Source organism: Cupressus sempervirens, chromosome 8 (genome assembly GCF_028749045.1).
Source record: "Cupressus sempervirens isolate cs-2001-9-10 chromosome 8, ASM2874904v1, whole genome shotgun sequence".
NCBI classification, from domain to species: domain Eukaryota; kingdom Viridiplantae; phylum Streptophyta; class Pinopsida; order Cupressales; family Cupressaceae; genus Cupressus; species Cupressus sempervirens.
The window spans coordinates 153,759,508-154,047,865 of record NC_143125.1 but is presented as its reverse complement, the minus strand read 5'-3'; the positions used below and the strand labels follow the sequence as shown (position 1 = coordinate 154,047,865).

At 37.2% G+C, this 288,358-nt stretch overlaps 1 protein-coding gene across 4 annotated transcripts; it reads right to left on the bottom strand.

Moving 5' to 3' along the window:
* Positions 1-73,925: 73,925 nt before the first annotated feature.
* LOC149542018 (uncharacterized) lies at positions 73,926-251,909 on the bottom strand. 4 transcript variants are annotated; one of them, XR_016355408.1, is made up of 13 exons: positions 251,749-251,909; positions 198,335-198,430; positions 168,097-168,234; positions 118,994-120,487; positions 95,756-96,019; positions 94,112-95,570; positions 93,663-93,982; positions 86,690-86,796; positions 86,069-86,225; positions 76,073-76,225; positions 74,779-75,212; positions 74,451-74,672; positions 73,926-74,309 (listed from the first exon to the last, which is right to left on the bottom strand). XR_016355408.1 is itself a non-coding variant. In XM_089797059.1 (13 exons), the coding sequence occupies exons 1-13, from the start codon at positions 251,785-251,787 to the stop codon at positions 74,106-74,108; spliced, it is 5,091 nt and encodes a 1,696-aa protein (XP_089653185.1). In that variant the 5' UTR covers positions 251,788-251,909; the 3' UTR covers positions 73,926-74,105. The 4 variants fall into 4 exon arrangements, 3 of the variants coding, with proteins under 3 accessions (XP_089653185.1, XP_089653187.1, XP_089653186.1); XM_089797059.1 differs by having other exon boundaries at positions 74,779-75,216; XM_089797061.1 differs by lacking the exon at positions 168,097-168,234 and having other exon boundaries at positions 74,779-75,216; positions 251,749-251,900.
* Positions 251,910-288,358: the final 36,449 nt, after the last annotated feature.

Below are 288,358 nucleotides of genomic sequence, written 5' to 3'. Positions count from 1 at the left end.
AAGGTGCTTAAATACTCTAACCTAGAACACTGATAGTGGAACTATGAGAGTTGGAACTTTTATTTGACCCAAATGGCTATCCAAAAATGAAAACACATGAAATAGAAACTATGTCTAGGTACTTTTTTTTTGGGTGACACAGGATTGCCCTTAGGGGCAACTTATTTAGCCTCACCTTTAATGGATTCACATGTTGCATCTGTACCTCAAAACCAAGCTGATCCATCTATGAATGAACAAGAAGAAACTCCATCAACCAATGAGCCTAAAATTTCTAAACCATTGGAAACTACTACAACTTCTTTTGTGCAACCAAAATCTTCTCATAAGTGGGAAAAACAACTCCAACAAACTCTAAAAGACTTAAGACCTGATGAAATAGGAAAAATAGGTACAACAAGTTCTTACAAGGCGAGGCTAGCAGCTCAATCCAATGTTGTAGATAATATAGAGTCTATTGATGAGCTCAATCTTGCAAGTAACTTTGAACCAACTTCCTATATTGAAGCTAAATATAGTGAAGTTTGGAGGCAGGCTATGTAGGATGAGTATGATGCCTTAATAAAGAATGGCACATGGGAGTTGATTTATCCACCACTTGGTTATAAGCCTATTGGTTGCAAGTGGATTTTTAGAAATAAATATAAAGCAGATGGCACCCTTGAAAAACATAAAGCTCGACTTGTTGCAAAAGGATATTCTCAAAAAGAGGGAATAGATTTTGTTAAAACATTTGCACCTATAGCAAAATGGACCACCATCTGTGCTTTGTTAAGTCTTACAGCTCAAAATGGGTGGAAAATTCCCCAAATGGACATCAAAACTACATTCTTAAATGGTGATCTCAAAGAAACCATCTATATGACTCAACTTGAAGGGTATGTCAGCAATGGGAAAGAACATCAGGTGTGCAAGCTCAAAAAATCTTTATATGGTTTGAAACAAGCTCCTCGGGTTTGGTATGGAAAACTTACTGAGCATCTGTTTAAGTTGAATTTCCAGCATTTTGAGTTTGATGATGCAAAACTTTTTTTTTTAAAGGCTGATACCATTATTATCTATCTTGTTGTTTATGTGGATGACTTATTTACCACCAGTAGTGATGAAAATACTATTCAAGATGTGAAATAACAATTAAAGCAAGGTTTTGATATGACTGATTTAGGTCATCTTCATTACTATTTAGGTATTGAGATGATTCAAAAACCTTATTCTATTTTTATTACCTAGCAAAACTACATTGGTGATCTTTTGTAGAAGTTTGGCATGACTAATTGCAAACCACTTAGTACTCCCATGGAGCAAAATATCAAACTCACATCAGATGACTCCTCAGCATTGGTTGATGCAACTTTATATAGGAAACTTGTTGGTAGTTTGATCTATGCCACAACCACTTGTCTAGATATTTCTTTTGTTGTTGGAGTTATTTCAAGGTTTATGCAACAACTCTCCCAAGCTCATTGGTCAACTACTAAAAGAATTCTTTGGTATTTGAAAGGCACTCAACATTATGGGCTGAAATACTCTAGAACAAAAGAGTTTTCTTTGATTGGATATTCTGATTCAGATTATGTAGATGACTCAATAGATGGTACATATATTACTGGTCTTTTAATGCACCTTGGGTCTAGTGCAATTTATTGGAAATCTAAAAAATAATCAGTCCCAGCTATCTCTTCTTCTAAAGCTGAATATATTGCAGCATCTAAAGCAACTTGGGAAATTTTATGGCTTAGAAAGATTCTTGAAGATTTGCAAACACCATAGGTTTCCTCAACACCACTCCTCATTGACAATCAATCAACTATAAAAATGGCTAAAAATCCAATATTTCATGATCACACCAAGCACATCAACATGAAGTATCATTTGATTCGGCATCATGTAAAAGATGGCAGTATACAGCTGAAATATTGTCCCACTACAGATCAGCCAGTAGACATTTTTACTAAGGCATTGGGCAGAGAAAAGTTTGAAAAGTTTAGAGGAATGCTTGGTTTAATCCCTTCAGATTAAGGGGGGGATGTTAATATTAATCTTTAGGTTTCTTACACTCTAAATATTAGATTAGGTTTTCTTTTGTATTAGTTTATTTGTTATAGTTTATTTTTACTTTTGACAATTTTGTATAATAGTTTATAACTGTTATTTTCGTCTCTTTTATAAATTTTCTTTATTATTTTGTTTTTGGGAAGGAATATCAAATAATAAATGGTTTCCACTTTCTACATATTTATCTTGTTTTTCAATCTAGGCCAACAGTGGTATCAGAGCATTGGAATTAATCTATGTGCAAAGCATTTGAAGACGAGTGTTTTTGAAGAAGCAAAATAAAAGAAAGTAGATTAATGTGCAATTGATTTAATTTTGATAAAGAATGGTAATGTTAATATTAATCTTCAAGTTTCTTACACTCTAAATATTAGATTAGGTTTTCTTTTGTATTAGTTTATTTATTACAGTTTGTTTTTAGTTCTAGCAATTTTGTATAATAGTTTATAACTATTATTGCTGTCTCTTTTATAAATTTGCTTTATTATTTTGTTTGTGGGAAGGAATATCAAATAATAAATGGTTTCCACTTTCTACATATTTATCTTGTTTTTCAATCTAGGCCAACAGTGGTATCAGAGCATTGGAATTAATATATGCTCAAAGCATCTGAAGATTGGAGTATTTTTGAAGAAGCAAAATAAAAGAAAGCAGATTCAAGCGCAATTTATTTAATTTTGATAAAGAATGGTCATGTTAATATTAATCTGTAGGTTTTTTACACTCTAAATATTAGATTAGGTTTTCTTTTGTATTAGTTTATTTGTTATAGTTTGTTTTTAGTTCCGACAATTTTGTATAATAGTTTATAACTATTATTGTCGTCTCTTTTATAAATTTTCTTTATTATTCTATTTGTGGGAAGGAGTATCAAATAATAAATGGTTTCCACTTTCTACATATTTATCTTGTTTTTCAATCTGGGCCAACAGGTCAATAGGCCAATGCCATTCTTTAAGGCATGTCTTGTGTCTCGTGTTTTTTTGGTTAATTTTTAATTTCCTAATATTAATGTTAATATGAAAGTTGTCAATCATAATTTTGTGTGTGTGTGTGTGTGTGTGTGCGTATGTGTGTGCGTGTGCGTGTGCGTGTGCGTGTGCGTGCGCGTGTGCGTGTGCGTGTGCGTGTGCGTGTGCGTGTGCGTGTGTGTGTGTTAATATTAAAATTGTCAATCATAATTTCATATAAATAAGTGCATCATTTATGCATCACATCACAAGGCACTCAATAATGACAATCATAAATCATCATATTATGAAACCAACTTGACATAAGTATATCACCATAATAATCTGCTTGTTTTGAGCCATCACATATTAACATTGTTGATAATGAACAATCATAAATTACCTTCCCAAAAAAATATTAAAAGATAATTAAGAACTCACTTTATGAATGTAATTTACACAAAGCATGTTTACATATTTGTTAAATGCATCTTTTTCATATTACAAAATGATAATTTTTTTTTGCAAATAATAAAGAAAAATCAATAAAGATGGGCTACTTGACAATCACATATTAACAATATGACAACACACATAAACTTTAATAAATTCTACATATTGTAAGAAATCATAAAAATCATAAAATATAACCAAGTGACAAGTAATGTAAATAATATAAAATAAACAAACACATTCATAAAGTGAGTTCATTTAGTATTAAATAATAAAATATTAACACTTAAATATAAATAATATATAAAATAATGGGTGTCTTGTCAAGTCGGGTGGCGCCGTGTCGTGTCATGTCGTTTTGTGTTAGGTTTGTCTTAGGTCACTTAGGGGGAGGCCACAAAAGCTTCCACCTTCACGCGGTTGGCCTTGTCAGTAGAGAATAAATATTCTTGAAGCTAAGAGAAGCTTGTTTGTAATTATATATGTTGCTTAATCATAAAACATTTAAGTTATATCATTTGACATTATGAGATTCTAAAAAAATGTTCCTTAAAATTTATTTTTTTAGATCTTAAAGAATGGCCAATAAGAAAAGACCATTATTTAAGGTATGTCACTTACATTTTTATATATTAATTTTGATGTTAACATTACATAAGTATATCACCATAATAATTTGCATATTTTGACCCATCACATATTAACATTGTTCATAATGAACAATCATAAATTACCTTCCTAAAAACAATATTAAAAGATAATTAGGAACTTACTTTATGATTGCAATTCACACACGTTTACATAATTGTTAAATGCACTTTTTTTTTCATATTGCAAATGACAATTTGTTTTTGCACATAATAAAACAAAATCAATAAAGTTTAACTAGTAGACAATCACATATTAATTAACATTATGAAAACACACAAACATTAATAAATATTACATATTCAAATAAAGCATTGTAAGAAATTATAAAATGATTAAATATTTCTTCTTGACATGTAATATTAAATAATATAAAAAAATACATTTGTAAAGTGAGTTCATTTAATGTAAATAATAAAAGATTAACACTTAAATATAAATAATATAAAATAATGGGTGTCTTGTCAAGTCGGGTGTTGCCATATCATGTCATGTCATGTTGGGGTTGTCTTAGGTCAATTAGGGGGAGGCCACATAAGCTTCCACCTTCGCGTTATTGGCCTTGTTAGTAGAGAATAAATATTATTGAAGCTAAGAGAAGCTTGTTTGTAATTATATATGTTGATTAATCTTAAGACATTTAAGTTATATCACTTGACATGGTGAGATTCTAAAAATAATGTTCCTTTTAAAGTCCATTTTTTTAGAGCTTAAAGAATAGTCAATAGGTGAAGGTCATTCTTTAAGACATATCCCTTGCATTTTTATATAATAATTTTATAATTTTGTTGTTTAACATTGAAGTTGAACTTTATATAAATATATCACCATAATAATCTATATGTTTTGACCCATCACATATTAACATTGTTCATAATGAACAATCATTAATTACCTTCCTAAAAACAAATATAAAAAGATAATTAGGAACTCACTTTATGAATGCAATTCGCACACAATATGTTTACATAATTGTCAATTAATTTATTTTTTTCATATTGCAAATGATAATTTCTTTTTGCACATAATAAAGCCAAATCAATAAAGTTGGGCTAGTAGACAATCACATATTAACATTATGACAAAACACAAATATTAATAAATATTACATATTCAATCAAAGCATTGTAAGAAATTATAAATCATAAAATATTACTACTTGACATGTAATGTAAATAATAATTTTAAAAATACATTTATAAAGTGAGTTCATTTAATGCAAATAATGAAATATTAACACTTAAATATAAATAATATAAAATAATGAGTGTCCTATGAGGTCAGGTGGCATTGTGTCGTGTCATGTCTTAGGTCAATTAGGGGAGGCCATATAAGCTTCCACATTCACATGGTTAGCCTTGTTTGTAGAGAATAAATATTCTTGAAGCTAAGAAAAGTTTGTTTGCAATTATATATGTTGCTTAATCATAACATATTTAAGTAATATCATTTAACATGGGGAGATTCTAAAAATAAAGAAAGTTATGATTGTATAGATACACTTATGATATTTTATTCTTACCAAATTGAGTAATGTTTTCCTAGCTATATTCATAGTTTGAGAATTTGACACTAAATAATTAATAAAAAAATACCACTTAAAATATAGCTCCTACATAATGTTTTAATTAAAATATTTATCTTATAACATTAAATTTAATTTTAAAGCATATATTTGCTAATTTTAAAGGTAATTAGATGAATCCTTATTATATCAAATTTTATTATTATAACTCATTTTTTAGGGGTAAATATGTATTTTTTGAATAATAATGTTTGAATTTAAAATATTTGAAGATTCACGCCCTATGGACTATCTTCACAATTGTTATAGATCACTACCCCTATCTCTACATATGAATCCTAAATAAGTTATTAGTTAATCAATTCTCAACTCAAAATTTATTAATATTTTCTTTCATCAACATATTTTTCAATAAAACTAGATAGAGTGAAAGTCAAAATAATAAAATCACACCCACAGAGAAGAAGGCCCAACTTTGTCATTTTACAACTCATTCTATATAAAGTAATTAGAAGGTATATAATGTAGAGTTGTTCTAATTATTGTGAACTTAATTAATTTAAAAAATTGGAAATACATCAATGTCAAACTATTATCAATGTGCAAAATAGAGGAGAAAATGTACATCCATTTTACTTATATTTGGCTTTATTTTGACCATAAGTTTTTTGATCAATAAATTGTCAAAGGTTTTATAAGTTTTAATTATTAAGAAAATTAATAGATGTGACCCATAAATAAAGACATGCCAACATTTTTCTAATGCTAAAAGGAACTCTAGATTCACTCATTTTGTATTAAATCTTATAACATTAAATTTTATGTTAAGATATATATTTGTTTATTTTAAAAATAATTAGATGAATCTTTATTATATTGATATTTTGTTTTTCTTATAACTCATTTTTTTATTGGTAAATATATATTTTTTTGAATAATAAAGTTTGAATTTATAAAATTCAAAGACTTAGATAAAATGACCTAACCCCCAATGGACTGCCTTCATATCAAAATTACATAGTTTTGTAGTTGATATAGATCAGTACCCCTATCTATACATATGATCTCTAAAATAATTACTAGTTAATTGGTGTTCAACTCAAAATCTACTTGTATTTGTATTCATCAACATATTTTTCAACAAAACAAGATAGATAAGATAAGATAAGATAAATTTATTAATGTCCAACAGAAGACCAACAAGGGTCTAAGGGACTGGAAATAGTACAAAAGGCAAATGCCAGCAAAGGGAGCACCAAACACTGTTTGTAGAAAGAATGTGAAAGAAAAACAACAAAAGAACCAAGAAAAAGGAATAACAATAGCTAAGAACTCCTCACAGGCAAGAAGTAGTCTAGAATGGAAAGGTGGATATTAGAGCAATCAGGTACTCTAGAAGGTCGCCTTTGAGGTCTACTAGAGGGACATTGTTGAGTGTAATCTCTGCAAGGTTTCATAGATCTGGTGTGAATTGAGATAGTGCAGAGAGGCCACTTCAATCCTCAGGATAGAATTGTAGGATTGAAGAAAGAGGTGATGAGCTACGTAGGAGTCGATGTCAAGCAAAGTTGGAGCTATATAGTGTGCTCATAAAATCGCATGGTCTCTTGAAGGTAGAGTGCAAGACAGTGCTGGTCAATATATTTGAAGAATGAGGCAAGAGATTGACACTCCCTGAACAAACAGTAGAATCTCCCTCGAATATCATTATAAATGGGACAACAAAAAATAAGGTGAGACTCGTTCTCAACCTCCCCAAGGTGACAAAGCTAAAAAATCCTATCCTCCTTGCCAATCTAGTGATTAGTCTAAATATGTAGCCAATGAGATCCCGCCCTAAAAGATCCCAAGGAGATGCAAAGAGCGTGATTCCAACGATGAGTGAGGTACTAGGGGCGCAAGATGTTCTCATCCTGGATCTCAAGCAAGTGCTCAACATAGAAGGCCATGTGTGAACGAAGCCCATTTGGGGGGTTCCTCTAGGTTGTGATAGCATACTATCTATAGATGTCAAGTCTAACATGCTCATTCAGCTCTTGTTGAGGTGGAAGAAGATGGGCTGGAGCATCTAGAGAAAATTGGAAAGGGGGAAGATGATCTAAACTAATACCAATTGAGCCCAAGAGAGTAGAGACTTGGGTGTACTAGTAATGAGACCTATGACCAAAGTCCAAACTCGCAACCTCAATAGAGGAATAGTAAGCCAAGTAGGAATATCTATGATGATCGTCAGAGGAATTAGTGAAGCTCCAGAGCTGGTGAAGAAGCAAAACTAAATCAAAGATGGTCCCCAATCTGAAAGGATGGGCACCAAACTCAACCAGAATGATGTTGTGTGGTTTGAATCGATGACATCTGTTAATGCACTAAAGGAAAAGAGTTTGGACTCTCTCAATAGAGGCCCAGTTAGACTCCAAGAGGGAGGGGCCCCATACAATAGGGCCATAGAGGACAGCCATCTTGACTTAGGAGTTGAGAAGGGACATCTTATTCTTGGTGTCCTAGAAGTGGTGTTGAAAGCACTATTGTTTAAGAATTGTGAGGGAGCCAAGCCTCTTATTGACTCTAGGCTACATGGTTGGTCTTAGGCTAAACCGAGGTCCAAAAAACTTAACCCCCAAGTAAGTATATGAAGATGCAATCTTGATCTCCATACCCTAGAAGTAAAAAATGGAGATGTGATGTCATCAAACAATTGAAGGAAAGTCAAAATAATAAAATCACACCCACACAAGAGAAGGCCCAACTTCATCATTGTACAACTCATTCTATATAAAGTAATTCAAATGGATTTAATGTAGAGTTGTTCTTGTTATTGTGAACTTGAGTATATTGAAAAAGAGGAAATATCTCAATGCTAAACTAATATCGATGCACAAAATAGAGGAGAAATGTACATTCATTTCACTTTTCCCTTTTTCTATTAAATTAAGGTGATTCATTAAAGGTACTAAATATGATATTTGGCTTTATTTTGATCATATATTTTTTGGTAGATAAATGACCAAAGTCTTTATAAATTATAATTAATAAAAAAATTAATATATACAACTCCATTTGATGAGGACATCAATACATTCCAAACCTTTTTCTAAAGCTAAAGAATATTCTAGATTCACTCATTTTTTATTTAACTTAAATCCTTACAACCCAAAGAGAGATGGTGATGAATTAGTTTTACATCTTCATGAGGCAATCTAAAATTTAGATTCCAATCGCTTTGTTGAAATTTCTTAAGAAGCTACAAAAAAGGCTTGAAGACAAATACTAACCAAATACTTAGAATGATAGCTGGAAGGAGATGTGAATATTTTGACTCTTTCTATCTAAGTCTCATAGACCAAATTAGGAAGAATCAATATTACATATATGCAGAATGTTAAACTTCCCAATATACTCATACCCATTTTGAAAAACACCAATACATAGTAGTCCCTTATCATCAAAAGGATAATCTCATTAAGAAGCTAACATCATAGTTTTTAGGAAGAGTTATTATCATAAAAATTCTATGACCATCGTATTTCTATATGCACCTTATTCATAGATTGTTTTAACTTCTTATTCTTACTAGCTATTTTTAATTGTTAATATATCAAACTTATTTCCTTTTCCTTGTAACAAAAAGAATGTGGTTTTCATACTAACTCATATAACATTTACAAAATTTTGATTTTAATTTAATGGAAGATCTTATTCTACATTTAATACTCAGATTCAATTATCTTCAAACTATATATTCCTCTACAAGAATACAACCTAAATTTAAACATCTACTATCATTTATACTACTTCCTTTTAACAATTTAGGGAAACAATCAATATTCAATTTAAGGTAGGCATTATCTTATGTACTTTATTAATCTATACTCATTTTATGCAATAAGTAAACATAAATTGACTATTGAATGATAAAATCAAGTTGATCACTTATTATGTTAATTCATAGCTATTCATTATATCAAACTTATTTCCTTTTCCTTGTAACAAAAGGAATGTGGTTTTCATACTAACTCATTTAACATTTACAAAATTTTGATTTTAATTTAATGGAAGATCTTATTCTACATTTAATACTTAGATTCAATTATCTTCAAATTATATATTCCTCTACAAGAATACAACCTAAATTTAAACATCTGCTATCATTTATACTACTTCCTTTTAACAATTTAGGGAAACAATCAATATTCAATTTAAGGTAGGCATTATCTTATGTACTTTATTAATCTATACTCATTTTATGCAATAAGTAAACATAAATTGACTATTGAATGATAAAATCAAGTTGATGACTTATTATGTTAATTCATAACTATTCATTATTTATAACTCCAATTACCTATGGATCCTTCATTAAGAAATAAAAAATACTTTACTAGGTACATCAATAAATAACTATATCTAAGATCATTTCCTTAATAGATGAACATAAAAAATAGGAGAAATATGCACAAGTAATATAAACAACGTCCATTTATGATTGACACCATAATACAATGTTTCTTATTTTATTTCACTTAGAAGTATTCCTCGTACTTTTCATTGAAATAATATTTAATAAATATATATTTTAAAACTATTTATTATTTCCTTTTATACCTTACACCCTTCGCAAATTCTCAATGATCTTGTTTAATACCTGCTTTATTGGGGGTTAACACAACTTAAACTTTCTTGGTGTGACCTACATTGAGTTTCAGCTTTACAAGTACTTTAGGCTAATGTGATATATACATAAGATAATAAATCAGAAAAAATCACACTTGTACACAATTAGCTCACAATTTTTTGAATGGAAATTCTTAATCTAGGTTTTGTTTTGTATCTCCTTTGTTGGAGGTCGACATGACTTAAACTTGCTAGTTGTTAAGGTTTGATCTAGGCTTAAACTTTACAAAAGTACTCTAGGCTAATGTGACATATAAATAGGCCAATGAATCAAAAAGTGCACCCATATAGAATTAGCTCGCAATATTTTTAGATGGCTATTCTAAATTAGACTCTCTTTTTTCACCTTTTTAAGTTCAATAGTAACTGAAATGGATTAAACGTCTCAATTGGTTCAATTTTACTATTTTTCTTTTATAATTGTGTTGCAAAAGGGAAAAAAATAAACCACCATAGGTTATGGTTCCCACATGTCCATGTACAATATGGAAAACATGCTCATACACATATAGAAGAAAACTAATGCCTCTTAGGTTATGCAAGCTAAAATTTATTCAACCATCATGTTCACAAGCATTTGTATATTTTTTCTTCATTGAGAATTATGTTCAAATTTTAATTGTTCATTCTACTTTATCACTTACATGATATGAAAATGCAATACTTCGTTTAAGTGTCCATGATTTTTTTCTCTAATGGACATGATATGCCTCCTACATCTCATAGTAGTCTTGTCTTAATATTTACTATGTTTAATTGGAATCTTTTCTGAAAAGATAGGAGCCATGACTTTTTTACCCTTTTATTTTGAGTGGATGAAACTAGGGTGGGTTGGATTTAGCCCTACCAATTTATGAGAATTTTTCCACACATCAATAATTTATTAATTATTTTAAAATTTTAATTATGATAGTAATAAAATAATGACATCATGAATTTAAATTCTTCAAGTTATATTCATGGGAGCACTAACTTCCTTAAATGTAGGAGCTGAAATTTTATATTTGAAACAAATAAAAAAATTAATGGGACCATTCACCTTTAAATATTCCTAAGAACTCTCAGCAACCATCGATTCTATTTTAAAGAAATCCCCCCTCCATGGAACATTGACGTAATTATGTCTTAAATTTTAGAGATCATGTATTTTGATTATACAAATAAAGAAAGATTGGATTCTACAATTACCAAAAAAAATTATTTCCAACTCAACTTGTTAAACATGATAGAAATCAAATACTATGCATTTAAGAAAAACATCAAGCTACTTTGCAGTATTTTACTTAAATAATTAAGGAGTCTTTAAACGTGAATGATTTTCTTCCTTGTTTTAGATTACGGTAAAAAGAAGTTTTGAAGGGACCTCAAAACCCTTTCACATCCTCAAAAAAGGAAAAAACAAGCCATCTAACAGGAAAGAGACCTTAAACCTACTAAAAAGTAGTACCAAAATTAGGTTTTACAGGGACTTGAAACCACTAACAAAGTCCAAATAAAGTACCCAAGTTTTACAAGGACCTGGAATCGTCAGTATAGATTAAAAACTAAAAGCCAGAAAATAGGACCAAACATAGGAACTAGAAGTAACAACCAGCAAATAGGACTTGAACATGAACCCGACCAGAAAAGAAGACCCAGGAAACTATTGTAGTTTTGTAATCATCTTAACTGCCTCCTTACCAATCTTAGTCATGTCCTGGATGGAGTTAGCCACCGAAGAAGTAGCAGCAATCAAAGCTTTCTTCCTCGAACTCTGTCTTGTCCTCTTGCTTGGGCCCTCTGAAGATATGGTTTCTTCATTTTCTCTTTTTCCCAATGTCATCGTAGTAGCATAGATGCTTGAGGTTACTTGCTCCATTTTTGTTCCACTTTCCTTGATGAGAACTCTAAGATTCTACTCATAATCCTTTAGTTTTTTTGGGATATCTCCCATTTGCACCTCCATGTGTTGAATAATAGCCTAGTCAGCCTCCTAGTTATGTTGCAAGGTATCCACTTTCTTCTTCAGCCCCATTATTTCATTATATAACTAGGAGTCAACCTGAAGGAAAGAGTCAACTTTTTGTGTAGCAGAGTGCAAGAAGGAAAGTTTTGTTTCCCTTGCTGAGGAGTCACCCATGTCATCAATAGTGATGTGTGGTAAGGGGCCAACTTTATTCCCCCCATCCAACGACTCCTCCTCACTAGACTTCGCATGAATGTGATGGCTCTGCCCCTCCTTATCTTGTCCCCCAATCTCCTTTACAGGAGTGGAAGCTTTTCCCATGTTTTCCTCCTCACTCAAAATGGCTGGATCATCAATTAAATTTTATTTCTCTTTATCACCTCCCCTAGACACAATATGAGTATCCTCATTATCAGACTTGCTCTATTCTGAATTCTCCTCAGTAGAATTCTCCTTTCTCCCTTCCTCATTTTTGTCTTTCGTATTTGGGTAACCATCCAGGTTAGAGCTAAACTCCCTAGCATCTTTCCCCTCCTCTTCCTCAAGTACATCCTTATCTAAGCCTTTAGTGCTCTCCACCTCCGTATCCTCTTCCTCAATTTGTCTTCGAGAGCTAGAGGGTTTCAGTTTAGCCTTAACTTTCTCTTTAACATTCTCATCAATTTTACCTTTTAAGGGTTTAGGACTCTTTTGCTTACCAGTGGATGGACATGAAGTAATGGACTTATTTTTACAAAAACCCTCAATGAGTAAAATTAGACCTTCATGTAAGATGGGTCGAGACTGTTTCTTTTTATGGGCATTCAAACTTTGGAGCAAAGAAAACTGCAAATAGAAAGGGAAGGAAATTTTGTCCTTATACCTAAAATGGTTTAGGAAGACAAAGTGGAATTTGTGCACCCTTTTATTTCTTCCATCAAGAATGAAATACTCATGAATACAACCAAGCACATCATGCCAAATACCTTTAATCTATTGCACATCAAAGAAGTCACCATTCTTCTCCAATTGCATCTCCTCTTCATCCATCTTCGAGAATTTTTTATAGGTCGCATTGGAAATATTGGTCTACTTTGAAAACTTGATACCTTTCATGGGGAGACTAGGGATCTCAGTAATGAATTCCTTAGTAAGCTTAACAGAAACTCCATGTAAAGTAACTTTGTCGTCCACCCAATTTTTGAAGAAGGCAATCGTGACATGGGGTTTGAATCCATGCAACTGCTCTAGGTAGCTGACCACCTTCCCTTTCTAGAGAATCTTCCAAACATCCTGCCTAGCCTTCCAATCATCACATTTTTTGGGTTCCTGCTTCCTCGGTTCACCTCCCATTTTGCAGAGCAAACAAAAAACTAGAGACACCCAGATACCGATAACAGAGAGGTAGAAGTGAGACCAATTTTTTGTGACATGATATCGAGGATGCCTTTTTGAAGATACATGTAGAGAACACATAGCCTTCACATGAATGTACCTACTTGGGGATGGTAATCTATCAGTCGTAAGGCCACTCCCACAAATCATTAAATTTCTAATCCAAGAAAATATTTCCCACTCTGGAATGAATAACATCATAATTAATAATCTCTTTAAGATCCACATGTTTTTTTAAATCATCGAGCCACCTCATCTTTTGCCCCATTTGAATTGCATGATTTGCTATCCAATCAATGACCCCGTTGGCTTCTCTATAAGTATGGGAAATGACCACCTTTTCAAAATTTTGAAATAAGGTTTTGATTTTCTTAACCATTGCCTCTATACACCAAGAGATAGAGTTTTTATTATTAAGAATATTTATAATATTCAGAGAATCACCTTCCAACCATAATTTGGAGTGCCCCAATTCAACAGCTAAAATAGTGGTATAAAGGGCAGTAGTAGCTTCAGCAATATGGCTATTTGAGTGACCAATAGGGATAAAAATAGCATCAATAACATTTCCCATATGATCTCTAAGAACACCTCCACATCCTGCTCTTCCCGAGTTACCCTTGACTGCTCCATCAAAATTCCCTTTGATCCATCCACTAGGAGGAACAAGCCACTTTATAATCGATCTAGGATTATCAATTTTCAACTTCGATTCGTGAGATCTTAAAGGCTAATCAGGTTGGAAGGTTTGAGAAAACTCTCTCTGGGACATAAAATTCTCCTTGAAGGCTCTGATGATATTTTGACCAAGCACCCATCTTGGGAGATCTTTATTTCTTTCTTTTCGAATATCCTGTTATTTCTTTCTTTCCATATGCCCCACCAAAGGTGGGGGAGGGTTAGTTTCCAAAGAAATTGAGCATCAGGATCCTTTGAGGGGCATCTCCAACTCTTGAAAGAAAGATCCACATTGTTTTGATGGACCCATGTCATGCCCCAGAAATTCAAAATCTCAGTCCAAACTTCTTGGGTATAAGAACATCTCAAAAACATATGATCTCTATCTTCAAGTCCCTTTCTGCATAAAGAACACCTATTTACCAATTTTATACCTCTTTCTTGCAAGTTGTCAAGGGTCATAATTTTTTTTTGGAGAAGAGTCCAAAAGAAAATGTTAATTTTGGGAATGAGACCCTTAATCCAAGCTTGAGACTAGAGAGGTTGATTGCTCTTATCCTTAGAAGCAAAGATAGAAGAGACTTTAAATTTCCAACTAGGATCAACATACCAGATAATCTCATCCTCCATATGAGGGTAAAGAGAAACAACATTTAGAGATAATTGGATATTACTGAAGCCTTGACCAAAATTAGTTAAATTCACCCATGAATCATTCTGCGAGTAATGACTAACATGAAGGCCAAAACTCTGCTTGCATCAATCAATTAAGGCCTTGTCATTAAAATATTCAATCAAAGGGTGGTCCATAAGCTAGGTATCATCCCAAAATTTCACTTTAAGTCCATTATCAACTTTCTAGGAACATCCTTTTTTTAAAGTTTTCTTGGTCCCCTAAATAGCTCCCCATATGGAGGAAGAGTGAATAACATCAAGAGATTTGAGGTAATGATTTTCTTCCTTGTTGAATTATTAGTTTTCTAAAGTTAATTTCTAGATAGATTTTAGAATTTCCTACATTAATATTTTACTTATTGGTATTTGTTACATTGTAGTGCTTGATTTTTAGCTAGATTTATAATGATTGTATGGCATGATTACACAAAATTATAAATGATGCAAACTCATGACCTCCTTGGGTGACCTCAATGCAAAAAATATTAAATCTTGTTGTCAACCAACCTCTCTTCGAATAGGAAATTTGTTAAGCATTTATTAATAAGTACCCTCAAAGTCTCAAGCAATGTTTTCAACTACTTAATTTTCACCATTATGGAAAGTTTGATCACAAGACTAAAGTTGTTGGTATGGATTCATAACAAAAAAGTATGTGGCTGGTTATTTTTCATATTTTTAGTAATATATTGATCAAACATTGATCTAATAGTTTCTCTTGCTCTCACCTTTGCCCATGTTCTTCTAGGTTTGAACCTACGACATCTCCTGCCCTTTCTCTAGCAGAAAATGCATTTTTTTATGCCAAGGGAGTGGCCCATCCCTCTGCAATGGTTTGAGGTTTTTATGCTCATGTGGCCCCTTCTAGGGAGGCTCATGCTACTCTACCTCAGGTGGTTGTGGGTAGATCCACTATTTCATATGCTAATATGGCTGCCTATGAGGTAGGTATTGGGGGTCAAGCTATGAAGTTGGGGCTACGAGTTGTTGTGCCTGTTGATGTAAGTAACTTGATTCTGATTCATCTAGAGTCTAAAATAGTTGATGAGATTTTCACATATGTGGAGGACTTCTCTTCTACAACTGTTATTCTTTGTTATAGGGGATTTTGGCCCTCTCCGTCAGACCTACATGCTTGGATATCCAAAATTTGGGAGCTAATCATTTTGGATTTAGTTCAAATATACCCTATGGCAAGGGGATTTTTTATTGTGAAATTTTCTAATGTTGAAGATAGAAAAGCCATCTTATGTCATGATTTCTCCTGGGAGGAGAGGTTCCCCTTGATGGCTAAACCTTGGCATAAGCATTTTGACCTGTCAACTGAATCCTTTAATAAGATTCCTCTTTGGGTTAGGTTGTCGAATCTTCCCCTTCACTTATGGTTGGATTCAGTCCTGGAGGCTATGGGGGAGGTCGTTGGTGACTTCTTGATGGTTGATTTTGTGTCTTCCAATGTGTATTGGATGATGCATGCTTGTATTCTTGTGGAGATTGATGTCTCCAAGGGGCTCCCTAAAATGATTAAGTTGGCTTCTCCAAATGGCTTGTGCATTCAACTTCATGATTATGAGGGTATTCCCTTCATATGTAGGAAATTCCATAAGACTAGCCATCTCACTACAAGATGCTCCTCTAGAAAGGTTAGATTGAGGGAATCACCTTCTTGGTGGTTGGGGGTTTCGGATGATCACTACATAGTTTAAAAAGTTTCCACATTGGAGATGGTTTGGACGCTTCTTCTCAGGAAGACATTTCTTTGGTGAAGGATTTTGTTGTTGTCTCTGATGTTTCAAATGATGTCACTATGGTCTGGTGACTAAGATTATTATAGTAGTCCCTTCTTTTGTTGTTGTAATTATATATTTGTTTGTTGCCCCTCTTGTGGCTCATTTTTAGGATAGTTTTGTTGTCCCTTCTTCTGTTGTGGTCCAAAAATCATGTAGGGGAGTTATTTCTTCTCCTATTGCAAGGGTGTTGGGGGTTGGTTGTGGGGATGATGATCTTGTGTGGTAGAAGGTTGCTAGGAAGGTGGAGGATGGTTGGAGAATGGTAAAAGGAAAAAAAGTCAAGCCCTCCAATCCTTCATTTGATATGTCTTTATGTTCTTAAAAGATAGGACCGAGAGGTAAATCTTGAGGCCTAGTTTTTGTCCTTTCAAAATCTACTACTCATCATTTCTTTTGTGGTTGTCCCTTTTTGTTTGGCTCTCCTGGCCTTTTTTGGCCCATTGTATCCTTGCAGTTTGACATAGTTTAGGACTTAGTGTCTATTTCTTTTGTTATGATTGGGGTCTCATGCACCCATTCTAAACCTGTTGTTGGTGGTTGTAGTGTACTGTGATATCTGTGAGGCCACCCTGGTCACCTATTTTTGGTGGGTGACCTGTTTCACCTTTGATCTATTATTTCTTTTATTTGGGATACTTTTAAAATATTTTGATTTTTAAAGGGTTTCAGGCACCCTTCAAAACCTATTTTCCTTGTAAAAATACCACACTTAATAAAAGAAAGTTATTGGAAGGGTTAAAAGCCCCTTCAAAGACTGAAGGGAATGTCCATTGGCCATGGTCATTCCTTAAAGTCAATTTTTTACAGCTTAAAGAATGGTCAATAGGCTAAGGCCATTCTGTAGGGCATGTCTTGTGTACCTTGCATTTTCTAAGTTAGTCTTCAATTTTTTTAATAATAATTTTATAATTTTGATGTGAATATTAAAGTTTCCAATCAAAATTCATAAATAAAAGCATCATTATGTAACACATCACAAGTCACTCAATAATATGTTTTGTAGTAGACAATCATAAATAAAAGCACATTATGAAGCCAACTTGTCATAAGTATATCACCATAATAATATGCATGTTTGATCCATCACATATTAACATTGATCATAGTGAACAATTCACCTTCCTAAAAATAATAGTAAAAGAAAATTAAAAACTCACTTTATGAATGTAATTAATTTATGCTTCGTTTTTGCACATCAATAAAGATGTGCTACTTGACAATTACATATTAACATTATCACAAGACAAAAAGTTAAGTATAGAAATTTTAAAATAATAAAACATTACCACTTGACATATAATGTAAATAATACAAATAAACACATTCATAAAGTGAGTTTATTTAATGTATATAATAAAATATTAACAATTGACATGTAATATAAACTATATAATATAATGAGTATTGTGTTGGGCATTGTGTTGTGTCCTGTCAGAGTTGTCTTAGGTCAATTAGGAGAAGCCATATAAGCTTCCACCTTCACGCGGTTGGCCTTGTTAGTAGAGAATAAATATTCTTGAAGCTAAGAGAAGCTTGTTTGTAATTATTTATGTTGCTTAATAATAAAGAATGTTTTATAAAAAATTAAGTCATATGATTTTACATGGTGAGAATCTAAAAATAATGAATTCTATAATTGTAAATAAATATTCAATTGTTACTGAATTGAGTAGTATTTTCCTATATATAATGGTATATTCATAATTTGATAATAGTATGCTAAATATATATATGTGTATGTATATATATATACATACATAAATATATATATATATATATATACATATATGTATATATATATACATATATGTATATATATATATACATATATGTATATATATGTACATATGTACATATATATATATATACATATATGTATACATATATACATACATATATATATATATACATACACCTATATATAATGGTATATTCATAATTTGATAATAGTATGCTAAATATATATATGTGTATATATATATATGTATATATATATGTATATATACATATATAAATATGTATACATATACATATATGTATATATCTATATATACATATATGTATACATATATACATATATGTATACATATATACATATATGTATATATATATATACATATATGTAAATATATATATATGTATGTATATATATATATATATATGTATATATATATGTATGTATATATGTATACATATATGTATATATATATATGTACATATGTACATATATGTACATATATGTATATATATATACACATATATAGATGTATATATATATATATAGATGTATATATATGTATATATGTATATATGTATATACATATATATACATATATACATATATGTATATATATATATATGTGTGTATATATGTATATATATATATGTGTGTGTGTATATATGTATATATATACAGATATGTATATATGTATATATGTATATACACATATGTATATATATGTAAATATATACATATATATGTATATCCATATATATACATATATGTATATACATATATATATACACATATATGTATATATGTATATATATATACATATATATATATATGTATGTATGTATATGTATATATATGTATGTATGTATTTATGTATGTATTTATGTATGTATGTATGTATGTATGTATACCACTTAAAATATAACTCTTGCATAACATTTTTTTTTCTATCGGTAAATAGCCAAAGCCTTATATTATATTAATTAAAATAGTAAAATATTACAAGATTCTCCATTCTGACGAGCACTGGTAGGAAAGAACAGAGTAAGAAAACCTCCAGTCTAGCCTAGGATGAAAGTCCTTTATTATACAAGAAATAAAAGGGGCATACCCCAGTCATAAAATTGTTCAAAGAATTCTTTAAATGTTCTACATACACTGATGCATCAATGAATTTTAGTATAAATAATCCATGGGCTCTCCAAGGAATGCACCCTTATGTTAAGAATGGGAGACGTATTAAGATGGGAAACACCACAAACTAACCACCAAACAATGTTAATCGTTAATCCAATAAAATGAATTAAGAATCCAAGGAGGAATAATCTTTAAAAGGAAAAATGCTACCCAAGAGCCAGACTGGTCCAATGGATAAACACTCTTGCATAATGTTTTGATTTAAGTATATAAGCTTAAAATTCATTTTAAAGTATAATTTTAACTAATTTTATAAATATTTATTATATTGATAATGTTTCTTATTATAAAATTTTACAAGTAAATATGTAAAAAAAAAATCAATAATAAAGTTTGGATTTACAAAATTCAAAGATTTAGATACGATGACTCAACCCCCATGAACTCTACATGTTGACCTTCACATCAAAACTATATAATTTTTCAGTTTCTATAGATAACTACCCTATCTATACATATGATCTCTAAAATATTTACTAGTTGATCAATGCTCAATTCAAAATCGACTAGTATCTCTATTCGTCAACATGATTTTTTTTTTTTAACTAGACAGGTTGAAAGTCAAATAATAAAATCATACCCATAGGGAAGAAAGCTTCATTATTTTACACCTCATTCTATATAAAGTAATTGGAAGTGATTTAGTTTAGAGTTTTTCTCATTATTGTGAACTTAAGTATTTTTAAAAATAGAAAATATATCAATACTAATCTATCATCAATGCATAAATAGAGGAGAAATATGCATTCATTTTACTTTCCCCCTTTTTCTATTGAATTGAGATTACCATTTAAAGGTACTAAAGATGATACTTAGCTCTATTTTGACTATAAATTACTATTCATGGTAGAAATAAAAATATATTTAGAGGAAGTAGATAAGAGTTAAAATTTCATTGTGCCAAATAAGATAATATGTAGGACCCTTCATAGAATCAAAGGTACAATCATGTTTTATTTTTATATAAAATATGTAACCTTTTTTGGTTGGTAATAGATGTATTTATTTATTAATAATCCCATAAAAATCTTGATCAGGTCCAATGAAGGCTACAAAAAGGAGAGAAATCCTCCACAAATATATGATATTGTAAACTAAATTAAGGGAACAAACTCCCAAAAATATAGTAGGTCAAAAATCTTCAAAAAAGATCTGGCCAAGGTTAAGTAAATCAATATTTACTATTAGCATCTCCCTTCCTATGAGATCATAGAGTAATATCAAAGGAACAATGTGTTTTCTTTGATTTATTTCCCTTTACATGTTAGGAATAAGGTGTCTCAACCTTGGATAATTCCTATTCTTCTTCTTTTTTTTGTAAATGTGTTTTTTGCAAATAATGTAATTAAGTGTGAGTGTACATGTCTAGTTGGAATGTTGACATGTTACTCCACTTGCATGTGTCGGCATCTTGAATTATGATAGATTCTTATGATGGATTCCTATAATGTGTAAGAGCTATCTTTGGAATATTTAATTGTGTGTAAGGAGATCATGACTAAAAAATGGTTACGACGGATTCCTATGATGTGTAAGAACTATCTTTGGAAGATTTAATTGTGTGTAAGGAAATCATGATTAAAACAAGTATGATGAATTCCTATGATGCGTAAGAGCTATCTTTGGAAGATGCCCTAATAATGGAAAATGCATTATATAAGCACTTTGAGGGCTGTAGATAGTTGTGAGTATGTGAGTAGTGTATTGTTGATTGCTACTAGATAAGTCTTCCATGTCCTGAAAGAACTTACATTGCAAGTGTGTTGTAACCTTTGTGTTGAGATTAATACATTGTGTAGGTTTAGGAGGGGTGGGGTTGTTTAACTGAAAGGTTTTTCCCCATCGACATATCTCTATGTTTGTGTTTTCTTTCTCTATCTATTTTCTGTATTCATAGTTGGTTACAATATTTTTGTTTACATAATATCAAATCTGAAATTGTAAGGATTTAAATAGAATTTGCATAATACTTTCCTTAAGAGATTAGTGTAGGGATTTGTTTCTACACCTAAGTTTCCTTACAAGTGGTATCAAAGCTTGATCAACTTTTGATCCTAGTTGTTGGGTAGGGTTTTTTGAGCTACTCTCAAGTTGAGTGGGAGTTTTGTGCAGAGCATTCTAAATCTTATTTCTAGATTGAGATGACTAGTTCATCATATGGAAAAATGGAGGTGGAGAAATTTAATGGTAGTAATTTTGAGTTGTGGAAACTAAAGATGGAAAATTGGCTTGAAGATCATGATATATGGGAGGTTACTTCACTTGGTGTGAGACCTCCAATAATATGTCAAGTAGATTGAGATCTCAAGGATCAAAAAGCTAAGGGTATTATTAGACTCTATCTAGTTGATTCAATTCTCTTAAATGTTCTTGATGAGAAGATTGCAAACAGTTTGTGGACATGCTTAGGTTTGTGTATCAAGCCAAATCTCTGGTGAACAAGTTGTTCCTGAGGAAGAATTTGTATTCTCTAAGAATGGAGGAAGGAGGATCTATTATAGATCATGTAAATGCTTTTAATTTACCGATTGCACAATTGACATCATCTGGTGTCAAGATAGAGGAGGATTGATGTATGACCCTATTATGTTCATGCCAAATTTATGGGACCATCTTGTGATGGCTTTTGGAAGTACTTTAGTCACTTTCAGAATGGATGATGTGGTGTCTTCTCTATTATCTAAGGAGATGAGGAGAAAGTCATCAGATTTAGCTAAGGAAGCTCTTGTTGTTTGTGGGAGATCCAACAACAGAGGGAAGCAAAATGACAACAAGTCTGGAAAGGGTAGATCCAAATCCCATGGAAAATCAAAGACTTTTGGAAAGTCCAAGGCAAAATGTTGGAACTATGATAAGACTGGGCACTTCCATAAAGATTGTAAAGAGCCAAAGAAGAAGAAGAAGGCCTTAGATTCAAGATCAGAAAAATCTCAAGAAGATGGTGATGCTTTCATTGTAGCCTTGGCAGTGCATGCATCTAATGATCTTTGGTTGATAAACTTAGGTGCTTCTTTCCACATGACCTCTCATCAAATTTGGTTCTTAAAGTATGAAGTTTTTGATGGTGGAAAGGTGTACTTGGGTGATGATTCTCACCTAAAGATAGTTGGATGAGGATAGGTCACTATCAGATTCCTTGATGGATGAGTAAAGGGGATCAACAAGGTAATGCACATCCCTGGTTTGGCATGAAACCTATTATTTGTAAGTATGTTGAATGATGTAGGTGTGCAAGTTGTTTTTTCTAAAGGTGGATGCAAGATGATGAGAAGAGTTGTGGTGCTTCCTAAGGGTACTAGGAGAGGTACTCTATTTCAACTTGATGCATGCATTTCTTAGTGCAATAGTTCTTTTCTTTCAAAGAAGAGAGCAATTATCACTTCATCCCCACCATCTGAATAAGTAGTAAAGAAGACTATGGTTATTGGTTCTAATGGTAGTGCAGCATGTGTACTTAAGGGTGTAAACACATTGGAAGGAAAGTTTCCTATAAAAAAGAAAATGTTGTGGCATATGAGATTTGTCCACATTGGTGAGAAGGGTCTCAAAAACCTAAAGAACAAGAACTTCATTGAGGGGATAAATTATTGTAATCTTGAGTTCAACTTCTACGAACATTGTGCCTATGGTAAACCAAATCATGTTCAGTTTTACTCTAGTTCTCACAAATCTTCAGATGTTTTGGATCTTATTCATTCCAATGTCTTTGGTCCTATAAAAGTTCCTTCAATATCCAAGTCTATATTTTTTGTATCTTTCATAGATGATTACACTAGAAGGACATGGATTTATTTCTTGAAAAGTAAGACACAAGTCTTTAGTCAGTTCAAGGAATTTAAAACCCTTATAGAGAATTAGACTAGTAAGAAGATTAAGTGTGTGAGAATTGAAAATGGTGGTGAATTTTTCTTAGAAAAGTTTGAATAGTTCTATAAAGAATGAGGTATCAAGAGGCATAAGACAACTCCTTATACCCCAAAGAAAATTGGAGTTGCAAAAAGAATAAACAGGACACTGATGGAGAAGGTTAAGAGTATGCTTAGTGGAGCTAGTCTTGAACAATGATTTTGGGTTGAAGATGTGGCCATTGCTTGCTATCTGGTTAACAGATCTCCTACATCAGCTCTTGTTGGTAAGACACCCATGGAGGTGTGGTCTAGTAAGAAGCCTTCAATTAAACATCTTCATGTTTTTGGTTGTGAAGCTTATGCACATGTTTCAAAGGAGTAAAGATCTAAGTTGGAAAACAAAGTTGTCAAATGTATTTTCATTGAATATGGTATCAGTATGAAAGGATACAAGCTTTGGGACCCTGTGACTAGTAAGGTGTTGTATAGCAGAAATGTTATTTTTAGAGAGCTAACATCTTCTCCTATTGTGCTATGACCAAATGAAAAAGAGAAGAAAGAAGATATTGTTCAGTTGCCTCCTACCCTTGAGAAGATTGAATAGGAAGACCATATGGGGTCTAATGATGAGGAGAGCTCTAGTAGCTCTGATAGTTTAGAAGAAAAGGAAGAACAACCTCAACCTCAGCCCTTGAGGAGATCCATGAGAGTAAGAAACCAGCCAAAAAGTTTTGGTTATTCTATGTTAGATTCCAATTGTGTTTTTGCTTTGATTACTAACACTGATGATCCTAGATTTGTAAAAGAGGCTTTGGATATGGAAGATGCAGGTCCATGGATTGAGGCCATGGATGATGAGATGGCATCATTGGATAAATTAAAAAAACTTGGGACCTTGTAACTTTTCCTAAAGGATGGAAACCTATTGGTAGCAAATGGGTGTTCAAGAAGAAATTGTGTAGATGGCAGTGTTGAAAGGTACAAAGCTAGATTAGTTGCAAAGGGGTATTCATAGGTAGAGGGAATAGATTATGGTCAAATATTCTCTCCTATTGCAAAATTGACATCCCTTGGATTTTTGTTATCTCTTGCTGCATCATATGATTTAGAGATAGAACAGATGGATGTGAAGACAACTTTCCTTCATGGTGATTTGGAGGAAGAGATTTATATGTCACAGCTTGAGTACTACATTGTTAAAGGTAAAGAATCTTTGGTTTTCCAATTAAAGAAGTCTTTGAATGGTTTGAAACAATCTCCTAGGATGTAGTACCTTAAGTTTGATGTCTTTGTGTTGCTAATTGGATTTTTAAGATCAAAATTAGATCATTGTGTTTATTTCAAATTTGAAAATGATCGCCTTCTTATTGTTGCATTATATGTTGATGATATGTTGTTGTTTGGAAAGGGTAAGGGTATGATTTCTAATTTTAAATCTTAGTTGTCAGCATAGTTTGAGATGAACGATCTTAGGGTAGCAAGGTACATCTTGGGTATGGAAATTAGTAGAGATAGGTCTAACAGAAAACTTTGGTTGAGTCAAAGTAAGTATGTGAAGTTTGTGTTGGAAAGGTTCAGCATGGTAGATTGTAGACCATTGTGTGTTCCTGTTTCTATGGGAACACAGTTTTCTCTAGATGATTGTCCAAAATCTCCTAGTGGGGTGGAGGACATGAGTAGAGTACCTTATGCTAGTGCAGTTAGCAGTCTTATGTATGCTATGGTTTGTACTAGACCATACATTGTCCAAGAAGTGGGAGTTTTTAGCTAGTTTATGGCTAATCCTGGACAGGTAAATTAGGATGCAGTGAAGTGAGTATTTAGATATTTGAGGGGTACATCAAATTACTCCATTTGTTACAATGGTAACTCTTATGGAGCTCCACATTTAGTTTGTATTCATGGGTTTATGGATTCAAATTGGGCAAGTGATATTAATAGCAAGAGATCCACTAGTGTTTGTGTTCACTATGTTTGGTAGTTCCATTAGTTGGATGAGTAAGCGACAACCTATGGTTGCTTTGTCCACTATAGAATTTGAGTACATGGTTGCTACTCATGCTACTCATGATTTTAAGGAATCCATTTGGCTTAGGAGATTGTGTTTTGATATTGGTGTTGATTTAGGATAGATTATTATTTGTTGCAATAGTCAAAGTGCTATTTTCCTTGCAAAGAATCCAACTTTCCATGCCAGAACAAAGCACATTAATGTGTAGTTTCACTTTTTGAGAGATATGGTGGAAGATGGAAAGGTAAATTTGGAGAAGGTAAATACTATAAAGAATTTTGTAGATGCATTGATGAAACTAGTAGGCACAGAGAAGTTCATATAGTATTCAAAGCCTATGGACCTTTCGACCTATAGCAGTTAGTTCTTGTTATGTTCCTGTTGCTCTTACAAGGTGTTTGACAAGTGGGAGAATATTAGGAATAAGGTGTCTCAACCTTGGATAATTCCTATTTCTATTATTTGTTTTATAAATATTTTTTTGCAAATAATGTAATTAAGTGTGAGTGTACATGTCTAGTTGGCATGTTGATGTGTCACTCCACTTGCATATGTCAGCATCTTGAATTATGATAGATTTCTATGATAGATGCCTATGACAAATTCCTATGACACATAAGAGTTATCTTTGGAATATTTAATTATGTGTAAGGAGATCATGACTAAAAAATGGTTATGATGGATTCCTATGACGCGTAAGAACTATCTTTGGAATATTTAATTGTGTGTATGGAAATCATGACTGAAACAGTTATGACAGATTCCTATGATGCATAAGAGCTATCTTTGGAAGATGCCCTAATAATGGAAAGCACATTATATAAGCACTTTGAGGGTTGTAGATAGTTGTGAGTGTGTGAGTAGTGTATTGTTGATTTCTACTGGATAAGTCTTCCATGTCCTGAAAGAACTTGCATTGCAAGTGTGTTGTAACCTTTGTGTTGAAGATAATACATTGTGCAGGTTTTGAGGGGTGGGGTTGTTTTACCAAAAGGTTTTTCCCCATCGGCATATCTTTGTGTTTGTGTTTTCTTTCTCTATTTATTTTTTGTATTCATGGTTGGCTGCAATATTGTTGTTTACATAATATCAAATCTGAAATTGTAAGGATTTAAATAGAATTTGCACAATACTTTCATTATGAGATTAGTGTAGGAAGTTGTTTCCACACCTAAGTTTCCTTACATTATAGTCACTCAAATAGTTTCCACTTTGGTTTCCTCTTCCTTTCATTCAATGGGTGCATTCTCTAAAGACTTTTTATCATTTACATACCCCTCATTTTGCTAAGGTAAATCCTCCACTCTCTTATATTTCATTGATATTTTTTTATCCCTCCTATCAAGCTTAGCCAAAATCTTATTTTTTTCAACATCCTTCTCCAATTCTACACAACCATCTACCCCAATTGCACTCACCCTTGCATTAGATTTGGAAATATTCTCCCCACTATCCACCTTCTCCCCACAAATCATCTTTAAAAAAAATCTTTTTTATCACCTTATTTTCTATTGTATAATAATTGTGGGACACATCCTTCAACCATGTGGAGAACTTGTCTTGTCTCTTCTTGCACATTTAGCATCTGAATTCCCAATCTAAAAACATCTTCTGCAATGAAAGGGCACCTCTTCATAATCCAAGGGTTGTACCCAAGTTTCATTTGAGGTTTTGAGATTAATTTTAGCAAGGAGAGAAATAAAATAATTGATATCCAATTAAATTCAAGCATAGGAGGAGTAAAGGAGGTTTGAGGGCTTCTCATCCACCAACAAAAAATTACCTAAAAAATCACCAATAGCTTTTGCACATGAATCAAACAAAAAATGTAAAGGAAAGTTCAAGAGTTTTACCCAAAGGGGAACCCCATCAAAATTTTGCAATGGAAGGAAAAAAGGATGGATGCCAAGGTATTAGCATTAATGGATGTTTATTTTCCCAACACTAGAGACCCTCACACAAAATCTTCTCCTTATCCTCCACCTTTTAAAAAATTGCAATAAAGAAGCCCCTTCCACATGGGTAAATCTAAAAAAACCTTTCATCTTTTGCTCCCAATTCTCTAATATCTATTAATGGAGCTCACCTAAGCTTGGCCACAAGCCATAAAATATATCTACCAACCTAAGCTCAAAAAAGACAACAATATTACTAGCTATTTCTTCATCTTCCTCACCCATTAGTGCAATAGATATTTGCCTCTTCTGCACCACAGCTCTTCATTAAATTTTTTTCCATCCTAAAATAAAAGTCTCAAAAGGACAACCCTATCTTGTAAACCCTAGTTGGATTCCATTTCAGCCTTGTTGTTTGTCACCTTTTTGGTAAGAAATCCAATTGTTTGGGCATTTATCACCTATAGGCAACTATTTTTTGATTTGCCTAGTAGCTATTTAAACACCATAACCATCATGCAAATAGTCCTTCACCATGTTTATTGATGGTCCTCCCCATTGAAAACCTTTGAAATCCTTCTGCTCTACCTACTTAACAAGGGTATCATAGGGATATTATTTTCCATCCATCTACTCTTTAGAAGTGTTGAGCTATCATTTTGCATGATGCTTAATGTCAGGAATCCTTTCGAATTCCTCTCTTAAAAAGCTAATCCAAGGATCAACTCCAAGGTTCCAAGGGATCTTGTAACCTACTTGAATTTACTTAGTTGAAGATAAATGTGAATGTTCACAAGGAGGCCTTTTCTGGTTCAAACTAATTTCAAATCAAATGACCAATCTGCTTAGTGTTTCAAAATTAACCATAAAATAATGTTCTTGGTATTTTCTATTTTTAGAATGAATGCAATCTAACAATGCAACTATATGAATTCCTAAATCAACCAAGGGTTAGTAAAGCAAATAACAAAGATAGGGTAACATGAATTTTAAGAAAAGAACATGAAAAGTAAATCCTAATAGACATAAGATATGGAAACAACACGTCTACGAGTAAAGCTTTCAAAAATATCGATGGGTAACCAATGAAAATAGGAGCAGTGATTCCTTAATTCCACTAATGTAATCATCAATGGGAATTCAGTAACCATAATATGTTTCACTTTTCATCAAATCACAAGGCCACAAAAAGTGCACTCATGCGAGATGAAAAGTTATGCAGGAACAATGTGATGATCTCTTCTCAAACAAAGTACATCAGTGGAATTTATAAACCAGTATCAAACACTAAATTAAAAGATCACACAATAGAAAATAATGTAATAAAATTTTGACTCAATTACATCCCATGAACATACATCCACAAAATATAACACACTTAGGCAAGAATCACTACACTCCAAATGTGAGCACCAAAAGCATATATTATTACAAAATAACAGTAGCAGTGATTACATATTACAATCCTAAATTTATAAGAAATCTCCTCCTCAATTTTTGTTGTGAGTGAGAGATATCTTTATGCAATCATATGCTTCTAAACTAATAAAACAAATCTATTTATGTACAAACCATCTATCTAACTGGTGCTAAGCAGGACTCCATCCATTTTATACCATTAATTAGATGCATGAGCCATTACATGTTATAAAACAAAGAAAACACAAGAGAATAAGAAAGAGAAAGCCTTCAATTGATGTAGGAGTGACTGGGAGTGGCAAAACTAGAAGCTCCATCTTCACTAGGTGTCTATAGGAGTTAAATTATCGTTAGAATGCATTTTTTATGCATGCAAAGCTCTAATTTTGGAACTAGCAGTTAACTGTCAATGCACCTCTAAGTTCTTCAAAAATATTCCAAAAAACTACTAAAAATCACACCTGCGCACCTGGTGTAGCAGTGCACTAGCACACCTACATAAAATTTGTGCAAGGTCCTCAATTCACCAAAAAAATCAAAGTTCTTAGTTTTGAAAATGGTTTCTGGGTTTTTCTCAAATGGGATTTTAGATCACTTTTGTGTAATTAATTTGCCCCCTTTTGATGATTTATACTCTCTTTATAGCCAAACACTTTGATACATTTGAACTCCTACTTGTTCTATATGAAATCCCAAGGCACTCGTGTTGAATCTTGTCATTAATAATTGTGTAAGACGAGGAACCTATTCTAATTCATATCTCCAACCTCTGTATCATTGATCTTTTTCTTATCTCCAACTGCCCTATCCTTCCTAGTGAGAGACCAGGTGATCTAGATTATCCAAAATGATCTTGAATGTTTGAAACTTTTTCACAATATTTTCTAGGCATTTTTAACTGGCTTTTTTAAGGTCTTCTGCTCAAAATTTCAAGTTGAACTTTTCATTTGTCCCTACAATTGGGTAGCCAAAGGCTCACTATTTTAGGGACTAACATTAGATTTTGAGTTCTTCTTTCCAACGATGTAAATGGTTTTGAATTCCAAGCTCTAGGTCAAAAGTTATGACCTCAACAAGTTAAGGATGTCATTTTTACCTACACAAAGAAGCAAACATTAGTCTAGAGAGTTGAAAATATTATTTTAAAAAAACCCTAATTATGACTCAAAAAAACTAGAAAACCCTAACTACTCAAAAACACCAAAAAACCTAAATGTTACCCCCTTTTTTTGCAAAAAAAGGCACACCTGATAGGTGCACTTGATGTGCCTTTCATCTCTTTAACATATGGGGTGTGTAGCAGTACACCTCATGGGGTGTGCTGATGCTCACCTCATATCTGGACTTGGGTAGATATTTTGTGTTTTGAGGTACACAATAGTGCACCTAATTAGCTGCACTACTGTGCACCTTAATTTGGAGATTTTTTGTTTTATTTTTTTAAGGTTTTTATGTTTTGTTTTGATAGGAACAAAGGTGCACAATTGCGCACCTAATTAGGTGCACTACTACGTAACTTAACTTGAAGTTTCAACATTTTTCTTTTGTGTTTATTTGTGTAGGGAAAAAATGGAGGAGGCACACCTAACTAGGCATGGTGGTGTGCTCAAAGCTCAAAGTTTAGAAGAAAATAAAGTGTGGAGAGAGTGGGGGTGTGCAGTTGTGCCGATGCGCTATTACACACTTACCTTTTGTAAATGTTTTCTTCATGTTTTGGCAAACTACCACACCTAGGGAGGTGCACTAGGGTTCCTTTTTTCTTTTTCAAAATGACTTCTTCACTTAGAAACTTGACTTTTGGAGACTGGGTTTTCGAACTAAGACCCAAATTAGGTCAAAAAATACTAGAAAAAGACTCAGACCCGGGACTAGGGATCCAAAAAGCCAAAAATAAAGTAGGAGGTCCCCATTTCTAGTCAAAATGGGGCATGTGTTGTGAAACCACTATAGGAAACCTGACCCTCCACTATGGACACCTTGCACACATATCTTCCATGTCTACGCTTGATAGGGCCATAGCCAACTGCTTTTGGAAATTGTGTAGGAGAAACCCTAGCACTTGTAGCAAATGAGAGTGTCATTCTTACTAGTTGATTATATATAGAATATATATTAAACCCGTATAAAAAAATTAAAACTCCTCCCCTAGTTTAATTAAAATATTCCATGTGTGTAACCCTCCTATTGATAACCTTGTGTATTTTATTAGTTAAATGTGTTTTGTTCTCTTTGGAACCTTTGAGTTTGATGCAAGTAATCGGTGTAATCCAATAGGATATCCTAATATCTCTTCTTAGAACCTACTCAAGACTAGGTTAGTGGTGATTGGTCTCTTTCACACACCAACTTTACCTTCACAATCATATCCCTATCTTCCAAGTATCCTCAAGCCTTCATCAAGGAAAACAAACTTACCCACACCCCACTCCCTTGCACCCTCTAGGATATCAGACTCCAAAACACCTCATCATGCCATTCTCTACATTTTCACCAAGTTTCATGACCCTTTGATAGGTTTTGGGCTTCTTCCTAAGTCAAATTTACAAGTTTTTCTAGGAGGCCTAATAGGGGCTCTTTCCTAGTAGCCCTGTTCAACCAAAGTAACACCAAACTCCAAGAACTTTTTAAAAACCCCAAAAAAAAATTATATAATCACTCATAACATAAAAATACCTAATTAATCCCACAAGATGGGTTCTAAGTCAACTCTCTAGACCCTTTAACTCTCGAGCCCTAGTTTTAGGCTTATTAGGCTTAAAGTCACTTTTTGGCTTTCCAAACCTCAAAAATTGAAACCCACATCCAATTTTCTTCTCCCATCACCAAGGGAATATATCTACCTTGATATTCACCAAATCTCAAATACCCTCAATTTGTTCTATTTTTTTTGTAATATTATTTTTGATTGTCAGCATGCCAAGCATATCGATTGCTTAGCATAAGATGTTGTTAGAACATCCAAAGTAGGTGGGTAATGACCAAAAGAGACCAAAAAATCCATATCCATCCTAATACCATTCTACACACCAATCTTGAGGATTTTCCATCATGGGAATTAAGAGGGAGGAGACATTTTAGTTCAAACCCTAACTCAAAATAGGTTAACCAACAAGCACAAATAAAACAAAGAAGGATACCAACGTATTTATCACTACCAAAAAAAATTGGTGCATTCAAAAGTAACTTAAAACACAACCCTCCACAACCATAATAGGTACTTACTTCCACTCTATAAGCAGATTACAAATATGTACTCATAGATTTTACATGGTTTTCCCACCAAAAACACTTGTTATTTCCTTCTAGTTTTGTACAACACATTCCAACCTATAACTAGGTTGAAGAAATTCACTTTATAGGAAAATACACTTGACCTTACAAATTTAATCCTTCATACTTGATCCAAAATAATGAACAAACTATTGATCTTCCATTTTGCAAGAAAAGTTGCATGACAACTTTTATTGTAATTTTACATCTATTTCACATACTTCAAAAAAAAGACTCCAAATGCCTACTAAAATTTATCAAAACATGTAAGAAGATAATTAAATGTGAAAATAATATTTTTGGTTAACTCACATTTTTGATCAATCGTTGACCAAACTTTGACTTATTTAAAGGTCTTATTACAACATGTGAAAACTTTCCTAAATACATTCTAGGGATGCTGGAGTTTGCCTAAATTTTCTTGTGTCATCTCGGACACTTATTGACCTCTTATTATATCCACCTTGGTGTTTGACCACCTTATTTAGGACTTAGGGCCCCTGCAGTATACTCCCCTAATTTGAAAAACTCAATTCCCTTAAGTTGCCAAGTGCTGAAGAGTGGTGCCATGCTTTATGGTATCTTCTTTTATCATCTAGATTGCTTCCACCTTAGGTAGGCCTTTCCATTTCACCAAGTATTCTTTTTATGTCTTGTTCCTTGTCTTCTTGACTGTCTTAGTATCCAATATGCACTCCAACTATAATGGTTTTTTGGGTGGTAGGTCCTTCACCCATTCCACTTTAGAATCTACCCTGCTACACAGACTCATGTTGTTGTTATCCCCTTTGTACAATGTGAAGTCTGTAACATTGAAAATAGGTGATAGACCTATCACTTGTGGTAATTCCAATTCATATGCATTGTTTCCATATTTATGAAAATTTTTGCAAGGATCAATCTTTTTCATCTACAACTTGTTGCTTGGTCCTTTAGGTCACCAACCTTAAAATGGATCTCTTTCTTCTTCTAATTTTCCCTATCTTTTTACTTAGTTACTAATTTCTCCAAGTGATCCTTCACTTGATCATGGACTATCTTAATCAATTCTACAAATGTCTCCCCTATGGCACTTCTAGACTTCATGTTTTGCAAATCCCTTAGTTCCATGGGTCCCCTTGGATGAAAACCATATACTATTTCAAAAGGTGTCCTATATGTTGATCTATTAATAGAATCATTATATGCATATTCATCTTGACTAATTACTTGATCCCAAACCAAATCATGTTATTTTTTGAGACACCTAAGTAGATTTCCTAAGGACCTATTCACCACCTCAGTTTGGCCATGAGTTTAAGGGTGATAAGATGATGAATAATCCAAATGTGTTACAAGTTTCTTCCACAAGTTTCTCCAAAAATGCCTAATGAATTTTATGTCTCTATCAATCACTATTATCATAGGGAGTCCATAAATTCTTACTACTTCTTTGAAGAAAAAGTTTTCAATCTTAGATATATCATGGTTGCTCCTACAAGGTATAAAGTGAGTCATTTTTGTGAACCTATCAACTACTACAAACACCATATCTACTCCTCTAGCAGTTTTAGGTAACCCAAGGACAAATTCCATCATTATGTTATCCCAAGGTTTTGTAGGTATTGGCAAAGGCTGATATAAGCTTGCATTAGATGATGTGCCCTTGGTCCTCTAACAAATTAAACAACTTTCCACATATTTTATGACTTCATTTGATTATCCAAGCTAGTAATAGAACCTTGCAATTTATTCTAGTGTCTTTTCTGCTCCAAAATGTCCTTCAAGAGCCCAATTGTGTTTCTTCTTGATGATTTTTTCCCTCATTGATGACTTAGGGATACATAGCATGTTGCCTTTAAATAAAAAAATCATTTGGCAATACATAGTCATATAATTCACCATGAAAATTGTTAGCATACTCCAAACAAGTTTTATAGGCCTCTCTGAAATTAGAATCTTCCTTATACAAATCCTTGATCTGCTCCAATCCCACACTTTCTAACTTGACTTTTTGGACTGCAAGTATCCTCCTACTTAAAGCATCATCCACCTTGATGGATGTTCCCTTTTTTTTTTTTATTGAAAAGGTAAATGTTTGAATCTACTCCACCCATTTAACATGTTTATGGTTGAGTTCATCTTTCCTATTTAGGAAACTAAGGGCATGATTATCAGTATACACTACAAACTCCTTGGGCACGAGGTAGTGTTTCCATTTCTTTAGTGCTTGAACCATGGATTATAGTTCAAGATCATAGGTGGAATACTTTTGCTTAGCTTCATTCAATTTCTCCAATGAAAATTCAATGGAATGACTCCCCTAACTAAGGATTGCTCCTATAGCATACTTGCAAGCATTACACTCCACAATAAACACCTTATCAAAACTAGGTAGCATTAAGGTGGGAATTCTTCCACTTTCTTCTTCAAAAATTAAAAACTCTTCTCTATTATTTTAGTCCACCTAAACTTACATTTGATTCCTCACTTTATGCTATCAAGTATGGGAGCTACTATCCCACTAAATCCCCTAATGAATTTCCTATAAAAAGTAGCTAGGCCATGGAAGCTCCTAACATCCTCTACTGCCTTAGGACTTGGCCAATTTAAAATAGCTTCAACCTTGCTAGGATCCATTTTTAGAAATCCTTTTGAAATAATAAAACCAAGCCAAACCAATTCAGACTTAAAGAACTCACATTTTTATAAATTGATGTATAGCTTCTCCTCATGCAATTTCTTCATCACCATTCTAAGATGCTCCAATTTTTCTTCTCTATTCTTGCTAAATATCATAAAATCATCTAAATAGACTATTACAAATTTTCCAATGAATTGTACCAAAAATTCATTCATTAATCTCATGAATGTGCTAGGTGCATTACTCAATCCAAATGCCATCACTAGCCATTCATATAGTCCCTCATTAGTTTTAAATTTTGTTTTCCACTCATCTCCTTATCTAATTCTAATTTGGTAATATCCTAATTTCAAGTCCAATTTAGAATAAACACATGATTTTCCTAGATAACCCATTAGGTCTTCAATTCTAGGCATAGGAAACCTATAACTAACTGTAATCTTATTGATTTCCCTTGAATCAACAAAAAGTCTCCACTTACCATACTACTTGTGTGCTAGAACTGGTGGACATGCACATGGGCTCAAACTTTTCCTCTCCAATCCTTTATTTAGCAAATCCACAACTTGTCTACTTACCTCTACATTCTATTGTGGTGTGAGCTTGTAGGAAGGATTGTTGGGAAAGGTGGCACTAGGCACTAAGTCAATATGATGACTTATGCTTCTAATAGGTGGTAATGATTATGGTTTGTCTTCCTCTACAAGTATTGGTTCTTTGTTTCTAACTTCCTCCTTTGGCTTAGCAATCAAACAATATCCTTGAAAATCATCTTCTTTAGTCAATTTTAGGAACTCTTTACCTCTTATCAGCTTAACTGCAGTATCATCTTGGTCTTTTACCATATGATCAGGTAAAGGATTCATCTTGAACTATTTACCATCATTCTCTATTAGATAGGTGTTCTTTTCACCATTATGTTGGGTCATTACATCAAACTGTCATGGTCTTCCTAGGATCAAATGGCAAGCCTCCATAGGAATGATCTCATATAGCACCTTATCCTTATACTCACCAAATTCAAACTCTATCCATGGTTGTTCTTCAAAAATAAAACTATGATTCTTGTTTAACCATGAAATTTTATGGGGAGCTAAATGAGGTAATCTCTTAAGTTTACGCTTCCCAGCCATCTCTAAGGAAACAACATTCTTTGTTGATCAAGAGTCAACAATGATTTTACATAATTTTCCATATGCCTTACCTTGAGTTCTGAACATGGATTTCTTTCTGGTGGCTCTATCTTCAAAGGCATCTTCAACATAGTCATCCTTGTATGCCTAAAATGTAAGCACGCTTCTATGAGTCATTATATTCAAGATTGCTCAATAATGAGGTCTCGAATGGCAACTCATAGCTCTCTATTCATGGAGTGCAAGGGTTTGTAATGGAGGCCCTCAGTTTGATGTAGTTTGTGCCCATGCAAGTACACCATGAAACAAGAAATTAAAGGATAAAAAATATGAATGCAAATGAAGATGAAAACTAATCTATATGATAATAATGCAAAACAATGCAAGAAAGTAAATCTAATATATGAAAAGAAATAACAATGCAAAACCTAATCTATGGAAGCAAACATGGCTCTAAGCTAATATGAAAATGCAAGGATGAAACCTCATGATGGAAGCCATGGATGCAAGAGATAATAAGACAAGAAGATAGAAGTTCTCTACAAAAAGATTTAATACTCAAACTCCTTAAAAAATCTCTCTCCAAACTTGCAGCATGACAATAGCATAATAATGGATGTATAATCATGGATATATCATGGATGTATAATCATAGATATATCATGGATGAATCGTGGATGATTGTGGATGATAATTGTGGATGAATTTTGGATGTATAAAATGAGAAGAGGGCTCTCTTTTATAAAGGAAAATATGGAGGTGAGAGGCTTCTCACAACCAATATGGGATAATAGAGTTTGATCCATGTGAGACAAAATTCCACCAATGAGAAAAGAGGAGTGTTTGAGAAGAAAGTGGAAAGAGGAAAAAAGAGGACTCCCACTTAGAGATGTGTGCATTTAAGTGTAGAGAAAATAAAAAAAGATTTATTTAATTTTTTATTTATTTTATTTCCTTTTTCAAGTGGGTTTAATTTTTTATTTATTTAATTTCCTTTTTCCTCACAAAAAGATATTTAAGTGGGAATTTTATTTAATTAAAAGGGAGCAAGTTCTTTTAATTAAATAGGAACTATTTAATTAAATTAAGAGGAGTTTTTCTCTTAATTAATTAAATGTGGATGAATTTAATTAAAAGAGAGATTTTCTTTTAATTAAATGGGGACTTATTTTATTTAATTAAAAGAGAAATTTTCTTTTAATTAAATAAAACTTAGGATAAAATGATCAACCTTAGATAAATAAATTATTGAATTTGATCAAGAAAATTGATTTGAATTGATTTAATAAAATATTGCAAACCATTGATTCAAGAAAATTGATAAATTGAATAATGGGGGCCCATAGTCTAGGCGACCATTTTAGGGTGCATACATTTGCCCCTCTTTGACTAATGTGTGATCGATTTGGGAACACATGTAGTCAAAGAAAGAAATTGATGTGCGAGATCGATTTGGGATCACAAAACAACCTAGATGTGTGGTCGATTCGAGAACACATCAGGACAAAGAATACAAATAAATTTTGACTTAAAAACCCAAAGATAAAATTGTTAAAACTGAATCAAAGATTGAAGTTGATAGGTATTGCCCCCTCATGATCGAAATCGAAATGAGATAGAGGAGAAATAGCAAATTGATAAAATTGATCAAATCAAACAAAAGATAAAGTTCTTGATGTAAGATGAAAGATACAAGAGTCACATAACCAAGGTAGATCATCAAGCATGGAATATGATGCCCCAAAGGTGATTTAGAAGGGAAAAAATGTGGTAAAAGTAAATGGATGATAGAAGTTTGAAAGATATGGAAAGAAACAAAGAGAAGAAAATATAAAGCCCCAAAATCAATCAACTATTTAAGATAGAAATTTTGATTGAGATCACGAAAGAAGATAAGGAAATGAAGATCAAAACATGACCACAATTGATTAAAAGTCCATAATAAAGATGAAGGGAAAACCCTCTCAAACTCATAATGCAGCCTAAAAATGCAAACTAACATGAAGTCTAATAATGCAAACTACATGAAAATGCAAAAGTGTACTTGCAAAAGATCAATTGTAACATGAATTATATTTTCATCATTCATTAGAGAATGTAAAGAACTTATTTTCATCATTGAGACATTATTAAAAAACATCAAAAAAACACACAATCATCACTAGTTACAAACACAACTATGAAGATATGAATGTGATTTATATCAAATTGGAATGTGGAAAGATTCTAACATAAGCATCAAAGACATAAAGGTCAAGATGATTGCGATGCTAGCTTACCCAATTTAATGTAGCAAAACCATTCTTGCATCAAGGCATAGATACCAGGATGACCCAAAGAACAGTTGTGCAAAAATAGTCAAGGATGATGCCTCAAATCTCCTAAGTGTTTCAAGGGGACGACAAGAGACACTCTAGAGTTTCAAGACCACACCCACAACCAGAAAATAAATAAAAACATGCCCCATGCCCCAAGTCCTCTAGTTATTCATCCCGAAGAGACTTATTAGACAAGGACACTCAAAAAAAATCAATAACATTCAGCACACAAAGAAAAGATCATGACATAAGTCAAGCATTAAGTGTTGCATTTAAAAATTTAATTGTGTTAACTAATATTGAGTTTCGAGGATAAGGATCAAATGCTTGCAAGCAAGTAATATCACATGACAGAACTGGGTAAGACCAAACCGATAAGTGTTGAAAAACACTCGGTGTGAATGGTTGTATTAAAAAATACAGTTGGGGTGGTGTTGAAAAACACCATTTGTGAGGTGTCCTAAAGACTAATGCAACCAAGAGACCAAAGCAAACATTGTTATGCCCCCTAGACAAAGACCAATTCTAAACAAAGGAAACAAGGATAAGGCATGATGGAGAAAGGCTAAGTGTCGAGGACATGCGTGAAGAAACAGGGGTGCAAAGGCCACGAGTAGTGCCCATTCTAGGTTTTCACCACTTGGATTTTTATTTTATTTTATTTTTTATTTTTTATTTTTTCAGGACTTTTTATAAAACAATTTTGTATTTTTGCTACCAAGGCGCCTGTTTCCAGGTTTTCACCAAGGCACTTTTTCTTTTTCTTTTTGAATTTTTGAATTTTAATTTTTTTTGTATTTTCTGAATATATAAAAAATTTTGAGATACATCAAAGCACTTATTACTAAGATGATCATTTTTTCAGGACATTTTTCAATTTTTAGAATTTTCATAGTATATCATTTTTTTAGATTTTTGGAATATATCATTTTTTTGTATTTTTTGAAATATATCATTTTTTTAAGATTTTTTCAGGATCAGTAAATATGTACAAAGATGCCCCCAAACAAAATGGGCATCAAACTCTCAAGCAAGATCACATTGTGCAATCTCAATGTCTAGCAAGGTGGAGGACAAGAGTGATTAGCAAGTTGGTGAATATGATCTATAAGCAAGGAGTGTATGAAGCAAGTAAAAGTGATCTTCAAGGACTAGCTCCTCAAGAGTACCCAAGCTAGGGAAAAATTGTCATGCAAAGCACATCTGGACAAGAAATGAAAGACCAGCATAGGATAATTCACAAAAACATAATGTAAAAGTTGAAAAGATGCAATCCAAAGGAGTAGACATGTCAAGAGGCTTCGTAGCATCATATTTTACTTTTTTTTTATTAGATCAAGACCAAAAGGGGTAAAGGAGAAAAGGATAAAGAAAGACTAGAATGAATAGAGGAAAATAGATATGAAGGCTAAACATGAAAGGAATGAAAACAAGATCATCATAAGATAGCTCACAAGATAGCCAAATGTCTGTGTATAGGTCAACATTGTCAAGATCAAAGAGAGAAGATAGAATGGATGAAAGATGTAGAAGAACTATGCATGATGCCTGATTGTCAGTTTTTCATCATGGTACTTAACCAAGCTGCCACAAGGGAGTGGTTTTCACCATAGGACAAATTTATTTATCTTTACTTTTGCTACCAAGGTGCCTGATTACCAAGTTTTCACCAAGGCACATTTTCAAATTTTTTCTTTTTTTTTTTTCTTTTTTTTTTCAATTTTTTTAAAGATTTTTTTTTTTGGAAGAATTCAAGCTTTTTAGACAATTATCCTTGAAAGTTTAAACCATGACCTGCAAAGGAGTTGAAATGATATGCTCAAAGATGTTGATAGCGAAAGGTAGATGGTGTAGACACCTAAATTTGATTACACTATTTTAGTAATCCTATTTAGTTATCTAAAAAGGCATTATTAATTAAATTTCTATTTAATTAATCCTTTGTCATCCCCTAGTTGATTAATTTAATTAATCATCTATAGTCCTAATTGATAAATCAAATAATCTATTATTTATCAATTAAATCCTATTCTTCTATCTAATTCCAAAAATCCCCATTTATTAAATAAATCTATTTGATAAATGAAATCCTCAAATTCAAAAACCCCTAACCTATCTCTAATCCTCCATTTAGCCTAATCCACCCCATCCACCCATGCTAACCAAGCTTAGCCACTAACTCACCCACCCTCATTAATGCCATCCACTTGCACATCTCTAACATCCCTAATCTAATCCTAAACCCAAGCCTAATCCACCCCCTAATGTTGTCACATTCCTTAAACAAGTTTAAGACTTTCCTAATCCAACCAAAGTCTCCCCTCAAAAAAACCCAACCACTAAGTCATGAGTGCTCTTACAAAACATAAAGACTCTTACAAGCCCACTCATGACTCTTACACCCATCTTCCACACTCTTCCATCTTCCACACTCATTCCTCTTACATCCCTCTTACATACTCAACCCCACTCATCATGACTTTAACCAACCCTTAACCCTACCCTCTCACACTCATCCTCTTTGTGACAAGTGTCACCTTCCCATTGGTGCTAAACAAGCACAATCCATGTGCTCCCCTTTGAGTGCATCTTAGCCCTCCTTAAGCCTTCATCCATCCTTGCATCTAAGCCCTCCATCCCTCTACCCCTTAGCCTATAAATTGAATCCCATCCCAAGCCATTTCATCAACAATCTTTGAGCTAAAGTTACCATGCTATTTTGAGAACCAAAGCCATCAATATTACCCTTATAATGCCAAATTGAGAGCTCACAAAGCTACCAATTTGCCATTACCCATCTCCATTGAAGCAACTTTTGAGCATCTTGAGCATACATCCACAGCAAAAGGACACATCTACAGAATCAAGAAAGCATGGATTGTTTTCTCTTGTGAGGTTTGCACTTCTTGTTTGCTTTCTTTGTCTAAGCATATATGTGAATTTAGTTTTTGGTTTGTGAATGTTTACTTTATTTGTTAATGTTCTTTGCACACTGATTCTGATTCTACAGATGGAAGACAAAAATGGAGGATATGGCTTCATGCAAAGCGAGTGAGATTCAAAGATTAAAATGAAGGCAAGATCAATGTCAACACACACCTTGAAGGGTAGCAAGAGGATGGACAAAATGTAAATGAAGGAATAGGTGAACTATGAAGGAATATGGTGAGTGGGTAGAAGAGGTTGCAGTTTAGGCACATGGAATCGAAGAATGCTTTTGGAAGAAGATGAAGTGGAAGTCTTTGAAAACTTGAATGTCAACTTCAATTGTTGTTCAACATTAGACTCTCTCAAAAGAGACTTTGGAATCCATATAGCCATAGGCCTCTTTTCATTTCTTTTTGATTATTTAGAGATAACATCTTCAATGATGGATTTTGGAACCCATACTTTTCTTATAATTTTTTTCTTAGATATCTCTTTTGACTTTATGCCCCAATGTCAATTAGAGGAGACATGGTGGTCTTCTTTTTTATATGGATTCTTAAATTTCTTTTTTTTCTTGTATTGAACATTTAGGTTACTTCCAAAAGACTTGGGACTTGTGGAAGAAGAAGGATGATATGACTAGTTTAGGTGAGTGGGTGGATGAAAAGGATTCAAGGATATGCATCTACATTGATCTCGAGGAAAGATAGGAGAGGGAGGAATGTAAGGACCCAAGATGGATGATGAATTAGGATAGTTGGGAGGGGAAAGTGAAGGGACATAAGGACCCAAGATGGAAGGAAGACATGAAGAATTTAGTATTGGTGGGGGAGGTCCAAGAATGGATGTGGAAGATGCAAAAGGGTAATCAATAAGTTCATCAACATCTATATGACAATCAAGGACATCAACATCTTTAGAGTGATCATTAGAATTTTTGATAGGAACATGAACATCTTTAATAGGAGAAACTTCTTTGATAGGAGTACTTGAAGCTTGAGAAGACTTAGGAAGAGTAGAAAGTGGAAGGGAATATGGAGTGGTAGAATAAGAATATGGAAGACTTTGATCTTGACAAGGATCTTTGGATAGCATAAGTGTAAAGTTTTTCTCTTGATTTTCAATAGGCTCAACACTGGAAGTATCAACACTATTTTGAATAACCTTAATGGAAGTATCATCTTTGGAAGGTGCAACTATATTAAAGTCATTTCGATTGTCAATAAGCTCAACATTGTAATTAGTAGCTTGATCTTGCTTAGGAGAAGACTTAAGACATGGTGGAATGAATGAGAAAGGGCGTAAGGGATCAAAAGAACCATGAAATGTATTAGAGATATCATGAAAAGGATTGGATGACATAGAAGGTTCTTGATCTTGATCTTTTTTTATATTCTTTTCTTTATCATTTTTAGAGTCCTCTTGACATGAAGCCACTCCTAACGAGAAAGAAGCATGTTGGAATTGTATGGAAAACTTTGGAATAGATGATGAAGGACTAGCTAAAGTAGGCATTATAGTGCATGAAGGCTTAGGCTCTTTAGGTTTACCATTATCGAAAGTATTTTCAGCCAAGTGAAGGTTAGCTTGAGTTTCTTTAACAGGTAGTCTTTGAGGATAACTATAGGGAACCGCATGAAAAGCATTAGGATCTTTGTTAGATGAAGGATTGGTAGAAAATTTGAGAGACTTAGAATATTTAGGAGATGTATGGATAGTGGATGAAGTAGAGGATGGAAGGGTAGCATCAAAAGACAAAGGTTCAACATTAACATGATCTTGCTCAAGAGCATAATCTTTATTTTCAACATGAGAGTTCTTAGAAGAGGAACTCTTATGCCATTGATGTTTTATTTCATCACAAAAAAAATGCTTTCTCTTCCTCAAAAAATTCATATTTATCATTTAGCTGTTGTTCACAAAATTTATCAATGTTGTTTTCAAAATTTGAGTCATATGGATTACCACTGATATCTATCTGTGACTCATCCCATTTAAGCATAAACATAGGACTGGAAGAACTTGTAGGACACGTAGGAATATAATAGTCATCATCATCATAATCATTGTCACTATAGTCATGATAGATAGGCATATCACAAGACTTTTCATGTTTTTCATTATGGTATGTCTCAATAAGAGGAATAAGACTCTTGGTAGAAGTAGAAGAAGAATGATATTATGAAGAAGAGGTAGGTGAAGACCTAAATGAATGATATTTAGAAGAATCATGGTAAGACTTGGAATATGAAGAATGTGAATGATATTTAGAATAATCATCATAAGACTTAGAAGATGAAGAATATGAATGATATTTAGAAGAATCATGATAAGACTTGGAAGATGAAGAATGTGAATGATATTTAGAAGAATCATGATAAGACTTAGAAGATGTAGAATGTGAATGATATTTAGAAGAATCATGATAAGACTTAGAAGTTGAAGAATCTAAATGATATTTAGAAGAATCATGATAAGACTTAGAAGATGAAGAATCTGAACAATATTTAGAAGAAACATGATAAGACTTCAAAGATGAAGAATGTGAATATGCTTAGAAGAATCATGGTAAGACTTAGAAGATGAAGAATGTGAATAATGCTTAGAGGAATCATGGTAAGACTTCGAATATGAGGAATGCAAATGAAATCTAGAAGAATCAAAGTAAGACTTCAAAGATGAAGAATGCTTGGAAAAAGGATATCATAAGGTGATCTTGCATATGATCCTAGCAAAGGTGTCTGATTTATCTATTTTTTTAATCACTTTTGCCATAATGTTAGCATCCATGTATGTATTGGAGAGACAAAAATTTTCAAATTCAGCAAGAAGGTCAAGATCATCTTCTCTCAAGTGAGGGTCCATAGCAAGACAGTCGAGATTCATGGTTTTGGAAGAGGGAGAATCAAGCATGGAAGAAATGGAAGGATGAATAGAAGAAGGTAGACTAGATGATAATAGAAGGAAAAGAATTAAGAAGATGTGAAGAAGAGGAATAATGGAAATGGGAGATTAGAAACACATGGAAGATGAAGAAGAAAGAAGACCAAGAGTCATTTTTGGAAATTTGATACTATTTAAGTTCATTTGAATGCTAAGCAACATGTAATAGCACTTTTAACCAACATGAAAGAAAAGGTACTAGTTGATAGGATAACCCTAAGAAATGTTGGTACCAAACTAGGATAGAAAAAGCACTCACTTGTCCGAAGAGAAATGATAAGATAAAATATTGCAATAGGCATCAACCAACACTGCCACAGAGGTGTCCACAACTTTGGTTGAATACCCTGGCACATATGGACTAGGAGGATGATTTACCCAAACTATAAATAATTAAAATTGAATTTTGATGAAAGTGGATGGACAAGAGATTACTAAGACTCTCCAAGCATAATATCAAAGGATCCAAAGGTATATCTTTCTTAACAAGGACGGTCTCTAACTCAGCGACTCTAAACAAGGTCTCTTGTGAAATCAATGATTACTAATTCAAGAGGTCAAAGCACAATAACCCAAGGTGCAAGTAGGCTTCTAACAATAGGGTAAGTAGCCTAATTCAAATTGGATCAACCTAGGCAGATTGAAAATAATAGGACAACAAAGTAGTTTGATCATAAACTCTTGACTCAGGAACTCAGATTTTGTTTATTTTAAATGTCCAACTAGATGTATCGATATATTTTTAATCATGAACCAAACACGTAAGATAGCAATTAGGGATTTCAAGAAAATGTCTTCAAACAATGAGCAAGGGACAAAGCAACATTGCACATGAACAAGAATAGTGTCATAGTATCAATCTAATCCCTAGAACCACTATTATATATGTTCTCAAAATGTTTTGCAATCACACACATAGTCCTAGAAAAAGAAAATTTGGCAGCACTATGGTTCTTAGTAATGTTCAACTCTGAAGCTTTTGCAATCTAGAATGATCAAAATCCAATCCCGATGCACTAGGGTTTTGACATATTTCAAGAATTTAATCAATCGGAGATATTGAGGAGATCTAATGGCCCAACAAAAGACTACACCCATGAGAATTTCCCCCGCAAGGACATGTATTTCACTTGAGGTACCATTCACATGGTTGACCCAATAAAGGGAATGTCCAATATGGTTTAACCCTCTCTAATCAAGAAAGACTCACAAAGTTGTACCACATGGGGACTTGGTTTGGATTTAGGGGTTCCAAGTTTCTGATGTGCCCAAAAGGGAACAGAGCACACTCCTCTAGCCTCTTCACCTTACCCAAACATAGCAAACAAGATTCTTTGACATGCTAATTTGAAATCACCTCACCAACTATTTGAAAAATCCAACAACAAACACCACCAATCTCAAAAGAGAGAGGACTAATGGATGTTGAGGACAAATTCAAGTGGAATAGTGAGATAATAAAAAATATCCTTCCCTACCTACAAGGGGATCCATTGTCAAGAGGAGCTTCACATGTAAATCAAGCGAATAGAGCTTAGTCTCTCAAGATCTCCCAAATAGTGTTCATAGGGCCTAACTACTATGTGAAACACAGATGCATGAAAGAAAATCTAGATCCAATTTTAGAGCACCAAATGACATGTGAATCTATGAAAGCATGTAAAAGAACTCAAGCTAAACACATGAGATGTTCATTTTAATTCTAAATCCAAATGTTATAGAGATCCAAAAAAATACCTAGTAATCTTTGCAATGCATCTTTTCTTTGTTGTACCTTTCGTTTACGCTTGAACGCTCACTCGCAACAGACAAAGCAACAAGCAAAACAAGCAAACACAAGATATGCAATATATATCCAACTCATGCAAAACTAGGGTTAGATCTAAAAACCTAATTTTTAATAATGATAATAATTAGAAAATAATCCAAATGAAATCTCAAATCATACATTGATCCATTGTAAAAACTAAATGCAAGCTATTCATTAAATGTTCTTTTTTCCTATTGATTTTTGACCTAGTCATAAAAATTGGACCTATATGATATGAATTTAGATCCAAAACCCTAAATGCAGAAAAGTGAACCCTATTAAAAATTAGAGAGCTTTCCAAAAATGTTAGAATTTTGAAAATATCTTTTCATTTGTACTCTAGGGAGCCATTTTGTCAAAACACAAAGAACCAAATATGATCTCTAAAATCAAAACACAAAGAACCAAATCTGTTTTTAATTCAGAGAGCTTTCCAAAAATTTTGACTTTTTCAAAAAATTCACTAATTTTCTCCTTAAAATGATTTTTCATTAAAAATAGAGAAAAAAATATTAAAAATCAAAAATACCTCAAAAAAATCTAAAAATTGGACTAAAGCTTTTCTGATATGTCACCACCTTTCCAAAAAAAAATTAGATCAAAATACCTAGCTATTTGAGAGATATGATCAAATCTTTTAGATCTAGGGTTTTTTGTCTCCAAATAAATCTGCACAAGGGGGTTAACTCCAAAAATATCTAAAACCAACAAGAAAAGGTGGGTTGCCCCATGCTGGGTGCCAAAAATGTATGTCTAAAATGTAAGCACACTTCTATGAGTCATTATATTCAAGATTTTTCAATAATGAAGTTACGAATGGTGGCTCATAGCTCTCTATTCATGGAGTGCAAGAGTTTGTAATGGAAGCCCTCAGTTTGACCTAGTTTGTGCCCATGCAAGTACACCATGAAACAAGAAATTCAAGGATAAAAAATATGAATGCAAATGAAGATGAAAACTAATCTATATGATAATAATGCAAAACAATGCAAGAAAGTAAATCTAATCTATGAAAAGAAATATCAATGCAAAACTTAATCCATGGAAGAAAACATGGATCTAAGCTAATATGAAAATGCAAGGATGAAACCTCATGATGGAAGCCATGGATGCAAGAGATAATAAGACAAGAAGATAGAACTTCTCCACAAAAAGCTTTAATACTCAAACTCCTTAAAAAATTGCTCTCCAAACCTACAGCATGACAATAGCATAATAATGGATGTATAATCATGGATATATCATGGATGTATAATCATGGATATATCGTGGATGAATCGTGGATGATTGTGGATGATAATTGTTGATAAATTGTGATGTATAAAATGAGAAGAGGGCTCTCCCTTATAAAGGAAAATATGAAGGTGAGAGGCTTCTCACAACCAATATGGGATAATAGAGTTTGATCCATGTGAGACAAAATTCCACCAATGAGAAAAGAGGAGTGTTTGAAAAGAAAGTGGAAAGAGGAAAAAAGAGGACTCCCACTTAGAGATGTGTGCATTTAAGTGTAGAGAAAATAAAAAAAGATTTATTTAATTTTTTCTTTATTTTATTTCCTTTTTCGTGTGGGTTTAGTTTTTATTTATTTAATTTCCTTTTTCCTCACAAAGAGATATTTAAGTGGAAATTTTATTTAATTAAAAGGGAGCAAGTTTTTTTTAATTAAATAGGAAATATTTAATTAAATTAAGAGGATTTTTTCTCTTAATTAATAAAATGTGGATGAATTTAATTAAAAGAGAGGTTTTCTTTTAATTAAATGGGGACTTATTTTATTTAATTAAAAGGGAAATTTTCTTTTAATTAAATAAAACTTAGGATAAAATGATCAACCTTAGAAAAATAAAAAATTGAATTTGATCAAAAAAATTGATTTGAATTGATTTAATAAAATATTGCAAACCATTGATTCAAGAAATTTGATAAATTGGTAAATTGAATAATGGGGGCCCATAGTCTAGGTGACCATTTTAGGGTGCATACACTCCTTAGTATCATGATCCCTCCATCAAATACCGGTGTTACACTCCCAAACTATGTGGAACTACTCTTGCAACAAGATTGATTAGTCATGGCTAACTGATTCCTTCTATCTCTGTTATGGTTAGGAGGATTTGTGTTCTTTAGTGGACACTAATCTATTGTATGCCCTAGTTGTTCACCTGAATAAAAATTTAGGGTCCCACATCCCCTTGGATGTCCACCTTTGTGTTCTTTTCCTCTATTAATTGGCCTCATCTACCCTTTAAATCCTTGACTCCTTTTGTGTAAGCTTTCACCTCTGTTGTCACCTTCACTATTTTGTCGACTGTCTTCTAGCCTCCTTGGAAATTATATTCTTCCCCTCTGGTGATTAGTTCTTCCTCCTCTTCCATTGCTAGAATTTTCTTGTCTCCTTTTTATCTTCTCTTTTATCTTTACTACTAACTAAAAACACTTGGCTATTGTATTGGGGCATAATATGGTAACTTCTTCTTATATGTTATACCTTAGACTAGTTAGATATCTAGCTACCTTCACATTATCTGGTTCCACCATCCTTGACTTGATGCAAAGCCTATGAAACTCCTTAGTATATGAGCTCATAGTCAGCTCCTTTTGCCTTAGATTTTGTCTTCTCATGTGTAACTAGACTTCATAGTCCTTTGGAACATAAGTATCTCTTATCATATTAGACATTACCTTCCAAGAGGTAATTTTTTTCTTACCTTGTTTGACTCTCTCCCCTTGAATGAAATTCCACCATGTGATTGTTTCCCCTTTCATCCTTGATTGAGCTAGCCTCACCTTCTTCCCTTCTATTACTCCATGACATACAAAGTGACTCTCAAGAGCCTCCATCCAATCCATAATGCCATCAGGGTCCATCTTCCCTCCAAAAATAGGAGTATATATATATTTACTCCCAAAGGTCTCTAGAGATTTTATGAATGTTGCTTAGTCTACAGGCATGTTTTCATACTCATCATCTGTATACTACTCTTCTTCTTTCTCCATCTCTTCTTCTCCTTTATTGAGATCTTCCTCAATTTCAGTAGCTTTCTCTACTACTCCCATCATATTTTCCAATTGCACTAACCTATCTTTAAACTTATGATTCTCATCTTTCTTCTCTTGAAGTTCCTTGGCAAATTCTACATGTGTCACCATTTTTTCTATCCCTAATGCAGAACACTAATCAGGTGTAAATATCCAATCTGCAAGCTCCAAGTTGAGCTCTTATACCACTTATGATACAAGTAATAGGTGTAATCCAATAGGATATCCTAATATCCCTTCTTAGTACCTACTCAATACTAGGGTAGTGGTGATTGATCTATTCCACACACCAACTTCAGCTTCACAATCATATCCCTATCTTCTAAGTATCCTCAAGCCTTCATCAAGGAAAAAAAACTTCCCCACACCTCACTCCCTTGCACCGTTTAGGATCTTAGTCTCCAACACACCTCATCACACACTTCTCTACCTTTTCACCAAGTTTCATGACCCTTTGATAGGTTTTCGGCTTCTTCCTAAGTTAAATTTACAAGTTGCTCTAGGAGGCTTAATAGGGGCTCTTTCCTTGTAGCCCTATTCAACCAAAGTAACACTAAACTCCAAGAGATTTCAAAAAAAACCCCCCAAAAAATTGCATAATCACTCATAATATACAAATACCTAACTAATCCTACAAGATGGGTTCTGGGTCAACTCTCTAGGCCCTTTAACTCTCAAGCCCTAGTTTTAGGCTTATTAGGCTTAAAGTCACTGTTTAGCTTTCCAAACCTTGAAACTTGAAATACACATAAAATTTTCTTCTCCCATCACCAAGGAAATCTTTCTACCTTTCTATTAACCAAATCTCAAACACCCTCAAGTTGTTCTCTGTCTATTGTAATGTTATTTCTAACTGTCAACACGCCAAGCATACTAGTTTCTTAGCATAAGATGTTGTTAGAACATCCCAAGTAGGTGGTTAATGAAAAAAAAAAATCATAAAAGCCATATCCAACCTAATACCCTTCTATACACCAATTATGAAGATTTTCTACCATAGGAATTAGGAGGGAGGAGACATTTTAGTTTAAAGCCTAACTGCAGAATAGGTTAACCAATGACCACAAATAAAACAAAGAAGGATACAAACGTATTTATCACTACCAAAAAAATTATTAAATTCACAAGTAACTTAAAACACAACTCTCCACAACCACAACAAGTACTTACTTCCACTCTACACACAAATTACAAATATGTACTTACAAACTGTACATGGTTTTCCCACCAAAAATACTTTTTATTTCCTTTGAGTTTCTATAACACATTCCAACCTATAACTAGGTTGAAGAAATTCACTTTATAGGCCAAAACCGTTGACCTTACAAATTAAATCCTTCATACTCAATCCAAAACATTGAACAAATTGTTCATCTTCCATTTTGCAAGAAAAGTTGCATGACAACTTTTATTGAGATTTTGCAAGTTTACAACTTTTTCACATACTTCAAACAAAAGACTCCAAATGCCTACTAAAATTTATCAAAAAATGCAAGAAGATTATGAAATATGAAAATGAATATTTTTATTCCACTCATAGTATTGACCAATCATTGACCAACCTTTGATTTGTCTAAAGGTCTTATTACATGCAAAATTTTGCCTAAATGTATTCTAGGGATGCGTGAGATTTCCTAAAATGTCTTGTATCATCTTGGACACTTATTGACCTCCTATTCTATCCACCTTGGTGTTTGACCAACTTATTTAGGACCTAGGGCCCTTGCACTAGAGTTCTTTCTTGAATTATGAACTTGGGGGTGGATTTGGAAGCTTGCAACCTAGTTCCAAAGTTATAGGTTTTCTTAGCTATGCAACCTCAACTTTTTATAGTTTCATGAGGTTATGACTGTCAAGGTACACCATTGAGTTTGAAAGTCCTTGTTTGGATTGTTACTTAATCTTTCTTATTATGCCTTACAACTCTTTATTCCTTATATTGTCCTTACTTTTCTCTTTCTTGTGATTTCCTATCTAATCTCACATGTTTCTCTTCTCTATGTTCTCTCAAAAATTTCAAGCCTTCTATCTATTATACATTCCATCTCCCTAGTTTTTTTCTCTTACATATGAGTCCTTGATCCTATGAAAGAAATTAGAGACAAAAAATTGGTGTCAAGCACTAATTATACTTTGATTCTTACCCATTAATATATTATTTTTTCCAATGCTTGTTCATTTTTTTAACTTATGAATTGATCTTTCTTTTCTTTGTAGGACTCTTTTTCACATTACTACTTGGGTTTCACCATTGATCTTCCTTCAAACCTTTGAGCACATAAAATTTTAGGTCAAATTTCTAGTTCTCATTTCCATTTCATTCTCCTAGATCTTAGTTCATATCATCCTCCATGTGGTTGAATTATTCCTCCCAAACTTGAATCCAACCAAGCACCAAATAGATCCTTTTTTTTACTTAAGCCATGTTTAAAAATAGAAACCCTTGTGAAATATTTTTAGATCACTTTACTACTTTTAATATTTACCTTTACACTTGATTGAACCTAACAAGAACTATTTCACCATTTTCCTCATAAATGTATTAGTTTGACATCATGGTGTACTTTCAATTATAGAGTTGATAAGAAAGAGTTTGGTTGAGCTTATTGCTATTCTTAGGGTTACTAGTTTTTATTAAGAAAACAAGTTTTGAAGGGCCCTTAAAACCCTATACATAGAAAACCTAAATATATATCATTAATCCCTCAAGAAAAATCATGACAAAAAGGAACAAAGCCAACAACTAAATAAAATCCAAAAACAAAGGATAACACCCCTAGTACCACTAACCACTAGACAATAATAGATAAAACACAAAAGCTAGAGACACAAGGACATAACATTGCAATTAAATCATTTTATTTATCAGCTATATAGCCTACTCCTCTAGATGATCCATCTTCTTAGAGAATTCCTTGATCTGATTAATATCTGATGAGGCTCCCATTACCATTTTCTCATGTTAGGTCTGGTCGTCCTACCAATCCCTTCCTTTCTATCAGTAGTAGGACCTTAATCTTAAGAAACAATGACAATGGATTTTTCCCAAGTACTACCTTCCAACTTATTGATTAGGATTTTGACATGTTCATTCAAAAATTTAAGAATTTTATAGCTTGTATTCAATGCTCTTAAGGGCACTCTCAATTCTATTAACCCTATTGTCCAACACCAACACCCTAGCCTCCAAACTATATAAAGCCGCCATATCAGTGAATGATCCCACATAAGGGTCCTCCTTGTCAAGAGTGTCATGATATTTTTTCCCATCAATCCTCCCCTCCAAAGATCACATTCTATCAAGTCCATAATTTGGTGAAACAACCGTTAATGGACCCAAATTTGTCCAAGAGACTATTTCTACCATTATTAAGAGGGTCCATATTCTCATATTTTTGTAATCATAGAAGGATCAATTAATTCTTGGAGCTCCATTTTACCTAGTTCCACCTCACTAACCATAAGGTCAATCTTCTTCTTGGAAATCCCCAACCTCATTGTATTCATACTTATATTCTTCCATGCCAATTTCCTCCTCTTAAAAGGGACAAAAGGATCAATAGGAGCCTTTGTTTGAGAATCCTAGGAGGGACAAATATGTTGGTCTAGATTCACCATGGGAGAATCATACCCATACTAATCCTTGACGAGATTCAAAGGGTAATCGAAATCCTTTCTGCATTTGTCACCACCTTTTTCCATTTTTTAGGCTCCTATTAGAATTATCCATGGCCTTAACTAGTATCCTCTTCATCAATGTCAATGTCCATTTCATCTTCATCGTCTTTATACTCAACCAACGAGATGACCATTTTAGCTTTCTTTTGGGTACAAGTGGTTTTCCAAGCTTTATGGTTGGTATTTTCCTCTTCTTCTTACCCACTTCCTTCCCTTTTTTCTTACTAGATCTAGCTTCCTCTATATCAAGGGCCATAAAATCATCCTCATCAAAGAGATCTTCATTTGAATCCACCATTTTCTTAGTCTACTTCTTGATAGGATGAGTTGTAGCCATTTTCTTTGGAATATTCACTTTCACTAGGGTTTTGACTAATCCCTTACCCATCCCTTTAGTTTTAGGCACATCCACCTCATCTTTTGAGTATGTCCCTTCACTATCCTTAGTATTAGAGAGGCCTTGAGAATTGTCTGAAACATCCTTCTCAATGTCCTCCATACCTTTCACCTTAGGGAACTTCTTCATGGAATGAACTTTTATGTACTCATAAATGACTAGCATTAAGCCATCATGGAGTGGGGGATTAGTGAGAATTGTCTCCTTCATATAGTTAATACTTGCATTCATGGAAGAATAAAGATAAAGCTATATGGAAATTTTAATTGCATGACTAAAATAATTCAATAAAATAAAATGACGTGAACAAATCCTAGAGAATCTCCCATCTAGATTTATTCAATAAATAATCATATGCAAGACAAAGCATCAAATATTTTTAATGAAATAAAGTTAAAAGCAGGTCTTAGCATTGTACTTAAAAAGGGCCTCACTCTCACCAAGCTCTTTAGGAAACTCTTCAATTATGATGTCCAAGAATCTATGATCTCTATAGAATTTCCTACCAACAATCAGGATGCATGTCACCCTCGAAATTAGCTCCTTAGTGATAGTAATGATCCTTTCACTAACATGCAGAGTGCTCTCATTCTGCCTCCTTAGAGAAAGTTGATTGATATGTTGGTTACCACCATGAAGCCTCTCCATGAAAGTGGTAATACCACTACTTTCCAGAATTTCCTAAACATTCATGCTTCATTTTCATTTGTCACAATTCCATGGCTAAAAAAATATTCACTAACTTCCCATGGCTTTGTGATATCTCAAGTAGTTAATAGAGATAATTTGTAGAGAGACATTAAAAGAAATTATAGATCTTAAAGACAAACAAAAGCTCTCAAAATAATCTAGAAAGCATATGAGAGGACCGAGTCATTAATACAAATGTCTTGAATACTCTCTTTCATGCACCTCAAAATCAGTAATATGTCACCTCTAAGTACATTCATTCTTGTTAATTATTACTCCCTCTTTCCCAATAATGGTGTTATAATCAATTCTTGATATGACCTCAACAAGTAGATTGGCATTGTCCTGCCATGTCATTCTCTCATCATCCCTTAGTGGAAAGTTGGCTATAGAATCTTCCACCTTGTTTGGTTCATGACATGAGAGATAATGTAATTCTCCATAGCTTTAAGTATGTTAATATTCTCCTTATTTATAATTATAATATTCTACGAGGAGTTGAACATACTAGTTAGGTAGTTAACAATGTTAATTGAATCTCCCTCTAGCCAAATATTAAAAACCTCCTTTTCCTTAGCCAATTTAGTAACTCAGAGAACAACTATGACCTCAAAAAAGTGGTTAGTCTAGACCCCTAAGGGGAGTTCCATTAGTACTTAACATCGACCATAATTATTCCTTATCACTCCCATGCACACAACCATACTAGGGTTACCCTTGGTTTCCCTATCAAAATTAGCTTTACACCAATTTTTTGGAGGGAAAACCTATTTTGTATTTTCAAATATAGCTACACACTAGTCCTTATGATCTCTATACATGTGAGAGTTTCTAGTTGTTAAGACATTATCATGGAATAAATAACTTTATTTCCATTTTCTTAAGTATATATATTAAGAAAACATTTCCACCTTTTCCCTTCTCCAATTTTTTTCTTTATAATCAAGTGCTAGAGGAAAATGTGACATATACATAAAATAAAGAAATAGAAAATAGCACAACTATACACAATTATCTTGATTTTTTTATATAATAAATTCTAAATCTTTCTTTCCATTTCTCATTTTTTTCCAAATACATGCACAAAGTCTATGATCAATTAATGGATTAAACCTCTCATTTCGTTTCATAACACTCTTTGATATTTATGTTGTAAATGTTGAAGTTGATGAACGATCAACCCCACAGCTCCCAAGAATCACCTGCATACAAACACCCGTTACAGAAGAGAGAGGCAAAAAGCTATGGAGGCAAGAATTGCCAAATCCATAGATGAGCAAAAAAGAGATATCTATAATAAAAAGTGAATTCTCAAGTTAATGTTTACAATGAGAGATCATCCTTATAAAGGAGATTGAAACCCTAAAAAGGGTCTAAACTAGGTTGCATCAAAATAATTAATAAAAGAATTAATTATTAGATGCCTAAAGTTTAGCTTAAGCAACTAGAGTTAATTAAGAAATATCTAATTACTCTAACAACCACCCCCTAAGATAAACTTAAGGAGTAGTTAAAAACCTAGAAACTACTACTGAAAGTAGAAATGGGTCCCAACAAACAAAGCCTGATGAGGTACCCAAGCACAACCAAATCTCTGTAAAGAGGAGAAATAGAGAAAACCACATGAGAAAAACTCTACTCCAAAAAGAGATGGAAAACATGCTGAAAGAAACTAGTGGACTAAAGAAGCCTCCAAACTAGGGAATGTCCCAGAAGATAGGAACAAAGATTATCATGTAGAACACCACTGAAGCATGTAGAAGCTGCAAAAACCTATTAAAAGTAACTACTGATCTGAAGAACCTCCACTAAAATAGAACCTGACCAGGTAGAGAAGACTGTAAACTGTATCGAATCAGGAGGCACACAAAGGTAAACAACTGAACTTGAAGATATAGATGGCATGAAATACCAAAGCCTAAAGAGCTGATCAATTGAACCAAAGAAGCATGAGAAACAATAGTAGAATCCCCCCTAATGCAAATAGGGTGAGGTGATAGGAAACTAAGAAAGTGGGCCAAAAAGAACTGCAAGTCAAAGAACCACAATCAGGATGCACAAAAGAATACATATGTGTGTATTGAGGTGATCAATCTCAAACATGTCATGAGGCTAATGTCACGGAAGGGACACTCACTTGGATATTTTCTAATTAACTTTAGTTGTTTAAGCTAAACTTTAGGCATCTAATAATTAATTTTTTTATTAATTATTTTGATGCAACCTAGTTTAGACCCTTTTTAGGGTTTTGATCTCCTTTATAAGGATGATCTCTCATTTTAAACATTAACTTAACTCTAACTAACTAAGATGTAATGCCTCACCAAGGGATCCAAAAGAAATAACCTAAAGTTTTACTAAGTTTGATAGCATTTTTTTTTAAAACATGAAAGATAAACCATTCACATCAAACACATAATAGCCAAAGCAATAACATACATTCAACTAAAAACATACATAATAGGTTACATTCCTTAAGGATCCCATGATGTTGAATCACATTTAAATATAATCTAAAACTAAGTCCATCAAATACCACATCCATATAAGGATGATCTCTCATTTTGTTAGAGTAATGAGATATTTCCTAATTAACTCTAGTTGCTTAAGCTAAATTTCAGGCATCTAATAATTAATTCTTTTATTAATTATTTTGATGCAACCTAGTTTAGACCCTTTTTAGGGTTTCAATCTCCTTTATAAGGATGGTCTCTCATTGTAAACATTAACTTGAGAATTCACTTTTGATTATAGCAATCTCTTTTTTGCTCATCAAGAATGTCTCATCTATGGATTTGGCAATTCTTGCCTCGATAGCTCTTTGCCTCTCTCTTCTATAATAGATGTTTGCATGCAGGTGATTCTTGGGAGCTGTGGGGTTGATTGTTCATCAACTTCAACATGGTATCAGAGCTCTAGATCTTCATGCCCCTGTTCTGTTCGTGAGAGATTTGATATCGGATTTGACATTGGTTTTCAGATTTGAAGCTTTCAACATTTTTATATTGGATTTGTGAGGTCACTAATTTTTGAAGCACTTTGAGCAAAAATGGACATCACAATTGAGCTCAGAGCGCTCAAAAACCCCCATTTCCATATAAAATATGTCTAGTTTAGACGATGTTGAAATTTGGGGCAAAAATTTTTTACCTGCAGGCCATTTTGACTAGGCATGCAAATCGAGGAGACTTTTTTTTTTCTTTTATCAAAAAAATATCAGAATCTGTTCTTGGCTTTATTCAAAGCACAAACACCATCACCAAATTGAAGGCATGAGTACTTTGGTTGCAATCTACATGCAATATAATGGCGTTATTTTCATGGGAGGCAGCTCCCCAATACCTTCAGTCAACCATCGATATTTTTAAAACACTTTTTATTGTTTGATGGTGTTTTTGATGGTTTGTGAAGTGGGAAGAATGTTGTGTGAGATGATTTCGAGTAGAAATTTGAGGCCATTGTTTATGGTCTTTACCATTCACTTTGCCAATTTTTTGGGAACACTTCCCCGTGTATTTTTCCCTATGGTGCATGCTCTCTATTGAGCATGGAATGAAGCCAACAATGAAGGTGGGCTCTGTTTGGCTGGCCTAGCCTCTTGCCTAGTTTGACTCTCATGAAAGAAACTTTTTTATTTGATTGAATGGAGCTTGTTTTGTTCAGTTGCATCTAGTTTGGGTGGGAACTCTCTTTCTCAAGAATTCACTCGTGGCTAATAGATCATGTTTTGGCAGCAATTTCTCTTGAAGGGCGTGATTTGCGCATTGAGAAGTGCATGTTTAGATTTGTTTTGAGTGGGATCCCATGCGTATTTTGTGGCATGTTTGTTTTCACCCATCTTCGTATTCATGGTACGCCGAGTGTTTGGAAGCGCCTAGCTTTGGGTTCCTGCATGTTGACTTTGGGTACCTGCGTGTTTGGGCTTGCTTTGTTGGTCGATCCGTCTTCCATTTTCATGCACATGCCTTTTAAAGCACATGCATAGGGTCGAAGAACGCCCAAAAGGGTATCCAAAACCACTCTCAAAAAGATCGGATCACGAAGAAAAGTGCCTGCTGATGGCACGCGCAGGTTTTTCACAAAAATCGTGCGACACTTTTTACTAAGGGAGGGTGATACTTCTCCTTAAGGCATGCGACACTCTTCCAGTGTCGTACGACATATCTCAAGAAGGCATGCGACACTTTTCAGCATCGTACGACATTTCTCAAGAAGGCATGCGACACTCTTCCAGTGTCATACGACATTTCTCAAGAAGGCGTGCGATACTTTACAGTGTCGTACGACATAGTTTGCATGGGCGTGCGATACTTTTTAAAGTGTCGCACCATGCTGAACAATGTCGCCCATAGAAACACGAAAACACTCCCAGAAGCAAAAAGGACCAAAATTAGAGCAAAGAACCTCCACACCAAGGAGTACCGGATCCACCAAGGCTCGAGGAATGAACACTTGAGTGCAAGAACAACACAGAAAGAAGAATACCAAACCATCTAAACTACAGCAGCAAAGAACACACTGAATATAAACATCGCAGAAAACAAAAGCAACATCGCAATGTACATAAATACATATCAGGAACAAAACAACCAAACTAAGTATGCAGTTCCTCCCAACCGTCAATAGCATCATAAGACCATCGTGGGTCCTAGCCATCCCCCGCGCGTAACATCCCAAGCCACCGACCAAATCGTCAGTACTGTCGTAATAGGGATGTCACTACTAAAACATGCACAATAACAGCATAAGAAAATCTAACATGCTAGTGATAATGCATAAGATAATCCTACAGTAGATAACATCACCTATCACATGCTAAACAGCAGTAAGCAACAGATATACTACTAAAGAAAATCACATCATCTAATCATATGCTAAACATCATAATAAGGGAATGTGCCAAATAAAATAGCATCATCTAAACATGATATACAAGCATCCCAATGAAAGCATAAATCACAAGAAAGCATACTCCAGAACCCGAAGTACCAAGTGAAAACATCCAGCAACGGTCGCACTAGGATAAGAGACCATCTCTATACACCAGTCCCTAGCAGTGGTGAAGGTAGGTACGCCTCCCAACCACATGGCACCCATAGGTCCACACCCGTCGTGCTGATGGAGATAATGATCCAACCACAAACACACATAAAACACAACATCCATGGCTAACACTCACGCCAGACAGTATGATGGCTGAACCAAGAACCAAAGACAATGCAAGGAGTACAGGTCCTGGTCAGACACTCAATAGGCTACTAAGTAGGGGCTAACATCATGGAGAGTCGCTTGGCATCCAAAAGCCCAAGCTAGTATAGGCAACTACTCTTCTCGACAGAAGGCGCACAACGTAGGGCAGCAACTCACGACAAAAGGCGCATAACCCAGGGTAGCTACTCTTCTTGACAGAAGGTGCACAACCCACACATTTTATTATCACTTATATAAAACTTCTTCTGCCAACTAGAAAATAGTCACCAAGTTGTAGGATAGAAGCCCCTCCATATGCTACCCTACCCTACCCATGCTCATCCTACGACAAGTGCCCGTGGGCATCCATACTCCCATCCCAACCCCAATGATCATAACTTTCGAAAGTACCACAGAAGATCGAGCCTCGCAAGTCACTCGACAAATGTACGCGGACGTACTCGTGTGTGGCGCACCACCATCACGAAGATCATAACAAAAAGGACAGGAATGAGAACACAATGCAAAGAAAACACCCAACTGAAAGCAACATGGGAAGGACGGATTTTACACGAATTCCAAAGCCAATAAAACCATACATCATTAGATCACTCAATCGGCCTCAATCTGAGAGTATGGATTCTACACGAATCCCAATGATGCAACAAGACCACACATCATGAACTCACTCAACCGGCCTCAATCCGAGAGTATGGATTCTACACGAATCCTAGCATTCACAAAACAAAAGCAAAGGTCCAACAAAAACCATAACAAGCATAAAATCACTCAACCGATCACAACGTCGGGAGTACAGATGCAACATGCATCCCAATGCAACATAAAAGTGCAAAAGTGGTCTGACTGATATCCAAACGGTTCATCAAGGTCCACGACCCACATTGTGCCAAGAAAACCCGAGAAAACAGGGTGGCACGCAAAATGAGGTAAAAACTCCAAAAATTTGGAAAACTTCAAAATTAAAACCCATTTGGCCTTTGGGTTCAAAAACCCCAAAAATTCAATTAAAAAAAAAAAAATCGGACACCATATGCAAAACCGGCCAGCATAACGGTGCAAAACTCCAAACCCTCATCCCGAAAAATAGGGAAATGTTCATACCCGCCCAACCGGGTAGAACTAACATACAGAAACGGAGGGGAACACTAGTTCTCAGCCTCCAAACAAACAGCTACCAAAAACAAAAGCAGAAACGAAGCAGAAACAATAAAACAGGAAAGCCCTACCTCAAAGCCAAAAGGGCAAAACGGGAATCTGAACCATAAAATAAATATCCCGCAGAAGTAGCTAAAAATCACAGCAATCCAAGGTTTCCCCGAGCTGGATCCAACGAGCTCACCCTCGCGATGATCCCACGCCCGTAGCTCCCACAACGAACAAAACAGTAAATCCTCATGAAGAGGATTTTGGGTTTTACTCTCCAACTTTCCAATTTGAAAGTGAGAACTGAGGAATTAAATTCCTCTTTGGATATTTATTCACTTTTCGGGTGAATAATCGATTAGGGGGGGCATTTAACCAGCCAATCTAGTTAAACTCCAAATCAACCCAAACGAAAATAGGCTATTCCTATAAATAGGAATTCATCTATGGCAAAGCTGCCAGAAATTAAAATAAATCAATTTTTATAAAGCCCAAAAACCCCAAAAACACATAAACCTCCTTAATAACTTTTCGCGACAATGCAAACCTCTAAATGGACAGACACGCTTACTGGTCTAATCACATAATGCAAATGAGTTCGGATTTAATAATCACCGAAAGGTTTAAATTAAACATTTTAATAAAGGATACGTCGACCATATAAGGACGACATTGGTAAAATATGAATGGTCGAATCACTAACTCCATGTGCCACTGCTAGGGATATAAATCCTGAACACTAAACAACACGATCAAGTGCAATTGCATATAATAACATAGCCGAAGCAATAAATGTATTAAATCACCTAATTTAACCATTTATTTAATTATATTAAAATAATCTATTTACATCACTCACGTTCGCAAAAGGCATAGCAACGCAGGAATGAAGTAAATAACCATAGTATTAAATCCATCACATAACAAAATCAGAGGTATGTCCAAATACCAGATAACCAAATAACATCATAAAACACATTGTCATCTCAAAATGGCAGCATCATGCAATATGATTAACTGAACAGCATAGTAGTCTAAAATCCATGATATTGAAAACCAGGTATAATATCTGACCCTCAGGTCATCTCAAATGTAAACATAACATGAGTAAAAAATATCTCTCTAATCAAAAATATAACAAGGTAAATGTCCGTAGCACATAACCAAAGAATCCAACAAGAATAATCCATTTCTAATCATTAATGCATTTAATAAGTCACTTAAAACACATAAGTGAACACAGTCATAAACATGACTAACCACTGCTACAGGAACCTAGTCCAGTGTAGCATGGTAATAGTACACAATGCAATCTCTGCACACATCTTAGGGTAATCATAGAACAAGCTCATGATACCACATCGATCCTGGTAACCACTGGCACAAACCTCAGTGAACCAAAAATCACATCATAATCTCATAGATCAGTCAAAAGCATAAGCAAAGCAACTGATACAAAAATATAAATCCAAACACCTCGACAGTGTAGACCACTCAAGGTCACAATCATGATCCATCACAACAAAAGATCAGCAAGGTTGCATCCATCAAGATGACTTACAGAAGTCAAATGGGAGAGGTACTACAACTTATGTATCATTTCTAGCAAAGCAATAATTCTGGAATGTTTGAGATCGATCGAAAAAGATTAGATCGCACAAGAAAACCTATTTTTCCTTGTTTCTGGCTTATAAAATCAACAAGATCAGCAGATCAACTCGATCAAGTACTCAGAAACCTCCATGTGGACCAACCATATTATTTCCTTTTGCCACCTCATGGAGTCTTCATGTGTTTGACCATATCATGTTTAACTAACTACACCACCTTCAAACTTAACCCTGACAGTTTACGATATTGTCAACTTAACTTGGGCCCACCAGAACATGTGGAAAGACCTCACTATGTCGCTATGACTAAAGATTGAGCAACTTCCTATAGAGACCAAGTGAGAGGCGTTGATCCTCCTCCATCTAACAGCCCCGAAGGTATACCCAACCTATCAGTGCACCAACCAATAGAAACATGGTCCTTTTCCAACCTATCTGACACTTCGTCCACATCACACTACGGCCCACAAAAATGAGAGGACCCACCATACTGCATGTCAACTCGTTGCTTTGTTGCTATGATTAAAGATTGAGCAACTTCTTATAGCAACAAAGCGACCACCCTTGATTTGTTTGCATCAGATGGTAGAAGGTAAAAACCAAGAATATGTGGCCCATGACCTAGACATGTTAGAGCCTCGGCCAATGAAAATCCCACCATATGCCAACTCAATCTAACTCATTGCCCTATCACCCTGCAGCCCACACAACAGACATGTGGAGCAATGTCGCTTTGTCACATGCCATAAAGAATGCACAACTCCGCAAAGTGACAAAGCAACAACCGTGGATGATGAAAGATCTGATGATGAGTAAGGTGCACTAAAGGAACTGGCCCACACACCTTGCATAGTCATTTCCCTAACCAATGAGAAACCAACAAAATGTTAACGTGCTTTGAGAGCTACTTGATTGTTCTAATAGGAAAGGGGTCCATCAAACCTTCTCTATGTCGCATAAAATAAAGGTCGTGCAAGTCTGCATAGTGACATAGCAAAGACCGTAGATCATGAAAAGATCTAACGATGCGAAAGTTGTAGGCCCAGAGAATATTAAAGTGTGCAATCACTTAGGGAATAAATCATAACCTAAAGTTTAACTTGAAGTATTTTTTCGCCCCACTTTATTTGAATTTTTAAATATGCGAACATTACCACATTTTAAATTCAAATATGGCAATTTTGGCAGGAAGGCAAAAATGACCAAGAAGTTCTCAATCTTTGAGTTGTAACATCTATAGGTCTAGATAGTAGATTACTCGAATGTGTCCTTATATCTTCATCTTCTTCATAACCGGAAATTGAAGGTAACAAGAATTTCTTAGGTTGTATTTCCTGTATAATGCATGTATCGGTGCCAACTAGAAAAAATATGACTTCCTTGTATTCTTCAATACATTAGCAAGTATTCTTTCTCTTTTATCCATTCTAGACTGAAAATATTTCAAGTGTCCCCACATGAAACTGTAGAATTGTCTCCTAAATCCTTAATGAACACATTTATTTGATCCTTTGACCATTAAACCATACCCTTTCCTCAAAAGTAATTTTGTAAGTAGAAAAGGATGCAAACCAGAATAGCTCCAAACTTGAATGGTTGTATCTTGTCTCTTTGGATTTTATCACTATTAGCAACTAGCCAACTTCTTAGCATCTCATTCATATCATAAATTATATATATCTTTTATCATTTTGTATGTTGCATGAATTTCTTCACTTAGCACATTGTTCAATGTGCTACATTGATAGACTTTGTAATCTATTGAACCATTGTTGCATACCTCACCTCTATATCTTCAATAATACTCAGTCTCATGGCTCTTTAATCAGATTTTTCCTTGGTTAGTCATGTGATCAAACTTATATCTTTTGTTCCTCTAGAGGGTAATTCATTGGTTGTGCACAAGCCAATTAGTGCATGAATGATCTCTTTTGTTGTCACTTGTGGTCTGTTTAACCACATCAATTCCTCATTAAGTTTTCTAAATACATATTGTACCCATTTGTGTTGGAAATTATTTTGAATATTGACTATGTAGGTGAAACCGTTTGCTTCCAAATGTGTGTGCTTGTTCTTCAACTTGTTATTCATGCAAAGTTCTCCAAATGCTTCATTTATTTCTTCTACTCCTAGCTCTTTAATATTGAAATGGAGTTATGACTAAAAGTATTCAATTAATAGTGCTCCACGAGGTATTAAAGGTAGAGCACCTGTCAAATCATTCTCCCTCACCTTTAATGGATGTAACTTGAAAAATGGTTGAGACTTCTCGATGAGGTCAATTAGGATAAGAGTGTCCACTTTGTGCTCCATGATTCACTCCAAATGACCTTATCTCGATTCACAAAGATATTTCTAACTATGTTGGTTGTATCCTTCATCAATGAATCCTTCTTACAATTCTCAAATTCAACAACACACAATAACAATCACCATGTTACCAAGAGATAGCTTCTCAAGAGTGTTTCCAAATAGCAATAGGACAAATGAACTCTCTTTGCCCTTATTATTCTCAAAAGTAGTCATTGCACCTCTTCCAATAGTAAATAATACTTTTGCATCAATTACTACTAGCATTTATAACCTTTCTCCTTTGCTAGTTAAGGTGTCAAACTTTCAATGCTACCACTTTGTAATTGCTTACACCTTATCTCACTAAGGTATAATCATTACATTACATTACATATTTTTATGCATATTTTAAATTACTTCCATACCTCTAAAGGATTGGTTAATTATATCTCTTTATATACTTCCCCTAAGCCAAGAATGACTTAGTTTGATGAAGAATCCATCACACTTGAGGTTGATGGCTTATGATTCTTTATCTTGACTTCCTCCTTGCTATCTTAATTCTTCTTCTACATCTTCTTCATTTCATTTTTCATTGTTTTCACATTAATGTCTTTCACCCCTTTGCTAATCTCTGACTAGTTATTGAACCTCCAATCTCTTGCTAAATGTCCAATCTTGTGACAAACAAAACACATGATACCAGTTGACCTCCAAGGTCCAGCACTACCTCTCAGTGTTCTCATTTTGTAGTCGATTGTCAAATGTCCATAATATTCACACACTAAACAAGTGACATCAAGTTGTCATTCTCTAGCCAATGTAATCACTGATTTGACTGGGGATTGAGGAACCTGTACTCTTGATTTGTAATCTTTAGCTTTATAACCATACTTGTTGCATGCATAACAGTGACCATCAATTCTATTGTCACTAGATTTACTACTTATATTGGATCTACATTCATATTGTTATTTTATAGGATCATTGCAAATGTACTAACTATTGTCATTGTATTGTTTGTGTTCCAAATATAAATGAAGGCTTATGAATATGAGAGGAGGAGACATGTCTCAGGAAGAGACATGTCTCTACGTTTAAACATCACTAGTTAACATATTAATATAATAGTAATATAAATAACCATATATGTAATATATTATTATATTATAATATATAATGCATAATATATATTATATATATTATATTAGATATATTATATATATAAGATATTTATTTAAAGACAATTTACCATCAATGCAGTATCTCATGTAAAAATCAATCTGACAGAAGCTACAACCTTAACACTCCCTCTTAGCTAGGGAGGATTTATAGAACACATTATGCTCTCAAGAATATTAAGAGATATCATTTCAGTATGATATTCATTTCACCACAAAGCTAAATTTCTCACCTTTCATAACAAACAATAGAAGCAATTTCCATAACTTTAAAACACTACCTTAAGTGTGGTTTACAGTAGCAACTATGTCATGGTGTCCAGCAAGATCCAATCCAAAGAACCATAACAAGTTGATTATCATGGTGTCTGAAAAAATCCATCCCAAAGAAACATGATAATAGGTCTACCATTTATAAGATCCCCACCTTATAATGATTACCTTCTATCTATTTTTTAGCATAATTTCCAACACTCTAGGACAAGAATCTAATGAAGTTTGTCATGATAACATGTCTAACATTTATAAGATCGTCACCTTACAATGGTTACCTTATGTTTATATATGTCAATGAAATATCATCACCTTTCATTACATATCATAATAGTATCATGTAGTAACTTACATGATACACGCCATGAAACACCATAGCTACTACTAGAGGGCAAAACAAGGATTTTCACCTCAAACTTCTCTCTCATAAAAGAGAGCACATCACAATGAATTTCACTTAGAACTTCTCATAGAGAAGATATCATCCACAAAGGATTGCATCTCAAAATATTCTTCTTCTGAACAATGATCCTAGGAAGTCAAGTCTCGTAGTTACTTCATCAGAAACTCTCTTCACCCAAGGATACATGTCAAACTCACTCTGAATCTGATATCAATCTTTTTTATTTTCTAGTGATAAGTCAATACTTTCTCATGATGCACTCAAGAGTAGACCCATCAAAATCATGCAGTTACACACATGTATTTACAAACTCTCTCTGAGTATAATCTTCTAAGCTCCTTTTTAGAAGAGGTGTCATACTCCCTCTTCATATAGAAGGATCTCATAATCTCAATCATTGAAGATGTTTTCTTCAAGAGCCTCGCTTTATCCATCTTGATCATTAGGGTCTTTGGAGCTACTATCATTAGATTGAGTCTCCACAATATTTGGTAGCATATGTAAAGTACCAACCTTCTTTTCCTATAAGAATATCCTCAACCATAAAGGAAAAGATCAAGGCAAATAATTCTTGTAGCATATATAGAACTACAAATAAGAGACTAAAAAGAGTAGATAAATGTAAAGATAAAAATACTTATCTGCACATAAAGATTCATAAATTGTCTTTATAGATTATTTGAGAATAAGACATCTCCCCTCTAAATAAGGTTTAAGTGGAAATCAAACATTGACTGTTATTCCCCCCTCAATGTAAAATTTTCACTCATTCTTATATTGTTGAACAATATTGTATCAATTATGACAATTCCTTTCTAAGTTCCAACTTGCTCTTTTTGTCCATTGAAGGTCCAAACATTCATTTAGTTTAACAATAGAAGTGAACATGTCCTTCCATTTTATCAACCTCATCCATAATATGTCAATATCTTGATTAAGTATGATTGTGCCACATGAATGACTCTACAACTCATACGTCAAGTTTCATTCATCAAGGAGAGACTCCTGGATGGTTCAAATGAATTCTTTAAAAAACTTCATTAACAACTCAGATTTCCTTATAATAACTTCTACAAATACAAGTGACATCATTTAGAAGTCATCACTTCCTCATGATGTACACAGGAGGTAGGCCTATTAAAATCACATGGTCACGATGTAGGAATCACAGTCCTCTTGACAGTGGTAATTTATTGATCACTAAAGAAATCCATCTCAACATTGTTTACTCTCTTTTAATCAATAATACCGAGATCATTAAAGGTTAACTGAATCATAAACTCTATCTGCTCGCTCTCTTTCAAGGTTGCCTCTAATGAAATGTCAGGCTCCCTCTCAATCTCTTTTTTAATTATTTTTTCTGAAATAATATTCTCATAGGAAAATATCAAAGAACATAGCTCTTATAAAAAATAAAAATAAGAGGAAGAATAATATAGATAAATGTTTGATTGAAATATAATATATTCACATGAGGAATCTCTTTATATTTCATAAACATTATTAGATTAAATATTATCTTAAATGCCACATATATTCTTAAGTATAATATCTCATATGATATTTATTAAACACAAAAGAATGTAAAATTATTATTTCCATTAACGAATACCTTATTACACGTACTTATTCTCATGTTAATTTTTTTTTTTCAAATTCTCCTTCCAATAAAATCATCAATGCATTGGTTCACCCAATGAGTTATTTTCATTTAACATTAATAATTGAAAAAACCATTATCTAACAATATGCTTTTATTTAAACATAACCCTTAATAAGATTATACTTATAACCTTTTATAAAGAATGATTTTGGTCCATCTTAACTTCTTGAGGACCTTGATTCTGATACCAATTGTTTGTATGAAATGGTACTGGGGGGGTGGATAGGGCACATTGGTTTTATATATGATGTAAGGTTGCAATTGCATAGATTTGTTGCCCCGCATGTTTGTAATAAAATCATCATTGGATCTCCATAGAATTAATTGAAGCTATTTTTTTTTGAGTTCCTTGTTGTTGCTTCCCTATGTTTACTCTCGCTACTTGATAGGGCAACTCCTTCAGGGATTTCTCCATCCTTGGTTGCATCACTATTCCAGTAATAAATAGGTAGGAGCCTTAATTGATTACAAGGGTGAGATTGCAAAGTGAACCCATGGCACTTAATATTCCCCCTAAATATGGTGTTCCCCTATAATGTATGGCTTCATCTACTCTAAACAAAGTTCAGGCTTCACCCAAGGCTCAAAATATGCCTCAGTAGATTACAAGGAAACTCTACTCAATCTATTAGAAAAAGCAATTGTTATCAAGAGGGATGTTAAAATTCATTTAATTATTTTCACTAAGGGGAGATAATTATGGATTATGAAGATTGAGTAGAAATTAGGAGCATTTGGGAAGAATATAAAGGGTGAACAAGAGAATGCTCTCATGAATGTTGAGGCCATTAATAACGTTTTAGGCTTAGATATAGTAGAGGAAGAAGAGAATGGAGGGGGAAAAAAAAGATATTGATAAAAATAAAATAAAAACAAACTATTTACACAATCAAAAGAAATGGAAATAGGCACAGAAAGAGAAATTTTAGTTTCAAAAAGTGTAGACTTGGAAGTAAGGGAGGAAGAAAAGGAAATTTTGGGTTTGTATCTATAAAGAACAAGAAGGGAATCCCCTAGTTGTGCTAAATTAGTGAAGAGAAGGGGAATAAAGTTCCTAAATGAGTTAAGGCAGGTAGACACAACAGCTTTAGGTCAAGGTAAGATGTCTACATGATTGTTGAAGATAGGGAAGGGGAAGGTCCTTTCCAATTTGGCATGAAACTCATTCCAATGTTTTATGCTTTGGAATGTAGATACATTATTTGTTGTATACATGCTCGAGAAGTCATGTGAAAGTTAGTTATGCTACTAGTCCCTCTTGTGTGGTTGCAAAAAATCATCCAAGTGGCGAATAGTGCATTCTTTTTCCCAAGTCTATGAACGTATTTTGGTCCACATTCCTTTACCTTGCAATTTTCGGTTAAGTTTGTCAGCTACTAGGATATGCACTTTAACTCACATGATTTTAATCTCTTCTACAAGTTGTGCGACTCTCCTCTAGATTACAATCTAACTAGGTGCATCAATTGTTTACAAGATTGATCTACATTTCGTTGGAGTTACAAGGGATAATGATTTGCAACATGAGTTTGAAATGATTTCATGCTCCACAGTGCAATATCCAAAACTTTTTTAAAAAATCATTAACATCTCACAATAACTCAAATTTCCTTATAGTAACTTCTACAAATACAAGTGACATAATTTAGAAGTCATCGCTTCCTCATGATGCACATAGAGAGTAGGCCTATTAAAATCCATGGTCACAATGTATGAATCATGGTTCTCTTGATAGTGGCAATTTATTGATCACTAGAGAAATCCATCTCAACATTGTCTACTCCCTCTTAATCAATAAAACCAAGATCATCGAAGGTTAACTGAATCATATACTCTATCTGCTTGCTTTCTTTCAAGGTTGCCTCTAATGAAATGCTAGGCTCCCTCTCAATCTCCCTCTTTTATTTTTTTTCTGAAATAACATTCTCATAGGAAAAGATCAAAGCACATAGCTCTTAAAATGTTAAAAATAATAAGAAGAATAATATAGATAAATGTTTGATTGATATATAATTTATTCACATAATGAATCTCTTTATATTTCATAAACATTATTAGATTAAATATTATCTTAAATGCCACATATATTCTTAAGTATAATATCTCATTTGATATTTATTAAACACAAAAGAGTATAAAAATATTACTACCATTAATGAATACCTTATTACACTTACTTATTCTCATGTTAAATCTTCTTTTCAAATTCTCCTTCCAATGAAATCAGCAATGTGTTGGTTCACCCAATGAGTTATTTCCATTTATCATTAATAATTGAAAAAACCATTATCTAACAAGACACTTTTATTTAAACATAACCTTTAATAAGATTATACTTATAACTAATGTATTTACCACTTAAACACATACCTCCTAAATAAGTCGTCACCTTTTCATTCATAAATTTTTTTTGGTCTTACCTTATACCGTCCTATGCACTTTACGATTATTAGGGCTCCTCAGCAGAAAATGCAAAAAATCATCTAAGTGGTGAATAGTGCATTCTTTTTCCCAAGTCTATGAATGTATTTTGGTCCACATTCCTTCACTTCGCAATTTTGGGGATAAGTTTGTCAGTTACTAAAATATGCACTTTCACTCCAAGATTTTAATATCTTCTACAACAAGTTGTGTGACTCTCCTCTAGATTACTATCTAACTGGGTGCATCAATTGTTTGCATGATTGATCTACATTTCTCTAGAGTTACAAGGGATAATGGTTTGCAACATGAGTTTGAAATGATTTCATGCTCCACAATGCAATATCCAACATGTTATAATGGCAAGGTCTATCCAGATTGCTTTGTTTTCAGTCAATTTCTCCATGTACCCTGGCTTTGGTGACCATTTACTTTAAAAAGATGATAGTGGGGAACATGTGGATAGTTCACATTAATTTCATCTTTGTCCACATGGTGCATTTGATCTCTCCCCAAATAGTGCAAAGCTGTACAATCAACATATTTAGTGGTATTACTATTGTTTGGGATGACGAGATTAGTTTGTTTGTGGTTGATCCTAATCTATTGATTTTGCTTTAAAAATTGTGGTGTGCAGAGATATTTTTAAGTTTGTGTTATGCATTGGGTTGATTTGCAGATGCACCTATTTGAAGATTGTCTATGTTGCATTATATAATAGTGACATTTGGAGCCAACCTAATAAGTGCATCGTGTCATTGTTCGCTCCCATGTATCTTATCATCTTAGAAATTTCAAATTACATCTTACATTATAGTCTTCTCTTCTTGCAAAGCCTGTTATTTTCACCCTGGTCTAGTCAGAAATATTTCTGAAAAAGTGTGACTTTGAATTCTATCACATTTCAACAAAGACGTTTATTTCATCCTCTCGAAGCTTCAAAACTACAAATTTTACTCACCCATGTTGGGGTATGAAGCCCAACAATAAGATGACTATTCATTTCCTCTTGTCTTTTTGTATGCAAGGAGATTTCTATAAATGACTTGTGCAGTCTATGTAATGTGGATCAGATATTTTCAGTAATATAATTGTTCTCTGCCATAGTGTGGACATAGGCAAAGTTTTTCTGAACCACAATAAATAGTTGTGTCATTGTATTTTGTCTTCTTCGTTGATTGATTTAATCTGCTCACTTTTTATACTTACAATTGGTATCAGAGCCTGGTGAGGCTGAGCAGAGATGGAAGGAGATGAAGTTGATTTTGTCATCAACAAGTTTCTTCATAATTTAGAAAGAGATGTTGTGTATGTGAAGATCAAAAAGGAATGTCATGTACGCTGGAGGGATGGTTGGAAAAAAGAGGAGGATCCACCTGAAGCAGAGGCGAAGGATGGGATTATTTCCTTTCGCAATGTTGACGTGGCTATGACATTTATTTAGAAGAATAGCTGGCCTCAAAAGACAAGTTTCCAACTTATACTCCCTATGCTGAAGGCGGAGATATTTTCTGGTTTTATGAACGGTGAAGGTTCAAGAGATGTGTCATTAAAGTCCCAGGTCAAAACTGTTGTGGAGTTTGCCTCTCAAGTTGAGGGGAGTGCAGCTTGCAAACATACTGCTAGGCATAGGCAGCTGATGGAGATCAAAAAGAGAGGCCTGTATATCGACCAAGAAGAAGGTCAAGAGATACAAACTGCTGCTCGTCAAGAAGAGGCATATAATATGTCAATGTTGTCTTCTAAAGATGGAAGCGCTCAAAGCGAGCCAAGTGATGGATCTCACAAGATATTGGTAAGTGAGAGGTTTGATTTTCTTTTACATGTGGAAGACAATGATTTTGGCAGGAAAACTGAAGGATGCTCTATTCTACATGACACAGCAAACTGGGAGGACGATGACCAAACCTGCAACCAGGTGAACAAGCAGATGAATAGACGCCCGAGTGAACATGAAATGGGCGGAACTGTTGAGACGTTGGATGACCACTGGCTTGAGTAAGCCAACTCCTCTGTCCTTGTCCATGTAACTACTCATAACACTGCCAGAAATCTATGCCAGGAAGACCGTTATAAAGAGGGTGCTCGAAATGAGCTTCACCCGCAGGTCTTTAACAATGCCGCAGGGATGGAAAAATACCACACTCTCAGCAAAGAAGCAGTGGTAACACAATTGCATAGTCTGACTTTTTATAGGCTGGCGGAATGTAATTCCAACGATGATTTTGAATCTCCTGAAATGTGGTCTATCTCTTTTCATCGAACCCAGGTTCCACAGCAAGGTCAAAACACTCACACCATTCTTCAGGTCCACCCATGGGTGAGGTGAACTCCCAGCTAGACTCTCAGCTGCAGGTCCCCTGTTCTCAGACTTGCACTCTCATAAATGGTGCAGAGCATGCCATTACAAGACGAATGGCAGAATCCAATGACAACTACAGACAAGTTGGTTCACCTCATCACATGGGTAATAGGCACAATACTTCAAGTTTAAAGCTCAAAGGCCACGGTGTTTTGGAAACCGATGGGCATGATAATAGAAATTTAAATATTCCACAGGTTGAACATGTGCTTTATCAACAGTCACATAGCCAACATTCCACAAAGAGTGATGTTGGACATAACAGTTCACTTACTGGAAATCACCTTGGTATTTCCTTTGGCATGGACAACACTCACCAATCACAAGGTACCCACAGTGATATTGGAATCTTGAATAACAGTCACAATCAGAGTTTGAGCACGCAGAGCATCGCTCAAACAAACAGCCAAGATGGTTTTCAAAACAATTTCACATCAATGGTTTGGAATGTTTAGTTAGTAATAAATTGCATCGGTTAGGACCACAACATTCCCTTGTCCAGAAATATGATGACAAAATAGGCTGGCAGAAAAACTCTGGGAAGTTGCAGGGTATTTTGGCTAGTTTGAGAAATGAGCCACATGATTTTGGCCAGATTGGTATGCTTACAGAGTTGTGCAAGATTTTGCAGTTTGCTTCTAAGGAGCTACTGGATACAGTAGATGGTCAAGTTGAGTAGAATTTTTACTTTGATAAATCATTGCCAACCCATAACTCATCAGTTTTTGCTATGCAGACCGCTACCTCTGGCAGGCATGGACTGTTGTTAAAGGAAAGGAGGTTTGATTCGTTTGTGCATGACTCCACCAATATGAACGAGCAAGAGAGTATGTGGGAGCATGTTCAAGCAGTGATGAAACTGCCTAGGCTGGCGATAAAAGTCCGAGGATTGTATGGCTTAGGAGCATATGGCATTGAAAATATTTACAACTCTGATTTGATGTGGAGCAGACTTATTTGTAGTGTATTGGAGCAAAGTCTGGCAACCATGAGATCATCTCAAGGCCTCATTGTTCTCTGAAATTTGAAATAGAAAGCAGGGAATGTTACACTGCATAGCTGTACTGGTTGGACTTCACAGGGGAGATTATCGGGGTATGAAGCCCAACAGTCAGATGACTATTCATTTCCTCTTGTCTCTTCATATGTGAGGAGCTTTCTACAAATGACTTATGCAGTCTATGTAATGTGGATCGATATTTTCATTAATATAATTATTCTCTGCCGGAGTGTGGACATACGCAAAGCTTTGCTGAACCACGATAAATAGTTGTGTTGTTGTATTTTGTCTTCTTTGTTGATTGATTTAATCTGCTCACTTTTTATACTTACAACCCAGTCATAGTTCGCATCTGGCCATACATAGACAAATGTAATCGCACAATTAAGAGAAACTCATTTAGTCTATCCTCTCGAAGCACAAATTCCGTATAAATTTTCCTATGGTTATACCTTATCAGAACACCAAGGGAAAGATAGTTTGTAATGGCATTGGATCAAAATGATTTTCAATGGGGTTGGTGACTACTTTTTACATTGTTCCTGTTTCCTCAATATGTACTCAGCTGCCACTATAGAAGCTCACACTTGTTATTGGTGCAAGGTCACTTGCGGCGTGAATTTATTGGAGGTATTGCTATAAAAAGCTTCAACTTGTCAAGTATATATAGTAAAAACTCATTGATTAGAATATCTTTATGATTACATTAATCAAGTGCAATTATGCATTCCCCATGTGTCATGCATAGCTGTCATACAACAAGGTGAATAATGTTACAACTGGCTCACCTTTCAGATAAAATCAATTGTTAGATTTCCTGATGGCACCATAAGTACAGAAACCTTTTAAGAACAAAATTTAATCTGATGAAGAGATTCATTTTCATGGTCAAAGAAAAACTTGCATACAAAGTCAGTGATCTGAATCATCTGATCATCTTCCCTGACACAAGATGAAGATTTCTTCTCCTTTTCACATGGACCATTCAGTGGAAACCTCTTGCCTTCCACTACAAAAACTATTGAGACTCTTCTTTTTATTTTTGATGCCTGCATACACAGTATAAGAACATCAACATTCATTCGGCAGCACTGATTAGAATGCCAAAATAAGGTAAGGTAAGAAGATGAGTCAGAACTCTTCTCCATTCAAATCAACAATGGAAAAGGAACAAGCTAAAGAATGCTTACTGGTACATCGGAAAAGTGATTAGAAAAATATATTTCTTTTCCAAAACCAGAGCATGGAAAGCCAGTATCAGAGGGCTGATAGAGCCATCTACAATGCAACAACATTCTTCCAAAAGAATATCCAACTGGATAACTTCTAGAACTCATCTTTGCTACTTGCTCAGACCAAAGGCATTCAACTCGAGCAAAGCATAAATCATTTGCACCAGATAAAGGTTCTAGCTGTGAAATCAATTATTGGAAATATTTTAGTCCGAGCTAATCATAGACTCATGTATCTTAACAGAAAGAAATATAGGATTGCAAACAATCTCTGGCCAATTCCTACCTCCACAACATCACCAATTGAATAACAAACACCATTTAAGGCCACATGTTGATAATATAGATAGTTTGCTTGATGTTTCTGTTTGGCAGGAAGCTCTCCATATTTTCCTGGAAGCTTTATGCCCAATTTTGGAACTGGAAAAGGAATGGCCGAGACTTCTGAACTAAATGCAATAGACAATCCATCAACATTTATATGCTCTTTGCTTAAAGCATCCTTCACAATCTTAGATGATTCATGGTCAACAGCCCTGATATACTTATCTCCCGAAACACTTGCTGTGCCTGATTCAGTTATGTTTCGGCATCTGGAGGACTTCTTCATGAGTGAGCTCTGAAAATCTCCTTTTTTCCCAAGAGACTGTAAACAAGAGGAAACGTTTGACCGAAAAGGTAGCAGTCGACCAAGAAGTAAGCTCTCAACTACCCAATTGCCTGACTGTCAAAAAAGAAAGAACATCAAAGACTTCTTTCCCAACTCATTCACAAATCATAAGTACAATATTTGAAAATAAAGATCTCCAGGATCATTTGTCGCTATCACTGGCCAACATCTTTAGGCTCAGACATAACAGGTATATACACTTCAGCTAAAAAGAAAAATTTCTACTTAAACATAAAAAAATTGATAAGTAGGAGATAATTTCCACAGCAAGTCAAATTGTGATATTGCTATCAGGATTTAACTGTGTTTTTGAGTCAAACTCATTGACCCATATTTCATGAGTAGTGATTCAATGTGAATCCATCTCTCATGAGAATAAATGGAACACTTAGCACTCATTGGATCTACGTGATGCTCACAGGGTTGAAGCACCAGGACTTCCTGGGAGGTCACCCATCCCAGTACTACTCCAGCCTGAGCATCCTTAACTACGAAGTTTCCTCCATGGTTAAACCCGCACCAGGACTTCCTGGGAGGTCACCCATCCCAGTACTACTCCAGCCTGAGCGTCCTTAACTACGGAGTTTCCTCCATGGTTAAACCCTCCCAATGCTTCAACCCTGTGAGCATCACCTAGATCCAATGAGTGCTAAGTGTTCCATTTATTCTCATGAGAGATGGATTCATGTTGAATCGCTACTCATGAAATATGGGTCAATGACTTTGACTCAAAAACACAGTTAAAGCCTGATAGCAATATCACAATAAAAAAAATTCTTTAGTTAAAAACAGAAAAATCTTATGAAAAAAGAGCCCAGTGCAAAGATGGTTACTTATATGTAAACTGTGCATCAAAACAATGCCCTCAGAAATCTCTGAAATGAAAAAATGATCAAGATTTAGGACAAACCATCACAGGTAACTTATATTCTGCAGCACATTGCCTCAAATGCCGGGGTGCTGCCCTCACATTCTCCACAATAATCACTGCCACGGAAGCTCTACCAGACTCACAGACATGTATTAAAGATTTGATAGTTCTAAATACAAGACCTCCACCATGCTGCATTCAAAAGAAAAGAATCAAAGTCTACAGAAAGTCCAGCACCATTGTAAAATGAAAATAAGATTTCTATAAGAACCATGGACCTTTATTTTATGCAAGAATTAGGCTTGGACTATTTCAAAATCCATTTCTCTGAAAATTAATTTATAAAACAGCTAACTTCTTTTTACAATTAGCTTCTTCAGTTTTGAGATTATAAATGATAAAAGCCAATTAACTCTGCCAATGATATACTTTCACGTTAAATGAGCATAAGATGTGGCGGACCAGTACCAACCAACCTCTAAGGACCAAAATCCTCTAGAATTTAAGGAAGAATCACAAAGAGAAGAGATGTTATTAAAGATAAAAGGTAAATTGTGAATGGTTTATGAGCCTAAATAGAAAACAGGACAGATAGTGGAGGTATACATAGGACAATAGAACCCCAAAGTCAATTAACGTACTGAAAAAATGCTAGTGGTACTCTATTTTCAGTCATTTTAAATATATAAAGAACAAAATTAACTATTAAACAAGTCCAGCTTGCCTTCAATACTATGTTGCACCAACTATCCAAGACGCAGAGACTCGGAGGACACATTTCAGGTACAGGAATTTTTTAGGCCTTTTTGTGGGATGGCAGGGGTTGGCTGTGTGTGTGTATGCACATCTACATATATTTTTCCCACACACATACATATATGATGCAAATATTCACATGAAAGCCTATGTATATAAGTTCTGGTATCAAGTTGTCCCAACCATATACTAGTTGATGCACTCTTAGGACTCTGGATATATATTTCAGTATCTGTATAAAATTATAAATACAAAACAAACTATGTGCGCTTTGTTAGTTTGTTTTGTTCATATGGAGTTATCAAAGAAATTATTGCTTCATCTTTACTATAATTTCTATTAGTTTGTTTTTGTTCATATAAAGGGGTTATCAAATAAATAATCGCTTCATATTTACTATGATTTCTACTAATTTTTGTTTATTGTCTCATTTTGTTTTAGCGTTTTGGAATGTAATATAATATGAGGATCTCTTACTATAAGCATTCCCATAGCCTTGTTAGATTGATTTTTCCAGTACTATAATTGTTCTCAACATTTCTATTTTCATCATTGTAAATGTCACGTCACACATAAAAAACTTCTATGGGTCTGGTATACATGCTAAATTATTATTGCAGGGTAAGATTAAGCCAAATAACAAGTGATCCAATATACTGCTATGTTTTTCCACTATATTGCATAGGCAGTATGATTTGGTTCCATAGTTGCAAACTAAGTAACTGAGTACCCAAATATTAAAATGATTTTGTTTTTTATTTTTGTTTTTGGAGCGTTGGGATTAAGGGGAGAGCATTGTTGTCGTCAGGAAATAGTGTATCAAGAGCATCCCGTTAGTGTATCCGGTGCATCTCGTTAGTGTGTCAAGAGCATCCTGTTAGTGTATCGGGTGCATCCCGTTAGTGTGTCAGGAGCATCCCGTCGGTGTATTGGGTGCATCCCGTTAGTGTGTCAAGAGCATCCTGTTAGTGTATCAAGATGTATCCTGTCAGTGTATCAGGATGTACTCCGTCTGTATCGGGATGTATGTCGTCGGTATTGGCCGACAGGGTGTATCGGGAATGTTCGGTCGATATCGGGAAGGTTCTACTGTTGTAGCCGACATGTTGTATGTGGCCGACGGATACCTTCGGGAAGGTTCCTCGAATAGTATTTATATTCCCCTTTGGGATCATTGTAATCATCTGATCTCATAGCATCTAAAGCATAATGTAATATCTTGGCGTATGCGAATATAGTTCTGCTATTCTGTTCTATTATCTGTATGCAATATTTTCTTTACGCAGTACGGTAAACATTTGGCGCTGTTGCCCAATGGACCTGGAATGGCATGTGAATGAAGAGTAATGTCAAATCAGCTAAACAAGAATAAGAACAAGCTGAAGGAAAAGGACAAAATACACAGCACACGGAGATCTAATTTTGGCGCAGCAAGCCGAACGCAAAAGGAGGTTCTAGAAGATTGCTGCTGACAGACGCAAAAGCATGGAAGCATTGTTGGAGGAGACTCGACAGCGGGTAGAGTTGGTGGAAGAGGCAAAGGAGGAGTTTTTGAATTGGTGTTCGCCAAGGGAAGACAATCCAGACAAAAGAGAATCGACTCACACGGCTCGGAGTGCCGAAGGAGCAAGAGCGTGGAGTGAACTCTTCGTCCGGGATCCACTTCCAGAAGGAACAGATTCGCTTAACGGAGACCCTTCTTCACCAAATAGCACAACTACCAAGATACCAAGTGTGAGCGTCGGGATACCAAGCGTGAGCGTCGAGATACCAAGCGTCGGGATGGTGGGACCAAAGGAGAAGTTACCTAAATTTGATGTTGATGGAGCAGCTGATCCCATCCAACATTGTAGAACTTGTGAAACGATTTGGAGGGCCAATGGCATAACGGATACAAACGAATGGATGAGGCAATTTTCGGCAACCCTATGGGGGGTGACAATTGATTGGTTTACTGATACCGATCCACAAAAGTTAAACAGTTGGGATAACATTAAAAAGGAGTTTATCGCAGAATTTCAACTCTTGCGCGACGATAATGAAATTATAGCAGAGATATTCAATACTAAGCAGGGGAAGAATGAAACAGTCCGAGTCTTCGTGTGGGAGTTCAAGGACTTGATCAATAGGATGGAAAATAAGCCGGCTGATGGGTTACAAAAAAGATGGTTCATTGAAGGCCTTCACTCGAAGCTACAAAAGAAGATGAAAATCGTGCCACCATCGACATACACTGAAGCGTACAATCGTGCAATGAACCTCGAAAGTGAGCAGAAGACAAAGAAGAAGAAGAGCATTTCCGATTCAGATGATGACACATCTTCAGAAGAAGATAGCAGCGATGATGAGGGCAGTAGCAAGAAGGTCTGTGCCCTCCAGAAGGACATAATTCGGATGATGGAGTTCAAGAAAATGAACAAGGAGACTAAGGGCAATGAGCTATGGTGCATGGAATGCAAGAAATGCCATACGAAGGGATCCTTTCCAAAAGATCAATTTTGTGAAATATGCCAGATTATGGGACATTCAATAAAGAAATGCCCTTTCAACCTAAAAACAAGAACAACGCAGCAAGTGTTCCTATCACAGGAAGCGTCCGCGTCTGGAGGGAGCGGGAACAACAATACGGAGGGTGCCACGTTGGGAGGATACAGAAATAATCGGCGCGGTCAAAACAACAACAACAACAATAGCGGCAACAACAATAATGGCAAGAGGAGTCGAATCTAGTATGATGTGAATGGCTGGCCGATAGTTCAATGCCACGCATCCAATCTATGGGGTCACTTCGCCTGAGAGTGCACAACAGTGAACACATCGAAGTTGCTATGCCGATGGTGTGGACCTGGCGATCATGACGATGCTAAGTGCTCGAAGTCTGGGGTAAACTTGATTACCGTCAAGACGGACGAGGAAGAAGTTCTAGCAATCACTCGAAAGCAAGCGAAGCTATACCCCGATCCGACGGAGGAAAAGAAGAGACTGGAGGAAGCATGGACAGAGATCCAAAGAGCAACAACACACCTAAAGGACACGATTGGTACCTCCACACAGAACTGCGTAGAACAAAACATTGTACAGCAAATATTACAAACCGAGGTACCTGTCAGGATAAATGATCTGTTGCTCACTATGCCTCAACTCTGATCGACACTCACAAGCATCGTTCCCACTGCTAAACTACTAGGAGAACATGGAAGGGAGTAGGAAAGTGGAGCAAGTACAACAGACAAAAAGGAGAAGGAAAGTGACGCAAGTGCAAAAGATCTAATGTTGTTAGCCCTCTCATCTGGACGCCATCCGGCAATCGTCGAAATGGGCATTCTCGGGACTATGTTGACGGAAACGATTGTGGATGGAGGGTCCGGTGTCAATGTGTTACCCAAAGACACCTGGAAAAGGCTGCGACAGCCGACATTATGGTAGCCTACATTCCAGCTGCTAACGGCCGATCAACAAGGAATCAAGTCATTGGGAGTCCTGACCGCACAACCAATGACGATTGGAACACAACCATTCTTGTTGGATTTTGTCATGATCCCACTGAAGCGGAGAGGATATGATGCCATTCTGGGCCGAGGGTGGCCGATACAAGCCAAGGCGAAGCACGATTGGAAGAAAAATACTTTCACTTGAAAGCAAAGGGCGGAAGTACGTCATCAATCTACACACTCAAATGGTCGGGGAAGAAGCTCTATCGTCAGATTTCAAAGAAGAAGAGGATGAAAAGAGGCAAAATATGGAACCAGATCAAGAGGGAGTCCTACGGTTGGAAGGAGGATCGACAAACAATGATCTGGATTCGGTGAACGGTCTTTACCACTGGCAGATAGAGGACTACGAACTCTTTCCGAGCTGTAATATGTTAAGGGTCGATGACGGTGAGAAAGAAAAAAGAAATGAATGTCCGAAGGAATACGGAGAAGCGGAAGAAGGAAAGGTAGTTGGGACTGAAGTTGAAGGAAAGAACATACAGTACGAACCCACAAAAAGAAAAGACTCAAGTGAAATGGATCAGCGTGCCATATCAGATTCGGGAAGTGCGTGATAACGAAGCAATAAAATTATGGGCAATAGATGGAAAGGAAGTGGCCGACACAGTGCATAGGTCGAAGATGAATGTCTACCATGAAAAAAATAACGCACCTCCATGGACGAACAATTGAGAAAAGAACGACTGTAAGTACTGTCTATATGTAAATATTGTACATATGTAAGATCAGTATGGACAAGAAATAAATTTTTTTTTTTAAAGAAAAAAAAAACAAATTTGAAAAAAAAAGAGAGAGAGAAAAGAAAAGCACTGTACGGTCAAGTGACCGTACGGCATGGTGAATAAGCAATTATCACCGTATAGCATCAAAGTTGCACCCACCGTACGGCCAATATTGACTAAGTTGATCACCATACGATATAAGTATATCACCGTACGGGAAACTTTACAAATCTTTGGTTGCACAGAGAATACCGTACGGCATCCCTACGTAAAGCACCGTACGGCGTTTGCAAGGAAAAAAGCATACCCCTTCAGAAGTTGCACACCGTACGGCTTGAGACCAATTAGCAATATCACCATACGGACATTGAGCCAGCGTAAGCAATATAAGGAGGATATACAAGTCAAGTCCAAAAGTATCCCGCATTCGTTCTAAGGCATTCAGATTGACAGAGAGCATCTGTCTGGAGGAATCAAACCTGATTACACCATACGGCTTGGAGATAGGCTATTTTGGCACCGTATGGCTTGACTAGACACCCCTATCATATGGTTCTCTAGGAACTAATTCAGCGTACGGTGTTAGAGTTTCTTAAACAAACATGTTGTACGGCAAAGGCATAATTGCGTACAGTAGATGATATGCACAGCGAGAGCCATAGCAGGAAGGAGCTTAGCGTCCAGTAAATCTAGTATAAAGGATTGTTCAAGGAAAGCATAACCCAAGGTATGCATCAGGCGTCTAGTTGGATTGAGAACGAAGTCTGGAAGTTGCGAATTGGTGCAATAAGGAAGGCAAGTAGAGGAGCCAGCGTCCAGAAATTGATACAGAAGAAATGGAGGAGGGAGGGTTCCTTAAAAAAAATTAAAAAATTAAAAAAAAAATTTTAAATGTCGACAAATCAAGAATGCTCAGAATGAGTATCGGATGATGTCAGAGGGTAGGGGAAGCATCAGCGGTTGCAAGAAAGAGTGGGATCAAAAGAAATTGCAAAAATAGTGTGTTCCATGCATTTTTGTGTGGGGTTCGAAGTGTTAATTTGGTCTTGACGACGACGGGCGCTGCCCCTCGACCCCATTGGGGGCATTGCCCCCTAGACCCCCAGTCGTCACAGATTATCAATCGTGGGAAGTATGACCAGTCGATGAGACCAGGAGTTGCTGCAGGCATAGTGTGTCAGAGGTGGAGAGATAACAAAGCGAAGCAAGTCCTTGGCAGAGTTGGTGTTTACAGAGCAAAGAACGGCAAAGGTTGGGTGGGAAGCTCAGGAGACGGTAAAGAAGGCTCAGGCGGAGATGGCTGACCGACTTGCCACCCAGCAGATTGCGTGGGAACCAGAGAGGACAGCCCTGTTAGCACAACTCGAGGAGACTGCACGAGGGAAGCAGCAAGCGGAACAGCAATTAGCCACAATGGAGCAGCAACTTGCAGTAGCCGAGTAGCGTTTGGTAACAGCACTTCAGGAGGACTCAGTGCAAGTTCATGATCAGAAGGAAGCTGAGTGCCAAGAGGTTGCTTTGATGGAAATGGTGGAGGAGAACTCTCAGATCAGAGCGGATTTGAAGGTTCGAATAGATCAGGTGTACCAGCTTCGACACAGCCGGTCTTCGCAGTCAGAGACACAGCCTTGGGGTTCATGATTTATAAGTCCATGATGTTTTGCTAATGAATAATGTAGTTAGTTGTTAAGTTTTTGTTGTGTAGTTGTCGAGAGACGACTTTTCTTTTTGGGGGGGATGATGTCGTTAGGAAATAGTGTATCAGGAGCATCCCGTTAGTGTATCAGGTGCATCCTGTTAGTGTGTCAGGAGCATCCCGTTAGTGTATCGGGTGCATCCCGTTAGTGTGTCAAGAGCATCCCGTTAGTGTATCAGGTGCATCCCGTTAGTGTGTCAGGAGCATCCTATTAGTGTATCGAGTGCATCCCTTTAGTGTGTCAGGAGCATCCCGTTAGTGTATCAGGATGTATCCTGTCAGTGTATCAGGATGTACTTCATCTATATCAGGATGTATGTCGTTGGTATTGGCTGACAAGGTGTATCGGGAATGTTCAGTCAGTATCGGGAAGGTTCTACTGTTGTAGCCAACATGTTGTATGTGGCCGACAGATACCTTCAAGAAGGTTCCTCGGATAGTATTTATATTCCCCTTCAGGATCATTGTAATCATCTAATCTCATAGCATCTAAAGCATAATGTAATATCTTGGTGTATGCAAATATAGTTCTACTATTCTTATCTGCTATTCTGTTCTATTATCTGTATGGATTATTTTCTTTACCTAGTACGGTAAACAATTGTTTCCTAATAACAGCCTTTTGGGAGCATTCATCATCAAAATTGCTATTTGGGGATGGTTGGCAAACAAGCTAAGCCATCCCTCATACCTGGGGCAGCTATGGTGTGGGTACAGGGGCTAAAAACCCTGTGGACACATCTCTGTGCTTCCCTACTTATATTGCAATGCAAAAAATCCTACAGAAGCATTCCAACTTGCCTAATAATAGGTTGCAAGTTGGGAATGTCTTCAATAAAATAACCATACTTCTTTCAGCAAAAGCCTAATGTTATGTAGAACCATAGTAGGCTATTCTTGAAAAGCATGCAGAGAAGCAGGGCCACTTTCATTTTAAAAAAGAGGAATTATTTTACCATATATAAAGAACTGCTACAGAGACCCTTTGTCAAAATGAGCATAGAATGAAAAGAGTGCAAAAACAGGACTATTGTAATTGAGTTTCCGTTTGGTTTTGAAAAAATAAAAGATTATTAAAGCTTCAGAAAGAAACATCAAGACTAAGTTTAGATGATTGGAGAAAGAAAGAATTACTGCTGCAAAGAAATGGTGAAGCATAGTCATACTGGAGCAAAAGCACTTTTCCAGGGTATGGACAGGAGCAGCAAATCTAGGTAGGACCATGAACATGGAATCCCCTCTTGTTTCGTGCATCTCTTGTTGCACAACTATCAGAATATTCCTACGGACTACCCTCATTAGTTAAGTCCTCATGTGAGATTTGATGATGATAAACTGGATGCCTTGCAAGGTCATGAACTCAGTTACCTCCAATTGCACTTGCTTAAACAAATGGTATCTGTCAATGATTTCACTGTACTCAGCCAAATAAATGCTTTGAAATTCATCTGTGAGGATTCTTGTACTTCAGCCCAACATTGAAGGCCTCTACTATTTTGATGAATAGGCTGTGAGGATTTAATCTGTTGACCAAAACATCTTGCATTCCACTGATTGGTCTTTTTCTCTTGATGTTTGATATGAGGAGAGGCTAGCTGCTAAATGGAATATGACTCTTAGCTTTTGTCTCTATTGTGGCCAGTAGTTTTTCAAGGCAATCATTGACATTTGCCAGGTTTGGGGAGGAAAATGTCCTTGTTTCCAGAGATGGCACTCACATGAGATGAATGCAACAGAGTTCGTCGGTAATTGGTGCTTGTTGGAGAGTCTCCTCTCACTGAACAATATAAGGGCAGGGCTAGGTTTTATAAAAGGAAGAAATAAATCAAGGTGAAGCAGAAAACAGAGTTAACTGGGGTTTGTCAGGTCCTCTACGGAGATCTGCATTAAAATAGGCACATGTAGGAAGGAAATGTACCATGTAGTCATGTGTATTAAGTGCAAGAAAAGCAGATTACCAGAATCTCTCCTAAGTACTTCAAGATGGGGTAGTTGATTCTTCTGCATAATTGGACTGCGTAGATGCATTACCAATGACCACAGGGCTACAGTTAGTGATTGACTCCATAATAGTGTCCTGCCAGGTACAAACAATCGAACCCTTATTGCTTCATTGGATTTGTAGGGGATGCTTCCCTTCTATCCACTTTTAAGTCTTTCAAGGCTTGTGATTCACATGCAAAATATTATCTGTACCATACTATTCCTGCTCTATCATAAATTTATTCAGCAATCTATTGCTTGTCATGATTTCACAGTGAGTTGATTGTAAAGTGAAAAAGCATCAATCTCAGAAGACCTTATAAATCTCTGACAGAATTTGCATGTGTATTTTAAATTTTTCAACTCTGAATCCCAGGAGGAATGTCAGAACTTAACTAAATGCAACTTGTTTGTTGAATCTAGTGAAGGCTCAGTTGTAGAATGAGGGTGATGTGGTAAGAGGCATTGTGTTTGAGATCAACTTGTTGAAGAGAATAGATGAATAGGCTGTTTGTCCTGTTCAATTGCCAACAATGCTGGAAGGAAAGGCATGTTATAACTATTGAAATTTAGATTATAGTCCCTTTGACCACTTTAAAGTTTATTTTTAGTAAAACATCTCTTGTATCCTAAGAATACGCCTAAACAAAAATTTGTACTACAATTTTTAGATTTATTCTAGAATCTTGCATTACCAGTAGATTAGTAACTGTCTAGTATCATCATCTTAGACCAATAAGCCTAGGCTCATGGTAGAGGACCAGATGGTTGACCATATAGCCTTGCGAACAATGGACCCATCATCCATCACATGGACATTCTTGGGGGAAAAAGGCATAACTAATGCAATTGATGACAGAGGAAGTTATAATGATGGACAAGCTCACACTCTTTCAACTAAGCTGCCAGTTGAAGGAGCAATTAGTACTAAATTGCAACCCGTGTTTTAATGATTACCCTTGCCTTGTAATAAAGGATAAGCATTGAAACCCAAGATTTCACTACAGACATGTACTCATCTCTTTATGGTACCATAATATGAATCTTTGTTTGACTGGGTGGAGTTTCGTCTAGGATTTGGAGTAAAAACTTCATTGGAATGATATCAGACTTTCTACTTAGTGAAAACCCTCTTTATGTGTGTCAAATGGGAAAGGTTGAAAACCCAAGCATTAGCCATGATTAAGAAAAATTCTCCAGAAACCCAAACTTCCATATAGAGATAATAATATAACTTTATATATCTACATTTGCCTTATATTACTGAATTTAAATCTTCAAAAAAGTGAAAGAAAGTTCTCCATATTCTCCAAAACAACATATAAAAGACAAACAAGGTACAACATTAGCACAAGCATTATAAACTTATCAAAGTTGACATTACCTTTAAAAGAATTGTAAGCTTTGAATTAAAAGTACGATTCCCATATAACATAATTCCCATGCCACTGAATAAAGGCATAGCATTTTCAACCCTTGTGTTGATGTGTTTTTTCTTCTCACAAGTTCTTGAGGTTGAAACATTTGACTGTAGTTTATACCTGTATACATTGATCCAAGACAAATTAAAACCAATAGCAATGACTCATTATTAACATTTGTCGTTCCTATACTCTTCAAGTTATGTACTGTCAAGTAATGCACATTAGAACTTGAAAGATATTAATTGTGTCAAGCACCTAACACTAGCCAAGACACCTATAGATACCAATTACCTATTTGTGCAAAGCAACTGGCATAATGCAGGGAGGATGGGTTCATTTTTTTCCTTTGAAAGCAACAGAAAGGTGAAGACTCTTTATTAAAGCATAAATGTAATCCCACTGAAAACCATGTCAAAACCAGAAATTATATCAAATATCAACTTATATTCATTCCAGTGAATGTAAAAAGTAAACCTAGCAGCACAAATCTATCAGACTTTCTAGGTCCCTATTATTTGAAATAGGATTAATTTTTTAATTATTAATAACGAAATCAAATAGCACTATACAAAATTACTCACTTGTCAAAAGGCAAGCAACATTTTGCTGCAATGGAATCGGTAATCCAACTAGATTGCAAAAGTAAAGTTCCAACTGCACAACCGTATAAGAACTTAGTTGTGCGTACCTGAATTAAAAACATATGCAAACATATATTAGCTGAAATGACATTCAAACTATCAGAAAACTGATGCTTATATCATCATTAATAATCCTCAGAAGAAGGGTTTTGTTGCATGCAATATAGCATAGGACTATAAGCATAAATCAATTCAAACAAACTCTTAGACAGCCAAAGCTTACAAGGGTTTTGTCGCATGCAATTCTACACAACATCTTTAAGATCATTGTACTTTTTATATATAAATCAAGTAAACTATAAATCAATTAAAACCAACTCTTCGACACCCAAAGCTTAAAAACTTATATGTAAGATTATGCATCAAAGGCTTCCATGATTTAGTCTTTTACTACCGAAACTATAAGAAAGGTATCAAGCCAAAAAGATAAATCACCAACCGTTGTAGATCACATCAAATCTGCAAAAAACAAGGTAAGGAAAGGCATCCCAAGCCTAGATTATTGTCAGTGTCCTGAATAAGGAGATGGGACTGAGGGATGTTTTCAATGAAAGAAATAAATTTCAATTATATATACTGATCAAAATTTACAAAAGAAAACTCACCTGTGAAGAAAAAAAAGAAAAGAAATGATGACAAAAGAGCCAAACAACAGTTTCTATGATCTAAGCAAGAAAAGTACACTAATATGCAATGCACGCAGCCATTCCAAGCCTACTATTTCATTATTTATTTTCCTAGTGATCTTTACCATATCATTTTTGTCTACATAGCACAAAATTGCTTTTACTTAATCTCATTTATTGCCCTGCATATACACAGGCTTATGATTGAGACAATGTTGAGAAACTCAGAGGACTAATTGGAATAAAGCAAAAGTGAAGAAGAAACAAAATATGAAAACAGACTTTGTATCAAAGAGATAAGCTACAAATATTGATTCAAAGCACAAAATATAGTTTTTGTTTGTCTTTGTCTGGACAAAGATGGAACTTCAAAGAACATCCACATCAATTTTTGTCTCAAGACTATTTTTGTAGAAAAAGAATGTCAAGGATCAAGCTCTTCCACTCAGTTTTTCATCTTTGTTAAGACAACTTTATAAGTACAGGCAAATGGTCTATGGACACCCATCACAGATTTCATAATCTTTTAAACTGAGATTAATAAAATTGCCTCCGCTAAGGTTGTACATGGGAGACCTCCACATAGCTATTCTTATTAGTTTTTTAACCATTTGTGTTGGTGCTGTGCTGCTTCATTTGGGTTTTAGTGCTTCCATTCCCTTCTTTTGTTTTCCCAGGATGCTCTCTTACTAGAACTTTCTAGTGTTCACTAATGTATACTTACGTCCCACTGACATTTTAGTCACTCATGGGCACTAATATACTTATTTAGTATCTACAAGAGTTTCAATTCTATATCTCTACATTTTCTTTGTACTTGGACTGAGCCTAAAGCCTAGCTAATGAAATACTGCATAACACAATGAATTTCATCAATATAAAAATCACTTGTGCATTTGAGATTGTTTTATCTTATGTCACTATGATGAATTGTCATAAAATGCATGGAGTCCACATGGAACAACAGTTTAAGCATTAGTTCTTAAGATAGTGATCACAGATCAATATTTTATGTATACATACAAGAAGTATGTTAATTTCAATAGTTACTCAGTTTTCAGCACCATAGCTACTTTTATACATTAGTGATGGCAAACTCTTCCACAGTTGTCACACATCGATTTATATTTCAAGATCACATTGCAGCTCCCTATTTTCACAATATTCAATCTTAAACAATAAATATTTTTCTGGATTTCTGATTCACACATCTGGTGAATAATTAAACAATTGTGCAACAGTGCTGAAATCAGAAAGTAATCTAATTTAATTGTTAGAATTGTATCTTTTTATGAGAATTAAGGAGGCATCCATTATCGAGTGGAGCATTACAAATAAGAACTAACGAAGTCAGAAGTGCAGAGGTAATTCGTGCAGCTTATGCCTAGGCATAGAATCCAGATTTAGTCAAGCTCTTAGTGAATTTCCAAGGATCACAGCATGGTGGATTGGTACTTGCACATGCAAGCCATCAATGCAATACCAACCCACTTAGATGGGGCCAATAATGTGGTAAGGAAGTAATGAAACAGTATGATAGAATATTATGAAGTTTATGGATCTGAATGTGACTCTGTTATGAACAATAATCCAGACTCTGTTTTGTATCAATATGTTCTTATGAATTGAAAAGTTTGTTTTTTCCTGTGTGCTATATATTAAAATAACCTTCATGTTTCTTTTTAATGCTCACTATTGTATCTTATTATATCTCTGTAAATATTAGAATGTTTATAATATTTAGGTGTAGTCTAGAATAGAATGTTTATTCTATTCAACTCTCCTCTTTGTATATATAGATCAATTTGATCTCTGATTAATTCATTCAAGTATTCCGCCATTTACATTTGTAACATGGTATCAAAGCTAGGGTTTAAACCCTCTGTACAAATCCACTGAAAAATTGTGTCTTCAGCTACTGGCGTTCTTGGAAACCCGTGGCTTAGTCTGTAAGTCACAAATCTGAAAGTCGTTTTTTCAAATCTGGAGGTCGTTTTTTCAAATCTGTTCACATCCAGATCTCAAAAAGTGGAATTTTTTGGTTTTTTTTTTTTCAAAAACGGGTCTGTCTATTCCTGTTGGATATTCTGTTCGCGTTTCAGCTGCTGGGTTTTGTTGTTTTTTTTCACCTGCAAACATCTTTTTTTCTGCCTTTTTGACCTTTTTGGCCGTCAACTGTTATTCTGCTCGAAACCCTAGTTTTTTGACTTTGGGAAAATTTTCTGATCACATATTCTTCGTGGGTTTTTTGAAATCTCAAATGGGTCTTCATCAGATTTTTGTGGGTGCCTCATTTTTTGTGCCTCGATTTTCGAGCCAGCCGATCCGAATTTTGACAACATTTTACTTTTGGGTTTTTCGAGCTCTTTTCTGGGTACTTCTCCAATTTTTCTGGGTCTTTCATTTTCTCACCTCGAAGTTTGTGCCATTTGAAATATTCACATATTACAAGCATTTGTATCAGCAGCATCAAGAGTCAGACTCAATTAAACAACACACCAATGCTACCTAACACTCAGAGCAAAAAGAATCTATCTACCATGCCTTTATGGCCAGCATACCTGCAAATCATGTGAAATCTTCTACCTGGTACATCGATTCTAGTGCCTCTCAACATTTCACTCATAGGCATGATTGGTTTGTTGAATTCACTCCCTATTCTGACTCAGTAATCTTTGGAGGCGGTGAAGAATACAATATTGTCGGCAAGGGCAATGTTCATATTCAGTCTGGAGGAAGAAAACTCATGTTTCTCAATGTATGTTATGTTCCTGGCATGAAACATAATCTTCTGTCTGTTAGTCAGATTATGAAGCACTCTCCTCAATTGGATGTCGTTTTCAGTGGAAATAAGTGTTCGATTATTGATCGTGCTTCTCACACTAGCCTTGCTTTCGGTCTTGAGGATCATGGTATTTATAGGCTTGTAGATTCAGGCGATTCCCTTGAGCATGCCTTCATCACCGAATCATCCGCTCTCAACAGTCTCTGGCATCAGCGATACGGTCATCTGAACATTCAATATCTAGCACAACTTGCTCGGGATAATTTAGTCCATGGCCTACCTAATATTCAAACCCAGAACCATCGCGTTTGTGGAGCTTGCCAAGCAGGGAAGCAACATAGGATACCATTTAAGAATGGTGAATCATGGCGGGCATACAGAGTACTCCAGCTAGTCCATGCTGATGTATGTGGTCCTATGAATACTCCTTCTATTACTGGGAACAGGTATTTTTTACTCTTTGTGGATGATTTCAGTTGCAAAATGTGGGTATATTTTCTTCAGCAAAAATCAGATGCCTTTCTTGTATTTCAGCAATTTAAAGCTCTAGTAGAAAAAGAGTCTGGTTCCTCCATCTGTACTCTTAGGATCAATAATGGAGGGGAATTTTGTTCTTCTGCTTTCTCTGCCTTCTGTACTACTCATGGCATTAGACGTCAGTTCACCACACCTCACACCCCTTAGCAAAATTGTGTTGTAGAGCGTCGAAACCGTACCATCATAGAAATGGCTAGGGCTATGCTAGAACATAGAAATGTTCCCAGAAAATATTGGGCAGAAGCAGTATCCACAGCTGTCTACCTTCTTAACCAATCACCCACCCTTGTAATTAATCATAAGACTCCTGAGGAAGCCTAGTCTGGTCGCAAACCTAGGACCAACCATTTGAAAGTTTTTGGCTCTCTGGCATATGTATGGATTCCTGATGCCAAACGCACTAAGTTGGATTCCAAAAGCCGAAAACTTATGTTTACAGGATACAGTCACATACATAAGGCCTACAGACTGATTGATGTAAATATTGATCGTTTAATCTTCAGTCGTGATGTTGTGTTTGATGAGGAATTTGGACCATTTCCACTCTCTAACTCCCCACAACATTCCGAGATTCAGTCTTCAGCAATCTCTGACTTGGGTTCTTCTATTTTATATGAGTCATCTGATGCTACTGATACACCACCTCAGTCACTTCTAGATAATACAACTCCTGCTCCTGCTTCTCATCCAGCTATTCCGACAGCATCTGATATTGGCTCCTCGACTCTTTGGCCAAAATGGTGGGCTCAAACGATTAGTGATCTTCGTCCTGATGAACTCATTGAGGGTAGAACCTCCAGAAATAACAGCCTTCAGCACAACACAATTAATATAGCTCTTATGGACAACATCCACAGTATCCCTGAGCCCCAGATATATGCAGAGGCCAAAGGAATTCCAGAATGGGAACAAGCAATAGATGCTGAGCTTCAAAGTCTTCAAAAGAACCACACTTGGGTTCTTCTAGATCTCCCTCCTGGGAAGAAACCCATTAGCTGTAAATGGGTCTATAAGGTCAAGTACCATGCAGATGGTGCCTTGGAAAAATACAAAGCCAGACTTGTTGCTCGAGGATTCACCCAGCACGAAGGCATTGATTATGAGGAGACATTTGCACCGACAGCCAGGATGAGAACTATTTGCATTCTTCTTCAAATTGCAGCTCCGAATGGTTGGAAAGTTCATCAGATGGATGTGAAGAGCGCCTTTCTCAATGGTGAATTACAAGAAGAAGTCTACATGACGCAACCCCCAGGTTTTAAGGTTGCCGGTTCAGAACACAAAGCATGAAGACTCCAGAAGGCCCTCTATGGTCTTAAACAGGCCCCTAGGGCTTGGTACATAAAGATTGATCATTACTTGGTTGCTCAAGGATTTCAGCGTAATCCGTCAGATAGTAATTTGTATATTAAACACTCTGGTAATGATATTCTTTTTCTTGTTGTCTATGTGGATGATTTGATCATTACTGGAAATTCAGAACATTTGATTTCAGAAATCAAACAGGATCTATGCAGAACTTTTGATATGACAGAGCTTGGATTGCTTCATTATTGTTTAGGTATTGAGGTTTGGCAAACTGACAACAGTATTTTTTTGTCTCAATCCAAGTATGCCAGAAGTTTGCTTGATAGGTTTCGAATGCAAGATTGCAAATCTGCCTCCACTCCTATGGAGACTGGTCTAAAATTGTCCGCACAATCTGTTTCTCCTCCTGTAGATGAAACACTCTTCAGGCAGCTAGTAGGTAGTCTCATCTACCTTACTACTACTAGACCTGATCTCAGTTTTGCAGTCAGCTACATCTCACTGTTCATGACAAACCCCAAGGTTGATCATTGGATTGCAGCGAAACGTGTGTTACGCTATGTACATGGTACTTCAGATTATGGTCTTCTTTACACGAGTACTACTCCTCAGCTCAGTGGATTCACCGATTCTGATTGGGCTGGCTTAGTTGATGACAGGAAATCTACTTCTGGCTATGTGTTTAGTATCGGATCTGCAGTAGTTACTTGGACCAATAAGAAGCAACAGGCACATGCACTCTACTCTACAAAAGCAGAATATAGAGGAGCTGTCAAGGCAGCTTGTGAAGCAGTTTGGCTCCGGCAGATGCTTGCAGATATGCATATTCCTCAAGCAGGTCCGACTTCTTTGTTTTCAGACAATCAAGGCATACTCAAACTTGCCAAGAACCCAGTGTTTCATGAACGAACCAAGCACATAGAGCTTCATTGCCAGTACATCCGACAATTAGTAGAAAATGGATCTATTCAGTTACGCTATGTTCCTACCTCAGAGAAATCAGCAGATATTTTCACAAAACCCCTTGGTCCTAAGAAGTTTGTTAAATTCAGGGGATCTATTGGTGTAGTAAATAGATTGAGCATTAGGGGGGGTATTAAAATAACCTTCATGTTTCTTTTTAATGCTCATTATTGTATCTTATTATATCTCTATAAATATTAGAATGTTTCTAATATTTAGGTGTAGTCTAGAATAGAATGTTTCTATTCTATTCGACTCTCCTCTTTGTAGATATAGATCAGTTTGATCTCTGATTAATTCATTCAAGTATTCCACCATTTACATTTGTAACACTATATACATTCAAAACAACAAATATTGACATTTGCATTATTTTGAGTGGGTATATTTCATTCGCTTGCTATAAATAATCAAAATTTCAAGAATCCGCATCCTCCACCAGTGTGACAAGAATCATGTAGACATTAATTGAGGAATAATAAGCCTTCATAAAAGTATCTTCAACACACATAACTGTTGTTCCTTTAATACCTCTACTTCAGAGACCATTCCATAATTCTCAAATATGCCCAATAAATGTTGATGTTAAATATTCTAACCAACACAAACAAAAGAGAAAAGACATGATAAAATATTATTTGAACCTATCACGCAAAAAATTAAGGTTCACAAATGAAAGAAGCATTTGGCTAACCTGCTGTGAAGATAAAACAATGGGATAGTTCCTACCCAGGTCATCTGTTTTCGGTCCTCCTCTAAGATTCATACATAAGAGTGGTGGAAGATTTGAAAGGACAACACCACCATTCTCTCTGATCAGTTGCTCAAGCTCAACTTTTTTAGTAGTAGACAGCCCTGTTAATAGAAAGTCTAGGCCCTGAAATATCATATCTAGGCCATTCTTTACTTTCTTAATTTTCCTTGAGTTCTTTCCTATCTTCTTTCCGACTTCAACACTCTGCAATCTGAGCGATGATTCAAAGAGATTTCTATATCCAGAAACATCACAATACACTGATCCACATAAAAAAGAAAAATAAATTTAAAATATCTCCTACGGATCGAAGAGAAGAATTATCTCAAAACAATCATTTCAACCTTAACAGCTGAAAGTTGAAACTTGATGTAATGAATTTACATTACCTTTATGCTTTTCAGAGGACCATGTAGGCACATTTTGACAGTCATCCCATTGGAAATTATCAACATTTGCCTGGTATTCAAGGATATCTTCTGAAAAATGTACTCTCTTTTTATTTTTAATCTCTTGTACTTTTGAGGAAGACCGTTCATGTGATTCTTGCTGATACAAATCAGTACAGCCAAAGACTTTTGTACCAGGTTCAAAGCATTTAACATTGTCAGATGCTGGAGAAGTAAATTTGTTCGGGCATGTTGAAGTGCCTTTATCCCATTTATTTTCTTTGGAACCACTTTCAATAATTCGAACAGCTTTGAATCTTCTCTTCCTATGATGTAATAGTAATGGATAAGATTCTTCAATATTATGGGAAACGTCAAGTTCCATTCCAAAATTACCAACATCCATCTCTGTAAAGTCAAAGTCCTTGTGCCCACTAGGATTTCCAGAGGCAATGCTATTTATGATGACAGCATCCTTACAGAGGTCCTGAAGCATGCTTTGCTTTCTACCAGGTGTCTCTTTGTCAGTTAAGCCATTATGATATCCCACACCTTTGGTCAGAATCATAGGTGCAGACTCTAAACGAACATCAGGGAGTTTATTTGCAGCTTTTGTATTACTGATCCTAGGACTACCTATATCAGCATCAGCACTTGGACAAACTCTGGTTAACTTCTGCCTGGAATCCTGGATAACTACCTCTCTTGAAGCACCAGTATTCACATTTACAAATTTCTTGTCATTAATACGAGAAACTATGTCAGCACCAGGACTTACTATCTTCAGCCTTTCTATAGACAAGTTGTTACTAGATTCTCCTGGAAAACCCATTTCCTTTGTTTGGGAGGGAACCTCAATAGATTTGCTTTGAAGCACTCCTGGTAGAGTACTATAATACTTGAGTGAATCTAACTTTCTACGTTTTGCAGAAAACTTTGATTCACAGCTAAACCTGCATATAGCCTGTCCAGAATCCTTTGAAAGGTTTGGCTCAGATGGTTTGCTCAATTCTTCCATAATTTCCTCCTGCGGAGGTTTTGACCCTTTGAGGAGTTGCATAGAACTTTTTACATGAATATTACCAGAATAATTTTGATTTCCTTCCCAAATATCTAAATTGTTTATCTTATTATGGAGATCGTCTTCCTGAGGTATGCTGCAAGGTACCATGGAACACAGGGGATCATACATGGGTGAGTTTGAACACCTTGCAGAATTTTGAGTCAAACTATAAGATACTTCATTGTTGGTGCTAAGATGTTCAATGTGCATGTTTGAGATGGGATGAATATTTTTATTCAAGGGCAATTTTAAGAATTGGGAGAAAAAGGGTTGTGCTGGTGCAGCAGATTCTTCATCTCTATCTGAAGACTCTGTGAAGTGGCTGATCTCCTCCACATAAGGTTTTTGAATACGTGTGGTGACCTCAATCTTTTTATTCGTCTCCATTTCTTTATCCTGTTTAGAAATGCTCCACACAGAAAAACAGGTTTAAAGGCGACATTAGAATAAATTCAGGCTATGTTGTCTAAGAATATTTGTTTAACATTTCAGAAAATATGGTACTATGATGAAAGTCCAAGATTTTACAATAGTAAATTGAAATAAATATAGGCATTAAGATTTCAAAAGTTGTATCTGACCAATTCTGTCCAGCCTCCAAGCCATCGGCTAGCAAATGGTCTCAGGAATTCACTCAGAGGTATTATTGCATTTTCTGATCCTTTACTGTGATAATCTCCAGATTGAATTTGGTTCTGACGCTCCAGAAAATCACAAGATTGAGAGACATCATATCTCAATATTTCCTCAACTTTATCTCCTGTCAGACGAAGCCAGGATGGAGAGCTTGTCTCATTTGATTGAACACAATTGGCTATTTCTTTTTCACTTTCACAGCTCATTTCCTAGAATTAAAAATAGAAATGCAATATTAGTTATTGTAAATAGACAAAACAAAAGTGTATCTACATTGAAAATGATATTACACTGAAGGTTTAACGATATCAAAAAAGGAATTTTAATTGCACATAAGCCTTGTAAGCCTATTGTTCATCAATAATGCCAATTATGAAGATAAAAATGTACATGAACAACAAATGCCATTAATAGAAGAAAGATGATGAAAATCATAATGAAATAACAAAAACAGTCAATAGCTACACCTTCTGACTGTGCATGGAACAGCATAAAAAGACTTGATTAGATTTTTTATCACAATACCAATAATAAGAAAAGGAAAAGGATATATGCAAGCCTCAAAAACCTCAATCAATGGTGCACAAAAATGCAAATAAAAGAAAAATTTAATAAAGAAGAAGATAGGTCGGAGTTTCTCCTAAAGCAGCACTTGGCCAGACAGGATTTGGGAATACTTGGAAAGCAGAAATTTATCTATGAACATGCAATGTCCCATTTCTGGCTAAACAAAAGATCCCCTCCAAGATCTGATCTGATTTTTAAATATTGTTTTTTCTTTAAGTCTATTTGCAAGTGTTTTGTATGTGTTTTCAATGCCAAATGATTCATTGGTATTTTACCATCCAAGACGCAATTGCTTTGATTCCAAAATGCAATTATATGGAGGACTGGTATAAACTTTCTGAGTCCTGATGTATTTATAACAGCAATCAAAATCACATTTCTGCGATTCCAAATGGCAAGGGATGCACGCCAGGAAATCAGTGCTCAACCACTTAATGAATTTTATTGATGAACTGAGCAGTCACAAGACTAGGGGGTGTAACGTGCTGCCAAGAACTTTATTTTTGATCAACAATAATTACAGAAAACAAATGACGGAAGAAACAATGGAAATATAAAACCCTACACCTAGCCTGCAGGCAAGGCTGTCAAACGACTGGCAATCCTCAATGGGCATATGAAAACTAATCCACAAGTTATTCTTTATTTTTGATGAATCTGAAACTGCTTCTGATGAATGATGATAATGAATTTTGCAAAAATTCCCAATGTCAGATCCAGATCGTATGGCCTACGGGTAGACATACTCCCCTTTAAAACCACATACCATAACTCTCAATTGTGAAGGAATACAAATCTCATTACAAGTTATCAGAGCAAGCTCGCAACTAACCTTATACAGTTTTGAATCATCTCTACCAACTGAAAAAGATGCAAGATAATAATACAAACATACTTCAAAAGATTTCACCATCATAGCTAGCCATTATGTTTTCGGAACTCAAATGCTCATGGACAGACACGACAGAAGTAAAAAAATTGAGTATGATACTCTTTGACATCAATGACAAAATATGTTCAACATTTCATTCCCCCAAAAAGGACTCCCAAACAAGAAGGAAAACCAGTGAGCATTAAGGAAGATCTCCCAATTTTATGAAACTATTGTAGACAGAGCCTTGTAGACGAACTTTAAAGCATAGCTTGCAAACTCAGACTTGGATAGTACATGGCAAATCAAATGAGATCAATGGGTGCTGGAAGCATACGAACCTTCTCAGCACACACATTATTTTGCATCCACAATAAGAGAAATATTGTAGGGTTTGGGCGGGAAGGTGTTTTTCAATTTTTTGTCAAAGATGAAAACAAAAATATAATTAAACAATTTTAAAAAATCGCAAATTTGCAGTCTGGACATTAAAAAACCACCAAATACATTGCAGGTTCACCCAAGTTCCCCAAAACTGACAAGCCAAATCCAATGAACTAGTGAGATAGCAAAAAAAATCCTAGCCAACATTCTCTCTTCCTAAACAGCATCAGTATTGCTCATTATTATGTATTTGTATTTGATGCTCTTATGCAGACAATACTCTCAAACAGAAAAAAATTAACACATCACTGCTATTTCTTGCTGCTCAAATCAACCTTAGTCCTCATCCAGCAATCACCAATCCCTTATTAACGACTAAAACTGGCTGATTTCTGTGTAGATATTTATTTTTCAAACAAAATATCAAAAAATGTTTGCAAGTATGTGTAACCAGAGTTCCGTGACTCTCCAAAAACCGTGCAAGTAGTCCGAGTCACCAAGTCAAGCAGACGTTGCCGAGCTTTTATGATTCAGCCCAGGTTACAGAATATGATATATAATTTCATATAAATAAATACATATATATAAAAAGTACTGAAATTTGAAATATTTTTACAAGTTCAAATGGATACCAGAAAAGAATTTTATCTCGAGTGGCCAGTCAAGGATAAAGCAAATAATTCAATTCACCATATAGATTTAACTTCAAAGGAATACAGATTGTAATACCAGCTCAATTGTTACATCCCAATTTTTGACCTAGCTTGAAATATAGCCATTGAGGTTCGCATGAAGTCAGTTGGCAGTTTAATTTGATATAATCTGGCGAAATGGTAAGATAGTTGGTCGCTATGATTTCAAGTGAAGATGACATGTTAGTTGATCGTTAATTGTGAATTCATGGAATTAAGATGAAAGGTTAATTGTTATGATTATTTATGATTATATAATTTATAATTTAATTACGGAGAAATTCCTTGCTTAGAGCATGTCGAAGGGGTGGAAGCATTGTCGGAAAAGAATTAGACAGGGCATTACCATCACTGGGCAGATACGTAGAGGACCTAGCGATTTCAAACAGGATACATCTTGGAACTGCATGACTTATTTAAATAAATAATTTAATTAAAATAATTGAGTTAAAATATAAAACGTATCTTAAAGGATTTTGGTTTATCTTTCGTTATATTGTTTTTAATAATTATTTATAAACGTACATTTAAATATAAAATGATTTAGCACCATTATAATTTAATAATTAATTAAGTGATGTTGCTTGTTCTTATTAGATTTTAATAATTATAATAACTTTTAAAACCTTTCATCTTCTTTTCCTTCTCATTTTTTCCCTCCTTTCTTTCTTTTTCTTTTTAAAGCCGATTTGAATAAGTTTCAAACATAATCTTGTAACTGAAGGTAGCCGTAAGGTCTGGCCCAATCTATATTATGGATTCCTTATGGTCTTTCGGCATTCTTTTGCATGCACTCTTCATCGACTTTCCAATTCTTTTAGCATTCCAAGTCCCTGTTAGCTGTTTGTAGAGACTGAATCCAATTCTGGTTGTATTTTCGCCTTGAACCAAATCAATATCATTTCCGCAAGCCACTGAGTTAGATAGACAGGTTGATACAAGTGCGGGCTCATCTCAGGAATTGGTGATAGAGAGAATCACGTAAGATACTCTAACTTGTGTAATTTGTTTATGCCTTCCTTTGGTATTATGACTACAGAACTTAATCCTTGAGCCGGCTGAACAGTATGGGCTAATAGGACCCGATTTGTATATAATACTACCGTATTTCATTACAAAGGTTATCGTTTTTCCTTTTGTGGTAAATGACTATGATTAATGCTTGAATCCTATCATTTTCCTTTAAAAGTTTGTCTTGTTCTTTGGAAGTCTGCCGACAACCTTATACAATAACATTGCAATGATTATATTCAAAATCTGAGGTCTTCTTTCATATATTCGAACATGTAATTTCTCTAAACTTCTTTTTAAGTAAGTTATCATCACAAATGAAATCAATTACATTCTGCTATAAATTTAAATAACCGAGAATGAGATAAAGAACCCAAAACACCAAGGAATTCACCAGGTGGATGCCAATATGTGGTGAAGAAGATGTAAAGCATCTTGTGAATAATAATCTAAAAGCACCTAGGAATCACTGACTTGATGGCCTAAGAATGAAGAGGTGGAGTTAAAGAGAAATCGGTTATGATTAATTTAATTAATTAAACATTCAATTTGAAATCTTTTAATCACAGACTGTGAGATGCTGGATGTATGTAGTCTTCTTGAATAAATTGACAGAACTGGTTGTTCTGAGAATTTTTAACACCTAGAACTCACCCGGCTGTATAGCCAAGAAAAAGGGTGACGAGGTGAAAAGAGGAATCTGCAGTAACACGAATCAGTAATTAGTTATGACAATTCAATGTTTATTATTTTAATATGAATTAATTAATAGCTCATGCATATCCCTGTTAATGTGATCTCCTACTGCCAAGTCATATGGTGAGTTAATTACCAGGAAGCCCAATGGATGGCAAGATGACCTTTGCCTATTCCGGGTAGGGAGGGCCTTTCTCATTAGAGACTGTGTGGGGATAAAGTTGTGGTCCAAGGTTAGGTGGTTAAGCCCCTGACAATGTTTCACCTCTCCTCAAGATGTCGGACATGCATCAGATAGAGATAAGCTATACATTCAATTGTTAATCAGAAATAGGTAATATCACTTTTATTTATGAGGAGGTAAGATTAAATTGAGTTATTTCATTGTTACTGTTAATTTACACCTAGATATAAGAGATAGAATCATGGATTGCTTTTCATTTATATGAATATCGCTTATAAGCATATTTCTAATCTTGAGATACTGTCACAGGTAAGTAATCGGAGGGAAAGGAATCTGAAGCCCTAATTGATTGAGAGATGACTGGAACCCTAAATGATTCAGTGGTATCGGAAGCCCTAATTGAATCCGTGGTATTGAAAGCCCTATTTGAATCAGTGGTATTGGAAGCCCTATTTGAAACAATGGTATCAAAAGCCCTAATTGAATCCGTGGTATCAAAAGCCCTAATTGATATAGCGGTACTAGAAGCCCTAAATGAACCGATGGTAAATGATTCCCTAATTGATGCAGTGGTAAGTGATGCCCTAATTTAAATATAGTGGTATTTAATTGAAATTATCATTTAATTTTAAGATAGCGGATAGTCGTCATGTGAAATTGTTATAGAGCATTTGTGGACTAAACCGGTGGTTGAAGAAGCATCCCTAGTTTGATTCGATCTCAATTTTCAGAGGTATGTGGTTTTCAATTCCTGTAGTAATTTCATTTGATGGTAATTCAAGTTTTTAGTTAAGAAATTTTGTCTATCTGATTTTTAACGGTAAATCTTGTTCACATGAACATGAATGATATAACTGTCTTCCTATTGTCGTACATGGGCCGACGGGTCCCTTCGGTAGAAGTCTTGTTATGTAGCCGACGGGTAAAACAGTTTGTAGCGGGTATAATGTATCTGACCGACGGATACCTTCGGAAAGGTTCGCCGGAAAGTATTTATAACCCCTTCGGGAAGCATTGTAATCATCATCATTATCATGATATATTGAAGCATAATGTACTGTTGGTATATGCGAATAATAATAATAGTTCTACTGTTGTTGTTCAGTGTTCGTGTCTATTTCCTGTGTGCGTTGCTTGATTAAATCCATACGGTAAACATTTGGCGCCGTTGCCCGATGGATCTGGCACGCAGGCAGGCGGGTATGAATTAAATGCCGAATCAGTTGAACAAAGATAAGAGTAAGCTGAAGGAAAAAGATGACATACGCGTTGCGCAGGAAAATTTAATTTTGGCTTAGCAAATAGAGCGTCGAAGGAGGTTTCAGAAGATTTCCGACGGAAACAAGAGCGCGGAAGGATTGTTGAAGGAGACTCGACAATGGCTTGATTTGGTGGAAGAAGCGAGGGAGGAGTTTCTGAACTTGCATACGCCACGGGAAGAGAATCCTAACGGAAGGAGATTGACTCGCACGGCTCGAAGTGCCGAAGGAGCACGAGCGTGGAGTGACCTCTTCGTCCGAGATATACTTCCGGAACGGACAGCTTCAGTTGATGAACCCTCTTCTTCACCAAACAGCGCAGGTGTTGAAAACAGCGCGGAAGCAGAAAACAGCGCGGGTGTTGAAAACAGCGCGGAAGCAGAAAAAAGCACGGGTGTTGAAAACAGCACGGAAGCAAAAAACAGCACGGGTGTACAGAATAGCGCGGGTGTTCAAAACAGCGCGGGTGTTCAAAACAGCGCGAGAGCTCAGAACAGCGCGACTGCTCAAAACAGCGCGAGAGTGCAAAACAGCGCAGGTACACAACAAAATCCTCAACATACAGTGATAATGGCAGGTCCGAAGGAAAAATTGCCTAAATTTGATGGTGATGAGGCAGCTGATCCCATTCGACATTGTAAAACATGTGAAACGATCTAGAGGGCGAATGGCATAACAGATACAAACGAAAGGATCCGACAATTTCCCACAACCCTACGGGGTGTTGCCATTGATTGGTTTACTGATGCCGATCCACAGAAATTAAATAGTTGGGATAACATTAAGAAGGAGTTCATCGCAGAATTTCAACTTTTGCGTGATAATGAAATTGTCGCAGAAATATTCAATACCAAGCAAAAGAAGAATGAAACTGTACGGGTCTTTGCCAGGAGGTTGAAGGACTTAATCAGTAAAATGGAGAATAAACCGGCAGATGGGCTCCAGAAAAGATGGTTCATTGAAGGCCTTCACTCGAAGCTGCGAAAGAAGATGAAGATCGTGCCACCATCCACATACAATGAAGCGTACAATCGGGCAATGAACCTCGAAAGTGACTAGAAGACAAAGAAGAAGAAGAAGACCAGCTCGTTCGATTCAGATGACGATGCATCCTCAGGAGATGATAGCAGCGATGACGAAGGAAGCAACAAGAAGGTTCGTGCCCTCCAGAAGGACATGATACGGATGATGAAGGAATTCAAAAACATGAACAAGGAAACTAAGGGTAATGACCTATGGTGCACGGAATGTAAGAAAGAAGGCCATACGAAGGGATCCTGCCCGAAAGAGCAATTTTGTGAAATCTGTCAGATCCTCAAACACTCAGTAAAAGAATGCCCTTTCAATTTAAAAACAAGGACACCACAGCAAGTGTTCCTGTCACAGGAGGCATCCCCGTCAGGAGGGAACAGGAACACCAGTACGGAAGGTGCCACATCAGGTGGATACAGAAACAACCGGCGCGGACCAAACAACAACAGCAATAACAACAATGGTGGCAACAACAACAATGGAGGAAGGAGTCGAATTCAGTATGATGCGAATGGTTGGCCAATTGTTCAATGCCGCGCATGCAATCTGTGGGGTCACTTCGCCCGGGAGTGCACAACAACGAACACACCGAAGCTGCTATGCCGTTGGTGTGGACCTGGAGATCATGATGATACTAAGTGTACGAAGTCCGGAGTGAACTTGATTACCGTAGGGACAAATGAAGAAGTTCTGGCAATCACTCGGAAACAGGCGAAGCTATACCCTGACCCAGCGGAAGAAAAAAAGAGACTGGAGGAAGCAAGGGCAGAGATCCAGAAAGCAACACAGGCAGAAATGGCACACCTAAAGGACCCGCCAAGTACCTCGGTCAGGAACTGTGCAGAACAAAACATTGTACGGCAAATATTGCAAGCTGAGATACCCGTCAAGATAAATGATCTGTTGCTCACGATGCCTCAACTCCGTACGGCCCTCACAAATATAGTCCCAAGTGCTAAGCAACCCATAGAGCAAGACAACAACAAACAGGGGGGTACAAGTGCAGAAGATCCAATGTTGTTAGCTCTTTCCTCTGGACGCTATCCGGCAGTTGTTGAAATGGGCATTCTCGAGACTGTACTAACGGACACGATCGTCGACGGAGGATCCGGTGTCAATGTGCTACCAGAGGATACTTGGAAGAAGTTGGGTCGGCCGACATTATGGCCACCTACCTTCCAGTTGCTAACAGTCGATCAACATGGAATCAAGCCATTGGGAATACTCACAGTACAACCAGTGACAATCGGAACACAACCATTCTTGTTGGACTTCGTTGTGATTCCTGTCAAGCGAAAGGGGTACGATGCTATTTTGGGTCGGGGGTGGCTGATACAAGCAAAAGCAAAGCACGATTGGAAGAAAAATACTTTATCACTCGAAAGCAAAGGCCGGAAGTATGTCATTGATCTGCACACTCAGATGGTCGAGGACGAAGCCCTCTCGTCAGATTCTGAGGGAGAAGAGGATGAAAAGGGGCAAATTATGGAACCGGATCAGGAGGGAGTTTTACGACTGGAAGGAAACGACGATTTGGATTCAGTAAATGGTCTGTACCATTGGCAGATAGAGGATTATGAATTGTTTCCAACCTGCAACGTACTGACAATAGAAGAAAACAATACCGATGCCTTTCCAAAGCAATTCACTGAAATAAAGGAAGGAGATGCGTCACTCGATGTGACCCCGGCACATCAGTTCACTAAAGGAGAACCCATCACATATAATGAAGTCGCGTTGCAGACCATGAATTTGGGAGATGAAGCAGAACCACGGAACATACTGGTAGGGGACAATTGGGACCCAGTACTAAAGGCAGCAGCCTTCAAGATATTTTTAGAATACAAAGATGTCTTTGCATGGACGTACAAGGACCTGAAGGGCGTACCACCTGAATTATGTGTGCACCGCATTCCATTGATCGACGGAGCAATACCCGTACGGAAAAGGCCCTACAGAATGAACAAACATTACGCGGCCCGGGTTACGGAAGAAATCAATTGGATGCTAGAAGCCGGAATTATTTTCAAGGTACAGACCAGCGAATGGGTATCCCCGATCGTGATCTCCCTGAAAAAGGACTCCATTCAAATCCGAATGTGTTGATTTCCGATGCTTGAATGCAGTCACCATCAAGGATCCGTTCCCGATCCCATTCACGGATAGCATCCTCAAGGAGGTGGCGGGACATGAGATCTACTCATTTATGGATGGTTTTTCCGGCTACAATCAGATCTCAATCGCAGAAGAGGATAAACTGAAGACAAAATTTGTCGTAGAAGATGGGGTCTATGCCTATAATCGGATGCCGTTCGGTCTATGCAATGTGCCTGCAACATTTCAGCGGATCATACTACACATCTTTGACAAGATGTCCGTCGGAAACTTCAAGACATTTTTGGGTGATTGGTCAGTATTCAGTACGGAGGACAAACATCTAGCAGCCCTAGGTGAGTGTATGGAAAGGTGCCGCCGTGCGCGGTTGGCCCTCAACCCGAAGAAGTGCAGATTTATGGTTCCACACGGAAGGTTGCTTGGACACGTAGTCTGTAAGGACTGAAGACAGATCCGGACAAAGTGCGGGTCATATTGGAGATGCAGCCGTCCACCAATGTGACAGAGGTAAAATCTTTCCTTGGGCATATAGGATATTACAGGCGTTTTATCAAGAATTTTGCAAAGATAGCCTATCCGTTGGATAGGTTAACTTTGTAATGTCCCCTCTTTAGTTCGACATGGCATTGATCATGGATTTGCCTATTCCAGACTCTCATAGGCAAATGGTGTGGAAAGAGAGTCAATTCTGCGGATCAGATAGTCATATCTTGCTCTTGAAGAAGTGTTAAGAGGTTATATTTTATCATTATGTGATATTGGGGCCCACATGTTATAATTTTAATTTGAGTTGCACTTTTTATTTTATAAAATTACTTTATTATAAAAAGTGCATTATAATGAGAAATTATAAAGGATGTTTCTAGAAGTTCTAGCAACTTCTTAGAAAAGTGAATAAATAGAGGGCTCGGCCTCTCATTTGGACATGCTTGGATTGGAGAACTCTTCTACTTCTTCATTGTGAAGACATTTGTGGACTTTGGATCTGCAAATTATTCGATCTTTGGGAACGAATCACTCCCTTGGATTAGCGACTTTGAGGGTGTGAAATATCACCTGAATTGTTGCATAATTGGAGTTGGTATTCAGCCATCTCATTGGAGCTTATTGAGAATTCGTTGTTAGGGTTTGTTTTTGGTTGGAATAAGGATTTCAGATTTGCCCTATCATTGGAGAAGCATTTGACAAGAGTTTGAAGACAGAATAAGTGCATTTTCAGAATTGGCAAAGCAGGGTTCGGAACCACATAATTGCTCATATCTCCTCAACCCCTTGGAGTTATTTTTTATGGTTTTACAGGGTTACTACCTAACCCTAGGGCCCATTTTTCCTTGCATTTGGGGGTCCCAAAACCCTAATATTATTTTATTTCAGCAGCCGTACAGGTACGGCCTGGTACGGCCCTACTAGTTTGGGCAGCAGCAGCAAATTAAGGACAGTTTGGGGGTGCGGTTGGAGGTCTTCATCAACGATCTGCAGCAAAACGTGGTGTTCTTCCATAGTTCTTCAAACCAGGTTCTTGCATTCTGAAATATATGTCAATTTTTGGGTAAACTTGCTGTCATACAGTCATTGTAATAATCAGTCCAGAATTGGTAATAAAATAATTTCAGAATTTATTGCATTGTAATTGAAATATAGTTCAATGGCTTTATATATATTGTAATTCTGTGATTATATTCTGAAAGTATCAAATCTGAAATTACCATATTCTGAATATTGTTACTGTTACACGCCAAGTGTTTGACAAAATTCCTAAGTTCAGTTTGAGGGTTTCTGTGGCCTTTATAGAGAGGGTCATTACAGTGGTATCAGAGCTATAAGTCCTGCCATCCTGTGGAGGTCTTATAGGGAATTTGGAACAGCTGGATAGGAGGGAAAGTGTTTGACGAAATGTCAAAACACTAAAATCAGAGCATGCGACAAAGGCCTTATAATTTCCGCAATACCAAAGCAAGACAAGATAGGATTTCTGACCTGCAGAGCGAACAGTCTAGCTCATCTATCCAGGTGGACATAGAATCCAGTCATACAGACACAGGGGAGGTATTTTTTGATCAAGACTACGACTACAATATGGATATAGGCGGGAATGCCGGTCCAGATCCGCAAGAGGAAAGATTTTTACAGTTATTAGACACCCTGGCACAGGGACAGCGATTAGCCGAACAAAGAGCACAAGAACAGAATCAGAGAATGGAGCTTATGATGCAGATGATGGATCGACAAATGGGGTTGAACGCTAACATAGGTGGAGGAAATAATCAGAATGGTCACAATCAGAATGGGAATAATCAAGATGAGAGACATAATGGAGGCGAACAAATTGGGAATAATTTCGGTCATGCCCCCCAGCAAGCTCGGACAGTAAGTTCGAGGCCTATGATTCCTACGTTCCTTCCTAGAGCTCCAGAGCAGCCGGTACCAAAACCCCAGATCACTGACATACAGGATCAGCTGAGGAGAGATTGGGAAGCAGGAGGACTAGATTTTACAGCTGCAATCACCTTTAGAGAGTATATGGATGTGCGGATGAAGCATATGCCCCGTGGACAAGACAGGACTCAGAACTATGAGCTACGAAAGAAAGTAGGAAAACTACAGTTACCATATTATGATGGCTCGGGGAAGTCTACAGCAAGAGCTTGGGTTCAAAAGCTTGACACATACTTTCAATTGAATCCTATGTCTGAGGAAGAAGCTATTAAGTATGCAGCAATTCACCTGGATGGGTTAGCACACGAATGGTGGCATCATGGTATGATAACTATGGGTCATGCACACATTACCTCATATGTGGAGTTTACGGAGAGACTGATTGAACGTTTTGATAAGAAAGATCCAGAACTCCATTTCAAGAAATTAGCCCAGCTTAAACAGTGGGGCTCATTGGAAACATACATTTCAGAGTTTCAGAAACTTGCAGTGTTAGTAACAGATGTATCTGAACGAAGGCTATTGGTTTTATTTATGGATGGGTTAGTTGATCCGTTGAGAGGGTGGATTAAAGCTCTCAACCCTCCCACTTTGTAGGAAGCCATTAAGAAAGCTCGTGACATGGATTCCTCTTCAGCTTCTAAAAATAAATTTCAGGCAAAGAGTTTCCCTTCAGGAAAAGATAAGGACAGGAAACCCTTTCATAGAGAGGCACAGCTACCTAAGGAAGAAAGTAAGAGGCTGGACAAGGAGACACTTAATGACTTGCGTAGGAAGAAGCTATGCTTCTATTGCAAAGGCCCGTATGAGTACGGCCATGACTGTCCTATGAGGCCAAAAGGGAAGGCCAACCGGGCAATGTGGGCTTATTACGAAGGCTCAGATTCAGATGGTTCAGAACATCATGATGAGGATTCTGATGAAGCAGAGGGAGAGCAGGAGATAGACAGTGCAGGGCAAAGGCAGGAAACAGAGCTACATTTACAGGAAGCACGACTGTCTAGTATCCAGAGAGAGGGATCTTTCAGACTACGGGAGTCTTGGCTGGACAGAAGGTTATTACATTGTTGGACACAGGTGCCACGCATAATTTCATTGATGCACGATTTGTAGAGAAGCGTGGACTCATTACTGAGGAGTTCGAAGGACTAAGAGTCAAGGTAGCTGATGGATACACTATTCGTTGTGACAGGATGGTACGAGACTTACCTTTGCGCTTGAACAACTATGAGTTTAAGGCGGATTATCATGTGGTCAACATGGGTGACATGGACATAGTACTTGGGATGCAGTGGCTACATTCATTGAAGGTGGTTACCCTGAGATTAGAGGATATGGAGATACAATTCGAAATGAATGGTAGGATTCATGTGCTAAAGGCTATCCGTAATGGAGACATCAGGACTATCTCATTTAGGCGGCTGGAGAGATTAACTAGGCATAATGATATAGAGTGGGCAGCAGTTTGTACTTTGATACCTACACAGGAGGAGCAACATAAGGCGGAATATCATCCTGATATTCAGAAGTTGAGGATTAAGTACGAAAAGGTATTCAATGAGATTCCACCAGGCAGGCCACCGGACAGAGGTATTGAGCATATTATTGAACTGGAGGAAGGTGCTAAACCTATCATGATCACACCATATCGACATCCAAAGCGACTCAAGGATGAGATCGAAAGGACCATTGAGGAGTTGCTAGCTATGGGGCACATCCGACCTAGTAAGTCACCTTTTGCATCTTCTGTTGTTTTGGTAAAAAAGAAGGATGGAACGCTTCGGATGTGTATTGATTACAGGGCATTAAATAAGAGAACCATTAAGAACAGGTATCCTATTCCTCGCATTGATGAGTTGATAGATGAATTGCATGGGGCCTGTTATTTCACGAAAATTGATTTGAGATCAGGATATCACCAGATCAGAGTCCGTGAACAGGATATTGAGAAAACTGCTTTCAGATGTCATTGTGGGCACTTTGAGTTTGTAGTCATGCCTTTCGGTCTGACCAATGCACCTGCCACTTTCCAGTCCACTATGAACAGAGTTTTCCACCATCAGTTGAGGAAATTCGTGCTGGTGTTTTTTGATGACATTTTGATCTATAGCCGATCATGGCAGGAGCATCTAGAGCATTTGGAGACGGTGTTGAGCATTCTACAGAAGGAGTCCTTGTATGCAAAGGAGTCCAAATGTGACTTAGGGATGACCGAGCTGTTATATTTAGGACACATCATTAGTGCAGAGGGAGTGCGGATGGATCCTGAAAAGATTCGCGCTATTGTTGATTGGCCTCCACCAGAGAACCTTACACAGTTGAGGGGGTTCCTTGGTTTATGTGGTTTTTATCGCAGGTTTGTCAGTAGCTACTCACGACATGCAGCTCCCATGACAGATTTACTGAAAAAAGGGGAATTTGTGTGGACTCAGAAGGCACAGGACTGTTTTATGAGATTTAAGGAGATAATGACTACGTGCCCAGTTCTAGCATTACCTGATTTCACGAAGCCATTTGAGCTTCAATGTGATGCATCTGGAGAGGGAGTAGGTGCTGTACTTATGCAGAATAAGCACCCCATAGCTTATGAGAGCAGGAAGCTCAGAGGCCCTGAGCGTTCATTCAGTATATATGATAAGGAGATGTTGGCCATCATGCATGCTTTGGCCAAATTCAGACAATATCTTGTGGGTAGCAAGTTTTGTATTAAAACTAATCATAACAGTCTGAGGCATTTCTTGGGACAGCAGGACCTGAATGATCGCCAACAAAAGTGGGTAAGTAAGTTGCAGGCATATGATTTTGACATCTCATATGTCAAGGGAACTCAGAATGTTGTTGCAGATGCTCTATCTCGAAGGCCACACCTCACTCTTATGGTTCAGATATCAGAGGATTGGCGACACTTGATTATAGCAAAGTATGCCAAGGATACATGGGCCTCCAATATAGTAGAGGGAACAGTGATTGATACCAGATACACACTTGTGGATGATTTGATCATTTACAAGAACAGGATTTACCTGGTCCCAGGATCGAAGGTTAAGCAACTGATTATGAGATCACTTCACGACTCACCGACAGCAGGCCATCCCGGGTACTTCAAGACTTACAAGTCAGTTCGAGAGCGGTTCACTTGGAAAGGGCTGAAAGCTGATGTTTTGCAGTATGTTCGAGAGTGTCTTGTTTGCCAACAAAACAAACAAGAACACAGCTATCCGGCAGGGCTCCTACAGCCACTTCCGATTCCCGACAGGAAGTGGGAATGCATCTCCATGGACTTTATCACAGGTTTGCCCAAGGTACAAGGACGAGATTGTATTTATGTGGTGGTAGATAGATTAACGAAATATGCTCATTTCTTTCCTATCACCACTACACATTCAGCAGCTTAGGTGGCAGAGGTTTTCTTTCGGGAGGTTTTCAGATTGCACGGCTTGCCTCAGAACATTGTGAGTGATAGGGATAGCCGTTTCATGAGTCACTTTTGGCAGGAGGTATTCCGGTTATGTGGCACGGAGCTTACACCCAGCACTAGCTATCACCCACAAACCGATGGTCAGACAGAAATTGTGAACAAATGGGTGGAAGGGTATTTAAGGAATTATGTGGTAGCTCAGCAGCGAGCTTGGGTCAGATGGATATATCTCTGCGAGTATTGTTACAATACTACATATCATATGACTATACAGATGACACCCTTCATGGCACTTTACGGTTATGAAGCACCTAGTTTCTTGGATTTGTTGTTGAGCGACAACCGGGTACCCAGTGCAGGTGAATTATTACAGGAGAGTAAGGATATAGTTGCTACCCTCAAACACAATATTGCAAGAGCTCAGAACTAGCAGAAGCAGTATGCAGACCAGAAGAGAACTGAGCGTAGTTTTCAGGTAGATGATATGGTTTACCTCATGTTGCAGCCATACAGGCAATCTACTCTTAAGAAGAGTGGGGCAGAGAAACTTAAGCCACGCTATTATGGACCATTCAGGATTATCAGGCGAGTTGGTGAAGTGGCTTATGAGTTGGAGCTTCCCGCAGACAGCAGAGTGCACAATGTGTTTCATGTGTCACGCCTCAAGAAGGCGTTGGGTCAGAATGTGGTGCCTTCTGCAGTATTACCTCCTTTAGATGATGAGGGAAAATTGATTTTAGTACCAGAATCCATCCTGGAGAGCAGAGAAAAGCAGCTTCGTAGAAGGGTGATCAGAGAATACTTGGTTAAGTGGAAAGATTTACCTGTTGAGGATGCTACTTGGGAGGGGGAGGCTATTTTGCAGCATCCGGCGTTGAGATTGCTTGAGGCCAAGCAATTTCAGGAGGGGCGGACTGTAATGTCCCCTCTTTAGTTCGACATGGCATTGATCATGGATTTGCCTATTCCAGACTCTCGTAGGCAAATGGTGTGGAAAGAGAGTCAATTCTGCGGATCAGATAGTCATATATTGCTCTTGAAGAAGTGTTAAGAGGTTATATTTTATCATTATGTGATATTGGGGCCCACATGTTATAATTTTAATTTGAGTTGCACTTTTTATTTTATAAAATTACTTTATTATAAAAAGTGCATTATAATGAGAAATTATAAAGGATGTTTCTAGAAGTTCTAGCAACTTCTTAGAAAAGTGAATAAATAGAGGGCTCGGCCTCTCATTTGGACATGCTTGGATTGGAGAACTCTTCTACTTCTTCATTGTGAAGACATTTGTGGACTTTGGATCTGCAAATTATTCGATCTTTGGGAACGAATCACTCCCTTGGATTGGCGACTTTGAGGGTGTGAAATATCACCTGAATTGTTGCATAATTGGAGTTGGTATTCAGCCATCTCATTGGAGCTTATTGAGAATTCGTTGTTAGGGTTTGTTTTTGGTTGGAATAAGGATTTCAGATTTGCCCTATCATTGGAGAAGCATTTGACAAGAGTTTGAAGACAGAATAAGTGCATTTTCAGAATTGGCAAAGCAGGGTTCGGAACCACATAATTGCTCATATCTCCTCAACCCCTTGGAGTTATTTTTTATGGTTTTACAGGGTTACTACCTAACCCTAGGCGCCCATTTTTCCTTGCATTTGGGGGTCCCAAAACCTTAATATTATTTTATTTCAGCAGCCGTACAGGTACGGCCTGGTACGGCCCTGCTAGTTTGGGCAACAGCAGCAAATTAAGGACAGTTTGGAGGTGCGGTTGGAGGTCTTCATCAACGATCTGCAGCAAAACGTGGTGTTCTTCCATAGTTCTTCAAACCAGGTTCTTGCATTCTGAAATATATGTCAATTTTTGGGTAAATTTGCTGTCATACAGTCATTGTAATAATCAGTCCAGAATTGGTAATAAAATAATTTCAGAATTTATTGCATTGTAATTGAAATATAGTTCAATGGCTTTATATATATTGTAATTCTGTGATTATATTCTAAAAGTATCAAATCTGAAATTACCATATTCTGAATATTGTTACTGTTACACGCCAAGTGTTTGACAAAATTCCTAAGTTCAGTTTGAGGGTTTCTGTGGCCTTTATAGAGAGGGTCATTACAAACTTCCAAGACAGAATCGTTCCGATGGGACAAGGAACAGGATGAAGCATTCGAAGAACTCAAGGTACGACTGGCTACAGCACCTATTTTGGCATACCCTGATTGGAAAACGGAGTTTCACGTCCATGCCGATGCATCAAACTATGCGATTGGAGCAACTCTCGCACAGAGGGGAAGCCACGGGTTGGATCATCCGATCTACTTCGTCAGTCATTTGTTATCAAAAGCTGAACAAAATTATAGTACAACTGAACGGGAAGCATTGGGGATGGTCTATGTTGTGCAGAAATTTTGACATTACTTGTTGGCCACTCCATTTGTGTTCTATGTTGATCATCAGGCCCTGTTGTATATGATCAACAAACCAATCATTCAAGGAAGAATCAGCCGATGGTTACTCCTGTTGCAGGAGTTTACTTTCAAGATTATCGTACGGCCAGGAAAGAAACATGTAAGCGCGGATCATTTATCACGTATCAGAACAGGAGAACCGGCAGACGGTGTAAATGATGACTTTCCTGACGCACAGCTGTTTCAGATTGCTGCACTACCAGAATGGTATACAAGCATTGGCGAATACTTGTCAACAGGACAGTTTCCAAATACCATGCCACCGAATGAAAAACGGAAGTTGGTGATACAGAGTGGAACATTCCAACTGATTAATGGATTGTTGTATAAAATGGGACCCGATCAGATCCTGCGGGGTTGTATCCTCAAGGAAGAAATTCCACGAGTACTGAAGGAAGCGCACGAAGGGCCGGCAGGAGGACACATGGGCCCGGACACAACTGCACAAAAAATACTTCTAGCAGGATTATGGTGGCCAACAGTATACAATGACGCCAGGGAATGGGTTGTTGCATGTGATACATGTCAGCGAGCTGGAAAACCCTTGAAAAGAGATTTCATGCCTCTGAATCCTTCTCATGCTCAGGAGCTTTTTGAACGATGGGGGTTGGATTTCATAGGACCCCTGAAGACGAGCCGAACCAGAAGATGCCGATACATTGTGGTTGCCACGGAGTATTTGACTAAATGGGTGGAGGCGCGTGCATTACCAGACAACTCAGCGGTAAGTACAGCATAGTTTATTTATGAGCAAATTATTACTAGGTACGGCATTCCATTACAATTAAGAAGCGATAGAGGAGACCATTTTGTAAACCATGTGATCCGACTGCTCACCACGGAATTCAAAATTTACCATTCGCTGTCAAGTTCGTACTACCCAAGGGCAAACGGACAGGCCGAAGCTACCAACAAAATACTTGTATCAATTATATACAAATCCTGTGCCGTCGAAGGGGAGGATTGGGAGGAGAAATTACCTTCTGCTCTGTGGGCTTACTGTACGGCATACAAAGTCACAACAGGACACATGCCGTTTCAACTGATGTTTGGACAAGAGGCCGTCGTACCAGCAGAATTTATGATACCAAGCTTGCGGATAGCACTAGAAAACAAGTTGGGCGACATGGAAAGCTTAAGGGAAAGGCTGTATAAACTGAACAGGTTAGAAGAGAGGCGATTGTTAGCATAGTGGGCCACTGAAGTAACGCAGAATAGGCGGAAGGCATGGCACGATAAGCACCTGAAGCTGAACAGGTTCCAGCCCGACCAGTGGGTATTAAAGTATGATGGTCGGAATGAGATCAAACCGGGTAAGTTCAAGGTTAAGTGGGTTGGGCCGTATTAGATCCGGGAAGTAGGGGACAATGGAGCAATCAAATTATGGACTTTGGATGGACACGAAGTGCCTCAGGCGGTCAATGGGTTGAAGTTGAAGATATATCACGAGCGGAACACTTCTGCATCAGGAAACGGCCTTCGGGAGACCCCTCCGTCACTGCAGACCGACGTTGACGACGGTCGAAGGGAAAATTGACTGTTTTTTTGTAAAAAGAAAACAAAAAAACAAAAAACAAAAAGTTTACAAAAAAAAAAAAAAAAAAGAGACAAAAAGCACCATACGGTTTTCCAGCCGTACGGATTCTATAGCATCGTACCGGTTTCCATGTTATAAACTCTGGCCATACGGCTTTCTTGATGTACGGTTTTCCATGTTATAAAGTCTGACCGTACGGCTTTCTTGATGTACGGGCTTCTTTGATGTTTGACCGTACGGTTTTCCTTCATGTACGGCTTTCCTTGATACTTTTGTGTGTACCGAAATCTCCACTAATTGTACAGTTTTTCAGGCAGTACGGATTCCATCAGAAATGCATCCCTGTGGTGTACAGATTTCAAAAAGAGTGGAACTGAAGGCAATGTACGGATTTTCCTGGACCCTTGAGCAATACAGATTTTAATAGGCGATGTACAGATTTTGAACATATTCTACAACGAATGCAACCACCGTACGGATTTGAGGAGGGAAATTGTGGTACGGATGTGTGGTCTTTTTGAGGTACGGCTTTGTTATTTGATTCTGCTTCTAACTTCTACATTGGACGAATTTTCAATCTCCTCCTGTGTGTACGGATTGTGAAAATCATGTCAAGGGTGACAATTTACCATACATATTTTTGAAAGAACTCTTCACCGTACGGACTTGGAAGAATTCTTCACTGTATGGATTTGGGAGACGGTTAGGAAAAGATAATATAATTAATGGAGTCTGCAGGTAAACGGCAGTGGAAAAAACAATTAGCACAGTCCAAACTTGTGGAAGGCAGGAGCATGGCAGGTACAGGTAATTTGAATGAAGGCTCGAGCAGCGGCAAGGAGAAGCGCAAGACCATAGCACCTGCAGCAGCTGAAGTTACACCACAGAGTATACAATTTGAGGGATTAAATGGAATGGATTGCCGGAAATGGTGGCAAGAAACCCCTGATGACCATCCAGTCAAAGCAAGCATCAGAAGAGCACAGGTTGAATGGGCCATTCAGATGTCGGTTTTTTGCATTAGAGAGTATGAAGGGTATCTGCGTACCATGATTGAAACATATGGCAGAGCCTCTCGCAGAAGCACATTTCAGTAACTGGGACGGAACTTAGTGGTATCATTCAAAGCAGCAGATTTCACACGGGTTTTTGGCATTCCAGGGCAGCAGGGCAGAAAGATTCAGCTGAAGAAAATTCCAAAGGATGGAAAACTATTTTTAATCAAATTAGTGTGTGGAGATTTGACTGAAGCAGAACAGGCGGCATTAGCCAAGACATCAAAGGGGAGGGGTTTAAAGAAAACCGACATTCCGGAAGGGCCATGGCAGTGTCTGATGGACTTAGTCAAAAGCAGGCTCACGGGATCCTCTAGGGCATCGGATATCACATTTCCGCAAGTGTCCATGATGAACGGCATAATGACTGGGAAAGTGTATGATTGGGCGTCTGTGCTGGCTGAACGGATGCATGAATTCATGACTCTCCAGCACAAAACCTTTTATATGCCCCATTACGCCATTGGTCTATTCTTGGATGCTGTAACGCAGGTGATTCCAACGGAGGAGATTGAGGCACAGCCTGGACCACTGGCTCCAGGAGAACCTCCTATCATGCAATGGAAGCACTTGGACACAATCTCTGGGCAGAAGGGTTCAGCAGGTCAAAAGAGGCCCTGGATGGACATGACAGATGATACTGATAGCGGTCGACAAGAGACATCTTCTGAACAGGATAGTGTGGAGGAAGAAGAAGGCGAGGGCGAGGATAATGAAGCGGTTCAGATTGTCACGGCTACCCCCTTGCTATTTCCGCATACTACGCTTCCTATGACTTCTGAGTTGTTACCCCGAGGCCTACACATGGCTCACATTCCAAGATTTGGGCAGACTCGGCGACCGATATTGATGATTGGAGGATCCCACCAGGCAGTCACACTAGCCGCACCATGGCAACATGGGGTACGGTCTTCTCCTGTCCGGCCGGGGGCAAGATTTGCGGTCGGCTTTGCCCACCTGGCCGCACCTGTCGACAGAGAGACTTCTTCAGCTCCTGAAGCACTTCCGATAGCAGCACCCGTGGCGTCTGCCATAAGTCAGCCAACAGCAGTTGTTACAGTAACACAGTCAGCAGAAGCTCAAGCACTTCCAGTAGAGAACTTACCAGACGGAGGAGTACAGTAGTGTATGGACCCAGCGCAGCCAGAGGTCATGGATAGAGCCAGTGTTTTTCTGAGGCAGCAGTTTCGACTCGTTCCTGACAGGCGTGGCCCGTCCATTCAGTCCCCCAGCTATTCCGGAGTAGCACCTGTACCAGAGCCTCAGTCTCAAGAGGAGGGAATGCCACATGCCGGGATTGCGCCAACAGCAGAGGAGGCGGCACCGGATGTGGGCATGGCTCCCGCTGATGAGGAAGACAATAGTGATCCCGAATGGTCATTCGAGGACTTCGCCAAGGAGGATTACGGGTCGGATGAGGACAAGTGCAAGGACTATCTCAGGACTATGAAGTCTGCATTGAAGAAGGGGCATGATGTGGCCATTCAGGCTCTCACTCAGCGAAGGGAGTGGCATTTGATTCGAGCGTATATTCATGGGATTTGTCCTAAGCGATTTCAAACTTGTTTTGTAGCTAGAGGTTGGCCGGTAGTAGAGACACCAGAGATGTTGGCAGACTGGGCCACTGAGCCAGAATTGGGAGCAAGTGACACTCCAATGATGAAGTTGGCACATGAGATCGTGGGACTGTACAAAGAAGTTTACTATGCGCGGCAGCGCGCAGAGGCGGATAGGGCAGCAGACAGTGTTGCAGCTCGGAGATCTCTAGCAATTGAAAAAGAGGCAAGAGAAAAGTTAGCCACTGATTTGGCCGACAAGCAGGCGGCATGGGCAGCAGAGCGGGCAAAACTCTTGAAGGATATGGCAGCAGTGGTACAGGAGAAGGACGCAGCTATCCGGGATAAAGATACAGCAGAGCATGAGTTACAGTTGGCCAAGAGACAGGCTATGGATGCTGCGCTTCTACTGAAGGAGGCCGTAGAAGTTAATTCACAGATTCAGACAGATCTGCGCATCCGGACTGACCAGGTGTATGAGTTGCGTCGGCAATAGCACTCCTCTGGGACCCCTCCTTCTTCTCTCTAGTATTTCTTTTTTCTTGATTGTGGGTTGTCTCCTAATTTTGCTAGTCGTCAGGAGACGACTTTTCTTTTGGGGGGGGATGATGTCGTACATGGGCCGACGGGTCCCTTCGGTAGAAGTCTTGTGATGTAGTTGACGGGTAAAACAGTTTGTAGCGGGTATAATGTATCTGGCCGACGGATACCTTCGGAAAGGTTCGCCGGAAAGTATTTATAACCCCTTCGGGAAGCATTGTAATCATCATCATTATCATGATATATCGAAGCATAATGTACTGTTGGTATATGTGAATAATAATAATAGTTCTACTGTTGCTGTTCGGTGTTCGTGTCTATTTCCTATGTGCGTTGCTTGATTAAATCCATACGGTAAACACCTATGAAACGAAGTAATAACTGTATTTTTTGAGTTGTTAGATGTTAATTAAGACCCGGGAAAAACCGGATGTTACATCAATGCTAAAGCCTTAAAATATCCAGATCAACCATTAATATCCTGTCATACCAACAAAAATGTTCATTTCAACTGAAATTTTTATCACACACCTATTCTATATACTTCTACATGAATAGGGAAGGTTATTTTATCCATTTATCATCAGTATTTTCTTGCAATATGCTACTTCATTTTCAAATATAAGGCTACTAGAAGAGAATATGAATTGTACTTTCCTTTGCACACTAAACTTTGATTGTCTGTAACCTTTAGTATGAAGCAATGTTGCTCAGAGACAGGGGTACTTGGGTTACTTTGTAGACAGGTACGAATATGGGCATAACTATTGTTTCAAAATAGGAGGGGGGGTTATTTTGGGTACATCAATTTTTTATATATATAATTTTATATTTTTATAGAAAATCTGAAAATATAATGACACTGAGTTTTCAAAACAATAACAGTGATAAAGTCTAATGTCAAACATCAACTTTGAAGATAAAGTACACAAATTGAAATGTCATACAATTATTGTATCATAGTTTAGAACTGATTAGTGACTACATATTGAATAAGCTTGATAAACAGCAAGCTGATATGCTAAAAAACACTGAAATAAAACTCAGAAATCTTAATCAAGGTCCTTTGCTATTATGCTCTCTATTGAATACCCACTCATTACCTGAAACTTGGGTACGTGTGCCAGTACCAGGTACACATCTCAGAAGTATGGGTACGAGTGCCCATGCAACTATGGTATGAAGGCACTTTGTCAAAATAAAATTTAAATTACCAAACACATTTATGTAACAATTAATGGTTCAATAGAATCTTCTTCTATAGCGACTAACATGAGAAAGTACAGAATACTTAGGAAAGTAGTCATCTAGTATAGAATATCAAGCAAAAGAACTAGAAGTACCTCTCCTTACCTTGCAAAATGCACTATTATTACAATGTGGAGTTGCAGCTACAATCTCTATTGTTTCATTTGCTGACTCATGTGAACAGTGAACCAGGCTTTCTATAGGTGGAAACTCAGTCTCAAGAGAAGTATCTTTATCATTTTTTTTATATGCCATAAATGGTGGCTTTTGTTCTATTTGTAGAGCACTCATATCCTTGTCAGGACTATTTTCTGAGGATCTACTTTCACCTGGCTTGGTATTGACATCATGATTAACAGTGGACTGGACAATCTGTGCTTTTCCCATACTATCCCTTTTCTGACCTTTGGTATCAACATTCCCATTATTGAACCTACAATCACCTGAATCTGAAAAGGAAGCCATAGCTATGGAAACAAGAACATCATCTTTCTTATCATCAGATCCCATACTATCCCTTTTCTGACCTTTGGTATCAACATTCCCATTATTGAACCTACAATCACCTGAATCTGAAAAGGAAGCCATAGCTATGGAAACAAGAACATCATCTTTCTTATCATCAGATCCCACAACCTTCACTTCTAGTTTTGAAGGGGTGAACCCCATCCCTTCAGAAGGACCTTCAGTCTTGTCTTGTACAGATAATATTGAACATTTCTTTTTATCTGTAATTGTTTTACTATCTTCAGATTCAAATACATCAACAGAGCATTGACCAAAACGGGGCTCTGCACTTTGCATAACAAAAAGGCCAACATCTGCAAAGGCATCTTCCATGTAATTATCATCTAAATCATCCAAACAAGAATCATCAACTCCATCCATAGGCTCAGATGAGAAATCTAAAAATTTGTCCAAGCCGCACATTTGCCGTGCTTGTTTGAGTTTAATGGCAGCTTCCAGTATTTCAGAAGAACCAATGCTTTCAGATAGCCTGCAAGTTTCTAGTAAGTCTGAAATAACTAGTGCTTCAGCAGCTGCTACGGTAAGTCCAATTGCAGCATCTATATCAGTTGATTTACCTCTCCATTGCCCCTCCCTCTTATCAACTAGCTCTTTTTTTCCACTTTTCTGCTTCAATGTGTTCTTATCACTTTCCATATCAATCTGCTGAGGGACAAAAGTTTCAGTATTAACTGTACCATGTGCAGAAGACAGAATTATATTACCATCCAGTAGTTCAGATTTTGTAGCCAAAATAGTGGCATTGTAGTCACCAGCACAAATGATACTATTTGTATTATCTCCTTGTTGGATATTTTCAGGGACATATAGCTCAGTACAGGGGGTACATTCATCTTGAGTTGAGATCTTTTCTCCAGGAAAAACATTAACAGACATCAGATCCCCTGTCGCAACTTCCAAATTCCTGGTATCTTGTTGGGAACAAAGATTTAGATTTATGCCACAAACAAATTCTGGCCTGTCCAAGGTTACATTGCAGTGATGTTTTTCTTGTAAAGGGTCAGCAATAGCTTTGGTTGGAGAAACATCTGCATCATTCTCGGATGACAGAGAGAGGTGAATAGCCAGTTCCTGCAACAAATGAAATACACATTTATAAATAAACCCAAACAAAAAAACAAATAGTATACAATTAACAAAAATATACTTAATATTGATAAAATTGAAAAATGTATAGCAACACCCCTTGATAGCCATCACAAGTTTTTACATGAATATAGCTTATTCCAGGATTTAACTATTTATTTCACTGCCCTACAGGAAGCATGAAATCGGTTCCATCTAAATAAATCCACTCAATATGTGAATACTTGTCTGCTTAAATACGAAAATTTCAAGTTCTCCACTATCCTTTCTCCAAATGAAGGTTATGATAAAGAAAGTTTGAATGGTTCTGGAAATAGACATCCTTATAATACGAACATCACAGTGATAATTTAGTAAAATTCTGAAGTTCAAGTCACTTCTGTATCCATTGGAAGTCAGAGAAATATTACACTTTCTAAATCAAGTCTTTAGCTGTAATCAAGCATATTCTGTTCAGTTGCCCTACTGTTGGGAAGCAATACCCCGAACAGTTAAATTAACATTTTTGGTCATAATTTTGGACATGTGGGAGATTAACCACACTGGCAAGTTGGAAACTGTCAAAAGAATGAGTAACTAAATAAAACCTTATCCATCAGCATTTTTTACTCTTATGAAATTCATCAAAAATACAACAAATTACAGAAAAGAAAGCCAGCTAATGTTATCTAAAACTTTGAGGAAAGCACCATGACTGAAGCCTGACATAGAGTTCACTAGCTATAGTAATTAGTATTTACTAATTAGTCACACCTTCCTCTTCAATCACTAAGTTTATCATATAACTCTTTGAAAATATCATCTGGAGCAGTGCATACAGTTATATCCATCATATCATAGCTCACTTATATTGGATTTTTTGCTAAGTTAGGACTTTCCACACAAGCTCAATATGAACGGATTGAAAGTGGTTCCAGTTATTCTATTTGCATTTTACTTCTGGTACGGGAAATCTTTTACTTACCTAATTTAGCCAAATAAAGTGTACATATACATTAGACATTGCAATGACCAAGACTGGATAAAATCTTGGCTGTTTTTAATGTTTTCCTTGCCTGTCAATAGAGATGATAATGGCAATATTTGAGTTTGAAGTGAGTAACTTTGCTGTATTTACCATTATTTACTCACATGTAGGAGCTATTTGCATTCTGTATGATGCAATTATGAAAAATTGCCAAGATAGAATCAGATTTAGGAGCAGCTTACTGCATTCATGAAAAACTGGTTAGTAATAAGAGGCAGATAGTATGCACAGATGGAGTTGACACTACAAATTATGACACAGGTGCTTTGAAAATTCAAAAACAAAATGAGCAAGACTACATCAATACACAACTCTTCACTATATATCACAATCTTTTTATGAGATTGGAATGGTGTGTATCAATCAATAAAAGGCCCATGCAAGTAGCAATGCTGTGTTCAATATCAGCCAAAGCCGGTACATTATAACTGTTAAAGTTGTAGCTTCAGTCGGATTGATTCGATCTGATATACATTATTGTTATTGGTAATTATCATTTTCTATATATACTTATCCATGTTAATAATATATATTATTGTATATAATACATATATATATTATTTTATTAATCTAAGTTGTTGGTTCGGGTTTGGTTCCAAGTTTGAAGTTTGAGAACCAGTTCGCAAGTTCGACAAAATTTTGGAAAGGGGTTTGGGTTCATTTGGGTTCATTAGCACAAAAACATGTTAAATATATATATATACACATTTTTATGAAGCATGATTTAAAATTAGAATGTAGCATAGTACCATAAATACATTGAAACAACAAAAACTTCTAAAAACCATAAATAGTTAAACTTGTAATCATAGTGACCATACCATCATATAGTAAATTGTAACATAGTTCAATCAGCTTCAAAATCAAAGATTCAAAACATTTAAAATATCAAGTATCATTTGTTCACGTCTATTGTTTAACTATTGGAATGAATATCTATCAATATTCTTAGTTCTAAGTTCTTCAATCTTCATCTTCTTCTTCATATTCATCTTCTTCTTCTTCATCTTCTTCTTCTCCGGTATTATTTGTGCTAAGGCCAATGGGATCAGCGGCAGAATCAACAATGTTATTGACATCAAAGTCATCAAAATCATCAACTGTAAGCCGAGCAATGGAAGCATCCAAGTCTGCAATCTCTACACCTACATCCCACTTTTTTGTCTCCCCTTCTTTGTATTCTTGACTCTTGTGCAAAAGAAGGCACAAGTTGTTATGCACAAATACCAAGTTGGGATCAGCGGCAGAATCAACAATGTTATTGACATCAAAGTCATCAAAATCATCAATTGTAAGCCGAGCAATGGAAGCATCCAAGTCTGCAATCTCTACACCTACATCCCACTTTTTTGTCTCCCCTTCTTTGTATTCTTGACTCTTGTGCAAAAGAAGGCACAAGTTGTTATGCACAAATACCAAGTTCTCTGCATTTTTTATTGCAACTTATTGCGCTTCACCGAGTGGATGAAAAAATAGGTGCTCCAATTTCTTTCTGATGCAAAAGAACTAACAATCTATAAAGACAATATAGGGTAAGCAATTAAAAAAGAATTAATTCAATCTTATAAAAAATTTAAAATCACTTTCTAGTCATGATTCTTCTGAAGATAAAGTGAGCTAATTTTTTTAAAATAAAACTTACTTGCGATATAACTTTGATTGCAAGGGGCTGCAATGTTTGGAATTTTTGGCCAAGGAGGTACCACCAACCATGAGCATCCTTCTTGAACTGATGACGAAGAGCATCATTACTTAGACCTCTAGCATTGACAAACTCTATCAACTCATCCATGATTACATCTCTCATATCATCATCAGGAAATATTCTTCTAATTGTTGCCTCGTACGCATCAGACACTTCCGTATCTCTTTATGGTGGCAACCTTCCTAGTAGATCACAATATTGTGAGCTAAAGTATTTGGGGGTCAAGGCATAGGCAAGCAAATGTAATGGAGTGGTCATTTTGTTCCATCTTTCATTAATAATTTTTTGCGCTTATTTGATAAAAGTCTCTTGCGGATCTTGCTCCTCCTCATTTATAACTTGCTTGATCTTCTCAATCATTGAATCTATGCTATCATAGATCTCTCCAAGGCAAGGCCTATCCATGTCAATGTACCTAAGCATGCTCATAATGGGCTCAGTGATCTTAAGGAGATGTTCCACACGTTCCCACCATGACTCAACCAATAGCATATCCTTTATTTTGTTTGCCCTTTCAGTGTTCTTTTGCTTCCATACACCCCAATTGTGGCTAATTACCATACCTTGAAGTGCATCTTTCACTTGCACAAGCCATCTTAAGATGATTATATGTGATGCAAAATGGGTCTCAGCAACTTGTGACATAAATTAGAGCAAAAACCAACTATTAGATACATATTTTAGAAAACTATACACATTGCACAAGTAAAATATGAAAAATCAGAAATTGTCAAATATTAAAAATTAAATTACTAACTTGAGTTCAAGTTCATTTACCTTCAATAGCTCCAATTTTGAGTAGTTCTTGAAAAGAGATTCAGTCATGTGGTGGTTTGTGACAAACATTTGTATGTCCTCAACCTCTTCATACATTGTTTTGATCCACTCAATTTGGTTCTCAATCTTTTGTAGCATAAGATTTGAGTGAATGAACTGCACAAAGTGTCCAAAAGATATGTTGATATCATGATTCAACCAATAAACCTACTACTCCACAATTCTGTGTTATTCGTTATGACTTGGACAACGTTTATTGCACCCACATGTTCAATGGCCCCAATTAGTATATCAGCAATAAATGGCCCATCATTTACTTTGCCCTCACAATCCACCACTTTCTGAAATATTGCCCCTTTAAGGGACACCGCAAGGACATTGATCAAGGGATGGTTCCTGGAATCCTTTGAACCATCTGAAACAATTGTCACCCCTATCTCAACCCATGAGTCCCTTATGGGCTTCAATTGATTTTCAATCCATTGGACCTCGTCATCGAACAAGGTGGTGTGCACTTTCTCATACCTGGGGCCACAATACCCTTTTGGAGCTTCATTGGCACCCCTCAACATGTCCTTCCAAAATGGAGAGCGGGCAACACTAAAGAATAACCCATTTGCAATCAGGCATCTTCCCACTTTAATGTCAGCAATTTCCTATCCTTTATTTTCAAAAGTTTCTAGTGGCCCCTTTCTTTTGTGTACAACAGGGATAGATTCAATGTCAGTCTCCATTGCGGTACTGAAGAAGGGGTGATCATGTACTTTAACATCTGGTGGGTTGCATTCCGTTTTCTCTTTTACTTTTATTGGCATTGCTACTGAGTTTTGTTTCCTTGCGTTCTTCTCTCTCTTCTACTGCCTCATGTTCTTCAATATATTTTAACACAGTTTGATTTGGTATAGGGGCACCCTTTTTGCCAGGGCATTTCTTAACTCCTCTTTCAGTGTAACCACATAAATGACCTACCACACGATAATAAGAACTATTTCTTTCTACACCACATCCTCGACATCTCCAACGGAATGCACCACCTCCTAGAACAGGTTTTTTAATGTCTACATAGTTCCATAGAGGAGAATCAAAGTTGGGTTCCATTCTTTGTTCGGTACTACCTATTGATGAAGAGGCAAATGACATTCCTTTCCCTATGGCAAGAAATTAGATACATGTTCATAAGTTATATGCAAGAAAATGACAAATTTTGGAATAATAGAAAAGATTCAAAAGACATTAGAACATATGAAGATTGAAAGAGAAATGGAAAAATTAAAAAACTAGATAAGATAAGATAATGATATTAATGTCCAACAAAAGATCAAAAAGAGGCTTATGGGACTAAAAGATTACAACAGTGAAGCTGACACCAGCAGGAGCACACAAAGGTGTCCGAAAATAAACGAATACAACCAAAATAATAACAACAAAGAACAGAGACCAAGAAAGAGAAAGCGCTAGGAGTCCTTCTTGGGCAAAAAGAAGTCAGTCACTGAATGATACACATGCTGATGTGTAGAGGCACTGTACTGTCTCTGGCCACTTACAGAGGAGTGTTGTTGGTGCAAATATCCGAAACAGGATCTAACACATCTAGGAAGCCCATTAGACCGAATAGAGCTAAAAGGCCTTTTCACACCACGTAAAGGGGATAATGGTGTAAAAAAGGCAGTAATGAGCTCAGTAGACAAGTGTCGGTGTGGGAGAAGTGCTTAGATCATGCTATCATGTCATGTGGTGGCCTCACGAAGATAAAGTGCAATACATCTCTGATCATAATAGCTGAAAAGTCATAGAGAGAGAAGTACTCTCATAACAAACAGAAGAATCTCCCTCTAATCTCATAGTAAATAGGGCATCGAAAAAGGAAATGAGCCTCATTCTCCACCTCCCCTAAAGTATAGGGCATACAGATCTGCTCCCCACAATCGATATGATGATCAATCTGAGCCCAAAGACGGTGAGAACCAACTCTGAAAGAACCTAAAGAGATCCGCAGGGCATGAGACCACTGTCATGAAAGGTAGATAGGACGAACAATGATCCCATCAGAAATTTCAAAAAATTACTCCGCATAAAAGGGCATCTGTAGGCGTAACACCCCAGGAGGGTTAACCTAGGTAGTAGCAATGTAACGTCTATAGATATCACGACGAACATGCTCATTCCACTACTGTCGAGAAGGGAGAAGATGAGCAGGGGCATCCAATGAGAACTGAAAAGGGGGAAGATGATCAATATCAATCCCAATCGAACTCAGCAAAAGAGAAACTTGTGCATACCAACATCTTGCGCAAGAACCAGACTCAACATCTGTAGTAGAAACAGAAGAGCAATAAGCTAAATAGGAGTAGCGGTCCTGGTCCCTAGCAGTATCCACAAACCTACGAAGACGATGAAGGAACCAAACGAAATCAAAAATGGTCGTGAGTCTAAAAGGATGAGCACCAAACTCAACAAAAATGGCTATGAGGAGTGAGCCTGTGACATCTGATGATGCACCTCAAGAACAAAGTCTGAACCTGCTCTATCAAGGCCCAATCTGAGCTAAGAAAAGAAGGGCCCCAAACCACAGATCCATAAAAAACAATCGACCGCACAAGAGCGTCTAAGAGAGATAGCTTAGACGAGGTATCGTGGAAGTGATGTCTGAAACACTATTTCTCAAGCAGAGCAAGAGAACCCATACCCTTATTAACTCTAGGCTGAATATATTGTCTCATACTGAACTGCGGACTGGAAAACACAACCCCCAGATAAGTGTAGGAGGAAGTGATCTCAATCTCCTGACCCTAAAAAATGAAGTGAAGATGAGAAGTCTTTAAACAATTGAAAACCATGACCCGAGTCTTACTCAAGTTAACCACAAGTTATCACTGATCACAAAATAAAGCCAAGCCATCAAGAAGTCTCTGTAACCTATCTGGAGAGGAAGCAAGGAGAACCACATCATCCACAAAGAGAAGGATAGAGATCAGAACTTGATGAAGATAACAACCATCCCCCGGGAGCGAAGACTTCAAGAGGAAGTCCTCAAGCTCATCAATATATAATCCAAATAAAGTAGAAGAGAGAGGACAACCCTGCTTAACCCCAATGGTGCTATGGATCGGATTCGGGAAGCCCTCACGAGTTCAGAATCTGCCAACCACAATCTCATAATAGCAATACGTAGCATCTCAGAAATACCAATCTCCCTAAGTCTCTCAAATAGAGCCACCTAGGAACAAAATTTGTCAAAATCAACAAAGCAACAATAGACCTTCTCCGATTTGTATCTGGCCTCCTCAATGTCAGCCGACTGGATGGTTCCGACGGTGTTTCTGTAGCCGACGGATTGACTGTCGGCGGTGTTTTCTATTTTGTAGCCGACGGGTAAATAGTTTGTAGCGGATGTAATGTTGTGGCCGACACTCCTTCGGGAAGGTTTGGCGGTAGTATTTATATCCCGTCTGGGATCATTGTAAATCATGAATCATCTACTATTGCGAATCTTATCAAGCATAATGTATGTTCTGGCATATGCAAATACAATTCTACCATTTTGTTCCATTGTCTGTATGCGCTGATTTCTTTACCTGTACGGTAAACATTTGGCGCCGTTGCCTTATGAATCTGGAAGGTGGGAGGAATGAAGGTTAATGCCAAATCAGCTTAACAAAGATCCGAATAAGGTCAAGGAAAAATATGGAACCCGTACTACGCAAGAGAATTTAATTCTGGCACAGCAAGCCGAACGCCGACAGAGATTTCAGAAGATCGCAGACGGAAATCGGAGTGTGGAAGAATTGTTGGAGGAGACTCGGCAGCGGGTTGAATTGGTGGAAGAAGCACAAGAGGAGTTCTTGAATTTGTGTTCGCCGAGGGAGGAAAACTCAGACGGAAGAGCATCAACTCGCACGGCTCGCAGTGCCGAGGGAGCACGAGCGTGGAGTGACCTCTTCGTCCAGGATAGACTTCCGCAGGAAACAACTTCAGAGGATCTTTTTTCTTCACCAAGGTTCGTAGCTGTCGACAACTCCGGTGCGGGAGTGCAGACTGCCGGTGTGGGAGTTCAGACTGTCGATGTGGGAGTGCAGACTGCCGGTGTGGGAGTTCAGACTGTCGATGTGGGAGTGCCGACCGCCGGTGTGAGAGTGCCGACCGCCGGTGTAGGAGTGCAGACCTCCGGTGTGGGAGTGCAGACCTCCAACGTTATGGCGGGACCCAAAGAAAAGCTTCCGAAGTTTGAGGGCGATGGTACAGCCGACCCCATCCGACATTGTAAGACATGTGAGACGATCTGGCGGGCAAATGGAATCACAAATGCCAACGAATGGGTTAGGCAATTTCCAGCAACCCTACGGGGTGTGGCGATTGATTGGTTTTCGAATACGGATCCACAAAAGCTGGATACCTCGAATAACATTAAAAAGGAGTTCCTAGCGGAATTTAAACTCTTGCAGGATGATAATGAAATCGTAGCAGAGATTTTCAATACCAAACAGGGGAAGCACAAAACTGTCCGCGTATACGCCAGGAGATTAAAAGACTTCATAAACAAAATGGAAAGCAAGCCGGGGGACGAATTGCAGAAAAGATAGTTTGTGGACGGCCTACGCTCGAAGTTGCGGAGGAAAATGAAAATTGTGCCACCGTCGTCATATGTGGACGCGTATAACAAAGCACTGGATCTTGAAAGCAAGCAGAAGACAAAGAAGAAGAAAACTAGCTCCTCTGATTCTGATGACGACAAGTCTGCCGGAGATGATAGCAGCGACGACGAAGGTAGCAGCAAGAAGGTTCGTGCCCTACAGAAGGATATGGTTCACATGATGGAGGAGTTTAAAAATATGCAGGAGCCAAAAGGCAATGAACTGTGGTGCACGGAATGTAAGACCGACGGTCATACTAAAGGATCGTGCCCGAAGAACCAATTCTATGACATTTGTCAGATCATGGACCATTCAACGAAAGACTGCCCCTTTAACATGAAGACAAGAGGATCTCCGCAAGTGCTTCTCACACAGGAGGCTTCCCCGTCGAGTAGTAGCGGAAACACGAATGCCACAGGCGCTACATCCGGAGGATACAGGAATAATCGGCATGGACAGAATACTAACAACAACAATAACAATACCAATACGAGCAGAAGCCGGATCCAATATGATGCAAACGAACGGTCGATTATTCAGTGCCGCACATGTAACTTGTGGGGGCATTTTGCGCGGGAGTGTCCAACAGCGAATACAGCTCAACTATTGTGCCGATGGTGCAGACTTGGCGATCACGACGACTCAAAGTGTCCAAAATCCGTCGTGAACTTGATCACTGTCGGATCAGAGGAGGAAGAAGTTCTGGCAATTACGTGGCAACAAGCAAAAGAGTACCCGGACCCTGCCGAAGAAAAGAGGAAATTTGCGAAAGCACGGGCGAAGGTTGGAAAAGTATCCCAAGTAGCAACACCTCTGAAGACCGCCAGCACTTCAGCGAGGAATTCCGCAGAACAAAACATAGTACGCCAAATTTTGCAAACGAAGGTGCGAGTAAAGGTAAGTGATTTGCTTCTCACCATGCCTCAACTTCGATCTGCTCTTTCAAATATGGCAGGAGAATCAGGTCTCGGAAAGGAAAAGTCACCGGGAGAACCGTATCGACGGAAGGAAAAGGAAATTGCTATTGGAGGAGAAGATCAAATGTTGCTGGCACTGACATCCGGACGACACCCTACAGCAGTCGAGATGGGGATACTTGGACATATTCTCACAGATACCATAGTTGACAGAGGGTCCGGCATAAATGTATTGCCAAAAGAAACCTGGAGGAAACTAGGACAGCCGACATTGTGGTCTCCGCGATTTCAGCTGCTGACCACCGATCAACATGGCATTAAACCACCGGGTATTCTCATGGCACAGCCGGTAACCATTGGCACCCAGCCGTTCCTGATGGATTTCGTGGTGATTCCGTTGAAGAGGAAAAGCTATGACGCCATCCTGGGCCGCGGGTGGCTTATCGAAGCAAGAGCACGACACGACTGGAAGAAGAACACTTTATCACTGGAAAGTAAAGGCCGCCGATTCGTCATTGATCTGCATACCCAAATGGTAGGGGAAGAGGCCCTGTCGTTAGATTCTGAGGGAGAGGAGGATGAAGGCAGACAACGGATGGAACCGGATCAGGAGGGCGTCCTCCAATTGGACGGGGGAACAACGGATGACTTGGATTCCGTTAACGGTCTCTACCACTGGCAAATGGAGGACTATGAATTATTTCACAACTGCAATGTTCTGTCAATTGAGAACGAATATCCGAAGGAGTTTAGTGAAGTAAAGGAGGGGGAGGCACCATTGGATGTTACACCTGCCCATGCATTCAGTGAAGAAGAGACAATCAAGTATAATGAAGCTACACTGCAAACGATGAATTTGGGGGACGACGCAGAGCCAAAAAACATACTAGTCGGAGATAATTGGGACCCAGTACTCAAAGCCGCAGCATTCAAGATATTTATGGACTACAAGGATGTGTTTGCATGGACATACAAGGACCTCAAAGGAGTACCGCCGGAATTGTGTGTGCACCGCATCCTGCTGGTGGAGGGGGTTGTACTTGTACGAAAGCGACCCTATAGGATGAACAAGAACTATGCAGAACGGGTTACGGAGGAAATCAACCGGATGCTGGAAGCTAGCATTATCTTCAAGGTACAGACCAGCGAATGGGTGTCACCGATAGTCATCTCATTGAAGAAGGATACTACTCAGATCCGGATATGCGTCGATTTCAGATGCCTGAATGCAGTGACAATCAAGGATCCATTTCCAATTCCATTCACAGATAGCATTCTGGAGGAGGTCGCGGGACATGAAATCTTCTCCTTTATGGACAGGTTCTCCGGATACAATCAGATTTCTATAGCGGAGGCGAATAAGTTGAAGACAATGTTTGTTGTCAAAGATGGGGTCTACGCGTATAACCGGATGCCCTTCGGGTTGTGTAACGCGCCGGCCACATTCCAGCAGATTATACTGCATATCTTCGACAGGATGTCTGTGGGGAATTTCAAAGCCTTCTTGGATGATTGGTCAATATTTAGCACGAAGGACGAACAACTGGCAGCACTTGGTGAATGTATGGAGAGATGTCGCAGAGCCCGGCTAGCATTGAATCCCAAGAAGTGCAGATTCACGGTTCCGCACGGCAGACTACTCGGACACATTGTCTGTAAGGAAGGATTAAAGACGAATCCCGACAAGGTGAGAGTCATTCTTGAAATGCAGCCATCTACTAATGTGACGGAGGTAAAAAATTTTCTCGGGCATATAGGTTATTATCGAAGATTTATTAAAAAATTTGCCAAGGTGTCCCAACCGTTAGATAAGTTAACCTGCAAGGAAGAATCATTTATATGGGATAAAGAGCAGGATCAGGCATTTGAAAGGCTAAAGGTACGATTGGCTACGGCACCCATCCTGGCATATCCGGACTGGAATAAAGAATTTCATGTTCATGTGGATGCCTCCAACTATGCGATCAGCGCGACCCTAGCACGGACAGGTAATCACGAACTGGATCATCCAATATACTTTGCCAGCCGGTTGCTATCAAAGGCCAAGCAGAACTACAGCACGACTGAAAGAGAAGCGTTGGGAATGGTTTATGCCGTGCAAAAATTCCGTCATTATTTGCTTGCTACATCGTTTGTGTTCTATGTTGATCACCAGGCGCTATTGTACATGATTAATAAACTCGTCATCCAAGGGAGGATCAGCAAATGGCTACTCCTGTTGCAAGAATTCACTTTCAAAATCATTGTCCAGCCAGGAAAGAAACATGCAAGTGCTGACCACCTGTTGCGGATCAAAATAGGGGAACCAGCGGAAGGTGTGAATGACAACTTCCCTGACGCACAGCTGTTTCAGATTGGGGTACTGCCGGAATGGTACAAGAGTATTGGCGAGTACCTGTCAACAAGACAGTTTCCCACGGGGATGTCACCGAATGATAGGCGCAAGTTGATAATCAGGAGTCGTACATTTCAATTGATCAACGGATTGCTCTACAAAATGGGGCCGGATCATATTCTTTGGCGGTGTGTGTTGGAAGAGGAGATACTGCAGGTGTTAAAAGAAGCACGTGAGAGTCTCGCGGGAGGACACATGGGGCCCGACACCAATGCACGAAAGATATTACTCGCAGGTCTCTGGTGGCCGACGGTGTACAATGATCCGCAGGAATGGGTCGTCCGATGTGACACTTGCCAATGGGCTGGGAAGCCGCTGAAGAGAGATTTCATGCCACTTCAACCCTCACATGCGCAGGAACTTTTTGAGAGATGGGGATTAGATTTCATTGGACCACTGAGGGTGAGCAAGATTCGACGGTGCCGATACATCATTGTTGCAACGGAGTACCTAACCAAGTGGGTGGAAGCACGTGCGTTACCAAATAACTCGGCCGTCAGCACCGCGAAATTTATTTATGAACAAATCATCACCACGTATGGAATCCCATTACAATTAACAAGTGATAGGGGAGGTCATTTTGTTAATCATGTTATTCAACTGCTCACCACTCAGTTTAAGATTTATCATTCACTGTCGAGTCCGTACTATCCAAGAGCAAACGAACAGGTGGAAGCCACCAATAAAATCCTAGTATCCATCATCTACAAATCCTGCGTGGTGGAAGGTGCTGATTGGGAGGAAAACTTACCCGCTGCCCTGTGGGCTTACCGCACGGCGTACAAGGTGACAACAGGGCACACACCATTCCAGTTAATGTTTGGACAGGAAGCAGTGGTTCCAGCGGAATTCATGATTTCGAGTCTACGAATAGCGTTGGAAAACAAATTGGATGACGACGAAAGCTTACAAGAGCGGTTGAATAATTTGAATAAGCTGGAGGAGAAACGGTTGTTGGCACAGTGAGCGACGAAAGTGGCACAGAACAGACGCAAGCTCTGGCATGATAAGTATCTGAAACGTAGCAGATTCCAACTGGGACAGTTAGTATTGAAGTATGATGGTCGCAATGAAATCAAGCCGGAAAAATTCAAGGTGAGGTGGTTTGGACCATACCAAATCCAGGAGGTTGGCGACAATGGAGCAATAAAACTGGCGACCTTGGACGGATAGGAGATGGCTCAATCAGTTAACGGATCTAAATTGAAACTATATCGCGCACGAAAGTTGTCGTCGTCGTTGAATCCTACGTCGTCATTAAAGGACTCTCTGGCGGCGACGCCATCTGGAGGTACCTCTGTTATTTGATTTGAAAAAAATTATTATTATTATAAAAAAAAAAAAATTAAAAAGGGGCCCCGCGGATAGAAAAGCCCTGCGGGCAACAGCCCGTCCACGGGCGTGAAATTGAATGGCCCCGCGGACAGTCTGTCCGCGGGTTAATAAAAGCCCCGCGGGCAGCCTGTCCGCGGGCATAAAACTTATAAAACTCCTCCGGAAAGGCCGCAGACTTCAACCTTCCTCCTCTGGCCAGCAAACTTCTCCACGGGGAATAAAACGAGGTTGCAAGGAATAAAACGAGGTTGCCTGGCAGAGAGAATGATAAATACTGCAACCGCTGGAGAGACGCAAAGCTTGGTAGAGGATCTGAAAATGAGTTCAATGTTTCCAAGATCCGACTATGATAAAGATGTTTCTACTGGTGTCGACATACGGGGGGAAGGTTGTTCTCATTTTTCTGGCAGTTGGCCATCAAAAGGTAATGACGGTGCTCCGCTGTGTCAGATTTGGAAATCTGAAAGAGTGTTGTGTTCAAACTTCATGATTCTTCTTTCGCATAAGAGGTATATTCACGTTTTCCGGGAATACATTCAAGCGATTCGTCATAGGAGTACAAGATCAATTTGTGCGCTCTGCAGTTTTCGTGTCCGATCCAGAGGAAGACCAATAGGCGGGAGTAACGCTCCCCTGCGGACGGATTAGGATTTCCACCAAGAGTTTCGAGAAGCACACTAATTTCGTCAAGGAGGAGAAATTGCAAAGAAAAAGAGGGATTGAGATTTTTCCGGAAGTTACTGGCTGCCTTATAGGAGTGTTGGTGTCATCGGATTGGCTACGACACGTTCTCTTACCTCCTCCGAGGGGTGAGATTGCATTTGTAACAGACGGAGGAAACCTATATAAGAAGAAATAAGTCATTTTTGCATGGAGTCAGCGGGCAAGAGGAAGCCGTGGAAGAGTCAGTTGGCAACTAACATGGAAAAAAATTCAAGAGTTTGGCATCAGGAATTCGAGTTGCAGGCCCCTCTGGTTCGACTAGCAAGAAACAGAAGACCAAGGAGGAACTCACCTATCTCACCGTCCAATTTGAGAGTCTTAGTGGGAGCGAATGCCAGAAGTGGTGGCAGGAGACCCCGGAGGCAGACCAGATTAAACAGATTTTGATGCGGGCACAGGTGCATTGGGCCATCCAGCTTCCCATCTTTTCCATCAGGTTGTTCGAATCCGTATTGCGCACCATGATAAAGACATATAGCGCCCAGAGCAGAACAAGTACATTCTTGTACAAGCAGCAGCAGATGACGGTGTCTTTTAAACCTAGGGATTTCACTAGGGTTTTCGGCATCCCTGGCCCCGATGGGAGGAAAGCGGAAATCAAGAATCATAAACTGTCACGGGAACGGAAGGAGCATTGGATAGATCTAGTGTGCAGGGACCTTACACCCGTGGAGAGGGAGACAGCGGTTCAGGGGACAAAGTGCAGACGGCTTCACAGGGACTTTATTCGGGAGGGTCATTGGCGATGTATCATGGACGTCATCAAGAGCAGGTTGACAGGTGCCACTCGAGCTTCAGATATAGCTTTGCCGCAAATTGTGTTTATGAATGGTATCATGCAAGGAGTGGTATATGATTGGGCCTCAGTGCTTGCCGACAGGATGGAGGAATTCATGACGCTTCAGCACCGAACATTTTTTATGCCACACCATGCCATCGGGCTGTTTTTGGAGGGTGCAGCTAGCCAGATTCCATTGGAAGGTTTTGAGGCTCCTCCAAGGGGCAAGTTGGCAGACGGGGAGCCTCCCATATTCTATTGGTGACACGTGGATACAGGAGGATCAGCAGCAGGTCACAAGAAAGTACTCCGTGGATTGGCTGCTTCCAGAGAGACAGATAGCAGACGGGAGGGCACTTTGATGAGTGACGGGGCTGAGTCCGTGGAAGAGGAGGTGAGCACATCGGCGGAAGTTGACGATGAGGCAGCAGGTACTGGGCCCACATTCTTTACCCATCCTCAGCTGTCAACTTCGGCGCACTTGACTACCTTTCCGACAGTCATTCCGGCATTTGGTCAGCGCCATGCCCCGGTCCTTATGACTCCTCCAACGGAGGCAGATGTCCCACGGACAATGACTGAGATGGTCCCACAGGCAGCGATAGATGTTGTCCCACAGACAGTCGCCGAGATATTGCCGACGGCTGTAGCGGAGGTGATTCTAGTTGTACTAGCAAATGTCACCGTCGCAGTCCCACCGAGAGCACAGTTGCCACCGCTAGAGCCTGAGCCGCAGGTTCGGTTGGAAGTCATTGATTGTGATGCAATTGTCACCGTTTCATCATCTTTTTTAGCAGAGGCCGAGTCAGCTCTGCCAATACCAGAGGAGAACATGGAGCTTGCGCAGTCCGACCAACCGGAGGTGATGGATAGAGCTAGTGAGTTTCTAAGGTAGCAGTTCCGACTCACACCTGCGAAGTGAGGTCCGTCCATTCAGTCTCCTAGGTGTTCAGGAACATCACCAGCAGTACCAGAGCCTCAGCTTCAGGAGGAGGGAATGCCACATGCTGTGGTTGCGCCAATAGCAGAGAAGGCGGCTCCAGATGTGGGCATGGCTCCTGCTGATGAGGAGGAGAACAGTGATGTGGAATGGTCATTGGAGGACTTCACCTAGGAGGATTACGGGTCGGATGAGGACAGGTGCCAGGATTACCTCAGGACTATGAAGTCTGCATTGAAGAAGGGACACGATGTGGCAATTCAGGCTCTAACTCGGCGGAGGGAGTGGCAATTGATTAGAGCATATATCCATGGGATTTGTCCTCGACGATTTCAAACTTGTTTTGTAGACAGGGGCTAGCCGGCGACGGAGACAGCTGAGATGTTGGCAGATTGGGCCACTGAGCCGGAGTTGGGGCCTAGTGACACCCCTATGATGAAGTTGGCACATGAGATTGTGGGATTGTACAAGGATGTTTACTATGGTCGTCGGCGTGCGGAGGCAGACAGGTTTGCAGCAGAGAGATCATTGGCAGCTAAGAGTGAGGCTAGACAGAAGGTAGCCGCCGACTTGGCCGACTAGTAGGCAGCATGGGCCGCAGAGCGGGCAGTACTACTAGCAGATAGGGCAGCAGCAGTTCAGGAGAGAGACGTGGCTAGGCAAGGTACAGAGGCGGCGATTCGAGATAAGGATGCGGCTGAGCACGAGATGCAATTAGCTCGGAGGCAGGCTATGGAGGCGGCGCTTCTTCTCAAGGAGGCCGTCAAGGTTAATTCTTAGATTCAGACAGATCTCCGCATCAGGACAAAGTAGGTGTATGAGTTACGTCGCTAGCAGCACACTTCTAGGACGCCCTCTTCTCTATAGTATTTCTTCTGTTGACTGTAAGTTGTCTCTTAATTTTGTTAGTTGTCAGGAGACGACTGTTTTTTTGGGGGGGATGGTGTCAGCCGACTGGATGGTTCCGGCGGTGTTTCTGTAGCCGACGAATTGATTGTCGGCGGTGTTTTCTATTTTGTAGCCAACGGGTAAATAGTTTGTAGCGGATGTAATGTTGTGACCGACGGACTCCTTTGGGAAGGTTCAGCGGTAGTATTTATATCCCGTCTGGGATCATTGTAAATCATGAATCATCTACTATTGCGAATCTTATCAAGCATAATGTATGTTCTGGCATATGCGAATATAATTCTGCCATTCTGTTCCATTGTCTGTATGTGTTGATTTCTTTACCTGTACGGTAAACACTCAATAATAGCCCGAAGTCTAAAGATGTGATCCATAGTCTGATAATCCACCCAAAAACCGGCCTACCCTCTAGCCCTATAACCATTCCTGTCAAGCTCCGCAGATATCATAGCATTAACAGCTATCGCATACAATTTGGCAAAAGTGTGCCCAATCATGATGGTTTGTAGTTCCCCGGATCAGAAACAGGGCTGGTTTTATGAATGGGATAAATCAGATGCCTAGACTAGGAGGTTGGAAACACGGTGTGAATCACTCTATTAAAAAGAATAGAGAGATAGCGGCCCAAAACTGAGGCACCAAACATGAAAAGCTCAACCTGGAAACCCTCCTCATCAGCAACTCCACTACACTTCATGGATCTGATTGCCTCATAAATGTGGGAAGTGGTGAAAAGGCAGACGAAAGGAGGAGAAGAGGGGTGAATGGAAGGTTGCCCAAGAATGTCATAAAGAGCCATGGTGTGCAAGGTAAGGGAGCAAAAGTCGAGGGTGGAAGGTGGAGAGGAATTATGGGGGAAAAGAGTGCGCCAAAAGAGTTGGGGATTGTGGATCAGCGTAGAGCAAAGAGATTTACACTTTGAAGCAGCAAAGTTACGCTTCTTACTCCAGAGAAAGCGGAGATAAGACGAGCGAATACTGGTAAAGTCAATGGAGTGAGCCTCAAAAGCAAAGCGCATAAAATGATAGAAAGATTTGCAATCTGAATCGAACCAATGGTTCATGGGGCAGGTATTATGGCGTTTGCTACGAAGGGGCAAAGGAGGACAATGAGGAATGGAAAGGGTGGCAAACTTAAGGATAACCGACGCAAGAAAGTCAAACATGGAGGCGGCCTCGCATGAGTCCGAGAAGCACGATGGGTTGAGGAGTCTTGAAAGATGAGAGGAAAAGAGCTCACAATCACCATCGAGAAAATGGAAGCGAAAGGGCAAGCGAGCAGTGACGGAAGAATGATGAGGCAACAAGAGAGGGGAGAGGCAAAAAATGAAAATTTAAGAAGAGCATGGTCCGCTAAAGGAAGGCACAAAATGGTAAAATTGCGAATGGAAGGGATGGAGGGACAAGCAAGAGCATAATCAATGACACTAGCACCACCACAATGAGGCCAACAAGTGAAGAACTCAGAACCAGGGAAGCAGGAGAGGCCGTTCAAGATCACAAAGCTAAAAGACTCGCAAAACCAAGGCAAATGTCTACCATATACAGATAACGGCCCAAGAACATCCTCCGAACACCTCTAAAGCCCTAAATAAGCTGGATCAATCTCAGTGGAGCATATGGAATCCGAACTGCGATCATAAAGTGGAGTTTGGAGTATTCTGGTTCTCGCATTGAAATCCCCAAGTAAAATAATGTCCCCTAGAGTAGCAAACTGAGAAACAGTCTCACAAAGACTGATAAAAGGGTCTCCGTCATCAATAGCATGAATAGCGTAGTGAGAGGAAGCTGGTGGAAAGTAGCAACCAGCCAAATAAATCTCTCTAACGGTGACAATTACGGTCAATGCGGACCCACATAAATCTAGCAAACGTGTCTGAGTGTACAATAGAAGTGTTATTGAAAATATCATCCTTAATCAAACAAGCAACACCACCAAAGCCCCGTACTCCTCCAGAAACACGAACATCCTCTCTACAAATAGATAACCGCTGAAAACCAGTAACACCTGGAAGAGGACATATGGGACTCTCGTGAGTCTCGATTATGACAAGAATATCAGCGGATCCCACTGCATCACAAAGAAGGACAGGTAATGACCATAAAGACCCATTACCATTCCAACAGTTAACAAGAAGGGAGCAAGAGGGGGTCTCCCTCTTGTCTGACTACTGGTGGGACCGTCATTTGGCCTTGGGGGCCTCCCTCTCTACCCAACCACTAGAGGGGGAATTTCTAATAACTGCTTTCAGATTTCTGATAACTCCCCATTTACCAACCCGCCCCACATCTGCAACAATACTGCGAGCATGTTTGAGCTCTACAGCCTAAGCCTTCGTGAGATCTTCAACTAAGATGTTGGAAGGAAGAGAAAATAGCGTCCTCTTAGCACAAATGAGCCCGGAGCCTGTCTGCAAGTTAAAGGAATCTAATAAATAGGACATCATGTCCAAACCAGCACCTATCCAACGTGATGTCAGTAAGACCAAGTTGGTCACACAGGAAAGAGCGTCCAGTCGCGAGAGGATAATGAGTAGAGGAAAGTGCACGAACCCGCAAGTTAATCTCACGAACTCATCTCACCCTCTCATCCTTGAACTTACCTTGTACCATTTTGTCAATATAGTCAAAGGTTGAGAGTTTGTATTACTACAAAGAGATGCCCATGACTTGACTTTCAGTTCAGTTTTAGATACAAGAGAAGAGTGTTTAGCCGCTGTGATGGAGTGTTGTTCTTTGATGGAATCAAGTCCTTCCAGTTGTGAAATAATAGAGCTGATACTGGATTGCAGTCCTGTTGTTTCAATAGTAACAGTATCTAAGAAACTTTGGAATCAAGCCATATTGGAGGTTGTGGCATTCTTAAGTTCAGAAGTGGTAACAATTAGAGAGGTAACCTGCTCTCTCAAATGCAAATTGTTTAATTCTAACTTGGAAACCCTGTCACATAAACTCTAATAAGTGAGGAGTTATTGTCCATGGGTTGAACTTGAAGCAACACTATCAACCATATCTAAAGAGCAAGAAACCACAGTCAAAATTGCAAATAATATTGAAGCCAAAACCCACACACAAACCGGCAAAGGCACACCTAAAAACATTGAAAACCCAAGCGTTGAAGCTAATACCCACACAGAAACCGGTAGAAGCACACCAAACCACGCTTAAAGTACCTAAGAAAGACCCGCAAACTGACCAATAAAGAGAGATGGAGCACCAACAAGTCACAGAAAACATTTGCACATAGATGACAAACCAGGCCGAACACAACTACACCCGACGACCAGCAGCACGACCACAGACCACAGATGACAGGCCAAGCAGAAAGCAATCACACTCAACGACCAAGCAAAGGTAGCAAGCAACCCGGAAAACCCATGTCGCGGCCACCCCATAAAGCACCAGCGTCGAGTTGAAATTTTGCGACCTCTCACAAAGTTCCAGCAAAAACTTACACGAAAACACATCAAAGGAAAACAGACACCCACACCAATAATCTGCAGATTCAACTACGACAAGGTCCATGGATGATTGCGGAAGGCGTCAAGGTTGCGGTAGAGAATGAGGGTAACGAGGTCACAGCAAAGAAAATCGCAACGGTGGCAATCACTACGGGAGGGTAAGAATAGATTTGTTTTCAAGAATATAAATTGAACCTAAAGACAACACAAACTAGAGAGCATCTTCAATATTCTAGCGTAAGGGAAATCAATTCACCTCCCTGTTCCCAAACTAGATTTGTTTTCAAAATACAAATAGATTTGTTTTCAGACTAGAGGGTAACGAGGTCATGGCAAAGAAAATTGCGGCAACGGCAATCATCGCTCGAGGGTTAAAAATTAGATTTGTTTTCAAGAATACAAATTGAACCTAAAGAACAATAGAAGAAAAACAATAACAAATGGAATAGGATCTTACCTTTTCCAGCCATTGCAAGCTTGCAAATGTGTATGAATGATGCACAAACACTTGAAGAACACCAACAAATCCATCTTCAAACTCCTCGCACAACTGGATGCTTGCTCAAAAAATTATGTGCTCTCCCTTGAGACAAAATAACCTTTTTAGAAACATAAAATGGCAATGAGAGGGCACAAAAGCAATTCATAACTTTTAGGTTTTATGGACGCAAAAAAAATTAAAACTTGCTCATAAAACAATTTCCAGTCATCCGCAGGGCCCAGTTCGCTACAGGTTCGAACTGGGTTCAAAAATCTGGAAGTGGTTCACCTAGGTTCAAACCCAATCGAACTAGCAATGCGAAAATTGCACCCTGGTCGAACCAAGTTAGAACCGGACCTGAACTTCGAACCGGTTCAAACTTTCTTGGGTGCAAAAGGGGGGAGGTACCCGTGCAACTTAGAATATATATATATATATTGTTATACATATTATTATTATTCATGTTAATATAATATTATTTAAATGATGATTACACTATAGAGACATGTCTCTTCATGAGACATGTCTCCACTCATATTTATATGAGATCCAAATCTGCATTTGGACATCATCAATAACAATAGCTATGATTCTACATTTGTAGAAACATTCCTAAAATAACATGGTATCAAAGCAGGCTGCAAATGTGATAGAGAGTTGCAATTTCATTAAAAGTGGCATGTGATTTCCTTAAGAATCCAATGATATTTGGACATTACACATCTTTTCCTGTGTAAAATATTTTGGGTCAGAGCCCTCTATTTGTTCAAATTCATAGAGCAAGAGTTGTGCATGAGAGGCCATTGCTCTACTCAAATACGAGTCTCAGGAAGACTCTTGATGTACCCCTAAGCAATAAGGAATGGATGTGGATGACACATCAAACAAGGAAGGGGTCACTGCAATCACGAACAAGTAAAGATTTTTTTTGATGGAGACTATCAATACAGTCCCATAGACATTGATGTGGCAGGTAAACACAAACCCAACTCAACACCTGATCATGTATAATATAAAGGGATTTGGTGAAGTGAGAGGAAAATACCTTGATTTGATAACAAAAGAAAAAAAAAAAGACTCCAATTCTTTGCAGTCCTTGGGAATTATGCAGATAAAAAAATATAGGAGAGATTATTTCCGACTATTCATCCCACATGGAGGCAGCATTGAATTGGATGAATGTGATCAGGCACCCACCTATATGTGGTGCAAATTGATCTTAACCGAGTTGCAAACCAGGTGTTACGGAGATTTAAAAAAACATCACAGATTCGCACCAGGACAGATTGCTGGCAAGCAGGACACGTGATATTGTAGAGGAGTTTATTAAAGAATGACAAACATTGATGATTGAACCAAGAACTCAGGGTATTTGATGGGATCAGTACGAGGAGATAATAAGCTAATTCATATCTCAACAAATATAATAACTTATATTTCGTTGTAATCATAGTTTGTGAAATATTGAATTTGAAGTGGAGCACATACGATGACAAGTAAATAGAGCATCAGAATCATGTTCGAAAATATTTTAAATGATATAGGAATTACTCAGAGAAATAAAGAGGGAAACTCAGACATTTAGCAAGGACGTTGTTAGCAATAGTGTATTGTTCTCATCTGAATACGGGATTCTTGGGTTTAATAATTATTTAGTGCCTAATCAAACATTCTCCATCAGTAGTTTCTACTATCCATGTGAAGAAGGCATATTTGACTTGGCAAAGGCATATTTGACATGGCACAGGCAATATAATCTGTCAACAAATAGCAGCAAAGACAAGCAAATATCCTTCTGCATCATCGAGGGAAGGAGATTAATGTATCAAGGTTGTAAACCAAAGACATATCAGATAGTACACATAACCCTTGAAGCGACAGATATATACACTTATCATTGGCAGTCTATTAAATAGAAGATAGAGAATGATCAAGTGTAAGAAAATTGGGTAATCGATAAGAAACATATATATAGCAGAGGAATATATCATCTAAGTAAAAGTTATATTTGGCATTCATGAACAATGTGGAATACCAAGTCATTATTCAAAATTGACAACAGAGCATAAAGAGAATGATAACCACATAAGTATTAAGCAGACATTTTAATTGCACAGGTCACACACCAAAGATAATAACGATGACAATGACCAATGACAAGTTTTTGACAAGGTATGAACCCCCGGAATAGAAGGAGAGAAGGTAAGTGGTGTTACTAAATGGAATATTATCATTACCATATTTGTTGTGATTGTGTTTTATTATAAATAGGAATATTCTACTATTAGTAAGAGCAATATACTTTATAATTACAATGAATATTGAACAACGGGGAATATAGATGTGATCTAGAATTACTATAGAGTTTAGTGAATAATACTTACAAGATTGATTAAAGTTTATACCATGAACTAACCCCCACGTGAGTGGAGATGAAAGAAATATATGTAAGACCATTTAAACTTATTTGGAGACTATATTAAAGAGATCGTGGACGGATACAAAGCTACCCTCAAATGCTAATACCGAGGATAAGCATAGACGACATTGCCCAATCAAAATTAAGATAACATGATGAATGAAGAAGTGAAATTTATGAATGAGTACGATTTGCAAAGAATGAGACACTGATTTCTATCTTCAAAGATAAGTTTGGCTCTAGGTCCCGATCAAAGTGAGGAGTGAGCCCCCGGCACCATTTGGACGGACATTGGTGATGGAGCCATCTTTTAAGGAGTGATTAGAATATTGCTAAATGAGATTGGTAATGTAAATAAGGTATGATATATATTTAAAATTCTTGTTTCTATTCGAAGATATTGTAGTATAGTTACACACACACACACTTGAGGGAGGGATTAATTTAAAGTCATCAATGATTAATAATTAATAAGATTATTTCTCATTATAGTTACACATTTTTTAGGATAATTAGTGTAATCAAAGGAAAATTTTAAATTATTATTGAAAAGATTATTTTAATAATCTATTTGAATAAAATATATGTATATATGTTCAAAGTATAGATTTTATCTATATTTTATTGGAAAGAGCTTATTTTGAGAATTATATTAGTCTCTCTCTTCCTTGCATTTCAATATATACTATAAGAGCTATATGCCTTGATCTTTTTCCCCCAAGAATGTTATTGCTGGAAAATGAAGATTGAGATTCAGAGGGAGCTTGACACAACCTTGAAAGAAAGGGAGATGACTAAGCATGTTATTTAATTAACATTTCGCAATCTCGGTCTTCTTGGTTGAAAGGGAGTAAACAACGTTAAGATGAATTTCTCTAGTAATCAATAAATTGTCGTTGTCAAGAGGACTGTGATTCATACATCGTGACCATGTGATTTTAATGGGTCTACCCGTGATGTGTACATCATGAGGAAGACATTAATGAAGCTTTTAAGAATCATTTGAACCATCTACAAGTCTCTCCTTGATGAATGTAACTTCATGTATGAGTTGTAGAGTCATTCATGTGGCACAATCATACCTAATCAAGATATTGGCATATTGCGGATGAGTTTCATAAAATAGGACATGTTCGCTTCTACCGTTAAACTAAATAAATGTTTGGACCTTCAATGGACGAAAAGAGCAAATTAGAACTTAGGAGTTGTCATATTTGATATAAAAATTGTTCAACAATATAAGAATGAGTGGAAATTTTACATTGTGCAAGGAATAATAGTCAATGTTTGATTCCCACTTTAACCTTATTTAGAGGGGAGATGTTCCATTCTCAAATAATCTAGAAAGACAATTTTTGAATCTTCATGTGCAAATAAGTATTGTTATCTTTTACATTTATCTACTCTTTGTAATCTCTCTCTTATTGTAATTCTATACATACTATAAGGGTTATTTTCTTTGAGCTTTTCCTTTATGTTTGTTGATATTCTTACAGGAAAAGAAGGTTGGTACTTTACATATGCTACCAAATATTGTGCAGACTCAATCGAATGATAGTAGCTCCACAGACCCTGATGATCAAGATGGATAAAGTGGGGCTCTTGAAGCATACATATTTGATGATTGAGATTATGAGATCCTTCTACATTAAGAGGGAGTATGACACTTCTTCTAAGGTAACACAAGAGCGGGAGTCTAGAAATACGTGTGTAAACTGCATGATTTTGATGGGTATGCTCCTATGTGTATCATGAGGAAGTGATGACTTATCACCAAAAAATTAGATATCAGATTCCGAGTGAGTCTAACAAGAATCCTTGCGGAAGAGAGTCTCTAAGGGAGTAACTACTAGACCTGACTTCCCAGGATCATTGTTCAAAGGGAGAATTTTTTGAGGTGCAATACTTTGTGAATGATATCTTCTCTATGAGGAGAAGTTCTAAGTGAAACTCCTTGTAATGCATTCTTCTCTGTGAGAGAAAATTAAGGAGAAAGCCTTTGTACCACCCTCAGACTGGGTTCATGTACTATTTCACATATGATCTACAATGAAAAGTGACGATCTTTCATTAACATATATAAACAGAAGGTAAGCATTGTAAGATGACGATCTTATAAACGGTTGACATGTTATCATGACAGACTTCATTAAATTGTTGTCCCAAAGTGCTAGAAGTCATGATAACAAATAGACACAAGGTAACCATTGTAAGGTGGAGATCTTATAAATGGTAGACCTGTTATCATGGTTCTTTGGGCCGGATTTTGTCGGACACCACGATAACCAACTTGTTATGGTTCTTTGGGCCGGATCTTGTCGGACACCATGACATAGTTACTATTATAGACCACACTTAAGGTGTTGTTTAAGCTTATATTAAAGTGATGGAATTTAGTTCAATTGTGTTATAAAAGGTGAGATGATATCTTTTAATATACTTGAGAGCATAATGTGTTCTATATCAATCCTCTCTAACTAAGAGGGAGTGTTAAAGTTGTAGCTTCAGTCGGATTGATTTGATCTGATATACTTAGGGCTAGGAAAATGATAGAAGAAAATCAAATTGAACCTAATGAAGTGATGCGAGAAAGTAAAAGAACAAGAAATCAATCATGTTATGTTGCATTATTAACTAAACTTATAAAAACAAAACCTTCAAATGTTAAAGAAAGAAGCACTTTCAAGTCAGTCTTGGAAAGAAGCAATGATTGAAGAATATAACTCTATACTATAAAATAATGTATGGGATGTTGTACCAAGACCTAAAAACAAATCAATTGTTTCTTCTAAATGGTTGTTCAAAATTAAGCATGCATCTGATGACAGCATTGAAAAGTACAAAGCCAAATTTGTAGCACAGGGTTTCATTTGCACCAATTGCTAGATATACTTCAATTAGAACCATCTTGGCTATCGCAGCATCCAAGGGATGGAAGGTTCATCAAATGGATGTCAAAACAACATTCCTAAATGGCAAAATTGAAGAAATTTATATCGAGCAACCAGAAGAATTCAACACTCATGACAGCAAAACTCACGTTTGTAAATTAAAGAAATCTCTTTATGGTCTCAAATAGGCTCCCAAAGAATGGTATGAAAGGATAGACAACTATCTAATGAAGTTAGGATATTCTAAAAATGAAGTTGATCCTAACTTATACTTCAAAATAGATGGTGATGATATGATTATTCTTGTGTTATATGTTGATGATCTGTTAATAACAGGCGAAGAAAATTTCATAAAGAAATGCAAACAAGAACTCACATCAGAGTTTGAAATGAAAGATTTAGGTCTTCTTCACTACTTTCTTGGATTGGAACTCTAGCAACAGGATAACTACATTTTCCTGAATCAAGGAAACTATACAGTCGACATTTTAACAAAATTTGGAATGATGGAATGTAAACTAGCTTCTACTCCTATGGAAGTCAATCTACACAAGTTGAAGAATGATATGATCAAATCAGAACCTACAGATTCTACTTACTACAGGCAGATCATTGGATCTTTAATGTATTTGGTGAATACTCGTCCTGACATATGCTATGCTACTAACACCTTGAGCCAGTTTATGTGTGCACCAAAGAAGATACATCTACATGCAGCTAAATACATTTTGAGATATCTAAAGGGTACTATTGGCATGGGAATCAAATATGATAAAGTCAACATCGAACTTCACGGTTATTCTGATTTGGATTGGGCAAGCAGTCCTACAGAACGTAAGAGTACTTCTGGATGTTGCTTCAGTCTACGATCTGGAATGATCTCTTGGTTCAGCAGAAAACAATCTCCAGTTGCATTAAGTTCCACCGAAGCAAAATACATTGCATCTTCTTTGGGTGCTAGAGAAGCGGTATGGCTACGGAAGTTGTTAGCAAATTTGTTCAAAAGACCTTTGAAGCCCATTGTGATTCATTGTGATAATCAAAGTTGCATCAAGCTTTCAGCTAATCCAGTTTTCCACAATCGTTCCAAACATATTGAAATTCCTTACCACTACATTAGAAATATGGTGGATCAAAGAATAATTCAACTAGAGTACATCAGTACTAATGAGCAAACAACAAATATCTTTACTAAGCCTCTTGCTAAAGTGAAGTTGAAATACTTTAGACAAAAACTTGGTATGATTAAATTGTAATATTGAATATTGAATTTAAGTTTTCAATTCATGTGAGTTTATGCTTCTATTGTTGTTTAGTTGCATCAAATATGTAATGAAAGGTGACAATCTTTCATGGACATATATATTAAGAAGGTAATCATTTGTAAGGTGACGATCTTGCAAATGATAGGCCTGTTATCATGGACATCTCTAGATATTGTTTCGGACAATTAGAGATCATAGGTAACAAATCTATTCTGCTATCACGGACATCTCTGGATATTCTTTCGGACAATTAGATATCATAGATAGCATATCCATTATGATTACTCTAGATATTGTTTCGGACAATTAGAGATCATAATATATGTTATGATAGTGTTCATAGCATTGTGATTTTATTTATTTGACTAGTCATTGTTTCAGAGTGTTAAAATCAGATAAAGTGTTCAGATATTCTTTTCTAAAATCTAAAGGTGTATTACTTCTCCCTTGCTAAGAGGGAGTGTTGATGTATAGCATTAGTAGAAGTAATAATGTTCCTCTGATATATACAAATCTGTATCAGGTTTCTCCAATAATGTTCATTGTTGTTACTTACAGATATGTGTGTGTGTGTGTGTTGTTTAGATTAACATACATTTAATGATATTATCGGCAGACAGTAATATCGATGGTGTTGTATTATATCAGCGAACATTATAGTATCAGCAGTGATGTATTATATCAGTGAACATTATAGTATCGGCAGTGTTGGATTATAACACTGATTGCTTATACTAATGTGTTGTGTATATGTTAAGTTACTCTAACAAATCACTTGTTAGTCATGCCTCCGTAGAGGCATGACTCTTCGTGGTCAAAGGCCACGTAGAGTCATGACTCTATGGGGGTCATGGCTATTCACCAACATATAAATGAATAGGCAGATCGCTGAGGATAACAATCAATACATGGCATTATAAGTCCCAGCAATCTGCACTACAATTACAGTATATATTCTCAATCTTCTTCTCTGCACTCTTCGTTGAAAGACTATCATATATTCTTCCTACAGCACGGGTTATCTGCAGTCTTCATTGGAAGACATTCTACATCTCAGCAAGTCAAGAGCATTTACCATTGAAGAAAAATTCTGTTCTGCAGTTGTTCAAGTAAGAATATCTATCATTTCTATTGTAATAGTTTTGTCTATCAGAGATTACTATAACTAACAATTAGGAGGATACATCTGACTTGTTTTTGGGTCTACGAACAGTATCTAAAACGTAATTTTTAAGAATGAAATTATATCACACTGTCATGGCGTCCTTCCAAGTTTGTTTGTTTCATAGCTTCTACATTTGAAGCTTCAGAACTTGAGAGTTCACTCATACGTGCAATATAGCTAGAGAAGATATTAGGCCTTCTTCTTTCTCTAATAGATCCTGAAGGAGCTGCAATGTTTTCAGATTCTTCAATTATCCTTCTGTCCCATAAAGGTCTTTTCTTATTTTCTCTAGATACATCTATTGTATCCATAAGTTCTAAGGAATTATTTTCCTATATTTATTCTCCCTCTGAGACTCGAGTGGCGAGTCTTCTTGAGGTTCTTAATCATTTGACTCATTTTCATCTTTGGGTCTTCTGAATGTAGTGTCTTCAACAAATATTACATCTTGACTTAATTCTATGTGTTTTTGGCCAGGGATGTATATTCAATATGCTTTAGATGTTTCACTGTACCCTACAAGGATTCCTCTTTTCCCAAAAGGCTAGTTTAGTCCATTTCTCTTTAGGAATAAGAATGTAGACAGCACACCCAAATATTCTCAGATGACTAAGATTAGGTTCTTTCCGGAAAAAGCTTCTTCGGGGGTTTTATGTTCAAGATTAGAGCCAGGGCATCTATTATGAATGTATACAGCATTATTGGAGGCTTCACCACAAAGGCAAATTTCTAGGTTTTATTCATGCATCACTGCTTTGGTGGCTTTAACTAGAGTTTTTTTTCCCTCTCCTACCCCATTTTGTTGAGGGTTGTAAGGAAATAACAACTCCATCTTCATCCCAACACTTCTACATATGTTATGAAAGATCTCTAATGTATATTCCCTTCCATTATTTGTTCTTAGGGTTTTAATTTTCCTTCCTGATATGTTTTCTACAACAACTTTAAATTCTTTAAACTTTATGAGAATCTCTTCAAATTTTTCACATTTAAGGAAACAAATCCATGCTTTTCTAGAATAATCATCAACAAAGATAATGTAGTACAAGAATCCTTTTAAGAAAGGGACAGACATCGGTCCACATAGATCAGAATGAACAAGCTCTGAAACATCATTGGATTTGCTTTCACTGTTGTGCAAGGTATTTTTAATATTCTTTCCTAAACCACAACCTGTACAAGTTCCTTTATGATTAGGTTGGAGTTTAGGTAATCCGGTTACCATCTTCTTTAAAGTATGTAATCCTCGATAATAGAAATGCCCTAATCTCCTAAGCCAAATTTCATTTTCCTTGGTAGATTCATGTATTAGTGTTGTAGGAAAACATGTGGTTAGTTTGTATAAGCATCCATGTCTTGTTTGGAATGTATGGGCATTTTTAATGTTTGAGTTCTTAAAGCCAAGCTAAAGACTTTTCCTTTCATAAATGTGACCCTTTATCCTTCGTCTTCAAGTGCTGATATTGAGACCAAATTTCCCTTTATACCAGAAATGTATAGTACTTTAGTGGGTTGAAGTGAGATTCCTGATTAATTGGTAGTACATGTACTAATTCCTTTTACTAAATAGCTAGTATTGTCTCCTAATGTTACTTCGTCTTCATAGTCATCTTTAATAAAATCTAATTGTTCTTTGAAACCAGTAATGTGTTGAGATGCTCCATTGTCAATCACTCAAGTATTTGATATGTTTGAGACTTCACTGAATAGGATGGAATAGAAGACACATTCCTCTGAATGTGTATTAGATTTGCTGACTTTGGCGAAGGAAGCTTTATGTTTCAATCTATCAAGGCATTTTGTTCAAGCATGCCCATAGTTGTCGCATCTAAAGCATTGCATTTTAGAGTAGTCTATATGCTTTCTTTTTCCTTTAAATTTTGGTTTCTTCTTTCTTTTATAAACTTGAGTTGTGAGAATCTGAATATCATCTTTAGTACAAGTAACACCAATTCCTGGAGATATTAACATGCATTCTTCTTGTATGCAGTCAAATTTAAGCCAATCAAGTTTAGGAAGCTTGGATCAAGAACATACTCCTTGTCTAAAAGTTTCCCATGATGTCGGAAGTCCATTCAGAGTTATCATGGTTAATTCATTGCCATCATAGATGTAACCAATTGCTGAGAGTTGGTTTCTAAACTCTGATATTCTCATAAAATATGAGGAGATGGACTCTCCTTTATTCATCTTTATGTTGGAGAGTTTGTCTTTTAGTTTGAGAATTCTATTGGTGTTATTTATCTCAAACATCTCTTCAAGTGCTTTGAACATTTCACATGCTAAGTCTAATTTTGTAATAATGGCTAGTAGGTGATCCTTTACTGAGATCATCATTCTCCTTTGGTTAAGAAGATTTTTTCATAAATTGTCTTGGATTGTTCTCCTTTAGAATTAACATTATTCACAATTTCCTTGCTGCAAAATTTGAGTCACCTTCGAGTCTGTCCTCGAGTCTCATTCCATTCACCATTTTTTTAATTGGATAAACATTTCATTCACCATTTTCGTAAATATAGGATCTAAGAATATTTGGGTGTATTAATTTGATAAATATGATCCGGTTCATCTCTCAAACCTGCTCTGACACCATGTTAAAATATCAATGATCAGATTTAATATAGGTTATTTTGAATATTTGGTACACTTATAATATCTAAAATTTGTTGCTTGAACAAGTCTTTTGCAAACTTGATCTCTGTTAATGTGTTGAGTCTGCTTACAGATTTTGGGCAGAGTTTATAAATTCAAACTATGATATTAAATCCTTTATTTATCTCGCGTTAACTGCAGAAAAAATGGTACTGAATGCTTTGAACATCTGCAATTTATACAGAAAAGACTGTAAAAGTATGTGTTCATTTGTATGTACTTCAGATCATTTGCACTCGCTATAAAAAGAGTGTCAGCGAGTCATGTCCCCGATGGGAGTGACTCTTCCGTTATTTTAAACACATATTGTGGAGTCACATCCCATCGGGCAAGTGACTCCCAAGTCACGCCTTATTAACAAACAAATCATAATACCAATTGTTTCTTTGGTCATCAACTAAATAGTAGATCAATTGAATTTAATCATTCAGTCATTATATTTATTATTGCTGTACAATAAATGAGATTAGAATAATCAAATTCAATAGGTATATATGTATATGTATATGTGTGTATGTATGTATGTATGTATATGGGTATAATCATGTGATGGATTATTTTATTGGTGATGCTTATGTATACTAGATGCATACTCATGTGATGGACAAAGTCACAGTCACTCACTTGGTGAGATCAACACGATGTCTTGATCCTTGCCATCTGTCTTTGTTGTCTTCTATGGGTGTATGTATAGATATACAGACTTTCTTTCTGATGCAAGATTGCAAGTACCAGAAATTGATTTCACCTAGCTCCACAGGTTTGACCCCGCCCTTAAATACTCGATGGTGGTTGTTATGGAGATAGTACCAAGGCCCCTGCTTGAGTCTTTCCTTTCCATTTTCTAATTTGGGAACATCAAAGTCACTGCTTGGATAGTCTCTTACCAAAAGGGCAAACCTACATTCACCTCACCCAAGTGAGCATGGTTGTGGATAGTGCCTTGTGTTGTTGATATTGCCTATGGTCCCTTACATTCATTTGGTTATATGATTTGTTTATTAATTTCATTTAGTTGTCCTTCCTGTGGTGGTTCTCAATTGATCTTTTCTATGTTGTGTTTCAAGGATTTATGCTTGGTCAAGAGTTTGGCTTGAATTTCTTTGTTGACTGCGGTTGACCCTACTTGATCTTGTGGCTACATTGATGTGTTTTCATGGTTGACTGTTATAGCCTTTTTTTAAATACTCAATTTATTTTGAGGCATCTGATATTATTTAGTCTAAGCGATATATCCTAATATAAGTATGAATATGTAAAAATATTAATATTGGGATCATTTACTTCGACTATAGATTCTAGTGTTCTTTATTTTGTGTGTGTATGTGGGGAGGGTGGGGGGCTAGGGGGCGTGCACACATATAAGTTAGATATGATTATATTTGCATGATTTCGGATATTGTATATATATTTGGATTAAGGTAAAGTATAGTATTGTTAATAATTAATTATTAATATGTGAGGTATGGTATTCTTAATAATAATCTCGATATATGTGCTCCTAAGAAAATTTGCATATAGCATAAAGCTAAATATTAGGTAATATATATGAACCTAGGAATAATTATGCTATAATGTATCTAAATTGATGATAGAAAGGAAAGATAAATGTTATGTTTTAACTTAATGTTGAAAAGAAAATATTATGAATAATAAAGTGGTAATTAGACTTATAGTCAATAGGTAGACATGAATTGATGTATGGAGATGTTCACTTAATTTGTAAATCTTAGTGCACTAAAAATGAATGTAGATTAATGAAAGTCCACAGATTAATGCATATCGTAATAAATGTTTATTGATGTATGGAGATGTTGACTTAATTTGAAATACTTAGTGCACTAAAAATGAATGTAGATTAATGAAAGTCCATAGGTTAATGCATATCATAATGAATGTTTATCTCTACCCTAATGTTTAACACAAAATGATACAAAGGATATATTAATGAATTCGATGATTAGATATGAATTAATGACTTAATAAATCAAATAAAGATGATTGACTTATGTATAATGAGATAAGAATACTAACCTTAATGCATTATAAATCAAGTGTGCCAATAAAGCTTATAATTTGATATATATCTCTTGAAGGTCAATAAGTTAAATAGCATGGCCTAGGTAGCAATGTTAGGGAACCTATGAGGACTTAGGTTGGTTAATTATTACATTCATGCATTCTAAACAAGTGTTTATTTATGTATCATAGATGTTAGTGGTTAGATGGATTGTCCTCCCGTGTTCCTTGGTGGGGAGTTACAACCTATCTATCTACCTAACTACCTATCTAATTATCTACCTATCTCCTATCAACCTATCTACTCATCCATCCATCTATCTACGGTGATTATCATGCTGAAAAGCTTGACACAATCCTATGAGCACTTCATCGAAGCTCTTAATATAAGCCCTACCAACATTGATCTAAAGTTTGATGGTCTGTACAATAAGGTCTTACAACAAGATAGTTGGAAGCAACAGCTCATTAGCAAGATAATTAATGTGGAATAGGCTTGTATTATCAAGGGCAAACGCATGGGCAACTCCTCTTAGCAAAAGGGACAAAGGAAACCTTATGATTCATCAAAGAATTTGAAATCTATCAAATGTTATTATGGTAACCCTGATCATTTGCAAAAATTTTAAAGAAATTGCCTAGTAAAAGATTCAACCAAGAAAGGTCTCAATAGAAGGCTTATGTCACAAAGCATTCAGAAGTGTTAATGGCCAAAAAGATAAGCAAAATCATGTCAAGTCTTTTGCATGGTATATTGATTCCACGCAACTCAGTAGTTAACAAATGGGAGAGATTGGTTCACTAAGTATAAAGCTTTTTCTCTGATTCAATAATCCTCAATGGTGATGCAAAGTATACAATTATTAGCAACATAGTTCCTAGACTCTCCAAGTCTTGACAAGTCCTGAGCCAAGTGACCCTAATTAACTCTCAGGGGCTTGACACTGTTAAGGAACTTGCTATAGACAAGACTCATTACACATGATTTTTCCCAAGTTTTGGTTCACTTTTTTCCAGTCCTAAATCTTGCCAATAATTTGCCCAATCCTAAGTCGTGTCAACCTTGCCAAGTCCGCACCGAGCCCAAATCTCATTTCAATGGTCAAAAAAGGCAATATTCAAATAACCTCTAGAGTGAGAAATCTTGTGCATCTTAAAGTATATTTTGTTCTAGACATGGGGCTTAATTTTTTCTCAATAAGATTGTGCAATCGTCTCAAGTTGCATATCATCTGTAGTCCACATAAGTTATCACAATGTTGAAAGGGAGTCCAAGAAAACCAATGTAGTTGGTATTGAAAATCACAGGTTGAATCTACTAATTGATAGCGAAGAGTCTTAGAAGCATGCATTGGTCGTTAAGAGTTCATCTATCAGTACCCTTTGGAATTAGCATTATAGGCATCACAATCTAGTGTCCTAAAATTGAACCCTACATTTACAACACTTACAAATAGAGCCTTGTGCATTTTGACTAACGCACATTATCACATATTCATATTTTTAAATAATTGGCCTCTAAAGCAAAACATCCATGACCTCCCATCCAAATTTGGACTCCATACAATCAAACAGTAGCATGGCGATAAAACTTCAATGCAATGTGCACTCGCCTCTGTAAAATTCATAACTTAAAAAGCATACTCGCAGTCCGCACCACTTGCAATGAGTGTCCCTTCTCTTGGGCACATACGAAATGGCTATCACAACCAATCTTGAACCATAAAGTCTTTGATTTCCTTATTTTCACTTCCTCAAACTATTTTATCTTGGGCTATAACTCTTGTTCTCATTTGCGATTATCTAAAGCAAAGCTTTAGAGGATTTCTCATCCAATTTATGGAGAGCACACAATTATACTGAAGAGAGGGGGGGGGGGGGGGGGGTGAAACAGTATAATAACAATTTTGCCAAATTAAAACTTCATCCACACAACTTCAAATGCTGAAATAAACAGTTATGCACATGAACACATTAACACAAGGATTTACGTGGAAACCCAATGCATGAGAAAACCACGGCAAATAAATGTTTTTTTTATATAAATTACTTCTTTACAATATTTTGTAGGTTACAACCTACTAGAGGTTCCAACCCCTATGTTAATGAGCACCAATGCACAGGAAGCTCCACCTCCCACACTTCGCAGGCTTGTAACACGTTGAGGATATAATTCAATGACTTCATCATCATGGTCACTCCCTGGTGTCTTCACCGTCTTTCCATGGTTTTTAAGCTCACACTACTACAAATTCTTTTTGATTATTTCAATGATTCTCATTTGTGCATTAACTCTTGTTATACGTTATTTTTGGCTTCTTGTGATGACATTTTTTCATCGTTATTTGTTCCGAAAACACCATTCTGAAGCTCCATAAATGTTGTGTGCGGACTGGCTTCACCCCTTTGAATAAATGTTTGTATTAAGACTTCACTAGTTATTGATTTGATTCTCTTTATGTGAAATAATATAGCATATCATTGTTTACTTCCCTTTATATGTTAAGTCTTTAGTTAATAACCTTTCACCTGTATATTTGTTGTGCATATATAGTTACAATGCCATCAATCCTCAAACATCAAACTCCACAACACTGTGTACATACTCTTGTGTGCCCATTGTATATATTGTATTTGATTTGTATGAATGCAATGCACAATTATAGATCCCTCTATCTTTAACTCTTCAAGACACATACAAACTTCTCTTTTGGTCCTTTTGGATCTTGGGAAGTTCTTTCGACATCAATAAATAATATTCATTATATAATATTGGCTGCCTTAAAACTTTTCACACATCATATCTTAGATTTCTAGTGATTTCATGTTCATACCTTTGACATTGATGATACTTGTATTGATAATCTTATCCTTACTAGTGAAGCCCTTTGACATCAATGACAATATTTCGATCACAATATTTCCATCAGCTTATCCTTTTCACCATTTAGGATGATTTATGTTGTGTATATCTCTCACTCTCATCTTCTCATTTCATGTTAAATTTGCTAAGTTGATCTAGTATCACTAGCATACATGGTTCGTTGATCTATTATGTTATAGGGCTTTCCTCACTTAAGCTAGGCTCATTTCTACTACTTGTCTTCACATTGTATCTTTGTGCAATAAGGACTTTCGTCCCTCAAGCAAACTTTGTTTTATTGCTCGTCTTTGTCCAATAGCGGTTCTCCTCCACTAAGGAGGAATCTATTTCTATTACTTGTATCCTTATTGGTTTTACCAATTGTATCTATCTGACTATCTATGGAGGTGGGAACAACAAATTAGGGGTTTGACTGACGTAAAAATCTATACACCCCCACAATTTTCCTATCTTAACGTGTACAAGTGATCAAGTGTTGTAAGACAGAAGCATCTTGGGACATTCAAGGACAAAGTTTGCAGTTTATGTTTTTTGGTAAAGAGGATTACAGCACAAGACACAAACATCCCCCAACGCACTAGTGTCCAAGGTCAAGAGCTTCAAAATAATTGGGTAAGCAATTTGATCTTTGTATTTCATGTTTTTGTAATCAGAATATCCATTAGCTGATTAGATTTATTAGGTAATTGTCCTTTTACAATTTCAAATTATAGAATAGATACACATTCGATATAGTTATCTTTCTTGTTGTAATTAGATTTCAATATTTTTGTTGTCGGTAAATTCTATATTGTAGCCGATGGATAGAATTGTATCCGAACGGGCGCATAACGGTTGAGTCACCCATTTGGAAAGGTATATGTACACCATCCGGAATGGACTTTGAATCATCATTGGAGTTATTGTAATAAGCATATTGCGTATATTAATAAAGTATTTTTTCTGCGTTATATCGTGCTATACTACATGCGTTAAGTATTCTTCCCTGTACAGTAAACATTTGGCATCGTTGTCAAACGAACTTGGAACAAAGGAATGTTATGAAGATTAATGCCAAATTTGCTTAACAAGGATAGGAACAAGGTAAAAGACAACGATGAAATACGTACAGCACGAGAAGTTTCAATTTTAGCACAGCAGGCAGAGTGCAAACAAAAGCTTCAGCAGATTGCTGATGGACACCGAGGGGGTGAAGAGGCACAGACAGAGGGAGTGCACTCACCTAGTAGGCCGAGGAGTACTAAGGAATTGTTGGAGGAGACTCGACAGCGATTGAATTTGGTGGAAGAAACAAGGGACGAGTTCATTAACCTGTATAAACCGAGGGTAGAGTAGCCAAACAGAAGGGAAGCAACTCACACAGCTCGAAGTGATGAGGGAGCATGAGCATGGAGTGAACTCTTCGTTCCTGATACACCCGACGAAAGGATATAGGAAGAGAATCAAACAACTTCACGTGAGGAAGATCCTTTCTCACCAAGTAACACGGTTGTCGGAAGTAGGACGGTTGTCCGAAGCAGTGCAGTTGTACAAAACAGTGCAAGTGTGCAAAACAGTGCAGGTGTTGTGCAGAACAACACAAGTGCTCAGAACAGTGCGGGTGCTCAGAACAGCATGGGTACACAAGTACCTAAGAATCAAAAGAAAGCAGCGATGGCAAGTTCCAAAGAAAAATTACCAAAATTTAATGGTGATAGTATAGTAGATCCAATCAAACATTGCAAGACGTGCGAAACCATATGGACAGCAAATGGCGTGACAGACGAGGACAATTGGGTCAAACAGTTCCCAGCAACCCTACGAGGTGTCGCAATTGATTGGTTTTCAGACGCCGACCCTCAGAAACTAACTACATGGGCGAAGGTCAAAAAACAGTTCATAGCAGAGTTCTGAGTGCTATGAGATGATAATGAAATTGTAGCAGAAATATACAGCACCAAGCAAGGAAAGAATGAAACAATCCGGGCCTATGCCAGACGGTTGAAAGAGCTGGTTGGGAAGATGGAAAGTCAACCGGCAGACGGATTGAAGAAATGATGGTTTATGGAGAGGTCGTGGCTGGCTCTGAAAAACAAGATCAAGATTATACCACCTGCGTCATACATCGATGCATATAATCACGCGATGGATTTGGAAAGCGAACAGAAGACAAGTAAGAAGAAAAAGCATGTTGTCGGATTCAAACGATTCATCATCTGAAAGTAGCAGTAGTGACGAAGAATCAAACAAGAAAGTCCGAGCATTACAGAAAGATATGCTAAGAATGATGAAAGAATTTAAGAATTTGAAAAAGAATCCAAATTCAGTGAAGGGAGAACTATGGTGCACGGACTGTAAAGAGGATGGCCACACAAAGGGCTCATGCCTGAAGAAACAGTTCTGTGATATCTGCCAGGTGGTGGGACATTCCATAAAGGAGTGCCTGTTTAACATGAAGTCAAAAGACCATCAGCAAGTACTACTAATGCAGGAAGTGTCCACGGAAACAAACACAAACAACAATGCAACTTCAAGAGGATATCGAAACAATAATAGACATGGAAGGGGTGGCAATAACAAAAATAATAACAATGGAGGCTAGAGCCGAATACAGTACGACGCAAGTGGACAGCCAATGATACAGTGTCGTGTGTGCAATCTCTAGGGGCACTTTGCCAGAAATTGTACCACGAAGGAAACGTTGTAGTTACTATGCAAATGGTGTGGTCCGAGAGACCACGAAGATTCAAAATGACCGAAGCAAGGAGTAAATCTATTAAGCATTGAAACATGTGATGAGAAGGTACTGGCGGTTACACAAGCAGGTGAAGAAAGCGAAATACCCCAATGCAAAAGAAGAGAAGGAGAGGTTACAAAAAGTAAGAACAGAGCTGGAAAGGCAGATGAAAACTAAAAAATCACAAGTAAAAGACACTGTTGAGACTTCGAAAAGGAACTTAGCGGAACAAAACATGATAAGGCAAATAATGCAAACAGAAGTGCTGATTAAATTAAATGAACTTCTCACGATGCCACAGTTGTGAACAGCTATTATGATTATGACACCACCCCTGAGAGTGACGGAGGAAACAGGAAGGAATAGTAATGGAACAACGGCAGCAGACCTGATACTACCATCCAACAATAGTTGAGATGGGCATTCTGGGCATTGTACTGACAGACACAATTGTGGACGAAGGGTCAAGCATGAACATGGTACTAGAAGATATACGGAAGAAGTTAGACAACCTACACTGTGGCCACCTACATTCCAATTACTCACGGCGGATCAGCATGGGATAAAACCATTGGGAACTTTGATGGCACAACGAGTAACGATTGGGACGCAACCATTTTTACTAGATTTTGTGGTCATTCCACTCAAAAAAAGAGGGTATGACGCTATCCTTGGACGGGGTTGGTTGGTGCAAGCAAAAGTAAAATATGACTGGAAACGAAACACCCTATCCATGGAACCCGGAGGCAGAAAATTCATAATTGACTTACATACGCAGATGGTAGGTGAGGAGGTGGCGTCGTCAAATTCCGAAGGGTGAAGGTGACGATGAAGGAAAGAAGAGAATGGAACTGGAGGAAGAAGTAATGAGATTAGGAATTTCAAATGATGATGACATAGACTTGGTGGACGGCCTATTTTATTGGCAGATGGAGGATTACGAGTTCTTTCCGAATTGTAATATGTTAAGGGTCGATGAAGGTGAGAAAGGAGAGGAAAATGAATGTCCGAAAAAATACAGAGAAGCGGAAGAAGGAAAGGAGGTTACGGCTGAAGTTGAAGGGAAGAACATATTGTACAAACCCAACAAAAGGAAAGATTCCACCAGACAGTACACGGTGAATGGACCGCGCAAAAAGAAAATGTTTCACCACACCACAGATTTAGTAGAAAGGTGTTGGTAGCAAGGAAAACACATCGTACGGTCTACACAGGAAACAAAGGGGAAGGGCTTAATAAAAACTGCAATTGTACGGAGTGAAGGTTCTAAAATCAAGACTACAGTTATTGACGGTAAGGAGTGACAGCGGATGGAATTCATAGTACCAAGTTTGAGGATAGCAATCGAAAACAAGCTGGGCGACATGGAAAGCTTAAGGGAGAGATTGTACAACTTCAACAAACTCGATGAGCAACGGCTATAGGCACAATGGGCCACAAAAGTCACACAAAACAGACGGAAGGCATGGCATGATAAGCATTTAAAATCAAGTAAGTTTAAATTGGGTCAGTGTTTAAGTATAATGTTCGAAATGAGATCAGGTCAGGGAAGTTCAAAGTTAAATGGATCGGAACAGATAAGATACGAGAAGTTGGCGATAACGGGGCAATCAAGTTATGGACACTACACGGGAAAGAAGTACCAGACACGGTGAACAAGTTGAAGTTAAAAATATATCATGAGAGAAATGTTCCTCCGTCAACGAACAACTGAGAGAGAAGAGTGACTGTAAATAATGTATATATGTAAGATAACCAAATGTAGACAAAATACAAAGTTAAAAAATAATAGGATTATTAAAATAAAGGAGTATTAAAGGACCATACAGGTTTTTTTGGGATTCGTATCGTAGCATAAAGAGGGGATAAAACCATCGGCATTTTATATGTGGGAAGTAGACAGTACGAACAAGCAGTGAAGGAGAATTTTGACCACACGGCTGAGAAAAGAAACATGCAGGGCAATGCTGACACCGTACGGTAAATCAAAGTGCTTGATAGAGAATTAAACTAACACTGTACGGCCTTCAGGCAAGAAGCAAAAAGAAAGGATAGATCATACGACCTTTAAGAGGATAAAGTGTTAACAAAAACCATTGTACGGCTCGTAGAAGGGGAACCTAATACTAAAACGATGACCATATGGCCGTACTGATAGAAAGAGATCCCAAAAGCAATAAACACATAACGTAAGGCTTATGAAGAAACTATCAACAAGGAATGAAATAGGAACCGTACACCCAGGAGGATATTACATGATCCATACGGACGTGGAGGGAAAGAACATTGTCCCTACGGCGTAGTATTGTAAGAGCTTGTACAGGTATTGGAGGAAAGAGTCTTGGCCATATGGCCCAAGAGGAACAAGATATATCAGCACCGTACATTGTACGGTTCGTACGAACGAAGAGTAAGGCACAAACAGTCATCTGAAAAGGACGTACGGCTGTTGGTAAGGAACCGTACGACATTCCTAGGTCTCATCCGTACGGCATTCTTAGAACAGATCAACCGTATGGTAAACCAGGGAAAAAAATAAAAAAGCAATTGTGCAAGCATTATATGTGATTATTGACTGTACAGCGAAGGAGAGACCGTACAACAAACTCGTACGAACATCGACAACAAGAGAACCATACCGTACGATAGCAATAGTCGGAGTGTCGAGGCATAGGCATAGTTAGCTATACAACATAGAAGTCTGAGATCGCCGTGCAAACTCACTTGAAGGGAAGCAAATTGCAATACACTGGTTAACACAGAAGAAGGGTGATAGGAGGTTTTCTAAAAATAAAAACGACGACAAATCAAAATAGTTGAGAATGGAAAATGTATAGTACCAAAGGGACAGACATAAATAGGTAATGAAGAAAACATAAGCGGTTGGCAAAAATAGTGTGGGATTGGAAGAAAATCACAAAAATGGTGTGTTCCATGACTTTTATGTGGGTTTGAGAGTGCTAATTTGCTCTTGGCAAGGGCGCTACCCCTTGACCCCACTGGGGGCAATGCCCCCTAGACCCCCAATCAGTTCAATTATCAGTTGTGTGAAGTGTGACCAGTTGATGAGACCTGGGGTTGCTACAGGCATGGAATGTCTGTCTGCCAGAGGTGGAGAGAGTGCTAGAGCAAGCCTTTTGAGAAGGGTGATATGCTTTGAGGCACTCGTAGTAGGTGTTGGACATGAGGCTATCTTGGTGAATGCATACAGAGCTCGAGAGGAGCTGATCATCCAGCTGGAGGCAACAGAGCGACACTTGGCTTAGCATACCCAGGAGCCGAAGCAGAGAAGGCGGCACAGGTGGCTATCAAAGTCAGCGTGGCTAAGGTGACAGTATTGTGTTAGCGGAGGTTACAGATGCAACGTGTTTTGGAGACCAATTTGGTGCAGGCATGGGAGAAATGTGAATGTGATGTGACGGAAAAAGATCTATCCTGTTAGTCACAATTAGTGTATTCTATTTCGTTAATCTATCTCGGATATTCTACAATTGTTGTCCGGAGACGACTTCTCTTTTTGGGGGGGATGATGTCGGTAAATTCTATATTGTAGCCAAAGAGTAGAATTGTATCCGAACGGGCGCGTGACAGTTGAGTCGCCCCTTCGGAAAGGTATATATACACCATCTGGAATGGACTTTGAATCATCATTGGATTATTGTAATAAGCATATTGCGTATATGAATAAAGTATCTGTTCTGCATTATATCGTGTTATACTGCATGCGTTAAGTATTCTTACCCTGTACAGTAAACAATTTTCCCATTATCACATTTCCTTTAATAGATTATAGTAGTTGCATTACTTTAATATTTTAGATCCCTAGCTCACTAGATCCCTAGTAGAAGCGAGACAGCATAAGGAAGATTTGCTCTTAGGAAGGTAGCAAATCCCTTGCTCTACACTTTGGTGTGCCTGACATGAGTGTTGAAATGTCAAATCTCTTACTTCACAGATATGATACATTTGACAAGGCATTCTTCCAAGATGACTTTGACATGTTGGACAATTCCTCAAAAGACTTCTTGGATGTGTCCACAAAGCACCTTTCGGATGAAGAGCTTCACTAAGGGCCAATAAGTCTGTAAATGTCATTGTTCTCTTGGCTGCTTCTACAAAATGTAAGAGACCAATCATTTATGTACTTGTCGAAGAAGGAAAAATAAGGATAATGTTAACCAACCCACTATAATTCTACCTCTATTTCTCATACCTATAACACTCGAAGGAATGAGGATAATGTTAACCAACCTGCTAGAATTCTACCACCTCCTTAGCCTGATCTTAAGAACCTAGACCAACGATGTTACATCCCAATTTTTGCTTAATTTTTACTTAATCATATAGTCGTTATGCTTTCATGTGAAGTCAATTGACAATTAAAATTGGTTAAGATCATGCGAAAAGCAAGATGGTTAATCATTAGGATTTCATGTGAAGATGACATGTTGGTTATCAGTTAAGATGTTATATTGTGATCTTGAGATATTGGGAAGTTGGTTGTTTTTTTCATTAGAAGTGAAATGGCAGTTAGTCATTATGATTTATGATTAATAGCTTGTTAAAATAATCTTGAATATTTTAAAGAATGTGATATTATTGTGGAGGATTTTCTTCTTGCAAGAGCACGTCGTAGGGGGGAAGCATTGCCAAGAAAGGAGTTAGGAGAGGGACACCGCTTCATCTAGGAGCGACAGGTATGAAAGCTAACCACCAAGGTTAAGGGGTAAAATGGTTAGGCAAGCAAGAGTATGTTAAGGACTACCATGAGCTACCCGGTCAATAATTGTGCACTATTAAGAAAACACTAAACATTTAATTAAAATGTAATACCTTTTGGTAGGTGGTGATCTCAAAAATTATTGTGATGTTGTCATGCCTTAGTACATTAGTGTCATATCATTTACCTATACTTGCATATATCTATATATAGATATATAGATATGTGTGTGTGTGTATGCATGAATTAGACGTATGTATGCGTCCACATTATGTAAGGCGTATATGTTAAATACATTGGTAATATACCACACATACATATATATGTGTGGGTGTGTGTACATATGTACACAAGTATAGATAGGTAGCAAATGACACTATTGTACTAAGGTGTTACACATGAATTAATAATTCTTAGCAATGGTTTATTATTTATCTTTGGGCTGCCATATTATTAATATGATTGTTACCACATGGAGCTGCTGGCCAAAGAATCTTGTAACTCTTGCCAACCTTGTATCTTGCTCGTAACTGAGCCAACAAGGCTACATTTTATGTGATAGCTTTTGATCGAATATATATATTTTTCTCTTGACTAAAATGAGTCATTACTACCTCATTTTTTATCCATGTTCTACTCTCAATATTTTTCCTGCAACTTGATACACCTCTTACGGGGGCTTGCATTAAACGTTTCTTGCATCAGTGCATAATCAATCACCACATATTGAAGCCTCTTGGAGTAGGCATTCCATGCCTCAGCCAAAGCTTCTCATACTGTGCAATCCAACCATTAAATAGGTCATGTTGTTACCTCTACACATATATAAATATATCTTGCAAATAGATTGTAAGGCATGGTTGAAACCATTTAAAGGTTTCATATGTTGTTTTATTGATTGTGAATGAAACAATGATCTTCCTTATGAACGGCATGCTTGTGCTGAAATGCAAAGTCTATATTTTTTTTGAAAGTTTTTATTGAAAGTTAAACAAGCATCTTATACAAGAGTGTTTGCAATATACTTCCTGCAATGGGAATTCTATACCTTGAAGATTAATATTTGTAAAAGATCAAATTTCTATAACAATGTGTATTAGCAAACCAGAATGGTTGAATACTGAATTGATTGAAGGAAACTATCATTATGTTGCCAACGCTAGAATGGCAGATATACTGGTTGTTATATGAATGCTTAATCATTTCCAGATTTCCTTTTGAATTGGCCATGCATATTAAAATTAAAATTCATAATTCTCTTTATTAAGCTAAGGCCAGAGGCGCAAATTACTCATACAACCACCCGATGAATCATCAAGGAAGACCAGCATGGTCGAGATGAAGGGTGTAAACAAAGAATGCTTAAGGGTCTGCATTTGGGAGACTAAGCCCAATGACAATGCTTCTCCTCGCCCCCGAGAGCCAAGGCTTGTACAACTCAAGGTCAAAATCTTTTGCAATCATCTGTAAATCAGGTACTTTATTTTAGTTTAATATCTTGCAATTTCTAGTTAAGAATTATAGTTGGATGTAATGGTTGTTTCCATGTATATAGACTAAAGCAGTTTGTTTAGTTAATCATTTAGTTGTTATGTAAATAAAAGGAAAATGAGATAAATGCATAAGTAGTTATAACTGCCTTTCATGTTACATTGAAAATAATGTTATTTTTGAGATATTTCCACTTTTATTATTTATTATGAAATTTTAGCATGTTACAGATGACCAAGCAAACCAGAGATCAAGATCTTATTAAGAAACTTCGTATTACTCCTACTAAGATCTCACTTTGGGATTTACTTCACATGGCTCTAATTCGTCAAGAAATGCTTCAAGAAGCCCTTCAAAAGATCCTACTTCTACAAGGTTAGTGGATGTGAATGCATTAATGAACCATATTTTTGCGAATATATCAAATATTACCTTTTAGTAGCATGAAATAAGCCCTAAAAAAACAAATTTCACAAATTCTTTGATAGTCATAGTATTTGCTAATGTTATAAGAAGAACACTTGTTGACATTGGTTCAGCACTCAACATATGCAAGTTACACCCATTACCAAATATCAAGGTGGATAAGAAATTGTTAGCCACATCTTCTTTGTTCATTCAATGATTTGATAATATTGGGATGACCATTGTAGGTATTGCTATATTGTCTTTGAAGGTCACATTTGTTACCATACCTACCTTGGTGTATGTTGGTGTATGTTAGGCCAAGACCCTTGCCTTACAATCTTTTGTCGAGAGAGCTTGGCTCCATGCCTTAGAGCACTATCATCTACTCTATATAGATCAGTTAAGATTGTGATTGATAATAAAGTGGTCACGATTAAGGTTGATCCTGATGACATGCATTCAAGCCAAATGGAAGTTGTGGGACAGACCTTGATTGCTCTCACATTTAGGAATTATATTCCATTGATGTCTTCCATCATTTCGACACCTTCCTCCCTATCCCGAACTACTAAAGATCTTCAAGGGAAAATGTCCAAAGGGAAAACTATGGAAATACTAAATCCGCCTAAAGTAGATCCTCCAAATGCATATCCATCTAAGGTGGATTAGCATAAGGTAGAAGAATCAAAACATGTCTCCACTGAATCAGCTCAAGCCCTTTCTTCCACAAAGGCTAACACATGTTCCAGTGAGGAGTGGCAAACTTTAGATTTCATTGATCCTCACGTTAGAGAATACAAGGTAAACCTAGTCAACTTAAAAATCCCAAAAGATCTATTTTGTTGTGGCAACAAAAGAAGACTGCTTCTATAAATCCTGGGAAGACATCATGTAGATCATCTCTTCTATACCAATCCCCCAAGCTCTAGAAAGATTCAGTCGAAGAAGATAGGTACATTAGGCATGATACCAAATATGGTGCAAGACTCAAACTTATGAATGTAGCTCCAAATAAGTTTTCTTCTATAAGCACTACATCTTGCACTTATGTTAAGGATAAAGCTCTAAAAAGTTACGAAACATGAATACAGAAAGACCATCAGATTCGTCTTTGTGAGGAGGATGTACATAAGACAGCATTTTGGTGCCACTACAGACACTATGAGTTCTTGGTGATGCCATTTGGTCTCGCCAGTGATCCCACTACAGTCATCTATGAACCAGATCTTTTATAGCAGTTGTGCAAGTTTGTTTTGGTTTTCTTTAATGAAATTTTAATATTTAGTAAAACATGGAAGAGTACCTACAACATTTGGATGAGGCACTCAGCATCATGGAAGAGCAGTCCTTATTTGCTAAGGAATTCAAATGTGAGATTGGTCTGACAGAGATCATATATCTTGGGCATGTGATAGGGGATAATGGGGTTAAGGTACATCAGGAAAAGATACAAGCAATCATCAATAAAAATTTCTAATTTGACAGGATTCCTTGTGGTTTGTTCTTACTACAAGAGGTTCGTTAAGGGGTTTTCTGAGCTTGCAACTCCACTCACAGGCCTTTCTCAGGAAGGAGCATTCGGGTGGTCAGATGAGGCAGAGGAGATATTTGACAGGCTTAAAAAGATTACAAGTACTTGTCGAGTGTTAGCACCACCAAATTTTTGTCAGAAATTTGTGTTCGAATGTGATGCTTCAAGTGAGGGTATTGGCACAATGATCATGCAAGACTGACACACTATTGCATATGACAGCAGGAAGCTGAGGGAGATGGAGATTGTATTCCACCTACGACAAGGAAATGCTCATCATGAATGCTTTTGTGAAATTCAGATAGTACTTGGTGGGTAGGATTATGGATATTTGTAGCGAGGACAGGTCATAAAAACTTCCGCTATTTTCTGGAGAATAAGGATTTGAATGAGTGACAGAAACAGTGAATTAATAAGATACAGGCTTATGGCCACTACCATGGCAGTTCATATAAGAGTACGATTGTGTTCCACACATCAATTTTTTCAGGACAGGACCTGCTTGATAGAATTGATATTTGACTTAGGTATGTTTTCTGTTTGCAGGTCTGTGTTATTAAATAATTAGTTTTTCAGATTTATACTGATTAATTAATAAAAAGATTGTTGTGATTATCTTTATTGTGATTTAATTTCCAATGTGTTACAGTTCAGACCTTAGAATTATTTGCAGTAATCTCCTTCTAGTTTGCAATAAGATTCAACGTTTCTATTGCTCTTATCACTCTCTACTTTCTTCCAAGCTATCTGAGATCCCAAAATTAGATCAGATCTGCAATTCAATTAACATACTCAGATTTAAAAAGGACCTTGTGGTCTTGCATATCAATTGAAAATACCTAACCAAAAACCAATCAGTCCTAGAAACAAAACAATATTGAGTTATGCTCAGCAATCATGCTAATATATTCTCCTCGCCACTGTGGAAAACTTGCATTAATAGAACATGTGCTTGAAACACTTCTGCAAGACAAACTTTTCAGTGTCCAGTATTGAACTCTGACTTTTCTGAGGCAATTCTAAAAGCCAATTTAATTCACAAATACCACATAAAATACATGTCCCCCATAAAAAAGGAAGAACACTTAGATAAAAACCTATCAAGCTACAAACTCAACACAGCCCACCAGCAATAAAACATGTACTATACCATCTTGGTTCTATTAGACATTTCTAACAGCGAAAAAATAAGCATAGGAGCATTTCCAAAAAGAGATGTTCAAATTAAGAATTGAAAATAAAAAGACTTTTCGGTTTGAGTTGCATATCAGAATAATGTTGAATAACATAGATAATTGCATGCATTGGACAAAGATACGATTCTTTATGTAATTAAAGATATAGAAAAAACGTACATTTTCAATTGACTGGCTCCTATCTGATGCAGTACAATCATCGCCTGAAAATATTAATGAGCAAATTTTTTGTCCCAACACAGAGCAACAGACAGCCTCTTCTCCATTCCATATACTTTCAAGCAAACCTCCCAAAGGCTAATCATGCATTATTCCAAAATAGAACAGTTCAATTCAAGTTATCTTCATTAGAACACAAAAGACCAAAATTAACAATGATTAATTGAGGTCAAAATCAACCAAAACAACCCAAAATACTACATGGATTAAAAAATGTGATTTAGTTTGATAATACAAAATTATTTTGTTTACAATAAGGCATACCACGAAATGTGGAAGAATCAATCCTAGCATAACTAAATACAATCACAAGAAAATATAAATCGTTGGTTCAGACAATTCTTAGTGGTTTAGATTGAAAGGAGTTCAGCTATTTTATATCTGAAAGTATTTTGTTTGTAGATTACCAAATTCAAATATTCATTTGGGATCAACTCAATAGTTTCATTGGATTTCATCATTTTGGGTCACACTGCTAGACCTTGTCTGTAGTGCCTCTCGTGTTTGCAGTTTGTACCTTGTCTATTTTTTGATTCGAGAGATACTTGTTACTCTTTTTGATATTTGTACCTTGAGGTGACTTGAGGGTTGAATGTTATACTTTGATTTCTGTACCATAGATGCTTTGTTGCTATGCTGTTCAGTTTATCATACTTGCATGTTGATGCGATTTTGAGATGGATGTTATGCTATAGTTATTTACTTCATCTATGTTCTTTACGCATTTTGCGAACGTGAGTGATGTAAATGGACTAATTAGTTAATTAATGCTTTAATTGCTTTGGCTATTATATTATATGCAATTGCACTTGATCGTGTGTTCTAGTGTGCAGGAATTACATCCCTGGCAGTGGCCTATGGAGTTAGTGATCCAGTTGTTCATATTTTGCCAATGTCACTCCTATATGGTCGACATATCCTTATTTAGTTGTTTTATATTAGAACCTTTCGGTGATTGGTAAATCCGAACTCATTTGCATTATGTGATTTGACCAGTGAGCATGTCTGTGCATTTATAAGTTAGCATTTGTCGCAAAAGTGTTAAGTGATTTTCTGTTATTTTGGGTTTTCGGGTTCTAAATCTTTTTGGATTTAATTTCTGGCAACTTTGCCTTAGGTAAATTTCCATTGCGGATAATAACCTGTTTTCATTTGGGTCAATTCGGAGTTTAACTACTCCAACTAGCTATTTTCCATAATCAACTATTCACTCAAAATGAATAAATATTAGAAAAGTGAATTCATTATTCACTTCTCACATTTTGGAAAATTGAATTTGGAGAGCAAAATTTGGAAATCCTCTTCTGAAGGATTATTATTTTGCTCGTTGTGGGAGCTGTGAGCGTGGGATCTTTGCGAGGTTGGTCTCATTGGGTTCAGCTCAAGGAGTTCTCGCTTTGCCGTCAGTTTCAGCAGTTTTGGCAGATTGGTTATTTTATCCTATGGGTTTCAGTTTCGGCCCCTTTTGCTGTCAAGTAGGGCCTTCCCGTTTTAATGGTTTTGCTCTGTTTCTGCTTCTGTTTCTTGTAGCAGTATGTTAGGAGGTTGAGAACTAGTGTTCCCCTCCGTTTCTGGTTGCTAGTTCTGCCCAGTTGGTCGGGTATGAACGTTTTCCCTGTTTTTGAAATGGGGGTTTGGGTTTTTGGGCCGTTATGCTCGCCGTTTTTGCATACGGTGTCGGATTTCTTTTATTTTTGGATTTTTTGGGTTTTCTCGACACATTGTGGTTCGTGGACCTGGATGATCCGTTTGGATACCAGTCGGAACACTTTTACATCTTTTGTTGCTTTGGGATGCGTGTAGTATCCGTCATCCCGATTTTGGTTCGGTTGATTGACTTCTGTTTGCATTCTCATCCTGTCGTTGTGTATGATCTCTGTGATGGTGGTGGGCCACACACATGTACATTTGTCGGGTGACCTGTGGGGCCCGATCTTCCGTGGTACTTCCGGAAGTTGTGATCATTGGGGTTGGGTTGGGAGTTTGCATGCCTACGGGCACTCATCGTTGGATGAGCATGGGTAGGGTAGGGTAGCATATGGAGGGGGCTTCTATCTCGCAGCCTGGTGACCTTAGTTCCACAGGGTTGGCAAAGGAAGTTTTAAGTAAGTGATAATTAAATAAAAACATTGGGTGGTAATAAAATTTAAGATAATAAAAAGTATATGCGGAGCCCTCTGTTGAGGAGTTGAAACGCATGATCCGAGCTTGGGCTTGTCGATGCCAAGTGACTCTCCATGATGTCAGTCCCTACGTAGTAGCCCATTGAGGTGTCTGACCAGGACCTGTAGTTTATGCATTGTTTATGTCTTGGATTCAGTCATCATACTGCTTGGCGTGTGTGTTGGCCATGGTTGTTGTTTTGTGTGTTAGTGGTTGGATCATTATCTCCATCAGCACGGCAGGTGTGGACCTACGGGTGCCACGTGGTTGGGAGGCGTAGCTACCTTCACCACTGCTAGGGATCGGTGTACAGAGACGGTCTATTGTTCTATCGTGATCATTGCTAGATGTGTCACTTGGTACTTCGATTTGCAGAGTATGCTTTCTAGTGATTTATGCTTTCATTGGGATGTTGTTTTCCATTTTTACATGATGTTGGTTTTATGCATTCCTTATTATGATGTTTAGCATACAGTAGATGATGTTATCTGATTACAAGGTTATCTTATGCTTTCTACTAGCATGTTAGATTTCATTTACTTATAGTGTAGCATGTTTAGTAGTGATGTCCCTATCACAACAGCACCGATGATCTGATCAGTGGCTTGGGATGTTACGCGCGGGGGATGGCTAGGGCCCAAGATGGTCTTATGACGCCATTGATGGTTGGGAGGAACCGCATACTTACTTGGTTATTTTGTTCATTGCGATGTTATTTCAGTTGTTGTGATGTTTCCTTTCTGTACTGTTCCTTTACTATTTGTTAGATGGTTAGATTCTATTTTCTGTATTTCAGTTACTCAGTTCTGGTTCGAGTGTTCTAGCCTCGAAATGTGGATCCGATACTCCTCGGTGTGGAGGTTCTTTGATCTGTTTTTCCCTTTTCTGAGTTCTGGAAGTGTCTTTGTTTTCTATGGGCGACATTTGTTCAGCAATGTGCGACATTTAAAAAGTATCGCACGCCCATACAAAACTATATCGTACAATACTGTAAAGTATCGCACGCCTTCTTGAGAAATGTCGTGCGACATTGGAAGAGTATCGCACGCCCTTTTGAGAAGTGTCGCGCGACACTTTCCAGTATCGCACGCCTCTTGGAGAAACGTCATACGACACTGTTAAAGTGTCGCACGCCTTAAGGAAAAGTATCGCCCAATCCCTGAAAGTGTCGCACTCCTTGAGAAATGTCGCGCGACACTTTTCTATGTTGCATTAAAGTATCGCACAGTTTTTGCAAAAACCTGCGCGGATGGACAGCGGGCACTTTTCGTCGTAATCCAAACTTTTTAAGAGTTGATCTGGATACCCTTTTGGGATTTCTTCGACCCTATGTTGTTGCATTTTGATTTCTGATGGTTTTTCTTGAAATCTAGTTTTCGGGTTTCTGTTATAGTCCTTTGGGGTTTAAAATATATCGTTTAAGTATAAGAAAACTTATACTTAAAATATATTTTACTATATGCGACGATTCATTTGAGATGGGTTTCAGACCTCTACGGGCTAAGATAAAGATTCTAGGAAATTTCAGGGCTTCAAAATTCAGACTTAGCCTATTTTCAGGAGTCCGTTTTGATCTTTTAGCTTGGTCAATCTCTTATGTTTTCTTGTTTGTGTTTTAGCTAGTGGTGACGTTTGGAGATCCGTTGGGTGTCAGGATGGTTGTTAAGTCTTCCGTTGCGATATGTTTGATCAGTGTATGTTGTTGACATGTGCACTTACACTTGTTTTAAAAAAAAAATTATACTGGCTTGTTTTCATCCTTGTTTCCAAGGATCTCCGAGCGGGGCATTACATTGTCAAAGAATGGAACAAACCCAATGCATATACAAACTGGACATTAATTTTGATGTTAGAAAAACTTAAGGTACATATTTAACACAAAAGAATTGTCATAAAAATTCACATAAACTTGTTATGATAATTATTAATACATACTTGAAAGCATACAAAGGCTATTGTGGAGAGAGATCTTACAAAAATGTCAAAATACATGATTAATGAGGTATTTCTAAGAAGGTGAGTGCAGAAGCTCTGGGGGAGGAATTGTGACCTTTTCACACTATCGCCCCATTGTAAATAGGCACCCCGTTTTTCGCATTAGCAGTTGTTCATTGGCTTGTTTCAGCTGTAGTATGGCAATATTTTTGAGTCTTGGCGGTCAATGAGGTAGAAAGTTTGGGCTAGTTTTAGATGTAAGTATTAATTGCAGGTCAGGGTCTAAGTGGTAAGTCATGCTTCACACTGGGTTGAATTTTGATCCCAATTTGTAGTAGAAAGCTTGGGCAAATGTATCAATTGGATTGAGTATCAATGACAGCCAAAGAAAACAGGGGTGAAGTCTGATTGTTACACATTAAATTTCCAACACTAAGAGAAATGTCTTGTGAATGAGCCCAAGAAAGGCCACATTTCTTCCCTAAGTTTGACGATCATTCATTCCAAATGAAGACCCAACTACATTCCAATAACAAGAAAATCCAAGACATGGTTGGAAATCAAGTTTACACATTGATGAAATATCTTAAGGCAAATGTAAAATCTGATCATTGTGGGAAATTTCAAGCGTTTGTCCAGTCCCAAGTCAATACTTATGCAAATTGCAAGCAATGGGGTTTCGGATTTGAATGATAAAATGTAGGCCTGTTAACAATACGAGGTCTGGAGCTCCAAGCTCTTCAAAATGTGAACATGGTGAAAGTTGAGCTACTAAGGCAGGGAAAGCATTAAAGAAAAGGACTTGATTAGACAATTTAGTTGCTGCTACACAAGTTGTCAAGCACTAGGGAAGTTTTTGAGATCAACTTCAATTGCATGAGCCCAGGAGATGTCATGTTTCTGATCTCCTTGAGAGGATCAAGCCCAAGCAAACCCTGGATTCTGCCAAATCTTGACGCAAACACCACACCAAGGGCGAATTCCACCAAGCTTGTCAAGAAAAACCTGAACGAATTATGGAGAAGTCATCATTTTCATAGTGAAATCAGAGAAGGCAAATAATGAAATTAGTCTTACAACACTTGGACAAATTTAAAATCAATCTCAAAGGCTTGCCTGAGCAGGCCCTCATTTCCAACCTATCTGCCCAAGAAGACCTTGGTTTCTGAGTAAATCTGGGCTCAAGCCCGAGCCAGGGCCAATTTCCGGCCAACATCTTGGCACAGAATCAGAGATGATAGACTAAATCTCAACCTGCTGGCAACAAAATCAGAACAATGGGTGATAAAACTTAAATTGCAATGATGAAAATCAAAGAAGAAAATCAACCTTTACATCTATGGTTTCAAACACTTCGAAATTTTTCAAAAACTCATCTTAATTTAGAGCCCAAGTCAAGCAAAATTTCCAACTAGCTTGCCCAAGAGAGGGCTAAAATCCGACCCGTTTGCCCAAGTGAGTTCTTAATTTCAACCCAGATTTAAGTGTGAGCCCAAGAGAGGGCAAATTTCTGCTAGCATTTTGAATTGGAGCCCAAACACATCAAAATTTCCACCCAGAACTTCGCACACCACCCAAGGTAACCCAGATTTCCATACAAAGTTTGTGGTGGAGCGTACACCCATTGTCACATCATTATGATACACAAACAAACAGGGCCTTACTAAAAATAGGACAAGAGGAACAAAGAAATCTAGAAGTACACTTAGGGACAGGTGATTAGGACATGCAATATGGGTGAAAGTAGGGATCTAAGAGAAGAAACATTATTTTATATGCTTGAGGTTTTACAGCTGGGGCAGTGATGGGCAGAACAGAGAATACAAAAATAGAACCAGTGAATGGATTTGATGATGCAGATGATGGCTAGACAATTAGGACTGGATGTCAGTGGTAGGAAAAATGGAGGTAACAATGGTGGAAACAACAAAAGAAATAATGGTGAGACGCATGGACAGAAAGTAGGTAATGAAGGAGGACAGACTGCTGACAATTTTGGCTATGCAGCTATCCCAAATAGGACAGTGTGTTTGAGGCCACTTGTACCCACCTTCCTTCTAGAGTTTTGGTACAACTGAAGAATGAGCCACAAATTACGGAGTTACAAACACTTTCAGAAAGATTGGGAAAATGGAGGAGAAGAACTCTCGGCAGCTATCTCTTTCAAACAACATAAGGACGTTAGGCTAAGCCGCTAAAATATTTGCTTTTCACAGGTGGCAGGGGGCAGCATTGTAATATATAAAAGAAAGTGAGCAAGCTAACATACCCTACTACGATGGTTCAAGGAAGACCATTGCAAATAAGATAAGATAAGATAATGATATTAATGTCCGACAGAAGACCAACAAAAGGGTCCAAAAGACTGGAAGATACAACAACGAGGAGAACAAACCCAGTAGGAGCACCAAACAGTGTCTGGGAAAGAATGAGCAACAAAACAAAGAGAGGAAACAAGAATGAATAGATGAGAGAAGGATTACATATCCTTTCTCGATACAAAGAAATCCATCACTGAAGGATAAGACCCTGGAAGACTAGGGGCCCGAGCCTGAGCCTAAATCCAAGTAGCACAGGGAGTAGAATGTCCCTACCTGATGAGTCCACAACGTGGTCTAACAAATCTGGTGTCCCAATGAGGGTGTGTCCAACGGCCGCTTCATGCCCCTAGAGGGTGACAAGGGCGAGAAGAAGGCGGTGATGAGCTGATCCGAAGCCTGGCTCTGAGGAAACATAAGCTGTAAATTGTGGTCACAAAGCTACGACATCTCCCGAAAGTAAAGTGCTAAACATCACTGGTCGGGGTAGCTGAAGAAAGCTAACAGAGATCTGCAGTCTCTGAATAGGCAATGAAACCTATCTCTAATCTCATAGTAGATGGGAGATCTAAAGATGAAATGGATCTTTGTCTCCGTCTTAGATAAAGTGCAAAGGCAGCAATCCGATCGTCTCTGGCCAACTAGTAATCCGTCTAACAATGTAGCCTGTGTAAACCAACTCTGAAGGACCCCAAGGAGATACAGAGGGTGTGGCTCTAGCACCGGCTCAAGTAAAAAGGGCACACAATAGCCCCCCCATGGATCTCAAGAAAATGCTCCAAGTATAAGGCCATTCGCAGGCGCATGCCCCCGTGTGGGTTAACCCAGGTCGTGGTATTGCACTATCTATATATGTCGAGTTTGGCATGCCCAATCACCTCGCCCTGTGAAGGGAGCAGTTGAGTAGGAGCATCCAGTGAGAAATGATAATGAGGGAGATGATCAATATCTATCCCAATCAAGCTAAGTATGGCAATGGCCTGAGCATACCAACCACAAGCTTTGGGTCTGAGATCGGAGCTGGCAATATCAACGAAGGAGTAGTAGGCGAGGTAGGAGTATTTGTGGCGGTCATCCGCGGTGTCAGCAAAGCCCCTGAGGAAATGGAGAAACCCGATCGAGTCGAAGATAGCACTAAGCCTAAAAGAATGAGCCTCAAACTCAGCCAAAATAATACTATGCGGGGTATACCGATGACATCTGATGATCCGTTGGAGGAGAAGGGTTTGGACCTGCTCGACAGAAGTCCAATCAAAGTCGAGAAGCGAAGGTCCCCAAATCACTAAGACGTAAAGAACTGTCGGTCCGACCAGAGAGTCCAAAAGAGATAGCTTGGACTCAATGTCTTGAAACTGATGCCGGAAGCACTATCTCCAAAAGGGCGAGGGAGCCCATCCCCTTGGCAACCCTGGACAGGCAAAGAGGCCTAATACTGAACTGAGAGCCAGAGAACTTAAACCCCAAGGTAAGTGTGTATGACGAGACAATCTCAATCGCCTGATCCTGAAAAGTAAACTGAAGATGAGAGGTCTTCAAGCAGTTGAAGACCATGACCTGAGTCTTGCCCAATTTCACAACGAACCAGCGATGGTCGCAAAAAGAGGCCAATCCATCAATAAATCTTTGGAGCCCCTTAGGAGAGCAAGGAGAACCACATAGTTAGCAAAGAGGAGAATGGAGATAAGAACCTAGTGTAAGTAGCAGTCGTCTTCGGAGAGAGAGTTCTATCTGAGGAAGGACTCAAGTTCATCAATGTAGATAACAAATAAGGTGAGGGAGATAGGGCAGCCCTACTTCACTCCAATGGTGTTGTGAATCGGATCGAAGAAATCCTCTGGAGTCTGAAATCTGCCCACCACTGTCTCTTATAATCTCATGATCGTTGTCAGAAGAATGTCTGAAATACCAATATCATTGAGCCTTTGAAAAAGGGCTTCACGGGGGACAAAGTCGAAGACCTTACAGAAGTCTACAAAACAATAGTAGACTTTCCCAGCACGATACTGAGCCTCCTTGATGATAGCCCACAACGTAAAGATGTGATCCATAATCTGATAATCGGTACAAAAACTAGCCTGTCCTCTAGCAGGGTACTGCCTCTTGTCGAGGTATCTAGACAAGATAGTATTCAAAACTGTGGCATAGAGCTTGGCAAAGGTATGCCCAGTCATGATGGTTCTGTAGTTGTTGGGTTTCGAAACCAACCCAGACTTATAGATGGGATAAATCACATGTCTCGACCAAGAATTAGGAAAACCAATGCAAACCACTCTATTGAAGAGTGTCGAAAGAAATGAACAAAGAACCAAAGTACCGAGCTTCAAGAGCTTTGCCTGGAATCCTTTCTCATCAACGGCCCTATTGCATCTCATGAGTCTAATGGCCTCACCCACGGTGGAGGAAGTGAAAAGGTGGCAATGTGGGGGAGCAAGAGGGTGAGTGGGCAGTTGGCCAGGGATATCATAGAGAGTGGAGATATGGAACACCAAAGAGTGCCAGTTAAGGGCAAAGGGTGGGGGAGGGTGGCAGGCGAACAAGGTATGCCAGAAGGTTTCTAGGTCACGAGTGAGTGTCGCAAAGAGATCTACATTGTGAGGCCACAAAAACCCGCTTCTTCAAGCGAAGGAGGCGGTGGTAAGAGGAACGTAACTGAGTGTAAGAGGGGAAGTGCGCCACAAAGGAAGTACGCAGGGAGTGGTGGAAAGATTTGCGGTCATCGTCGAACCACTGATTCATGGGGCAGAATTTCCAGCTAGCGCGGCTGCGGTGGGAAGAAGTGCGATGGGGATGGAAACAATGGCAAGCTCCCATAAAGCAGAGGCAATGAGGTCGAAAAGAGGAGCATAGGAGATAGCAAACAAGTGGTCAAGGGAAAGGAGTCGTCTAAGGTGGAGGGTAAAGAGGTAGCAGTCGCAACCGAGAAGTAAGAAGTGGTACGAGGGCCTGAGGATAGGGATTAGGGGTGAAGTGGGGGGGACAAAGTGGAAAAGGAGACTAAGGATGGAGTTGTCAGTCAAAGGGAGGTAGGTGATGATGAAATGGTTGATCAAGGGGACCAAGGAATCTGGCTGGAGAGCGTAGTCAACCACACTCGCGCCCCCACAATGAGGCCAGCAGGTGAAGAGCTCGGAGTCTAGGAAGCACGAGAGGCCATTCAGGATCAGCAAATCTGCAGACTCACAAAGCTGGGGGAGATGGCGGCCATAGCATGAGAGAGGCCCAAGCAAGTCCTGAGAGTGTCTTTGAAAACCCACTGTGGCTAGATCAGTCTCACGAGTGCAAGCCGAGTCCGAGAAATGGTCATGGAGAGGGGTCTAAAGATCTCTAGTCCGTGCATTGAAGTCTCCCAGGATGATGATGTCACCCAAGCCCGCAAACTTGGTGATATAGTCGTGCAAATCAGAGAAGAGGTCTCCATAAACCGAGTTGTGTATGGCGTAAGGGGAGGTGGCTAGAGGGAAGTAGCAAACTGCAATAAAAATGTCTCTAAGGCAGTGACCAGTATGACCAGTGTGGCTGATCTAGATCCACACAAATCTGGCTACAGTGTCGGAGTGGACTATTCTCATGATGCTAGCAAGGTCATCTCTAATCAGACGGAGGAAGGTTGATACTTATTTCAAGTTGAAACCAATGACAAAGGAGGAAGCTATTACATTTCTAATGTTACATTTGGATGGCTTAGCAAACAAAAAGGACATTTCGGATTCTGCAAGTGTTCTTGCTTCTGATGTTCTTAAAACTTGGGAGAACATCAAAAAAGAATATAATGACTTTGAATATCAGATAAAAAATATACTCAATGTTATATTTTGCTTTGAACAAGTATGTCTAATTCCTGGTTCCTAAATTCTATTTCTGGATGAAATCCCAATAACGATTATTCAGAACAAAAGTTCAATCTAATCCAACTTAAATAATTACGGTACACATAGGAAACAACAACCAATACTGTTTGCAATAAATTGAATCTCAAATGCAATATTTGTATTGATTTTATTGATACAACTGATATGCTCAAATACAGAGAGTTTTTATTGTAAAGGTTTACACTCGGAATCACATTCTGGGATATTACTTATTCAATTCCAACATAAACCAACGCCCTCTAGAGTTACATTTTGAATATTGTCCCAATCTGTGTTCAGTCAAACTTGAACTTGATTCATCGCATTAATTGATTTGCATCCTTCACATGAGTATTCTCAACTTGAGAATACGTCAGGAAATCCTCACCAACCTTCTGATGCAGTGGTTGTAGAAATATGTTTCAGAAGAAACGATAAGTTCTTACATTACCATACCTCCAAGATCGATGCCCAGGGTTCTGAAATAAATAGTAAATTGCACAGGTACCGTGACCACTAGAGTGTTTGTTATTTTCCGTGATGATTCTAGATACTTCTCTCCTTATTACAAAATCTCTATTCCACACTGTTAGTAATGGGATGATTATGCAGAATCACCTCCAACATTGTTTATTACAGTATCTTCGCTAGAATTATTTGAAGTCCTTGTAAAGAAATCTTCAGTAGATAAACTCCTGTTGTCAATAGTCACTAGTATTTTTGAAACCCACCACTTCCTTCCTAGGACAATGACGATTTCTCTTTAGACAAAGTTTCTGGTTATTTTCAAAAATAGGACTGTTCAATGTCATGCGAACCACTAAGGCAACTACAGTTGATGAAAGGATTGTAGGAATAACTCTTCGATAGCCTCCACAAAATTCGATCATTCAGTGTTGCCTTTCGAACTCTACACGGCCTTCTTTAAATTAATGTATTCATGTGAAATTCCCATGAACTACTTCAAACTCCTGTAAACTTCCAAACAGACAATTAAACAAGTTTTATTATCTATTAATATTATTATTATCATTTGCCAACTTCATACTTTATTAATTAATTTATATGTCCATAGAATTGAAACTAATATAAAGTAATTAATATGATATATATACATATATATTAATTGTCTTTACAAAGACAAACCTGGGGAGATATTACAAATCTCCCCTTCCTCATGTTACTTGCCCACAAGCAACTGTAAATTAGGATGTTGGAGCACATGTTCACCTTCCCATGTAGCATCCTCTATTGGTAAATTTTTCCATTGTATTAAGTATTCTTTGATAGACCAGCTGCACAGATGTCGTTCATGGGTATCCAAACTTGTGTCAAGTATGGTTTCCAATTTCCCTTCTGAATCCAAGGGTGGTAATTCAGCTAAGATTGTCACCTATTTGCCTAAGGCCTTCTTGAGACAAGAAACATGAAAGATATTATGTATACAACTACCTTCCTATAAATCCAATTCATAAGCAACTCCACCAATTTTCCTAACAATTTGATAAGGCCCATAGAAATAGGGCTTCAATTTTTCAGCGCCACTGCGTTTGAGCGAAGACTAATGATATGGCTGCAATCTTAGATATACCAACTCTCCTTCAAAACTATGCTCGATATGTTTCCTATCTACATATATTTTTTGTGGATTCTATGCAACTTGCAAGTTTTCCTTAAGTGCTTTTAAAATAACTTGACATTCCTAAAGCCAATTATGTCACTTGGGTACATTGCAATGCTCAAAAGAAAGATCAACAAAAGATAAACATCATACCATACAAAGCTTTGAATGGAGTCATACCAATAGAAATATGATAGGTCATATTGTAACAATATTCTCCCAAATGTAACCATTGACCCCAAGCTTATTGATGTCCAACAACATAATTATGAAGTACCCTTCAATCCATTTGTTCACTATTTCCGTTTGGCCAACTATTTGTGGATGGTAATTGGTACTGTGATTAAATTTTGTACCTGTTAATCTAAACAATTCCTCCCAAAAGAAGCTCAAAAATCTATTGTCACTATCACTAATAATACTCTTTGGTAGACCATGTAAATGGAAAACCTCCTTGAAAAATAGTTTGGCTATCTAAATAGCTGTGAACTCTGTATTGATTGCAAAGAAATGCACAAATTTTGTTATCCTATCAACCACTACAAAAATACAATCTTTACCATGTGCCTAAGGTAATCCAGCAATGAAATCCATGGATATACTCTCCCACTTCTATTATGGAATGGGTAATGGCTGGAGTAACCCTGCTAGATATGAATGCTCGGTTTATTCTACTAACATTTAATGCATTCATTCACATAGCGCAACACATCATTCTTGAGCGCTTTCCATGTGAACTGTTCACGGCTTTGCCTATAAGTTATGAAATAACCTAGACGTCCTGCCAAAGGTAAATCAGGAATTATCTGCATAATTATTAATTTTAATTTAAAGCCAGTTACTAGAAAGATTCTACCCTTGTAGTAAATAACATTATTCACAATTTTTATCTATCATCCTGAAATTTCCCATTCAGTAAATCACAAGCAAATGCATCTTTAGAATATTCCACTAATAAAAGAGATTTCCAATCAGTTGTTAACCCTGATATAGCATTTATTTTGGGTTTCCTAGATAATGCATCAGCAACCACATTGTTCTTAGTTTTAACATATTCAATTTCGAAATCATAAGCTTGAATCTTACTAATCCACTTCTGTTGCCTGTCATTCAAATCTTTCAGGCCCAAGAAATATTTCAAATTGTTATGATCAGTTCTAACCACAAATCTACCACCAACTAAATATTGTCGGGATTTAGCCAATGCATGCATTATTGCTAGCATTTCCTTATCATATATTGAATACAACCTTTCAGCACTAGTGTGTTTCCTACTCTCATGAGTTATAGGATGTTTTTTTTTTAAATTGCTCCTATTCCTTCACTACAAGCATCACATTCTAATAGAAAAGGCTGATTGAAATCTAAAAGTGCAAGAACTGAGCAAGAGCTCACTACCTCCTTGAGCTTATCAAATACTTGTTGTACATCCTCAGTCCACCTAAATGCCCCATTATTTGTAAGATTTGTTGATGGAGATCCAAGCTATGAAAATCCTCTAACTAATCTCTAGTAATAATTGCATAATCCAAAGAAACCTCTTAAATCTGAAAGATTTCGTAGCGTTGGCCAAACCAAAATGGCTCTAATCTTCTCTTACCTACACACCCTTAGCACTGATCATATGACCCAAATCTACAATTTCTATCATACCAAATTCACATTTACTGGCTTTTGCACAAATCAATTTATCATCAAAGAAAACTAGCAAAAATTTCCTCTGTTGTTTATTAAAAATATGATTCATACAAGACTAAAATGTTGCCAGAGCATTTGTCAATAAAAGGCATGACTAAAAATTCAAAATGACCATAATGACAACAGAAAGCAGTTTTATGAATATCATGTTCCCTTAACTTAATCTCATGATGCCCTGACCTCAAATCAATTCTAGAAAAATACACAGCACCATGTAATTCATCTAACAATTCATCGATTAGGGGAATCAGATACATGTTTTTTATGGTCTTTTTATTAAAGGTACGGTAATCATAAACATACATAGAGTCCCATTTTTCTTTTTGACCAGCACTACGGATGAGGCAAAGGGACTTGAACTAGGCCTGATATGTCCCATATCCAACAACTCCTTTATAGCCTTTTTTATTACATCTCTGAACGCCTTAGGATGTATGTATGGAGTAGTGATGACTGGCTTTGCCCCTTCTTCTAATTCAATAGAATGTACAAAACCTCTATCCGGAGGTAAAATGGGGGTATATGGCTGAAAACCAAACTATGTGAATCTAAAATTTGTAACAGATCAGTTTGATAATGCTTAGATTCAAAACATGTAACCTTGGTGTAAATAAAACATTGTGTTGGTCAGGCAACATCACCATGACGGAAAAAAGCCTCCATCTTGTAAGCAGAGACGACCTAGGTCCATCATTTGACATTCCCCTGAGAATTACTTTTTCCCCATCAATCTTGAAAGAAAACTCCATGCCTTTGAAACTTTCTGAATATTTGTCCAAGGTCTCTATCAATTGAATTCCCAAAATGACATTAGTATTAGCCAAATCGACAACATAAAAATCATCTGTTACTGTATAATTACCAAGAGCAATATTTAGTTGTGGGACCTTATGTGTGCTTACTAAATTAGTACCACCTAGAACTTGAACATCAAATCCTTCATATTTCACTGTGTAAACCACGTTTCTTTAAAAGTGCAGTATCAATTAAATTATGCGTAGATCCACTATCCTACATAACAATAACCTCTTGACCCTGTAATACTCCTCTTACTCTAACATCAAATCGGAAGATATATATCGTTTGCATTCAGGCTAATATTGTAGTGTGGAGTTCCTGTCATACATGCTATTACAACTTTTCCTTGTTTATTTTCTTGAATCTATTATGAGGCCTTTGGACTATGTTTTGCGTTCAGGTCTATATTTTCCTCATCTTCACTGTCAGATACTACCTCAATATAATGTATTTTCCCTTTTCCCAAATATCTATGACCCTGTGCCCATGCTTCTTTACAATTGAAGCATAATTTATTTTCTTCTAAGTTCATCTTGTTTCTCTTTATCCAACTTATTTTGGGAGGTGTATCATTTATCAAAGGTTCTTTGATTTTGGTGGTGGTCGTCTACTAAAAGTTTTCCCCATAGAAGAAGGCTCCAATTCTCTTGCCTTTTTGATAGCTGTCTCTAAAGAAGGAGGATTAAGGGATTTGACCCAACCTTTGAGTGCATCGAATGACCCATCTATTAATATAACAGTCTTTTGTCTCTCTAAAATCTCAGTTACTAGGACTGCTAATATTTTAAATTCAGAAATATATTGTTCCTGTTCTTTAAGCTGAGATAAATCCTTATGATGAAGTTCAAGATCCTTAGAACCAAACATGTCTATGAATCTCTCATCAGTTAAAGTAGCATGTATTAATCTAGTTATGACCCAAACTTATTTTCCCATGGTGCCACCATTCGTGTGCCACCCCTTCTAAATGTAAACCTACATATTTGATTGCTTCATCTTTCATCGTAGAATTTAACTGAAAGTAGGTGTCAAGTTTTTACACCCAAGCTCTAGCAGTTGGTTTTCCTGACCCATCAAAATAAGGAATACACATCTTACCATTTTTTCTCTACAATTCATTGTTGTAACCCCATTGTCCTTTAAACTTATGTGCTGATTACAAAAATGAATAACTCTGCTATATTTATATAAGAAACAATAGTTTGATAAAACAGATTTCTAACAACTGAAACTTATTACAGAATAATATCAATGAATGCTGCTGCCACAAGGAAAACTGCTACCAAAAATTGCCAAACACAACACATTCTCCAGAAGAACATTACATCAATATCAATCAGAAAACAGAGATATATGTGAAACCTTTGAATCGTTTAGACTGAAAGAAACAGCAGAGCTAAACTCTCAAAAGAGACACTTCAATATACCCCAGTTGAAAACATAGTCCCTTTTATTTTATTGTCAGTTAACGTCACAGGGATATAAACACCCAACTAATCATCAAATTGTCGTTTCACGAGCTGCCTGCCATGGCGTCATCAATAGGAGCTGACGAGGCTAGATAAAATATGCTCCACAAACATTAAACAGATGTCACAGATATACACCACGAAAACTATAACATTGCCACCAACCATTTCAGAGTTGTGAAAGACGGATTGCCATGCAGATAATGGATAATATTATGAAGTCCACGTAGACTCAAATAAAGGACGTCGGCTCAGCTTAGGCAGAATGCATACCAACAGAAAGACTTAATCAGAACATCATATTTTAGGTAAAACAAAGAACGTAGAGATAGCAATACGAAAGATTCAAATTAGAACAATCGAACTGGAGAACACCAAAATTGCAGACTGAAATGTGACAAGATCTGTCTCGCAACTACACCAGTATTCAACGCTCCCTCTTAGCAAGAGAGATCCTCAGAGTACCTTCTTAGGGCATGTGCACACTGCAACCAACAACAACGTCAAAGTAAATCTCATCATAGATTTAATAACATTGTTATCTCATCCTAACAATGAATAAATTGTTATCTCATCAGAACAATAATCAAATTGTTATCTCAACATAACAATAAACAAACTTCATCTTATATATGTAAAAAAATATACACCATAGCTACTCCTAGAAGGTGAAGAATGTTTCCGCCGGTATTTTGTATTCTGTAGCCGACGGTCCGGCGGTGTTTCTGTACTCTATAGCCGACGGTCCGGTGGTGTTTCTGTATTCTGTAGCCGACGGTTCGGCGGTGTTTCTGTATTCTGTAGCCAACGGTCCGGCGATGTTTCTGTATTCTGTAGTCAACGTCATCGGTAAATAGTCTGTAGCGGATAGAATATTTGTGGCCGACGGACTCCTTCAGGAAGGTTAGGCGGTAGTATTTATAGCCCGTTTTGGATCTTTGTAAATCATCAATCATCTACTATTGCGAATATAATTCTGCTATTCTGCTATTATTGTCTGTATGCGTTCATTTATTTTACCCGTACGGTAAACATTTGGCGTCGTTGTCTTATGAATCTGGAAGGTGGGAGGAATGAAGATTAATGCCAAATCAGCTTAACAAAGATCGGAATAAGGCAAAGGGAAAAGATGGAATCTGTATTGCGCAAGAGAATTTAATTCTAATAAATCCCGCGGGCAACTGCTGTCCGCGGGCAGTGAAAGTCCCGCGAGCAATGTAAGTCCCGCGAGCAGAAGACCGCGAGAGTTGGTGGAAGGTCCCACGGACAGTCTGTCCGCGGGTTGTTAAAAGCCCCGCGGGCAGCGGTCCGTGGGCACAATTTTTTTTCTTAAGAAAAAAACAAAGAGAAAACTTTCTCCACCAGGCCGCAGGTAGGAGAAGAAAGGCCGCGGGGAGGAGAACATAGACCGCGAGAAAGGAAAGATAGGCCGCAGGTGTAATTAAAAGATTCAGCTCCGCCAGTCAGAGTTTCTCCTCCGCGCTGCAAGGGAAAAGACTTCCGCGGGGAAACAGAGACATAAAGAAGAGTTCTTGTTCTGCCAGAAGGAGAAGAATTTCTGTGTGCAGAGGAATTTGTGGTAGATTGTAGAGGAAGCAGTAAAAAAAAAAAAAAAAACGACAACAGAATCAAGTTGTTTAGAATGAGTGACAGATGATGCCAAAAGAAAGGGGACGCATCCGTGGTTGCCAGAAAGAGTGCAGAATCGGCAGAAAATGAGAGAAATGGTGTGTTCCATGCACTTCTGTGTGGGTTGCGAAGTGTTAATTTGGTCTTGGCGGCGAGGGGCTGCCCCAGGACCCCGCCAGGGGCGTTGCCCCCTGAACCCCCAGTCGTGGCGGATATCAGTCGTGGGAGTCTGACCAGTTGAGAAGAGTTGAAGTTGTTGCAGGCATGGACTTTCTGTGTACCAGAGGCAGTGGGAGCAGGTGTTGGCTGTGAGGCTGTCTTGGTGGATGCGTAGAGAGCTTGGGAGGAGCTGATCATCCAGTTGGAGGTAGTGCAGCGACACTTGGCTCAGGGTACTGAGGAATTGAAAACAGAGAAAGCAGCACAGGTGGCTATCAAGGTCAGCTTGAGGAGACAGTATTGTGTTAGCAGAGGCTCCAGATGTAACGGGATGAATGTGGAGGTGATGTGACAAAAGCAAATTTTTCTTGTTGTAGTCGCTTTGTTAATGTATTTTGTTTGTTAATTTGTCTCAGATATTTTGTCAGTCGTCAGGAGACGACTTTTCTTTTTTGGGGGGGATGGTGTTAGCCGACTGGACGGTCCGGCAGTATTTTGTATTCTGTAGCCGACGGTCCGACGGTGTTTCTGTATTCTGTAGCCGACGGTCCGGCGGTGTTTCTGTATTCTGTAGCCGACATCGTCGGTAAATAGTTTGTAGCGGATAGAATATTTGTGGCCAACGGACTCCTTCGGGAAGGTTCGGCGGTAGTATTTATATCCCGTCTAGGATCATTGTAAAGCATCATTCATCTACTATTGCGAATATTATTCTACTATTCATGTTCTATTGTCTGTATGCATTAATTTAGTTTACCCGTACGGTAAACATTTGGCGCCGTTGCCGGCAAATGTATTTATAGCCGACGGTCCGGAGGTGTTTCTGTATTCTGTAGCCGACGTCGTAGTAAATAGTCTGTAGCGGATAGAATATTTGTGGCCGATGAACTCCTTCGGGAAGGTTTGGCGGTAGTATTTATATCCCGTCTGGGATCATTGTAAAGCATCATTCATCTACTATTGCGAATATTATTCTGCTATTCATGTTCTATTGTCTGTATCCATTAATTTAGTTTACCCGTACGGTAAACATTTGGTGTCTTTGCCTTATGAATCTGGAAGGTGGGAGGAATGAAGATTAATGCCAAATCAGCTTAACAAGGATCGGAATAAGGCGAAGGGAAAAGATGGAATCCGTATTGTGCAAGAGAATTTAATTCTGGCACAGCAAGCCGAACGTCGACGGAGATTCCAGAAGATTGCCGACGAAAACCGAAGTGCAAAAGAATTGTTGGAGGAGACTCGGCAGCGGGTCAAATTGGTGGAAGAAGCACGGGAGGAGTTCTTGAACTTGTGTTCGCCAAGGGAGGAAAACTCTGACGGAAGAGCATCGACTTGCACGGCTCGCAGTGCCGACGGAGCACGAGCGTGGAGTGATCTCTTTGTCCAGGATAGACTTCCGCGGGAAACAATTTCAGAGGATCCTTCTTCACCAAGGTTCGCAGCTGTCGACACCTCCGGTGCGGGAGTGCAGACCGCCGGTGTGGGAATTCAGACTGCCGGTGTGGGAGTGTCGACCGCTAGTGTGGAAGTGCCGACCGCCGGTGTGGGAGTTCAAACTGCCGGTGTGGGAGTGCCGACCGCCAGTGTGGGAGTGTCGATTGCCAGTGTAGGAGTGCAGACCTCTGGTGTGACAGTGCAGACCTCCAGTGTTGCGATGGCAGGACCCAAAGAGAAGCTGTCGAAATTCGAAGGCGATGGTACGGCCGATCCCATTCGACATTGCAAAACATGTGAAACGATCTGGAGGGCAAATGGCATAACTGATGAAGACGACTGGATGAGACAATTTCCGACAACCCTACGGGGTGTGGCGATTGATTGGTTTTCGGATACGGATCCACAAAAGCTAAATAGCTGGGATAACATTAAAAAGGAGTTCCTGGCAGAATTTAAACTTTTGCGGGATGATAATGAAATCATAGCAAAGATTTTCAATACCAAATAGGGGAAGCACGAAACTGTCTGTGTCTATGCCAGGAGATTAAAAGACTTAATAAACAAAATGGAAAGCAAGCCAGTGGATAGATTGCAGAAAAGATGGTTCGTCGACGGCCTACACTCGAAGTTGCGGAGGAAAATGAAAATTGTGCCACCGTCATCATATGTGGACGTGTATAACAGAGCACTGGATCTTGAAAGTGAACAAAAGACAAAGAAGAAGAAAACTAGCTCATCTGATTCTGATGACGACAAGCCTGCCGGAGATGATAGCAGCGACGACAAAGGCAGCAGCAAGAAGGTTCGGGCCCTACAGAAGGATATGGTTCAAATGATGGAGTTTAAAAATATGCAGAAGGAGCCAAAAGGTAGTGAACTGTGGTGCACGGAATGTAAGACCGATGGTCATACTAAGGGATCGTGTCCGAAAAACCAATTTTGTGACATTTGTCAGATCATGGGCCATTCAACAAAAGACTGCCCCTTTAACATGAAGACAAGAGGATCTCCGCAGGTGTTTCTCATATAGGAGGCTTCCCCGTCGGGCAGTAGCGGAAACACGAATACCACCGGTGCTACATCCGGAGGGTATAGGAATAATAGCAGAGGGCAAAATAACAATGCAAACAATAACAATAATAATGGGAGCCGAAGTCGAACTCAGTATGATGCAAACGGACGGCCGATCGTTCAATGTCGAGCGTGTAATTTGTGGGGTCATTTTGCGCGGGATTGTACAGCGGCAAACACCCAAATTATTATGCAGATGGTGCAGACCCAGCGATCACGAAGATTCCAAGTGTCCAAAGGTTGGAGTAAACTTGATCACTATTGGCACAGATGTAGAAGAGGTTCTAGCAATTACACGGAGGCAAGCGAAGGAAAAGAGAAAAGTGGGGGAAGCGCAGGCGGACATTGCAAAGGCATCGTCAGCGAGGACATCTCAGTTGAAGGACATCACCGGCACCTTGGCAAGGAACTTCGCAGAACAAAACATTGTACGACAGATCTTACAAACGGAGATACCAGTCAAGATAAGCGACCTCCTTCTCACAATGCCCCAGTTACGGACGGCCATTCTGAATCATACACCGTTTCCGAAAGCAACGGAGGACACAGGAAGGGACAGTAGAGAAGCGACGGCAACAGACCCAATGCTACTGGCACTCACCTCCGGACGGCATCCAGTGGTCGTCAAGATGGGGATTTTGGTAAATGTTTTGACAGAGACAATTGTTGACGGAGGGTCGAGCGTGAATGTGTTGCCGGAGGATACTTGGAAGAAGTTGGGAAAGTCGACGCTGTGGCCACCTACATTTCAGTTGCTCACAGCAGACCAACATGGAATCAAACCGTTGGGAATTCTGAAAGCGCAACTGGTAACAATTGGTACGCAACCATTTTTATTGGATTTTGTGGTCATTCCATTAAAAAGAAGAGGCTATAGATGTAACGCGATGAATGTGGAAGTGATGTGACAAAAGCAGATTTTTCTTGTTGTAGTCACTCTGATGATATTTTTTGTTCGTTAATTTGTCTCAGATATGTTGTAATTGTCGTCCGGAGACGACTTTTCTTTTTGGGGGGATAGTGTTAGCCGACTGGATGGTTCCGGCGGTATTTTGTATTCTGTAGCCGACGGTCCGACGGTGTTTCTGTACTCTATAGCCGACGGTCCGGCGGTGTTTCTGTATTCTGTAGCCGACGGTCCGGCGGTGTTTCTGTATTCTGTAGCCGACGTAGTTGGTAAATAGTCTGTAGCGGATAGAATATTTGTGGCCGACAGACTCCTTCGGGAAGGTTCGGCAGTAATATTTATAGCCCGTTTGGGATCTTTGTAAATCATCAATCATCTACTATTGCGAATATAATTCTGCTATTCTGCTATTATTGTCTGTATGCGTTCATTTATTTTACGGTGTTAGCCGACTGGATGGTTCCGGCAGTATTTGTATTCTGTAGCCGACGGTCCGGCGGTGTTTCTGTACTCTATAGCCGACGGTCCGGCGATGTTTCTGTATTCTGTAGCCGACGGTCCGGCGATGTTTCTCTATTCTGTAGCCGACGGTCCGGCGGTGTTTCTCTATTCTATAGCCGACGTCGTCGATAAATAGTCTGTAGCGGATAGAATATTTGTGGCCAATGGACTCCTTCGGGAAGGTTCGGCGGTAGTATTTATAGCCCGTTTGGGATCTTTGTAAATCATCAATCATCTACTATTGCGAATATAATTCTACTATTCTGCTATTATTGTCTGTATGCGTTCATTTATTTTACCCATACGATAAACAAAGAATAGAGATAAGTAGTCACACACGTGACTTCCACCATGCCTACTTATAGAGGTTGGATTCACCACGCTTACACATAGGGAGAAAATGAGGGCTGGCACCTCAATCTTCTCCTAGAGAAGATTGCACTTCCACCATGCCTCTCGCAGAGGGTGGATCCTCCATGCCTACTTCCAACAAGTGTAATGAGGCTTAAACCTCAGACTTCTTCCAAAGAAGAATGTTCTTCCATCATGCCTACCTGCAAAGGATGGAACAATAGATCTCACCTTGAACTTATCTCGTAGAGAACTCATCATAAAATGAATCACTAGAGTTGAGACTCTCTCTCAGCAAGAACATCATTGTCCATAGTGCCAAGCTTATCCCAAAAGTAGCGAAACTTCACTTTAGGAAGAGGCTTGGTGAAAATGTCAACAATCTGCTCTTTAGTATAGAAATACTCAAGCTCAATAGCCTTTCTTTGAACCATATCCCTAAGGACCCGTTTGGGCGCGGGCATAGGAATAGAGAATAGGCATGTAATATTGGGAATAGGAATGGCTATTCCAATAATAGCTATTTTTTGGAATGGATATAAGCTCATTTTAGAGGCAAAATGGGAATATGTATTCCTATTCCCTATTCCAAGTGACGAACCAAACAAAAAATGGAAAACGTATTCCAACTTTTCTATTCCTATTCCAGCAACCAAACGGGCCCTAAGATAATGATATTTAATTTCGACATGTTTAGACCTATCATGAAAAGCTGGATTGACTGAAAGCTTTACAGTTTACACAACTATGATTATCATACATAATCATGGTAGGTTCAACAAGTTGACCAAATAAACTAGCAAGTAATTTGCGAAGCCGCACAACTTCTTTTGCAGCCATACATGCTGCAATATACTCTGCTTCAGCTAACAAGTATTATGTATAGCTAACTAGCAAGTAATTTGCTTGTTAGCCCAGTATTATGTATAGTTAGCCCAGTATTACTTGCTAGTTTATTTGGTCAACTTGTTGACAGTATTACTTCTAGTAGTACTGGGCCTATTGGCTTTACCTTTCGTCCTAGAGTCAGAAAATCTAGGTTGGACAATTTTTCATACCGCATACCACTCCTGGTGCACAACCCTCATTTGAGAGCTTGGGCTAGAATAGGGAGGTACATGAAGCTGGAATAAGAGCAATTTGCAAGTTTTGATTTTTCTGCAACATTCCATTTATAGCAGCCAGGTACTTCATTTATATTTGATTGTTTTACATCTTAAATTTTAAAATTTAAATTCAATTTTATACTTTTGAGTTTTAACTTGATGTTGAAATTTTGAAATATGCTAATTAAATTGTTTTTATAAATGTAACAAGACTCCTTATTGGCAGGGGATGATTGATGCAGCTTCCATCTGTGGTGTGGGGTTCAAAGCCCCCATTGAAGATAAGTTGAGTGGCCCCCTCTTACTAGATATGGTTGAGGAGATGAAACTTGAGTTGGAGGACCATAAAAAAAATTGGAGCCAAAAGGGGTGTACTATTATGACGGATGGATCGACAAACAGGAGGAATAGAACCCTCATAAATTTTCTTGTTTCTAGCGGAGGTAATTCATCATCCTCTACTTCTTGTCACTTTAAGTCTAAAATTTAATGTATTATTGAATAACGAAAATTTTGTTTTATTGACTATTGATTCTTGAATGATAATTATTTTGTTTAATTTTCACTTTCAGGATCCACCATGTTTTTGAAGTCTATAGATGCTTCCTCACATGTGAAAAATGCAAAATTCTTATGTAAGACTATTGAGGAGGTCATAAGGGAGGTGGGGGAAGGCAATGTTGTCCAAGTGGTGACTGATAATGCAACTAATTATGTTGCTGCAGGTAAAATTTTAACTTCTAACTTTCTAAGTTCTACTTTTAAAAACATTGTTTTAGTTTTTCATTAAATTTTGAAAATTAAAAGTTTTTTAATACATCAAAAATTTTCATTGTTTACTAACTAATTTAAAAATTTTGTAGGAAAACTTTTGATGGAGAGACACCCAAAAAACTTTTGGACTCCATGTGCGGCCCATTGTATCGACCTCATGTTAGAGGATATTGGCAAGCTTGCATAGGTGAAATCATGTGTTACCAAGGCCAAAAATCTTTGTAAGTTCATCTATAATCATGACATGGTCCTCAGCACTATGAGGCAATACACGAAGGGAAAGGAGTTGGCTCGTCCTGGTATCACAAGATTTGCCTCTAATTTTATCATACTAAAATCCTTGTTGACTGCAAGGTTAGATTTGAGGTGTATGTTTGTTGGTCCAGAATGGAGTTCCTCCTCCTTTGCCACCAACCCTGCAGGGATAGATGCAACAAAATGCATTTATGATGATGAAGGTTTCTGGGAGCCATGTTCGAAGATTGTGGAGGTAATTTAAATTTTAAATTTTAAAAGCTTAAGTCTTAAAATTTTATAAATTAATTTATCTCATACATATTTTTGTTTTATTTTCATTGTGCAACTTTGCAAAGTTTCATCATTTACTAAATTGTTTTTTTGTTTAATTGTTTTGTAGATCACTAAGCCCCTTGTAGCCCTCCTACGAGTTGTTGTTGGCGAGAAGCCCTCTTTGAGCTACATTTATGAGGGCATGGATAGGGTCAAAGAGGCTATTAAGGCCATATATGTAGGAGTTGAGGAAAACTATGGCCCTATTTGGGACATAATTGATAGGAGATGGCAAAATCAGCTTCATAAGCCCATCCATGCAGCAGCCTATTACCACAATCTAGCATACCGTTTCCGTGATGATTTCAAGTCAAATGAGGAGGTTCTTAGTGGTCTATACACAATGATATCAAAGATGTCCCCTAATCCCACAAATATATTGCTTGAGATGGATGCCTATAATAATGCATCAAGGCCCATTTTTTCAAGTCAAATTTGCAAAGAAGGTCGTACAAAATTGCAGCCAGGTAAAAATTGCAACTTAATCCTTATACAATCTAGTTTCTACATTTCTAGCTTTAAACTTTAAAGCTCAAATTTTGAAATGAGACTAATATTTTTTTGTTTTCCTTTTTTCAAAATTCAAATAGATGGTGGTAAATGTTTGGGCTTTCAACCAAAAACCTTTAGCAAATCGCCATCCACATTTTGAGCCAGCCAAGTAGTGCTTCTGGATGTGAGCGCAACTGGAGCATGTTCAAGCACATCCACTCGAAGAGGCGTAACAGGTTGTTTGTGCAGAAAATGAATAGGCTAGTCTTTGTGGATTACAACCTGCACATTAGGATCAGGGAGATTTTGGATAGTGACCTCTCCAATTAATCTAGAGGAGGTTGATCCAGAGTCTAAGTGGATCACTAAGGCTGCTGATCTTGTCTTTGATGATAAGGACCTACAATGGCTTGACCAAGCAGATAGAGAGGGCCAGGCTAACGCTGTGGCTATGGCAGTAGAGGACCAAAGAGCTCCAATTGTTCCTAGTGGCACCTCACAGGCATTGGCAAAGCCAGGATCCTGAAGGCACCTCACAGGCTAATGCTATGGCTACTCAAACATCTAGGACCTACCTTAGATGCCTTACTAAGAGGCATTTTATAGATTATACCGAGCCTAAGGTTGAGGCTGAGGTTGAGGATGAGGATGAGGATGATGATGACGATGACACTGAGGATGACGATGATGATGAGGACTCCGACTAGGAGCCATAGCCATAGTCTTGTTTTAACTTTTTGTTTAACTTAATATATGATCAAAATTTGGAACATTTGATGATGACTATTGATTCATTGAATCTTGATGTGTTGGATTTAATCATTTCATAATACATATACATTTTGATGGGTTGCATGGATTTATCATTTTATATATAATTATATGTTTTACTTTTATAATATTTCCTTCAGCTACTGTTTAAACTTTAAACTTTAATTACTAGTAATATAGTATTTAGCAATTTACCTTTGTAGTATTGTACTTATGTAATCGATGTATGTTTGACTTTTAAAGTTTTAAGTTTTAACTTTAAGTATGTGCATTATGATCAAATTATCTTCTATTTAATGATGTTATTGTGTCTTTACGCTTTATTCAATAATGGGTGCATGGAATGTTCTTTAAATCTTAAAAAATCTCAAAATTTCGAGATTTTTTCACTTTGCCGAATCACCGCCGAGTCATTTCCAAGTTCGAGCTGGGTCACGACTCAAGTTACCCTTGCCGAGTCTGAGCCGGGTCCGAGTCACATGCATATGTATGTGCATATTGTTATTTTTCCTATATCGCTACAAATGTACTAAGCACTAACATATTAGTGTGTTTTCCAAATGCGACAATCACTCATTTATATAAAGAATGAGATACAAATAGACATGTTCCTTTATGGGACATGTCTATTCATAATGACAATCATTATATCTATATATATATATATATATATATATATATATATATATATTTCTCAAATATATAAATAATAATCATATAGATATGTATATAAATGTATTTAAGTATGTATATACATCTCTTATTTATTAAATATATATATGCATATCGACACTAGAAATAATCCGATTGAAACTACAAAACTTCAACACTACCTCTTAGCTAGGGAGGATAAAAACAAGACATATATTACACCATTGGTAATATTAGGAGTGGTAAATTTCAAGGATATCTTTGATCAGAAGATATCTACCATTTTGATCATGAGTATTGGTCTTCCAAGATATCAACACACAATATTCACCAAGAACTCAATAAGGTTTGACATCACATCTAATAGCACGAGTATTGTTCTCCCGGAATATCAACATTTGATATTCACCAAGTGCTCAAATAAGGTTTGATATCACATCTGATATCATGAGTATTGATCTCCTAGAATGTCGACATTTGATATTCACCAAGTACTCAAAAGGTTTTGATATCACATGATATCATGAGGATTGGTCTCCCAGAATATCGACATTCAATATTCACCAAGTACTCTTTGAGTAATGGCTTGCAGAATGTTTAGATGCAAGATATTCACCAGGTACTATGACTAATGGCCTTCCAAAACATCAAATCGCATGATATTCACCAAGTACTCTGTGTAATGGCCCTTTAGAACATCAATTTGCGTAGCATTCACCATGTACTCAAAAAAAATGTTTATAAGGTATGTGCACATGCATTCTCATAATGCTTACCATATAAACATCCACCATACAAAGTATAATCTATCATGATCTACAAAGACATTGTAAGATATCCATCATAATAGAAACTTAAGTTAGTGTAAGATCGTCACCTTTCAATAACTTCTGCAAATACAAGTGACATCTTTTGGAAGTCGTCACTTCTTCATGATGTCCTCTTGACTGCTTATTTTTATTGATCACTGGAGGATCCATCTCAATATGGTCTACTTCCTCTGAATCAATACAACTGAGATCACCGAAGGTTGACTGAATCATATCCTCTATCTACTCCCTCTTTTTCAAGGTTGCCTTCTAATGAAATGTCAAGCTCCCTCTTTTTCTTGTAAGAACATTCTCGAAAAAGATCAAGACAAATAACTCTTATAAGAGAAATACAAATAGTGATTAAATAAATAAGATACTTAAGGATAATAAATATTTATCTGCGCATCAATATCCTTTTATTTAACCATTCATTCTATTGACAATATAATTGCAATTGAAAACAATTTTCTTATTACATTAATTATTTTAGATGAAGATCTTTCAATCTCTCATACCCCACCTTAGGGATTTACTTAATCTCCACACAAACCATGAACCGACACCAAAGAGGTTATGAGTGATAATACATAATCATATTGATAAATTATTCATTATTTAATTTTATCATATATAACAATTATATATAGATATGATATTATCATATAGTAATTAGTACTCATTCATAAAAAAAGAATGCATTGACAAACATCTTACCTCCCACTTACCTTCACCTTTAGTATTAGTACTCCATCCTCTTGGTTTGCTCTTTTTATTTTCCTCCATATAATATTAAACCATCGATCACTATCACATCCTCCTTTGGCTATATTCCATGGGGCCCAATGTCTAATCGTATTGCTTATCCTGCAAGAAGTTCTCCATTGAATGTACTGCAGGAGATTAGCTTTTGTGTACCTTTAAAGAGATGCTTGATGTCTCTAAGCCTTTGTCCACTTTAGTAGTTTCCCCGGTGGATATGACGATCCTATGGGTCCTACTTGGAGGCATCCACGTAGACATTCCTTACCAGTGTGGCATGTGAACTCCTATAAAACATATCTCTCATGGTTTCCTTCATGCATTCCTAAATTGACTGCCTTATCAAATTCCACGTTGTAGGTGAATTTATTATTTCGCTACTTCCAAACCATATGTGGTCATGTCCTTGTTTGTTCGTTGATTCATGGGTTGCTGGTTATTCAAGGGATATTCCTTCCCCTGCAATACTCGTTCTTTGATCCCCTCTCGATTCAGTCATTTTGCTCGTTGATGTATAGAGTTTCATGTTGTAAACCATTTTGTGATGAAAATTTTACGCAAGAAAGATTAGATGCAACTATGTAGTACATTCAATAATGGTATTCCCGTTAATGGATCGCCATTTTCCAATATTCTGTTTCAAAGGTTATATTTGTTTTGTATACTCCCCGCTTGTCCCTCGTATGCTGACTGTACGTGTTAGTCGCTATGCATCCACTATTACCACCTTCTACGGGCTTTGATGTTGGTGATTAAAAATATTATTCCTCTAGTGTAAAGAAGCAACCCCGATAATGATATATTAATTGCCAATACAATTATTACCGTTCTACCAAACATTGATATTGCTAATAATAATATTATCACAAATATCAAACTATTTCTCCCTTTCAATGTATCACTGTTACAAGGAATGGTTTGCCTAAAATTTGATTTGAACCTTGCATGTGATTTTGCCTAATCCCTAACTTGTTAACTACCGAGCAATAGTCAAAGATTTGTCACTACCAGTAACACAGAGCCAACGTCCTCTATCCACATCCGCAGAAAACTAGTAATTTTAATTTAAAAATTTGCATTAACGACTGTTAAAGTTATTATTCTTTGAGTGTGGCCCACCGTCATGTGGCCCTGAAATTATGTCATATCAGTAATTGTTGATTCTTATTCTTTGACATTTGCAAATAGGCTCTAATACCATGTTATTTTTCCTGGATCGCTGCAAATGTACTAAGCACTGCCATATTGGTATGTGTTTTCCAAATGTGACAATCGCTTATTTATATGGAAAATGAGATACGAATAGACATGTCCCTTCATCTGACAAGTCCATTCATAATGGCAATCATTATATATATAATATCTCTTTCTCAAATATATGAATAATAATAAGATAGATATGGTCATATATATATATATACACACACACATATACATGTAGTATGCATTTGTGCATGCACATGTCTCCTATTTCAGGATTAAATTATATATATATATATATATATATATACACACACATATACATGTATGCATTTGTGCCTGCACATGTCTCCTATTTCAGGATTAAATTGTAACCAATTTAAAACTTAGAAGGCATAAGAATAATAACCAGACAATAACAAGGTTGTGTAAGGACTGGATATGCCCAATCACCAAACTATACCACCATCTAACTTTACTATAAATGAAGTTCAATTGATGTAACCAAAGAAATAGAACTTAAAGCAAAAAGGACGTGCATGTGGAAACAAAACAGACACTCAATTGACTTTGAACAAGCATACAGTGATTCTTTTCCAAAGGGGCTCATGGACAGCTTTTATGTGCTAAAAAACACCCACAACTAAAAACCTCTACAAAAACTTGAGAGCCTATCCATTATTTTGGGCAGTCAAGGCAAAATATTGGAGTAACACGCAAATCCATGATTTGTTTACAATTTCTCAAGTTGACTCAAGGTTGTAGGGACATCCAAAGAAACCAGGGATTACTTCCCATGCATTTGAAGAATACGAAAACCAGCATAGGTGTCCTTTTCCCTGCTTTAGAAACACTCACCTCTAGTGAGTGATAGCTGGATACAATGCATCATTCCAAGTAGTTCTATATCAAGCAAGCAGAACTATCTTGGAAGTTTAAATTGACTGTGGGAATAAAATAAATCTAAATTTTCCATCCATAATTAATCCAGGAAGTGCTTTAAGACATTATCTAGCTGCTTACAAAATTACAAACAAAAAATAAACTAAAAATACAAGCAAACATTTTCAACATCTATGTACAAGCACAAGTATTGTGATATAACTAAGATGAGGATTTCAAAAAAAATTCTGACCTTGCATTCTATCTTGGATGTAGAACTTCTGTTGCCTGGTTGCATGCCACATTCTAAGAAATGTGTCTGAAGCCATGTTGGAAGCCAAGCCGAATCCTGTAAAAATATGATATGCAATCATATAACATGGCATTGTAAGAATGCATTATTGGGTTTTTAAAAATTGTATTCTATATTATCAGCATCATTCAATGAAGCCTGATATTTCATTACCATATGTAAGCCTAAAGTCAGCTCAGTTTATATATATTCTGAGGTTACAACTTTGCAGTCTGAACAGAAAATTTTGTATCCTCTTTTTCTATAGGCTCAAAAGTTATTGTGAATGTACAAAGTAAAGTTTCATTCTTTCTCCTCTAGAACTAGTATAAGCAGGATGAACGGGTCTTGCTCTGCATTTACAGTTAGACACAAAGTTCTATTGAGCAGAGTCTTGTTCCCAAGCTTTAAAATCTATTTGTTATAATCTCAGCTATAAAAATAAAGTTCTAGCCCTGGTTGCCTTGTTCAGGGCTGTTCAGCTAGAGGATGGTGTTCCAGATGGATCAATCACTTGTTGACATCATTCATGATAATAAAGCCATTACTCAGAAGGATATTAAGTTGGTGTACATAATGTACCAGACTCCCAAAGGAGAACTTGAGAAATGTTATAATTTCTTTGGCAGTGTTTTCCCCCTTCATGATGTTAAGCATTTTGGTCCAATTTTGGACTGATTCTAGAGTTTCCTTTATAAAGGAAGTTTCCACTAAGCCTGTCTATGATAAATTAGCTCTGTCAAATCCTTATCAATAGTGTTGATAATGTAGCAAAAATCTTCAAAAATGCATAACTTGTCCAGGTAAATCACTGCTTGGCCCAAATGGCATTCTGATCTGTAATGTCCCCTATTGAGAATTTACTTGTTAACCCTAAAATGCCCAGACAGGTTTTTCATTTCACTGGGAAATGGTGTTGACTATATTGTCATTGATGTCAGTTGATAGTCAAAGTTGTATAAACCTCATTGAGGATAAAGTTCCTGTTGAGTGAGATATTTTTGAATTGTGGGTGAAAAAATATTTCTGGTATGGTCTGCTGCTAGTTTTTGCTGTTGTATTAAACAGAAGTGTTGTGTAATTGTCAATAATGATTGAAGTGCTCAGTATGGTATTCTAATGTTAAGTTCTGCATTATGAGTTGGTGCTCTAACTGGGGTTAGTGCCTCAGTGTTCGGAGCTGGTGCTTCAGTGCTCAGAGTTGGTGTTTTGAAGAGGGTTGGTGGTCTCTGTGGGTTAGTGTTCACATTTGTAATTTGAACTGGAGCCAATTCTTTGTTAATAAAAGTATTATATGCCATGGTTTTTCTATCCAAAAGGGTTTTCCACGATAAATCTGGTGTAAATGTGTTTATCAGTGCTCTCTTTATGTTTTGTGTGATTTTTGCATTGAAAAATTGACCATTTATTTAACTTTCATAATTAAATATTTTAAATTCTAATCTTTAATATTTTTATTTTAATTAGTATTGTTCATTATTTAATCCTATTTCAAGGAGACATGACAGACTGCAAGTATGGGATTCAAAGAAAGCAAAAACAATACGTTTTTGAAGAGAAGGGTGTAGCTACCAAAATAATGCATAATTTTAAAATTTGAATTTTTAAAATATTAATAGATTAATAATAGCTAAGGATAACGTAAACAAACCAAAAGAAGCTGAAATTCTAATTAGTAAATGCAATGATAATCTGTTCATTCCCCTCACCTAAATCCCCCATTTATGAGATAATTGGTAAGAGAAAAAATGACTAGAAAGTAAATGTGTAATGTCTCCCTTTTGTAAATGGCCTAGGTTTTGCCCTAAATTGCATATTTCAATTTGAACAAGTAGAATAAAATTGATAACATCATGTACCTGGTTGAGGTCCTGCAACATGTTAGGAGATCATTTTTACATAATCCACAAAAATAGATTTTCCTAGACATTAAAAGCATAGGTCTTTCCGACTAAGGTTAAGGAACATTGATTTAATCATAAGATATGTTTAATTTATTGCTGTCCAACCATAGGAGAGCTAAGATAAGGGGCATATTAGGGTGTTCTAAATGATCCTCTACCCTAGGCCCAAGAGAAGATATCATCCCTCATGGCCATCATGTGGCCCTTTGCCATCCATGCGAGGGGCCTTCCTAGTGAGGAATTTCTTCCATTGTCACCCTTTTCCTCCTTATGGTTAGCGTTCCGTAACTTGATGGATAAACATGGTAAGAGTTTGGCAAAACTACAATAGGGTGTTTGGAATATCCTTCCCTTCTGAGCCCAAGGGCAGGGAATCCCTGCACCCTGTTGGCCTCATGAGACTATCTGTCACCACTATCAGGTGGCATGCTTAAAGAGGACCTCGTTACTGCTTCCCCTCCTTGTATTCTCTTGCTCACCTTGCCATGATTGATTGTAATTGTTGTTGATGTTTGAATGATTAATACAGGCTAATTGAATTGATTGAGGAATTGGTTGCTGGTCTGTTAGCACTATTCCTAATTGATGTTTGACAAATGAGTGAATGATTTCCTCTGATTTAGTAAATTAGTAAATAATGATTACGTGAATGGGAATCATAGAGTGATGAGTGATGATCGAGTGAGTGTTGATTGTTGGTGTGTGGTGATAGATAAGTTAGATAAGTCCTTTATATGCTTGGAATAATTTATACTTTAGTGGTAAAAGGGTCACCAACTTTCATAAGAATTAAATTGCCACTTTTTTATTGTAGCCTTTGATAATAATTATCCCCCTTCAATCCTCCTCAAATGAAACTTTCTCCCCTTTATATCTTTCAATGTGAGGGAGAAGACACACCCTATTATCATGTTTACCCTTTGCAAGAGTTACAACTTTCCACAATCACCATCCTTCGAAAGAGTCACAACCCTTCATCATTTTTGCCCTTTGAGAGAATCACAACCTGTCATAGTCACAACCCTTCAGAACTTTGGCCTTCTGAAGGAGTGACTTCCTTATTTTTCATTTTTTCTTGATTACACCTTCCCATTTCTCTTTCTTCCTCTCCCCCTTTCAAATGAAGTTCTCTTCTCCCTTTTATATCTCATGTTTGAGGGAATCACAAATTTTAGTTATGTTTAATTTTATTCTTTTATATTTATAACCTAATCTTATTTTTATCTTTTCTATTTTTATTTTATTATTATTGTTTATATTAAATCCTATTTCAAAAAGGGGACATTACAAAGTGGCATCTTTCTTGTGAAGATGCATTAAGCAAAATTTTGATGATGCTGCAAAAGTTAGCATGGGTTTAGCAGGTCTGGTGTACTTGTCAATTTGTTCTTAAGTGTCTTCTTAAAAGGTGCTTGTCTTTTCTTAGGCACAAAGCTGAACAATGAAGTAGAACTTTTAGCAAGTCTTGAAGGGATAAAACTAGCAAGTTCTACGCATTGCAAAAGATTGGAGTTTGAGGGTACCTTAAAGGCAAGCTTATTGGACTGCAAGTTCAATTAAATCTTTGAATAATTTAGGTTGATTATAAACATGGAGGCCTTCAAGAATAGCCATTTGTTATGAAGATAGTAATCATATTGCCAATTGCATGGACAATGTAGTTATTTCTAAAATTCTTTTCTCAACAAAGATGTGTGAATTCACTAAGAGTGGAAGATTAAGGACCTTCTGTAAGTTGATGTGAAGGTTTTGCTTTTGTCAGCAGGGCCAACATTCTACTCTCCAAAATGATTTTTATTTCTTGTGTAAGGGCTTATACAGTACAATTTCATTACATTGATTGCAGCCTTTCATTATACCGGTAGTAGCCAACAGAAAATTTATGTTCCCCAAGTAGGCATATGTGAGCTGCTTATATGTCCCAATGCGATGAGGCTTTTGCTTCAACTATTAGCTTGCCTAAAGATTCCTTTGTGATTGCAAGGTTTCCCACGGTCATTTCTCTATATTACAACATACATCATGAGAGAAGGGGATGTGATAATCCTTGTAGTGGGCTAGTCTAAAAAGAATGACTCAAATACACCTCTGAAATCAAAAACTTCAAGTCTGGCATTCATCAAGGAGATTATTGATGAAAACAATTTAGATTAGAATGGATGCCAATGTATGTGGGAATCAATTGCTATTGACTTTTCAGCCAAATTGGAAGCCAAGGTTGGTGATCCCATTGTAAGGTAGTGAGTCCTCCATCCCCTTATCCAATCCTAAAAAGAGGTGGTGTATGTGAGTGAAAGTTTGGGGGAAGAATTCTCTGTTATTAAACACTAGTGGCAAGCTAACTAGTATGCTTGGAACTTTAATGTTGGGAGCTCTTCTTGTGTCTCCATCAATTCCACATGATTTATTCGAAAGTGTAGCTCTATACTGCCTTGACCTTGCAATATGTGCAGATACCTTAAAATTATCACAAGAGATGATAATCTTCTAATTTCAAATCTATTTGCATGCTTTCATTATCACAAAGAGGGTGTCGGCATTGTTACATGGCATACAATAAAAATGTAGAAGCTACAGCTCCTAGTATTTAGTAGTTCCCCTTGTGACTTGTGCCTTGAGTATTTTTAAGTAGTATATGCTTGTGCCATAGTCAAGCTACATTTTCTTCTAATATATATGCATTCAATTTTAATTTTATCCCCTATTAATTCTTTTCTTTAACATGGAAATGAGAACCTATAGGATCCACAAATAGATGGTTAAAGAAACAATTATTTGACACCCCATTTCCATTGGGTAATTTAAACCACATTTTAACTAGACAAAATGGATGAAATCCCTACACATTTTGTATGAAGCTTTGAGGAGAAACCTCAGCTTAGTAGGGTAGGTTGTGTTATTTGAGATTCTCAAGGGTTGTTGGCTAAAAGGGAACCTTTTTCCCTTGGCCTCAAGCCTAATAAGGAAATGAAATGGATGACAACAATTCAAGGCCTCTCATTAGTTCCTTTAATTCGCAAGAAGCTTATTATGGAAGGCTGATTCTCCCCCAATGATCATAGATTTGAGAATAATGATTTGTCCTAGCTGGAAAAGAAAATGTTTCTTACAAGAAAAACTTGGCTTTTGCAAGGGTTTAAAGGACTTTGTTTCCATGAATGGAACAAAGTTGACAACCTTCGCATCCATGCCAAGATTAATCGAGCTCTTCCTTTGATTTGGTCAATGAAGAACTCAACACTTGAAGAGGGTCAGTCCCTCTTCTATGCTTAGATAGACCTGCTTGAGTATGTTTTTCCTTTCATCCCTTTTACCATGCTTGTCATCTAAACTATATTACGATGTTACCTCGGGACCCATTTCCAGTATAATTTGACCCATCCTGGAAATGGGGATATCCCAGAAACTTAGAAACCCATCCCCCAACTGTCCCATAAAATTGATTTAAATAATGTTTGAGTTTGATAGTTTTTTGATAAGGAGTCAATATCAACACTCCTAAACTCATTTACAAGAGGTAAGTGCTGATTTTTTTTTTGCATGTTAGTGTATTATGTATTTTTTGTTAAATTTTTTAAGTTTTCATTTGCAAATCTTGAATTTTTTTAGTTTTACTAAATTGCAAACTAGGGTTTGTTGTTTTGCAGCGTTTGTTTATTAGTTTCAAATTTTGATATTTTACATGAATTTTTTTATTGCAGCAGTCCTTTGCTTTCATTTTCCGCAATGGGTAGAAAAGATGAATGTTGGAAATATACCGAAGAGTTTCCTGGAAGAAACAAATTTCAAACGAAATGTATGTTTTGTAATGAAATAAATTCTGCAAGTATTTATAGATTCAAATACCACATCACTGCTATACCTAGACATGATATTACAATTTGCACTCAACAAACTGCTGAGGCAAAATGCACTTGTTTAGTGGCATTAGAAAAATATGAACAAGAGAAATTGAATAAAAAAATGCAACTTGAAGGATTAAGGGCTATTGGCTCCCATGCTCCCGTAGCTGCATCTGCATCTGCATCAGCTTCCACATTCGTAGGTTGCATTGGAGAGGGTTCTCTCCTTTTCATCCTAGTTCTAGTGCTCATGCGAGTACTAGTGCTAGTCAATATTATACTGAGACTGAGTCCAACTCCAACCTATTGCGGCCTAGAGTGCAGAAAAATAGAATGGATAGTTACTTTGTGCCCCTCACTACTCCTACCTCACAAACCATGCTTGAGGGCATGGGTTTGAACAAGGAGATTCATGATGCTACCAAAAAAGAGATTTGCAAATTTTGATACTTTTACAACATTCTATTTGTTGCAGCCAGGTAATTGATTCTTTTTTTTTTGTTTTCTTTAAGGTTAAACTTAAAAGTAAAACTTTAATTACATCTACTTATTTTATGATTCATTGATTAATGATAGATTAGCTTTACAAGCTTACATAATGATTTGACATCTAAATTTCTAATCATAATCTATTTGTGATAGGGCTCCTTATTGGCAAAGCATGATAGATACAGTTGTTATTTGTGGTCCGGGGTTTAAAGCCCCAACTGAGGCTAAGTTGAGTGAATACCTCTTGGATGATATAGTAGAGGATATGAGGATTGAGTTTGAGGAGAACCAAAGAAAGTGGGATCGAAAAGGGTTGCACCATCAGACTGATGGATGGATAGATAGGAGGAATAGAACACTCCTCAATTTTTTTGTATCATGTGGAGGTGATTGATCATTCGACTTTCCTACATTCATAATTATGAATCATGATTGAATATTTAAAATTTTGATTTGTCGATTGCTAATTTATTGATGATCCATTGTAATTCATTGTTTTGTAGGATACACCATGTTTCTCAAATCCATTGATGCTTCCACTCATATAAAAAATGCCACATACTTATGTGAGATTATTGAGGAAGTCGTAGCAAAGGTGGGGGAACAACATGTGGTGCAGGTGGTGACGGATAATGCAACAAATTATGTTGTTGCAGATAAATTTTTAACTTATCAAGTTTTGGAAATTAATTTATTTGAATTTTGAACTTTTTATAATTCTAGGTTTCCTAAGTTCTAACATGTTTGAATTTTTAATTAACTTAAAATTGTTGTCGGTAAACTTTTGATGGAGAGGCACCCCACCATATTTTGGTCCCATTGTGCGGCACACTACATTGACCTCATGTTGGAGGAAATTGGCAAGCTTGAGAGGGTCAAGTGATGTGTCAAAAGCGCAAAAAATATATGTAAGTTTATTTATAGTCATTCATTTGTCCTTAGCACAATGAAGAAGTACACAAAAGGCAAGAGTTAGCTCGTCCAAGCATCCCGAGGTTTGCCTCGAATTTCATCACACCGCAGTCCTTGTTGACATCAAGGGACAATTTGAGGAGCATGTTTGTAGGGCGAGAGTGGATTTCATCTTCCTATGCTACAACCACTAGAAGGGTAGATGTGGTGAATTGCATATTTGATGATGATGAACATAGTTAAATGAAAATGGTAGATTTATTTTTAATATTATTTTGTTTATATTAGAATTATTTACTTATCTTCATAAGTTAAATAAATAATTTGTCTATAGACCTTTTGAGAAGTGGACCTAAAACAATTAGGAGTAATTATGCGTATCATTGGATATAGGAGCGAGATATTTTGTAAAGGTAAACTATGGGTTCTATCTGTTTTAAACATATGTTCAACGGGGAATGGAAACATTACATTAACTCAACAGTATATTATCAGTCAAATTGACCTATGAAACTATTTACTTGAGCACAAACACTGAAAATTGAAACCTTATTGTTTAACTCAAAACTATGCGCTTTCAGATCAAACCAAACTGTGAGACCATTATGTTTTCTTTGTACTATCTATATTTGGGGTTTTGGGTTGTCCTAATGTTGACCAGTTTAGGTTGTTACCAGAGGCTTGGGGGGGTTGTATGACTGCAATGTTATGATGTTTTGATTTCGATCTTTTTGAAACCCAACCATGTTAATGCGATGGCATGCTCTATGATGTGTGTGGATTATTGATTGTTATTGTTTTCCAGTCTTCTTGTGTGAAGTTTAAGTGTATGTTTTCGAGATACCTGACTTAACCATTTTTGAGTCATCGATTAGTTATATTTGATTTACTTCCCAGTCGCTTTGAGAGGACTGAGGTGTTTTGAGTGATTTGTTCCTGATGATGTCATGTTGTGACATGTTTGACTTGACCATTTTGGAGTCTTCGATCAGTATTGTGATTTATTTTGGGATATTTCCTGGTTGCTCGTTGAGAACCAATGGATATTGTGAGATACTTTTTGGTTGCTCGTTGGAGAACCGATGGATATTGTGATTTATCATTTGATGCTTATCAGTTGCTCATGGAGAACTGATGTGATTATTGTGACTCATCTTTTGATGCTTTCCAATCGCTAGTATAGTGCTGAGGTGATTTTGTGATTTGTAATTTCTTGAGCCTAGGGTAGGTTCTCTATGTGTAGTGTCGGGAAGTGGCTTGCAATGGGGGACGGGAGACCCTAAGTGGCTCTGGGGATGACTCATTGTAAGTTGTTTTTAATAAGTGATAACATTACACTAAATACTGACTTAAATGAACCTAATAAGATAATTGTTTATTCTCCCCCATGCCTCGAGTGCTAGTACAAACTAGGATGGGAGTCGAGAGAACACTTGGTTACGACCTTGCATTCCATAGTATGCCTTGTTAGTACGAGAGGATACTAGTGGCCGCAGGATCACTAGGGACCCGGGATTCCTAAGAGATTGCTCGGATAACTTCCAACGTGATTCATGTGATGACACTTTCCCGCTTGCATAGTAGGTTTCCTACGTGTCTTGTGTACCTCTGGGTCTAGATGTCTATCTATGTTGGAACCTTTGAGTTAGTGTACTTTTAGGATTTCCTAGACTTAGAGAGTACTTGTGTTTTGTGTTTTGATATCTTGTTTGGGACTTGAGACTATCTCCTCAGCGCGATGGGAGTGGGCCATTTAAGTTCCACGCGGTCGGGTGGTAGTGTTTTTTCACTCTTACCATTGAAATCCGTCCGTTGTCACCATGGCTGGAGCATTCTTTGTTGGCATTTACCTTCATTCTGTTCATGGATCATTATGATGGATGGTTGGATTTTATGATGGATGTTATATCTTTCTGATGTATGGATGTATCATGTATGGTGGATGATTTCATTTATTTTACTGTACTTTGTATCATGGATTCGTGAAGGATGATGTATCTTTATTTTCATTTCTACATATGTATATTCTTTTAAGCCTTTCATAACCTGTGACATGTACAGTGGATGATTGAGCATTCCGAATTAATTTGCCAAGAGGCATCGGAACAAATGTATGTTAAATGGACATTGGACTTTTCATTATTCTTTCATATGGATATGGTAGTTGATAGACTTAGAATTAATTAAATTTAAATGTGACTCAACATCTTGGGATCCTTAACGAATGTAACCTGTTATGTATGTTTGTTGATGATTACATGTTATTGCTCCGCTACTATATGTTTGATGTGTACATTATACTTTCTTACTACAAAAAAAAATGTTTAGCAAACTTAGTAAAACTTTAGGTTAATTCTTTTGGATCCCTTGGCGGGGCGTTACATCGATTTCATTAAACACTTATATTAATATTTCATTAATCATCAATTTATTAATATTTAACCAAAACTATTAATAAATTAATAATTCTAAAAAAACCATATTTAAATGCATTATATTTAAATTAATAAATATTAATAAAACTTATTATAATAATATTAAAATCTTATTAATAAAATAATAATTACTTTTTATTAAAATTGTTAATAACTTTTAATATTTTAATAAAACTATTACTAAAATTATTAATACTTAACTTTTAAAACAATTAATAAAAAATTTAATTAAATAATAATAATAAAACAATCCATACTTGCGATTTAATAAATCGCTACGCTTTAGTACAGCGCCCATCCTTGTAAAGGTTGTTGCCGCGGCACTGCCACGGCAGTGGCCGTCGTGCAGTCATTAATGGCTGCCGGCAGGCCCACTGTCGTCGATAGTGACCGCCGGTGGGCGGTGGGGTGTGACTGCCCGCCCCTCACCACATTTTTTATTATATTTTTTTAAAATAAAATTTTATTATTAATAAAATTTGTAAATCATTTTCAATCAAATTTATTTATTTTATAAAACTTATAATTATGTAAAATTTATTAGACAAGTATTTTTTATTTTATTTTTAAATATATTATATATTTTATTTTATTTTTTTTTAATTGTTTTCATCATTACTCTTATAGAGAAAATATTATTAACCATCCGAATTTTTAATTTATTTAGAATTTCATCTTTAAATTTGAACCCTTCCCAAATTAAATCCTATTTTCTTAAATCTAGAAAATGAGGGTTTCTAATAACTCTTCTATTCTCCACATATACAAAAATTATTGACAAACAATTAATAGTTCACAATATTGAAATGTTTAAACTTTCATCACAGAGAATTCGGATTTACAATCCACAGACACGAAGAAGACAGGAAAGGATAGTTGCGTAATTACTTAGTGATCAAAACACAAGGACCTACCTAAGCCTGATGCTAATACGCAATCCCCGAAAACTGTGAGAGAATTCGCTCCTCTTCAAAAACCTTTTTTTGAAAATTTTCCCAAAATTCTCCTTTTGAAATTCACTTCCAAATTTTGCATCCAAAATTCGTGTCCAAAAATTATCTCCAAAATTCACAGTCTCTCAAAAATGAACCCCAAAGTTGTGATAAGAAGTTTTCTCCTCAAATCAGGGCACTAATTGTGCGTTCACCCGAGAGGACTCCTTGCTCACAAGACTCAAACTCTAAATTAACTTTTATTATCTTTCTTTATCTTGCATTAATCTTTTTCATGCATGTTTAAATGAATTATTAAATTACTTTATTTAATTTCCACTTGACTTCTATTTTTAATTAATTTATTACTTTTAATCCCATGTGCACTTTATGAAATTAAAAATAACATTATTATTTTCACTTATTTTAACTTTTAATTAATTTCTTTTTATATTCAATTCATGCACGCATCATGTGATCTTGAAACTTTTTAATAATTAAATATATTTTTCACTTTTAATTTATTTTAGAAACTTGATTGATAAAATATCTATTAACTTAAATAACAATAATATTTAACATTTATTTAAAAATGAACTCTAAATATATTATTATTAAATTAAATTAATATTATCACGTTCTAAAATTTAAACTTATAAATTTTAGCTTCAAATTTAATTTTTTTTATTTAATTAATTTCTCAATTAATTAAATATTAAAAAATATCATATTAATTTTTCATTAATTTAATCTTTTAATTAAACTTAATTAATAGAAAATTACCAAAGACCCATAAAACAACATACGAAAACCCAACATAGAACACATACAAAATCAACTAAAGGGTTATAATCACGAATTAACATCATTCAACGCATTCGGAGAGTACTCAACTCAGAGACTTGTCCTAATTGTCAATTAGGTCATATGGCTTAAGAGTTTAGGATTTGGACTTAAGAATTATCTCCCCTCTCTTACCATTGAGATAATGCGATAGGGTATGCTCATCCTGGCAATTCAGAGAAGTCGATACCCGGTACCTGCAACCTGCATAAAATTCACGCATGTAAAGAGACAATATTCTAAGCTAAACAGGCAATGGTAGGAAGTGGTGCATCGTGTAGATTTCAACCAGCAGGTGACTACGACTCTCTTCCTTAACCACATCAGAAACGCCATACATAAATAAAAAAAACATGCACACCATTCACATGCAGTATGGGGTAAGTATCCATAAGAAAACACATGTGATAATAAACCATCTAACTAATCATCATTAGTAACTAAAAATAATGAATAATCATCATACATACATGAAATATAGAGTGCCAAGTAATCTCATCATATAATAAACTGAGTGTAAAACAATATCTAATAATCTCCAAAATAATAGTGCTAATCATCAAACATAAAACTGGCCTAAAAGAGTTTGACAATGATAGCAAAAATGTAACTTAGGGGCAGGCACTACAAAATTAGTAAGATGAAATTAGTGAGAGGTTTGCCTAACCTAGTAAAAGCATACAATATAATGTGCAAAGAATGTTAGCTTGGAAAGTTAACTAGTTCTAGTTTCGTCAGTAAAAACAATTCTTTTGAAAGTATCCTAGATCTAGTTCATAGTGATCTATGTGGTCCTATGAGAACTTAGAGTTATTATGGTGATAGATACTTCATGTTGTTTGTTGATGACTATTTCATAATGATGTGGGCCATATATTTAAAAGATAAATCTAAAGCTTTTCACATGTTTAAGATCTTCAAGCCAGGGTAGAGAATGAGACCAGTAAGAACCTAAAATGTCTTAAATCAGACAGAGGAGGTTAGTTTACTTCACATGAATTTACTACATATTGTGAAGAACATTGAATTAAAAAGTGGTTGTCAACTCCTAGAACACCTTAATAGAATGGAATTGTTGATAGAAGAATAGTTCTATCTTTGATCTTGCTAGGACATTAATAATTAGAAGGGTATTGCTCAAACATTTTGGAGAGAAGTGGTGAGCGTTGCAACTTACACATTGAACAAAGCTTAGTTGAAGAAAGGTACAAACAAAACCCCTAATGAGCTGTGGCATAGTCATTTACCTTGTGTGAGTTATTCCAATGTTCTCGGGAGCAAACGCTACAAAAGAGAAATGGAAATATAGGTAAGTTTGACCCAAAAAGTGATGAAGTGATATTCTTAGGCTAGTCTAAGAAAAATCAAAGTCTACAAATGTTTGAACAAGAATGCAATAAGATAGTAGAAGGTGCAAATGTGAGAATTGATGGATATTTTGAGTAGAATGATGAGTTCAACAAGAAGGAAACAAAAGACCATCAAGTGATATTATATATACAACTGGTGGAGTAGAACACAACAACATTAATGATGGGAAGACAAATCAATAAATAGGAGCCGATTGAAGCAGTTGAAGAAACTCTTAGAATTGAACTAGTATTGCCAAGGTATGTAAAGTTGAATCATTCCCCTGATCAAATCATTGGTGACAAAAATGATGACGTGTTAACAAGAAGGAAGGTCAGACAAGGTAACTGTTTGCTATCTAAATTTTAACCAAAAACAGTGAAAGATGAACACTGGATGAAAGCTATAGAAGAAGAGTTGGAACAGATTGAAAAGAACAAGACTTGGACATTAATGCCCAGACCGGTGGACAATAATGTGATCGATATCAAGTGGATTTTCAGAAACAAGATGAATCAAACTGGTGAAGTAGTAATGAACAAGGTAGGATTTGTGTGCAAAGGATATGCACAAGAGGAAGGGTTGGACTATGGAGAAACATTTGCACTCATGGGTAGACTTGAAGGAGTAAGGTTATTACTTGCATATGTTGCTTATAAAGGATTTAAGGTATATCAAATGGATGTTAAGTCAAATCTTCTTAATGTTGTCTTGGAAGAAGAGGTATACATTGAAAAACCTAAAGGATTTGCTTACTCAGAAGGTAAGAACATGGTGTTTAACTTGCAAAAAGCTTTGTATGAAATGAAGCAGGCACCGAGAGCATGGTATTAAAGACTGCATTCATTTTTTATCAAGATTGACTTCATCAAAACAAGTGATAATAATGATGTGTATCTGAAGTCTGAGAAAGATGATAGGCTACTCATTACAAAGATATTTGTAGATGATATCATTTTTGGAGGGCAAAATGAGTTGAGCATTGCATTTGTAGATGAGACGAAAAAGGAGTTTGAGATGGGAGAGATCAAGTTCTTCATTGGATTACAAGTATCCCATCTCAAATATTGTACTTACATAAGTCGGACAAGGTATGTGAGAGAGATCCGAAAGGCTTTTCGGTAAGAGGACTCAAAACCGATTGGTACCCCTATGGTAATTGCTTGCAAACTATCAAAGAAAGATGATTCTAAAGAGGTGGATGAGACACTATAAGGTCCATGATTGGTAAGCTACAATATGTGGTACACAATAGACGAGATATAGCACAAGCAATTGGATTAGTGGCTAGATTTTCTTTTAACCTAAGGAATCTCACTTGGTTGTTGTAAAGAGAATCTTTAGATATCTCAAGGGGACTGAAGATTATGGTCTTTGGTATGGACATAAAGGTGATTTTACTTTGAATGTGTTTATTGATGCTGATTGGGCAGCTAATGTTGATCATCGGAAGAGCACAAGTGATAGTGCATTCTTTTTTTGGTGATAGGCTTGTATCCTGGAGAAAAAAAGAAGCAAATTTGGACATTTTAATCAACAAGAGAAGTCGAGTATGTTACTGCTGCAATTAATTGTACACAAGTAGACTAGATCAAGTAGATTCTGGAAGGAATTCAGGAGAAGGTATCTAAACCAGTTTTTATCTATTGTGACAATACAAGTAACATTAACATTTCAAAGAACCCAATGATGCACTCTAAGACCAAGCGTATAGCTACCAAATATGATTTTCTTGGAGAGTAGGTTTAGGAAAAGGAAGTGAGGTTGGAGTATGTACCAAGGAGTAGGTAGCAGATTTATTCACAAAGCCATTGCCTAAGGATACATTTGAATATCTAAGAGGTAGGTTAGAGATCCAATTGAACTAGAAGAAGACGTAATGGCATCACTTCAGATGTATTCATTGAGTAGTATTGTGTTTGAATTGACATTCCGGGGCTACCCCCTAGGGGGAGTTGTAGTAATATGTTTTGGTTAGTTAGGTTCAATAGAGAAAATATCAAGTATATTTGGCACCTTTGGCATTGTTGTCACAGGGGGAGAATGTATTGATAATGGGGGAGAATGTGTATGATGAAGTCCAAATCACTAAGTTACCATGGTTTGTCCTTGCAACCCCCCGGACCAGCAAAAGTTTGAACTGGTTTGATGTCTGGTCCAAGCAGGGCGTGATATTTTCCTTGCTGGTCCAAACTAGTTTGAAACAAGTTTGTACCCAGGCATACCATGTTGTTAATCGTTGAACCATGTCGTTTGTACCCAGCATACCATGCTGTTAATCGTTGAACCACACCATTTCTGGGTCCCGTAAATGGCAATTAAGTGTTTTTTTTGCAAAATTTAATGAATTTTTGCATCCACAATCCTATTCTTTCATCCACTCGGTGAAGCACAATAGGTTGCAATAATATAAAACAGAAAACTTGGTATTTGTGCATTACAACTTGTGCCTTCTTTCACACAAGAGTAAAGAATACAAAGACGGGGAGACAAAAGTGGGATGTAGGTGCAAAGGTTGCAGACTTGGATGTTTCCATTGCTCGTCTTACACTAGATGATTTTCAAGAATTTGATGCCAATGCCATTGTTGCTGCTGTTGCCGCTGATCCCATTAGCCTTACCTCTATTGCTAAGTCAACTAATGCCGGAGAAGAAGAAGAAGATGGATAATGAAGATGAAGATTGAAGAACTTAGAATATTAATATATTTTTATTCTATTAGTTGAACAATGAACGTGAAACAATGATACTTGAACTTGATGCTATGATTTATTTTTAATGTTTTGAATCTTTGATGTTGAACTTGTTACTTGAATTATATGATGGTATGATCAGTATGATTAGTGGTGTTTTTGTTGTTTAAATCTATTTATGCTACTCTGCTACATTATAATTTTAACTCATGCTTCATATATATATATATATATATATATATATATATATATATATATATATATATATATATATATATATATATGTTTTTGTACTAACAAACCCAAACCCCTTTTCAAAGTTTTGAAGAACTTGTCAATTGGTTCTCGAACTTTAAACTTGGAGCCGAACTAAATTAGTAAAAAGGCATTAATTGCAAAAGTGGTGAGAGGCATCAATGGAAAAATTTTGCGGTTCCTCATACTAATTGATGTTGAGCAAGTTTGTACACAGTATCACTTTGTAGAAAATAAAAGAGTGAGAGTGTTGCCATCAATGCTAAAGCGGGAAATTCTTAGCATAAGTGAGTTGTGATGTCAGGTGATGTTTAGTGTTATCATGATACATATTTGATTGCATGGTGATCAGTTATTGTGTTGTTATTGATGTCAAATGTTAACCTGGTGTTCCTAGTATGTTGCCAAGCATAAACATGATGAACAAGGTGGTACGATGAGTTTCAGTGGTAGCGATCCTCATGAGCGAATTGGGGATGTCTCTGAAGGTCCATGGTATGACTACTATTGATGAAGTGATTCTCTGAGAGAGTTATGATCAGATTAATATTGATAGTGCAACTGCTAGAACAATTAGTGACAAGTGATAGGTTATTTGATTGGTTTGTCAAATCTACGATGAGTTAAGTGAAGCAATCACAGAAGAAAGTAAACAACAATATTTAGATGACATGGTTACAACCGCAACTCGTTAGTGTGATTGTAGTCGGAATAAAGTAACTATTATGTTTAGTACTTGTTAAAGCTAATCGGGCTAGGTAGTTAGGAGGTGAGGGAATGCGTCGTTTGGTTTCCAACCAACCGTCTCTTCTATAAGTACTTGGGATATTGTCAATGTACTCATGTTGATTTTAGTATTAATAAAGAAATCATTTGCTCAACTACTGGTATTATGGTATAAATGGTACTTTCTGTGTTCTACTTCATATGTATCTCAATTATGTTGTTTTGTATAATTAGCATACCTCTGTGAACTTGAGTGATATTTCCACTCTACATTTTTGGCATCATTGCCTAAGTCCGAACCTGGAGGTTGGCAGGATGGAGTAATGGGAAGGCCCTTTGTACCGCTCATCCAAGCAACAAATAGTGACAAGGAAGAGTAGGAAATAACCAGGGAAGATCAGTTGACACGTGATCTGGTAACAAACTAGGAAGTTGCAGTCGATCAATATGTACAAAGGGAAGCCCGTGAGGGAATGGTCCCTGAAGGTACGGTACACAACAAACTTTTGGTGCCACCAGTGGTGTACGACCTCCTGGGAGAGATCCTTCACCTATTAGCACGCAATTTGTTACGAGTGACAAAAGAAAGAGCTGAGACACAAAGGGAACAGAGGAGACAACAAGTACTACAACAGTTTGCAGAAATGAGGACCAAGGAAGGTGAAGAACATGAAAATTTCAAAAAGGGAAACAAACAATAAAACTGATTCATGCCCCTGATTCCAAACATATATCCTAGGCAGGTACAAGGAAAAGAAACTGAGGAAGAAGTCACCTTGAGGATACTACGTCTCCAGCAGCAGCAGCAGAGACGTCGTAACTTGAAGGGAGCACAAGGGGATTCCACGACAATCCAAGAAGGGTTGATCGAGCATACAATCGAAGGTATAGCAAATTTGATCATCTCAAGAACACCAGCAAGGAAGATGGGATACAAAAATCCAGAGACGCCTGTAGGGAAAGATCTCTGACAAGAGTAAAGTCAAGAAGAAGAGGATACTTTTAGTAGTTCCTCCTCGAGAGTGAACTTCCAATCGGGAGAAGGAGTTCCCTCCGGAGGAAGTGTCCCATCGGGAGGAGGTGTCCCATCGGGAGGAAGTGTTGGAGGAAGTGTTCCACGAGAGAAGGTGTTCCATTGGGAAGAAGTGTTCCGACAAGAGGGAAACAGCCTTACATAATGGCAATAGACAAACAAAAATTACCAAGATTCGCAGGGGATGGCTCGAAGGACCCGCTCGCCATTGTAAAACATGTATAACAATATGGCAAGCGAACGGAGAAAATGACGCCACAGAATGGCTAAAAGCTCGCTCGGCCACACTAAGGGGTATTGCCATTGATTGGTATACCGATTTGGAAGCAACAAAGAAAAACACATGGAATAATATCCACACAGCCTTCAAGGAAGAATTCAGACTCTTGAGGGATGATGATGAAATAGCAATAGAGATTTATAACACGTTGTAATGGAAGAGTGAATCTGTCAAAGCCTACAACAGAAGAATGAAAGAGTTGATAGGTTAACTAGACAACAAGCTGACAAATGGACTAAAGAAATGATGGTTCATTGAAGGATTAACACTGTCCCTCAAGAAAAAGATGAAGATAGTCCCACCATCAACATTTTGGGGATGCATGTACCTATGTCATGGACATAGAAAGCGAAAATAAAACTTCCAAGGCAAGAAGGCATGGAAGCGCGAGTGAAAGTTCGGAGGAGAGCGAAGAAGAATCCAAAACCATTCAAGCCCTAAGAAAAGACCTAAGGCAATTGATGAAGGAAGTGGCAGGGAGTAAAGAAGAAAAGAAAGGAGAGAACTTGGGTGTACTAAGTGTGGAAAAGAAGGCCATATAAAAGGAGCATGCCCAAAGAAAGCGTTTTGTGAGATTTGTCAGGTACTGGGGCACGCAATTAAAGATTGCCCCTACAATTTAAAAACAAGGAGCGCTCAAGTATTCCTGATCCAAGGTGGGCAATCTACACCCCCTTCCACTCCGCCGAAGAACACAAATACAAAAGCCTCACCAGGAGGATACAGAAATAACAAGAGAGGAAGTAACAATAATAGCAACAACAACAACAATAACAACACACCACGACGTCCACTCTAGTATGATTCCAAGGGGAGGCTGATGATTCAATGTAGGAGGTGCAATGAATGGGGGCATTTTGCACAAGATTGTCAAAGCGACGGCGAACAAAATGAAGGAATGCTCTGTAAATGGTGTGGGATGGGCAATCATGAGGATGCAAATTGCCCGAGACAAAAGGGGGTAAATATGCTAGACATTGAAGATCCAAAAGGCGAAATTCTCGCATTCACCAGGATGCAAGCCAAAAAATTAACCTATCCAGATGCCACTACGAAGACTAAAAAATTTCAAGAAGCAAAGAAAGACATTCAAGATAGCACAGGAGAGGAAGGCAAGACAAAGTCAGAAAAACCTACTTCCAGTAGGGGTGTAACAAATATTGTGCAACAAGTACTGGAAACTACTAACCCAATGAAAATAGGTGATTTATTAGAAACATTACCCCAATTGCAGGTAGTACTAACACAAAGGGCAAATCTGAAAGGGATAACCTCAAAGAAAGAGGAGGGAGAAGTATGGACAATAGAAAATACCCTGTTCACCATAAGAATGAGCAGAGCACCAGCAGTAGTATAGATGGAGATACTAGGGTGCAAGCTCGCAAATACTATTGTTGATGGAGGTTCTAGTGTAAATGTCTTATAAGAAGAAACATTGAAGGAAATAGGGAAACCTACACTTTGGCCACCGACATTTCAACTACTGGGAGCGGACCAACATGGAATCAAGAGTATAGGAACGCTCATGGGACAAAAAGTCATAGTTGGCATGTGACAATTTTTTTATGATTTTGTGGTTATCACTTTAGAGAAGAAAGGGTACGATGCTCTATTAGGAAGAGGATGGTTGGTTGCAACAAAAGCTATCCATAACTAGAAACGGAACACTTTACCTATTGAGTCCAAAGATAGAAAGTACATCATAGATCTCAAAAACTAGCTAGTCAGGACTTGGCATTAGACTTCAAAGAAGAGACTAGGGAGAGATGGAACTAGATGAGGAAGGAGTACTTAGATTAGGGGAATGCTTAGAAGATGATACAAGTTCCCTTAATGGATTACTTCACTGGCAGATTGGAAACTATGAAGTTTTCCATGCGGAATGTAATATGCTAGAAGTATAGGAATCTAAGTCAAAAGAACGATACCCAAAAGGGTACACAGAGTATAAGAAAGAGGTGGCAACTCTCAACAAGACACCTACACACATTTTTGAAAAAACGGTGGAATACGAAGAGGCCAAACTCCAGGCTTTAAACCTCGTAGAAGCAGAACAACCTAAAGAAATATGGATAGGAGATGCTTGGGACCCGGCAACAACCCTTAGAATCTTCTTGGAGTGTAAGGACGTTTTTGCCTGGATGTACAAAAACTTGAAGGGAGTAACCCCGGAACTGTGTGCCCATCGGATTCCATTAGTACCCGGAGCAAGACCAATACGGAAAAGGTCGTATAGAATGAATAAAAACTATGCAAAAAGGGTCGAGGAAGAAATCACAAAGATGTTAGAAGCAGGGATAATATTCAAAGTACAAACAAGTGAATGGGTATCTCCTATAGTCATATCACTCAAGAAGGATGGCACTCAAATTCGGATGTGTAGATTTCAGGTGTTTGAATGTGGTGACAATAAAAGACCCATTCCCCATTCTATTTATTGATAGCATTTTGGAGGAGGTAGCCGGCCATGAGATGTATTCTTACATGAACTGATTTTCAAGATACAATCAGATTAGCATTGCAGAAGAAAATAGGATAAAAACTACATTTGGGGTTGAAGACGGGGTATATGCCTATAATAGGATGCCCTTCAGACTATGCAATGCACCAGCCACGTTCCAGAAGATCATACTACATATCTTCGATGGCACGTCTTTGGGGAATTTCAAAGCATTCTTAGATGACTGGTCAGTTTACAATGGGCAGGAGCAACACCCCAAAATTCTTGGAGAATGCATGCAAAAATGTCGAAGAGCAAGATTAGCCCTCAATCCGAAAAAAATGCAGGTTCATGGTTTTATACAGGAGACTTCTTGAGCATATTGTGTGCAAAGAAGTATTAAAGACAAATCCTAATAAGATCAAGGTGATTTTGGAAATGGAAGCATCGTCCAATCTAACAGGTATCAAATCATACCTAGGTCATGTAGGATACTATAGAAGGTTTATAAAAGGATTTGTTGAAGTATCAATGCCACTGGAGAAACTAACCAGGAAAAGAGAGCAGTTTGGGTGGAAGGAAGAGTAGGAAGACCCCTTCCAAGAACTGAAGAAAAGATTAGTCGGGGCCCCTATCCTCATACATCTCGACTGGGACAAAGAATTTCGTGTCCATGTGGACGCCTCCAATTATGCAATAGGTGCCACCTTGGCACAAACATGGAAGGGCGGGCTAGATCATCCTATATATTTTGCAAGCAGACTTCTATCTAAAGCAGAGCATAACTACAATACCACGGAGCGGGAAGCATTAGGTATGGTGTACGTGGTACAAAAATTCAAACATTACTTACTAGCTACACGCTTTACATTTTTTGTTGACCACCAAGCACTAATGTACTTAGTAAACAAACCGATGATCCAAGGGAGAGTAAGTAGATGGCTAATTCTACTACAAGAATTTACATTTAAAATCATAGTTCAGCCAGGAAAATCTCATGTGATTGCTGATCAATTGTCAAGGATCAAGTCAGGAGAAGCCTCAAGAAGTGGGGTGTGTGAGGATTTTCCCGATGCACACTTATTTCAAATTGCAGTGTTACCTCAATGGTACGAAAAAATTGGATATTACTTATCAACAACAATCTTTCCAAAAGAAATGCCTATAGCGGAAAGGAGAAAAATTGCCTTAAGAAGCAACACATTCCAGCTAATTGAAGGGTTATTGTACAAAATGGGACCGAATGGAATACTGAGGAGATGTGTGATGGAGGAAGAAATTCTAGGTGTTCTAAACGAATCCCATGAAGGACTGGTGGGAGGTCACATGGGACCAAATACTACAGCGAGGAAGATACTCTTGGCAGGACTCTGGTGGCCAACATTGTTCGCAGATGCGAGGGAATTGGTACTGAGTTGTGACACTTGTCAAAGAGTAGGAAAACCACTCAAAAGAGACTTTATGCCACTATTTTTGTCCAAACCACAAGAATTATTTGAGCATTTGGGACTAGACTTTGTAGGACCCTTACTAGTAAGCAAAAGTCATCGGTGTAAGTACATAGTGGTGGCAACAAAGTACTTACCAAAATGAGCTGAAGTACAAGCCCTTCTAGACAACACGACTCTTAGCATGGCCAGATTTCTGTATCAGCAAATAGTCACTTGATTTGGGATTCCACTCTAGCTGACAATTGATAGAGTACATTTTGTGAATCATACCATTAGGAGGATGACAAGTGAGTATAAAAAATTTCATTCCTTCTCGAGTCCTTATTATCCAAAAGAAAATAGCCAAGTAGAGGCCACGAACAAAGTAATAGTGGCAATCTTATATAAAACTTATGGAGTAGAAGGGTAGGATTGGGAAGAACAAATCCCAACAGTGGTCTGGGCATATAAGACTACATATAAGGCCACTACTTGACACACTTCCTTTTATCTTATGTTTGGATAGGAGGTCGTGGTGCCAATGGAACATATAGTACCAAGTTTACGGGTGTCAATCCAAAACAGATTGGGGGATGACGAGAGCCTCAAGAAAGACTATGCACTTTACTCAAACTGGATGAAAGGAGGACTTTTGCTCAATGGAGTACAGAGGTGGCCCAACAAAGGCAAAAATTTTGGCATGACAAGCATTTGAAGAAAATGAATTTTAAACAAGGACAACTGGTACTAAGGTATAATGGAAAAAATGATATAAAGCCAGGAAAATTTAAAGTCTGATGGCTAGGACCATTTAGAATATTAGAAATAAATGAGAATGGAGCAATAAAGTTATCTACTTTAGATAATAAACTTATCAGAGACCTACTAAATGGGTTTAAGTTAAAAACATATGAGAAAAGAAATAAATTGGCAAGCAATTATTTTATAAGTACGAACAAGGAACAAGTATGAAAAGCAAAAAGTGGAAGTGGCCAAGGAGAAAAAATTAAACCAAGTCCTTATAAAGAGATGAAGTCACAAAACAGAGAAGTAGCTGAGAGAACAACTGTACGGACATCTGTACAACAAGAGCAAAGGGTGGTTGAACAAAGACATTTCCAGACAATAGCCATACGAAGAACAGGGTACGGAAGAAGGCGTCCATGCGACAGACATCCGTATGGCAACAGGCATCAGGTGGTGACTCCATATGACAAAGTCAGGCATTCGTGCAAAGACGTGAGGAATCCGTACAGGAGGCAAAAAAGGCCATACAACAAGCATCTGTATGGCAGCAGGCATCCTCAGCCTTATGACAAACACAAGCATTTGTACAAGTACGGGAGGAATCCGTACAAGAGGCAGATAAGGGAGGACAGAAAGCATAACGTAAGAAATTTGAGGTGTTCGTAGAAGCATCCGTATGTGAAGAGTCCGTAGAAGCATCAGTACTAAATTTCGCAATATTGAGGCTATCTGTACATCTGGAAGATTTCGTATAGTCCATATGACAGGAGACAATAAAAAGAAAACCTACTGCCGCACTACTCATCTTTGAGATAGGAAGAAACTAAGGGTCGTACGGTGGCAATCTATATACAGATACTTCAATGCTACAAGTGGAAGTTTGTTACAAGCAATCACATCACAAAGAAGGTTGGTACAGGTGGCCTTTAAAAACAGTTAAAGAAATCTTGGAATTGTCGCCTCTACACACAATGGTGAAATTAAGCATAAGAAATCTGAGTAGAGGAAACATTATTGACTCCAAAAAGAAGAAACCTACGGCACTAAAATCAAAAAAGGAGATAAGGAAGATGACAAAAAGCAAAGGGAAAATGATAGAAAATTACAATCACGGCAAAGAATATTATGTTTGAAAGTGTAATGGGAAGCGAGTGCAAGACTTAGTGGGAGAAAGCAGAAGTGGATCATCCTCTGAAAAAGGCATTGTGCATAGCAAAGGTAGACAAAATAATTTTCATGCCAATTTTTGAATTAAAAGAGTTTGAACCTATACTATGGAATTTAATCACAGGTTATAAGAATGCATAGCAAAGGTAGACAAAATAATTTTCATGCCAATTTTTGAATTAAAAAATTTTGAACCTATACTAGGGAATTTAATCACAGGTTATGAGAAATCACGTGATAAATCTATAGTACAGTATTTCCAGCAACAGGTGACAGTCTCTTATTTAGCAAAAAAAATAAGTAGGGTTTTTGGAATTCCCAATAGAGGCCAAGAACTGGAAAAAAACCCCTATGACAGTAGAAGACAACAAGAAGTCGTTGAAACTAATGTGCCAGAAAGATCCTACAAGTCTAGAATGGGAAGGAATTTTGAAGAACAGTAGGTGTCTCAAGAAAAAATTTATTGCAAATGATTAATGGCGATGTATTGTAGATTTGGTGAAAAGCAAGCTCACTGCAGGCAGTCGCACTTCCGACATTGCCCTTTGGATGTTGCCTGTAGTGGATGAACTATATAAAGGATAGGCATATAACTAAGCTAAATTTCTTTTTGATAGACTTCGGGAATTCATGGAGTTGAAACACAAACCCTTTTACATGCCTCATCATGTCGTGGCCTTATTCTTAGAAGCAGTACGCACTCAAGTGAGCAGTGAACACTGAGGGACACTAGTACGGCTAATAGAGTAGAACCCTACAAGACGGCTATGACATATTGGCTCCATTTGAATACCATGGGTGTAGGACCTCACAATGGAGGCGAACCAAAGAAAAAGAAACCGAAACAAACAATGGTAATCGAAGAGGATGAAGAGGATGAAGAGAGTTCAGAAGAGCAGGGCAATGATATGGATTCATCTTTTTCGGACTCATAAGAGGTAGAAATCTGCCTAAGTCACCTACAGGGGACGCCACAGGAAGTTACTTTTTTACCACCTGTGGACGGGCCACTCCCAACTGGAATATCAAAATCCCCAGAGATTTATCATAACATGACTAGTGATCCCAAAGGAACTGCTACAACAAATATTTCCGAACCAAATCAGGCAAGTGTTGAGGAAGGAGCAAGCAACAGGCAACAAGTTCCAACATGGGGAGCTTCCAGAATATCACTTCCGAGGATAGCACCATTAATCTATCCGGAACAACAGTCCTCTACTAAATTAATAGATTTGAGATGCTAGCCAAAGTGTGCGCATAAAGTAAGGTTGCAAACACCTCTCGGCACAGAGGTAGTACATCCAGTTGCTCTTGTGGTACAGCCAATAGGAACAATGGATAAACAACAAGGGGAAATCTACACTCGGGAAAGCATGACGGTTGGGGCTATGGAGGATACGGTCCTGAAGGAGGCTGATAGGTTACTTAAGGAAGAAGGTATGGTATTTTCCCCTTTACAGGCAATTGTTGAGGAACAAGTAGAAATAAAAAACCAAGAATGGGGAAACTCTGGACAAGGCTTCTTTTGTAGCCAAGGCAGAGTTGTTTCTCACAGAGTTGCAGGCCATGGAACATTCTACCAGAGAGCTCATGCAGCAAGCTAGGTCTCGGAATCTGGAGGCTGTCATAACAACAGCGGAAGCATTGGCCGTGCTTATGTAGACTAGCTGCCATACAAATTGGGGACTATTAGAGCCGGGTGTATATCCAGAGGAGGACATAGCCACTATGTAGACAAGTAGTTCTATCATTTCGAGTGGATAGGAACACTCGCCGCCGCTCATGGAGGCTCTTGCAGCTATAGAAGTTGCCTTTCGAGGAACCTTCTTGGAACTTCAACTAAAACAAAGCCTGGCTAAACCATGAGGGCTAGAAAGGCAGAATCTTCAACATCGATGGGAAGCAGAGAAAGTTGCAATGCAGGAAGCCAAGAAGATGGACGCTTTAAGAGTATTGCAAGATGTTCGAGCAAAATAAAAGACAACTGAAAGGGATCTGCAATGGCTACGGGGAGCTTCGAGCACAGGGATGTCCTCCCATCCTCCTTCTTCTTGAAGTCAATGTTCTTTTTGTTGTTTTCTTGTTCAGCAGTTCTTTGGAAGACAACTTTTTTTTGGAGGGATGGATGTAGTTGGAAAAAGTAACTATTATGTTTAGTATTTGCTAAAGCTAGTCGGGCTGGTTAGTTAGGAGGTGAGGGAATGCATTGGTTGGTTTCCAACCAACAAACCCTTCTATAAGTACTTGGAATATTGTCAATGTACTCATGTTGATTTTGGTATTAATAAAGAAATCAATTCCTCACCTACTGGTATTATGGTATGAATGGTACACTCTGTGTTCTACTTCATATATATCTTAATTACATTATTCTGTATAATTAGCATATCTCTGTGAACTTGAGTGATATTTCCACTCTACAATGATTGGTTTGAACGATAGATGATTGGTGAGCAGAGATAGAGTTGTTAAATAGGGTGAAGCATTTTGTGTTCTTGAGTGATAGCTAATAAATTGATGATTGATGATCATTATTGAGGTTGCGATGGATTTAGTCTAGTTACTCATGATTTGTTGACGTGTCTTCATGATTGGAGATGTTAACCTGACATAACATTGTTTGATGATAGTGTATGGAGAAGATTCTAGGTGGATCTTAACAAGTTGTATATTGTAAATCGATTAACAAGGTGGCACTTTAATTAGTGTTCTTTTTCCTTTAATAAGGCTACTCCTAACGGGGTAAAGCTCCTAATCGGGCTAGAAGTAAATCCCTTAACTGGTTGGCACGTGAAATCTCTGTAAATTCCTAACAGGGCTAAGCTCCTCACAAGGTGTACTTTAGAAGAGTGCACAATTTGTGGATACTAATCCCCATCATGGTTTTCACCCAAATTGGGTTTCTAGGAAACCAAATCTCCGTGTATATTTTGTGGATGTGTCTATGTTTTTGAAGTTTTCATTTGCTGATACTAAGTTATTCTTGTGTGTCATGTCCCCTTTTTAGCGACATGATTTCCATAGTAGATTTGCCTATCATTGACTCTCGTAGGCAAATGATTTTGGAGAGAGAGTCATCTTGTTGATCAGTTGGTTGTATATTGCTCTTGGAGAGGCATAGTTGAGCCTACGTCCAGTTGAGTTGGGCCTACATGTTCTAATTTTGAGTTGAGATGGCACTTTTATTTTATAAAGTTATTTTATAATAAAGTGCATTATAATAAGGTTTTATAAAAGATGTTTCTAGAAGTTTCTAGCGACTTCTTAGAAAAGTTAATAAATTGAGGGCTGGAAGCACCCATTTGGACAAGCGATTTTGTGGATTCAGCTTCTATTCATATTGGAGCAATTTGTAGTCTTCGGTCTGCAAATTTCCATTAGGTCTTTGGGAACGAAAACTCCCTTGGATCTGCATAACTGAGGAAGTGAGATATCTTCTGAAGGGTTACTCATTGGAGATGGTATTTAGCCATTTCATGATGAATTATTCTGAGAATTGATTTTGAGGATTTAAGCTATTTGCAAGGGTCTGGAGTTCATCATTTTCTTGCAGAATCAGTTGCCAAAATTCGGGGGTCATTCAGTGCATTTTCTGATAATTCATACAAGGACTGAACTCACATTTGTACTCATTACTTCACACTCCATTGGAATTGAAATTCTTGCATTGAAGGGGTTATATATTAACCCTAGGCGGTTCAAAACATACATTTTAAGCATCCAATACCAAGCAGGATTATTTAATAACAGTGTCGTACATGGCAGGTCCGTACTAGGGCTCGAGTCACAAATTTGCTCATATCTCTCCAAATATTCAGAGGTTTATTTAATGCTTTTAAAGGACTACCAAGCAACCCTAGACGTCCCTGTTTGGGGTAATTTCGGCTGTCATCACTGTGCATAATTTTCAGTACAGGTGTCGTACTGTACGACCTGTATCAGGAGACTGTACAGCAGGGTGCGGTGGTGTAAATTTCAGGGTGCAGGATTGCCAACAGTACTTCATACATGTGAGGCACGATTTTCAGGTTCTTGATATTAATTTGGTTGCAAAAATTAAGTACAAATTATAGATGTCCAATCCTCGTTATTGCAGTCCAGTTTGTGTTTGAATCAGATGTTATTATTCATTAACTTCAATTGGATTGTTATACAATTTTGTGAAAGCTAGCTATTACCATAAGTACTTATATTAGAAATTGTAACAGTTCAATCAGATCTCCTGAATATTGTTGGTACTGTTATTATTATATTGTATTCATTGCATTTGTTACATCCATCTTATTTGGTGAATTTGTTTGAGACATTACATCCTTACCCATTTAACGGTTGCATGCCAAGTATTTGAGGAATTGCCACAGTTCAGTATTGGTTTTTTTTGTGGCCTTTACAGTAAGGGTCATTTCATTGTGATAAGGGTTTAAAGGGTGAAAAGTTGTTTAATCGGTAAATTCCTAATTCATCTCCTCAAGTAATTTGATCCATTAGGTGTAACACCTAAATCAATCCTCTTTCCTGGGACCAAGGGTCAATTACCATCCCTCTTGGCCTCATGTTATGAAGGGGTTGTTGGTCATTTTTGCCATCCCACCAAAATTGCCATATTTGAATTTAAACATGGTAACGTCCGCATATTTTAAAATTCGAATAAAGTGGGGTGCAAAAATATTTCATATAAAACTTTAGGTTATAATTTATTTCCTAAGTGACTACGCACTTTAATATTCTGCAGACCCGCACCTTACTCACCATCAGATCCTTCATCATCCATGGTGGTCAGTTTGTCGCTATGCGGAGTTGCACGCCCATTACTTCATGCGACATAGCGACATTGTGCCACGTGTCTGTGTGGGTTTGAGTTTCTTTGGTGAGTCGAACTGAGATGGCATAGCATCGAGAAGGAAGTTAAAAGGTTCATGATGCTACGATGTGATTGGGAGATTGTGGGGAAATTTTTCAAAGGTTCTGATGTTGTGCCGAACTCGTAAGATCGGGGAGTCATAAGATTGGGGAACCGTAGGATCGGGAAGGAGAAATGTTAGTGATACGATGATACACTAGAACAGCCAAAGAGGATATCGTAAGATCGGGGAATCGTAGGATCGTAAGGCCAAAAATGAAGACACGAGATATTATGAAGTTGTCGAATTCCGTGAGATCGTAAAGGGAAATGTGCTTGGTTCCGATCTTACGCTTGAGCAACGCATGGCTGGTGGGTCTAGCTTCTTCAGTAGGCCGTTGCAAACAAGATGGACGAGCTGTTAGAGCACATTGGCATACGACGGGATTTTCATTGGCTGAGCCTCTAACATGTCAAGGTCATGGGCCACATGTTCCGTGCTCTACCTTCTAGCGTCCGATGCAAACAGATCAAGGGTGGTCACTTTCTCGCTTTGAGAAGTTGTTGGATCTTTAGTTATAGCAACAAAGTGATGAGTTGCCATGCGGTGTGGTGGGTCAATGTCAAACAAGTTGGCACGGGGCCGTGTTTTTATTGGTTGGTGCACTAATAGGTTGGGGGTAACTTTGAGGCCGTCAGATGGAGGAAGATTGACGTCTCTTGCTTTGTCGCTATGGGAAAATGATCGACCTTTAGTTATAGCGACATAGCGAGGTCTTGCCATGTGTCTCGATAGGCCCAATTAGGCAGTCGTAGTTAAAGCTAATCCTTATGTGACATCATGGTTAAGTTGGAAAATTGGCACGGTTGGTAGATGATATGGTCAACTACGCAGAGACCTTGCTGAGGTGGCGAAATGAAATAAGATTATTGGAATTTAGTTGACTTTTTGACTTTGTTGATTCGTTGAGCCAAAAGCGAGAAAGATAGGGTTTCTTGCACGATCTGATCTTCATGATTGATTTCAACCACTCTCCAATGAATGTTGCGCCCAGTGAATGAAGGAAAACACTCCACCATCTCTGGTCCTATCCATCTACTTGGTCAGAGTAATTTAATGGCGTCGTTCTATCTTCTCAAGGCTCTGTTTTGGCAGAATATTGGATTTCCTTGTGTTTGAATCTATGCCAAGATTAGATTTTCTCCAGATCTGCATGATTGTTCTCTACAATCTTAAATGGTAGTGGTTGAGTTTGGTTTAGGATAGAAAATATCTCAATTATGCTTGAGCTATAAAGACAGTTTTTGTAAATTTTGTTATGGTCGACTCTTCTCTATTTTCTCTGATATTGCTCTACGAGTTCATTGTAAATTCTCTTTGCCTCTGAACTTATATGACATTCTACCTTATCTCCTCCAATCATTGATGTATTGTGCAAGACCTATTTGCCTCTCATTAGTGTATTGTAGATACCTGCAATCTTGCATAACTGTATCTCCTTTTGGCCTATGAATGATATATAAGTGAATTCTCTTCTTCCTTGTGTCATTTATTTGGGTTTTCTGATCTGCATGTGATTGTTAGATTAAAACAAGTCTAGATGTGTATATCTTTTGGTGTCATGATGGTTCAAAAGTGCAGGTATGGGCAGAGATTAGTTTGAACACTCTATTTTGGTGTATCATCCCCTTAGGTTAGAAGTAGATAGAGTTGCTTTCTATGCATTCCTTCTCCTTTTTCCTCTCCAAGTGTAGTTAGGTGCACCCTAACAGTAAAGGAAGCCAGCCTTCTTCAGAGACTCAACCTCACAGTTTGAGTCCCACAGCTTAGAAGTTGTTTCCATGTTTCACAAGGTTGTCCTTAATTAAAATCTTTGGACAAGGGTGCAAACTTTTGTGACAACAGTTTTTGGGAAGTCCGGTGGGACAAAGAAGATTCAACCATATAAGTTCGTCGGTTAGCCAGTTGATCTGGCTACACTACGAATTTGGGTGTTATTCTTAGTGCCATTAGCCTTTGGAGGCATTTAATCAAACACCATGGCGACTCTAGTATACATCTTTTGGTTTCATACAGACAGTGATGGTATGTAAAGATCACTCTTAATCTTTGTGATTTTCAAGTTTTCTATGAGTATGTATTGTTGATAAAGCTTCAATCGTGAATCCATTTCATAGAAACAACTACTATTCCCCCCCATATCATGAAAAGGCTATCACTCAACCCTCATATGGCCAATTTCAATCACAACCCTAAGTTGATTACTGCAAGTATGCTCAAAATTATTACCCCCCTCCCACCCCTGTTCCACCTATCCCGATATCCCCATATAAAGATTTTAAGGATATGGTTTTTGAATTCCAAAAGAGCGTGGACGCCAAGCTTCGTAAACAAGATAAGTAATGGTTGGCCTGGGATAGGCAGCTTGAGGAGATTAATGAGCATCTTGAGGAGGTTTCAAGACAGCGGGAGGAGATGGCATACTAGGCCCATCTCCAACAAGAACAAGAAGAAGAGAGGGAGAGACAGAGACATATTGAGGAGAGAATTGTTATGCAAGCTGCTGCAGCAAGAGAGGAGGAAATGAGCCTACAACTAGTTCACTTTCAAACAAAGGAAGCAGAGGCAGCCCCTTCTCCAAGGTATGTGATTCCAAGCTTTAAGAATCCCCCTCCCTCGCAAGAACCTCCTGTTCTAGCCCCTCCACCCCCTATAAAAAAGAGTTAGATTGGTCATGACTCCCCCGGACCTATTACTATTTCCCTATTTTGAGATGGACCAGTTGTATGGACTCCTAATGGTCTAAATAAGGAGTTTTGGGAGAGTGAATCCAAACCCACAAGGCTACAAAGGGACTGAGCCAAAGGAAGAGGAGCCAATCCTCCTATATAAAGAGTCCCCCTCCTTTGTTAAGGAAGAAGAAGAAGGAGAAAAGATTGTTCCTTCTTTCAAGAAACAAATCATGGCTTTTGAGCCCTTGCCAAAGAATGAGGATCTGCTGCAAATTGAGCAAGAAGAGAACCATTTGTTGCAGCAAACGACCCTCCACGATGTGAGGGATGGAAAAGAGAGCCTCAAGGATAGCTCTGTCCTTGAGGAGGAATATGCTAACCTGCATGAGGTTGCCCCTCAACCTATGCATGTCTTTGCAACTGTAATAGAGAAGATCAATGATGAGGATGATCTCTTGGATGAGTTGGATGCTATCTTCTCTTCCATAGATATTGAATCATCATCCCCTGTATATGAGGAGCATGTTCCACTACAACAACAAATGTAAAATCGCACCATACTGGTAGCTCCAAAGGAAGTGGTCTATGAAAAACATGAACAAGATGTGGAAAAATTCTCTTCACAAAAGGAGGAGTCACTTCCAAACCGACAAGATACTACCATTGCAGAGGACAATCAAATGGTCAAGGATGATTCCTTTGCACCTATACCATCAAGAGGATACCCCATAAGGCACCTAGCGCTGCAACAAATCAGCAAGTTGCCCCCAATCATGCTTATACCTAAGCATGCGGAGGAAGATCACAAAGAAGAGCAAGTATGTTTTGCTCCACAAGGCAACACCCCAGTGTTGGAAAGCTTCATTGTTTTCAGCATTGGGAAAGAGGTGTTCCATGCAGCAAAATGTTTGTCATACTTGCTATCATTTTCAGCTGCCCTTTTGAATGAAAGAAGAAATCAACTGGTGAGGAAAGGAAGCTACTTCAACAAACCAATCAATGGGTTTGTTTAAACTTGCATATATATAAACACTTGTACATAGTAGAGTAGTTTTTTGTTTTCAATTTTTTCTTCTTTTCCAAGAAGTGCACGAGCATAGGTTGTCCCTCTATGGGATGATCGGGTTTCTTTTGAAATTTTGAGGTTTTGAAGGTTGCAGACGCTTTTTGTTCTAGTTTTGTGGTTGCAAAGAAACAGGGGTAGGGCTATGGTGTTTTACTATGTTCAGATCTTCATGTTTTATGGCTCTGTAGCCCAATGGATGCATGAGGTCACTGGTCGTATGCATAGCAAGCTTGCATCCCCCCTGAGTCGCCAAAATTGTTGGTCATTTTGGCCTTCCCTCCAAAATTACCATATTTGAATTTAAACATGGTAACATCCGCATATTTTAAAATTTGAATAAAATGGGGTGCAGAAATATTTCATATAAAACTTCAGGTTATAATTTATTTCCTAAGTGACTGTGCACTTTAATATTCTGCAGACCCACACCTTACTCATCATCAGATCCTTCATCATCCACGGTGGTCGCTTTGTCTCTATGCGGAGTTGCATGCCCATTACTTCATGTGACATAGTGACATCGCACCATGTGTTTATATGGGTCTCAGTTTCTTTGGTGAGTCAGACTGAGATGGCATAGTGTTGGAAGGAGAAGTTAAAAGGTTCGCGATGCTACGATGTGAACGAGAGATCGTGGGGCAAATTTTCAAAGGTTCTAATGTTACACCGGACTCATAAAATTCAGGAGTCGTAGGATCAGGCAACCATAGCTTCCAGAACGAGAAATGTTAGTGATACGATGATACGCCAGAACAGCCAAAGAGGATATCGTAAGATCGGGGAATCATAGGATCGTAAGGCCAAAAATGAAGACGTAAGATATTACGATGTTGCCGAATTCCACGAGATCGTAAAGGGAAATTTGCTTGGTTTCTATCTTACACTTGAGCGACGACATGTGGGTCCAGCTTCTTTAGTAGGCTACCGCAGACAAGGTGGACGAGCTGTCAAAGCACGTTGGTGTACGGTGGCATTTTCATTGGCCGAGCCTCTAACATGTCAAGGTTGTGGGCCACATGTTCCATGTTCTACCTTCTACTGTCCGATGCAAATAGATCAAAGGTGATCGCTTTCACTTTGAGAAGTTGCTTGATCTTTAGTTATAGCGACAAAGCGACGAGTTGCGATGTGGCAGGTGGATCCATTCAGTTTGGTCGGCCGCAGTATGGTGGGTCAGTGTCAGACACATTGACAAGGAGTCGTATTTCTATTGGTTGGTGCACTGAAAGGTTGGGTGTACCTTTGAGACCGTCAGATGGAGGAAGATCGACATCTCTCACTTTGTTGCTATGGGAAAATAGTCGACCTTTAGCCATAGCGACATAGCAAGGTCTTGCCATGTGTCCCGGCAGGCCCAATTAGGCAGTTACAGCTAAAGCTAACCGTTATGTGACATTGCAGTTAAGTTGGAAAGTTGGCACAGTTGGTAGGTGATATGGTCAACCACACAGAGACCTTGCTGAGGTGGCAAAATGAAATAAGATTATTGGCCCACGTGGCCCATCTTAGTTGTTGAATTCAGTTGACTTTGTGACTTTGTTAATTCGGCAAGCCAGAAGTGAGAAAGATAGGGTTTCATACATGATCCGATCTTCATGATCGATTTCAACTACTCTCCAATGAATGTTGTGCCTAGTGAACGAAGGAGAACACTCCACCATCTCTGGTCCTATCCATCTACTTGGTTAGAGTAATTAAATGGCGTCATTCTATCTTCTCAAGGCTCTAGAATATTGGATTTCATTGTGTTTGAATCTATGCCAAGATTAGATTTGCCCCAGACCTACATGATTGTTCTTTGCAATCTTAAATGGTAGTGGTTGAGTTTGGTTTAGGACAGAAAATATCTTAGTTATGCCTGAGCTATAAAGGCAATTTTTGTAAATTTTGTTAGGGTTGACTCTACTCTGTTTTCTTTGATATTGCTTTGCAAGTTCATTGTAAATTCCCTTTGCCTCTAAACTTATATGACATTCTACCTTATCTCCTTCAGCCATCGATGTATTGTGCAAGACCTATTTGCCTCTCATTGATGTATTGTGGATATCTGCAATCTTGCATGAATGTATCTCCTTTTGGCCTATGAATGATATAAAAGTGAATTCTCTTCTTCCTTGTGTCATTTATTTGGGTTTTCTGATTTGCATGTGATTGTTAGATTAAAACAAGTCTGGATGTGTATATCTTTTGATGTCATGATGGTTCAAAAGTGCATGTATGGGCAGAGATTAGTTTGAACACTCTATTTTGGGGCATCACCCCCTTAGGTTAGAAGTAGGTAGAGTTGCTTTCTATACATTCCTTCTCCCTTTTCCTCTCCAAGTGTAGTTAGGTGCACCCTAATAGTAAAGGAAGCCAACCTTCTTCGGAGACTCAACCTCACAGTTCAAGTCCCACAGCTTGGAGGTTGTTTCCATGTTTCACAAAGTTGTCCTTAGGTAAGAACTTTGGAAAAGGGTGCAAACTTTTGTGACAACAAGGGTGTACCTAGTGAAGTGTCCATTACCCATTAATCTTGTATAGTAGGCCCAAGAACCGATAACCAACAACCCTCTACTTCATGTGGCTCTTGCCATCAATATGATGAGATGTACCAAGCGAGGCATCCATAATCCATTAATCCTATACCCTATGTCCTGGAGCCTATAACCATCTCTCTTAGCCCCATGTGGCTTTTGCCATCCATATGAGGGGGATGTACCTAGTGAGGTGTCCATAATCCATTAATCCTCTACCCTAGTCCAAGAGTCGATAACCGTCCCTCTTGGCCTTGTGTCTCTTGCCATTCATACAAGTGGGTGTGCAAAATGAGGTATCGATAATCTATTATACCTCTATCCTAGGCCCACCAACCAACAACCAACCTTCTAGACCTCATGTGACATTTGACATCCATATGGGGGGGTGTACTTGGTGACTTGTTCATAATACATTAATCATCTACCCTAGGCCTAAGAGCCGATAACCATCCCTCATGGCCTCATGTGACTCTTGCTATCCATTTGAGGGGATGTACCTAGTCAGGTGTCAATAATCCATTAACCCTCTACCCTATAGCCAAGAGTTGATAATTATCCCTCTTGTTCTCACGTGGGTCTCGCCATCTATATGAGGAGGTGTATCTAGTGAGGTGTCCATAATTCATTACTGCATTAATCCTTTACCCTAGGCCCAAGAGCCGAGAACAATCCCCCTCGAGACCCATGTGGCTCTTGCCACCCATATGAGCTGTTGTACCTAATGAGGTGTCCATAATCCATTAATCCTCTACTCTAGGCCCAAGAGCAGATAACCGTTCGTCTTGGCCTCATTTGCTATTGCCATCCATATGAACAGGTTTACCTAGTGAGTTTCTTAGGAGAATAAATAAATGCATTAAGAACAAAATAATGAGAATCGAAATCGGATTGGAATCGGCAAGGCCGAATTGAATCGTGAATGGGCCATGAATCGCCCATGAATCGGCTATGAATCGGCAAATTTAAACAACCCTTTAAATTTAAAGATTTTAACAATTTAAATCTTATTTCATGCACCCTTTATTGAATATAACTTAAACACACTATAACATCATTTAAACACACTATAACATCATCAAAAAGAAGTTAAAAATTAACATACATAAACATGGAACATAAATGATAAATCCATCACATATGTAACTATGTTACATGTAAAATGTAAATTGTAGGCTAGCTGAAGTAAATAGAAATCATATGATCATAATGATTCAAATCATAGAATGTCTGTAAGATGAAGATCCATAAGACATCAAATCATAAATGTATGTAAGAATCTAAGATGAAGAGATCCATGAAACGTATGTCTATCAGTATCAATATCTGTAAACAAAATGAAAAAACAAGGCTCCAACTCAAGCCTCATCATCATCCTCAAGCTCGATCACAGCCTCAGCCTCAGCCTTAGAGTATCCAATCTGCCTACTACAAAGGCATCTAAGGTGGGTCCTAGAGGACCGCCGAGCCATATCCCCTGCATGTAAGATGGTCTCACGAACAACATCACTATGGCCAGTATTTGTGCGTGCGTGTGGGTGTCTACCAGTGCCTGAATGTGCTCTAGCTACCTCCTCTGCCATGGCCACAGCCTTAGCCTCTATATCCACCTAGTCAACCCACTCACGATCTTCCTCTGTGAAGACTGGATCCACAGCCTCAATAAGCCACTCTAATTTTGACTCAATCTCCTCCAGAATGATCGGAGAGGAGTCAACACCCAAAATCTGTATGATCCTAAGACGAAGGTTGTAATGAACAAAGACAAGATCATTCAACCTCTGCACAGTCAACCTATTTCTCCTCTTTGAGTGGATGTGCTCGAACATGGACCAACTACGCTCACATCCAAAAGCGCTGCTTGGCTGACTCAAAATACGGATGGCAATTTTTTGAAGTTTTGGGGTTGTGGGCCCAAACATTTGCCACCATCTATCTGAAATAAGGGAAAACAAAAACATTTCGTCTCATTTACAACTTTAAAATTACATAATCAACAATTAAAATTTAAAATACACAACTTATAAGTCAAACTTTAGATTCATGAATATATTATTTAATTTTTACCTGGTTGTATTGTTGTCCAAGCATCTATGGCCATCCTGCCAGAGAAAAGTGGCCCTTCTTTATTATTGCACTTGTCAAGCTCAATGATTGCATCTGCGCTATCCTCATCACTACTCAACCTTTGGATCACTGTATATAGGCCGGTGAGAACCTCCTCATCCGCCTTGAAGTCAGGACAGAAATGAAATGTCGGATTCAAAAAGTAAGTTGCTGCAAAGATGGGTAAAACTAATAAACAGAAGCTACAAAACAACAAACCCTAGTTTGCCTGTCGCACGACCGATTCATGGAGCCAATTTAGGCAATTTTTTCCATGAATTAGCGATTCAAGTAATTCATGGCAAAAAATCACCTAAGTCGATTCACAACTCCAAAAAAATCGCCTAGCCTGAATCGAATCGCCAGACGGACGATTCAGGCGATTTCATGGCGATTCTGGGAACTATGATTTAAATTATACAATCTCTCCCTCAGACTTTCCATAGCTCCTAATTTGTTTTCAATCGTGATCCTTAAACTTGGTACCATGAATTCAATCGATACCACAGCCTCTTGCCATACATCAACTGAAACAGAGTGTGTCCCATGGTTACCTAGTATGAAGTACAGTATGGCCATAACGTTGATGGTAGCTTTTCTTCCCAATCTTCTCCCTCAACTGCACAAGATTTATAAATCACTCTGACAAGGATCTTATTAATAGCTTTTGCTTGTTCGTTGGCTCTCATATAATACGGGCTCGATAGGGAATGGTAAATCTTGAACTCTGTGGTAAGCAACCGCATGACGTGATTCACAAAGTGTCCCCCACAGTCGCTTGTCAACTGCAGTGGGATCCTGTACCTAGTGATAATTTGCTCGTAAATAAATTTCACCATGCTTACTATAGAGTTGTTTGGTAGGGCCCGCTCTTCCACCCACTTGGTAAGGTATTTCGTCGTCACCATGATATACCTGCATCTTCTAGTTTTACTTATCTTGAGGGATCTGACAAAGTCCAACCCCCATCTTTCAAATAACTCCTGTGCCTGTGAAGGGTTGAGAGGCATGAAGTCCCTCTTCAGTGGTTTCCCAACTCTCTGACATGTATCGCACGCTATGACCCACTCCCTGGCGTCGTTGTGCATGGTTGGCCACCATAACCTTGCCAAAAGTATCTTCCGCGCAGTTGTGTCCGGCCCCATGTGTCCTTCTGCTAGTCCTTCTATGTGCTTCCTTCAACACCTTTCGGATTTCCTCTTCTAGCACGCACCGTCTGAAAATTTGATTGGGTCCCATCTTATACAGTAACTCGTTGATCAATTGAAACATCTGACTCCTTAGCATGAGTTTCCTCCTCTCGTTCGATAACATTTCGCTAGATAATTGTCTCATCGAGAGATATTCCCCGATACGCATGTACCAAGATGACAATACGGCAATCTGAAATAGCTGCGCGTCAGAGAAGTCATCATTGACCCCTTCCATGGCTCTCCCCATTTTATCCTCGATAAGTGATCAGCACTTACATGACTTTTTCTTGACCATACCACAATCTTGAATGTAAACTCCTGCAACAGTAATAGCCATCTGCTTAACCTTCCCTGAATAATTGGTTTTTTACGAGACACAACAGTGTTTGATGGTCTAAATAGAATACAAGTGGCATTGCCAATAGATAATGTCTAAATTTTTGTACTGTGTACACCATTCCAAGTGCCTCACGCTCCGTTGTACTATAATTTCTCTACTTTAAATAATAGGTTACTCGCAAAGTATATTGGATGATCCAATCCGTAATCACCTAGCTGCGCGTCAGAGAAGTCATCATTGACCCCTTCCATGGCTCTCCCCATTTTATCCTCGATAAGTGATCAGCACTTACATGACTTTTTCTTGACCATACCACAATCTTGAATGTAAACTCCTGCAACAGTAATAGCCATCTGCTTAACCTTCCCTGAATGATTGGTTTTTTACGAGACACAATAGTGTTTGATGGTCTAAATAGAATACAAGTGGCATTGCCAATAGATAATGTCTAAATTTTTGTACTGTGTACACCATTCCAAGTGCCTCACGCTCCGTTGTACTATAATTTCTCTACTTTAAATAACAGGTTACTCGCAAAGTATATTGGATGATCCAATCCGTAATCACCCGTCTGCGCTAATGTTGCTCCAATCGTGTAGTTTGACGCATCAACATGAACATGAAACTCCTTATCCCAGTTCGGGTAGGCTAGGATAGGTGTTGTAGCTAGTCGGGTTTTTAGTCCTTCGAAGGCTCCATTCTGCTCTGCATCCCATTTGTAAGGTTCTCCTTTGCAAGTTAGTTTGTCCAGTGGGTAGGATACTTTTGCAAAGCCTTTAATGAACCTTTGGTAATATCCAATATGTCTGAGGAACGATTTTACCTCTGTCACATCTGTCAACGGTGGCATTTCCAAGATTACCTGAACTTTGTCAGAATCCATCTTCAGCCCTACTCTACATACTATGTGCCTTAATAGCTTTCCCTATGGTACCATGAACCTGCACTTCTTCAGGTTTAGTGTCAGTCTCGCCCATCTACATCTTTCCATGCATTCTCCAAGTGCAATTATATGCTTGTCCTCTGCGCTAAAAATTGATCAATCATCTAGAAATGCCTTAAAATTCCCCACTGACATTTTATCAAATATGTGCAACATAATTCTCTGGAGTGTTGTCGGAGCATTACACAGTCTGAATGAGATCCTATTGTAGGCATATATTCCATCTTCAACGATGAATGTTGTTTTAAGCCTATCTTCTTCAGTGATATACTCCTTCATATACTCCTTCATCATTCGAACCATATCCTTCTGTAAGGCACGAACCTTTTTGCTACTACCTTCGTCGTCGCTACTATCATCTCCGGCAGGCTCGTCGTCATCAGAATCAGAGGAGCTAGTTTTCTTCTTCTTTGTCTTTTGTTCCCTTTCAAGGTCCAGTGCTCTGTTATACGCATTCACATATGATGACGGTGGAACAATTTTCATTTTCCTCCGCAACTTCGAGTGTAGACCGTCCACAAACCATCTTTTCTGCAATCCGTCCGCTGGCTTGCTTTCCATTTTTTTTATTAAGTCTTTCAATCTCCTGGCGTAGACACGGATAGTTTCGTGCTTCCCTTGCTTGGTATTGAAAATTTCCGCTACGATTTCATTATCATCCCGCAAGAGTTTAAATTCCGCCAAGAACTCCTTTTTAATGTTATCCCATGTATCCAGCTTCTGCAGATCCATATCCGAAAACCAATCAATCGCGACACCCCGTAGGGTTGCCGGAAATTGCGTGGCCCATTCGTCGGCATCTGTGATTCCATTTGCCCGCCAGATCGTCTCACATGTCTTACAATGTCAGAGGGGGTCGGCTGTATCATCGCCTTCAAATTTTGGCAGCTTTTCTTTGGGTCCCGCCATAACTTTGGAGGTCTGCACTCCTACACCGGTCGGCACTCCCACACCGGCAGTCGGCACTCCCACACCGACAGTCTGTACTCCCACACCGGCGGACTGGTCTCCCACACCGGCGATATACACTTTCACACTGGAGGTGTCGACAGCTGCAAACCTTGGTGAAAACGAAGGATCCTCCGAAATTGTTTCCCGCAAAAGTTTATCCTGGACGAAGAGGTCACTCCATGCTCGTGCTCCGTCGGCACTGCGAGCCGTGCGAGTGGATGCTCTCCCGTCTGAATTTTCTTCCCTCGGCGAACACAAATTCAAGAACTCCTCCCGTGCTTCTTCCACCAATTCCACCCGCTGCCGAGTCTCCTCCAACAAATCTTCGACGCTCCGGTTTCCGTCAGCAATCTTCCGAAATCTCCGTCGGCATTCGGCTTACTGTGCCAGAATTAAATTCTCTTGCGCAATACGGATTCCATCTTTTCCCTTGACCTTATTCCGATCTTTGTTAAGCTGATTTGGCATTAATCTTCATTCCTTCCACCTTCCAGATTCATAAGGCAACGGCGCCAAATGTTTACCGTACTGGTAAAGAAAATGAACGCATACAGACAATGAACACGAACAGCAGGATTATATTCGCAATAGTAGATCAATTATGCTTTACAATGATCCCAGACGGGATATAAATACTACTGCCGAACCTTCCCGAAGGAGTCCGTCGGCCACAATTATTCTATCCGTTACAAACTATTTACCGTCGGACCGTCGGCTAGGGAATACCGAAACACCGCCGGACTGTCGGCTACAGAATATAGAAACACCGCCGGACCGTCGGCTACAGAATACAGAAACACCGCCGGACCGTCGGTAACAGAATATAGAAACACCGTCGGACCGTCGGCTACAGAATACAGAAACACCGCCGGTCCGTCGGCTACAGAATACAAAATACCGCCGAAACCATCCAGTCGGCTAACAACCCCAACCCAACGGAAGAAAAGAAGAGATTGGAAGAAGCGCGAGCGCAAATTGAGAAAGCAACGCAGGCAAAGAAATCACAATTAAAGGACACTACTGGTACCTCAAAAAACTGCACAAAACAAAACGTCATACGGCAAATATTATAAACTAGAATATCAGTTGAGTTACATGATATGATCCTCACAATGCTTCAACTACGAACAGCACTCACAAACATTGCCCCGACTGCTAAATTACCACGAGAACATGGAAGGGAGAAGAAAAGTGGAGCAAGTACAGCAAACCCAATGCTACTAGCGCTCACATCCGGACGGCATCCGGCAGTCATAGAGATGGGTATATTAGAAACAGTCCTTTTAGACACAATTGTGGACAAAGGTTCAGGGGTAAAAGTCCTACCAGAAGATACCTGGAAGAAGTTGGGACAGTTGGCATTGTGGCCACCTATGTTCCAATTACTCACAGCAGACCAGCACGGGATCAAACCGTTGGGAGTCCTAATGGCACAACCAGTGACTATTGGAACACAGTCGTTCCTAGTCGACTTCGTCGTCATCCCACTGAAGAGGAGAGGATATGACATCATTTTGAGCCTAGGATGGCTTATACAAGCAAGGGTTAAGAATGAATGGAAGAAGAATACACTCAATGGAAAGCAGGGGACGATGATTCATTATTGATTTAGACACACAAACGGTGGGCGAAGAAGTCGTATCATCTGATTCCAAAGAAGAGGATGAAGGAAAGCAGCGATTGGAACCCAATGAGGAAGGAGTCCTACGGTTGGAAGGTGGATTGATAGACGATGATTTGAATTCGGTGAATGGCCTTTTCCACTGGCAGATGGAGGATTACGAGCTCTTTCTGAGCTATAATATGTTAAGGGTCGACGAAGGTGAGAAAGAAGAGGGAAATGAATGTCCAAAAGAATACAAAGAAGCGGAAGAAAGAAAGCAAATTACGATAGAAGCTGAAGGGAAGAACATACAGTACAAACCCAAAAAAAAAAGAGATTCTACCATACGAAACAACGCACCACAAATTTACTAGAAAGGTGCCAGTAGCAAAGAAAGCACATGACCAGAAAGAAGCTGAATGCCAGGAGGTCACATTGATGCTGAATGAGGTAGTGGAGAACTCACAGATCATAGCTGATTTAAAAGTCCAGACGAAACAAGTGTATCAGCTACGACGCAGCTGGTCTACACAATCAGAAACACAGCCTTCTAGTTCATGATGTTTATGTTGTTTTTTAATCTATGAATTAATGTAATTAGTTGTTTTTGAGTTTTGTTGTGTCGTCTCGAGACGAATTTTCTTTTTTGGGGGGGATGATGTCATCAGTAAATATTGTGTAGTTGGCAGGTTGATGTCATCAGTAAATATTGTGTAGCCGAGGGCCTTTCGGAAAGGTTCGTCGAAAAGTATGTATTCACCCTCCGAGATCATTGTAATCATCATCATAAGCATAATGTAATGTCTTTGGCATATGCGAATAATAAAAGGAGTACTGCTGTTACATATTCTTGTTTCATTGGCTGTATGCATTATTTACCCCATACGGTAAACATTTGCCCCCATTGTTGTTATTATTATTACCGCCTCCTCCACGTCAGTTACTGTTCCAATACCTACCTCATGTTGCATCATTATTCATGTTCATTCCTACTCCTGCGATGGACATTTCCTGTGTCAGTAACACTTGCTAATGTCCCTTTGTCTTCATATTGAACGGGCATTCCTCGGTGGCATGTCCCGCAATTTGGCAAATATCACTAAATTGTTTTTTTGAGCGGGAGCCCTTTGTGTGGCCTTCTTCTTACAGTCCGTACACTAGAATTCCCCTTTCATTGAGTCGGGATTCTTTTTTAGATTTTTGAACTCCATCATCCATAACATATCTTTTTGCAATGCTCAAACTTTCTTACTTGATTCTTCGTCGCTACTGCTACTTTTGAAAGATGAATCGTCTGAGTCCGACGATTTGTGTTTCTTCTTTTTGCTTGTTTTTTGTTCACTCTCCAAATCCATCACCCGATTATATGCATCTATGTACGACGTTGGAGGTACAATTTTCATCTTTTTCTTTAGTGTTGGTCGTAGCCTTTCAACAAACCATCTTTTCTTTAATCCATCCGCTGGTTAGCTTTCCATTTTCCCCACCAGCTCCTTCAGCCTTCTTGCATATATTCGAATTGTTTCGTATTGTATATTTCCGCTACTATTTCATTATCATCCCTTAGTAGTCAAAACTCTGCTATGAATTCTTTCTTGATGTTCGGCCATGTAGTTAATTTCTGAGGATCGACATCTGAAAACCAATCAATCGCTACACCCCATAGGGTCGCCGAAAACTATCAAATCTAGTCATCTTGGTCCATTACACCATTTGGCATCCAGATTGTTTCACATGTTTTACAATGTCTGATTGGATCGGTCATCCCATCACCATTGAACTTCGGCAATCTTTCCTTTAGTCCTGCCATTGCTACTTTCTTCTAATTCTGTGGTACTTGTTGTGTACCTGTGTTGTTTTGAGCACCTACATTGTTCTAAGTACCCACATTGTTCTAAGCACCGGCATTGTTCTACACAACCGCACTGCTTCAGACAACTGCCCTACTTTGGACAACTACGTTACCTAGTGTGAAAAGATCTTCCTCAAGCGAAGTTGTTTGATTCTCTAACTGTATCTATTCGTCGAGTGTATCAGGAACGAAAAGTTCACTCCATGCTCGTGCTTCTTCGGTACTTCGAGCCGTGTGAGTCACTTCCCTTCTGTTCAGATTCTCTACCCTCGGCTTATACAAGTTAAGGAACTCCTCCTTTGTCTCTTCCTCCAAATTCAATCATTGTCGAGTTTTTTCTAGCAATTCCCCGGCACTCCTTGGTCTGCTAGGTGAATGCACTCCCTCCGTCAGTGCTCCTTCACCCCTTCGATGTCTGTCGGTAAATTGTTGAAGCTTTTGCCTACACTCCACCTATTGTGCTAAAATTAATACTTCCTGTGTTGTGCATATCTCATCCTTATCTTTTATCTTATTCCTATCTTTATTAAGCAGATTCGGCATTAATCTTCATAGCACCTCCTTTGTTCCAGGTTCAACTGGCAATGACACCAAATGTTTACCGTACAGGGTAAACAAATACTTCTCACATGTAGTACAGTAAGATATAACACAAAACAGATACTTTATTCATATATGCAATATGCACTCCAAGTACAATGCTTACAATGATAATGATTATGATGATGTCTCAATAGTCCCTACGAACGATGTACATATACTTTCCCGAAGGGATGATTTAACCGTCATGCGCCCTTTCGGATACAATTCTACTCGTCGGCTACAATATAGAATTTACCGAGTTTATTTGGTTTTTGTTGTAAGAGTTCTCTATTTTGTCGTCCGGAGACGACTTTACTTTTCGGGGGGGATGATGTTGTTAGTAAGTTCTACATTGTAGCCGATGGGTAGGATTGTATCGAAAGGGCGCGTGACAATTGAGTCACCCCTTCGAGAAAGTATATGTACATTGTCCGTAGGGACTACTGAGACATCATCATAATCATTATCATTGTAAGCATTGCACTTGGAGTGCATATTGCATATATGAATAAGTATCTGTTCTGTGTTATATCCTACTATACTACATGCGATAAGTATCCATTTACCCTGTACAATAAACAATAACCAACAATCTTCCACCTTAGCAATCAAACAACTTTTACTTATAGAACTTATATGGAACAAGTTACTTTTAGTTTGTTCATCAATAGCAATCAAATCTCCTATTTTCCCAACAATCTTGCACACACCTCAATTGAACTCCAATCTGTATCCTTTGTTGTTTAGCTGAGCAACACTTAGCAAGTTGTACTTCAAACCATCAACCTAGAAAACATCATCACAATTTGTTTTTATTTTCCAAGCAATAGATCCTTTACCTTTTACCATACAAGGAGCATCGTTACCAAATCCAACCAATCCTCCATCACATTCTTCCATTTTGATGAATTTGCTTCTATCACCGATCATATGATGAGAGCAGCCACTGTCAATTATCCAATCTCCATTGTGTATCATGTTAAGAACTAATGTTTCCTCACCAAATTCAGAAGGATCTTTAACAGCAATGAACACAATATCCTCTTCATTTCCTCCATCAGATTCCTCATCGGTAATACCTTCTTTAGCTAAGCAACATGCTTTCTTGTTCTTATCCTTGAATCTTCTCGACTTCTCCTTCTTGTCATTGTCAAGGCATCTAACAACAAGATAGTAAGTACAAGGGTGAATTGTCTTTAAAATGTTTTTCTTGTAGTACAGGGGAAAATTGCCTTTTAAATGTTTTTATTGTAAAAAGATTGGGCATCTTGCTTTAAAGGCAATTTACCCTTGTACTCACCACTTCCTCTAGTAGCCTCCTAGCAAGCAATACTTCCAACTATTTATGTTCCTTTTCTTCAGACAAAATAAATTCATAATCAATACAGTGATGTGGCATAGCAAATGAGTTATTAGAAATCTCCTTTCCTATTGGTGGAGCAAGAACCATAGATAACTTAAAAGCAGCTTCAACATTAGGCATACTATCATCAGAATTACTCAACTTATATGTTGTCAACTTTCCTATTAATGCATCAAGAGTAACAGCACCAGTACCTACAGAGTTGACTTCTTGAATGGCTGAAATCCTAATAGTGTACTGAGATAACAAAGTTCTAATTATTTTGTTTACCACATCTTCTTCTTCAAGAGTTCCACCAGCTGCTCTGATAGAAACAACCACATCCTTGATTCTTTGACTGTACTGTTTAATGTTCTCATTCTCCATCATCCTCGTGTCATCGAACTTTCCTTTCAACTTGTCCAAGTTTGCATTTTGTACATGTGAATCTCCACCATAAACTCTCTTCAATTTCTCCTACATGTCATGAGAAATATCTAGATCTTAGACATTGACGAACTTCGTATTAAAAAGAGTACTAGCAATGGCTTCCATAGTTGCAGTATGCTCTTGCTGTTCTTTCAACTCATCTGCAAAAAGGGTTCCTGGAGGAGCATTATACTTTGTAACAACATGATTCCAATATTAATTTCCCATACTTTTGAGATAAAGCTTTGTTTAGCTGCACCATACTAGATAGTTAGTTCTCCCTTGTGAACTTAGGACCTTCCTTTCTCATCATCTTCGAATCTTTGCCTCAAGTTGTTAAGCATCACCACAACAGAGGACCAAACCTCTGATACCAATTGTTAGTCCTAAGGGATCTACTAAGAGGGGGTGAATTCAGTAATCTACCCATTAAACAACTTTTTCAACCTTTAAATCCTTGTCACAAGAATAACTTAATAGCAGCAAATTAAAACTTCAAACACATAAACACATCCACAAAATAGACACGAAGATATGGTACCGAGTTAACCCAATTTGGGTGAAAACAACGGTGGGGATTAGTACCCACAAATTGTGCTCTCTTCTAGAGTATGCCTTGTGAGGAGCTTAACCCTATTAGGAGTTTATAAGACACTATTAGGTGTCAACCGGTTAAGGAATTTACCTCTAACCCTATTAAGAGCTTTACCCTGTTAAGAGTAGCCTTATTAAAGGCTGTAAAACTCCAGTTAAAGTGTCATCTAAGACCTTTCTAAGATCATTTCAAAATACGAAACACCTTTCGTGGACCACACCAGCCAATACAATGATTTACATGGAATTTTGTATCAAGAGGTCACATATGTTTTGAGTAAACACACACTTCCTCTACAATCTTCTCAATATGCTATCATCAAACAATGTGATCCTACATCATCACCTTCGATTATGAAGACATGTCACCGAATCATGACTAACTCAACTAAATCCATCGCAACCTCAACACTAATCATCGATCATCAAATTTATTGACTGTTGCTCAAGAACACAAACACTTTAGCCAATTTAACAACTCTGTCACTACTCACCGATCACCTATCCTCCACACCAATCACACGAGTTGCAGTCATAACCATATCATCTAAATAGTGTTATTCAGTGTTACGTGGGGACGCGTTCCTAGTATATTTTCAGTCATCCTCATCCCGAAAACATCTTAGAGACTTGGGGACACCTAGGGGAATTTGACTTTGACTTCTAGAACAAATTAGACTTTAACACTCAAAGTAACACAAATTTGGCATTTGAATTCTATCGATTCTTATATTTTAAGGTTTTATTATGTATAAGTACATGTTTTATCCATGTTTTCATATATATATATATATATATATATATAATTTTCCCTATTGTTATATAGCCATCCCCATTTTTCGTCCCCCCCCCATCCCCAAAATCAGCAAAAAAAAATTGTCATCCTAGAAACCTTTCCCACTGCCCCTTGTCGTTCCCATCCCAGAAACTCAAGGGAACATAAGTGTTATTTACTATAACCTTTGATTGCTCCACTTAACTAATCATAGATTTGACAAACTAATCAAATCACCTATCACTTGTCACTAACTACTCTAGCAATTGCACTATCAACATTCATCCGATCATAACTCTCTTGTAGAGTCACTGAAACAATAGCAATCATACCATGGACCTTTATAGACATCTGCAATTCACTCATAAGGATCGCTACTAATGAAAATCATTATAGCACTTAGTTCATCATGTTTATGCTTGGCAATATACTAGGAACACTAGGTGAATAGTTGACATCTAAGTTACCAAGGTTTGCCTCTGGAACCCCTGAACCAGCCTAGGTTTGAACTAGACTGAGGTTTGAACTGATTCGTTGGGTGGTTCGAGTAGGGTCCAATTTTTTCCCTGCTGGTTCGAACTGCTTAGAACCCAATTTGAACATGGGTGGACTATGCCAAAAACCAACAAACCAAGTTTGAACCGTGTGAATTCTAAGCCCCGTAGATGGCAAAAAAGTGTTTTATTTGCAAAATTTAATAACTTTTTGGGTGTTGCTGATCCCATTGGCCTAAGCTCTGCTGTTGGGTCAACTAATGTCAAAGAAGAAGAAGAAGAAGATGAAGATGAATATGAAGATTGAAGAACTTAGAATATTAATATTTTTTTATTCCGTTAGTTGAACAATAAACATGAAACAATGATACTTGAACTTGACACTATGGTTTATTTTTAATGTTGAACTTGTCACTTGAACTATATGATGGTATGATCACTATGATTACAAGTTTATGGTGTTTTTGTTATTTAAATGTGTTTGTGCTACTATGCTACTATGCTACATTCTAATTTTAACTCGTGCTTCATATATATATATATATATATATATATATACACTAACAAACCCAAACCCCTTTTCAAAATTTTGACAAACTTGCGAACCAATTCTCAAACTTTGAATTTGGAATCGAACTCAAAACAATAACTTAGGTTGACATCAGTTACAACACAATAATTTATCATCATGCAATCAAATCTATATCATGACAACACTGAACATCACCTATCATCACAACATCAATTATGCTAACATAAGGCACCCTGTTATGCCCTATCTTAGCTCTCCTATGAGTGGACTTCGTCAATAAATTCAAAAGTTAAAATCTTAAGATTGAATTAATGTCCCTAACCCTAGTTGGAATTATCCATGTTATTAACATACCTATTAGGGAAGATCTAATATGCCCTATCTTAGCTCTCCTATGAGTAGACATTGTCAATAAATTAAAAAATTAAAAATCATAAGACTGAATTAATGTCTCTAACCCTAGTTGAAATTATCTATTCTATTAATATACCTATTAGTGAAGATTTAACATGTGGATTATGTTCTAATGATTTCCTAACATGTTGTGGGATCTTAACCAGATAGATGATGTTATCGATTCTATTCTATTTCTACTTGGAATTCAAGATTAAAGGCAAAAACTAGGATGTATATAGAAGGGGGCATTACAAGATATTCAGGCTCATAGGTATCATGCTACTATTTTTGTCAACTTTGTGTAGAATGTAGCGGACATGGTATTGCTCAAGCCATTAAAGGACTAGACTTTCCATTTCTTGATCTCGAGCTTCAATTTTCCTTTGTCTCTTGTGTCTTGTAGTGAGAAGTTAAAGTTGGCCAATAATGGAGCTTTGCCTTCTAAGTTGTAAGTCTTATAGAGAGATCTCAATGTCCTAACAAAAGAGGTTCTACCATTGTATCAAGTTTAGAAGCAAAAATCTCAACCATTCCCAATCCTTTGGGCATCAATTTCCCAAACAATTTTATCCCCCAAAAAATATCAACTTTATAAAAAATCAATGAATGTGACCTTCAACAATTTCATTCATTTTATTTGTATTAGAATGATTTTTTATTTTTTGATTGATTTTTAGTGTCGATGTAAAGAACACCCTAAAATCTCAAGGTAAGAGGAGAGGTCATCCCCTCCAAGTTCCCCATTCCTAAGATGACCCTTAAATCCAAGGAACACATGCTAAAATAATGCAAAAATGAAGCAAATGACTTGATGTTCAAGATATTAGAAAAAGCCAATAAGAGAGGTAAAGGCAAAACAATCTAGAGTTGCTTGTTCAAGTTAAATTAAATAGATATACAACAAAATAAGGATCAAGGAAAGTGGTTGTGGATCCCTATTGTCACTTAAAGTGGTTGCAGATTCTCATTTGCATAAAATGGATAAAACATTATCACCTACATATTGTTGTTGATACTTGTTGGAGTGTTGATACACAATCAAACAAGACCCAAACCTATGAAAGATTGATGAATATATGATAGAATGGCCATAAAAGCCATCAAATATCATAAGTTAAAGTACTAACATGTACATGTTATACAACATAACCAAACATTTTACTTTGACTACAATCAAACATAGAAACTTCTTGTCAGTTAATGGACTTTACAAATGCAACTAGTTTCAATATAAAAGAATCTCAAAAATAATGAAATGTAAATTCCTAATGAACTTTCCCGATAAATCCATCTTAGACCAAAGTCATGGATCATACCTTTACCAAAATCTTCTCCCCTAGGTTAATAATAATTTAATAAAGGTTCAAATTCAAGGGATTGTTTCGTGGGTTCGGCCAAAATTTCTTTGGAGGCAGGTTTGTTTTGGGTTTGTTGCTAACAAGCAAATAAATATAAATTTATAACTGAAAATTAAAAAATATTACACATAGTATACATATTTTTAATGTACAATAATATTTGTAAATATTATGTAGCATTAGCAATATAGAATATTAAAAAAAAATTATAAATAAGATTAATATTAATGAGCAATAAAGTTAATATATAATGTAATATTTAATACAATACTATAAGAGAACTATAAAAGAATATTAAAATATATCTTCTATAATTGATTTTTAACATACATTAACATAACTATTAATGGCACTTTACTGACCATAGACTACCCGCTAAATGTATATGCATTTGTCGACAATAGCTTAAGATTTATAGTCCTATTGAGTTTCCTAATGGTGGCGCACAAGTACATTGGGGTGGGTTTCAAGATTGGGAAACCACGGGCCTAAATTTGGGGACAGTAAGAAAGACAACAATATGGACATGGTGGGGGCTAAAGCTGATATGCAAGTTGAGGTGAATTGAAATCTTCAAAATAAAGTCTGCAACATAACATCTATGAAAGTGCCCCATGAAAAGTAAACTAGATTTCACAAAGTTAAAGATTGCAATTAGTATGTAATTGCTTGTGCCATGTAGAAAGCAACCATGTAACAGCCCCACTGGAGGTTGTAAAGCTGGTGGCGTTGTGGTAGGATGTTTCCCCCAAGTTCCAAAGTCTCAGAAATGTCTCCACACCAGGGACGCATGTTTCTCTAGAGGTAATGTGCCCTCATGGGATAGTGTTAATATTAAAAGTATTGAAAATAAAATCTAGTTTATACAACTTTTGAATTACAAGTATTGCTTGAAAGTTGAAACTGTTAGATATCTTTGTTGGGCAATTATAATGAAAGCATTTGAACCGTTGGGGTCACCTCCTATATCTGTAGCTTCATTGAACATGGATAGACTAAGAATTGGTTTAGTCCCCAGTCTAGTCCATCAACCCACACAAAGGAATTACATTGTACACCAGCCCGTTTGTGCAGAAACCTCTAAAATTCTCCTTGGGTGGTTTTCAGGGCTTTGTCTGTGATGGATACATAAGCTGTGGGTGGGAACCTGCCCAAGCCCACGAGGGACCAAACCAGAGCCTAAATCCAAGCTTAACCAGACCAGGACCTAAGATCTGCAGGCAGAAAACAAGTTATACAGTTTTTTTCAAGCAACAAAGATTAAGGCTGCAAAGATTCAGGCTGCATACACCTTTTCTTCTTATCATAAAACTTCCATGATTGGTTAACCTTAAGCTTATTTGATACTGAAGCCCAAGGACACCTCTTCCAAACAAAGTCACCTAGAACTTCAACCTGGCATCATCTGTGGGCTATGGCATCCCAACAATTCAGAGAAATATAAACATTTCACAAGACTCGTGTAGATAAGATTTGTCTCTGTGGATTACAAAAACGAGCTCTATGTAGTAAAATTTTAGCGGTTTATGACTTAACCTCATCCTATTCAAAAATGTTGCATACAAGCCACTGTTCATAATTATTCTTCCCAAATTTAAAACAGTGCCCTTTAAGAGCCATGTGCCCCTGTAATCCAGGAACAACAAAATTGATGTGCTTTAAATTTTTCAGGTCCACAACCCATCAGCAACAGAAAAGGGCTGTTTAGGACAGGACACCCTGTTTCTTGTGCAGATAGAAATGTTCTGGAATGTGCAATGAATAGCACCTCATATCCATTACCCACCCTCCCTTATTAGAAATAGTAGAGGTAGCATGCGTAATAATACAAGACAATTCATGGCCATTTTTAAATGTTTTTTTATGCTTGCAACCCTATTGCAACAACTCATTTCTCCTAGTTGCTAAATGGAGCTTATGGTAACATTGCATATCTTTCTATATTGCCATTTTTCAAATACATACAATAAAATCTCCATGGCTCTTGAATGAGCCATTAAATGTTGCGATATGATCCCACACCACAATTAATCCCTTGTTGTGTTGTTTCCAACCTTTAGACCTTCACAACACTGACAGAGGATATCACACCCAAGCATTTCAACAAATCAACGTGGTGCGTCACCAAATTCCAACAGGTAAGGAGATGGAAAAATCAATGCAGTTTCACAAATTTCTGGTATGGTCTGCAGTCGTGGATCAAGGGTAAATAATTACTATGTTGCCTGTAACGTGAATGTTATACAGAAATTTTAAACTCTATGTAAGTTTTGTCTGCTGCATTGGGCCTGCTAAGATTTTGCCCATGCTTGTCCTTCAAAGCATTTTGAGACCTGTTAAAATGTTTTACTTCCTAATGTATGCTTGGAATTATAAGAATGTTTTTTTTAGAAATATATATTGTATATTAAAATGGTGTTAGTATTTTACTCATTGGTTGATTATTTAAATTTGAGAAACTTAATCTATACTATAGTTATAAATACAAATGTGGTTCTTATGATATCGGGTATCCAGACTTCATTGTCCCTGGCAGGTTTCATAGGTATATAAAACTAAGAAAAATGTAAATATACTTATGTGCATGAAAACCCTTTCTTTTGTGCACCCTCATCCAATCCCATTTTGTGGCATGTCGTTTTCATCTCCTTTCCCATTTTTATTTTCTGATAACTAAGAAGTGCCCCACAATATAATGGAGACACATTTCGTTAACTCATTTCTAAAGGCTCAAGCCCTAGTTATCTCTATCCCGCAGCCTTCTAACGTTACATCAAATTCAAAGTAAAATAGAATTGATCTTGCAAGAAAGGTCCCTGTTTCTATTATTGGAATCTTGGCATCTTCCCTCTCCTCAACGATGACATCACTTCAAGTTATATGTTTGCTTAGTGTCTTCCTTGGCCTCGTGACATGAAAAATTGAGTAATAGAAAAATGGCTACCATTGCATACTCGATATCAAAAATTCTAACAGGGTCATTCTAGAAATCCAACCGGTTTGATCAAGGAACATGAAATAAAGAGACCATGCTTAAGGCAAAGGTTTGAAACAGGGGACAAAGTTCCCTTACTAAAGCAGTTGTATGATATAAAGCTGTGCATGTTGCAAAAACGGGCTTGGAAACCGGTAAATTCCAGGATACACAAGAACGATAAAAAAGAACAATAAATCGTATCCGAGCACTGAAATTCTAAGGAAACCCTGTTTAAGCAAAGCATGAGCAAAAAGCAAAAGTATGATTGAAAGCACCTCTGAAAATTGTGGTTGGCGGAACTCCTGGTCGTCCATTTTAATGATGGAGGCTCTGGAAAACCCTTACGTAGGTGGCAGAGCATTTGGCAACATTTCCTCCCATACAACGTCAACGTTTAAAACTCTGTAACTTGCGCTTGGAGGGATAAATCAGAAACGTGGCGAATGGAGGCCAAGATCTCCGTAAGTACAACATTTGAAATTATTATTATTTATTTTGAATATTTTAATTTCTTAAAATATATTTTATTAAAAGATAAAAACATGTTGCCCTCTAACTTTTTATGTTTCTATGTGGCTGTTTAATTTTTGAGTTAAGTGTTCTGATGCAAATTTCTCAATTAAAACAAAGGATAAATTAAATCTTTGCCTAGTTGAAATAATTATTGCTTAAAATTTGAAAATAAGCTTGAAATAAAAGTGGGATGAAACAGTTTGATTAATCAAGCGAACTTCACATTGAATAAATTATGCCAAGAGTAATTGGATAAAATATCTTCATTTTTTTTCATGTTCTTCTTATATGTGTCACATTCTAAAATAATGTGTTGTTCGGTTTCCACAATTCCAGAACTGTAAAATGTGCAAACTCTCTCCTCCCAAGCCTCTTTTGGCCTCTTTCAGTGCCTTTATCTTATACCAGAGCTAGTGAGAACTAGTACTAAGTCGAGCAATAAGAGTTTTAGCTCTCTAAGAAATGTTTACCCCTATGTACGCTTTTTGAAGTTGATCACATGTGGGATTGAACTCATTGATATGATATAGTCTCTTCCTTCCAAGTCCATTTCTCGACAAAAATCACACCTTAAGATGACCCCATAGAAGTGGGTTACCCTATTTTGGACATGTTGATTTTTGTTGAAATAAAACATTTTACAGCCTTAGAGCATGTCCCCATAGCTTATTTTTGCTAGCAACAACTACTCATTGTTTTTTGGCACAATTTGTGGAGCTTGTGGCCCCATGGATCAAAATATTTGCTACATAATTTTAAACAGTGTTCTAAAAATTATTTTTAATCATTTTTCTTCCAAATAATTCTGAAAACTAAAATATAAGAAAATAAAAAAGGGATGAAAACAAATGTGGAGAAGACATGTGTCGCTTTTATCAATGAGCAGTCGTTGCTTATTTCCAACCCCCCCTCTTTTCCCACAGCTTATTTTCATTTGCTAAAAAATAGCTGCTCCACAAAAGTAGGAAAAAAAATTTAATTTCCTTTTTCCTACAATTTTTATTTTTCATGGGAACACATTACTACTTAAAATTAAGCTGAAAATTGATTTAAGCAGCAGCATGGGGGAATTAATTAAAAAAGGTTACATGAAAATCTCTTAGATCAAAACAATTACAGAGTATATTTAGAGTATAGATAGAAAATCCTAAAAAGATCTACTTCACTTCATCTTCCAATTTGAAACGATTTGGTAATAGTATAAAGTGAATTTGTGTCCATTAAAGCAAAAAACTCTGACCACTATTTTGTGTTCACCCCTTTACAAAATCATTTCCCTTTTTTTTTTCCTTTTTTCTCTACATGTTATTAATAAATATTATTAATGATTTAATATATACATAGTAGTTATGATTACTAATTTAAAAAAAAAAATTAAAAATTAGTAATCATGGGTACCAACTCCACAAATGGTTGCTGAAAAAATTGAGCAGCAATTGCTAGCTAAAATAAGATAACAACTACATGAGACTTGTCATAATCTCATGTCCTCGTGTCATTGCTTAAGTGTTCCTAAACAAATTTTTAATTATAATCAAAGGATAAAGTATTATCATTCTCTATTAATGTGGAGTAGTTATAGTTTAGGAATTGAAATTAACCCTATGTCCCTATGCAACTCATTAAGTACATTTTTTGTTAAATTTAAGTAGTTGGAATGTTTCCATGACATTTTTATTCGTAAAGAAAAATATTAGAATCAGTCCCTACTTTAGTGGAGCTACCATTGCTTGGAAACTAAGAAAAATAAATAAATAAAGAGGAGTTGGATTAAGCAATTGTTGCTTATTGACAAAAATGACAAATGCCTCCACAAGTTATTTTTTCTCTTTTTTATCCTCTCCTATTTTCTACAAAATTTATTATTGAGATTTTATTGCTCCTACAAAATAAGCAATAAAAATCAATAATTTTGGGGGTCTAAGCATTGAAAAAAAATGGGGGGGAGGTACAGCGAGAAAGCAAATGATTATTAGAATTAAAAATATGTATATGGCTCCACAAATTTCTTTCCCTTGATTTTTTTAGGCCTTTCTTCCTCAAAATTTTATATGAATAAATAAATATCACTAATTTTATTCAAGAATATATTTGAAGACAAAATAAGGAGAAAAATTACTTAGCATTCATAGGGTCATTGGCTCCACAAAGTATAGCCAAAATAAGCTATGTAGTTGCATAAGGACTTATCCTAAGAGAGTTTCAACTTTTATTCTTCTCCATCCATAAGAAAAATCAAGCAACTACAAGCTTCGAAGAGAGTTTCTTATGAGTAAGGTTTGTAATGTCCCTGAGTCTATGCCCAACACTGGCAAATGGCCTTCTTTGTGAATCAAACACTACACACCTCTTCTGGTGCCAAATAAGTCTCCAAGTTGTCATATAGACTACTTGTGAGCATATGGTCTAGAGGGTCTTGACGTGGCATATGGATCCTTAGGTTGTGTGTGTATGGTGCATTAAGGATATTATCATATGGTGATAACTCCTGAGTCATAAAATATTCTTTGATCACATTGTACAAAAGCTATGTTGGGTTTTTCATAATGTCCCCTTTATGGAACATTGACAAAAGTAAGGTCACATGTGTAATATTAAATTTTATTTTTGAGAGCTTAATGTAGACTTAAAAATGAGCCAATTTAATATTATTAAAGTGGGATAAAAGGTGACAAAAGGGGAAATTAGATGAAAAGATGGGAGAAGGGAGTTCAAGAGTGACAACTTTGAGGATTAAAAGGAGAAAGCTTCATTCATTTGAGAATGTTTGATATATGCTTGATTTATTATTTTGATTCAAGATTTTGAGTTTCTCTAAGAGAAACAATAAGAAAGCTTACAACTTCATATTCAAACCCAAGGATGTAAACCTTCAAGCCATTTCTGGTGGACTGGATGTAGACCCGATTCATCTTTGCAGTGGATTCGAGATGGAGTTTATGCTAAGGTTACAGGTTCTTTCTTAATTTTCCAATCTAACTGTGTAATTATATTTAAGATTGGATTTAGGTATCTAGTTCTTGTATTACTGATGTACAATGCAATAATGTATTCTGAGGTATTTTAATGAGCATCTACTAGTTCATTTGTTGTTTTATTTTGTATTAAATATATGTTTATATTCTAAAAGCTTCTATGAGAGAAAACTAGAGATAGCATCCATTAGGGATATTACAATGGTATCACAGCATCAAACTTGCCATCTTATTGGGTGTAATTAGATGTTTCATAATAAACATTTTATAGAAAGGTTTTATTAGTAAATAGTGTCAAAAATATTTATGTAAACAATACGTGCAAGTTCAATATTTATGCAAAATCTAGAGAAATTAAGATACTTGCAGTTTAATATTTAAATTAATGGTCAGAGGATATTGTTGGAAGGTTATAGGCGGACAAATAATGTGCAAGAAGAAATAATTATTTCTATGTGAAAATCAAGTTTGATGGTTAGTACATTTTTCATATTGGCTTGTGTTTATTCTTTGTAAGAGAAAATATTTTGTAGAGCATATAATACATTTGTGGAGGTTACACCACTTTTGAAAATTTATAGAAAAATATTCTGAAAGTTTAATTTAGGAGAGAGTTTATTCATCATTTTTTTTTGTCGAGGCCTTTAAATTTGAATGACTTAACTCTTTTGAGATGTAATAGAGTCATAAATCTAAGTAGGGTGTTGGTGTGATTTTTTTTAATTGTGTTTCTTAATCCACCTAAACACGGAAAATATCTTCCTCAAAGATTTCATAGTACCCTTGGCAACACGATTAAGTCATTATATATAGCAATTAAAGCTGAGTGAAGTTAGTGTTAAAGGTTTAGGCATCTAAACAAGCACATATTATTAGTGTGGTTTCCATTAATCATTGTCTATTGACATAAACAATTATCTGTTTATCTAGGGTGTACATGAATTATGTGGTTGAACATGTACAAGAAATGAGGCTATTAATGCATGATAGAAAAGGAAAAGAGAAGATATTGGCAACATGTATCTGGTAAAGAGTTGTGAGGCAGAGTCCTTGCAGATTCTTTACTTGGATGTCATTTATGGGCATGGTTTTATTTTGATAAATTAAGAATTTTGTTACAATGTTTACCATGTCAATGAGTTAATAGGAGCTTTGGAGTGCAAGAGTTGTAATGTTTTGGAAGCTAAAATTAATTACTATCATGTAAAGAAAGAGATGGGTATTTGTAGTTAAATTCATGGTATGAGAAAATACAACTATTAAAGAGTATATTGGGCATTTTTATTGTCCAACAAAGATTATTAAACCTTGGCAAAAGTGGTATTGACTTAGATATTCTAGATTTTTTTTTCATTCAAAGTAGTTACATGGGTATGATTATTTGGTAGGAAAAGAGAATTGTTGTAATGATATGATTAATATTACTAATGATATTGTCAATTATGTCATCAATTGATATCAATATTTTAATTTATGCTTGAATTATGGAACCGATAATGAAGATGTGTGATCATCGTTATTAAGTATTTTGAGAAAATCTCAAAGATCTTACTATGGTGGTAGAAGGCTATCTTATTATGAATACATTGCTAATGTGGTAGTCATCATATGCTTAGTTGGTAGTCGATCAATATTTTATGTTTTTTCCTTAATAATTCTATAATTCTAGTGACATATTACTAGCAAATGTAAAAGTTTTCAAACAAATCTTAGGCATTACAAAGATGCATAGATGTCTAGTAAACGACATTAGATGATTTCTAGATGTAAAAATGATGTGTTTGAGCTTCCATTTATACTACTCTTTGGGCTTGAAAATAAAGCAAGCTAACAGGGTTGCCCAATTTCAAATTTAAATCCTTGAGTCAAAAATGAACACAAATGAAAAATTGTCGAGGTATATGTCAACTTGGCCATCTTACACTAATATAGGTCAACCCTATAACAAGGTTAACCTGAGGAGGGGTAATCCTAGGGTCTCAAAAAGTGCACAAACATAAATGGAAAAGAAGAATCAAAGTAGGGAAAAGAGTTGTTTGAGAATGAATGCATCTCTAGACCATAAACCCACCAAGTTGCAAGATTCAAAGGTTTTTAATGATGGGTTCTTCCATTTTAAGATGGGACATTTAGCCCCCACTTTAGTAGAAGTATGAGCTACCTCATACTCACAATAAAGTAGATTAAATGCAAGATTTGATCTTATCATGACTACGGAAATAAATAAACTACTAAGCCCCCAACAAACTTGAGTCTTCATCATATCCAAAGTCATAACAAGAGAGATGTAAATGACAAGAGAAATGAGAAAAAGTATACTCAACTCACATAAAAAGGTTTTCCTTCCTTGTTGTGAACTACACGAAAAGGCATGTTGCAACAAAAGAGATGGCATTGAATGGTCTAGCAAGTGTGTGTGATATGATAGTCAACCCATCAAAGATGAAATGAATACTCTAAAAAATGTGTGTGACTTGTTAATCAATCCATCAAAGGTTCATTCTCAAGGAACCCAATGTCCCAAATGGGGAATTGACAACAATGTTAGAGGCATAAGGATGTGTGTATCTTTAAGGGATTAAAAACAAGACCAGTGATCCAAAGAAGGATCCAAAAGAAATTATTCAGGCTCTTGGACAATTAGGTAATCCAAAGAGGGGTCAAAACAATTATTAGGCTTCCTATAATGCCACTCTAACGACATGATTTGAGATCTATTTTTAGATACTAGATTTTATGCTTATGCATTATGATTATGGTAGGAGGTTAGATGATATTTTACATCATATGTTTTGAGATACAGTTCCTATGACACATTTCATATGCTTTCAAATATGGATTATGGATTATAGATTTCTATGTATTTCTAACCCTACTAACTGATCTAACACATATATTAATGTTGATATGATTCTATATAAATACAATGTTAATTGTAAATATTCATGTAGGTTGGTTGGTGATGCACGTGTGTGCAAGAACAAGTACTAAAGCCACTATATTATCCATTTTTCTAGAGATGAAAACATGGTCCATATAGGCACCTTGAACCTAGAATTCCTATTAGGGGAATAGCTACCCAAATTGGGAACTTGGGGATTTTTATTCTCATTTTGTTGAATGATATTTTACTTAAGTATATTGTGATTTTAGTTTTTGTGATTGGAAGTCTCAATATATGTTTATACAAGTATACATGGGTGCACACATATATACCTGAATATATATATTTGTGTGTGTATGCATTTTACTGGTTGGATGTGACATAATTATATTGCAATCTATTATAACTAAAAGTAAAAGAGGAAATAAATAAAATGAATAAAAGAGATTAAAATGTTTTTAAGAGATTTGAACTCTAAACCTTCCACCTTTTGATTTCACCCACAACCAACTCACCCACATAGCTCTTCATGAAACATAAAATGGAAAATGGATTTTAACCCATGACTTAGTAAGACCAAGTTATAGACTAGATATAGTAATAGGCAACAAGAATTGAACCCTTGACCTCTTAGGGAAGATTATAGATATTTAACCATTATGTCATGAGAATCCTTTGAGTAAGGACCTTTTTGACATCCTAGATAACCTAGTTAGGAATTAAAGAAAAGTAAAACTATTAATTACAAGTTTATTTTATTTAATCAAAACTTAGCGGGAAGTCGGCTACAATGGTTGTAACCATTGAAAATGATATTTTATCCCTATCAAATAGGGCCTTCTCAAAAAAGAAAACATAGGAGATTATCAAGACACAAACTATAGTTAAGCAAATTGGAATGCACAAAAATATTTGCAAGAAGGGTAGGACAAATTTGGAACCAAAGAGCTTGGAAAGCTTAGGAGCATGACCAACAAGTGTTAGGAAAATTGGTTCACCTCCAACCTTCAAGGAAGAACACGTAAGCCAGCTCATTCTCTTATTACTCCTCTCTCTATTGTCTCTATACACTACCATACTAATTATTTACAGGAAATATTTCTTAGACGTGAAAGTAATATGCTTAATGGATGTTTGAGTGTCTTCTCCTTTGCGATTTGATGTATTCATTGTGTTTCTTGGCATGGTTAACTGCTTGTCAATTTTTGAGAATAGTTTGCTTGAATTGAACTTTTGTATGATCAAAGGGTATGGAAGAGGGTTTTGTCTAGGATTTCAGCCCAAGAATATATTCAACTCCTCTATCTAAAACCAGATCTGGAAGTTTCATTCAAGCATTCCTTATATATATTATTCTTTAGTCTTCTGGAATAAATGCGCAGGAATTCTACACATATGTACAAGTTTGCACATTCCCAAGTTGTCTATCACCTTAAATAAAAATAGAACCTTAGACAAAACAAAAGCACAACAATAGTAAACAAAAGTGCAACTCTATGAAACATAAGCACAAATTTATGAAACAAAAACATAACTATATTAAATAGAAGCATGTCAATAATGAATAGATGCACAATTTTAGAAAAATAAGCAAAAGTGCAATTGTATTGAATAAATGTGCAGGTTTATTGAATGAAAGTGTAGCAATAGTGCATGAATGTGTAGGAGTATTAAACAAAAATTCTAGATTAATGAATAAATGTGCATCAATAGAATTAACTTAGCTAGATAGGTGGATTATGACCTTCAGAGCCTATTTTCAATGCCAGGGTATAACATAAAATGAGCATTTAAGTATAAGAATCATGTCTTATCCTTTAAGTTACATTTTTTGTTATACATCTTGCACCTTTTGAGATAACTTTCAGCCTCATAGGAGTTAAAATAAGGGTTTTAGAATTTTGAGGTTTTAAGAAATTTCAAACTTAGCCAAATTTTAGGAATTAGTGATTCAATTTGTCCTTTTATGTATACAAACTTGTATTTACAACTGAGGAATTATACTTTCTAGAAATGTTATATTCTTACTTACAAAGTGTTTGAGATATGATTATTGCATTTTATTGCTCATATGGTGAATTAGGTTTAGTGGATTGGATTGACCCTAGGGGTGTGGGACCCTAGAAATGTGCCCTAAACATATTTTCCCTCTCAACTGATTGATTTGGATTTTGAATGGAATTTGTTTTGGTTAATAGAGGCTTATGAATTTCGTGGCTTGTTAGAAGATAAAGATTCCTATATTATTGTGATTTTGTAATGTTGCTTCTCTGAATATACTTTGATGTAGGGTTTTGGACTAGGGGCATGGGACCCTAGGTTATTGTGCCCTATAACTCTTTGTGCTTTTGGATTCTTTTGATGAGTAGGGGAGAGACTCTAGGTGAGTGGGTCACCATAGGTGTTGGGTCCTAAAAGTGGCTGCTAAAGGATCCTATGTGTTAGAGACTAGAGCCATGTACAAGTTAGCTCTACATGTGAGTTGGTTAATAAGTGATAACATTAATTAAACTTATGGGTTATGGGGATTTCATAATTCACATTAATAAAGATAATAAGGATGTATTGTTGGAGTACTTAGAGAGAAGATGTTTAGTGCAGTAGGGTAATCTTTGACTCAAGGGAATGGTACCAACACTTCAGGACCATACATATCTTATTGGAGTACATGAGGAGAAAAAATTACGTGCAACAAGATGGTATTTAGCTTAGGAGAAGGATCCCAACACTATAAGAATGTATGATGACTCTCACCTAGATGTGGTTGAACCCCTCAATCTGCTTTTGCCTGATATGGCTATCCATTTTCTTTGTGATTTCATTTTGGGTAGTATGCTTTCAAGTGGCCTTATGTTAGCTTTGTACTTGATTTTGGGAATATCCTTAGACTACCTTAGAGTCTATGTGGATCATGGTTTTGTCTCCTAGCTTGGGGGAGTGGTTCCTTATGGTTCCACGCAATTAGGTGGTAAAACATTTTGAAGCTTGCACATGGTCCAATATTGGAGTTTTATGGTGCTTATGATGATGTTTTGGAGATTATGATGTATTTGAATTGATGTAAAATATAAATTCTAAATGAGGACTTCTTGTTATATTTTAAAGAAAACAATGTAAAAGGGTTGGGTAGATAGGAAAGAAGGGTTTTAACGAGAACTATTGATATGTAAAAATATGGTTGCTATCTCCCTCTCTTTGAAGTTTATTAATGAAAAATATTGTAGTTATTCATTTGGAAAATTTGGAAATTATTATGTATCAAGTATTTATTAAGACATGTGTTCCACTTTTGTATTGTGATCTTTGCTCTTTAAGTGCATTTTGTTATGTACTTATGTCTTAGAGATAGGACATGCTTAGATTAATCAAACTTAAATGCTTTAAGGAAATGAATCTAGGAACTTATTTGTTAGGGAACCTATTAGGAATCTTACACTTCAGATCAAAGTGAACTTAGCAAGTAAAAGATGTAAAAAAAAATTCACTAAACTTAGTAACATTTAGACTTATCCTTTCAAGATTCTTGGCAGGGCATTACACCTCCCAAATTGTTAATAGTTTGATAGAGGGATCAAAAAGAGCTATAGGGATTAGACCCTCTAAGTTGTTAATAGTTTGATAGAGGGATCCAAAAGACATAAACAACCAACCATCAAAGTGTGTGTGTGCACAAGTGAATGGAGTGTATGCCCCTACATTAAAGCAATTACAAATGCCTCAATGGGAGAAATGGCTTTAACATAAGCTTGCATTCCACTAGAAGATATTTCAACTTTGAAATGCCCCTAAGAGAGAACACTTCATTAGGTAAACAAACACATGATAGATAGAGATCACAAAAGGGATCTACTAACTTTGGGGTTAGTATTTGTTGAAGTTGATGAAAGATCAACCCCACAACTCCCAAGAATCACTTGCATGCAAGCACCTATCACATAAAGAGAGAAGCAAAAGTTATGGAGGTTGGAATTCCCATATTTGTAGATGAGACATTCTTAATGTGCAAAAAAGAAATTGCAATTATATTGAATGAATGAATTATTACAAAGAGATCAGTCCTTCTAAAGGAAATCAAAACCCTAAAAGAGAAAACCTGGGTTGCATGATAATAATTAATAAAAGAGTTAATTAATATATGCCCAAAGTTTAGCTTAAGTAAACTAGAGATAATAAGTGATTTTTTAATTAATAAGAAAATACTTTATTACTCTAACAATATTATTGTATGACAATATGTAATATTATATCAAATATGAAATGTCATTATTTTCGAAAGGAAGTAGAACTACATTACAATGGAGAAGAAAGAAGATACGAGATACAAAGAAAAGTCTTTTTGGGTCGGCATCACAAAGACAAAAAAGAATCAGAGCTAACATGTCACAAACATCTAAGCAAAGTATACAAGGGAACATATATAAACAATAGAACATATACAATACAATAGGCAAATAATATAAAAGAAGAAAAATACAAATAGAAGGTTGTGTTAGGATTAAAGATACAAAAATAAAAATTACATGCAAATATAAGTAATATCATAAAAGAATAACACATAAGAGAGAACACAAGACACATGTACATTGGACTAGGCAAAGGTGTGCTGACAACTTTGGCATTCTCCATACAAAAATGCTACAACACCTTCCCAATATAATCAGCCTGAGACTTGTCAATTTTTTCTTTTTCCCATCTCTACAAATTTCTGTATCAAGGATTTGTTTTGATACTCCCAAATACTTCATAGCAAATGAATGTGTTAACTATTATTTCAATCCCTTGATTTGATTTGTGTAGGCCCAACTACAAGAATATCATCAACATATAAACATAAAATAAATTTTTTATCATCATCCAACCTCTTAAAATAAATACAATGGTATGAGTGACACTGTGTATATCCATGCTCATTCATAAAATTGTCAAATTTAAGATACCATTGCCGAGGTGCTTGTTTCAAGCCATATAAAATTTTCTTCAATCTGCACACTAAATTCTCCTTACCTTTGACCTCAAATCCTTGTGGTTATTCCATTTTTTTTCATCCAAATCACCATGAAGAAAAGTTGTTTTAACATCAAGTTGCTCCAAATGCAGACCTTCAGAAACCATAATACTTAAAATAGTATGAATAAAAGTCATTTTAACAACTGGAGAAAATTTATCTCATCTAAATCAATGCCACTTTTTGGTGCAAATCCTTTACAACTGACCTGACTTTAAATCTTTTCCTACATCCATCCTCTTCTCTCAACTTGTAAACCCATTTATTTTGTAAAGCCCTTTTACCTATAGACAAATTGCATAATCTCAAGTCTAATTTTTCAACAAGGAGTCCAGATCTTCTATTATTGCATACTCCCACTAAAGCTTTGTATCCACCTACACAACTTCATCATAACATTCTAGTTCATTTGCATCTGTTAATAAAATAGAATACAAAAAAAGAGAAAATCTTTCCTAGATGTCTATTGAACCTTGTTAACAATCTAATATTCACCAAGGTTTGTGTTATTTATTATTGTTATTATTGTGGAGCATGAGGGACTTTTGGAACATTATCCTTTTGAGTATCATCCAACACTACATAATCAATTTTTTTCTTCTCATGTTTTTGCAACAAATCTTTGTATGACACTTTCTCATTGAATAGGACATCCCTCCTTACAATTTTATGAATTTATAAAATTAAAAGTCTATAGCCAAATTCATCAATGTCATTTCCAACAGATATACTTTTCTTAGATTTATCTTCTAGATTGGTTCAATTTTATAATCTATATGTGGAAATGCTTCACAACCGAAGGTTTTGAAAAAAAGAAGTAACTTGAACCTTCTTACCATTCCATTCTTGCTCTATAACACCACAACCCAAAGGAGTAGAGGGACCTCTATTAATCAAATATACATCAGTATTGAAAAATTCTATCCATGTGTTTAAGGGCAACCCAACATGTAACCTCATGCTCCATTATTGTCCTATTCATGTGTTTAGCCACTCAATTTTCTTATGGAGTCCTTGGAACAATTTTTCACCTACAAATACCATTAGAGGAACAATAATCTCCAAATTATTTTTTGCAATACTCACCACCATTATCAAGTCTAAGACATTTCAATCTTTTACCAGTATCATTCTCAACCAAGCTTTTTTGTTTTTCAAAAGTTCGAAATACATCATATTTCTATCTAAGGAAATAAATCCATACTTTCTTAGTTGCATCATTAATAAATGTCAAATAATAAAGAGAGACACCAAGGAAAGATACATGAGCTATTCCCCATGCATGTATGCACGAGCTCTAATTTCTCATTTTTCTTTTCCTTCCCACCCTTCACAAAATTAGCTCTCTTTTGTTTTTCATAAACACAATTTTCACATAAATCCATATTGACACATTTTAGACTTTGTAAAACTTTCTTTGAAAGAAGTAATTTCATACCTTTCCCGCTCATGTGCCCAAGTCTATTGTACCATAGTGTTGTTTTAGAATCTACATCAATTGTTTAATGTTCTTCCTACTTAACTGTAATAACTGCTTTTGAATACTGATTTTTCTCTGAAATAATTAAAGTAGAAGGAATAAAACGACCAATACAAAGATATAAGGTGCATACTTTCACACATTTTTCTACTACTAATGAACCTTTTCAAACCTTCCATTTCTATCATTAAAAGTAATTGTGCAACCGTCATCACCCAGTTGCCCTATTGAAATTAAATTCCTACTCAACCTTGGAACATGTTTTACATTTTGTAGTATCCAATGATTATCATTTTGTAACTTAATCTTAATTATTCCCTTTCCAACAATCTGATAGGGTTCATTATCTCTCAAATAAACTAGCCCAAAATCCTCTTGGATATAATTAAAAAAATAACTTCTATGGGGTGTAGCATGAAATGAACCTCCTGAATATAGAACCCATGAATCATCAACATTTTCTAAGGAAAAAAGAAAAGCACCCTCTTCAAATTTATTACTCACCACATTTACCTCCTTATTTCCTTCTTGTTTGTCTCCTTCATCTTTCTTCCAAGACCAACAATATTTCTTCTTATGTTTTGGTTTCATATGGTACCAAAAATATCTTAGTTTCTTATGTCCTCTAGATTGAGATCTTCTTCCCTTTGATTTTTCAATTGATTTCCTATGATTTCCATAATTATTTCCTTTATCATTCATCTAGCCTTTACTTTGTATGTTCAAGACACTTCCTGATTTAGATCCAGTTGAGCTTTTCTTATGAGTTTTCTCACTCAGAATAACACCAATAACATCATCAATTTTTGGGGTATTAGAACTACTCACAACCATGACCAAGATAATCCAATTTTAAAGTAAAGAACACAAATCTAAGAGAACCATAATTTCTTCATCAAAATTGACATTTACAAAAGATAACCAACTAGTAACTGTATTAAACTCATTTAAATGATCAGTAACAACTCTATCTTCTACCATCTTCATATTAAATAAATGCTTCATGAGAAATACCTTGTTTGAAGTGGAAGGATTTTTGTACATATTTTCTAGGGTTTGCATCAACTCCTCAGTCATCTTCACTTATGTAATATTAAATTTCACCAATTTCACTTATGTAATATTAAATTCCACCAAGTATGATAAGCACAAATGATAACTTCCAAGTGTCTTTGTGTCCAAAGTATCCTAGTCCTCATCTAACATATTTTCTTCTTTCTTGGCCGTTCCTCCCAATCAATGCCATAAATCCTTCTGATAAATGTAGTCCTCCATTTTCATTTTCCATAACTAAATGTTTTTCCCAATAAACTTCTCAACCCTCAGCTTACCCTCACTTGCCAATGCTCACACTCAACCATGAGACCTTCCTGCAAAGGATAACTGAAAACAACTAGGTCTAATACCAATTTTTAGGATTAAAGGGACATAAATAACAATTACGTGCAAATATATCCAAAATTAGAAAAGTATAAAGCACACAAAAGAGAACACAAGACATAATGATTTAATATGGTCACCCAATCCCTACGCCCACCAAACAATGAGTCCAATACTCTTATTATCTAGTGAATTCAACTTGAATAATGTTATATTTGAGGAAAGATTTTTGCAAATGTATTAATATTGCCTCTTCAAGGTATATATTTTCCAAAGGCATATTTCTCTCTTATATTTATAGTGAATATAAGTCACAAAGAGAGATGTCCCTTGAAGGGACATGCCTATTCGTTAATTAAACAATAAAAAATATAATATATATATCATTATAAACTTATATCTCATATTTTATCTCATATATAATTATATATCATGTAAAATTATATATTTTTTATTTATCCAACTAAAGCTATAAAAAAATCAACACTCCCTCTTAGCTAGGGAGGATAAACACATATATTACCTCAATGTAATATCAAGTTAGCAAGATTAAGGATATCTTTGATTAGAAGATATCCATCATTTTGATATCACATTTGATATCAAGAGTATTGGTCTCCAAGAATATCGACATGTGATATCCACCAAGTACTCAAAAAATTTTGATATCACATATGATATCATGAGTAATGACCTCCAAAAATATCAACAATATTCACCAAATACTCAATAAGGTTTGATATCACATCTGATATCAAGAGTATTGGCCTCCCAGAATATCAAATATATTCACCAATTACTCAAAAATATTTGATATCACATCTGATATCAAGAGTATTGGCCTCCTGGAATATCAATGATATTCACCAAGTACTCAAAATAAGGTTTGATATCACATCTGATATCAAGAGTATTAGCCTCCTAGAATATCAATGTTATTCACCAAGTACTCTTTGAGTAACAGCCTCCCAAAATGTTGAGATGCAAGACATTCACCATATACTCAATTTGTTTGATCTTATAATACAAGTTATTGTAAGATCATCACCTTATAATAACTTCTACAAATACAAGCGACACCATTTGGAAGTTGTCACTTCATCATGATGTACACAGGGGGTAGGCCCATTAAAATCATATAGTCATGCATATGGACTTTCAAACTCCCTCTGAATATCAATCTTTAGAGCTCCTCATCCAATGTTACCTTTGATCTAGTGTTCAACTCCCTCTAAATCTCAATCTCCCTTTTCCTACAAGAACATACTTGGAGGAAAAGATCAAGGCAAATAGCTCTTATAGTACATATTGAAAAAATATGAATAAGAGAGAGACTACTTTTAATACTCAATAATAATAATAATTTTGCATAATAAGATCATTCCAATATAGATAGATATCTAATTGAAATATATACTTTTAATACACACACACACACACACACACACACACACACACACACACACACACACACACACACACACACACAGATAACCATGTTATTTCTTATCACATAACTAACTATGATTATCAATTTTATATTCAATTAAAGGAATGATCCATAAATACATACTAGTCTATTCTTTATAAATACATAAAAATGAGTTAAGGTTAGTTTGATACACATTCATTATATTATAGTGGAATTATAATAATAATAATAAAAAAAGCCAAAACAAAAAAAGGTAACTTACTTGACCAACTTAGTGGCTAATCAACACGTACAACTCTATATATTACCTCATATTATCCATGATGTATGCTATGCCTTTTTATATGTACCTTTATCATAACATCAATTTGTAGTGGGTCCACTATTATTCAATATGGAATATAGACCTTATGTCTTGAGAATTTCATACATTTCAAACCATTCATTCCCCCTTTTGATTGTATGTTACCCACTACGTGGCAACCTTATTATCTACTACTAATTCTTGTACTATACAAACTTGGGCAGGGGTTCGACTAAACTCATATCCTCCTTGGTGTCAGTCATCCATGAGTTTTATATTTTTCATATAAACCCCTAACACCCTTATTTCTTTCATATTATCCCAATATCTTTATTTCAATGCTTCATGTATGCATTGACTAGTCATTTCTTAAGTCCTTTTTTGCTCTCATCTCCACTTTTAATGGGTTTTATTGTATAGACACCCTAAGGGGTTGATGTTAACATAAAAATAAAAATAAATATATAGTTTCCATTTTTTACTGGTCAAACTTTAGTTGACCACACTCTAATTGAAGGCTTATTCCCTTCTCAATGTGTCATGCATATCTACTATGATGGACATATCCTTTGCTATGTAAGTGGTTATATACATGGTTTATTTTTCCATGTCTTTTTCTACCCAATGAGTTTGTACACATACAAGGTTATCCATTCATAAACATCTATTTCATTATTGACCACTAGATGACCTAGACTACTAACCTATAAACTCCTTGCATCCTTGCACTGTATAATTGGTTTATTTGTCGAGATTAAATGACACCATCAATCACTAGTCTCATTTTGCATTGAAGTTAACTCGAACTTAATGATGCCCTTTATCATTGCATGTATGTTCATCTTTGTGCTAAATATTTCCAACTTGTTCAATCTGTAACTAAGTATACGTGCAGGGGCATTTTGATATATTAAATTTTATAAGTAATTTGACTTGCCAAATTTTGTCTTATTTTCTCATTCAATTCCTATTCCTTAGCGAATACATTCAGCATCAAAACATCAACATTTTAATTTATACTATTCTCTAGATTCCTTCATAATTACTTATTTATCACTAGTCCTAAGAAAGAACCCTTCTCTTATACCATGTTAGATTTGAGGAAAGATTTCTACAAATGTATTAACATTGGCTCTTCAAGGTATATATTTTCCAGATGCAGATTTCTCTCTTATATTTATAATGAATATAAGTCATGAAGAGACATGTCCCTTTTATTTGTTAATTAGACAACAATAAATATTATATATGTATGTATGTATATACATACATACATACATACATGCATATATATATATATATATATATATATCATTATAAACTTTTTTCTCATATTTTATCTCATGTAAAATTATATATAGTTTATTTATTCAACTAAAGCTATAAAAAAAATCAACAAATACAATTTTCAATCCCTTGCAATTCAATACTCTCGCAAGAAGCTACTATCTCACCATCACATAACAAAAAATCCCCAACCATAATCCATTTTATACAAGCTTGTGTCAGTTATAAGATGTCAGCCCCTAAAAAAATAGCTCAATATTTTTTCCTAATGAGAATACATGGAAAGTGTATAGCTCTTACCTAATCAATCACCACAAGAAAACAAAATATCTACAACATATTTGATTACTTCATCACCTTATAGCTACAAAGCAACAAGAATAATCTAAAGCAATCTAGACAAAACATATAATAAGAAACATAACATGAGGGAAGCACAACACAACACAGAAAAATACAAAGACTACCATACTAGAGAAGTCATGTCAAGTGTGTCTCTGTCCCCCCCATTTCTATGTGTATCAGTAAGGAAAGGTGGGAAACTTGCAAAAGGAATAACATCCAACACAATATGACCAAAATCAAAATCCAAGCAATGACTTTGGTGAAATTCATTGTTCTTGATACTAGGACTAACTATAGCTATTTAAAAAACACGATAGAACAATCATGATCCATATTAGTAGTCTCATATTCATCATCATTAACATATGAATTATCATTAGAATCAATAACATCATCATCAAGAATATCTTCTTGATCAAGATTAATCATAATATATTCTAAGATAAAAATATATTCATCATGTGTATCTATTTGCATGTTATTATTATGATTAACTTCCTCCACAGGCTCAAGCATGGGCTGATTGAAGGAAGGAAAAGGTTGAGAGAAGGATATAGTTTAAGAATAAAGATGATGAGATTTATCCTTATCTTGATAGTTCTTGTGATGGTTACGAGCATGTTGATTATGGATAGCCTTATGAGATAAAGTTTAAGGATTAGATCAACTAACATAGGATCTTCGGAGGGACTAATGATACATCAAGGAATGTTGTGTGAATGAGGAATAGGTGGAGTAGGTAAGATAGATATAGAAATATCAACCTATGGATACTAAGCTCAAATATTCTTATCTACCTTGAATGGATCAATAAAGATGGTTAGGATGAGTAGGTGGATCTTGGGTTAGAGAAGACCAAAAGAAGTCTATTTTAACACAATCTTGAGAGTGAGAAGGGTGATAAAGAGAATGCTTGATAGTGATAATTTCTCCATTGTGGGGAAATTTGAGGCATTTGTGAATAGGAGAAACTACAACTTTAACGGAAGAAAGCCACGAGATACCAAGCTTACTTTGAAATTAATTAGAAGTAGGGATGACAACAAAGGTAGTATCCACACATTTACCAAAAATGGTCATAAGAAGAGATATAGAACCTTGAGGATGATAAAGGGAACCATTACAAATTTGAATCCACACTTTAGATGTCATAGGAAGCCTTATACAATTATTTTTCAAGAAAAGATGTTCTTCAATGATAATATTAATTATAGATGAGGAATCATTTAAAACACTACAGGAAGTGATATGAACAACCCTAGTAGTAATGTAAAGAGGGCCATCAAGTGATTTACTCATCTCAAAATGATCAAAGATGATAGGAAGAGAAGTTGTAGGTTCAGAAGGAGGTAAATTTAGAGGTAAATTCAGAGGTTGAGATTGAGGTTCAACATGATTAACCATATGTTTAGCTTCTTATGCCTTGTCATCATTAGTAATATTAGTAACATAAGAAGAAGGATGATTTTTATGACATTTTTTAAATGTGAAGGTAAAGGATTGTTATAAATTTGCAATTTTTAATTAGGAGATGAAAAATATTTATTCATACTATTAACCCTAACATCAAAAAACATAGGGTTAGAATTGGTCTTGAATAACATTTTTTAAAGCATAACACCTTTGAGTATCATGGCCAAGTTGACGATGATGTTGACAAAAAATATTTTGATCAAAAAATTTATTCATTGGTTTGCTAGTGTTTGTAGGTTAAATAGGAGGAAGTTTAATAATATTATCATTAATTAACTTCAACATCGCCATATGAAAAAGTTTAGATAAAGTAGTGTACTTTTGATTAGGATGATACACAATGGAAAAATTAGTCAAACCTTTAGATGTGGTAGTAACTAGATCATCTAGTGTATTTGTTGTTTTGTTGATTTTGGTGCAGTTTTTAGGTTTAGAAAACTTGTTTTGATGAACAACAATGTCACTCTTATCAATAGTCACAAGAGCGCCATTGGAGTGGCTCTCTTAAGCTATCTCACTTGTAATTGATAATAGTGAAGCACTAGACAAAGATGTGAGAAGGAAGTATATTTAGTAAGGAGAATATTATCTCTAATATCTATTTGCAAATTCAAAATAACAATAAGTTGAATATCATGATCCGGGACATGATAAGATATTTGAGCATACAAATGTTTGAATCTATCGATAAAGTCACTAACATTTTTCCTATAATGCATCAAATTAGTTAAATAAATTTGAGGACCAGTGTTGTCTAAAAATTGTTGAATAAAAGCATTAGAAATATTTTGGAATGAATCAATTAAATACAGGGGTAAATTATATCAATACAATAAAAATGATTTGTTTGATCTGATTAGGATCTAGGACTATTACAGAGGAATGCTAATTGATTACATAGAATTAATTTAAAACTTTTAACGAATCAAATTAACATAAATGAAATAAGAGAACAACAAGATTAAGCTAATAAAAGAGACAATGAGAGAAAGAAGACGCAAACAATTTGATCTCAGAGTTCATCCATAAGGACTACGTCTCTAGGTCCTGCTCCAATAGGGGGACTGATCCGATTATCTCTAAAATCAGGTATAAATGTTTACAAAATCATTCCTTTGAAGTACAATAGCATTACGCTATTTCAAAGTACAGGAATGAGCACTTCAAAAATCTCCCTTATACTCAGCACTTGGACATTCTCTCCATTTTTTGAATGCCCATAAGAGTCCCCTTACCCCCTTTTTATACCAAAAAATAGCCAAAATAAGGCCATAACAAATAATTGTAAAAATAGACTCTTTAACCAGTTTCCCTCTCGGAATAACCCTTTACCCATTTTAGAGGATTTGGCCCCATGTCATTTTTGGGGTAAAAAATAAACAATAACCTTATTTTACTAAGGTTAGGTGGGATTGGATAGGAGTTAAATAAAACAATGCACACTTTTATCCTTAAGTGCTAAAATAGCGCAATGGCAAAAAATATTTTGGGGCAATCGCCGGTTGGGGGTTCCAACCCCGCCGACGGCCTCCTTTGTTGAAAATTGGTGCTAGCCAATGTTTAAATGTCTTAACAAAGGATTTAACCAAATATGAAAGACAGATGGAATGTACCCTAACTTTAAAAAAGGATGAGAATTGTCGCACAATGTATCCTACCAGTAAAGCCAACTATTTCATTCTGTCTAAGGATGAAAAAAATCTTTGTGACAAAGATATCACTGAACTTCTGCAAAAGAACATCATTCGACCAAGCAGTAGTCCTTTCTCTTGCCATGTTATGTATGTTCCAAAGAAAGACGAAGATGGCAATGAAATAGCTGAAAAAAGATTAGTAGTCAATTATAAGCCACTTAATGTTTGTCTTGAAAATAATCAACATCCTTTGCCCAACAAAGATTACATTTGGCAACGAATTCAAGGATGTAATATTTTTAGTAAGTTTGATCTAACAAAAGGTTTCTAGCAGATCTCCATAAGGAACAGAGACAGATACAAAACAGCCTTTTCAGTGCCACAAGGCCTTTATGAATGGAATGTGCTACCCTTTGGGATTAAAACAGCCCCTTCCATTTTCCAAAGTCATATGGATTGCATATTCAGCCCATATAGAAAATTCATTCAGCCTTACATAGATGACATACTTATCTTCAGCCAAGACTACAAGAGTCACATGAGTCATCTAAAGCAATTCCTGACTATCTGCCAAAGTCATGGTCTATGTCTCAACCCAACAAAGCTACACTGGTGCACGGAAAGCTTAATCTTCATTGGTACCAGAATTGAACAAAATGGACAATTGTATCTGTAGAATCATCTACTTGTTGCCATCAATAAAGTAGAGGTAAAAGACAAGAAATCTCTTCAACGGTTTCTTGGTATGGTTAATTACATTGCAGGATACTACCAGAAGATAGCAGAAGCTCGAAAAGAATTGAATAAGCTTCTTCGCAAAAATGCACCACCATGGACCACAAAGCATGATTAGATCATTCAACAGATTAAGGACCAATGTCAATAGCTCCCGCCATTGAAGATCCCTGGACCCGGCAAAAAGATTGTTCAAATAGATGCTAGCAATGAAGCTTGGGGTGCTGTTCTTCTTGAAGAAGTTGAACATGATGGTAAGATCAGAGAAGAAGTCGTAAGGTATGAATCCGGTTCCTTCAAGGGTTCTGAATTGAATTATCATAGTACACATAAAGAGCTACTTGTAGTTATCAATGCATTTACAAAGTTTCAGCTCTTTATTGGGGATAAACCTTTCCTTCTTAGAAGTGATTTACGTCACTTATCAAGTTTCTTTAAGAAGGAATCAAAGCATAAAGTAGCTCGAGGTCACCTGTTACGCTGGGCACAGTTTCTTGATACCTTTGAGTTTGACACAGAGTATATAGAAGGAGTAAAGAATGTCCTTGCTGACTTCCTCAGTCGAGAAGAATATCATGTAAATGCTTTAACAGAAGATCAGGAGTATGATGAGTATGTTCTTCCCAGAGCAAATCCCATTGCTCAGACACTTCCTGATATTGTAACAAATTTATACAATAGTGTGTATTTTCACCCTGACATGGTTGATCAACAGGTTTATCAGGATTAGATTAGAATGAGTATTGAAGAAGACTGAGGATGCATCATGGAAGATCATAGAGACCAGTCTCTTGTTCGTCTGCAACAACTTGACCGATATATTGCAGTACAACTTGTACCTCCTGCTCCTCCAGCACCTGAACCTGTACAAAGACAACAAGATCAACGCAATGTTTGTATGATAATGGAACGAAGAACAATATATCCAATGGTGTGCGATACTCCCTGGATTGCAGATACACAGTTGCTTACAAAAAAGATCTATGATGAGCTTCGACAATATCATTTTGAAGCTAATCATCAGCTCCTCACAGATTCTCTAATAGCCAAGTATCCTTGCCGCGAAGCAGATCCTGAAATCTCTGTTGCAATAGGACCAATCTAGACTTATGCATCATCCTATGAATGGCCAATTGAATTCTTGAGTAATACTCATATTCCTAACCAACATGCATGTCAATATCACTACCTGTCCAGGATTGATGATTTTTTCCTTGGCCTATATCCTCATGCACACTTATAGTTTCCTTTAACCATTAATTATGGTTACCTGTTCCATCTGCAATTCTTATCACGAACGCCAACACCAATCTCCAATGGTATATTCGCATCCTATGGTCCATCTCCTGCCCAAGAAGATACCATTGAGTTAAGGACATTGTCTTCCTTTGCTACCCAAGGTAAACCGCTATGGCTCTTCACACAGTTCGAAACAGTTCTAGAAAATCGAACTCCTGATGTTAGTATTCCTACAGCATTCATGAGAGTTACAAGAAGAATATTTTGAAAGGAAGATTCACTTGAAGACCGTCTTGAACATCTTGAAGCTACCAATAGACCATTGACTGATGAAGATGAAGATTACATGAACTGGGAAACTAGTTCACCACATAGTCATGGTACTTAAACTCATCAAGTGGGGTTGCCACTTGATGCAGGCATCTCAACCTATGTTAGTAACACTGAGACATGGTCGTCAGCCATGGTAAAATTGACGTCAGCCGAGCTACCCTTCTCATTCAAAAAGATGCTTGTGTAATAAAGTTAGTCAGTGCTTTCCTGTTCACCTCCTTTTGTGAGTGGAGGTCCTGTAGCTGGATTCCCTCTGTCGAAGTTCACTTTATACGTGTCCACTGCTTGTGGTCGAACTTGAGAAAAGAATACATTGAAGTTAAGCTCTTCATCCTATATAAGGATGAGCTTCCTTCAGTATGAGGCAAGAGGAGTTAGAGTAGAGTCTTAGCGAGTCCTAAGTCTAGAAGAAGTCAGAAAGCAAGTTGCTTAAGAGTCTTAGTCCAGTTCTAGTTTGTAAATCTCATTGCCATCATATTCTGACATAGAGAGTATGCTCTTTTCTCATTCTGAGAAAATCAGAAATCAGACTGTCAGCGCGTGATGAATATGTGAAATATGTATTTTTGCTTGTGCAATCAATAAATTGATCATTCAAAATTCATTCAAAGTTCACATTCACAGCTGTTCTCAAAAGTTGGTATCAGAGCCAAGTTCTTTCTTGTTATGCCCTCTGTTTGATCTTAACTTGTAAGTGCTTCTCGTGATTCTGTCAAATTTTTTGCGTGAAGTAAGTCCTCATTGTTAAAGCTGTGTGAAGGCATGTTAGAGGCAGGGAAGGTAGTGCTCTTTCAAATCCACATACAAAATAGAGATTGGGACGGTCGACTCAAGTCAGCAAGCAAACGATCAAACATCGGAACTAGTAAGTTTGAGCCAAGGCTTTGATTCAATTCAAGATATTAATGTGGAAGAAGATATTGCACAGTCTGAAGCATATTCTATGCCTACTAATAGCTTTAAATTGCCTATTAAGAAATGGAGTGAGATTTACAGTGACTTAGGATTGTTAGCATATAAGTCTAAAACTATTTGCAAATTAATACAATTACAAGTAGTTGTCAAAAATGACCAACCTCATAGCTTTATCAATCTCTTGTCTAGTAAGGACATCCAGAACTTAGTTAAACAAGCCAAAACAAAAAATGGATACAAGTACTTACATATAGGAAGCATAGTGGCTGGAATAGAACCCCTGTATCGTAAAGGAATACCTACAACTATCATGATGACATTGCTGGATGCAAGACATAATCGATACAGTGATATGCTAATGGGAGGAATCTTTGCTCCTATGGCCGCTGGTGCCACAGCCTTCGATGTCATCCCAAACTTTGTTGTAAGCCTATTGGATGATCATCTAGATAAGGTTATGATGTTTCAATTTGGAACACAGTACTTGAATATGAAGAAAGGGTCAAGAACTCATGCCCTTTGGTTTGCTTTATATGGTCGCTTGTTTAATTCAACTGTCCCTGTAGTAAAAGATCCAAGAGTTGATAAGTCACAAAATAGATATTCTTTGCTTTGGCAAACAGATGCTAAGGGTGCGCAGATCTTTGCACCTCGCATGCTTCAATTGACTGATATAAAAGTGCCCAGAGAATGGATCATAGATATGAAGGCATTATGACAATTGGAAGGTCCAAGCAACATGATGACAATTGATAATGTACAGGAAGATTATCATCAGGCTAGGATTTCGTTTGCATCCTCGCAAACTTCATCCTCTGCTTCTACTCCTGTCCGTCAATCCTTGACTAGGAGTATGTCCTCATTAAGTTCATCTTCTGTACCACTCATGACTAGACAACCTTCAATGCCTCCATTAAGAACACCTACATTGGTGCCTGTCAATACCTCTGTACCTCAGCATTCACCAACCTCTGTTTCGAATCCTCTTGCTGCTCCTTGTGAACATCCGCAGTTCATGGAGTTGGATAATGGTGAAATGCAATGCACACATTGTTCTTTCATTAGACCTAGGTTTGTTAGAATGTATCTGTCTGATCAACAGACTTCCTTTACTACTGAACGACTACAGTCTCCTGAAGTCCCTTCGTTCTATGACTTCATTCTCCACTCTACTGATGACAAATACAATATTCCATGCTGGCCACAACATGTGATAGCCTCTGGACAACCAGATGCTCCTACCCAGATAAAAATGCTTAACTATGCTAATCTATGTATTCAAAAGGCCTTGCTTGTACAATAAAACCAGATGCAAAAGCTTGTCCAAATGGAACTTGCTGCCCAGCAAGCCCATGCCAGCAACAAAGCTGATTTCCATACTGTTATTGCCTCTTTGCAATCCCTTGAGTCTCGACTCAATCAGCAGTTTGTGACCCAAATGCAGTCCGATATCAATAGTCTTCGCTCTACTTATCAGAGTTTTCGCACCTCTAGTGAAGCGTGGTGGGCCGATAGTATTCAGCGTTTGCAATCCTTGTCTACAACCACCCATCAAATCTCTAGCACAACCCAGTCATTAACCATGACAACACATACTATTGCCAAGAAAGTCTCAACCATAGGACAAACCACAACTCAGGTATGCTCCTAGCAGCTAGCCAATGCTCAAGGCATCCATCAAACCCTGCAGTCTGTTAAAGATCAAGTTGAGAATGTTGTAACTACTAAACTAAGTTCTTTACCACAGCCAGCCCCTACTCACCCTCCAAGTAAATTTCTAAGCTCGTAGGTTGATCATCAGCGTCTTTGCTCTTTACACACTGGTAAAGCCTTAGTCCTGCATGTACCCTCTCCTAAACCACAAGAGTTTGATCCCAAAACTGGTACATGGAAAAAAGTGAATATGGTGTTGCAAGACCCATATGATCAATTGTACGCTTTCAATGAGAATGTACCTCCGTACATCAATCTGGATAGCTATGATCCTGTAAAGAATAAAGCTACACTTGATGCACTAAGGACATGGATGGATAATGCCATCTATGCAGCAAATCTGACATCTGATCAAGCAATCCGGAAAGGATTGAATGCCTTAACTGGCATCGCAAGAAGTGCTTGGGATAGTCTGCCCACAGACTATAAAGATGATTTGATTCAAGCCGGTGTCACAATAGTTAGTAGTGCATTATACAGAATGTTTGTCGATCAACACGACAATGAGCAACGTGCAGCTTTGAAAAAATTCACAGAAAATAGAATTTGCGATATGAGTAAGTTAGATGCATACTGCAGTGACCAGTATACTAACTTCTATAGATCAGGCCAGACAAATAATAATGTTCGGATGTACAACACTTTTCTGAATGGTTTTCCTTTACAACTTCAGTCCTACTATAGAGAGAAGATCCTGTATAGTATTCTGAACACACCAGAGATGTCCATAAATGATGTCACATTCCCTCAGTTGTGTCAGTTCATAAAAGAGATCAATAGTGATTTATGCAGTGAAAAGCACAACAGGAAAAAGAAGAAAGAAGTTTTGCCCTACCTCAAAGCAGGACTTTGCCACTGTCAATCCACCTCGTATGGATGTGACAAACACAAGAAAAAGCATAAATCTTATAAGTCTTATAGATCTCACAAGGATTATCAGAAAACTTATCCAAGATATAAGAAAGGAAAGAAACGCAAAGTGTTTCTTAGAAGAAAGGAAAAGGTAAGGAAAAAGGATTTCAAACCTGTTTGTTATATTTGCAAAGGAGAACATTATGCGAATAAATGTCCTGATCAACAAAAGAAAGGCAAGTGTGTCCACACTCTTCAATCTATGAATATGTATAATAAACCAGTCACAATTATTTCTGATGCATCTGACTCAGATGATCTGTGTATAGAAGATTGTTCTTCAGATAGTGAAGATGAAATAATGCAAGTCATGCATTTATGAATATCTGAGCAAGAACATACCTCAGAAGAATCTGATAAGTTCTTCTCGCCTAGTGAAGATGAAAAATCAGAAGTCTCCTTTTATTGTAATATGTATCATCATTCTGATAACATTCCAAATCATCATCGCCCTCTCAGTCAAACCAATCCAAATTGGTTACGACTGACTCCTCAACAAGAGCTTGATAGAATTCAAGCACAAAGCAATCAACTGCTCAAAAGAAAAGGAAATTTTCTTACACCATATCAGTTTGAGCAAGTTAAGAAAGAGCTAGCATCTCTAGAAGAACAAAGGAATAGAATTCTTCTCCAAGAGCAAGAAGCCATCTGTCCTTTATACGATGAAGACGCTCCAGGTACTACTTCTAGCTCACATGGTTACACCCATAACCCACAAGGTCAGCAAGCCTTTGCTAAGGCTTCAAGAAAAGAATGGATTTCTCAGTGCCTCGCCTTCCTGTATCAGGCTAAAGCTGATATTTTCAGAGAAATCAATCAAGTTCAGAATGAATTGAAGGAATATGAAAGTAGCTCCAGTTCGCTTAGCGCTTTTGACAAGCTACTTCTTGAATCTGAACAAGTTCAGCCGTCTACAACAACTCAAAAAATGGAAGCAACAGAAGAATATGCAGAACAAGATGTTTCTTACCTGCATGCAACAGATGAACCAAAACAAGCCTTTGGTTACCAAAAAGGTATGCACAATCCCTGTCCCGCTTTCTTGCTTAATGTTAAACTTTCGGGATTGAAAGCCTACCAGTTATGTGCCCTCTTAGATTCTGGTGCAGATTGTAATCTTGCCAGAAAAGAAGCATTTCCATTAGATTGTTGGATTCCTGCAAATACTAGTATTCATTCCGTCACCCATTCCAACAACCCTATCAAATTCCAAGCACATATTCCAATCCAGTTTGCTTCTCAAATCTGTATTGTTACCTTTTTGCAATTTTCTCTCGACCAATATGACTGTATCATAGGCAGCCAAACCTTACAGCAATGGTCACCTTATACCGTTGGTCACCAAGGTACATACATTGACTTCCAGTTTGGCCGTGTTTCTCAAATTAATGAATTTCGGGCTTATTCTCCAAAGCTGTCTTTTCCTCAACTTCCTAAGCCCATTCCTCCACACTCGCGTGTCTGGTTAGCCACGCAGTCTCTTTCTGCCCGGGGGGAATTAGCCAACATTCAAGCAGAATGCTTGGTCAAGTGGTTATGTAATTATTTTTGGAGGTAATGGGTCAAGAGTTCAAATCCGACCATGAACTCTCTTTTTTCCTATTTCCCTACTTTGCTGATGTCATGATGACATCAACTATATTCATCTCTTACCTTGAACTTCAAAATGGCATAACTTCCACGTATGGGCTCCGTTTTTGATGAAACAAACACCGTCGGAATGCTCTTGATGAGCTCTTTATTTTGAAATCCATTGTTGACCACTTTGGAGATGATTTTTTTCACCTTTTTGATGACCTTCATTCTTGGTTTGACCAACCTTTGACTGACCATAACTTTTGCATATGGACTCCATTTTTGTCCATTCAAATTGCATTGAATTTAGATTTTGAGAAATTTAACTTGATGCTGATTATTGGAGTTTTGGAGATACTTCAATTTTGATGAAAGTATCCCCCAGATCAAGCCTCCCCACTGAGAAGCTTTCAGACCATCGAAAGTTTGGATTACTCAGAAAGAAGGTGAGGGTATAGTTCCCTCACTTTACCAATCTCCATCCATCTTGCCTTGCTTGGATGCATCCCCTTCAATCCCACTCAGAGGTATTCAACTGGTCCTCTTCTTGAAGTTCTGACATTCCTGTCTAGGCTAACATCTTCTGGCAATTCTGACATATACTTTGGTGACAGATCATCAACTGATGGAACCTGAACACTGATGTCTTCATCCAAGATCATTGGAGGCTCATACAACTTTAGATTCTCAACATTGACAACTGAGTAAATTTTCATGTATGGAGGAAGATTAAGTCGAAAAGCATTGGTACCAATATTTTCCAAGATCTCAAAAGGACCATACCTGATAGGCTTGAGCTTCCTTCCTTCACCTTGCATTCTTTCCTTGCTGATATGTAACCAAACTCTATCACCAACTTGGAATTGGTGATCAATGCGATGCTTATCATGGCAAGCCTTGTATTTTGCTTGGCTCTGCTCCAACTATGCTTCTACTGCCTGATGGATTGCTTGGACCTTCTGGATGAACTTTAAATCCTTTTCTACATCATGGCGTCCATCAATAATGTCGTCCTTCCCAAAAGCAAAATCCATTGGTGTCTTAGGCAAGTAACCGAAGCAAGTCTCAAAAGGAGACCTCTTTGTAGAAGAGTGTGCCGCATGATTGTAAGCATGTTGCACATAATGAAGACTTTCATCCCACAACTTAGGGTGTTTGCTGCAGTAGCCTCTAAGTAGATGCACGACTATCCTGTTCACTACCTCTGTCTATCCATCGGTCTGCGAAAAAGAAGAAGAAAGAAAATATAAAATGGTATCAGAGCCCTGTAGTCAATGCACATTCTCCAAGTACCATCTTTCTTTGGAACCAATACAATAGGAGAACCACAAGGAGATGTACTAGGATGGATAACTCCTTTGTCGACCAACTCTTGAACTTGCTTCTTGATTTCTTCATTCTGCAAGATTGATAAGTGGTACATGTCGATATTAGGAAGTGGTGCATCTTGCTGCAACTGAATCTCATGTTGTATCTCTCTCTTAGGAGGCAATCCTTTCGATTCCTAAAACAAGTCATCGTAGGCAGAAACAACTTTGACCATTTCAGATTTATGTTTTGGATCACATCCCTTAAATGCCTTAGATGTTTCATCTTCTTTGGCTTTTACAATCATCAATACAAAATTCTTACTAGAGTTGACTAACCTTTTCATCTAATTAGCATTAACTAGTGCCAGATTAGTCTTAACATTATGTGCTCGTACAATGTATTCAATTTTATCTTTAAACAGATGATACTTATTTTCCCCCCTATAGAAGATAGCCTGTCGATCATACAAATAGGGACTCCCAAGTACAAGACCACAAATATCTAAAGGGACTACATCAGCTTCTACCTCATCCACAAAGTTTGCAGTGATAGCAAATCTTAACTTGCATTGTTTAGTTACTTGTAACTATGCATCATCGCAAACCCATCCAAGAGGGTATGGTTTCAGATGAGGCGTTGTAGTCAAATTAAGATTTTTAACAACTTCTTTAGATATCAAATTAACTTGAGAACCCGTGTCAAATAGTGTATCAACCTTAGTATGCTTAATAACAACTCGGATGTGAAATAATTCATTCCTTAGCTTATCATCCTTAGGAGAGGATTCTTTACTTGTACTTGCACTTATGCTAGAAGAACTTGTATCTGATGAAAGAGATATACCTTTTCCTTTACCTTGAATCTCGGTAGCAACAATCTTTGTCTCATCTCTGGAGTCAGATCCAAGATCTTGTTGAGTTATAGCAGTAGTCTTTTGTTTGCCTTTGTTTCCACCAAATCGCTTTGGCCTCTTTCCAGGATGCAGCTTCCAACACTTAGAATCATCATGCCCTTCTTTCTTGCAATGTGAGCATGTGGGTTTCTCACCCTCTTTCTTTACTGTTGCTATCTTTTTACCCTTCCCTTTTCCTTTGGAATTTACCTCAGACTTAGATAGCTTTTTATCAGGCTTATCAATGAAAGTAACCTTACCCCTTGATTCTAAATGTGTTGCCGGGACACATACTTCATCCAAATTACAAGGATTTAGGACGATAATAGAATGCCTTAGGTAAGAATGAAGACCACCTATATACTTGAGTAAGGTGTCCTGGGTATATAATGGGACATTTAATGAAATAACCTTTTTACGAAATTCGTGGGTGTAATCCTGGACAGACTGACCTTTCCCTTGCCTAAAATGTTGCCAATTCATCATTAACTACTGCATATGGCCTAGGGGGTAGAATTGCTTCTTTAAAGCAGTAACAAATTCTGACCAAGACAAATTAAACTTACCATGCTGTGAAGTTTCATCCCGAGACCTACTCTCCCACCAAGTTAAGGCTACACCACCTAATCGAAGAGTGGCTAACTAAATTCTGTCAACATCATCTACAAGGTTTTGAACTCTACAGTAGACTTCTACTTGCTGAATCCAGTCATCTAGTTTTTCGGCATTTAACTCCCCACAATATTTTGGCAAGTCAAACTTTACATCTAACTTGATTCGAGGCTTATGTCCACCCTTAAAAATATTAGAAGACTCAGAATGGGTAGAAGAAGGAGAAGAGGGGGGAGAAGGAGATGAGGGAGAAGAAGGAGAAGATGCAGGTGTCTTTGGTGGATCACGATCATTGCATTTCTTTTTCCCTTTGTCCTTTCGAGCTGCACGTCTTCACATCTTCTCTTCTCTTTCTTGTACCAAAACTTCTAGCATTGTCTGCAAATTCTGAAGAGTCTTCTGAATACTCTTATCTCGAAAAGCTTGTCCACCTTCGTCTGCCATTTGTGATGATGGTTTAGTCCTTCATTTTCCAATCTTAGGATTGTATTCCTCAAGCTTTCCTTCACCTTTCTCAATCCTGGATCTTGTTAGCATTCAAATCTGCAATACTAGTCCAACAAAAGCTTTGGTACCAAATTTGATCTGATTAGGATCTAGGACTATTATAGAGGAATGCTAATTGATTACATATAATTAATTTAAAACTTTTAACGAATCAAATTAACATAAATGAAATAAGAGAACAACAAGATTAAGCTGATAAAAGATAAAATGAGAGAAAGAAGACGCAAAAAATTTGATCTCAGAGTTCATCCGTAAGGACTACGTCTCTGGGTCCTGCTCCAATAGGGGGACCAATCCGATTATCTCCAAAATTAGGTACAAATGTTTACAAAATCATTCTTTTGAAGTACAATAGCATTACGCTATTTCAAAGTACAGGAATGAGCACTTCAAAAATATCCCTTATACTCAGCACTTGGACGTTCTCTCCATTTTTTGAATGCCCATAAGAGTCTCCTTACCCCCTTTTTATACCAAAAAATAGCCAAAATAAGGCCATAACAAATAATTGTAAAACTAGACTCTTTAACCAGTTTCCCTCTCAGAATAACCCTTTCCCCATTTTAGAGGATTTGGCCCCGTGTCATTTTTGGGGTAAAAAATAAACAATAACCTTATTTTACTAAGGTTAGGCAGAATTGGAATAAAACAATGCACACTTTTATCCTTAAGTGCTAAAGTAGCGCAATGGCAAAAGATATTTTGGGGCAGCCGCCGGTCGGGGGTTCCAACCCCACCCTTGTTGAAAATTGGCACTAGCCAATGTTTAAAATAAAGTTGCCGTCCATTGGTTTTTAAATCAATGCTTGGTCAAGTGGTTATGTAATTATTTTTGGAGGCAATGGGTCAAGAGTTCAAATCCGACCATGAACATTTTTTTTCCTATTTCCCCACTTTGCTGATGTCATGATGACATCAACTATATTCATCTCTTACCTTGAACTTCAAAATGGCATAACTTCCACTTACGGGCTCCGTTTTTGATGAAACAAACACCGTCAAAAAGCTCTTGACGAGCTCTTTATTTTGAAATCCATTGTTGACCACTTTGGAGATGATTATTTTTTCACCTTTTTGATGACCTTCGTTCTTGGTTTGACCAACCTTTGACTAACCATAACTTTTGCATATGGACTCTATTTTTGTCCATTCAAATTGCATTGAATTTAGAATTTCGAGAACTTTAACTTGATGCTGATTATTGGAGTTTTGGAGATACTTCAATTTTGACGAAACTATCCCCCGGATCATTGTTCCTAAAAGTTCACATGAATAAATCAGCCATGACCCTATAGTCCTAACAAAAATCACTATACATAGTTTGGAAAGTCCTAAAATGAATTAGAGGATGGCCCTTAACATTTTAAGTCTCAAGAAAAGGTATATTAACAAGTTATGAGATAATAACACAAAGGATGTCTTAAAAGAGACAATTAGCAATGTCACATGCCATAGGAATTTGTGTACTTAGATTGAGTGAATTGAGCCACTTATTATTGCGAAGATGGGATAGTTTGAAGAAAGCTACTAATTGTGGGATTAGAAGATGCAATAGTAGGAATATACACATTATATGTGTTATCAATATTATTTTAAGAAGAAAATGGACAATGCAAAGTGGAAGGTGGAATATTAGAAGAAGTGGGAAGAGGATTAGAATATGTGAAAGGCACAATATTGTATAAAGGTAATGAAGAAGGTATGGAAGTAGGAGGAATACTAATGTGAAGTGTGGAGTTAGGAAAATTACCACTTAGAGGATGGGAGACTTGTGTAGAAGTTGTCATAAGATGTGGCACATATGTGGGAATGATAGAAATAGAAGTTGACATAGGAATGAAAGGTTCAACAATTGTGGAAGGAGGATTGTATAATAAGATGAGACATGCCACACAAAATGTTAATGTTATTATCATCATGATTGAGAAGTTTCTTTATAGCTTCAAAAGTGACAACACTATCTTTATTTTCTTGCACAAGACAATTTTCAAATTTGTCAATTCATAATTAAGCTTGTCAACTTGGGAAGGTGGAAATCTCAAAACTTCACCTTCATCATGAGAAGAGTGAGAAGAGTTGGTCTCCATGATAGGGTTAAGGTCATGAGTGAAAATGTTGGTATCACCATGGGTCCTAGGAAAAAAAGAGGAGTCATGATTGAAAAGAGCCCATAAGTCTATGACTTCTTCTAATGGGATATATAGGTTTGACTTAATGTGATAAAGATCATAAAAGGAAATATCACACAAAGATAATCTAATGATATCTAACCACAACAATGGATACTTGAATCTTGAGAACACCTAGAATTCTTGATGAAATCTATTAGCTTGAATGTCCTTCATGCATGCATAAATGTTTGGTGAGAATTGCAAATTGCGATGATGTAAAAAATGCCAACTTTCATCAAAATTACAATGGTGTAAAAAAATTCAGTCAAGATTCTCACAAAATAAGGGTGAATTCCAAAAAAATAAAGCCAAATTCACAAATTTTGTCTCTTTTGTCAAAAATTAGCATATGAATTAGGCCCCAAATATATTAGTGTAGATGTAAAAATAAAGTACCCAAGCTTCCTTTTATACTAGGTTTTAGGCTTGAATACAAAGCAAGTTGATAGGGTCACCAGATTTTCAAATTTAAATCTCTTAGACAAAATAAGCTCTAGAATAAAAAATGGTTGCTCAGTATGGGTCAACTTGGTTGACCTATACCACTATAGGTTGATTGGATTGACCTATATAATTATAGGTCATCTAGGTTGACCTATACCAGTATAGGTTGACTGGGTCAACCTATACTAGTATTGGTTGAATAAGTCAGCCCATGTCATGGCTATCCCATGAAGGGGTAACTCTAATGTTTCAGAAATTGCACATACAAAATTGTAAAATTAGAATTAGAACAAGAAAAAGAGTTGTTTGAGCATCAATGCATCCATGAAACATAAAATCACTAAAGAGAGAATGCTAAATGTTTTAAATGATGGGTGATTCTATTTTAAGATGATACACATTTAATCAAATCACTTTTAATTGTAGAAATAAAATGTCACAACCCCTTAGCTACTCATAACCTACAAAGTGTCACCTCCTTGCGTATTCACAATCAACTCCAATGGTCCCATTTTTATTGTGAGAATGCAAGTGGTTAAGACAAAAATTAAGAACAACTAGATGAGATATTAACCACCAATTGTGACATAAATATAAATGTAAATCACTAGTTGTAACATAAAGCATAAACATCATGAGTTAAATGAAATAATAACTACCACATTTATCAAAAATTAACAAGATACAATCAGGGAACTTAGAGCCACTAATTATAGAACATAACTAAATTTGTGAGGAAAAATTAGTGACAAGGGTATTAACACTCAAGATGGTTAAACCTAAGGAAATACAGAGTGAGAACCATCACCATGAACACATGACTCATCCCGAAGTGTCTTAAAAAGGAAATGAAGGAAAATAAAAGTTTAGGATTTAAAACAAAAATACAAGACTTTTGTAACACAATACCTTAAACCTTAAACCCTAAAACCTTCTACAAAGATAAAACAAAGCCACAAAACATTTCACTTTTAAGGTCAACCCAAATATTTGTAGGAAAAAATCAAGCATTGTCATCGCCTTTTGCCCTTCAGGTTTTCATGAAATATTGTAGCCCACTACTAAATATTACCCTAATTACCCTCATTGCTTGGAAGGATCATAATTCCATTTGGTGCACTCTTTCTCTTGTTATTTCCAATGCTTATGGCAATGCTAAATCTAAAACTATTTAATGTGAATTAAATTTTGCAGAATGAAATGACAAGGCCAATTTCAAGGTTATCCGTCCTCCATTGATGATGACCCACTCTCCTCTCCTAGTCCATTTGATTCCTTGGTTGTCCTCCACATGTCATTGTTCTCCTCACTTTAAATGCTCTAAATATTTATCTAGGATTTGATCTCAAAGGGATTTGTGTGCAAGTGAGGTCCCTTTTTGACCCTCTTGACCTTATAAGGGTCCCTTTTAAGGCACCATTTTTATCATCTTCACCCCTAAATGACCTTTTATTACCTTGTTTCTTTTAGGATGTTATTTTTGTATTATGAGAACATTTTTCAATCTTGTTGCACTTCCGTTTCTTCTACCCCACTAAAGTAATTTATTTTTGAGATGTTGCATGAGCCCCCATTTCCATTTATAACCTAGTCCTTCTCAAGGGGCATCACCTAGTCTAACTAATTTTTTTCACAGTTTGGGGAAACTTCATTACCTTTTATTCTTCATGTCATCAAAATTCTAAAATATCTTCAAACACAACCTAATCCCTTCACACATATTAATCCCACTTAATTAGATAATTACCCTTGATTTAAAGATAAATCAACCCTCCACTCATTCTCTCTCCTCCTAGCCTAATCACTCCCTAAAAATTTGCACAACCTTAATCATGATGATCAAGAAATCATAACCCAATCCCAATTCAACTCATGTCCCATCCTGTCCATTCCTAACCTCCACTCTACTTGTCAACCTTAAATTCCCTTATATTGTCGACCATATTCTTACATCTTTTTCCCTGATCCCCTCTTCCTAAAATATTCAAAATCCTTAAGGATCGACCTTTAAGGATTTGAGACAATATGTGTCTTTATGACATATCTTCAACCCTGTATCTCCTCTCAATCTCTCTTCTTGGGACACTTACCACAAGCTTTGAGTTCGAGAAAGCACAATATGTGTGCTTCTACTCAAATGCATCTTTACCATACATAAAGTTCCAATCATATCCCTCCATTTAACCTCTAATTTTCCTATAAATTAAGCCTTCGTTCCTTCACAAATTAAACACTTTCATGCAATATCATAATGACCATTTGAGATTCAAAATCATAGACTAATAGACTTATAATGCCAGAATAATCTCAAAATTATATTGACTATTGAGCAATGTATCATTGAGAACACATACCCAATCTTGGACAAAACTCTAAACAAAGGAGTGCTTCATGGTTTAAGAGGTTTGCATTTTCTTAGACTACATAGGTATCTTTAGTTCTTCTTTTGTCTAATCATTTTGTTACATTTATATTCTGTAATTGAACATTTTGTATCTTTTAAATCATTATTAACTCACATTTCCTTGTACAATGTCATGTTTTCTTTGTCCATTATTGAAGTTGAGTATATAAACTCTATTCACACTTGTAAAGAAGCCAATTGGTTCAAGTGTTTGTGTTTACATATTGAACTATAATAAGACATAGTAATAGTTTATTATGATAGTTAGTGTATAACTTTCCTTGCTAAGCATATGAATTTTCATGCATGAACCGAGCATATTAATATTTATTATAATTTTTTTAGAGATATGGTCAAGGATGACAAGGTGTAGTTGGTTAAGATAGAGATTTTTATATTTTTGTTAATTT

What these genes read in the sequence shown, in the direction of transcription:
- LOC149542018 (XM_089797059.1), bottom strand. Translation starts at nt 251,787, where the DNA reads ATGGACGACCAGGAGTTCCGCCAACCACAATTTTCAGAG. An exon ending in AATATAAGTTACCTGTGATG is followed by an intron (nt 75,217 to 76,072) that starts GTTTGTCCTAAA and finishes CTTTTTTGACAG; the next exon opens with TCAGGCAATTGGGTAGTTGA. An exon ending in ATCACTTTTCCGATGTACCA is followed by an intron (nt 74,310 to 74,450) that starts GTAAGCATTCTT and finishes CTGTGTATGCAG; the next exon opens with GCATCAAAAATAAAAAGAAG.